The 284969-nt window shown below is 48.6% G+C and overlaps 6 protein-coding genes across 40 annotated transcripts; 2 read left to right on the top strand and 4 right to left on the bottom strand.

The window, feature by feature from the left end:
• Positions 1 to 28797: 28797 nt before the first annotated feature.
• PWWP2B (PWWP domain containing 2B) lies at positions 28798 to 47283 on the bottom strand. Its single transcript, XM_064663457.1, has 3 exons — positions 47076 to 47283; positions 38904 to 40548; positions 28798 to 29326 (listed from the first exon to the last, which is right to left on the bottom strand). Exons 1-2 carry the CDS (start codon positions 47249 to 47251, stop codon positions 38922 to 38924), a joined length of 1803 nt encoding a protein of 600 aa, XP_064519527.1. The 5' UTR covers positions 47252 to 47283; the 3' UTR covers positions 28798 to 29326; positions 38904 to 38921.
• A 26129-nt stretch (positions 47284 to 73412) lies between these two features.
• Positions 73413 to 140587, top strand: STK32C (serine/threonine kinase 32C). 2 transcript variants are annotated; one of them, XM_064663499.1, is made up of 12 exons: positions 73413 to 73855; positions 109937 to 109992; positions 128110 to 128261; positions 130602 to 130775; positions 131227 to 131264; positions 131892 to 131981; positions 132579 to 132682; positions 132775 to 132891; positions 134720 to 134845; positions 134978 to 135109; positions 135776 to 135843; positions 136663 to 140587. In XM_064663499.1, the coding sequence occupies exons 1-12, from the start codon at positions 73771 to 73773 to the stop codon at positions 136796 to 136798; spliced, it is 1278 nt and encodes a 425-aa protein (XP_064519569.1). In that variant the 5' UTR covers positions 73413 to 73770; the 3' UTR covers positions 136799 to 140587. The 2 variants fall into 2 exon arrangements, with proteins under 2 accessions (XP_064519569.1, XP_064519570.1); XM_064663500.1 differs by lacking the exon at positions 109937 to 109992 and having other exon boundaries at positions 73784 to 73855.
• Positions 140588 to 143582: 2995 nt separating this feature from the next.
• DPYSL4 (dihydropyrimidinase like 4) lies at positions 143583 to 156508 on the bottom strand. Of its 2 annotated transcripts, none has more exons than XM_064663498.1 (14): positions 156167 to 156508; positions 153727 to 153815; positions 153245 to 153429; positions 152289 to 152453; positions 150872 to 150933; positions 150699 to 150779; positions 149200 to 149268; positions 148994 to 149114; positions 148199 to 148355; positions 147842 to 147983; positions 147276 to 147446; positions 146588 to 146767; positions 145385 to 145556; positions 143583 to 144568 (listed from the first exon to the last, which is right to left on the bottom strand). In XM_064663498.1, exons 1-14 carry the CDS (start codon positions 156491 to 156493, stop codon positions 144477 to 144479), a joined length of 2013 nt encoding a protein of 670 aa, XP_064519568.1. In that variant the 5' UTR covers positions 156494 to 156508; the 3' UTR covers positions 143583 to 144476. The 2 variants fall into 2 exon arrangements, with proteins under 2 accessions (XP_064519568.1, XP_064519566.1); XM_064663496.1 differs by lacking the exon at positions 156167 to 156508 and adding an exon at positions 155623 to 155705.
• A 302-nt stretch (positions 156509 to 156810) lies between these two features.
• Positions 156811 to 226585, bottom strand: JAKMIP3 (Janus kinase and microtubule interacting protein 3). 32 transcript variants are annotated; one of them, XM_064663462.1, is made up of 26 exons: positions 226345 to 226584; positions 200863 to 201019; positions 199899 to 200133; positions 198292 to 198789; positions 191031 to 191246; positions 189392 to 189511; positions 188820 to 188966; positions 187941 to 188072; positions 187434 to 187469; positions 185957 to 186016; positions 184101 to 184229; positions 182556 to 182684; positions 180765 to 180848; positions 180060 to 180122; positions 179535 to 179633; positions 178617 to 178715; positions 178468 to 178527; positions 176794 to 176859; positions 176333 to 176401; positions 176169 to 176246; positions 172843 to 173046; positions 172456 to 172521; positions 171472 to 171513; positions 169516 to 170739; positions 159236 to 159388; positions 156811 to 158449 (listed from the first exon to the last, which is right to left on the bottom strand). In XM_064663462.1, the coding sequence occupies exons 3-24, from the start codon at positions 200031 to 200033 to the stop codon at positions 170593 to 170595; spliced, it is 2679 nt and encodes an 892-aa protein (XP_064519532.1). In that variant the 5' UTR covers positions 200034 to 200133; positions 200863 to 201019; positions 226345 to 226584; the 3' UTR covers positions 156811 to 158449; positions 159236 to 159388; positions 169516 to 170592. The 32 variants fall into 32 exon arrangements, with proteins under 32 accessions (XP_064519532.1, XP_064519529.1, XP_064519538.1 ...); XM_064663459.1 differs by having other exon boundaries at positions 159236 to 162530; XM_064663468.1 differs by lacking the exon at positions 159236 to 159388 and having other exon boundaries at positions 189392 to 189502; positions 226345 to 226585.
• Positions 226586 to 231641: 5056 nt separating this feature from the next.
• Positions 231642 to 238809, top strand: BNIP3 (BCL2 interacting protein 3). Its single transcript, XM_064663493.1, has 6 exons — positions 231642 to 231791; positions 234119 to 234302; positions 234964 to 235048; positions 236626 to 236732; positions 236839 to 236988; positions 237889 to 238809. The coding sequence occupies exons 1-6, from the start codon at positions 231755 to 231757 to the stop codon at positions 237938 to 237940; spliced, it is 615 nt and encodes a 204-aa protein (XP_064519563.1). The 5' UTR covers positions 231642 to 231754; the 3' UTR covers positions 237941 to 238809.
• An 847-nt stretch (positions 238810 to 239656) lies between these two features.
• Positions 239657 to 263048, bottom strand: PPP2R2D (protein phosphatase 2 regulatory subunit Bdelta). 2 transcript variants are annotated; one of them, XM_064663494.1, is made up of 10 exons: positions 262893 to 263048; positions 262561 to 262659; positions 251661 to 251758; positions 249344 to 249509; positions 248288 to 248400; positions 245582 to 245759; positions 244274 to 244438; positions 242768 to 242937; positions 242594 to 242685; positions 239657 to 241607 (listed from the first exon to the last, which is right to left on the bottom strand). In XM_064663494.1, the coding sequence occupies exons 1-10, from the start codon at positions 262897 to 262899 to the stop codon at positions 241328 to 241330; spliced, it is 1368 nt and encodes a 455-aa protein (XP_064519564.1). In that variant the 5' UTR covers positions 262900 to 263048; the 3' UTR covers positions 239657 to 241327. The 2 variants fall into 2 exon arrangements, with proteins under 2 accessions (XP_064519564.1, XP_064519565.1); XM_064663495.1 differs by lacking the exons at positions 248288 to 248400; positions 251661 to 251758; positions 262561 to 262659; positions 262893 to 263048 and having other exon boundaries at positions 249344 to 249503.
• Between the last annotated feature and the right edge of the window lie 21921 nt (positions 263049 to 284969).

Genomic DNA, 284969 nt, shown 5'->3' on the forward strand with positions numbered 1-284969 from the left:
TTGCCTTTGGCAGATCAGCTCTCGGCCTTGTTTCCATCTGCAGGTCCTGTGCTGCCTCCAGCACAGTGTGATCACTCTCCAACACTCCTGGGATGTTCATTCTGGAGACAGGGAAAGCCAGGGGAACACTGGGCAGGGTGAGAGGGGATCCTGCCTGTCCTTACACTGAGCAGCGATACTGAGACCTATTGAGACAGTTTTGCTGGAGCTTAAGACAGCTGTTCATATGAAGGTTCAGTGTGTTAATAAATAAACCAGATAGAGGAAAACCAGTAATGATCCTTCTCAGCTTCATAAGTTCATCTACAGTTGAGATCCCAAGGTACAGGTTCATCCCAAACCCAGAACACACATGTTATTGGAGTTTGAGCCCTGTTTTCAGAGGTGGCCTCAGTTTCTGCCCCTTCCCTTCCAACCTCCCCCCCTCCTCCCGAGATGCCTTCCTGGAAGCCTTCACAATTTCTGACCAGAAATCTGCTGCACAAGGGCTTCCTTGTAACCTTCCAGAAGGTGCTGGGGTCCACTGCAGCCTGAAAGTAAAAGGAGATTTTCCTTGTAAGGTTCCATAAAACCTGCGACTCCTGCATTTGTATTTCTTGATTTGTTATTTTTATTATTATTTAATTTGATTGTAGATAAAGAATAACCTGCCAGCAGCATTGCCTTCTGCAGCCTAGATTTCCAAAAGCATAAACCTCCAGATTTACAGACCTGCAGTGCAAGGACCCGCAGCGCTCTGACTGACCTACATTTTAAAGCCAGGAGTTGTTCTCCAGCAGCCAGGGCTGCCTGCCTGCATGCACACAACAGCAAGAACTGAGAGAGCTTGGGACAAACCAGCCTGGAAACATTTGGCCTCCCAGCTGGGCACAGCAGGATGCAGATGGCAAACCCCAAATTGCAGCAATGCTGTGCTTGACTTACCTGGGTGAAACCAGATGTACATAACTTCCTGCAGAAACCCCTTGGTGACTGAGCTGGGTCAGTCACACTTCCCACAGCGTTAGACACAACCAGAGCCCAGCACCCTGCAGCAGCCCTGGGCTGGGCTGGGCTGGGCTGAAATGGGTTCCTGGGCATGGGTGGAGGGGGGACCCACGTGGGGCTGGTCAGGCCCATTAGGGCTCATTTGTGCTCAGTGCCCAAGGTCAGGCAGCTTGGAGAAACTGTTCTACTTCCTATTTATTTCTGTAGAATCAGCCATCAGTGAGTGCTGTGCTGTGGTGCCAGCTGGGCAGGGACAGGTGGGTGTCCCATGTGCTGTATGGCAGGAGGTGTCACAGCAGAGGTATCACCTTACTTGGGTACCCAGGGCTACCCAAGTCCATGCAAACGTGCTTGAGGTGGCAGAAGTGCTGGAAGTGCTGGAGGAGTTGGAAGCACTGGAGGTGTGGAGTGAGGTAGGTGCTGCCTCAGTTTCCCTCTGTAGCCACATCAGCCTGGGAAGGGTTACTGTCATCTTCTCCACTGGCATGTCGTGACTGGCCTTGGGCAGCAGCTAACACATGGCAAGGAATTAAGTCAGCCACAGAGGAATCTGCTGTGGGAAATGCTGTCATTTTGACATTGTATTTTATCCAAAATGAGACCGAGACTTGGAGACATGGAGTAGTTTCAAAAGATTTCAGCTCAACAACAGCTAAACAAGGTGTCCCAGCCATTGGAAATCTCAGTGTGAAACTCTGATTTGAAATCTTTCATTTCAAAATACCATTTTAGAAACACAATTTAGGGAAAGCTGCACCCTCCCCACTGAAACTATTCTGGGGAGAAATGTTTCAACCGACTTTAACACTGAACATGCAGGAGCTTAATATGTAACAACCAGTGTGACTGGGCCCATGTGTGCTATCCTGCATTGGAAGAGCAGCTATTTCTCATCTTTCTTCCGTGAAGTCCTGTGTAGAAAAAGTAAATTTTATGGAAATATAGATGGATGGATACTCTCAGGAAAACTCCATCTGAAACTAAGATGGATGCTCCCAAACACTGACTGTGTCCCTTTTAATCAACTCCTATTACAAACTTAATTTGTATTGCACATGAACAAGGGTTTCAGCCAGTGATGACCAACTGTGCTGCTCCTGTTTCCAAACAGCCACTCTACACTTAAGAACTGATGGATTTTCATGTCCTCAAAGGTTAAAGAATATCTGAGAATAAAGTATTCTGATAAATAGAATACTGCAGAATATTCTGGAATAAAGTACTGGAGCAAATAGGCTCCCTGCAACCCTCTTGGCTTGCTTTCTTAGTGAGCAACCAAAACAGGTATTTACTAGCGGTTTAAATGACTAATTTTTTTAAAGCTAATCCAGCCAGGAAGCCAATAACCACTCGCATCAGGTTTTCTACCATTTTATTAAAGATCTGGTGACAAAATTCTGCCTTAGGATCTTCATATCAGCCAGAGACTGCCCAGTAAGTAACAGAAGCCCTGGAGAGGAGTGTTGGAAACGCTCCTGAGTATGCTGGGATGAGCAGGCTGACAGCCATGTATTGGGGGCAGTGGGGTGGGCACAGGGCTGTAGGGGCCATGGGGACCATGGGGGCTGTGGGGAATGACTCCTGTCCCAGGGAAATGCTGCCTGATGGAGCTGCAGCCCCCGTCAGTGCCATCACTGCCACTGCTCTTGGGCAAGCCAGGGCCTGGCTCTCCTACCCAACTGGTTTGCAACCAGCAGGGCAAGTTGCTGGAAGTCTTCCTGCAAGTGAGCTCATCTGGCATCCTTTGGAAAACAGCATTACCAGTGTTTGATGTTCCACTCCTCAAATCCACGGTTATTTGCTTTCTTTATGTTCAAATGCAGAAGAAATAAGAAAATTGGAACAAGAGGGTTTCCAGACAAACCAATCCCCACAATCTGCACTGCAGTTGCAGTGATGCCCAGAGCCTGTTGCCTCCAGCTCCCTCTTTGCAAGGGGAAAACAGCCTTTGTGAGACCCAATCCATGGGTACACGGCTGGAGCTGAGTCATTTTTCCTGAGCGGAAGCGCAGCTGTTCCGCGCTGGGCTCCCAGCAAGGCCTCAGTCCGGGAACACGGCAGGCAGGAATCACAGCTATGGGGATATGCCACTGTCATACTAATAAGGAGATTTCCACAGTCCATTGGATATGCAGTCAGACGAGAACACAATCCATCTGGGAACACAGCACTGTGAGAATGCTTGGAGTCTGTGTAAGAAGTCACAGCACACCAGGCCTGGTGCCTGAAACCTCAGGTTTTACAGCCTGTCACAAGGTACCCTGGAAGCCCTGGTGGCAGCAGCCCTGAGAGCTCACCAGGACAGGGCTCTGACAGGGAGTGGGGTCTGTGCCCAGGGGGAGCAGGGCTGCCTGGGGGTGCCACTGCCCCAATGGGCAGGGACACAACTGGGTCCCCAAAATGGGCAGCTGCTGCTGATGTGCCACCAAGTCACCCTCCCAAAGGCACTTATCTGGCAAGGGATGTTTCAATAATCTATTAACTGCCACAAATTTAAAAACCCCACCCTGAACTGGTGGCTGTGTTCCTCTTGTTCAGCTTTTCCGCCAACGGAGAAAAAAATCAGTATTCTTTTAATTTCAAACACAATCAATATCAGTCCATACAGTCCAAGGTTCACTGCTTTCAGGCCACTGCTCATAAATATTCATTAGAGAATTAAAGAGCTATTAACAAGGGTAACTGTTGAGGACCATTTATTAACTGTCTTCCACAAGAAATGAAATTTGCATTTCTCAGTGTGGAAGCCCACTTGGAGCAATGGCTCCTTGCATGACAATAGACCATCAGGTAAAATCCGGTGGGAAGGCAGGAACCCCCCAGTCCTGGCATAAAGGAGAGAGCTGATATCTTCAGCTTTATTGAGCTGATTAAAGAACACTTCTGGTGACCCTGATTCGCTCTGTCCTGCCTGACCCCAGCACCCTGCCCCTCTGCTCCCTGCACCCCAGCAGCACAAAACTCATTTCTTTTTGGTAACTGTAATTCATCCTGATTTGCATATCATGGTCACTGCCTCCACATTTCCTCTAATTAATTCCCCAGGAGGACGCTTCGCCCTGTTGGCTGCATGGTGATAAGTTTTGTTCATATTTATCACAGAGGAGGCTCGTGTCCCTGTGGGGACTGGGGTGCCCAGGCCCGTACCTGGCAGTGGCAATGAGGGGATCGGGCACCTCAACCCCCAAAGGTGGCTTTGCACTGGGAGCTCTGTGCCTGCTTCCCCCTTGCACACAGGAATATTTATTATCAGCTCACACCCGACCTGGCAGGTCCATCACCAAGCGATACCCACGGGTCCCTGGAGTCATCTGTAGCAGCAGGGTAGGGGCTCCACGGATTTTAGCTAAAAATCCGGGCAAGGCTTTCTTAGCTAAAACCAAGGGGCTTGGATGGGAGCAGGAGGAAAATGATCATTTTGGGGCTGGTGAAAGCTAATTAACAGGGCAGCTGTTCCACTGAGTGCTGCCACCAGCACTGCAGTGAGAGCTCCCTGTGTGCTGATCCCCAGGGCTGCACGGCCGAGGGGGAGGGATGGCTGTGGAACCAGTGATTTTCCTGCAGCTGTACCAAATGGAAGTGCATAAGGGAATCCCGGGGGAGGATCTGCTTTGTGAAGCAATTATTTCTCAACTTGAAAGGCAAAGCTGGAGTTGCAGCCCCTCATGTCTCTCCTAAAGCACAGGTCCATAATTATTATTTGCTTCTTGGCATTTGTAGAATCAGGGCATCTGAAAATGGGGACCCTGAAGCAGCCCAAGGTTCCCATCAGCTGGGGTCATCATGATACATGAGATTTTACCCAACGGATGAGCAGTTACTGGGTTTTGGCCTGGGATTCCCAGACCCCACAGATCAAAGGGGCCCACAAAATGTGACCCCAAAAAGCAGGAGTTTTCTCAGCAGCCTGAAATTTCTTGGCTCCAATGGAGAATTTCTAGGGATCTGCATGAGGAAAGAAATGAAAGAAATGAAAGAAATGAAAACCAACAGCAGAGGAGGTGCCTTTGCTTTAGGGGTTATTTGATGCTGCAGACCATGGCCTTGTCAAGGGGAGAGACATTGGGCTGGTGCCAAAGTTCCCACCACTGATTTCTCTTTCCTGGGTCTGAACCATTGCAGTAGGATATTTCTGGGGGAGGAACAGATCCACCAAGCCATTCCTGACTGCCAGAACTCCTGCAGGAAACTGAAGTCCCATTCTGCTCCCACAAAATCAGCCATAAGTTATTTCCTCCACCTTTGAATAGGTTTATTTAAAACTGCAAAGTAACCATGACCAGGAACTCTCATATTTCTCTGTAAAACCACAGCAAGCTATATATAAATATAGATATATGCATACACACACACACAAACACAGCTGTGTTTATAGATATATAGATATATGCACATCAAATACATAAACAAGTAAGCTACCCTAGCAACTGGCGGGGATCGCGTTCAGGTGTGAGGGTGCCCAGCAAGTACCTGTGCAAGTCTCAACAGCCATGTGCCAGGACCCTGGGAAATAAGGGATATGATATTGCTTCCTACCCCAGAAGAGTGACAGGGGAGCAGCAATACACGTAAATACACATACACACATTTTGGACAAAATTATGTCTCCCTTTATTCAGTTTTTCAAAGCTAAGTTTCGTGCCTCCATTCTCTCAGGGTGACCCTCCCAATGGATCCTGAGTCACAGCCCTGGAACAAAGGCCAGCAGCAAACAGGATGCTGAGGGCTGGTCTGAAGTCATGAAAGTTATGAAACATTTTCTGACTTTCAGGAATGATTCATGATTTTTACATTCTTGGGTCAGACATTTTCCTTAGTCACCGTCAGGGTTTCAGTGACAGATGAACCTCTCAGAGCCCTCGGCTCTGATTTCCAAATCCAGACTTTGAAACTTCATCCCTGAATTATACGTTAGGGAGCTCCTTTTTTTTTCCTCCTCTCTCTGCAGATGTTGTTAATCTCTGTCTGCTTTTAGCTTGCAGAAAAACCTGAGGCTTGGCATGACTTTCTCCTCTGTCCCAGGGCACTGCCAGTGGCCCTTGCTGGAACGCTGTGGGGATGCTGTGGCTGGGCAGAGATGTGGCTCCTGCTGCTGGATGCTGTGTGTTTCCTCCAGGCATTGCCCTCTCCCAGCCTTCCTCCTTCGTGTAAGATTGCTACAAAGCACAAAGCTAAACGCTGGGATTAAATTAAATTCAAGAAAATGTAACAATCGGAGCAGCTTGATGGAATATAAATGTTTAGAGAAACATGCATCAAAGAGGCTGAAACTAAAAACTAAGTATTTGCAAACATAGGTCCCAGCTCCCTCAGTCAGCAACAGGGACGCTGGGAATCAGGATGGCTGCAGTGCCCACCAGCCCCCATCAGGATTCGAGCAGGTTCCCAGTGCTTGGGAACCGGCTGCTCCCGATGCCCACCTGTGCCCGTCATGCTCAGAGGGTAAATTCCAGATCTTGACAAGTCACTGAAAACAACCCTGTCGTAAAAGGCTGGAGTTTGTTGCTGTGCTGTGCAGGAATGTGACGCTGCGGTGAGCATTTGGTGCCATTATGGGAAGTCATGTTGTTCAGTGTGATTTCATCTGTTCTGTGGCTGCACAGGAAGCAATGCCAGAGACAACCCACATTCTGAAGGACAGGGTACCTGAGAAACTCTGGTTGGTTGTGAGTAGAAATTGGGCAAATCTGAAGGGATAAATTCAATTATTAAATAAAAACTCAAGGTGTCACCAGACAATGCAGAGATACCAGAAAGACTGAGAGAGCTGGGGGTGTTGTTTGGAGAACAGAAGACTCCAGGGAGACCTTAGAGCCCTTTCCAGTGCCTGATGGGGCTCCAAGAGACCTGAAGAGCAACCTGAAATTTCCCTCAAGAAACACTTCCTTAGTTTTCCTAAGACTCATCACATTTAAAAGTCACCACTTGCCCATGTGTAAAACACTGTGTCTCTGAACAAACCCCTGGATGTGAGTAAATGCCAAAAGCCTTTATTGGCAAAAGATTTGTGCCAAGCCTGTAGCCAAACTGATCACCTTTTTTTTCCCCTGGGAAAAAGAGTGGGAACTGAAAGCTTTTCAGGGTGACTCATGGCAGATGTTTCACACTGTGTGTTCAATGACCAGTGAGAGAATAGGTGGGCCCATAGGTGGGCCTTTGGGTTTTCTCCTCCCTCCTGCTGCTGGGATTTGCAAAAATGGGTTTTGAGTCACAGAAGCAGGGAGGTGGCAGCGAGGTGCCAGTGCAGTGCTGGTGGTGAAGCAGTTAAAGCCTGGCAGTGCCAGGACACACATACTGAGCACAGGTCTATTTCCAGGAGGGAGCAGGCAATGCAAACACCCGAGAGGGAGGGGAATATCTCTGTTATCAACAGTCGTTTCTCAGACAAAGGAGTCTGTTCGCAGCACATTAATGCTCTTGTGTACCCCCTTCCACAAAAGACACTTCTCAACCATCCACCTCCAGCAACCCAAGGTTATTTCTTGTTGAGCAGGTTTTCGAGCCAGTGTGCCAGCTCTCCACATTTTCCATTACTCCACCCTTACGTATTTCTAATGCCTGATAGGGAATTACCCACACGCTAATTCCACACCCGGGCCTGTCCGAGCAGCTCCCCCCGCCCGGCAGCACAGATCAGCCAAAATTCCTCTGCACTGCTCAGGCATGGGGCATGTGCAGGAATTGGCTTCGGTCTCCCCTGGTCTGGGATTTTCCATTTCCTCACGGCAGCTCTTGCCCCATGGCCCTGCAGTGGCTCCCGTCTGTGACAGGATCTGCACTGCCCGAGCCCTTCCAGGGGATTGGAGGCAGAGCCCTTGGAGCAGGGCATCCTCTCCTGCTGCGGCAGGAGCTGCCTGTGTCCCTGACTGGAGCCCTCACCAGCCAGGAAGGCAGAAAATGCAGATCAAGACCCACCAAAGCCACACCACCTGGGTTTCATGTGGGCACCAGCTCCACTCCTGGCTTAGGGGGGTTTTGCAGCACCCCAGTGTCTCCTGCATGGAGAGGGGGAGAAAAGCAGGTTTGATTTTGCACTGCAGAGCTGCCAGTGAGCAGTGTGGTCCCTATCCCGGGGGCACGGCGGGTCCTGACTGGCCGGGCCAGCAGTGTGAGCTCCCTGCCACACATGTCCCATCTGCCATCCGTGAGAATCATGGGAATTGTTACTGTCACAACACTGCTGCCCTGTGCACAGCAGGCCCCTGTTGCCCTACGGAGCCCGGGAGTTATTTTTAGATGCATTTATACATCTCTCCCTTTAATCTCTCTGTGTTTAATCTGGTTTTGCACTCCCTCCTGACACCAGTGATAGGCAAAAACACCATCAGGTTTAAAACCTCATCCTCAAACCCCAACTCTGCCTGTCAGTGACCACAGTGAGAGCAAGCGCAGACACAGGGAAACTATTTATAGCACAGATAAACAAGGCAGAGGCTTTGCTTAATGAGAGGAAATGGAAGAACAGTGCTCCTACATAGACCTTGAATGTGCTGCCCTTGCCTGGCTCAGGAGGGCTGCTGGGCTTCTGTTGCCCCTGCCAGCCCACAGGGATAGGGACAGGAATGGGGACCAGGTCCTGGCAGTGTGGCTGGGGATGGGGACATGGTGCAGCCACTGCTGGGCACCAGCCAGGGGCTTGGCTGCCAAGGGCAATTCTGGTTTCACACAAATCTGAGTGGGAATTCTGTTTCTGCCCTAAAACACAGCAGGGAGTGGAGAGCAATGCCCTGTCCCAGCCCATGAAGGGTGGGTGGGTCCTGCGGCTCCTGGGACAGGGAGCTCAGTCTGCCCTCAGCAGGCACTGGAGGGGGATGCTTAGGGCACTGCTTGGAACAGCAATTTATCCAGAAAGTGAAACATAGAGCTCATCTCTGTGTCACATTGACTTTGAACAACCCCAAATGCATTAGGTAGAACTAAGCCAGCTGAGATTTCCAGGGAGGAGGGATACACAGCTCTGTCTTAACCGGAGCTTTTCCTCAGCTCCTGTGCCCTCAACTCTTGTCAGGGCAGTTCGGGTTGGTTGTTGTACCCCAGTTTTGCACTGAAGGGGCCCAGCTGGGCTCAGGGCCAGCACCGACGGGGTTGAGGTGGTGCATGGCAGGGGCCAGCCATGGGGGATGGCGGGGTGCCTGGTGGCTGTCCCGCAGCACCTCCCGGGGTACCCCAAGGTGGTGTGTGTGCGGTACCAGCCATGGAGGAGGGAAGGATGCTCAGTGCCCATCCCACAGCAGTGGCAGCAGCATGTGAGGCTCTCTGGACATCCCCAAGCCTCCCTCCTCCGCCTGCCCCCCCCCTCCACAACAATCCCAAGCACCCCATTGTTCTGCCCTTTGGGAGCTCTAAGCCAACAGAGCTCCTCTTTCCTCGGCCCACCCAAAGCCAGCAGGAATCAGTCAGAGGGTTAATCCCTCATTCCAGGCCCAGGGAACTGGGCCATGTTAATTCTTTCCTGTAGATTTGCTAATTTGATTTTTTTTTTCCCTGAGACATCAAAGCCAACCTCCAGAGGAGAGCTTCCTAATCAGCAAGGAGAAAAGGAAATCACTTATTTAGTGGGAAGGATGTAGACGTACCAAGGGGAAACATTTCCATTTTCTTTTTATAGCTATGAAAAACAACTTTATAGAGTGAGTTCCCTAAATTCTATTTTTATTGCAAAGAACTGGAGCTTTGGGACCCTTCCGTGTAGTCGTCTTGTCTCTGTACCTGTAAACGACAACTGCACTGAGATGAGGTGAACTGGATCATTTTTTCCTTGTTCAAAGTATTTTATGTTATGGATTGGAGGAGGAGGAGGAAGGAGGCCAGGAGGAAACAAAGTGCTCCTGAACAGTACAAAGCCAATCCTTCAATCTAATCTCATGGGTACTGAGTCCATCCTGCCCTTTCCACGTGGCCCGTGAGCAGTTTTTGGACTCCCTGACTCCATAGAAATCCAGGTTTAGGCCTTCAGCTGGATGCTTATTGCAAACCCCAAGCACAGCTGTATAAATCACACATTATTTAGTGACTCATAAGAAAAACTGTGAACAGCGAGGGGTGGCTGAGAAAATAATTACACAAGGAGTCCTGCAGACTGGAAAAGCGAGGGACGCTCCCGGTGGGAAGCTGAAGGCTGAAAATGAACCTCAGCACCCCCAGGCTCTTGCAGCAGGTCTGGGGTGGTGGGTGTGGGGTCCGTCTGTGCCATGGGGCAGAGGTAGCACCAGGGACCCTGCAGGGGCCACGCTCCATCCCCTCCACTGAGTACCAGGAGCACTCCAGGCTGGAGGCACAAAGAGCATTTCACCATTTGAAGCCCAAAGTGTGTTTCATTTCAGAAGTTTCATGACAGTCACCCCAATCTGCAGCAGGAACAGTGTCAGGACATGTGTTTGGGCTGTCACCAGGGATAGAGACAGCACATGCTTAGTCCTGGTGAGTTCAGCCTGGCTCTTGGGCAGGGCTGAGCTGGCCACCAGCCACCTTAGGGAGCCTGTGGAATTCCCAAGCCTCCCTTTTGTTTACCAACATTTCTCTAAACTTTATGTGAGCAGGAAGTTCTCCAGGTGCCTCCTGGGTGTCTGTCCCCCTCACACCAGCGCTTAAAGAAACCCGAGAGGCCAAGGAGCTGACAGGGCTTCAGGGAGCCCTTTGAATGCCCTTCCTTTCCCAAAAGGGGTTTTGATGTGTCACAGAGCTTTGCACATACTAACCTATATTTTCCTGTATACCAGTCGGATATTTTTATGGAGAGATGGACTGCGGACAAAAGAAGATAGCAAATTCATTCTCTTTTTTGTAACAAAAACAATGACTTCACTGAAAGTACAATCCGCCATCTTTTCCTCTTTGGGAAAGTACCAGTCAGGCTCCAGCTCCTTCCTGAGCCGCGGCACTCGGCGTGCCCGGCTCAGGAGCGGCTCGGGAGGGAGGAGGAGGATGTTCCCTCGGGCGGGTGCAGAGGCTGCGCCGGGATGCGCTCGGCGGTTCCCAAACAGTAAATACCACAGAGGTGAACGGCCAGAAATAACTCAGCTGGAGGTTTTTTTTCCTTTTTCTTTCTTCACCCACATTCAAAAACAGTGTCCCAGCTATTTCCCTGTTTTTTAACCTTTGCCTTCCTCGAGGATTGGCTGCGTTTTCCAAGTGAGCCTGTGACCTGAGCAGCCTCAGCTAGGGCAGTCGACTCGTCGGATTTGGCTCCCTGCCCATCCCTCTCCCATCTCCTGCCCATCCTTCTCCCATTCCCTGCCCATCCTACTCCCATTCTCTGTCTGTCCTGCTCGTTGCAGCCTCCTTGTCCTGGAGTGGGCTTTGATTATGCAGATACAACTGGCCAGAGCCTGCTCAGCCCCAGATGTTATAAACAGACACACAAGGGTCTTGCCAAAGTTCTTCTTTTTATTCTAGCCAAGCCATGTGTTTAAATCTTCTCCATACGTGAATTCCGGAGGGATACAATACTCTATGAGAAGAACATTTCTTCTCTTGGTTCTAAATGTACCAACCTTTCCACTTGTATGTGGCCTCTTGAGAAAAACTGGTGGTTTTCATTATTATTATTATTATTATTATTATTATTATTATTATTATTATTATTATTATTATTATTATTATTCCTGGCACAGCCCTGTGGCACAAGGGGGCTGTGCTGACACAGGCTGCTCCTGCCCCCAGAACTGGATCTCTGCCCAGGCAGGAGGGTCCAGGGCACAGCAAGTACTGGCCACAAACTCTGTAGTGCAGCCACTGTCACATGTGGGTGAGCATCTTCAAGGCTAAAAGTACCAACTTCCCATTATTTTTGGATTATTCTGTGATTTTATGCACACCCATAGGTTGGTGTGAAGCAGCTCCCACGCTGAACATGTACAACACGTGTGGTACACAGCAGCACGGTCACACACGTGCAGTGTTTGGGCCCAGGTGCCTGGAACATCTGTTTACACATCTTACCAGTACAGAAAATTAATCCTAGGGAAAGCAAACACTCCAGCAGCACATTCCTGGCACTGCTGAGAGGGATGGTTACTCTGGCTTTTGTTGCTCGAAAAATCTTTCTTTTGATGTCCCTTGCAAGTGTGTCCTTTGAACTCCAGCGTTGTGCTAACGCCGCTGTTGGCTCACGCTCCCAACAGCTGAGCAACGTCAGGGCCTGTTTTAGGCTGCACAAGGAGCTGCCATTGCAGAGTGCTGAGCTTGGAGCAAGAGACACCTGGAAACTCGCTATGGAAACCCAGAGCTGCAGCTTTCCCCCGAAACAGAGTATTTTCAATACTCTTGTACATCTCAGGGATCTGTGATATTTAGAAATAGTTGTTGACACCACTGAAAATAGAACCCACAGTGTATCTGCCGTCATATACACATGGCTAAATATAACAGCTGATGGCAAATGGCAACAAACAGGGTGGTTATGGCCTGGGATAAACCCAGCAGACAAATAAACCTCACCCATAAATAAATAAACAAGTAAATAAAAGGCAGCCCCTTCCCTTTCCAAGTGCCCACAGACTGTTTTGAAATAGACATTGCTGTGTTTGACTGATGATTTTGCAGAAAAAATAAATCAGATTTTAAGGCCTCTATTCTGCCGAGGGGGGTGAGCCACACCTGAGCGCCCCGCCCATGCTTTGCTGTCCAACGTGGCTGCTCCCGTCCTGTTGTGCCATGTTTGCCGCAGGGAGAGCGGCTGTGCAGGCTTGGCCTAAACCTTGACACCCCTGCCCAGGTACGAGGAGGATCCTGGGGTCCCCATGGACCCCCTCCACTATCCATCCCACTGTGGGAAATAAAGCACTGTGTGTGCAGCAGGCTGAGCACACACGTTAACCACAAAACTTATCACAAACAGGTCAAATGAGATGGTAGAGCCTCCTCCTGCCCTCTGGACGTTTGGAGTATTGGGAATAGTGGCTTATCCCTCCATTTTCCTGAGTGGAGGAGGAGTGAGCTTAAGTGCCAGTGGGTGGTTTCTCCCTGTACTGCACCTCTGGATCTGCACAAATGTGGCTCCTCTCAGATGGGTTTACAGTGTCTCAGCATAGTCGGTGCTCACAAACAGGGAAGGGTTTAACCAGCCTGGCCATAAATCTCCTCTGCTTTCACTCACTCAGCTTTCAGCCCCTGTCACAACTATTTATATTTTTCCACACTGAGTTCCTGGACAGATGAAACCTCAACATTTCATGGAAAAAAACAAGTAGAGGGGAAAAAAAAGGGCAGCGGAAAATTAAAAAAATCCTTGAATTCTCGAGCTGCCTCATCCAGAAGCAGAACAAGCACAGGCCCGCTCCTATCACCCTGCCCGGTCAGCAAAGTGCTCAAGCCCAAGAGGGCTCTCCTTTCCTCCTCTCCTCACTCACAAATTGGTTCCCACCTCCTGTTTGTCCTTTTAATTCCTTTGTCTATTGAAGTGAAGCCATGAGTCAGCCCAAAGCACACACCGTGCTGTGAGACAGCCCAAGATAAGAACACTGGCAAGTAAATAAAGGGCTTCCCACTCCAGCAGCCCACTCCATGTGCGAGGGTCAGTCCTGGGGTCCTCAGCTGGGACCAGCAGTGTGGCCGTCGAGGGGAGAGCCCGAGACCTCCAGTCAGCCCAGACACAGCACCCCACCCTCGGGGGTCAGCTGGAACCATGGGATCCACTGCTTGCTTGGGGAAGGAAAGCGTCCCTTCAAGGCAGGTGACAGGCCACTGCTTGGATTCTTTCAAAGGAAATCTTCATGTTGCTGATGCACAGAAATGTCTTTTTTTCCCCCCTCAATTCATTTTTTAAGCCTAAGACCTGACAGGGTGTCTGAGACAGCCTAAGACCTGTACTTCCCAGGGCTGACGTGGATCATAACACAGCCATGCAGTGCACTAGGGGCCAGGCACACACTGCCCATCAGATTCAGCTCCAGCAGAGACCAGTCCTCACACGTGGTCCTAAACTTCATGAAATTCTCCTCTATTGACTCAAGGAACTAAAGAGACCATAACAGTTCCCCCCTTGGAAACATCACGGCCAAGATTTCCAGATTTCCAGGGCCAAGTCCCAAGCAGGAGCACAGTCCTCGGTGGATACTCTGTTCTTGGCTGCTGCTTTATGCTGGATTTAATGCAGGTGGCTCATTTCACATCACACACAATTGATGTTTTTGATGTTAGCCATAACTATCCCATTTGCAACCACAGTTTCCCTTTCCAGACTAGCCCTGACTCTGCTGAGCCCTGTCTTAGCTCGGCTGTGCCACTGACTTTGTGTACACACAATCCCCAGTGAATATTCCCAGGGTTCCTCCTGTACACCACCTCCCACAGCCCTGCAGCATCCTGAGGCCACCTGCTTCAAGACCCACACCTGGGGGTCTCTGCCACATCCCCTGGGATGCATCTTCCCACCCAGCCTGGGACAAGTGTCCCAATCCCCGTTCCCACAGGCACCACTCAACCAGCTTCAGACTGACCAGCTCTTCCCCTGCCTGTTTCTAAGTTTTTTGACCTCACTCCGGTCAGGGCAACAAGACTTGTCTGTGCTTCTGCAGTACCTGAAGAGGTTAAGACCAGTGGGAGAGGAACCCTGTTCCTTCTGGGTGAGGTTTGATTGCTCTGGGAGGGAAGAGGGCCCAGATCCCAGGGCTGCACCTGGTGTGACTCAGTGGAGCCTCTGTGGCCGCACAGACTGAGTGTGAGCAAGGCCACTCTGTCCTCACGTGGAGCCCCACGTGTCACCAGGGGTGTTTAAAGCACGGAGGTGTCTTGAGGTGTCACCAGCCACTGCCCCTGAGGGGCTTGGACTGACAGAAGACAAGAAGAGTGACCCTGGATCCAGCTACCATGGTGTCATGTAGAAACATGATGGACAGCTATAGCTGATCAGAAAACACCCCTCATTCCATTGGCTTCGGGCTGAAAGCCAAGGCCAGTGTCAGGAAACCTGTCCCTGCTGCACAATTCTGCTTGGGGTGACACCAAGCTGTGCTGAGCTGTGCTGAGCTGCTGGGAATCGCTCTCTGTCTCCCTGCAAATTTCTAAAGGCCACGAATAGCCCCTGCCTCAGCTACATCCAGCCCAGTGGCTCTGTGCTCATTAAACTGCTACCAGAGCTCATTAGGGAGCACACGTGCCCCTGGTCGCTGCACAGAGAGCGCACATGGCTGCAGGGGGATGCCAACCTTTCCAGGGATGGCTGCAGGGTGATGCCAACCTGCCCAGGGATGGCTGTGGGTGATGCTTAACCTGTCCAGGGATCCCCAGTTTCCCACTGATCACCAAGAGCAGGGGCTTAAAGCACTTCCATCAAAGTAAACCAATACAACCTTTAAAGTAAAGCAAAGATCAAACTCCAATAAACCACGGAGCATCCCCCAGAACCATCCCAGGGCAGATTCCCAGGCTGTCCCCAGCACTTGCTTGCAGAGCTCCTTGTGTGGCTCTCAGAGGGGCCCTTGGGATCTTGCAAAGCCAGATTACACCAAAGCAAGAGGATTTCCAATCAAGGCACATCACGAAGGATGTTCTGCCAGCAGCTCTGATCAGCCCAGCTCTCAGCATGTCCCACCTCAATACAGCCAGGGCAGTCCCATGGTGGGAAGGAGTTTTCCCTTTCAAAAAACAACTCTGCATCAACTTGCACTACCTGCCATCACTGGCTCTGTCATGGACAGTGTGTTTACATGAGGATTGGGAGCCATTCCTGCTGGAGCCTCCCAAGCCAGTCCAGGAGAGCCACAGTGCCAATCCCCCGCACTGCCGGCTGCGGCACAGCCCTCTGACCAGAAAACTAACTAGAAAGGATGACCTGGTCACAAAATGGATCCTGTGTGGCCTTCAGCTGAGTTACTGGCTGATTCACAACCCCCAGACCCTGTCCAGCTGCGATCAGCCTTCCTGGCAAGTGCCAAATGGGGCAAAAGAAACAGAAGCACAAGAAGCTCAGTTGACACTGAAATTAGCTCAGCTGGTCAGAGCATGGTGCTAATAACACTAAGGCTGCGGGTTTGGGCCATTCACTGATGAGCTGGACTCAATGATCCTTGTGGGTCCCTTCCAACTAAGAATATTCAGTGATTCTGTGAATATTTTGCTCAAGGTAACAAGGTTTTCTGGTTGAGATCTCTGAAAGTTTTGAGACCAAGGTAGAGCTCCCGGCTGGTCTGGTGCACAGCCAGCTGCCAGCCTCATTTGTTAATTCCCAAAACTACACAGGTATATATTGTCCATGTTCCAGGTTACAGAAGAATCCCCCCAAAGCCCAGTCACTGTGCTGTCCCTGCCCATGGAGTGCCCATGGATCATGGCTGGTAACCATGTGTGGGAGGGCCTGGCAGCAGCTGCTTTCCAGCTCATTTCTGCTAGTGATTTATTGAAGGTGACTGTTCTCCTCAGGAACCATGACTTCAAACCCTGTGATTTATGAAAACCCCATATGTGCTGCTGCTCTCGTCACCCCCGGATGGTTCCAGCGGGGTTTCCCTGCCACTGGCCTGGGGAGGAACCGGGACAGGCCGCACGTGGAGCAGCAGCTCACAGCCATCCATTTACCATGCTCCCCAAGCAACAGCATCTAAATTTAATTCTCCACCTAATCCCCTCTCTGGAGGAAGTGTCAGTTTTCCACTGGCTGCAGGTTGCCAGCAGCTGGTGGCTCAGTCGGTGCCTGACTGCAGTGACTTGACCCCTTGCACCAGCACTCCGTATTTGGGGGTCCCACTTACAGCCCCCCAGGAGGGGGGTCTGCTGGTGCCATTGCTTGGATCTCACAAAAAGATCTGAGGATTGAGGGGAGCCCACCTCAGCGCCCTGAGGGACCCCCTGCCCTCCCTGCACACGGAGGAGCTTCAGCAGCAAACGTGGACAGGGATTTCTGCAGCACAGCTCCTTTCTGCATTGCCTGCATTATGGGGGAGCTCCCTCCCCACCCACCCCTCAAAACATGTCACAAGGAGAACAGCACTGCTGCTGCTGCTGCTGCTGCTCAGAATTCCAGCGTCTCACCGAATTCTTCCCCTCAGTTCCAGATCCACAGCAAAACCACCCAGCAAAAACCTTTGCCTCAAAGAGATGTTCACTTCCCGTCTTCATGTCTGAGGAGAAGGGAGAGAGACTCGAGCCCATCAAAGAGAAACTCAAAGGGCACATAAAAGGCAAATGCACATTATTTAATCACCAGATCCCAGGAGCTTGTGGTGTTTAAGCTCACTTCTCTTTTGGCAGCACAGCTGAGGGTGTCTGTGCATGCCAGTACTGGATGGCAGCTCTGGAGGACGTCTCACCTGCAGGCAGCTTCGTGCAGAGAGCCTGGGCTGACAGCACCCTTGCCCCTGCCAGGGGTTGTTCCATGGAGAGACGGACTGAGCCACCAGGAGTGGAGCTGAGGCAGGGGCCTATTTTACCCCAGGCAGGACATCAGCCCTTCAACCAATTCCAGCTTCCTGAGATAACAAAGCAGAGTTGTCCATGCAGCACTGTAAATCCTAAATATCTGCAGGTGCATCCCCATAGAAAGCAGTTCTTATGATCCCAGAGTAATGTCCCATCCTGATAAACTGGGATGGGAACTGGCACAGGAGCTGAGAGGGGCCATGAGCATCCTCCAAGTGAGAGTCTGAGCTCCCAGCTGTGTTCCAGCCCCAGCAAGAACAGACAACATGCCTGTCTTTATCAGAGGCACTGCCCATCACAGTGACATGGTGTGAAAGGTCTGGAGGAATACAATCTGTTCTGGATTTGGCCTCCACCTCTTTGGGTTTGTTCAGACTAGAAAAGCAAAGGCACATTGAACAAGGCCCCTCCCAGAGCCAGCCCAGCTCACACACCCATGGAGAGGGGGAATTTCAGTTCCCCAGGGCTCTCCTGAGGGGGCTGGTCCTGGGAACTTGATTTATTTTGAAAGGTCTTCAGTACAATGCATCGATTTGCTGCTCTGCCTTCAAGCCTGCTGTCTTTGGTACACAAGGAGTCTCGAACAAGTCAGGAATAGCTGCCTGATAAATATATTATAAACATAATTACCAGCAGCTAAGGAAGAACAGAACAGCCACAGCAATGTGGACCCGAGGCCACACCACCGTCACCTGGCTGAGAACACAGCGAGGATTCCTCCCACCATCCCACGCTGCTCCATCCATCTGCACTGTGCCAGGGGGGAACATCTATCAGCTCCATGAAAAGATGCAACAGAGCTTCTCCCAGCTTCCTACTGCACCTGGGTCCCGCAGGGTCAGGAGCTGGATGTCGCCATGGAAAACATGGATCCGGCCTCCTGCCATCCCCCTGCCTTGGGCCACCATGTGCTGCCCTTTGCCTGCCCACACCCATCACCCTCCCTGTGCCCCTGCCCATGGCACATGAGCCAGCCCTTGGTGAGGGGGACAGCTCTGAGGACACCCCACCATTCAGTCTCATCCCCAGAGAAGCAGGGACCCATTCCCTTGTACTGCTCCAGCCCCTTCATCCTCCTTCTTTCCCCCCCCCCACTCCTCGGGGGTGAGATCTAAGCTGATAGTGCTGGGTTTCCCCGGGACAGGGGGCTGTGCCTTCTCCACAGCCAGATCCATCCGGAATGCTCTGCCCGAGACAACTGCAACAACAGCAGCAAATTATTGCCAGTGCTTGGATTCAGTTAGCAAGGCCTAATAAATGCAATTGAAATACGAAAACAAAATGCCTGAAATGCCCAATTTCTAGTAGATAAACAGTTCATTTATCACCTTTTAATCAAAGATCCGAGTCACTGGAATAACAGGCTCCCTGTGTTTGTCTGCCTTTTCAGTTCTGCTGCAAACAAATGTTTATTGACCTAAGTGGCACTTCCTCCACAAGGCATTAGTGATGTGATGGCTCATTGCTGTATTTTAAAGCAATTCAGTGAGAGGAGGGTATGTTGCTACCATAGACATTAATATTTGCAATATTGCAGAGTTGTTTTCAATCTCACAGGGACAACTAAGTTTCTATGAGATCCTTCCCAAAGTTTGTCAATGATTTTGCTGCAGGTGTGATGACACAGCCTCAAAGCTGCCGTGGGCTCTCTGGTAAGAAGAGCTGAGGCTCTGAGCTGGGCATGGACCAGCACAGAGGGCACAGCCGGGCCTGCACTGGCACTGGGGGCAACGCTCCTGCCAGCCCCCACAGCGGATGCAAGCAGCAAGAACATATTTTCTACACAGGAAAACAGCACAATTGGACAGGGATGTGTCTCAGCATGACCTCACTTCTCTTCATGGTCAGATTCTGCAGACCAGGCTGCACCTTTAGTTACCGTCAGTCCCAGCTCTTCCCCTTCTGGCACCGGTGCTGCTGCACTTCCCAGCTGGTGCCACGTCCCTTCTGTGCTGGGCTCACTCCATCCACCAGCTCTGATGGCTCCCGTGGCACTGAGCAGAGGGACAGGGCTGGGAAGGTCAGCTGATTCAGAAACAGGGCTATGGCTGCGTGTCCCCTGCTCAGAGAACTGCCCAGCAGCACCTTGCCCATCAAGCTCCAACCAAAACCAGCAGGGACAGCAGTTTGGGTGACCCATTTCAGGGTGAAAAGCGGCTGGTTGTTTTTACTGCAGTGGATGCAAAGTACTTCTGGAAGGAATGATTACTGCACCCATAAATTCCCAAAAGGGGCCTTGAATCCTGGTCACAGCCACTTGTCCTACCGCACAGAGTGTGACAGGTCCTGTTTTGCGCAGGCAGCATTAGTAAACACCAGTTTTGTTTGCTGACTTGTAGCAAAGGCAAAAACCCAAAGCCCTGAACAAAAAATGCTTTTCTAAACAGAATGCTGCTCCACACTTCCCAGAGAGACATCAGTGGTTTCTAATAGAGGAAACGCTGGTGGCACCACCCAAAAAAGAGCATCCATCACTGCCATGCAAGGAGCTGATCCAAACTGCTGGTCATAACTCAGCCCCAGTATCTGTAATGGGGGCTGGGAAACCCATTAATTACAGCTGATAATTAACATCTGTGATGGGAAGAACAGTTTAACCTTGGATAAAGGCTGAATTAAATTGAGGCGCAAAGCTGCCCTGGTGAGAGCAGGACGCTGGCACAGATCCTGCCCCGGCGGTGGGGTTGGGATCAGGCACAGCACAGGGAAAAATGTTATGGAGCAAGCACGTTTAATTCAGCCAAGCACCAGCTTTCCTCCAGGGCCTTCTGCAGCCTGTATGAAGGAGGAGACATCACTGGTGTGTCTGAGAGCTGCTGGTTTTCTCCCCGTGCAGGATGGCTGCCGTGCCGCGATGCCTGTGGCAGTGCCCGTGGCAGCAGAGCAAGCACAGCCCCTGGGGATGCAGCGTGGCCATCCCCCTGCAGGTACCGGGGGCATGAGGGGTCCCTATGTCTCACCACCCCTCCCCACTGCACCACACAGCCAAATTTATCTCCGTTGGCCAGCTCTGTGCTGACTCTGCCTGGCACAGCAGCCTGACACAGAGCCAGCCGGGGGCTGCAGAGCAGAGCAGGCTGGAGTCAGGCCCTTCCCACCCAATATGGCCTTCCCTCTGGAAAGTCACGGATTTCAGGTCTCTAAATACAACAAAGCTGGTGCAGCCAGAACACCATGAAACTCAAAAATTGGCATCACCAGCTCAATTCTCTGTGAGCAGAGGGTGACAGATGGAGGCCAGGGAGTTTTCTTAGAATCCCAGAATCACTGAGGTTGGAAAAGTCCTCCTAGCCCATCAAGTCCAACCTGTGCTCAATCTCCACCTTGTCACCCAGCCCAGGGCACTGAGTGCCATGTCCTGTCATTCCCTGAACACCTCCAGGGATGGGGACTCCACCACCTCCTTGGGCAGCCCCTTCCAATGCCTGAACACCCCTTTCCCACCAGGTATCCATTTGTATGCACATGTTGCACTTGTGTAGCTTACAGCCATTTTTGAGTCACTCCAGGGACTGGGTTATACTGAACAAGGTGGTTTTTTTTTTTTAAATTTAAAAGATGTTTGCAGAAAGAGGCAATAGACAGAAAGGTGAAACAGATGTTCCCAAAGGCAATTCCTGCCCAGACCCCTACTCCTGTTTCTTGAAATTGCTGCAATTATCATACCAAGAGCTGTTTCATGTGTCAGGGACCATCCCCCAGGGCTGAGCCGGCAGCACAGATCAGCAGGCTGACAGCGTCTGGCACCAGGGAGAAAATTACCTGGATATTGTAATAAACTTCCTTAGTTCAAGCCACACTGGGAATGGCCTCTTGGGAAACTGCTGATGAAATTTTTGGTGCGCACACTCGCAAGCCATAATAAAAAGAAAGATAAAAAGCATTATAGCAGCGGGAATAATTCCCAGCTGCTCCCCAGGGAAATGCCTCCCACCTCCCCAAAAGCTCCCATGAGGTCCTGTGGTTTGACAGCTGCCTACAGGCATTGCCCTGTGGTTGCTGGAGCCCAATGGGTGCTGCCCAGGGACCCCACAGGGATATGTGCCTGGCCAGGGAGCACTCAGGGATTTGGTGTTTGTGATCCCTTTGCGTTTTCCAAGGGGAACACGGATGTTTCACAGTGATCTTGCTTCCTCAGCCACCTTTTGAGGGACTTCAAAAGAAAACGTTATCTCCAGAGTAAAAGCTGAGAACTACAGAATTCACAGAATCACAGAATCTCCTGAGTTGGAAGGGACCCAGAAGGATCATGGAGTCCAACTTCTGGTTCTGCACAAGACACCCCCAAGAATCCCACCCCAAACCCACTTTTGTGCTCCCTCATTACCAACTTCAACACTTAATGTTGTAAAAATAAACCCTGTCCTCCTCAACCCCCTCTCACTCGGGCCATTATCCCAGCTACTACATGATCCATCTAATTCAGCACAGACTCACACATTATTCCCGAATTTAAAGCATCCTCACATACTGAAATTCACCCATGGATCTGAAGAAAGCAACACAGGCTCTGAGTGTCTTTACATATGAAGACCCACTCAGGAGAGCAGCACGCACCTACACAAGGGCTCCAAACCCCCGCGCGCTCACACCCTCCCCTGCCAGGGAAGAGACCCAAATTCTAAAATTATCCACTCCAAACGAGCATTTTCTCAGCCCACTCTGTATCAGCACCAGTGAGTAATTCACAGCAGGTCTAAGATTAGCTAACAAAGTGCCGTGACTCATCAGCCAAGCCTCCACGCCGCTGGGAAAATTCAATTTTTCTTTAGCAACAGAGCTTCAGCTGTGGAAATTATAAATAATTAGGGTTTGGAGAGGCCACAGGAATATGAGGATTCTTATTTAAGCTTCACTGATACAGGTATTGGTGCCTGCGGTGCCATTGGCACAAGGGCATCACTGATCACTCGCCATAGCCAGGGCTGTGTCCGGGTGTTCCGTGGAGGAGCTGTGGTGCCAGGTGGGAGTGGGTCTGGACAGGAGCGGGTCCGGACAGGAGGGAGCACATGGCGACAGTGCTCCGACCAGCAGAGCCTGATCCCCAACCGCTCATTAGCTCACGCCCATCAGCAAATTAAAAACATGCAGAACCACTACAGCTCCTGTGAACGCCGCCGCCGTGGAGAAGAACGATGGGGTGGGGGAGAGTCATAAGCAGAATCAAAGCAGGCAGGATCCCCACCCCCACGCCAGCCACGGGCCACAAAACCAGACTGAGTTTCCACTCCAGAGCGAACACATGCTCCAGACCCCAGTCCTGTGTGCTTGTGTGGGCGCCCAAGGCTGGGACACCCATCAGTGAGGTCCCCACAGGGCTGGTGACCCCCTGCCCAGTCCCTCCGCTCTCCTCCCTGCCAGCCTCACTGCCAAGCCCAAGCCTCTCCACCAGGAGAACCACCTTCACTTTCAGCAGCCATCACAGGTGGCCCAAGTGACCCCCATGTCATCATCCCATCCCGGGTTTACCAACAGCAGCAGCACGGCCCAATTCCAGCCAAGGGCACGCCAGCGCCTCCCCACCTTGCCTGGCGAGTCCCTGGGGCACCCCTCTACCAAATGGGGGGCATAAGCATGCATGAAAGATGCTGTATTTCAGGGGATTTGGCCCCAAATGATTTCCCTGTTCCAGGCTGGGCATTAGGAAACCCAACACAGGGGGATCAGGTTGAGCCCCCGGCAGCAGCTCCAGCCTTGGCACAGCTGGGCCCTGCCTCTCCCCCAGAACCGGACACCTACGCCTCTTGGGGCCAGTGCTTTGTCCCCTGTGCCACCTTCAGCCACTGAAGGTGGGCCTTCAGTATTATTCTGCTGGTACCAAGGACTTTGAGCAAGGAAAACCAGCCCTTTCCCTGCTTGGAGCCAGCGGCGGGGGCTGCTCCACAGGCTGTTCAGCTGCCCTCAGCATTCCCTGTTTCAGCTACATTCTGCTTCAAGCCACGTTGGGCCTCAGTTATCAAAGCCAAATGCTCCAGGTTTTGGTCTATAATGCAAACCAGCTTGCAGTTTATGTGCTTTTCCTCAGAAATCAGCTTTAAAAACAACTTGTCCGACTTTGTGTTTTATAAGATGCATTTCAAAAAAAAAAAAAATTTAGTTTAGGGGAAAGGAAATATTTTCCTCATATGACAGACATTTGATTGGATTAAAGCAAGCTTCCCTTTTAAGGGGGCTTGCTGGAGCCCCAGTGGAGAGTTGGGCACCCATGGCCTAATTCCCCACAATGCTTGGCCAACTCCATTTCCTGTGCCCAGGCTGGTCCCTCCTGTGCAGCCTGAGCTCAGGCTGGAGGCACAGAAAGACAGATCAATGCCCAGTAAGAGCTGGACTCCCCGGCAGCCTTTGGTCCAACCTCATGCCAGGATGCAGGCAGGGATGGAGGGACACGCTGGGATGCAGGGAGTGGGGGCAGTCATTGCAATGATCCAGGTGCCCCAACCCCAGGGATCCCTGCTGAGGGATGGGGCAGGGGGACCCCAGATCCCACCTGGCTACTGTTGCTTGAGCTCACTCCCTGGTCTCACAGCAGAGCCATGAATCCGTAGACACAGAAAATGCACAAATTGAGGCTGCTTGGAAGTCATCTGCTACAAACAGGAATGAAAAGTGGATGGTATATTAACCTGAAGATCTAGCAAAACAAGAAAATTCCCACATTCCAGAATGGTGGTATCTCTTTTGCCAGGATAAAGCTACTTCCACCTTTAAAGCTCAACTTCCCTTTTCCTCTTGCCTACAAAGGGACACTGCAGCCTCAGGAAGGATTATTGCAGTGAGGCTGCAGTCAGGTTAGGAGGACAGATCAAGGTAAAACTGCTGCTAAAATCCAGCACGTTCACTGTGAGAACAGTTTTTCCCAGAGGCAGCATTTGGAAACCCCATGGAAACCTGACGGGGCCAGCAGTGACTGAGGTGCATTAGGAGGGACATGGGGTGATGCTGTTGTCCTGGGCTGGGCCTGATGGCAGAAGGAGCTTTGGTTGACTCTGGTTTTCTAGATGAGCCAACAGGGCTGTTCTGCCTTTCCATCAGTCCCCAGCACTGGGACTGAGCCAGCAGGAATTCACTTTGTCTGTCCTCACACATCCCACCTGCCCTTGCTCCCGCAGCACAGGAAGCACTTGGAGGACACGGTCTGAGGCCCACGGGTAAAGTGTGAGATGTTGTTACCTGGCCATGGCCCAGTTGGGAAAGGAGAAGTGAGGAACAGTCAGAACTGATGAATGCAGACACTCACCACTGACCCACCTCTCCCCACTCGCAGCCTCGCGAGCAGCAAAGGCAAAGGGTTCTTCAGGAAACGGATTCTCATCCTGTTCACTTTGAGATGCCTCTTCCCCAATTCAGCACTGGGACAAGAAGAAAGCTGAAATGTCACAAACTCAGATCATGAGAAATGTTTATGTGAGGTCAGTGGGAAAGCCTGGGACACTCCAGTGCTGACACAGCAGGAGGAAGGTCAGGGGGAGTCCTGCTGTGGGCAGCAGTGCCCAGCTCCAGTGTGAAGCTGCCAGTGTGCCTGGAAAACCAGGGCTCTGCTTCCAAAAACCACTTGTTCTTAAGGTTGTTCTGCTGTATGAGGTATTTTAGGGGACTTCCAGGGCTATAGCAAGAAGCACATCAGTGGAAAGAGGAAGGGTCTCCTCTCGCTGGGAGACCCTTGGCACAGCTTGGCTTTCCCTACCTGCTCCAATGGCCTGGTGAGGGGGAGGACCCCTGGGAAGTGCTCAAAGGGGGAACAGAGCACAGAAAAGTGTGGAACTACAAGAGAGGCAAGAGGAGAAGCTTTAGGGGAATGTCACAGGTGATGTTTAGACAGAAGCAGGTCCCGCAATGGTTTGCCACCATAACCCCAAATTTAATCTATAGATTTAGAATATTAGCAAAGAGTCTTATTACAAGAAATACTGATAGGTTTGGTGTTGGTTTGAATAATGCAGAGGAACTTCGGACAAGGGCTTGGAGTGACAGGACAAGGGTGAATGGCTTCCAGCTGACAGAGGGCATGCTTAGATGGGATATAGGGAAGGAATTCTTCCCTGTGAGGGTGGTGAGGCCCTGGCACAGGTCACCCAGAAAAGCTATGGCTGCCCCATCCCTGGAAGTGTTTAAGGCCAGGTTGGATGGGGCTTGGAGCAACCTGGTCTAGTGGAAGGTGTCCTTGCCCATGGCAGGATTGTGGAACTGGATGAGCTTTAAGATTCCTTCCAACCCAAACCATTTTAGGATTCAATGAATGTTAGGATAAAAACCTGAACACCCCCCCACCCTCAAAAGCCCCATTCTGACTCTGCAGGGCTGTTGGTTCAGAGCCCAGCTGTCTGAGCTGGAGCACAGCTGTGGGGTCCAGGAGGAAACCTCCAAAACCACAGTGTGGAGCCCCGGAGACTGTAATAAGCCTTTAGTGTGACAAGAACTGAACTGGTTCCTGAAATCCTGCACAAGTTTTAAAAGTATAAGGAGGGAAACCTTAAGAAGGGAACAAAAAATGAAATTTCACAGCATAGAGGAGTCTGTGAACAACACTCGATGTTCACAGAGAACACCGAAGACCCCTCACTATTCCTGAATGTTACATTTATGTTTTTAACCCAATGCAGCTTTTCCTCTGACAGAATAAAAGACTGAATTAAGCCACTCCAACCTCACATTATTAAAAGTGACATTTAGAACATTCCACATTAGCTTTTTTAAACCAGTTAAGAAATGAACCATCACTGTGTTCTTGGTTTATTCTTTTGCATTTGCTGAGAAATTATTTTCATTTATCTGCATAATGGCCAAGGCAAAGAAGCAATTTGCTAGATCTTTGCTTTAAGCCTTGCCAAACCCCAAGAGTCATCTTTTCACCAAGGAGCAGTGGGGCAGCTGCCATGCAGACCTGCAGCTGGTCTGTGGTTTGGTGCTGTGTAAGGCTGGGGTTTAACCCACCTCTGGCACCGAGCTGCTGCTTTTGAGCAGGACCTGTGTCCCATCCACTCACCTGCCTCTCAAGCCCCATTTTCCTGTTACCACATTTTTACTGGAACTCTCTGTGGCAATTCTTAGTAAAGTGGCAAAAATCCAGTGACTCACCTGCAGTGCTGAAATGTCACTCGTCTGCTTCTTCTTCAAGCTGGTGTTGGGACAGACAGACACACCACCTGGCATCACAAGGAGCACAGGGAAAACAAGAGTCCTGACACACCAACCTTCCAGTGCTCTCTGGAGGAGGGTCCTTGCCCAGCCCCTGGCACAAAGGGCAGCAAACCAGCTCTTGGACACTCCTGCCTGCTGACACAGGGCCCAGGAGTCCTATCACTGACATTTTCCCCTGAACAACACTGACATTTCCACTCACCTCTGCAGCAGCAGAGTCTAGGGCAGTAACAGCTCATTGTTTGCTTTCCACAGGGCCCAGCAATGTCAGGAATGTCACACACCCAGGTGTAAGGATAGCAGGAGCTGTGCCCGGACACAGCAGGGGAGAGCTTCCCTCAGGAATACAGGTACTCACTCTTCCATCAGCCCTGAGGAGCAGAACCACTGCTGGGAGAGCATGAGCTGCCAGTGCTGAGCAGGGCAGAGGCCAAGGCCAGCAGGTCTCACTGTGCCATTACACATCTGGCAGGGCTGGTGTGCACCCGGGGCTTTACTGCAGAGACAAACCACCGTGGGGAAAAACTGGACATCCCCTTAAACAGCTCCATCCTGAGGACCACTCCAGTGTTAGAGGATGAACACCAGTCCTGAGCAAACCTTCTTAACCCATCTCATGTCCCAAGCCTAGAGAAAGTCCCTGGGCCTGTGTGTGAGGTACTGCAGTTCCCCCTCACCCAGCAGAGACTGAACACCTAGTCTGAAGGATGCTCCTGCCTGCTCATGAATGCCACAGGCTGCCTGCTCAGGAATGTGGCCAACACTCACCTATTGTGCTTGGCATCTCCTTCAGCCTCGGAGCAAGGAGCAGCCTTTCGGTGCGTGGGCAGGAGCAGCCCTTCACCAGAGACGGGAGCAGACACGTGCTTTTCCTGGGAGCAGGGGGGAGTGGGGGCTTGGTTATTTTTGCTTTGCCTTTTTAAAAAATTTTTTAAGTGAACAGAAGGCTGCTTGTACCTCCCTGCAGCTCACTACTGTAATGCTACAGCCAAATGCTTGGCAGCACTTCGGGGCAGGGATTCTGTACAATGCAGAACTGTGTGAGCAGAAAACACAAAAACCACCTCACAGCCGTCAGCTCAGCCCAGGCCTAGCTCGAGAAGATGCTAGAAAAAAAAAACTCACAAAGAGCCCCTGAGGCCAGACAGACTGGGCCTAAGAAAGGCAGAGCTGTTCCTCTCAGAGCAGGAGCACTCCCAGCACAGGGGCACCTCTGCCAGCCTGGGATGGGCCCAGCGGGCGCCTGGGTAAACACCCGCTGCACAAAGGCTTCACACAAGGTGCAGGAACGGGTCCCTCACTATATACTGCTGTCCTTCTTGCACTTATTTTTGGAAAACAGGAAGCTCATTGATTTGTTTGCAGAGGTGGCCAAAACGGGCCTGGGGAAACAGCTGTCCTGGTTCAGCATTCCATGTTTTACACCACAGCCTTCCTGCTGTTCTAAGGGATGCAGATTTGACTCACTGTGTGCTGGACTGGGAGTCAGCAGAACAGTTTTGGAGCTGAGCTCTTCTTGTGACACTTTATTGCTGAAAAGGGAAGCTCTGACCTCTCTTGCTGACATTCAAAGACCACAATGTGAAGCAGCACGAACCAGGAAAACACGAGCCTGTGTGATTTCCGACCCGCTCGCTCTAACTCAGTGAGAGTTCAATCCTGTGTTTGCTGCAGCAGGTCCAGCAGACAGGAAGCAGGATCTGTGCAGAGATCCTGCAGCTCCAAGGCAATCTTCAACAGCCAGATAACATTTCACTGAGCAGGGACACTCTGAACTGTTTTCTCCAGCATCAGAAGCAATGGCTTACCACAAATTAATGTTTCTGGACTGAGGGAATCCAAGGAAAAGCTAGACTAACACAAACCCAAAAACTTAACCAATACAGTTCCAGAACGCTGGGCATAGGTCACTTCATCTGTGAACTGTCCACTCCAAATTTGTCACAAAAGCTGTTTGCTGGATTAGAGACTGCAAGTCACCTCTGGTCACGTGTAAGGAGGAAGATCCTTCTATCCAACAAGCGTCCAACGGGCCTTAAATCACACTTGCTGACTGGGTGTGAGCACACGAGTCAGTTCAGATCAGGGATTCCCTCTCTGGCTGGAGCCATTAGCCCAGACCCACCCTACGCACCCAGCACGGGCAGGCCCAGGCTGTGCTGCTGTTCCAGGTGACTTTGGAAAGTACCAAGGTAGGACCCAGAGCCATCCCAAGTCACCAGCACTGCTTGTTCACATACCTGAAACCACTGACTCCCTCCACTCTGCAGCAAATGACACAAAAAAGCTTTAACACATACAATGACAGCCACATCCTTGTGTGTTGCACATCTTCCAAGGTTTAATAGACACAAAGTGAGTCCGTTGTACTTAAGACACTACAATGATTTCATTCTATTGCATGTCCTGACCCAATTACATTTCTCAGAGTACAGTATTGAATAGAAGTTTGGTAGCTTTAAAATTAACAAGTGTGTGAAATCTGTAAGTAAAATAAGCAGCAGCAATAATTTGGGGGATTTTATCAAGAATAGCTAATTTTAAGTAATAAATACATTCCGAGGTGTGGCTTTTGCTGTTCTCCTAGTTCATTGTTGTCTGACTGGTCAAATTCTCATTCTAGGGTAAGATATCCTTAAGCCTTTCCTGCCAGCCTCACACCAGAAGAGCCTCCCAACTCCACGTCCCGGTGCCTGTCACCTGTCCCGGATGAAACGCAGAGCACTCTGACCAGGAACCTTGTCCTCCTGCCTCCCGGCAGCCTCCAGGTTCTCCTGGGGAGCATGTCAGGGTGTTACAGACTCGGTGACCCTCTAGGAGAACAGCTGTGCTCGTCTTCTGTTACCTTGAAGAAAGGGAGAGAGGGAGAGGTTACTGTGATGGACTGACACACGCTCTGGCTTCCCTCTAAATATAGCCAGGAATTCTCCTGCTTCCAGCTGGCCCAGCGAGCAGAACCATCAGTGGCTGCAGCTTGGGAAGAAGCTTGTCAGGTTAACAAGCACAAAGTAAGAGCGGGAATTTTCCCGAAGACCGACATGATATGAACTTCAGTGACGATAATAAATCTTCAGTGTGGCTTAAGGACTCTTAAGTCCCCGTTCAGGTGGGTTACTGTAGGTTAATCCACCACGAGTCCCTACGGAGCGCACCACGTGAGGAACATCTGCCTCCAGTTTCCAAACACAATCTACAAAATAGGATTATTCTCCCCTTGAGAGCAGCCATACAGAAGGTTTCCTAAGTACCTGCAACTGCTCGAGCCATCAGCCGCTGCCGTGGTGCCCCAGCAACGTGCTCATGGAAGCCAGAGCAGCCACGTCACCTCATTCTGTCCTGGGGGTAAAGACACCTCACTTCTCCACAGTCCCCCTTTCCCCTCTTCCCACAGAATGGAGCACATGGCACCGTGGAGCCCTCGGACAGCCAGTGTCCCTCTGCTGTCACTGGCCCTGCACCAGGGAGCAGCCACTGGGGCCAAGGGCTGGTGACCTGGGAAAGGTGCATGCCCTGGAGAGGGGGATGTGCCTGGCAAAAACTAAGGAAGAGAGAAGTCCTCACCTGTACCCCTGCATGCAGGAGGGACTTGCACTGGCCCTGTAAGCCAGGTTATGATGTGGAAGCATTGGAAAAGCTCGAGGGGAGGATCCATTTGCCTTCAAGATCAAGTGAAGAAACCAGAAGACACGTGGAACAACTCGGTGATACAGAATCACCGAGAGAGAACGGCACGGAGATCTCCACTTCAGCAATGAGCTGCATCACAGCAGCTTGAGCAGCCCAAGAGTCTGACCAGCCCCAACACAAGTCTGTGTCACATCAACCACATCAACTCCAGCCCAGTAGGAACCACAGGAGACACCAGCTCGGATCTGTGTTCCTGACACACAGCATTAATGCTATGAAGGAACAGATCAAAAACCTTCAAACCCCCCACCAGCTGAGGTTTGTGACTTACAGAGCACAATGAACTAAGAACACCAAACACAGGAAGAGGATCACATCCCCAATGCTGCTGACACAGCAGCAGCAGTGCTCCTGTGGGCAGGGGAACCAAAGGGACACTGATTCACCCAGACTCAGCATCCAGAATGATCCTCAGCAGTGCCCACACAATGGAGAATGCAAAGAGCTGATTCAATACACCAGGAACATCTGTCCCAAAAGCTGTATTGCAGAGAAGGGCTGCAGTCAGGTTTCATACAGTCCTTCAGTATTTAGCAGAATCACCCCTGAGAAACTGGAGGGTCTCACCCCAGGGCTCTACTACCTACAGTCGACAGAGTATAAATCCATACTTAATCATGAAGGAGAATCTATTCGTTTGCCTTCTGAGGAACAGAGAAACTTTCAAGAGCACACAACAAACTCACTTGCAGGTTTATCACAGTACACCTACCAAAGCCTTCCATGAGGCCCATTGACCTGGAACAATATCCCTCAAATGGCTTTGAGAGCACTGACCCTTTTGAGACAGATTACAGAGTGAGACGATCTGGTCTAAACAGGAAAAAGTGCATTTCCTGGCTAAGCAAGTCCTCAAGCAGGTTGGATTCTTAGGAATTTCTCACTTGGGGGAAGGAAGCATCACACCAGAAGCAGGATGCCAAGCAAGTCCCAGGGAAGGGGACTTGCCTGTGCCAGGGCAGACACTGCCCCTCCATGGGGAAAGGGCTGGGGCCAAACCACAGCTGCTCAGGGAACTACCTGGGGGAGAAAGATTAGGGACACCTGGGGCAAATATTGGGGACTCTCTCCTCTGGGAGCAAAAAGTTGTTGCTACCAGCAATATAGCCAGCTGCTTTAGAACAGCTGTGTGCTCTGTGGCTTGGAACGCCAGAGCCCCAGCACCCTGTGCCTGCAGGTGGGTGGGTGTCTGTCCCCAGCAGAGCTCCACAGCTAGGCTGGGTGGGGGACAGAGGCCACCCTCCACACAGAGAGAGAGCTCAGGCGTCTGTGCAAGCAGAGCAGACCCAGGAGTTTTCAATGCATCTAAGAGCAGCAGCACAGCGACAGTCCCTCGTATGCTCTCGCTTCGACCCTGAGAGACTTCAAAGATTTCTGTTTAAAAAAACTTTCCAAGATGGAGCAGCAGCTGAAGCCCCACATTCCAGGCATCGCTGCTGCCTCAGTCCACATGTGAGTAATGAACACGATACAGGCTGACTCATGACAGCCCGGGTGCTAAGTTGTGTCCAAAGGAGAGCCAAGGCAACTCTCCTGAAGCCAAGTGCCTGTTCATAATTAAAAAATGAAGTTTTGGATCAAATAAAGCCATTCACAAATCCAGATTTAACAGCAGCAGTGGAGTGCAGAAGACAATTTATAGGTTGCTGCACCCCAAGTGTGCCCAAGAAGCATATTTTGAGGAATATTTTCTAATCATAAAGCAGTTAACAGCAGGCTGTAAATGAGCATCATCAAATCAGTCTTCCTCCAACCATCTCCCCTTGGGGGAAGGACAGAGTGGCTGCTGCTGGGAGCAGACTGAGAAAGTCCTTTCTTCCCATGCCTTCCTCTGGTGGGAGGAGGGAGAGGGTGGGTGGGGGTTACTGGATGGCAGCTGGGATACCCATCTCTGGCCCACTGAATGGCATTTTGGAACAGTCTCCAACTCTCAAGGCACCAGAAGCCAGCTGACTTGAGCAGGCTGGCAGCTATGCTCTCCCACACTGGAGTTCTCAAACTCCATCATCTGAGTATCCCTTCTACAAATCCTGCATCGTGGTTGAGAGTTTCTGCTTTGGGAAAGGGCTGCTTTCTGCATGAAAAAATGGCTAAAGTTATTGGCTTGAATCAAAACAGAGCAAGTCATCACTCACAAGCGAAGTCAAACTAGTAATTTGCTACAATTCATTCCTTAAGCTGCAGAGAGCACACAGGAAATGTGCTTTATAAAGAAACCCAGGCTGGCTGATCCTGCACTAACAGACCTAAAACAGATGAAACAGGAACTAGTATGTCAGTGAAGGCACTCGCTCCTTCAGAAATTCATCAGCTTAATGAGAAGAGCCTTCATTAAAACGTGCCCAGCTCCTCCCTTCCAGAGACACGCATGTCATGACCAGGCGATGACACGGCTGACGTGGGGCAGCGACGGGGGTTGTGGGACCACTGGGGACCCTCTCTAAGGTGAGGTGAGTCACATTCACCTGCATGGGCAGAGGAGCCACTCGTGGACCTTCACCTCACGCTGCATCCGCTGGGATGGGAGCACTTCTGCTGCCCATGGGCACCTCAGGGCAGGCAGGAGACACAGCCACAGCCCTCACACACCAGAGGGACATTGTCACCTGTGTGCGTGGCAGGTCCCATGCTGCTCCTGATCTGGCAGAAAAAGCACCAAGAGAAGTGAGAGCACTCTGCAGCTGACTGAAGAGCTGGAGATCTGAAGATGTGAAGAGCACAAGCCCTCCAGAAATCAAGGTATTAAGGCCCATCTGTGTCCTCACTGCTGGTCACGGGAAGCCTATTTGAGCCGTACGTAATCTCAGGATGCGCAGAGTTCGTTATCTGGCTAATGCAGAGCCCACGTGTTCCATACAGGTACACACACAGTGCAAAACAACTGCAGCAAACAGATTTAAATAAACTAAACCAGGCCCCAGCTCATCCTCATCTAGTCTGCAGGGTACAGGCAAGCTGCTCCTTAAGTCTTTTACAGTAAGGAGTCAGGGTTTGTCACTCAGTCCACACGCTCCTGTTCACCTTGATCCCAGCACCACCAATGGGGACTTATGGACAAAACAGAACACGTCAGGGCTGAAGAACAGCAGCTCATAAGTTTTTCAACGTTTAAGAACATTCACAGCAATTTTTGGGATCGAAGTTCTACCTTGGACATCTGAACATGAAAATGAGAAATATTCAAATGTTCAAGGCCAGGTTAGACAGGGCTCGGAGCACCTGGTCTAGCGGAAGGTATCCCTGCCCCTGGCAGGGAGATGGAATGGGATAGTCTTTAAGGTCCCTTCCAACCCAAACCATTCTGGGATTCTATGAATCGTGTCACCCCATTGTGTTACCATTAGCAATGCACAGCTACTGTGCGAAGATCCAGTTGGTTCCTCACCTGCAGAGCACATGAACCCTTCCCTACACAGAGCCACTGCCAAGTTTCCCAAAATCCCCTATTCCTTCTTGGCCCAAAGGAGCCTTTCCATACATGCACCTTGGAGGTGCTCAGTACTGTACAAACTGGAGAGGCAGGACAAGCTCTGAGCCCTGCCTGGGAGACCAGAGGATTCCCTCAGGGGTGCTTCACCTCTCTGGGGACCAGCGCTGCCCATCCCGGGCTGCCCTTCAGCCGCAACTCCCACCCTGCTGCTCTCTGTGTTCGCTGGGAAAACGGGAATTGTAGCCACAGTTTCAGACACCTCCACTTGAGGTGAGTAAATAAATGCAATTCAGGAAAACATACAGAAATTCTGGTTTTACATAACTTGAAAAAGTTTTCAAAGAAACCAGTTTCCGTGTTCTTTGTCCAGACATCTCTCCCACCCATTGCCCCAAAACCCTGGCACAGCCCCCAATCCTGCCTGGACCTCACAGGCACTGAGTGCACTGTGGGCTGGTGACACCCACCCACTCTGCCCACCGTGGGCACGCTTGGCCAGCACGACCAGCAGAGGCTGAGAGCTCCAGCTGGGACTCAGAGACCCTTAGCCCCTGGAGCAGCTTGCTCTGCTCCCAAGGGAGTTGCTAAGCCCTTGGTGGATACAATCTCCCCCAGCAGCTGAAGTTACAGCTCCCGTAAGCCGATCCCATTCCTTGGCATCGGCACAGCATGGGTGCAGTTAGAAATAGCACAATGTATGGCCTGGTGGCATTTCCAGAAAACACGCCTGGGAGCAGAGACTGGAGAGAGAGGGGCCATGGGTGGCAGGATGGGGAGCAGCAGCGTGGATCTAGGTGTCTCCAAATGCAGTCCGTGGGTACAATGTGCTTTTGGGAACAGGAAGATCAGTGGGATGTCACCTAACACAGCTCCAGCCATCAGTGCAGGGCACACAAAAATGCAGCACAGTCTATTTTGGACTTGTTCTCCCACCTTGTATTAGTGTGCAGAGACGCTGACTCTAAGATGTTTGCAGGAAGACTGAGAAGCAGTAATTAAGTTGGATGCCTGGTGGACTGAAGCATCCAGAAAGCAGGCCAAGAAAAATCTCAAACATTCATCTTCTGCACTGAAATATTTCACGTGACTAGGCAGGTGTGTTAAAAAAAACACACAGCAATCACCACCACCACTTTATATCAAGAGATACAACCTTTTTGTGCCACTGGTAGAACAGAAGAGAAGAGGTAAAAGAGGAATGATTTATGCTGCTTCACAAGTGCTGGCAGCAGCCCTGGCTGCATGGACACGCAGAGCCCTGAATGTCTTTGAAGGTGAAGTCACAACATGACGTGCCAGGTTTTATATTAGTGGTTACTATAGATAGTGAGCGTGCAGCAGCTCTGATTTTGCTGCACACAGTAGCAGTGTGATGGATGGCTCGATGTACTGACACTGAGGGTCTATTAAGCTCATGGCAGTAAAATTAAAACCTTCAGCATTTGCAAGTTTGATGGTTCCACAGCCACAGCTTGGGGGCAGGGGGGAGGGGGAGAGAAAAGAGAGGAAGAATAAAGGAGTTTCCAGACAGAAAAAGCAAAGGAATATACATCCTGTAAACTTATTTCGTGCAGAGATGTACATTAAAGCAGTTTTTACAAGAGGTTTTACTGCATGGAAGGGCTGTGGTAGGAATGGGGATCTGTCATGAAGAGCCACAGAGCAGGAGACCCTGTGGCACAGCAGGACCTGCTGAACTTGCCAAGGGACTGTCCCTGCAGGAACACTCTCCCCACACAGGGGGTTGGAGCAACACACGCTCCTGGAAGAGCCCAGCCCCACATGATGTGTTCCTGGAGTAGGGAGAGGGTGGCCTTTGGAAACACGGGTCTGCTTCTGTCCTGCGCCCAAGCCTGTGGCAAAGCTGGAGCTATGGCTGCAGCCTCCAACAAAACATTTGTGACACCTACCCAAGGGTCCTTGCTCCCCTGTCATGGCCCTTGGATGGGCTTTCCCTAACAGAAAGGCGAACATCCATCACTCTGGGCCAGCGGCAACTGCTGTCCTCGTGCCTTGTGATGGCTCCCTGATGTCACAGGGAAGCTACAGAGCGGCACAAGGACATGCTGAGCAGACATGTCTCCCCTGGCACTACTCTAAACCAAGAGTGTCTTACAAGTCTGAGTTCTACAGGCTGCTCTCTGCCTCTTGTTTTTCCAGAAACTTGTTTTACTTCATTGAAACCCTGTCATTACCTGACTAGTACTCTCTTTGCAAAAAAAGCCTAAGGACAAAGTAGTAACAAGAAGTGATCCTACCAGCTCCTTCAACCCAGTTTAAAAAAGAATAAATCCAATTGTTCCAGTTTTAAATGCATCCACAAATGACCTGCATTATTTGTACATTTTTTCCAGTAATTACCCTCTGCAGAACAGATCATGTGCCAGAAGACAAAGTTTCTCAACAGAAAGTGTCACCGGTCACAAACTTCTGCTGTGCCCAGAATTAGCATGAGCAGTGTCCATGCTGAGGGCACCTCCTGGACTCTTGTTCTGATGACAACAAGCCCTTGTGCCGCTGCTGGTGAATCCCAGCACGATGGATTTTATAGTGGTCCCATGCAATATTACCAGGTTGCCCAGAGAAGCTGTGGTTGCTCCATCCCTGGAAGCGTTCAAGGCTAGCTTGGATGGGGCTTGGAGCAACCTGGGATAGTGGAAGGTGTCCCTGTCCATGGCAGGGGGTTGGAACGAGATGAGATTTAAGGTCTCTATCAAATCAACCTTCAGGAAAGAACAATCAATGAGCACCTGAAAGAAACATTTCAGTTCTACCTTAGGGAAAATCAAGGAAAGCAATAAAATTCAATCCTCCTGAATAGAGAGAATTAGGAACAGGCAATTCTCTGAAATGAGAAGTTTTATAAGTGATGTACCAAAACACCAGACATGCTGGTCTGATGGGGAATCTACGTAATCATGACACATGGAACATGGGAAGTTGCTTGGTTCTGCTTTTCTAGTTTTGAGCAACTGAAGTTCTTTATTCAACTGTCATATTGTCTCCAGCTAGGCAGATTGTGTTGGCAGCTCACCTCAGACACATGTAAGGCAGGAAATCACCTGTGGAAAGCCAGCTGAAGGAGGCCAGCAAAATGGTGATATATGATATATGTATATACTCATATACACATGAGGAAGTTTGGCTGCAGAGCACAGAGGGAAGGAAAGGTCTGGTCTAATCCAGGCCATCCCACCATCTTCTTGTAATTCTCAACATGCTCTTCTTTCCCCCAGTTTACAGACCTGCTCTGTACCTCAGATCCCATCGTGTCTCCAATAACTCTGGCCTCTGGAGTAAGGGTGCTTCTCCTTCCTGAGGCCTTGCCCTGCAGTCTGTCCCTCTGCATCTCCTGGCCAGGTCCTACCGTACCCACCACATCGGCACTGGTACTACTGGTACCAATAGCCAGCACTTTTCACAGGCTGATGTGGCCGGGCAAGCATCCTCCCATTCTGACTTCCAGGTCTGGACTTGGAACTCCTCTTGGACACAACACTTTCCTACTCCCTGCAGACTGACTGGCATGGCCAATGTCTGATCTGAAGCATTAGGTGCTTCATCACAGAACTGTTAGGGTTGAAAGGGATGTCTGGACATCCATCATCCATCCCCTCACCCTGTCCCTTCTTCTCCAGCTGTGCCAGGCCAGCCCACCCAGAGCACACAAGGACAAGGATAGCTGACGGGAATGGTGACATTCACTACAGTTGTCCCACACTGCTCACACAGGCAATGAAGACAGCTCAGAGAAGGATGAAGTTTGCTGCTCCTTTAACCAGAGCACTGTCCAGAGGAGCCATGGATTGGCCAGGACTCTTCCACTGGCGAGGACAGTGTATTCTGGGCAGCAGGTTTATTTATACTCCTGATCAAGCTAACAGGAATTTGGGTCCAATCCAAACACTCCTGATATAAGAAAGCCAGAGTTAAGCAGCAGCTGAAGGGGCAGGATGAAGCTTAAATGCTGCTGCTGCAGTTATATGCTTTTACCAGCTCCAGTGTCCAGTTGTCCACACACCCCAAGCACACAGAATAAATATGCCATGCTCTGATTATTTACTCCAGCCAGGCTTGCTGAGATGGAGTCATAACCCAAGCAAAGTTAAGTCATTCATCACACTCGAGCAAGGGGTGAAGTCCCATGACAGAGGGTAAAAAAAAAAATTTTGTTTTCCCAACAGGATTACACGAGCACTGACCATCCCAGTCCCACCACACTACGAAGGCTTAGATAAAGAGCAGAGTCTACAGGAGCAGCACTGGCTTAAACACAGAGAGTCCTTCTAGCATGGAACAGAGCAGAGAGTTCAGGGGACAACATAAGAAACCATGCTGCATAAACCACAGCCTTTGCCAACAAGGCTCTTCCTAACGATTAGTTCTGGTTTTTCCCCTTGTCTAACATCAACTGGAATGACAGATGGTATTTCTATTCCCAATCACACCACATCCTGTATTTTTAGGTAGTAAATTTTCATTCTGTGCAGAGCTTTGATTGTTTGATGAGAAAGGGAGACCCATCCTCCTCCAATACAAACAATCAACTCCCATGCTTCCACTCCCATCTAATGACCTCACACAAAGAGGTTGCAGGTGAAGCCCAAAGGAATTTAATTTGATCCAGGCCATTCCCCAGCAACACACTGACAATTTAGGCACAAGCCAAACATAAGTGCTGTGAGAGATATTGAAGTACTGCTCCCCAGTTAAAGAAAGTTTTTGGCACAATCATTTTGAAGAGTCATAAAGGGTCATCATAAGAAATCCAAACCAGAAGGGTCAGAGCAGGGGGAGAAAAGGGCCCTCAGGGGCCCTGAACTGTTCCAGGTAACTGCTGGGCACCAGCACCTACATATGATAAACGTCATCTCAATCCCAATAGAAGTTTTAGTTCTTTGAACCAAAAGGTGTTCCAAAGAAACTGAAAGCCTAGGTAGGAACTGTAAATCCTCCAGGCAAATGAAGCACCCTCAATACTCCACACATCTCAGTCTCAGCTGTAAACAGTGCTGATACAGAGCTACAGGTTCATCAGCTCTTTGAACAGGCAGTGCTGCTTCCTCATGGGATCAGCTGCCCTGCACTTCCCTCTGGGAACAGGGGCTCCAACTCCCATGGTCCCTCCAAAAGTCTGGAGTTCAAGCTTCTCACCATCTCTGAAATTACCACCACCAACAGCCAGATGTTTAAGTTTCTCAGTTGTAAACCTCAGACTTTATGGAGAAACAAATTCAAACAAAACATTTAAAAAGCTTAAGGAAGGGAAGCATTGATGGAAAGCATTAGTCCAGCAAGCACTCACCTGAAACTGGAGGCAAAGTTATGTCTCAAACTGTGTTAAGAGATCTCTTATTTCTGGAGTCAGGTGCTCGACTGCCTTTGCAGCTTCCGTGATCGCTTTCCGGTACATCCCTTTCTTCTTGCGATTAAATCTCAGTTTGAAAAATTCCGAGAAAGGAGACAGTTTTGAAACAGATAAGAACGAAGTCGTTGGAGAACCAAACCATGACACTTTAGCTTCTCGCCACGAGGGTTCCCCGTTTTCCTTCTGGCTGAGGTTTATGTCAAGAACGCGTGCTGGCCACCATGGAAACCCATGAATTTTACCCCAGACAATATCCCCCACTGAAACAGTCCTTCCATCTTCCGTGACACATTTAGACACACTCTGGGTGTGCAGTCTGACTGTCAGTGGCGGCACAATTTTACGCTCATCTTTTGAAGATGAAGAGACGGACGCATCATCACCAGGCAAAAAGTCACACAGTTCTGGTGATGTCACTTCTGAACTAGAAGACTTGGATTCGTCTAGACTGTCATTGCTACACACTGATAAACTAGAAGAATCTGCTTTTCTTTTGCGATAATTCATGAGGAAAGCCAAGTTATCATGTCCATCTTTAGCCTGGGGAAACCTTTTAAAGTCATCATCTTCACCTGAACTCCCTGAAGATATCTCAGCCAAACCTCTGTCAGTGGATTCATCATTGTAAAATGCTCCGGGATTGGACTCCCTGCTGTTCTGAAGGACATTCATTTCATCAATCAGTTCTGCCTTATAAATTGAAACACTCTGACCATCGTTCATGCGATGGGGCTTCAGCCGTATCTTTGGGGGTGGGACATCCACACTGGAATGCACTGGCCGTGTGAGCTTCAGTTTTGGAATGGAAGCAAGCTGGCTGCCTGCTGACTTGTCCATTAAACATTTGGTTTCTCGACACCGTTCAGAGTCCCTGGTCTCCTCTTGGTCCCCCGCTCCGTTCTGCAATACTCGCTCTGGACAGAACGGTTTGACCGAGCCATGGACCCGGGAAGGGATTTTTACCACTTCACCTTTCCCTTGTGGGGTACTGTAGGATATTTTTATAACTGGTGTTCGATGTACCTCCCCAGAAAACTTGTCATCCTCCCTCTTCTCTCTTTTGTTCCTTTTCTCCACGTAGTCGGAGTCGCTGTGCTTTTTCTGCTCCTTGTCCTGAATGCTCAGCTTCCTCCTGGTTTTGGTGTTCTGCCGCGGCGCCGCGTCCTCGGGGTTCAGGGTGTTCTTGCACTTCTCACAGAGCACCTGCCTGGGCCGCAGCCTGATGGTGCTCATGATGAGCCTCCCTGGGTCTCTGTTCCTCGACAGACGCCTCCTCGTTCTCTTTATAGTCCGTGGTGGCGGCTGCGGGACCCATTGGTTGTAGGTGTGGCGCAGCCAGAGGGGCCGGGGGAAGGGGGCTCCCTCAAAGTATGGTGGGTAGGGGGGCAGGCCTGGTGGGGGGGGCGGCAGCAGCGGGGGCACCTGCTCCTCACCGTTCCCCTTGGGAGGCTTTTCGGCAGCAGGCAGTGCCTCCGGCTCACCCTGTGCACCATCCCCGCCGTCGGCAGTGCCATTAGCGCAGGTGCCAGCGGGAGGGTCCTCGTGCTTCGGGAAGGAGGATGGGAGGCAGAACAATCCAGACCTAAAATGGGGTGACAAAGGCAAGGAGGAAAAGAAACAGTCAGGAGATTTGAAAAGTGGAAACCCCCAAGCCCCAACCCTCCCAACAACTTCAATACCAAGATGTCCTAGTTAGGACAGCTGGGACCAGTTCATGACTGCATGGGTGTAACCCAAAACTGTGTATTCTATAGCCTTCCATGACATTTCCCAGAAACTTTTCAATAGACTATTTACACCCTCTGCCCAGATCAACCTGACTCCTCAGGCTGTAAACTAGGTGTTAAGAGGCCTGCGAGATAGGAGGGTGCCTCCCTGTTCCTCACACCCTTTGTGAAACTCCCCGCCCTGAGGAAAGTACTGGCCATTCCTGCCTGAACTGGAGAATATATAATCTTGGAGTCTTGGAACTTTTTTAACCACTCGTGGGATCCAGAGGAAGACTGCAGATCACCACGCTTCAACCAGACTGCAACCACCACCCTCAACCAGACTGCAATCACCACTTTTGACCAGACTGCAACAGCACTCTCACCAACAGGTTTTTTCCCCTCTCCCTTTACTTTGGACTCAGAGGGCCCAACAAACTGCATGAACTCTGTTCATGCCCCAGGATGCTGGGTTATACATTTGGGTTTTGTGGGTTAAAACCAATTGTTTGTCTGTATAATCGTACTTATTGTATTATTTTATTAAATTGTTATTCTGACTTATAATCTCTCTTTTGGGTTGAGTTCATTTTCCCCTGCTGGTTTACCTTTAAACCAGCACACAAGAACACAACATTCTCCCTTGACTTTTAAGACCAGGCAACCAATTCTGCCACTGAAAAAAAATAACAGCAGTGCAAAATATCGGCAAGGTGTCTTACTCTTCTGCCAGGAAAGCTACAGAGATCAAAACCTCTTTCTCCATGAACTCTTAGCACAAAGTTTTGCTCTAAGAAGTTGTAGGTTTTATCCTGCAAAGCAGTTTATTGCATCAGCATGCTGGTAAGGCCAAGGAGGGCTGTGATAGGATTAGCCTTCAGGGAGCTATGAAACTGCAGTTCTTCACACTGTACCTGCTCGGCTGATTTTCCAGCTTCTCATTCCAAACCTGAACACCTTGACTTGGGTGCATAATTTGCACTTTCAAGCCACAGGTCCATGAGGACACGGCTCTGCTCCTCTCCCGCAGTCTCTCCACATACAATTATATTTCCTCAAATAAGGAATCAACTACTGCTTCAGAACAGCAAGATTAACAATGATGGTGTTCTGTCATTCAAGGCCAAGTCTCATTACAGACCAGCGAAGTCTGGATACAACATCTTGCCTAGATATTGACAAAAGCAGATCCTCTGAAATGCTGAAACTTGCAACAGCAATTCATGTCTCCAGAATTTATGAATTTATGCCCTTGGCCTGACATTAGAAATATTGCACTAACACAGCACTGGGACAGATATCTGCCCTTAAACATCAACTCTGACCAGGCAGCACTTGCTGTCTTGGCTTTCCAGACACACTTCTGCAGAAAACACACAGTCACTGAAGTGTGGGGGCTTTTTAAGTAACAACAAAATTCTGTACTGGGGAGTAACGAAGGAGATGCAAAGGGATGGAGAGCAGGTAAAGACCAAACATCAGTCTAAGATGCTACACTCCCATTCCCTTCCTTGCCAGCTATTGCTTTCTTTCCAACCCCCAGGAAGGAAGGGGCAAGTTTCTTGGTGGTGTTACAGAGAGGGGGCACTTTGCCAAGCGTTAGCAGAAGGGCACTGAAGAGGAGCTGAAGGCATCCACTGAATCCCACACTCCTCACCAAGAGCAGCACAAAGCCACTGCCGTGTGTTCACCAATGGAGAGGAGTCTGGAGAGTCCTTTCCCATTACTGAAAGAATGCAAGAACATGCTGTTAAATGACAGTTTAGTTTAACTGGGAAAGGATTAAGCTGTTGAAATCACATAATTTGGAACAAAATACTTTTGTTTTAAGAGGCTTTTTTAAACAAGACAACTGAGAACGTAGGTGTCTTCAAACGACAACCCAGAAAGCCAGTACAGTTTGCACAGCCAGAGAGAGATGTCGGCACTGTTCATAAAACAATTCAAAGTGAGACCATTTCTAAATGCAATGATGGCTACAACTTATGGTTATTTTATGCAGTGAGGTTGTGTGAGTTGGTCACACCACACCACTGCTTCTTATGTGGACACAAGCTCACTCCCCCTCCTGCAAGCTCCTGCAGGCCAGCCCGGCCCCTGTCCCTTCCCACAGCCTGCCTCTGAGTGGGCAGGTCACTGAATCCACATCCTGCCCCAGGATCCAGCCTGGCACAGAGCTCCTCACTCAGCACAAGTGGAGCACCCAAAGGGTAACTCACGGGGTGGTTTACCCCTGTAAGATTAACCTATCAGCACCCTGTAACCCTGCTGGGTTGGACATGGCCTCCATGCCAGGGAGCACACCCCACAGGCCCCGGGCACTGCCTGCCCCAATTGTCACCCTGTGCCAGGGCACCAGTTCAGCAGGGAGGCCTGTAAGAAAGATGGGGACAAACTTCTCAGTAGGGCCTGCTGGGAATAGGACAAGGCATGATAATTTCACACTGACAGAGGGCAGGGTTAGATGGGAGATTGGGAAGGAATCCTTCCCTGTGAGGGTGGTGAGGCCCTGGCACAGGTTGCCCAGAGAAGCTGTGGCTGCCCAATCCCTGGAAGTGTTCAAGGCCAGGTTAGATGGGGCTTGGAGCAACCTGGGCTAGTGGAAGGTGTCCCTGCCCATGGCAGCGGTTTGGAACTGGATGACCCCTTAAAGATTCCTTCTGACCCAAACCATTCCATGATTCCATGAGTCTATACAGCAGTGCCAGTGCTCTGAGAGAAGACATGACCTGCCTTGCCCGAGGGATTATACAAATTGCCATGCTGGACAACAAAGCAGCTTAAGATAAATTTTCAGTGCCAGCACCTTCCATGTGGCCAGGTAGTGGCTCTGTCAGGAGGGTCATGGCCAGATGGGGACAGACAAGCTCTGCAAACCCCACTGAGGCACATGGCACTGAAGAACCACTCCTGTACTGGAAGTGTCTCCAAAGGCCAAGAGAACAGTTGTGCTGAGGAATCGTACTTTTTCCACACCTTCCATGCCAGGTCCAGGCAGAGGTAAGACAAGCTCTGACATCTCGCATGCCTCCCTTTGAGACACTGTCTGTCCCAGCCTAACATCCTGGGCACAGGGGGAAGGAAAACAGCTGCAGAGAGGCTGTGCACTGGTACCTCTTATCTTGTCACCATATTGCCAGGTGCCAGCAGCACCCGTTCAGCATGACTGAACCCCTGCCACAGCCCAAGGCTGCTTCGGCTTTTTCTATCCCTCCACCCCACACACTCTGGAGGGGTTTCCCTATCCACCCACACTACACACTCTAGAGGGGTTTCTCTGTCCCTCTAGCCTACACACTACGGATGGGGAAGCATTGACAGACCAAGCTCCTTGTGCTGCTTTGGCCCTGGGAAGGCCAGCTACAGGTGGTTAAGTCCTACCCCTGGAGAGCTGATCCAGCTGCCCATGCCTGCAGCCCCTGGTGCTGTCCCCCCCCCCAGCCCAAAGCTGCCTTCCACGCAGGCAGAGCTCCTTGTAAGAGGATTTCATGCCGGTGTCTTTCCACTCACTGCAGAATAAGGAATGCTCCATCTGACACACTTGGCTCTGCAGGTGTTCAAGGCCAGGCTGGACGGAGCTTGGAGCAACCTGGGATGGTGGAAGGTGTCCCTGCCCATGGCAGGGGGTGGGACTGGATGGGCTTTGAAGTCCCTCCCAACCCAAACCAGTTTGTGATACTGTGATTAAAGCAGCAGGAAATACTGTGTGATGGGATTTCACTCTGCTTGTAATCCCCCTTTCTGGGGCAGCTGCAGCCAAATGGACTCAGTTACCTCAACCCAGCCTCTGCTTGGAACAGGAGATTCAGTCCTCAGATTTATGCCCGTGCATAATTAAAAAACAACTAATTGTAAGTTCAGCTGCAAAAAAACTGCCAAGTCTTGTTATCAAAAACAGTGTAACTGCAGTCAAAATGCATTTAAATCTCCGCTCAAGCGTGGACACTATGGAGCTCATTTTGAGCACAGCCAATTTATTAGAAGCAAATAACTGCCAGTCACCGGGCAGGCCCTGGTGCTGCTGCACCACCCAGGCTGTGGCAGGAAGGGACACCCGCAGGAAGGACACGGCCACTTTTTTCTGCAAATAATTCCCCAGCAGTTGGAAAGTCAGGTATGACTGTTCCCTACACCCCAGCCCCCCCGTTCCTAAAGGCACAGGGGAGAAGGCAGGGTGTAGGCAGGGTGCAGGCAGTTCTGCTGCCCACACAACCGACTGCAGGCTGAGACCCCCAAACCCAGGCAGGTGGTTTGGGGTTCAAAGTTGTGCCTGCCTTTTGTGGCTAAAATAATAGAGTCATTTGGCAGGACCTGGACAGACAGGGATCCCCTGGGTGCTCAGGGTGGCCTCCTCAGCCCATGGCACTCGCTACATCTTAGGAGAAATAATAATGGAATCACAAAACAGTTTGTGTTGGGAGGGACCTTAAAGCTCATCCAGTTCCAACTCCCCTGCCATGGGCAGGGACACCTTCCACTAAACCACGTTGCTCCAAGCCCCATCCAAGCTGACCTTGAACACATCCAGGGATAGGGCAGCCACAACTAAGTAAAACAGATTCACTAAAACCACTTTAAACCACAAAAGAAAGCTGAAGAGCCACCACACAGGCTTTCCCTATCTTTTAGGGTATTCTCTTTCTCAGCAGATAAAACAATCTGCTGTGGTGGCTTCTCTCCTTCCAGTCCTGTCCCACTGCCCGGGGGGTACAGGCAGAGCACCAGTGACCCCACACATGGAGGGGCTGGCAGGACATGGCTCCATCAGCCAGGCACAGCAGGAAGGGACACATCCCTGCCACATCTCTCTTTGGGGCACTCCAAGTTCAGCACCAAGTTGATAAATTCCTTCTGCCTTTGGGACACATCCTGACCTTCACCTTCCAACCACTGCCAGACCACCTCATGTGCTCTGCTGTACATTGAGCAAGACATCTCCTCCCCTCCACACCTCAAATCTTGGGGGTGCTTTCAGCCTGCTGCCTGTGCTCACCACAGGTCTCTGGGGTTCACCAGGAGCCAGGCACCTGCCACAACCACACTCTCACTCCCCTCTTGCTCACTGCCAGAAGCAGAAGCTGTGGCTCTCACCCACGTGCTGGCCACCACACGTCACAGCCACCACAGGCCAGGCAGCACTCGGGACCCCCACGGGCAGGATGTGGCCCCAGGGGACGGCAGCAGAATGAGATCCAGACCTGGGCCACAGCCCCAGAGCTCAGCTGGCCACTGGTCACTCTCCCACAGCACAGACCAGGGCAGGGGTGGGGCAGCACGAGGCTCCAGAGGCGCCTTAAAGCCTGTGAAAAACACTGGTCTGGCTGTTTCTTGGATCCACTGGGGGCAGAGAGGGGAAGAAAGAAGCAAAATAATAATGGAGAAAGGTTAGGGTGAAAAAATACAGGTAAAAAAGGTGTCACTGCAGAGGATGTGAATGTGAGAAGACAGAAGTAGCTGGTTTGAGGTGCTGGAGGGATGCCAAAGGCTCAGGCTGGGACCAGACTCCAGGCTGGTTTATGGACTCCCGGCAGCCATAGGTGCCTGAATACTTTTGAAAATAGTGCTCCAATTTTCCAAGATAGCCACGTGAAACTAAATAAACGATAAAAACGAAGCTCAGAAGTCCTGCCCCACACATCTCCCAGGAAGAATCGGGGAGGTGAGGCTGCTGTGCTCCCACGCAGTGCCGGCCTGACACATCCCTTCCTGAGCACACAGACACCAAACGTGCTCTTCAGAGCACCACCACAGTCCAGCAACACCCCGGCCACAGCCTCGGACAGCCGGGCCTGCTCCGGAGGGGAAACAACACCTCAGAGCCAGGGCTTGGGGGACACACACACACGAGGGACGGGGCTGGGGTGATCCAACGCGGGTCCCCGTCCCGCAGCTCCGCAGCCTGTGGGTGCCCTGTTTAGAGAGAAAGCCCCTCTGGGGTTCCCGGGACCTCGGGCTGTGCCCGGCACGACCAGGGCCGGGGCCGGGGCTGCTGCTGCGGCCATAGCCCAGCGGGAACCAGGGGGCACTGCGGGACCCGCAGGAACCGGCCTGGCCCCGGGGCTCTGCCGGCGGGCTCCGGGCTCGGGGGGAGGCCGGGGAGGGCAGTGCTGGCCCGGGCGCTGCGGCCGCGCAGGACCGGCGGGTCCGGCCCCTCTCCGGGACACGCTCACGGCGCCACGTGCGGGGCCGCGGCCGGTCCGGCCCCACCGGCCCGGGGGCACCACCGCCCCCCCCGTGCGCCCCGGGCCGGTCCCCCCGGTCCTCGCCCCCCCCAGTCCGGTCCCCCCCGCCAGTCCGGCCCCGCCGCTTTGTCCCGCCGGGGCGAACAAAGGGCGCGGGGGCACCGCGGCCCCACCGCCCCGGCCCCGCGGCCCCCGTGCCCCCGGTGCCCGCGCCGTACCTCTTGGAGCAGTCCAGCAGCACGCCGGTGAAGCGCCGCTCGCCGCAGCTCAGCGTCACCACCAGCGTGTCGTTCACCATCTGCTCCACCAGCACCGGCACCCACGCGCCCACCCGCGGCGGCGCCCCCGCCGGCTCGCCCTGCGCCCCCCGGGGCTGGGGCTGGGGCTCGGCCATGCTGCCGCCGCTGCCGCCCGGGGCCGCCGGGCCGGGCCGGGCCGGGCCGTGACCTCACGGGCCGCCCGCCGCCACCGCCCGTGACGTCACAGCACCGCCCCGCCGCCCACGTGACGTCACAGTCCCCGCCCCGCGCCGAGGCACGTGCGCGGGCGGGGGCGGGGTCGGGCGGGAAAGGGGTGGGACCGGGCCGGGAAGGGGCGGGGCCAACGCCTCGCGCCACCTGGCGGCCGATCCGCGCACCGGCACCAGCCGGGGGCGGGGCCACACCGGGGGCGGGGCCATAGCGGGGCGGGGTCATAGCAGGGGTGGGGCCATGCCGGGGCCGCTTCCCACTGGAGCTGGGCTCCAAGCGCTGTCCCTGCAACCAGCACCGTGCCCGTTCTTGGAGCACTGCTACACATCCCCAGGTTCCTTTGGAATCCAACTCTCTGAAAAGTTGCACACACTTACCTTCATATCCGTCCTTTACAGAATTCCAGAGTGGCTGGGTTGGAAGGGACCTCAGGGGATCACCCAGTACGTCCCCCCACCCAGGCAGGGTCGCCTGGAGCAGGTGACACAGGAACGTGTCCAAGTGGAGTTGGAATGTCTCCAGAGAGGGAGACTCCACACCCTCCCTGGGCAGCTGTTCCAGGCTCTGCCACTTCCATGAAAAGAAGTTCTGCTTCATGCTAAGGTGGAACTTGTGTTTTAGATTATGGCCATTGCTCCTCATCCTGTCCCTGAACAGAGTGTGGGACCATCCTGATACCCCTTGGAGATATTTTTGTGCATCGATGGCATTCCCCCTCAGCCTTCTCTTCTCTGGGCTAACCAGGCCCAGCTCCTGCAGTTTCTGCTCATCAGAGGGTTCAGCCAATATCCCGGCAGTGTCCTCTGTCACACGCACTCACTAAATCCAGTGACTATGGATGTACCTGGGGTAGCTGGGCCATCTTGGAATATACAGAACAAATCAATGCCCAGCTACCAGCATGGACACAGTGGACAGACATAACCACATATTTACAGACATTCAAAGGAGATCTTGTCAGAGTGAATTGAATTGGCCTTGATGGGATGTTCCTTTGCATTTTCCTCCTCCTGCTTTCATCATTCCCATGTGCTGTTTGATGTGCTGTTCCAGTTTATTTTCTCTGAGGGATCTAAGTAAACATGATAAAATTATTATTTTGGTTGCTTTATTTTCTGTGCTTCACTTTCTGTGCTCCTCAGACCTGTCTGGCTGCAGCTGTGGGATCTAGAACCACCTCTCTGCCATATTACATGATAGTGTAATGTCACATGTTTTCCCTTAGAGATGATGAAAATTCCCCTTGATTTACAGACACTGTTCAGTAATCATGTCCTGAGAGGATCAGCTGGAACATGCCTGTATAGACAGTCGAGATACAGCCTCCAATACAGATACACTAATTTTTAGAAGTGCAAAACAGAGCAAACCATGATCTTGTCATGAGGAAACCCACCAGAACATCTCTGGCTTTCCCTGAGCACAGCTGGGTTACAGAAGAGGATGTGCCATGTCCTACTCTGCCCTGGGGAAGGCAGTGGTGCCCTGCCTGCCCTCAGGGCCTCCTGCCAGATGTTCTGACCTCTGGCTGCCCAAATCAGTTATTTATGGAACATGGCTGTGCTGGGAAACACTGATGAGTGCTGACTCAGGAGCCTCGTGGGGTCACGGGTGGCAGAGCCAAGGCAAAGCCCCACCTCCACACTCCTCACATTCCTGGTCTCCTGCTCCTTGGCACTCTGCTGCCAAGTTAGGCCCTTCTCTCAGCAGTTTCCAAATTAAGCTACCAAAAAAAAAAAAATAAAGGTCTTTGTTCTGCCAGGTTGAATGTCTTTAAAACCTCAAAATTATCCTGTAAAGCCAAATTATTTCCCAGACAAACCACCTTACCTGTGCTTCAAGTTAATAAATCCCCAGGTTTTTCACTGAGAGAAATTAATGTGGTAGGTTTGAATTATTTCATGGGCACTTCATTTGTCGCTGTGCAAAGCTCCCCTCTGTGCTGCTCATGGGACAGCAGCCAAGTCTATTTTACAGCAGTGCCTGTGCTGCTGCAGTCACTCAGCTCACAGAGGGAGAATCCTATGGAACAAACCTATTTCCAGGGCTCTCACTTATGGCATTATCACTGAGGGTGACAACAGAGCAGAAATGACAGGGCACACTCACCTCCATCTGACACAGACACAGAGGATTTACTCTGGGGAGAGCCAAGGTGTGTGATGGCACCACAGGTACTCACCTGTCCTCGCCTTTAGCACAATTGCCCAAAAACAGGATTGTAAATCCAAGACAACCCCATAATTTCAGGAAAAAATATTCTAAGTTTTATTAAGCAAGGTCAGCTGCCTTGTGTTTTTTCCCCTTGTTCCAACAACAATTTGCAAACTGAAATCTTTGGTGTTAAATAAAGGAATATTCTCTGTCATGCCCAAGGAATATGAAAACTGCTTCTAACACATGATCAGAGAACAAGAAAAACTAAACATGAGAGCAAAACTGAAACAGTCAATATAAAAGTATGTGAATATGTTGCAGAGTTTTCCTTAATTCCTGTATTTATTAGGCATAAAGCAACCCTAACCCAGACGCGAAAGGGGGCACGTCCTGGAGTGCCGTCCCATGTTCAGGACAGCAGCCCCTCCCAGTGCTCCCAGTGCCCCCAGTCCCTGCCGAGCAGCGGGCAGGCCGGTTATCCTGCCGGGAAACACCAGAGGACAGCATTGCCTTTTGCTGGAGCGTTGCTGGGAACCACCGGAGTGATCCAACCAGGGGAACTGCATAGGATATGGGAACGCAGGGAAAGCCACCACCCTAAACCCAGGGAAGATGCTCACAGAAAGTGGTGACTACATGAGGATACTGAGACAGGTATCAAAGAGCAGCACAAAACTTTTTAAAAAGTGGATGTACAGAACAAGATTTATGAGGTGAAGATTTACAGGCATTACCTGATTACCCAAAAAACTGTTCATGAATATTGGAGAGAAAAAAACATTGATACCATGGCAATTAATGACCAAAAAATAAAATTAAGAACATCTCCAGTGTGTTTATTCTCTCCTTCACACAACCACGTACTTCCCTGTTTCAGAAATAATTTGCCAATAAATTGTCCCCAATAGGGTTTGCAGTATTTGCATATTGTAAAGTATGACAAATAAGGCATGTATTCCATGTTTTGTATGCAAATGCAAAGCAATATAATGTATATTTATACACAGTTATTTATCCTACTGCGTATACTAGAAATGAAAAATTAAGTTACCTGCAGGATTCTACAGTCCCTTGTTATTCTGTATATAAAATCCTATTTCTCTTCAATAGAAAGAATCTGGACATTCACGGGTACAATTACAAAAATAATAACACAAAAGGCAGTAAATAAGACAATATAAAAGCTTGATAGTGCTTTTTAATTTTGGAGAAAAAATATTTTCAATAATAGAAAATACAAAAGTTGGTTTGTATTCCATATACTTATGTCTAAAATACCATTTATTAATCAAATACAGAACTGACAAAGATGCACATTAAACTGTTTTTATATTTTTCAGTAGAAATATAGAGTTTTCCAGCACTTGCACAATCCTTATCAGACACCACTGAGGCTTGGTCACCTGCAAAGAGGAGCTGCCTAAGAGCAGAGCTGTTCTCCCATGTTCCAATAAAATCCTGGGCTGCACCTACATGTTTGTCAGAAAGAAATTATTCTTTTTCATCTTTTTGTATTTTATCATTCCTTCTTTCGGTTTCTGAGCTCTTGGCTCGTTGCCTTCCCTAGGCCACTCTCCTGACAGATCCACACTGGACTGCAACAGTTCACTCAAGTTCAGCTTCTCAACAGGAGGCATTTCCATGGAATGAAAGGGGAATTGCTGCAGTCCTGTGGACCAATTAATTAATTGGGTTTTAAGGAAAACACAGTGATCAGAGTGTCAATCAGTCCAACAGAAATGGGATCCACTGGTCTGTTTTCTTTTAGTACTTATTTTAATCTCCAGGATTTTTCACAAAGCAATCTGTCTTCTGAAAGAAACCAACAATCTATTGATGCATGTGAGCGGAACAGTGCCTTCCTTCTGATTGATAGTTAATGGATCTCACGATTAATGGAGCTCATCGTTCTGCAAACCTTTCACCTGGGTTTTTATCCATCCCACAATGTAGAAGCTGATCCACCTTAACAATCATTTTTGTTAAGTGCTTAATCCTTCTGACTCATGCCAAGTCTGAGAGTCTTGTGTCCTCCACACCCTGCAGAAATGAAGCTCTCAAAGCTGTGTCCACCACAGCCCCTAGCAAGGTTTAAATGTGTCACATCCACTGTAAAATGATGGAATTTTGAAACGGAGTAGAACATGACAGCGGAAAATCCCAGCTCTGTGCTGGGATCTCTACTTTGAGCTAAAGATAGACTGGAAGCTAAGACTGACATAATACATGTGCATATAAGGACTGAGTTAGGGCTGTATATAACCATAACTACTTCTCTCACTTCATTTGCCTGCAGCATTTATAGCCTGCCAGTGCAGACTGGGGTATAAATAAGTATTACATGAGATGTATATGACTGAGTAAAAGACAGAGTTCTCTGCATGATGAATAGGAGTTAAAAATAAGTTCCATGCATCAGATGAAGCAAAAAGGCAAAGCAAACAGCTACAATAATCATTAACATACTACAAGGGCCCAAATGCAATCTGTGAGTCAAAACAAGAGTGATCTTTTAATGCAATCAATTTAAATTTCAAGGCCAGGCTGGACAGGCTTGGAGCCACCTGGTCTAAAGGAAGGTGTCCCTGACCATGCAGGAATGAGATGAGCTTTCAGGTCACTTCCAACCCAAACCCTTCTGTCATTCTATGATTCTAAATATGTGATGTAATGCAATATAATGACGACAACCAAGGTACTGATGACTTTTGCACACCTCGCATTTCATCCCAGCCGGCATCTCAGGCTAACAAACTTAGTATTATCTCAAATTACACCTTTATAGGTACTAATCTTCACACACAACTGAGCTCTCTTGGTGATCTTTCACATCTGCCTGATGATGATTCATTCTAGGGTACATCTACACTGTGCTCCAAAGCTTGACTTTTACCTACTGGGAACCGTGTTTGTGTACAGAATTACTCAGGTACCCACAGCAGGGCCCAGCTCATCAATAGGTGACCACCACAGAACTCACTTTTCAGGTAGGTCTGTGCCCCAGCTCTGCTGCTGCCCCACCCACCAACAGCTGAACCTATCTCAGCTCACCCATGTGGTGTCCAGAGATCACAAGGTACACAAAGGTTTGGCTTTATCCAAACTACGGACTCAGTATGTTCCTTGGATCCTGCAGCAGAAACACACGGGATTCCATCTCCCTCTGCTCACATTTGGGAGCAGGAGCAGCATTCCCAGGCACATTCCGTTACCCTCCCCGCATGCAGTGTGTAGCTACTACTTCTTACCCAGCTCCCATCCAACACAAACAGATGGGACACGTGGGAGGGAGCAGAAAACTCTTGCTTGTTACAGAAGGTTCCCAAACCTCATGTGCATGCCCACAGATTCTAAATATTAAGACCATGGGATTATTGTTCTTTAAATATACCACCATTAAATAAACTACCATTAAATGTGATCACAGAACTAAGTTACAGTGCTTCTCCAGAGCATCATTTATACCTGCTTTGTCACTCCTATGAGTTAAGCAGAACAGAACGTGACTCCACGTTCTTGTGCAGATAAAACTCAGCAGGAACTCTTTTGATTTGCTGTTTTGAAGAATACTAACCAGATCCTCTATGTTTTCAAGGTTGTGTACCTCTGAAGGGGAGTTAAAACTTAAAATCACTAACTAGAGTGTTTCAAGTATGTTATATGTTTATTTGGAAAGGATGGATGTAACAAATGATAAGGGAGATTGGGAAAACAGCTGTAATAGGCCACTTTACTACAAAAACAACACACACTTGTCAACGCTACTCTGCTCATTTCCAAACCAAACTCCCCCTCCACACAGTAACATAAACCAGACATGCTTTTGCTACTACCCTAATTTTTTATTTTATGTTACAATTAACAATACCAAAACTAAATGAATTTCCAAATTGCAAAGAGGAGAATTACTATCAGTAAGCACAGTGGGAATGGGTACTCTGCTGCACAGTTTTGTTTCAGTCTTGAATCATTTGCTCACTAAAATGCCACTGGAATGGAAGAGAAAGCTCAGTGTAATTGGACTGAAGATTCCACAATAAGGATTTGTCACCAAAGCACTTTGAGAGTCTATAAAAGGAATAATTTTGAATATCTAAGAGCCACACAAGTTCTCATTGAAAATTAAATGTTTGGCATTTTATTCCCACTCCCAGGTGTTTTTCTTATTTTGATTCTAACCATTATTCTGCAGTTGCTGGAAATACTGAGTGCACACCTACCCTTGGCTTTAGGGCCAGGTCCAGGAAAAGAAACATCACCTCAGCTACATCAGGCACAAGTGAAACCAAGAGCTTCTTTCCCTTTTGTTTTGGCATTCCTTGTACACGGCAGTAGTTTCATCAGGAAATGTGACAGATTCTGCAGAAGGTATAGCAGAAAATAAGTTAAAAAACTTGTGTATGTTCCAGCATTGAAATGCCAATATTTGCCAACACCCCTGAAACACTTAATGAAACTCCCCCTCTCCACAAACACTGACTGCCTCTTAGGGAAAGGAATCTCTGATTTATATCTATAGTGATTAACAATGACCTGTGCTGATTCACAGAATCATGGACTGGTTTGGGTTGGAAGGTACTTTAAAGCTCATCCAGTCCCACCTCCTGCCATGGGCAGGGACACCTTCCACTAGACCAGGTTGCTCCAAGCCACATCCAACCTGGCCTTGAACACTTCCAGGGATGGGGCAGCCACAGCTTCTCTGGGCAACCTGTGCCAGGGCCTCACCACCCTCACAGCCAAGAATTCCTTCCCAATATCCCATCTAACCCTGCCCTCTGGCACTGGGAAGCCATTCCCCCTTGTCCTGTCACTCCAGGCCCCTTACTCAAAGTCCCTCTCCAGCTCTCTTGGAGCCCCTTTGGCCACTGCAGCATGGACAGTTCTGTGAAATAGAGAACTTTGAAGTTCTGGCTCTATCATTAATGCTACATTAAAAAATCAAACTATAACTGGACTTCTAAAACAGGAAAATGCTTTTAAAAGCACAATAGTGCATCTTGAAAGGCCTATTTAATATGTCACTGCTTTCCTTCCTGGAAAACTCTGTCAGTGTTTCCAGATGATGAATTCTCACTAATTCTGCTGTGGTTGGAGGAAGGTATGAGAAAAACAACCTGCAGCCAAGTGCTGGGCTGGCATCCCACCTCTCCCAGTCTGAAACAGCCTTGATTTAGGTCTTCTGAGAAAACAATTCAACTTGCCAACCCACTGAACTACTTAAATCTCTAATATGCTGTGTGAATCTGTCTGCAGATCTCATCCAATGTAGTGCTCTTGCAAGTGAAAAAGCCAAGCCAGGAGGGTCATACAGGTGGGATCTCAGTCTGGAATTTCACTTGAGATACCGAGAAATCAAATTTCAAGTGAGCCAGTTTTTGCATACTGTGCATGCTAAAATAGATGTCCACTAAAACAGAAAAAATGATAGAAACATGAAGCACTGCTAAGGAAGATGGCTACATAGAAAAATGCACTGCTCACTCTCAGGTCATGCCAAAGTGTGGTGAAACTTGAAGGTAAATAGTGATTATTAAGCAACACTATTGGGACATAATTTGTCTCAGAACAAGAATTAAAACCAAGGGCTTAAACTACAAAGACAACAATCATGTGACATTCTGGGAATGCATGTGGTTCCCTTTAATGACACCACACATGGAACTTAGATTTATTAAAAAGAGTCATCTGTACATCAGTATTTTGACCTCGTTTTCAGTCTCATGGTATTTTGAGCTGATATTTTTGTATTTTAATATTTCACCATACTGCTTAGCATTTTAAGCGGCTCATTTATATCCTGAATTTACTGCGTTCCCTTTAATGATATCACATTTTAACACCCCTAATTCCAGTCTGATGCTAATGGTACCCACAGTAATTAGCCTTCATTATAGGAAAGCTTAAGCATGAGAAGAGGCATTCTGTGGGAATTTGCCCAGTATTTCTATTATTAATGACTTCTGGAATCCATCAGACCATAAATAATGCATCTTTCCTTCTCTGCTGACAACTTCTTAATTTTATGCTCCTAATGTAAATTTATAACTGCAATACTGGGGGGAAAATAGAAAGTGTGAGAAAGAGCAAATCATGCTTGTCTGAAGAATATGAGCTTAAATACCATATGAAAACACAGAAAACTCTCTCAGGCTTCTGGTGTGTGGATGAACAGTTTCAAGCAGTTTGTAAAAATTAGTTATGGTGCATTTATAGTGCACTAAACTGTTTTTTAAAGTAGGTCTATGCATGAGGTTGTACACAAATGTGATGATTATGTCCCATGACACACAGGCAGACAGAAGGAATTTCCTCCACATGTATCAGCCAGGTATTGTATTTACATTCCCCTCTCCACCCCCCCCATCTTCTGCTAATTGTCTTCTTTCATTTTCTGATATCCTAATTTCCCCTATATCCCCTCTAAAATGTCTCCTACCTGTACACATTCCTCTCTGCTGTTTGGGTGAAGTGCCTGTCATGAACACAGTGGTTCCTCATCCCAACACAACCAGTCCTCATCCCAATAAAACAGTCCAACCTTCTGCTCATGTTTCTTCTCTTCTGACTCCAAAGAACAGCCTCTGCTGAAAACTTTGTCTTCTTCCTCTCTAACCACATTCCCCGGAATTAACGCTTCTTCCTCTCACACAAACACAACCTCTCCTTCTCCACTCGGGGCTTTGAGATTCACAGATTGATTTTTTACCACAACATTGGAGTGTTTCTGTTTTCTCATTTCTCCCAGCCCCAAGTCTTTTAACACTTTTTTTAGTTTGATTTTTAAAATTTTTGACTGTTTCTCTAGGCAAATGATTTGCCCCATTCAAGCTTAGTCCAGACAAAACAAACTTTGTCACCACAGCTCAGCTAATCAGTGCAAACCCCCCCCACTCACAAGTGAATGGAATCTGTTGATAAATCAATTTTTTTATGCTGCATTAATTTTTTTCATATGAAAGAAAAGTAGCTGAAGTTTTTAATTCGATTTTTCCATCTTCTCTTTCTGGGTCATTATTCTGACTTTGTACTGCTTCTGAAATCCTTGGGTCTATGTCGCTTCTCAGTCCCAGCATCACCTGTAGCTGTTCTTGCCCAGGGAAACAAAGAGCCACCAGCATCTCACAGGCAGAAGTAAGTGCAGCACAGGTGATCCAGGCAAAGAGAATGTGACAGGTCAGGTGGCAGTCACCTGTCATGTCCTGCTCACTGCCTGGTGAGATGGGAGCACAGTGCCAAGGTTGCACAATCTATTTCAGAAATCAGATTTCTGGTGATTATAAACATATATAAATTATGTTTCATAGCAGTGAAATAAAAGTAGCAATTTTCCCTTCCTAATTAGATTTGCAGAATTAAATAATACTTTCAGTCAGTTTTGATTGAAACAAAAGCACAACAGCTGAAAGCTGGTAAATCTCTAAGAAAATAAATGTACCAAGCCTCTAAGAGAAAGGTAATATCATACTTTGTCCTGATATTTATTTTAAATGGACATATGGTTTATAAGGATGTATTTTGGAAGCACAGAACCAAAAGCCACATGGACAATCTGAATCCAGTTAATCAGGATATATTTTCCATATTGAAGTGCTGGAGTCACTGTAAATCTCCATTCCCAGCTTGACTGTACAGTCCAACCTGCCTCACCTTCGACAGGCTGGCTGCTTAAAATCCTGCCTGTGTCTGTCTGCCCTCCTCATTCCAGTATAAAATACTGTATTTGCTCTTTTTGGATGTTTGTGTAAAACCTCCCTTGTGGAAATGACAAATACATTGCTAATGGCACAGCTCCTTGGTTCTAAATTACCGGTAATTAAAGCTGAAAGGAATGTTACAAAACAAATCTTACAGCTGTAATTAGCAGCTCCATTTGACACTACTTCCTTAGAAATGTCAGCTCCAGCAATATTGACAAGGTACACTTGAAAAGAAGAAATGAAACCCATCATGAGAGGAACTGCAGGCCAGGAGCAGCCTACGGGGGACTGGGGGGGGCTCTGGGATAACAAAGTGGGAAGGCGTTTTTCCAGGCATCCCAATGGGAACAACTGCTGGATCCTTCTGGGCTATTCTCTTGGAAGAGAGACCTGAGACCCAAGTGCAAAAGGATTCCTCACATCAAGGAGATGGTACATACAACCTGCTGCACGTAAAGCTACACCACAGCTACACCAAGAATGTACTGGGGCATCCAGTTACCACCATGGGACATGGATTTGTCCCAGTTTCACTGAAATGAAGAACAAATGCCCCTAAAACTCATTTTTTTCCAGTATCATTACGATTTCTCATTGTTTACCTGTTGTGGTGGGTTTTTTTGTGTTTGTTTTTTGTTGTTGTTTTGTTTTGTTTTGTTGTTTTTTGTTTAATCAGCCCCAGGGGCAGAGCTGACTGGTAATTCACCAGTGCTGTAAGAAAAACTGAGTTTTGCCATCACAGCACCAACAAAGTTACTTACCTGGGCTAAGGAAAATTCAGCTCAAATCTCAAATCCATTCAGAACTTATTCCCTCACAGGCCATAGCCAGAACTAGAACTCTGAATTTTTAATCAGAATTATTACTTTGAAGTGTGCTAAAGTTGAACTTAATCTGAGAGGCAGCAAAACCCAGAAATGGCTGAGTCATTATCCTGAAATTGCAACTGAGGGGATATAGAGAAACTGAACAGGAATACTACTGGAAAATGACTTGTTGAAATGTCTCGGGAAATATTTAGAGGGAAGTTTAACTGCACCTCCAGTATACCACATGCTGGCTGCACAACAGGCATTTTATTTTACTGTACATTAAGTTTATCAGGGAACAACATGGAATCAGCCTCCAGTGTCTCAGAGAATCATAAAATGGCCTGGGTTGGAAGGAGCTTCAAAGCCCATCCTGTTCCACCCCCTGCCATGGGCAAGGACACCTTCCACTAGACCAGGTTGCTCCAAGCCCCATCCAACCTGGCCTTGAACGCTTCCAGGGATGGGGCAGCCACAGCTTTTCTGGGTGACCTGTGCCAGGGCCCCACCACCCACACAGGGGACAATTCCTTCCCAATCTCCCATCTAACTCTGCCCTCTGGCAGTGGGAAGCCACTCCCCTTGTCCTGTCACTACATGCTCTTGTGATAAGATCAGGAGTTCTGAGGAGAGGTCAGGAAAGAGGAATTACCTGGGACCACACAGCAATGGAAATATCCCAGGGAGGAAAACTGGTCAGAAAATGTCTAAAAGGGAGAATTTGCCTACAAACCAAAAATCCACCAGCCCAGCAGTGCCGTACACATACTTCTGGCACTGAGTGACATAAGCAGATAAAACTGAAAATCCGTGTTTATTGCACAGACTGAAAATGCTGTTGTGTAATTCTTGCTGCTGGTTTTGTCAATGAATATATCAACAGAGCTTGCACAGGACTGTGAGTCTGTCAAACCAGTGAGTGTCCCCGTGCCCTAACCCACCCCTCTGAATGCTGTCAGCATGCACTGGGGATAAGGAATGCTTGCCTTTGGGGGTTTAGCAAACTGACTCTATTCTCACTAAAGTTTGCTAAGAGAGCTACAATTACCAGAACACCTTTTCATACAGCCATGAGTCACAAATTAGAAAATTACTTCAAATAATCATAAAATACAAACGTGGAGATGGAAGACTTGCGTAATTAACAAGCAGAAATGGCTTTGAAAATGCACCTTGTAAAGGACTATTTGGGAATACAATTAGATTTAAAATAGTTTGTTATGAAGAAACCGGATCTATTTTTAAACAGAAATGATCAAAATGAGTCACAGATGACTTCACTACTGGAAAAACAAAATTTCTTTTTATCTTGCTGAAAGCCACTGAGGTTTGAACACTCTGATCTGAATGCAATGGGGAAGTTGCCCAGGCCATGTAGCTGCAGCTCTGGCTGCACTGTTGTGCCTGGGGGTGGCAAACTGGCACCTCTCAGCATCCCTTACAGAATCAGTCACATATTAAACCACATCACCTCCTGAAAAGCTTCAGGCCTTAGAATTGTTCCTAAATCACTCTACAGAACTCTTGGGTAGAAGCAGCCACACAATTCTGCAGCTCCTGTGCTTCCTTTAGTGGGCTGAGGAGTTTATAACTGTGTTCTCACCCCTTTACATAGCAGAGCAAACTGAGTCCTGGGCAGTCCAGTGACTTATCCAAAGCCAGGTAACTCTTCTGACCTCTCCTGTAAGCCACTGTCAGTCCTGGGAACAGAAGGCATGGATCCCAAATTCCCCATGACACTGCCCAACCAGTGCACACTACACTGGAGTCTGAGGTACGTTTTTGAAACATGTTGGCTGGCAATGAACTTTTCATCTGTGCTAATTAATGACAATTCTACATGAATTAGGTGAACCAGTATAAAATCAAGGAACAGCCATGGGTGAATAACAAAACTGCTTTGTCACTGTTCAGACTTCTGCTCCCCTTCCAAAGGTTTCACAGTCGTTGAACAGGCAGCTTTTAACAACAAGAAAAAATCAAAGTTCAATGAATAAAGGTGAACATTGCAAATTCATTCCAGGTCTAGATGAAAACATGCCCAAGACTAAGAGCTGAGTCAGAGCTGTTGTGGATCAGCCTCCAAACTTGCCTCAGTTCACATTACAGACTTTTTGTTTGGTATTGATGGCACCAGTGTCACAAAACTAGTGTTCTCCTCACTAGAAGAGAAGACAGGAGGTCACAGACCAGCCCCTGCAGGCAGTTACTCTGAGTTAGTGCCACTGCTGCACTTTTAGCTCCTCCTCTGTCCCTGCATCCAGATGCTTCTGATGTGTGCAGCCTAGGAGCAACGGGGAACAGAGGAGAAGAGTGGGCTGGGAATTAGCTCATGAAACACGATTTTGTCAGAAAAAGCTGTCTTGTCAAAACATGAGTGTTTCATAAAAATATACTAGATTTTGTCAACGCTTCCCTATGTCACAGGCAGAATTCCCAGGTACAGGGACAGCCTGGTAATGCTAGGTCCCTGTGACTGTAGACTCTGCTGTGGGCTGCCTGGGATGTGCAGGGCTTTGGAAGCCCTGACAGGCACATCTCCACCTCAGGGAAATGCCTTCAGTAACGTGGATTAAGGCCAGGGTTCAGACCACTCTGCTGGTCCAGGTCTCACCCTGTCCACTACAGGAGTTGAGCCTGAAGCAGCCCTGGTGCTGTGGGGCAGAGGGACAGAGCTCTGCACATCATGTGTGTATAATACACACACACACACACACACACACACGCATGTACGCATTCCATGGTGGCAGCTGTGGTTGCACCACTCCCGAGTGGCAATGCCATGGACATTCAGGCTCTGCCAAGGGAACAGATCATCCAAAGGAAGGCATGTGGTAGGGCAGCAACACCCCAACCCATCCATCCCACCAGCCTTTCCCAGGATCCCTGTGACTGTTAAAATACCAAAGTGGATGTGTGTGAGGGGTCGAGGCAAACACTGCCGACAGTCCTGTGGCAAGGCTAGATGGGCTGGATGGGCACCTCTGCACAGCCAGGAATCGCTGCACTGGGAGCACATGCACAGCTTGGGAAGCCTCAATGCCTGCAGCCATCTGTCACCACGGCACTGCTGCCCAAAAACCTGCCCTGAATTCCTGCAACACTCCTTACCCATCGCTGTGGCCTGAACAAAGCCTCCGGCGCAGCGGGAAGGCTGGCATCCCATTTTAGTACCTGTCACCACAGAGCCAGGAGAAATGGATAAATGCCACATATGGCAGGAATTCCCTCATCTCAGTAACAGCCCAGGAAACCTGCAATGATCAAAGTATTACAGTGAAGAAGTCCTGGTCTGGGATCTGGCCAGAAAGGCCACTGCAGGAGGGCAGCAGACCTGCAGCTCATTTTTCTCCCAGGGACACAAAGATGCTTAAATCCACAAATAACATTTTTTTGATTCGTCACTGCTCAGCTTGGGCTAGAAAGAGCAGAGTTATTCCAGGAACAGGCTGCTTGTGTGAAGCAGGAATTGAAGGACTGATGTCCTGTCCTTCCCCTGCCTGGGCCATTCCACTCTGGAAGCCAGATGGGCAACAGTAGGACTGCGGAGGGCACCAGGGCCAGCTCCAGCCTGAGGCCACTTCCCAGCTCTCTGATGTGCTTTGATCCCCTGTTCAAAGCTCCCCTTCAAATGATGCTTCTAGGAAACAGGCTCCATAGGGATGAGCCCTGCTTCAGGAAGCTCCAAGAGCAACTGGCACAGCAGAGCTGGGAGTGTGGGAACTGTGTCCAAGAAAACAGCACCGTAACCATGGGGGCCAGTCAGTTCCCTCCCCACACAGGTACAAACACATCCCCAGGTCACCTGCACAGGTCACCTGCACCTCTGGGCATGGTGGCTCTGAGGGGTCCCAGCACAAAGCCTGGGGAGGCCAGAGGAGGAATGGCTTTCGACTGCCAGAGGGCAGGATTAGATGGGAGATTGGGAAGAAATTCTCCCCTGTGAGGTGGTCAGGCCCTGGCACAGGTTGCCCAGAGAAGCTGTGGCTGCCCCATCCCTGGAAGTGTCCAAGGCCAGGATGGAACAACAGGGGTTTGGAGCAACCCGGTCTAGTGGAAGGTGTCACTGTCCATGGCAGGGGGTGGAACAGGATGAGCTTTAATGCTTCTTTCAACCAAACCAGTCTGAGATTCTCTCATTACAAATAACATAATTAATTTTCTCCCTCTCTTGTAGCACATGTTGGCGATAAATTGAAACAGTTCTTTAGATAAATATCAAAGCATTTTTAAAAGTCTAACCACAGAATTAAACACTGAGAACCAAAAAAGTCTTTGATATTTTCAAACCAGAAGTGAGCACTCACCAAGCTCTGCAGGAGCTCATTTATAGGATTCCTTTCTGAAAGCAGAGTTTTCAATTGCCTTTTCAATAAAACAGAAAAGAGCAGCAACTGTAAGAGTGAAGTTCATTGAACTAAATAGAAACACAAGAATATTTTTTCTTCCTTAATTTTTTTCTTGCCTTTGTTTCCTATGACAAAAAGGACTCCACAAGGCAAATCCAGACTTCTCTATTGCTGACATCAGTGCTGGAAAACAGCACACCCCAAAGCTTTCCAGCATGATAACCTGGAGGTTGCATTTATGCCCATTCATTATGCACTGCTCCAATATTTAGCATTTGATCTTTCTTTGGAAATCCTGCTTATCACTTTCAAGTCTGATACTGACTGTCCCCATTACAAACACATCATTTGCTGTTGTTTATAATTTGCTGAGCTTCAGCTGTTTGGGTTGCTGAGCACGTTCCTTGGGCTAAATCTGAGCTGAAACTGCTCAGCCATTTTTGATAATGAGATTAGAAAGAAATATGCCCTGTCTGTATTTAGTTTCATCAGCTTCTTGTTTTGAAAAACTCTGGTGTTACTGTTTTGGGAAGCAGCCTGGAAGCTTAGCACAAGGCACATATGACATTTATGTCACGTATAAGATAATATTTTTTGATCTATCTGAAAACCTGTTAACATTTAGGCAAACCCTAAGCTTCTGAAAAATGTCAGCATGCCCAGGCTCAGAAAACAGTTGGTACTGTTCAGCAGTAAAATGCCCAGGGTTGCTCTGTGTGCTGTTGTTTGGAGCGTCTCTGATGGGAACCTCTGGGTGCCAATATATCTGGGATACAGGGACACCTCATCCCAGCACAGGGATGGGGGGGGCTCTGTGTCCCACACCCCCGGTACCTACCACATGGAGACTAGACAGAAATCAGACTTTACTTATTTCCTAATTTCTCACTGCTTCCATTTTGCCATTTCAACAACATTCTTTAAAACAGCTTTTAATACCCAGCAGCAGATCAGCTCAAATGAGATTCTACAGGCAAGGGGCTGGTTTAATTTCCAAACATTGCAATTTGACTTGTTTACTGTTAAAACTCAAAAAAAACCCAAGAAAACAAATGTGGAGAAAGCTTGGTTGTTTCTGTCATAATATTTCTTTACCTCTAGGAAAGAGAAACAAACATTTTGGCAGCTGCTCAACACAGGATTAACATTTGTGGCAATATTTTAAGACATTTCAATTCAGTCAAAACCTGAAAGCACTGTGCTCACATTTGCTGTTAGAAGAGGAGGATTCAGTGGCTTTTAAAGCAAAAAAGGAAGGGAAAACCATACCCACAGAATTTCCAAACAGCTTGGAATACAGCTTGTGCACAAATACATATGGACAAATATGGACAATAAAGGCAAAATGCAACTAAGGAATATTCAGTGGATATTTCTGATGGGCATTTCCTGAGCTGCTGGTTGAAGTCAGTGCAGAAACATAAACAAGATACAGCACAACACATGGAGGGACTAAACTGATGTTAGTTTTGAGGAAGATGCACACAAAAGTGTCAGCCTCAAAGGATTTCAACCCCTCATACAATGATAATCACACAATTTACAAACCACATTAAAATACTGTTAGTCCTGTCCCATTTAAAAATATTTCATGAGCGCTGTAATTAAAAGATTTCAACACATCATTAAACTTGACATTTTCCAGCTATTTTTAGAAGCATAACCTTCATTTGCTACATTTTTCTAATCACAAGCAGAATATATAATGATTCACAAACAAGTGATGCTAAAATATCTTTAAGCACCTTGTTTCAGTCACAAGGTAGAATCAGAGACTAGAATGGTTTGGGTTGAGAGGGACATTAAAGCTCATCCAGTCCCACCCCCTACCATGGGCAGGGACACCTTCCACTAGACCAGGTTGCTCCAGGCCTTGTCCAACCTGGCCTTGGACACTTCCAGGGATGGGGCAGCCACAGCTTCTTTGGGCAACCTGTGCCAGGGCCTCCCCACCCTCACAGGGAAGGATTTCCAGGAAGAATTTCCATGAATAGGTTCCCAAAAAGTTTCCATAAAGGCTCTATGATGTTACTGTTTGGGTTTTTTTACTTTGAAAAATGCTGTAGCATGTACTGACCAAGGGCTGCCTCCTTCTCCTCCTCATGCTTCCTCACAGAAAGGTTTATTTTAGAACCACGACTGCCAGCAAACTGACCTGTGCTGGTCTTTTCTTTCCTTCCAGTGGAAAAAAATAATTTATTTGTTCCAGTTAATTACCATATATTGGGATTTGTTGGCTTCCACTTCTGGAGCGAGAAACAAAGATTTGTCCAAGGACATTAACAAACCTGGAGAGGAGCTTTGGTGATCACAGCAAAGTGAGAGCAAGTGTCACTTCTCAGGATGACAGGGACATGGTGAACCTTTCTCCTTGCACACTCCATCCCAACCAGGGACAGCCCATTTATCCCTCGAGTGGGTGATAAATACCCTGTCAGACAGCCACCAAAAGCAGATAAATGGGTAATGTTCTCTTGACTGAACTGTCCTTCCCTGTCACTGAGGAGAAACACGAGGTCTGTAACTGTGGGTCTCATTTCCACCTTCCCTACAACACCATAAAAATAATTACCAAATGAAAATTGTGCAAATCTCACCTGAAAAGAGCAACAGGTCTTACTTTTCTGAAGTTAAAGAGTTTAGAGATTCACTCTGTAATGTCAGTTGTACCTTTCAGTTCATCTGAGCTTTAGTAAACAACATCAAGCTTATTTACTGCTCCCCTGCACCAAGGTCAGTGCAAAAAAAACCATCTCAAAGTCTGATTGTTGCAATGAAATTACAGTCAGGCAAGTGGAAGACAAATACAATTGTTATTAAATTACCTGTATGACCAGTGATTTTACTTGTGGTAACTGATTCCAGAGGGCAGCTTTAATCTTGTTAGATCAGAGATCCAGCCAAAGCAGATGTGGCAGCTTCTGAATTAAATCTTCAGGAATCATTGATAGAACATTTCCTTCCATATGCAAGTACTGGGAGAGAAAAACACAAGCGTGTTTTAAACCCAGAAAGAGTGGCTGGTATCCCTTGGTATGTCAAGTGTCACATGTGAACACCATAAGCTGCTCTACATTTATGTGGGAAGAACATTGTTCAAGAGGGTTAAAGGATACACAACTCTATCAATTACATATGGAAATGATTTATTCAAGGACTTTGTCTTAAAAAAAATCCCAGCAATTGAAGACCATAGATAAGAATGTGTAGGTTGCCCAGAGAAGCTGTGGCTACCCCATGTCTGGAAGTGTCCAAGGTCAGGCTGGATGGGGCTTGGAGCAACCTGGGCTAGTGGAAGGTGTCCCTGTCCATGGCAGGGGCGTGGAATGGAATGAGATTTAAGGTCCTTTCCAAACCACACCATTCCATGATTCTCTCATGGACTTCTTTTAAAACCTCTTCCCCCTGTTTCCAATTATTATTAGTTATTATTTGCCCTCCAGGCTGATGTCCATCATATCCCTCACTGCAGTTAAGCAGTTTTGTTTGCAGGTTTCCCTGTTTGGGACAGTTACAGGATGGGTACACCCAGAGCGAAAGGCAAGAGCCTTGGAAGGACCCCCAGCCCTGCAGGGGTCCCTTCCCAGTGTGCCAGAATCACCCATGGGACAGGCATCAGCTGTTGTTGAAGCAGTTTTTCCTGCAGTGGGGTGACTTACCCAGAGATTAGCCAGGCATTGTACTGGTTTGAAATAAAGTGTTCTTAATTAGCATGACATTAGAAATCCATTGCTAGGACACTTCATCTTACAAATGCAGATAATTATGTTCCCAGTGACCTGACCAAGTTTGATCAGTAGCACTAGTAGGGTTTAAAATGCAGGAAATTAATTCAGAGTTCGGAGACATATTTTATTTTCTTGTTGACTTATACCATGTTTATTAAACTAAATGAGGAAACAAAGCTATTTTGATGGCATTCCTCTCAAAGCTATTTCCTTACAGAAGCTATTTTAATTGGTTTTGGGGTTTTTTTTGGATGTTTTTTTTTTTTTTTTTTTTTTTTTTTAAGTTTGTAGAGGAGAAACTGGCACATTTTATTATAGTCTAGACCTTAAATGCACCTTGACCTTCATAGGAAAGAGCATGTCACTAACCATGAGAACCATCACGTGACAAAACAAACAGCCTGGGCAATATATTTTTGGGCAAACAAGTAAAGTTTTTGTCAGATCCCCTGCTGATACAGCTGGAACCTGAACACCTCAAAATGCTGCCTCAGTGCAGTGCTTGGATTCCATTCAGCTCTCAGTGCTCCCACCGTGGCTCACTGGAACGATCCCCTTCTTTAGGAATTCTGACCCACACAGACTGCTCAGACAGGAGCCCACTGTGTATTGGAGCAAGTTGAACCCTGGAAACTTCTGTTTTATAGGAAATCTCTGAATTCTGAAAAAAAGACCTTAGACAAAAAAACACAACCTGTTGTCCTGCACTGACATATAATGCTGCTCTTTCACGGGAAGAATTGGCTTCAATGCACAACTAGATCAGCCTAAATCTTCACGTTTATTAAGTTATAGGGCCACAAGCTCCTGAAAATTCTCATTACCTGGGCTGAATGTGGCAAAGCACCTGTTCCCCAACCTGGATTCCTCTCCAATTTGAACAGACAGATGCTACTAAATAGACTATTACCTGATTTTAAGAAAAAGCAGGTATGACTAGTCATTACTTTATGTTTTTCCAGGAACAGACTTTCTTTGAGGCTACTTAGGTGATTTAATCCTAATTATGAGCTATAGTTGCAAACCAGATGGCAACATTTATGACAATTAAAAATAGATCAATGGCAAGGCAGTGCTAAAAAAATATTGCTTTGCATTTGTTTATGCAAAACAAGAAATATTTGAGGATAATTTTATTTGAGATTACATAAGAAAATACATCAGGATTAAAAGCAATGACACCGTTCCAATAATTAAAGAGGGGATTATTTCAGCTAGTTTTCATCTCAGCATCGTGTTTGGAATTCTATAACACAATAGTAACGGAGAAACGTGTTCATGGACATTTCAGGGAGAGAAAGTGGATTGGGAAAGATCCCCAACTTAGGTAAATCACCTTAAAACAGGATGTTCAGTGTTCTTTTTTCAAATCTAGTTGTCCAATTTACCCTCCTTACTGAAGCCTGAGTTCTCTGTGCAGCATCAGCACAGTAACAAAACACCATTTCTTTAACAGGACACTGTCTAGGAAGATTTTATCCTAATGAAATAATAGATCAAAAGTCAATAAATACATCCCTCCATAGCTTCATTTGGCTTTCATCAAGCCAGAGTTACAAGCTCCAGTCCCAAAGCAGCAGCCAGGGTATGTCTTTCTCTGCACAAACCGCTGTTAGTTTGGTCACTGTGTTTGGGTGCTGAGCTGCTCCTGAGCTTTACCTCCAAGGCCTTGCCACCCTGGGCCTTTGTCTTCCTCTAATACAAGAAATATCATTGCTTTCTATATAAAGCTGCTTTCTACAGCTTTAGATGGATTTTTTAATTCTCACATAACTGAAAGAACTAGATGACTGAATTCTAAGAATGTACCTTATTAATGTATGGCAACATATGTTCTTACTTTCTTAATGAAGCATTTGGTTAACCTGAGTAAATGAATGACACAAGCAGAAAAGCAGACTTAAATGAAAAGAAAAACGAAACAAAAACCCTAAAGGAGGCAGCAGTCACAAAAAAATTAAAGGGCTTAATTGCTCAAATAGTACCAGAAATACAATCACTTTCATAGGATTAAGCAAGAGAAAACACTACAGCATAGAGAATATTAAACAGGATACACATTGATACTGTAAAAGGCTAAACCAAAACAAGAAACTGAAGTAGCTACACTTACCTCAGCAGCGTGGGAGGAGGGAGCTTGGCAGGGAGGGAGGCTGTACTTTTATCAACTCTGATTTCGAGCACTCGCTGGTAAAAGCCCTGTAATCCCACAGGACTGCAGCTGTACCTGGGATGGCAGGAGCCTCACACTGCCCGAAAGGTGCAGCCCCTTCCCTGTCAGAGTGGACCAGTTCTGGCTTTAAGGTTTTGTGAGAGCTCTTCCTGCCTGTTGCTGCTTCCTGAGGGCCACTGCAGGTGATCACAGAATCATGGAATGGTTTGGGTGGGAAAGGACCTGAAAGACCATCCCATTCCACCCCTTGCCATGGGCAGAGACACCTTGCACTTATCCCAGGTTGCTCCAAGCTCTGTCCAACCTGACCTTGAACACTTCCAGGGATGGGGCAGCCACAGCTTCTCTGGGCAACCCATGCCAGGCCTCATGACCCTCATAGCCAAGAATTTCTTCCTAATACTAATTTAACCCTGTCCTCTGTCATTTTAAAGCCATTAATTCCCTCTTGTCCTGTCACTCCAGGCCCTTATCCAAAGTCCTTCTCCAGCTCTCATGGAGCCCCTTTAGGCTCTAGAAGGGGCTCTAAAGTCTCCCTGGAGCCTTCTCTTCTCTAGGTGAACACCCCCAGCTCTCCCAGCCTGGCTCCAGAGCAGAGGGGCTCCAGCCCTTGGAGCATCTCTATGGGCTCCTCTGGACTTGCTCCAACAACTCCACATCCTTCTGATGCTGGGTCCCAGAGCTGGAGGCAGCTCTAAAGGTGGGGTCTCACCTGAGCAGGGCAGAGAGGCAGAATCCCTCCCTCCCCGGCTGTCCCTGCTGTGGGATCAGCCCAGGGCACGGGGGGGTTCCGGGCTGCCAGGGCACATGGGCAGGGCATGTCCAGCCTCTCACCCACTGGCACTCCCAAGTCTTTCTCTCCGGGGCTGCTTTCAATCCATTCTCCTCCCAGCCTGTGTTTGTGCTTAGGATTGCCCTGACCCAGATGCAACACCTTGTGCTTGGCCTTATTGAACTTCATGAATTTGGCACAGCCCCACCTCTCCAGCCTCTCCAGGTCCCTCTGGATGCCCCATCCCTTCCCTTGAGTATGTGACTGCACCACCCAGCTCGGTGTCATTGGCAAACTGGCCAAAGGTGCATCAATCCCACTGTCCCTGTCACAGACACAGATCTCAAACAGCTCCAATCCCAATCCCGACCCCTGAGGACACCACTCCTCACTGGGCTCCACTTGGACATTGAGCCATTGACCACAACTCTGCATGTGACCATCTAGACAATTCCCTATTCACTGAGGTGTTCATCCATTAAATCCTTGTCTCCTAACAGGATTTATTAGTTAACTGTGGTGGTGTTCAAAGACTTGGAACAGCTGGCGCAGAGTCATTACTATGAGCATCTTTAAAAATAGAATTGGCAGTATTTACAGAAACACTAATGATAGGAAAATATGTGAAATTTCCCCCTTATGTAATGTTTATTGAAAGAATTATGTGTTCTGTTAGAGGAACTTTTAAAAATAAACATAGGCTTTTCTCTGTAGGTTTTCTTCTCGATGAAGAAGGCATATGAATTTTAAGAATCACAGTAATATTCCTTTCATCATCTTAAATACATTGCAATTACAGCCATTATATTCAGGAAAGGGCTTTTTAAGGAATTTAATATCCTGGTATCTTGCCCCCCATGTTTCTATGCCCAAATTAGGAGCGTCTTACAATATTCCTCTCCTTTGCAGTTTTGTGATAATTGGTGGTGATTTTGTTTAGAAACCGCTTCATCAGCTGCCTCAGACCAGATAACCATGAAGAACATAATGCTGCTTTGGGCAGTTTTATTTCTGTTTACACTGGTTTTATACAGGATAACTTCGCTGGTACCAGGGAACCTGATCCTCATTTACAGCGGTGAAAGAAGAAAATTGTCACCATTCTGTACAACCAGTAACACGGCAGAACGGGAACCATAATAGCTCCCAGCAGAGTAGAGCATAATGAGGTAAACTGCAAAATCCGTGTGCTTAAATGAAGTGTGAGATTAACAGCAAAAGTGTAAATATTATCTTCAGTTTCCCTCATACTAATTTTGACAGGATATACAATACGCAGCTCACGATGCTTGGGAATGAGAAAGATCAGTCATTCCTCAAAGGGGACTCGTTCATTTGCAGAACTGAGGCGTTTGAGAAAGTTGGAGGAAATAATTCCTGGTACAAATCCTTCGATTAAAATAACGATCCAGGAATTTAATAAAGAATTTTTTTGGCCTGTCCTAGATTATAACAGGTATTGTCTCTGCCAGGTAAATGAATGCACGTTGGCTTTGCCTGTTTCATGTCAGTGGATTTTGATGATGGTATTGACTGGATGAAAACATGATGAGTTTGGTCCAGCATATGCAATTCCTTAAGGACAGAGGGGATTTCATGGCTGGGGAACTGCTTTCCCTAGAAAAAAACAGAACCCTTTCATGGCCTTTTTTTCTTTCATAATCGAAGCAAACCATCCAGTCTGCTGTATGTTCACAGTTTTCAGGACAGACAGAAATGCACAGAGTATCCCCAAGACTTCCACTGGTAAAATGCCTGATTGTCTCTTCATAAAATATAAAACATAAAAAGAAGACTGGAAAATGAAGAAAATGAACAAAAAGGAGTAATGAATTCTTAGAGTTTTCAAGGACAGCCTGTTCCCAATGACCCCTTTGGCCCCTCAGCTCACATGTTTGCCCCTTAGAGGGGCAGTCAGAGCTACAGCCAAAGATGTTTGAGGAATAAATTACCGTGAAAGTCAGCTTTTATTTAAACTCCCTCATTTCAAACACAAAGTGGCTCTCTGTTTCCCTGGAGACCAGGATATGTAAGAAGGCAGAATTTTCTCTCCATTTCCCTTTCCTACACTGGACCCCTGTGGAGCAGATTTTGGACTTTCTTTCTTTTCCTCCTGTAAGACCAACATTAATTACTGACTGGGCATTTTTCTCAGGTGACTGCAGTTGTGTCACTGAGGTGGGTGACCTGTGCTGAGACTCCTAACATGCAGGTGTTTGCTGAGGGGATCAGTGTATCTCACTGAATGTTACTCACTGGGTTTAATAGTGGTGTCAGACACAAGTGCTCACTGAACAGAAAGGAAGCCCCTTTTCAAGTTCTAGAAGTAAAATTCTGCTACAGAAATAACACAGCACCAGAAAAAAAACCCCAAACTAACTTCCACGGTCTTTCACTTGTCTCCTGTCCGACTCCTCTTTGGGAAGGTAAAATAATTTATTACACTGCTCATGAATCAAAAATTGAACAAACCCTGTGCTGCACCTTCTACCACTTTACAGGGAAAGGAATCAGGAGATGGGGTGGAATGAAACCATCCTCTGGCATGAAGACAATCACATCTTTATGTCCCAAACTTTTTCCTACACTATATCTTGAAAACTTACTGGGAAAAGACTCTGATTCTGTGTTCTGGATTTGATTGTCCAAATATTACTAGATAATGAGAGAAATGACAACTGACTGAAGATGTTTAATGGCATCTTTCATACTTTTCCTACAGACCGTAAAGACAGGAGAAAGGAAGGAGGAAAGCTGATACCTCTGAGATTTACAGTGTATTTAAACACAAACCTATCCCTAAACAAAGCCAAAATTACTGCCTTGTATAAAAGTGTTCTATCTTCTTATTTGAGAGCAAATTCTTTCTGATTTCTCAAAGAAATATTCTTTGAGAACTATTCTTTGCCTTTGGAAAACTGTTCTTAAATGACACCCTTCCATTGTAATCCTTTTACAACTTCCAGGCTCTTTGAAATAATGAGTGCCTCCTCCTGTGAGGAGCACAATAACTGATGTATCCATTTCAAAACATGCTGTGAAAGAAAACACCATAAGTTTTAAATGAAAACTTGGGAAACAGCATCTCAGGAACCGTGAAGGTACTGCTGGTGTAACAGCTGTGATCTGCTGGCTCCAGGGCTGTCCCTTGCCGTGACACTGCTGGCACTGTGAGTTATTTCTGAGAGATGCATTTCATCAGTCATTCCACAAGACATTTCAGTTCAACAGGCCATGAAAACCAGTGTCACGAGTGTGTTCCAGCTCAGCATTTTCATGAGGTTTAATAAGACGAAGTGCTGGTGCTGTACCTGGGTCAGGGCAACCCCTGGTGTTAATTCGGGCTGGAGATGAGCAGATGGAGCAGCCCTGGGAGAAGGACTTGAGAGTGCTGGTGGGTGAGAGGCTCGACATGGCCCAGCCTAGAAACCCCCCATGTGCTGGGCTGATCCGACGGTGTGGGCAGGGGGGATTCTGCCATCTCAGCTGAGATCCCACCTGCAGAGCTGCCTCCAGCTCTGGGGTCCCAGCACAGGAAGGATATGGACCTGCTGGACCGAGTCCAGAGGAGGCCATGGAGGTGATTAAAGGGCTGGAGCAGCTCTGCTGTGAGGCAAGGCTGAGTTGGGATTGTACAGCCTGGAGAAGAGAAGGTTTTGCAGCGACCTAATTGTGGCCTTCCAGTGCTTGAAGGAGCCGACAAGAAGAATGGAGAGAGACTATTCAAAAGGGCCTGAAGTGCCAGAACAAGGGGGAATGGCTTCTAGTGGCTACCGCTGTTGGCAGTGAGCACTAGTGACCGATGCGAGATGGGCGATGTGCGCGGTCACAGATACCGCCGCGAAAGGCTGGCTGTAACACAGCCGGGTGGCCCGTCCTGCCGAGGCAACCTTTATTTACAAGATTAAAAACTACGGGGCTGGGAGATGCTGCAGTGAGCGCGCCCGAAGGGAGAGGAGCGGGAGGCGGGCCGGAGCACGGCCGGGGGTACCGACCGGGCGGGTTCAGCTCGGGGAGCCGGGATCGCGCCCCTCGGACAAAACCCCGTGCTCGGTGGGATGCAGGAGGAGCCCCAGGTCCCGCCCCCCGGTCCCGCTCCGCCCGGCCTCCCCTTCTCCCGCCCCGCTCCCGCCTCCCGGTCCGGCTCCACCCCACCGCCCGCATCCCTCCGGCCCCGCTCCCGCCCCTCGGTCCCGCCCTGCCCCGCCCGCATCCCCCGGGCCCCGCTCCACCCACATCACCCCGCTCCGGGCCCCGCTCCGCTCCGCTCCACTCCACCCCAGCGCCCGCATCCCACTGGCCCGCTCCTGCTCCCGTCCCCCTGTCCCTCCCCGCTCTGCTTGGCCCCCGCCGCGCTGCCCGGTCCGACCCCTCCCGCATCCCCCCGGTCCGACCCCTCCCGCATCCCCCCGGTCCGACCCCTCCCGCATCCCCCCGGTCCGACCCCTCCCGCATCCCCCCGGTCCGACCCCTCCCGTATCCCCCCGGTCGCGCTCCGCTCCGCCCGCATCCCGCCGCTTCCCCCCCCCCGCACATCCCCCTCGCTGTCCCCCCCGTCCCGCCCCCCTTCCCCGCCGTGCTCCCCCCGCCCCGCCGCGCTGTGGCCGCCTCGGGCCGGGGCCGGGGGGCGGTGGGCGCTGCCATGCGGGCGGGCGGCGCCGGGGCGCGGGGCGGCTGAGGGCGGCGGCGGGGCCGCCCGCGGGAGCCGCCGGGCCGGCGCGGAGCGGCCGCAGGGCATGCCAGCCGCCTGCCCCGATGTTTCACTGGAGCAAGTGGAAGAAGAGGATGGGAGCGAGCGCATCCTCCTCCAAGAGACCCGTCTTCGACGAGCGGGAGGACGGTGAGTGCGGGCCGGGAGGCTCCGGGATGCTAGCCCTGCTCCGGGATGCCAGCCCTGCTCCGGGATGCTCTGCCCTGCCCAGCCCCGGGGTGCCGAGACCCCCTGCCCGGCACGGAATTCCCGCAGCACCGCTGCTGGCGGGGGAGCGGTGCCCGGGTGCGGGTGTCGGGCCGGGCGGTTCCTCCCCGTGGGGCGCAGGGACTCTGCCCACGGGCGCCCCACGGACACGGGGCAGTTGTCGTTAAAACCCGGGGAGACTGAGAAGGGGGCGGCGAGGGGACAGTTCAGCAGTGAAGTTTCACTCTGTGCGCGGACAGCCCCGGTTTGAACGAGAAAGGACCAAGTGCCGCCGGCCATCAACGCCCAAACACTGCTGTCAGCGCAGAGGGGCTGCTTTCGGGTTTTTCCCAACATACAAATTGTGGGGTTTTTTTGTAGAAATACACCACGAAATGCCACTGTTGCATTAGACTTCTCAAGCGCAGGGTGAAATTGCAGAGGAGCAAAGGAAGGAAACTTTTATTGCAGGTGAAGGAAGAGTTCGGAGAGCCGTCAGCCCAGCAGATGGGTGCTGTATGGCCGGGGCAGCCCAACGCTGCATTGGCCCTGGGGCACAAACTGAGCACAGGCAAAAATCCCCATGTGCATGGGGTACTGGAACTGTGCTCTGGATAAACCTGGAGTTAGATGTGTTCATTTGAGTCTCTTAGCCCAGTGATGGACAGGTCAGGGTCTGCTGTCGTCCTCTCGCTGAGGGGACCAGACCTGGCTGTGCTGCTCTGGCAGCTGACAGGGGTTAAATCAGGCAAACTTTTCCCGGTGCAGGAGCTGGTTGGTTTCCCCAACATGTTTTTATTAGCAGTTCACAGCGAGCGAGCTGAGTAAAAATGCTTAAATTGGAGGCTTCGCTGCAATTTCATTCTGAAAGCAAAATTTCTTTCTGAGAAGCATTTCATTGTGCCCTGAGCCTGTATGCAACCAGCCAGGGAGCCTGAGCTCTGCAGGTGAATGACCACTGACAGGAGCCTGGGAACACCTCATTCATCAGGTGCTTTCAAGCAGTGCTTTTGTAATATGTCTCAATTATTAGGACATTACTTTCTTGATATCTCCTGCTTTTCCATCATTCCTTGTTGATGTGTGCTCGGAGTGTTGTTCTGGTGAACTCATATTTACTGGCACGGCATGGTTGCTATGGTGATCTCTGAAGACATCCCAATAACTTCCTTAGATAAAGAAGCCAGTTAATACTTGCAGTTTGTATGTGACATAACGTGGAAGAGTTACTAGTGATGACAATTTAATGTGAAATCAATTAAAAAATAAAAAGGAAAAAGACTGGTTGGTATGTGAAATTTTGCCCATAGGTGGTTCCTGGTGATGGATCTCCTCACAAGGATGAGCCCAACTGCCGAAATCCATCGGATGATCCCTGGGAATTGTGGCAGGGTGTATGTAAATAGAAGGTTAAGATTTATTCTACTGAGTACTAGCACAAAGCCCAGTATTTTCCCTCAGATAAATCCAACTCTAAACCCTTACAGTTCTCTTCCCTGACTTCCTGGGGACTTACTTCACTGCCTCCTGTCACACCGGTGTGGCTGGGCTGGCAGGCAGAGGTTTCCTGGGGCTGCGCAGTAACGTGTTTGCTCTGTCTCAGTGTAAAACACCTGGAGGGTTATCTGCTGTCAACCTCACTGGTAGAAATTGCCCTTCCTCCCCAGCCTGCATCTGTCCAACCCCAGCAGCCTGCTGTTGGATCTCACCTGGATAAACGGGGGAGTACCTTTGTCACACTCCCCTCTTGCTGTCAGGGCTGTGGCTGCCTGGTGTCCTCACTGATGGGACACATGGATCGAGCTCTCCGAGTCTGTTACTCCAAGCATAAACTTCATATTCCTGAGTCTGTCCTATGGATCTTCTCTAACCCTCTCTGTTTTTTTCAGGATCTCTTTTGTTAGTGCTGGTATAGGGCTTATTTTCCAGCAGGGCTGGGTGCCAGACTGGCCGGTGCTGGTGCAGCCCATGCGCAGGGCTGGCTCCTCGCCCACCTAGGGCCAGGGCAGTGGGGAGCTGTGCTGGGGGAGTCACGCCCAAGGAACAGCTGTGCTGCTCCCTCCTTGTTTCCCTTCCTAGGTGCTGTGGTGTCCCCAGCCCCTAAGTTTTCCCCCAGTTCAGGTAACATCCCTTGGCTGTGAAGCTGGGTGGTGACCAGGTGTGCCCGGTCCTGTGTGTTGGGGACAGTAGCATCTGACTCCCTTCGGGTGCCCTGCCTGGCTGCAGCGTGCACAGCGTGTACACCCTGCTGCTCCATGTTTGCACATACAGCCCTGGAAATATTTCTGGGCCTTTCAAGTGGGGGTTCTACTAATAGAAAAGCTGACTGTGAAAGGATAGTGCCTGCATGTTTGTGTTTGCTTCCAAGGAACACTGGTATGAGGGAGATGGGCTTCCCTGGCTGTGGGAGCTGTGGCTCCACCTGGTTCCAGTCTCATAGGAAATCTGGCAAGTTGCACGTACATCAGCTGGGCTTGAACTCCAGCCTGTCCAGCTGGAGATGCTGCCTAGTGATACCTCAGCTCTTTTTTAGCAAGGTGTGTTGAATCCTGTTCCTGAACAGAGAAAATTAATGAATGGGGAGGGGAAGGGAGGAAAAACAAAGTAAGGGAAAATGTGGGAAGAAGAGGACAAGGCAAAAGAACAGAAGGGCTTCAGGGTTGAGCCCTTGGAGTTACAGTGCACTGGACTGTGGTGGGTTCAGTAAGCTGAAGTGAGTCATAGTGGGCTTATGGGTTCAGCGTTATCACCATGTGCTGTTTTCCATCAGGAAAAACTGGCCTTTGTCTGTAGAGGCTGTTCAGTGTTTGTTATTTATACCCGTAAGAATCTTTTAAAAACTCCTCACCCCATGAGTGGATTTGTTCTCCAGCCTCACAGAAGGCCCAGGCTGGGTGGTCACTCCCTGTCTGCCAGATGTGAGACATCTCTCTGTGCAGGGCACTGGGGTGTCTCATAGAATCCCAGAAACACTGAGGTTGGAAAAGCCCTCCCAGACCATGGAGTCCACCCCGTGCTCCATCCCCACCTTGTCACCCAGCCCAGAGCACTGAGTGCCATGTCCAGTTGTTCCTTGGACACCTCCATGAATGGAGACTCCACTCCCTCCCTGGGCAGCCCCTTCCAATGCCTGAACACCCTTTCTAGCAAGAAATTCTTCCTGTTGTCCAACCTGAACCTCCCCTGGCACAATTTGAGGCTGTTTTCTCTTGTCCTGTCCCTTATTCCCTGGAAGAAGAGCCTGACCCCCACCTGGCTCCACCCTTCTGTCAGGGAGTTGTAGAAAGCAAGAAATCACAGCACAGCAGTTGTGAGGCTTGTTTGTCATGTGGACAGGAATTATTTTCTGTTGTCATTCTGGGAAACAGCCAAGCAAGTTTTATTGACATGCCTCCATATTTTTAAATTTTTTTTTAAATTATTTTTTATACTAAGTGAAGACAACCTGTCATTATGCAGCCAATGGGAATGTTTCAACCCAGATATTTAAAAAATGTTTAGCAGAGTTGCTGGACTCGGGCAGCTGGGCTGAGCAGGAGGAAATACAGGGCACACTTAGTGCTATTAGCATTGCCCACAGTTGTGTTGTGTGAGAGAGGGGAAAACCACAGCATGATGTATCTCTCCATGCAATTATGTCTGAAGAGGAATTTCAATAGTGCATTTTGGTTATGGTTTCTCCTGAATCAAAGTGGCTTACTAAAAAAACTGTGTGTAAATATACACGAAAATCTGTGAAGCCATCTGCTGCTTCCTGCTGAGCTGTGCCTCCCCTCACTGACATGAGGCGAGTGGTCTGAGGGTTCCTGCTCATGTCCTGAGGCTGAATTAGTTTTCAGCTGATGTACAAGGTTTTGATGCAGCAGCCCAGTGAATTTCATCATGATTAATATTTCGCCTCAGTCACTTTTTTCCCATCCCTTGCTTGACTCTCTCTGCCAGAGTGCAGATGGTTTTTCCTAAGGGGGTCAGGTGCAGACTCGTGGGTTTATCCTACTTGCATCAAAATCATCTTTTAAACACAGGTTCCCAGTTTTACAGCCCATGGGTGCAGCTCTCCTAGTTAAGCAGCCTGACTCTGAGAAGTGTGTGCTCAGGGTTAGTCTGGGTTGGGAGAAGTGTCTGTGATGTGTCCCCTCTCAGGGAACAAGCGCTCTTTGGAATTCTTTGGCTCAGGTAATACTGGGATGAGGCAGCAGGCTGGGGTTTGGGGCTGAAACCCCAACTGCAGGGGCAGCTGGCAGCGTCTGGGGGGGTTGTGCAGGGTGAGGAGTGCTGTGGTCAGTCTGCCCGTGGCTGTATGTGTTGGTTGATGTGGGTCTAAAAGGTTTCAAGGAGTTGCTCTGTGAATGTCTGCTGGAGCTTGCAAGCGGAGAAACTGGTCTCTAAAATGTGGTTCTGTGGAAAACCAGGAAACTCTTACACAGCTCATCACTGCTTCTCTGGCTGTACTGTTTGTTGAAGGGTCAAGCTGCAGGGACATGCTGGGTCCGGGGGGGGCTCTGAAGTCCCTCTCTGCCTCCCCACCAGCCTCCTCATCCTGGCAGGGATCGACGCGGGAGGCCGGAGAGCCTCGGCAGCCACGCATGGCACCCGTCCCCATGGAAACGGGCGAGAAGCTGCAGAACCTGGGGGAATGTGCTTAAAATAATCCCCATTTTCATGTCAAGCCATGTGTTGGCAGCGGTGGGGTCACACACCCAGGAGCAGGAGCGGGCATCCCTCCTGCCTCGGCCTGGGAAGCGGGAATGGGAACAGGAGTGGGAGCGCTGTGTTTGTAGAGCTGTTGGTGTACAGAGAATAAACTGTGGGTGCAGAGCCCACCTGTCTCTGGCTCCCACCTGGCATCTACAGCCACATCCTCTAGGCCTGCTGGCCAGGGGCTGCTGGGTGCTGGGTGCCTTTGGCTGCAGCTTTGGGTAGGTTCTTAGACCCACCTGTCCTTATAATTTAAATCCCTGGGAATTCAGGGATTCAGTTGTCACAGTCTGTCAAGTTGTTTGCATTCCTCCTTTTATTTCCTCTGTCCCGCTCCAATGGGAGCATCGTGTCCAGCCTTCTCCACAGACCTCAGTGTTAATTTTTTAGAGTGGGATTCTTCCCCATAATTGTTTGTTCCAGGGGTTGGGACCTTCAGGGAAGCAAGAGCGTGCTGCTGGGCAGTCAGAGGTGTCGGAGCAACAGAGATGTGGAGGGACAGGGAGCAAAACCTGACCTGCCTTGTCCTGTGTCCCATTACCTCTGTGGTGACACAAACCCTTCTAGCCAGGTTTGCCTCAGATCCGGGGGCATCCTGCTGTGCGGGGAGAGGGACCTGGGAGATGGACCCATGGACCAAAAAACCCCTCTCCTGAGATGATCAGTGCCATAAAACATGTGCTGCTCTTTCTTGGAACAGCAGCATGGCCTGGCCTGGTCTCCTGGTCCCTGGGGGCCAGGGCAGCCCCTCGGCATCGTCCCTGTTCCCACTGCTGCTGGCTGTGCTCCTCCTGCCTTGGCTGCTCCTCATGGAACCCGGCTCCATCGCCTCAGCTTGGCAGGGATTTTAAGCTCTGGGCAGGAATTTAAAGCCCCGGGCAGGAAACGTTTCCCTTTTGATTTGAAATCTACAGACTAATGTCCTGTAAGGTGGTTGTATAATCCCAAATACTACTTATGGTCAGATACAGGTGTGTTAAGCTTCCACACTTTGCAAACCACTGACTACAGTGCTCCCTGCTCAGATTGCAAGGGGAACTTTTTCCATAGCCTGAGTCTTGCATGGCTGTGGGTTGGGAGCACAGATGCCTTTCCCTGTTATTTAAAAACAAGAGAAAAAGCCTTTCTGTATTATCAAAGTGGTAGCTAAGTAAGTAAGCGGGGGGAGGATGGAGTGGGAATTGCAAGGAGGTGTCAGCAAAGCTGTGTTTAGCATTGTCAGCAGGGCTTTGTTTCTGCTGCCCCCAGATCTGTGGAGTTGTGCCTGTGCTTTGCCCAGGGACACACTCCCTCCACAGGATCACTGCCCCTTCCAGCAGAGCTATTGCAGGTTAAATCCTGCCAGTTCAGCAATTCCAAGTCACGGAGGTGTGTGTTACCATGTACATTGTTGGGAGTACTGTCTCCTGCTGCTGCAGTGCTGTCCCTCTCCACACTGATGGCTGTGGTCCCTTCACAGTAGTGCTGACAGAAATCTGAACAAAAGTCATTCTTGGTGGGCTCATATGTCTGTAGGAGATCTGAAGAGAGAAGATCAGGGTAAAAAGAGCCCTGAGGGAAGCTGGGGCTGTTCTTATGGAGCTGGAGTAAGAAAAAATTAACAAACACGGTAGCAATTTGAGGGACAAATAGAGAGGGACAAAGGCAATCAAGGAAAAGTCATTGGGAAGAACCGTTCAAGTGAAATGTTAGACCAAATTAATACTCTGTGTATTCTGTGGAGGCCATGATCCTCACAACTGGCTAGGAATGGGCTCTCTTTGAGTTGGGGCTCGGGATCTGCACACCTTCCTCACCATGTCCCCAGTGCTGGCATGGTGACCTTGCCAGCTCAGCTGGCATTCCCCCCATGCCTGCAGCTGTGCTTCCTGGGGTACAAGTCCCAGGACATGGAGCTGATGGTGCCAGGTCACTCACAGAGACCAGCACTGGCTGCCAGGAGAGCTGCGCCGTCAGTGCCGGCTGCGGACGGAGCACAAGGTCTCATCGTGCTGTGCCTGGTGGAATGTCAGTGAGAGGCACTTGACAAGAAAAACCTTCCCAGAAATGGAAAAAGCCACTCTTCCTGCAGTTTGGAACTTTCACCATCTGAGACTGGGGTGCTGGTTCAACAGCTGGTTGGGGTCGCCCTGCAGCGCACTGGTGGGAGGAGGGGTGTGTGCCCAAGGCCACTCAGGAAAGGGGACAGCATGTGTTTCCCTGTAAATATTGCCTTATTTCTTGTCGGAATGCTTGAAGTTGAGAGTGTTGCTCACTCACAGTGGTGTTCTGCCTCTGGGTCAGGACTTGGCTTTCCACTCACCGTGGCCACAGGTGAGTCTCTATGAATGTGGCTTGGCTGGACACAGTTGGGCAGGGACGTTGCTGAGCCCATTGTTCACAGGCAGCCTGGAATGTAAAAGCAGGTTCAACTTTTCCCACTCTTTTCCATGGAGCTACTCTCCAGTTCCAAATGCTTTGTCCTCTGAGGCTGTGGAGTCTCTCATGGTTGCAGTGGTTGTTAATGAGCAGTTTCTACCACCTCACCCCGGCATCCTGGAGTGAACCACCCAATTAATCATCACTAACAACTTCTGTGGCCACAAGTCATAGAGAAGTACCACAGGGAGCAGTGGCAGTCTCTGAGGGGGGGCTGGTGGATGGGGTGTACCCCTAGACGTGGTGTGTGCCAGCACATCTCAGGTGTGCACCAGGGAGAGGACCTGTGCTGGCTGAGCCCTGCTTTGGTGTTTATCTCCCAAAGTACAGAGCATCAGGACAGCCCGGGAGCAGCTCGGCTTCTCCATGTAAAAGAATGTAAGTGTCAGTGTCCTCTTTCCCTCTCCCACTGTTCTTCAGGAATTAAATTGCTTTAGGTGACAGTTATGGAAAATTAAAAGTGCTTCGGGTGTGTGGGAACAGCTGGCTCTGAGCATTGCCAGGCAAGGAGATTTGACAGTGTGTGAATGTTGATGTGCTCATTTACATCTCAGGTGGTGTTCAGGGGCTCTTCCAGTACCTGGGACTGGTGAGGAGATGCAGGCCCCGAATGATGGTCACCTGAACAACTCCCATGTGTTTTTACTTCTGGCGCCTGACAAAGGTCAGAAGGAAGGGCTGGGAAGGGCTCAGGCTGAAGCTCAGGTTCTTCCTCTGAGCAGGCAGTTCTCGGTGAGGATTAGGAGAAACACTTCAGGTGAATCTCCTCTTGCCTCTGCTGTTGGCTGGATACAGCTTTACCTCCATAGCTCAGTGCATTTCACTGTCAGAAGGATACAGATCATCTCCTGTGAAAGGTACGTAGTGTGTTAAACTGCCTTGTGAAACAAATGTCACGGAATCCACGGGAAAGCTGAGTACTGCACATTTGCTTGGTGTGTTACTGGTTTCCAGCCTTAATGGGAACTGGCAGGCAAGACCAGCAAGCCAGGAACACAGAAAATGATACACATTAGGCTTGGATTGTTTGCACTGTTGGAAAACGTGCTTTATGCTTCACAGAAAATAGGGCTAAAGCTTGGTCCCAAATAATTTGCACTTTAAAGGCTCAATGCCGCATGTGGTAAGCACATGAATAATTCATACACATGCAAACAGACCCCATGATTTCATATTTCAATGTGAGTCTAGATTTGCTCAGAACTTTGAACTAGCACTGATTAGTGGCTCCTCCAGCACAGAAGCAGCTGAGCAGGACCTTCAGCACAGGGATGAAGATTCCTTCTCCTGGTGGTTCCGGTTGTGTGTCTGCATAAGGGCTGGGATCTTCCCTGACATCTCCACTCAGTTGGCCTGGCCAATGGCTCCAACAGTGTCCAGAGCTCGGCACCTCGAGTGCCTCCTGGGCCTGACCTTGACATGTTTTGTTTACTTTCATACACCGGTGCTCCTGTAACTGGTACAAACGCTCCCGGGAGAGCTGGCCTGGGTCCGAGCTGTTGCCGTGAGCTCAGCACAGAGCTCCGAGTTCCCCAAAGGGCAGACAGTGCCTGTTCAGGGAATGAACCCATGTTGTTGGAAGGGGTGTGGATATGTCAGCAGTGGTGGGCAATCACAGGGATCCGGGAGCAGGTGTTGGCTTGGGGGTCTCTGCCCCGGCATGCGAGCATGCCTGGCTCTCACTCCTCCAACAGGTACGGCTGGTTGGCTTCATCCCAGGATTTTTGGAGTAACTGGGTAGTGCTGAGGCTTAGGCACAGCTGTACAGACAACACAGGCAGGAATTCTGGGTGGAGCTGAAGGGCAAAGAGGTGCTCATGCTGGGGTGACGATGGCAGCACTGTACCGTGCTGCTCAGACATCCCAGCTGGGCATGGCTCCGCATCCTCTGCCTGCGGCTCCTTCGGGAGTCAGACCCACGGGCATGTGGCAGCTGCCTTAAGCTGCCAATTCCTGCTTGAATACTGGGGCTTTGCAATGATCTCTTGGTAACACCTTTAAAAGCAGTGACAGGCCAGGACCTCTGTGGCTGCTCTGATGCAGTGTGTGCTATGCGGGGGGCCGGGGGCACTGGCAGTCACTGCTCCTCTGCTCCATTGGGTTTTATCCCACTTTAAATGCCACAGCAGGAGCATCGCAAGCAGGTGTCAAAACAAGCACAGCTGCAGCGAGGCGAACTTAGGGATTGATTAATGAATAGTTTCAGCCTGTTGTGTGTTTCTCTACGTGGCTCTCTGATGTAAAGATCAATGTGTGAATTTATTTAAAAAATAGCAGGTTTCTTTTCAGTAGAACAAATTGCTTCTGTTTATCAAAATGCTGAGTAACATCAACAAACAATTCAGTCACTGGTTGCCCCTCAGCACTACTTGGGAAATTATTTTAGTTAGTGTTTCCTCTGGCCTTGTTTGGATTTTTTCATGCTCTTAGTTTGGCATCTCCAAAGGCAGCCCTGCTTCCCCCCCTGCTCTCTCCAGAGGCCATTCTCCTCCTCTGCTCTGTGCTGAATTAGGGGTTTTCCATTGCTGACCTTTCTCTTGCTCTCTCACCGAGGCTGCACAGGGGCTTATTCCCAGGGGCTTTGCTTCCCAGGGTATTCTAGTGCAGCTGGAAGTGGGCAGATGGGTGGCCCTGGTGCCCCCCGGCGGTGTTGGTGTTGGTGGTGGGGAGACTGAGTGAATGCAGAGCCCTGGGGATGTGCTCAGGCCTCACAAGCCACCCATGCTCGGGCACCAGCACCCCAAGGTGCTGTGCAGTGTGTTTGTGGCTCTCCCAAGGGTCACCTCAGCCCCCCTGCAGCCCGCAGTGGTACCTGCTGGAGGGGAGGGCGATGCCCTCTGCTCTGTGTGCCACTGTGAGACCTGGCTTCCCTCCTCCCTGTGGCTGGAGTCTCTGTCAAGAGATGTTCTTTCCAGCATGAGTTGGTACATCACTCTGCTCCAGAGAATTTCTTATCACAGAAGTAGGATGCCTGCCTTCCCCAGAGAATTTGAACTTGGTGAATAATTCTCTTTGACATCCCACTGTGAATTTGGGTCTGCTCTTTTCTTGTGGAGTTGAAATCAATTCTTAGCAGTTATGGCCACCCATCCTGTGCTCCTGCAGGTACTGGGTGGGCCATCCCGTGATGCTCGGTTGCTTGGATACATCAGTGTGGTCTGTCCATTGAGTGAATCTGTTCTGACACCTCCAAAAGAAAGAACAGGCTTCTTGTTGACTTCAGGGAGCACTGAAAGGGGTCACTGCTCCTACCTGGGGTCAAGCAAAAATATCTTCAGGTATTCATCACTCTCTTGTGGCTCTTTTTTTACTTCCCAGATTTACTGACATCACCAGCATGTGTGACTCATTTATACTGTCTCGCTCCTAATTTTTCCTTCTTTGTGAGAAAGAGCCCCTTCCATTGCCAGGGCTGTGGGAAATGCCTGCCCAACTCAATGTGTGGCATAACACAGACCCATGTGCAGGAAGACTGGCAGTTGCAGGGAGACCAGATCCCTTCTTGGTGCTGCCTCGGTGTTGATGTTCACCAGGCGTGGAGCCAGTGGCTCCCGGTGCCGTGCGCTGCCGCCGCGTTGCCGGTGCACAGCCTGCTCGGGGCAGTTGGGTTCCCTCCTGAACCCTCAGTGAGCCAGTGGCCTTGCTGGGCCCCATGTCTCCCCTCTTCAGCTGAGTTTGTCACAGAAGGGAGGGTCAGTGGAGAAGCAGCATTTCCACAGGCGTTAAAATGCTGCAGCAGCAGCTCTGCCAAGCAGCACATCCATTGATCCCAGCCAAAGGTATTTTGGGAGTGTGTCTGCTGCTCATGAGCCTTCAGGACAAAGATAGGACCATGCGCCCAAAATAGCGCCCTGGAGCCTGCACACCCCACCAGTGGCTGCTCTTGAGAGGGAAATCCAGAGTTTGTTTTCAAGGCATCATCGCTGTGTTGACAAGGCTGTCGCAGGGAAAACGATCTCAACTGGGAATATCTGAATTAACTCCAAGAGCGGTGTACGCACATGCAGGCAGTGCTCACTGCTCACCACCCAGTGTGAGTGAACAAAGGACTTGTTGGCCTTTTGAACAGATATATCACACAGAATCACTGGTTGTGGAAAAGACCTCCAAGGTCACTGAGTCTAACCTATGCAAGATCCCCACTTGTCACCCAGCCCAGAGCACTGAGTACCACGTCCAGTTGTTTCTTGGATACCTCCAGGGACAGTTACTCCACCACCTCCTTGGGCAGCCCCTTCCAATGCCTGACCACCCTTTCCGTGAAGAAATTCTTCCTGATGTCCAAGCTGAACCTCCCCAGGTGCAGCCTTGTTGAGGGAGAAAAGCTGTTGAGCTGCCTCCACTGCCTGTTGGGGGAGATGAGGTTCTTCTGTTGTGATTCAGTGCCAACCCTCTTTTAGAACTGTTGACTGAGGAGGCTCCTTTGGACCCCTGTGTGTGAGGGCATTGATCATGGCTGTGGATGCTCCGGTGGCAGTGGATGTGCTTGGGGGGGCCGTGCTGAAGGGACCTTCCCTGTGGGGAGAGCACCACTGCTCTGCTCCTGAGCCATGGAGGAGTTCATGGTGGATGCCTGTGTGTTCATTAATATGCATGTGTTAAAAAACCCCCAACCCCAAACCAGACATCACTGTATTTCCGTGGTGCTGATCCATCCAGTTGCCAGGAAATGAGCATAGCTGCCAGTCCAGCCCTTTTTCAGGAGATTATTTTTCTATTCTTTTTGATTTTCTTTGTGGTGCTCCAGTGGGGTGAAACGCTGCAGCAGAGACCACCCTTCACTGCTGTAATTGTGTCTGTGCAGCAGTGTAATTGTGGAGTGTTAGAAAGCGACACCCACAGATGAGAAGCAGGGACAGAAGTGCTTCTGCCGAGCTACTGCTGAGTTAGTGTTGGCTTCCCTTTGTGTAGAATCCAAATGGTTTGTGCTCACAGAATCCCAGACTGGTTTGGATTGGAAGGGACCTTGAGGATTATCTATTTCCAACGCCCCTGCCATGATCTGCTCTCTATGGATTCACTAATGCAATAGAACAGTTGTCAGACTGATCTGGCCGGTGCACAGCTGACTTCTTTTGGTGTATTTTCCCAATGTTCTGATAGTCGTCACCAGCCCCACTGACACAGCAGGAGGAACAAGACTGTCTTTCATGCCCCACAATGGATTTGCTGGTGTGGCAAGTAGTAAAAGCCCCTTTTGATTGAAAACCAGAAGCAGCTGATTGTAAAAAGTATTCCTGAGGCTTCGATGTTACAAAGAGTTCTTGTCCCGGGGCTGTTACACACTGAGCCTGCAAGAAGCTCCAGTGCTTCTGGACTGATTTGGGAAAAACTGGGATAATCAGGAGACATAAAATAAATGATAGAATGTGTGACTGAATAGAATGAGGAAGGTTGTTTCCACAAAAGACGTATTTTTCAGTCTCAGACCTCTTAAAGGCTCTCATGTAATTTAAAAAAAAAAAAAGAAGTGCTGAATTCTGTCTTGTTTTCAGCTGTTTTTAGGTTCTTGCTTAAAAATGCTCATGTGTGATCATCACATGCCGGTTGCCACTGTGAGCCCAGTAATTTTGTCACAATACCTCCGTGTTTGTTGCAGCATAGAACACAAAGTTAAACAAGAAGTGGGCAGGTCCTTCTCCTCTATGCCCTGAACAGCCTTTGTGGCTCTCTTTAGGTGCACAGAAAAAATACGCCAGATCTGAGGACTTCAATTACCTGTGGTGATTGGATTTCATGTGGCTCTTTCTTGTAAAAGCATTGGTAATTATTAGCATTGCTAACTTTTCTATTAATTAACATTTAAAATCCTCCAAATACCATGTGAGGGCCTTTCCAAGTGATATGGTACTGAGGTTAGCCATGGTCTGTCTACTTTGAATGTCCTTGTAAGCCATTCCCCCTATCTTTTAAATACAAAGCCTTGTTGTTTTTCCTTCTCTCAAGTGACTCCATCTCTCCGGGATGCGGTTGTGCGGTTGCAGGAGGATGGGATACTCTTACAGTGTGATAAAGTGCATTGGATTTCATGGTAGCAACTGGTCCATCTCTACAATTACTCTTGCTGCTCGTTATTATCTGTATTTCCATGGCAACAGGAAGGTCTGGTCATGGACCTGGGGCTGCTGTGTGTGGTGCTGGCTTGGGGGCGAGGGCAGGGTCTCCTCTGCCACCAGAGCCCTGGCACCAGGGCTGCTCTGAACGGGGGGCAGGGCTGGTCTCTCCCTTAGCAGAAACTCTGCCCATCTTGTGAAAATCTACTGACTCATTTTGTTCTCATTTTCCCTAACCAGCACTCCTTAACTTTCTGTACTACACGTACTACAAATGAGATCCCTGAGCCATCCCAGCCCCTGTCTCCAGGTGTTGTCGTACCAGCAGGTACTGATGGGAGCCAGGCAGCCCAGTGCAGCTGGGCAGGAGCATCTCCTGCCTGTCAGTGCACGCCTTGGCAAAGTGTGAGTGTCCCTATTGCTCTCTGAGCTCGTCAGCCTGTGAGTGGTAACACAACCTGACAACCCTTAAAAAAACCTGACTGGGGAATCTGTTCTCCTGCAGTCTCGGGACGCTGCTTTCCACAGGTTGGCTGTTGCTATATAAAGAAATAGACTGTTGTTTCTAAATTTACCCTGTAATGTCACAGAGCATAAAGAAAAATAGCAACAATAAACTGTCATTTTGGGCAGGGAATGGTGCAGGAGTGATGCCGTGGTGGCCGTGCCTGTCTGGCTGGTGCTCTGTGTTTGCTCCTCTCTCTGTTTAACTGCCCAAGGCTGTCAGGACATGTATGTGTGTGGCTGTCTGCACCCCAGGTACCCCTGCTCTGGGCACCTGGCAGCCAACTCAGGCTCTGACCTTGTCACAGGAACAAGAAGGGGAGCAGAGCAGCACAGTGAGCTTGCAATGGGGTTGGGATGTGGCCTTTCCATGGGCAGGTGGGATTGGAGCCAGAGTGGGTGCTGAAAGCCCCTTCCTGGTTTCAGGGAGGCCTCCCCTAGGTTTCATTAGCAGTCTCCTGTGAGCAGTTTGCAAGCTTTGGCAAAATCTGGATATTAGGCATCATTCTGCCTGGAGCTGTCTGTCTGTCTGTCTGACCAGTGCTGTCAGAGAGCCTCTTCTCTGCCACCAACAATAACCTTCTGATGGGGCAGGGAAAGGTCAGCTCTGTAACTGCCGTCAAGAATAATCATTAAATGTAAGAAATTATCTATGTTGCCATAATTATAGGCACATTTGTTAAAAAAAAAAGAAATTCTTCCCAGTAGGATAGGGATGTAACATGGACGTAACCTCTCTGGACAGCTTCTCCTTACGGCCCTCAGGTAGCCCCCAGCTTATTGCAGCCAGTGTTCCTCATGTGGACCTGCTGTTGGGAGTGTGATTAAGGTTGTTCTGACAGACCCAAGTTCAGACTTCCCACGTGTGACCTAAATGGCAGCTCAGGATTGTTTTAAAGCCTTTCTGGGAAGCCCCAGTGCTTGCAAGTTCTTTGTGTCCTAACACAATGCAATTTCGGCATAAGGTTTGCTGCAAAGTAGTCTCAATGCAGCCGTGTTTGCAGGCGTTGAGCTCAAGCAGAGCTGTACAGAATTGTCAGATCCATGTCCTACGTACTTGGGTTCATTCCTACAGGTGCTTCTGAGGGGGATGTTTGGTACATCAGGATGTGGTACACACCTGCCTGCAGGTAAACTCTTAATGGATTTGTTGGCTCTGAGCACATGGTGGTGTTTGCCCAGGTGGTCCCAGCACCAACCAGTAGTGATGCTCTTGCTTAGCCTGTGTTGCAGTCAGAGTTGCCTTGGGTGGTGTTATGGGGTCAGTGTGCCCCGAGCTGGGTGACACATGCAAATCCTCCTGTTTTTTTTTTTTTATTCCTCTGGGAGCCCAGTGGCCACCCTGGTGCAGTGTGACCAGTGAGTCAGCACCAGGGAGGTGGGTTTGGTGGGAGGTACACACAGACCTGATGACCTGGCCAAGATCTGCCCCTAATTAAAACACACTGCTTTTGTAGGGCAGGGAGACGCCATTAAGAGGCGCTTTGCCGAGTCTGCTTGGGTGACACTAATAACTGGCAGTTAATTAAAAAGCAATTAAGAGGAGAACTCTGAGGGATGCAAATGAGGGTGTGGGGCGGCTTGCTCTGTTGCTCTTGTTGCCTTTTCTGTCTGTAACCCTGCTCTCTGCACCATGGCTCTCCCATTCCCGATGGAATGCCGGCAACCGCTCCCAGTGCCTGGCCATTCATCACCCAGCCTCTCCACCCTCCTCCACCATCCCTCCATCCACCACATCCACCACCCACCACTTTCATTTCTCTGTTTCCACTGCGAATCTATATCAGCAAATGAGCAAAATAAATGTTGCTTGTTTGTTTTGACAATTACAGTACAGATTTAATTACGCTCCTTCTTCCTCGTATACTGCTGAATGTCATGTGGTGTGTTCGGCGTAAACAAAGATGTTCTGCTAATGTGAGATATGGTTATTAAAGACACACTGTCAGGCTGCAGCCTCGTCTCCGAAACCAGAGTCAGCTGGAGCCCAGCTTCCAGCATCTGTATTCTCGTGTTCATGTGCTGCCTGCAAGGATGTGGCAGATGCTGAGCAAACACGTCACTGAGAGCGACTGGGTGAACTGTGGGGAAGCGAATAAGGAAATGGAAAAATAAGAGAGAAAACCACCCCTGTGTCTTCAATTATTTTGAGGTAACAGCTTCAGGTATCATAGCAGGAATACAATATTTCAGTCTCAGAGTGAGTTCTCTGTTCAAAACAGCGGGGATCCTCAATTGTCACCATGAAAAGGGCCCGATTTTCCTCCTCATCACTTGCTGCCTTTGAAGGATCTGTCTTAAAACCTAAGCCTATTGTGTCATGTGAAAGCAGCTGTAGCATTGTCTGGTGATGGTAAATTGGCAATGACTTTGCATTTCATAATTAGTTAACAAGGAGTCGCTTACAATGCACACGTCTCTCAAACCCCACTGAAATGTGCAGAACACGTTTGACATTATTAATTAAAAATAGGAACATCAAATGCTCTTCTATGACAGTTCCCTTTTCCCCTCACTCTGCTGGGCCATTGATAGGGACAAGGATGGATTAAGGCAAGGGTTCAAATTCCTTCCTGAAAAATGCTTTGGGACTCCAGGGTGATTCAGAGGGGCATAAGAACCCATTGACTGTGTTTCAGATCTACCAACCCTCATCCCTAAGGTTCCTGGCTGGGGCTCTGGGAGCCTCCCCCACTCCTGGTTAAGGTTGTTCCCTCAATTAAGTCTTGTCAGAAAATGTCTCAAGGAGGTAATTCGAGGGAGAAATTATTTCTAGAGATTCTTGTCAAATTACAGTGAGCCTTTAATTAAATGAGTGTCCATTACTTAATTATGGAGAGAAAATCCTTACTTCTGAGAGAGGCAAAGCTCCACTCTCCTAAGGAAAATTTGCCTTTTAAAATAATAAGATAAAGATGGCTTATTCTGCTCCAGAACTGAAGCCTGAAAGAAATGAATGTCTGTCCTTGGAGAGATTTAATTTGGCAAGAGAAGGGCACTGGCATTGTCTTTCTCCCACACTGTACTGTGGGAGCTTCTCTCCTCCGTGGCGTGGAGCTGATGGACCTGTCAGTGCTCTGGGGATGCCAGTGCTCCAGACCTTGCTGTGGGTTTGCTGTTCATCTCCAGCCATTCAGAGCATTTCCCAAGGTTTTCCAGTCAGCCTTGAAACGAGCTGTGTCACCAGAGCAGTGCGAGGAGGGCGATGGTGGGAGGATGCAAAGCTGAGCTGGGGGAGCCGTGCGGGTTTGAGCCCCAGCAGCCGGTCCATGGCTCATCCCAGCCTTAATCCCACCTCGCTGCAGAGCTTGGTTTGGCAACGAGTGAGAAAAGATGGCCCAGTCTTGCCGGTTTAGAACCAAAGGAGTGTTTTTGAGATTTGCCTTACGTCTTTTGGGTATTTTTATCATCTGCCTCATTCGAACGGTCTCAGCTGAGTCATCTCATCCCTAGTTTAGATTTATGCTCCTTCTACGCCTACTCCAGCAGGACCCAAATCCTCCCAGCACAGCCTGCTGTCGGCCTCGCTGGAGTCATGCAAGTCTGGCATTAAGTTATATGGGCACTGGGTCGAGGAGTTATGAATATTGATATATTTTATTTAGCAGCCTTCTGCATTTAATGAGTGTCCATAATGCAGTAATTCATAATTTATCATGAATAAGACAATAGATTAGGTTACAATTTAATTATTGCTTATTTTTGTAGCTGTTGTGGGGTTTGTGTAGAAAAATACAGACAGGAGAAGCAACCTTCCATAAATTCCCACCCTTCCTTTGTGCAGTGGATTAAGGGAACAGCTGTACCCCCTGCAGTGGCACTGCTCATAGGAGGAAATTAGAGGACTCTTGTCTTAGTAGGAACCTTATCTGATTTTGAAATTCCAATAATCGTTATTCCAGTACTCTGGTGATAGAGAGTCAGGGATTCATTGACACAGATATATGGCATTTTTTGTGCTTGCATTGACTGGTAATGTGTGACAGGACAAGAGGATACAGCCTCAACCTCTGCCAGGAGAGGTTCAGGTTGAACATTAGAAGAATTTCTTCATGGAAGGGGTGGTCAGGCATTGGAAGGGGCTGCCCAAGGAGGTAGTGGAGTCCCTATTCCTGGAGGGATTCAAGGAATGACTGGATGTGGCACTCAGTGCTCTGGTCTAGTTGACAAGGTGGGGATCAGTCACAGGTTGGACTCGATGATCTTGGAGGTCTTTTCCAGCCTAAATGATTCTGTGATTCTCCTTCCACAGCTACTTGGCTTCTGCTTATTTAATGAACAAACCCCCTCCAAGTGGGGACAATGGACAGCTGCTCCACTTGTTTTATTCCAAATGGTGAATATTGTATTTATGAGAGAGAGATCCAAATATGGTCCATCTGGTACGAGTTACTCAGCTGTTCACTTCACAGAGAAGAGAACGTTTCCGTATCTTTCCCGTGATGTTCACATAAAGAGCTGAGCTTTTAAAGCTGTTTAATGTTTTTCTTTGCGGAGGGGTTGCGTACACATGAGAAATTCCATTAAATCTTTTGCTCTGTGTTCCTGAAACACCAGGACTGCCAAGCTGTGTCAGGGTGACGGGGTCTGACCAGGGCTCACATACAGCTGCCTGTGCTGTCTGTGGGCCGTGGTGGCTTAGAGGAGCTCTCTCTCCCACTGCTTGTGACCAGCCAGCTCCGGCAGGACCACCAGGAGCACACCTCTCTTCCAGTCACCATGTTGTAGTGGGAAGTTGCAAGGTGTCTTGAAATTGGGCAAAATTTGGGCAGACCATGTTGTGAGCACAGACAGGCTCAGGGTGGCTGTGGAGGCGGCCACTTGTGGGTGCCGGCTCTGGGAAGGCAGTGGCTGATCCCAGTCAATGCCAGGAGATCCAGTTCCTGTTCCCTGGTGTCCCCCTGTCTGGCTGTACCATGCTCTGAATGCCTGGCAGCTCCTCTGGGCTCAGCTGAAGTTCGGACGCCGTGGTTAGAGATGGATGGCACAAAAAGCTTTAGGAAGTGGAGGAGGAGTTTGTTGCCAGAGACTTTAATTCTGCATTGAGCGTAAGGGGAGCAGAAGGAGTCAGACACACTCAGGAGAGAGCCGGGAACTGTCCAGAAATAACATCCTGTCTTTCCCTCTTAAAGCATTGAGAGCTTCTGATTGATTGCAGGGGAAGCAGCACTGGAGACTGAAACGAAGGGAAGGTGCAGAAGATGCAGTAGGTCGGAGATGAGATGGTTTAAAGGATCGGTGAGCTGGGAGTTGCTAAGAATAGAGTGAGACAGAGACAGAGTGGAGTGTCAGGCAGTCTGGGGGGTGCTCCTGCCCATGCGGCGTATCCGGTGATGGCAGCAGCGGCAGAGGGGAAACTGGGAGGAACAGCAGGGACTGGGAGGAAACTGCTTAGGGAGCAGCTCTGCAAGAATAGAAGTTCTGCCTGGAGCTGGGGAGGGGTTGGATGCATAGTGAAGCCTTGACATGGTGGCTGCTTGGGGAGGGACTGAGGTGGACCCTGGCCGGTGCCCAGGACCTCTGACCCATGAAGGTTGACCTTCGATCTGAGACCAGGGGACAGTGCCAGAGGGAGGGAGGGAACACCTTTTCCATCTGGGGGATGAGTTTGGGCACTCTGGAGAGCGTGGTGCTGACCCACTGGGGTGGGGAGTGGTGCTCACAGTGCCTGGCCTGTTGTGCCAGGGAGGACATGGAGGAACAGTTGCCCCTGTGGGGGGTCTGAGCTTGCTCCGTAGCCTCAACCCCTTTCATCTCTGGCTTGGTAGAAACCTTATCTGGTTTCGAAACTCCAATAACCATTATTCTAATACCCTGGTAATAGAGTCAAGGGATACACTGACATGGATTTACGGCAGTTTTCGAGCTTGCACTGACTGGCAATCTCTTGATATTTTTTCAGTTAGTTTGTGTTCACTGTATGCCACATTCTTTCCATACAAACATTACTATTCTATACTGGTTTTGAGTTGATGCTGGCCAAAGCCCTTGGATTAGGCTGATGGTGAGACGTGTGTTGCTTCGTGTCTCCAGATCTTCCACAGTGTTGGGTTACAGACTCCCCATGTCAGTGTGTTTCCCTTCGGGCTCGAGAGACATCACCAACAGTCCCTAATTCCCCCTGAACTGTAATTAGTAGGGTTTCTGGCCATGCAGAGCTGTGAGGACCACAGGGTCTCCTCATGGTGGACATGCCCAGCTAGGTAAACAGAACCCTCTGCAGGTGTATCTGCAACTCAGCGCTTTTCTATAAAATAACTATTATTCCATTTTAGAAACTAATTTTACTGAAAAAATATTTCTTAAGAATTCTTGATCACCTCAATTAGAAAGAAAAACAATTTCAGTGCACTCAGAAATGCACTGGCATAAATGGGAATAAAAGCCTTTGGTTTCCTCTGCGTGTGCTGCCTGGCAGGACGTGTGCTGCAAGCAACTGCTGCAATTGCCATTTCCATAACACACACACACACATTAAATTTTGATTCACGTCTCTGACATCTAGAAAATTGCTCCTTAACAAAAGGAACATTATAGTCCTGCTATGAAATGCAGGCTTGGTCTGGCCACATTTTGGATAATTCTACCCCATTCTTTAGAAAATTGGTTTTATTACTGATAATTGGGCTTAAAGGAAGACTGTTTAATCCTGGCCAACCCAACTTTCTGGGACATTAAGTTCTAATAGGCAGATATAAACTGGTCTTAATAGATGAGTCTGACATCATCTGGCTGCTTATTAACTACTAAACCTTGTTTCACTAATTCTCTTGGCAGCTCTGCGTGTGTTGCCATAGTTTCTTTGTTAACAGAGCAAGACATTAATGTGTTTTGAGTACTTCTTGCCCAAAAGACATGAAAAAACACCTTGTGTCTAAAGATGCAAACTGGAACCTGTTCCAAGCAGTGGCAGAGCTGGTGTCCCACCGTGAGGCTCCGCAGCTGGTGGCACATGGGGTGTGGGTGTGCACTGCTGGAACAGGGTGCTGGAAACCCCCCCTGGTGTCGTCTGGGCTTTGCACACCTTGGGCAGTGATCAGTTAAATGTAGGGTGTGTTTTAGGCAGTGACTGGGCCACCAGAGTGGAGATTCCTGATGCTGTGAGGTGTATTTGGCTGGGGACTCTCAGGGACACCTGGGGACAGGGTCCCCAGGGCTGGGCAGGATGGGGCCTCTGGTACCATTCCCTATTTTTCGCCTGGGAGATGAGCTGTACCCTTTTCATCCCCTTCTCCTCATTGGCCACTGGCATCCACAGTGTGGATGGGGGGGACCATGGTCAGTGTGACCTGCACAGCCACGCCACGGCTGGAGCTCCTGGAGGACTTCAATAAACATACGTAACATGTAATTCATTTTCTCTCCTCATCCGTGGGATAGATCAAACTGGAGGATAAATAGGCTGAAATCAACTCCTGTCTCGCAGCTGACAGTCATCAGCTTCAGCCTGAATTTACTGAGTGAAAATCTGTGGGAGATCTGTGCAGTACTGAAAGGCTTTTGTAAGTAATTACAGGCTTAAGGGAAGTTGTAGCATTGGATAGTGACAAGTGGTATTTATTCCATATTTTGTTCGATATTGTAAATTACATATTTATTAAAAACCCCAAAAAACCAAGCACAGACTGGACCAGCATCTCCTCCCACACCGGGGATATGGCAGCAGCTGCGTCTGGGCTCCCCCACTCCTGCTGGAGCCAGTGGAGTCAGCCAGCAATTAACACGGCAATTTTAAAAGGAAAAACAAATGCCTACGTATATGCAAAGTCAGCCTTGGTTTGCTTAGAGCAGCTGGGAAGGGCCTTTTGGGGAGAGGTTCCTGTCTGGGGATGATTCAGTGTCAGCACTTGGTTCTGTTACCCTTGGAGATGCTCTGTAGGAATTCCAAGCAGGTAGCTGAGACATCCACACTGTTTACAGAAAAAGGCTGAAATGTTGCTTTGCTGGGATGCTGGATGGCATTTGGGCCCCTCTGGTGTAGATAAGCCAGCTCTTTGCTGGGCAGGTGTGTGGTCAGGAGGCAGCACAGGCAGTGCTTGGCTGTCTCTGAGAAGAGGAGGAAGCACTCAGGGTGCCGAGATTCTCCTCTGCTCAGAGCAATGCTGAGATCAGACTCTGATTTCATAGAGTGTTTTTGTTTCTTTTGGAATTTTTCCTCACTTTTTGAGCCATGTAATGGTGCAGCTGGATGGTGAATGGTGCAGCACAGGGAGGGATGGGAGGGAGAACCATAATTCACTCAGCACTCTGTGGGTTGTTGTGATCCCCAGTGCTGGGCACTGACAGGCTTCATCCTGTGCTGGGATAAGCACAGCTCGAGGGATAACAGCTTAAATAACTTCTGGAAAAGCAGCTCATGAAGAGGAGGAAAAGCCAAGAAAAAGCAGGGAATTTTTGGAAATGCAGAACTTTTTTTCCCCCATTTTCCTCCCGTGGCCCCATGAGTATCATTTGTGCTTGGATGAGGCTGTAGTAGGACACTGATTTAAAGCTGGAAGGGACAAAGCAAGTTGTGTCCTCACAGCTTTTCCAGTAAGGTGTATCTACTTGCCTGTCAGACACTGAATCTCCATTATCATGAGCAGGAAATTTGGCCTCTCCCCTGGAAACAAATCCCTGCCTCCCAGTGATCAATTATGGTGAGAAGGTACATATTCTTCATTGTATGGAGAGAGATATATATCCATTATAGTGACTTTTTGACTATTCCTGGATACTACTAAGCTAATTTAGGAAACATTTAGTCTTTCTCTCTCTGTTTCTTGATCAAAAGGAAGCAGATTTTGAGCAATTTTTTTCCCCAGGAGATAGAAAAGTAGTATTTGCCTTTAGGGAATAAGGAGAGAACACTTTCTGTTCATTAAATCTAGCTGGAAAGTGCTCGACATGTCAAGTGTGAAAACAGAGGCTGAGAGAAGGGAAAGGTTTTGATTTTATTTAATTGACTGTACAGTTTATCAGAAATTTGCTGAATTTGACAATTCTCAGTGCTGTTCACAGTAAGATGCATGACAGATGTGGCCAAACTGTAAGGAAACCAGAGGGAGTACGAGGATTTGGAGGAGGGATTTGTGGCAGTGTCACAGACAGGTGAGAAGATTGGATGGTGCATCACCTTTCCTCAGTGAAGAAGATCTTAATAGTAGGAATAGCCCTCAGTGTTGCCCCCACCTGCTTGTTGAGATTGTCTTCCCCTCTCCTTTTTTTTCTTGGAGGGAATTGCACTAGTTTGAACAAAGGCAGGACTTTGTTGGCATTTGGGGTATTTCAAAGTTATGTTTATGACACTTCATGGGAGATTAGTCCTTTGTCTGTCTACTTGGGTGCTTCTGGCATCAGTTAGATGCTTGGTTTGGGGTTTTTCCTATTTTTGGGTGTGAGTCTCAATGTGGCTGCACTGTGCACTCTCCTGGCAGCCAAACATGGTTTCTGCCTCCATGGCAAGGGCTGGGGAGACTGCTGGGTGATAGTGAGAACCTGTGAGTTTACAGTGTTGTTGTGTTTAATCAGTCTGGTTTGCTTAAAGTGAGGATGGGACAGCCTGTTCTGGGAGAGGGACATCAGTGCCCGGCACAGCCCCAAGCAGTCCCCAGCTGTAAGGCTTCCCCTGCCTGGGCTGCCTTGGCTTCTGTGAGTATCTTTAAATTACAATGTGCAGGTTGTTAGTGTGCAGCTGCCACACAGGGATATTGTCATGTGAGGAGCTGCTGTAAATCCAGCGCATCAGCAGACACATAATCTGGGAGATAAATCGTGGTGACATGTAGCCGGGAGCCCATCAGCTCCAGATGGCACGATCTGCTCGTCTGTCATTGTTACACCGATCGTGGGATTTTCCTAATACATCCACACTTCAGCTGTGCCGTGGCCTCCCTGCCATGGGGCTGGGAAGAGGGTTCCAGTGGGCGACAGCCTCCCCGCTGTGCTCTGCCAGCACCAGGCTCTGCTGCGTTGAGTTGGCTCCTCTGCCCTGGGATGTGGTGTCCAGTGGTAGTGCTCCTGCCTGGACACGGCTATCCTGGACATAGAGGCAGTTCCTTTTTCCCCCCCCCGAAAATAAAATTGCATAACTCTATTTACTAAGATTTGTTGGATGAATTTCAGTCAAGAATATGCATGTGTCTGTTGGCAGACAGGCATGTTTCCTTAGGCCTCAGACATGGTCCAGCATCATTGCACCAGTATTTATTTGGGTTAAGGTCTAAGTCAACTACAGAATCTATAGAATATAGTAGGTGTACTTGTCCTTACCGGAGTCACATTTTCAGAAGAGACAATGATGATTTAATGTTAATATTCATGCCTGTATTAGGTAATATTATATATATTCGCATATACATTCTGAGCATTAAGAGGATCCCTATTTTCCAGTTGACTGTTATTCCCAGGGCATTTCATTATACCAGACTTGTTCTCAAATACCCCCAGCTTGGTTTTCCCTGTAACACCCAGCGGTGATGGCAGCAGCTCTGGGCACATTCCATGTCAGACCAGCTGTCACTGGCAGGGGCCAACACCTTTGTGGGAAGCAGGAGTGAGCCTTAAATAATTATTAGACAAGAAAGGGGCTAATTTAATAATGAATAGTTTGTCTGGCTCTTTGCAGTAATGTGGCACCTGCTGTGGCAGAGCTGTTTCTGTAAGAACACTGTAGTAACTTATGTGCAACTGCAAAAGGATCTTTTCCAGCTTTGCCTTGCTGGTGTAGAATAGTGGAAAGGGGTTTACGTGGATTAATATGCCTCAATCAGGATGTTTCCAGCATTTTCTGATGATTTTGCATGATGTGAATTCTCTGCTTTGAGAAATGACAGAAACACAGAATGGAGGTTTTTCAGAAAGAGAAGGCTGATGCCTCCTGAACAGGCATGAGCTTTTGCAGTCTGGACTGTGTGGGGTGTTAACATCAGTATGAGGATTTTAGATTGTGTATCAGGGAAAATTTATTCACAGAAAGGGCTATGCAGCCCTGGCACAGCTGCCCCGGGCAGCGGTGGAGTCCCCATCCATGGAGGGATTTAAAAGCTGTGTGGATGTGGCACCTGGGGATGTGGGTTAGTGGTGGCCTTGGCAGTGCTGGGGAACAGTTGTACTCGATCGTCTCAGGGGGCTTTTCCAACCTTATATACTCTGTGATTCTGTGAGCAATACTTTTCTGAGCTACTTTCCTTTTCCCCAGCAAACATTATGGGGTTGTTGCAGGCTCACAGGAGTGGATTGTCTTGCAGAGCCTGTGTTGCACAGCGTGGCTTCTGGAACATTTTGTTTTCAGTTTAGAAACACTGAAAAAGTTGCAGTTGGCCCCCCAGGAGTCCTAATTAACTCTGTCAGTGAATGTGCACTGGAATCATTAAATGTGTGTGGTTGAGTTTAGCTAAGGAGGAGGAACATCGCAAGCCACCTGACTACACGGAATTAGGTTTAAAGCATGAAGAGTTAATCCTGCTGTGAATTAGAATTTGTGCCATTTCAGTGTGAACTCTGTATTTCTCGGTATATGGGTGTTAAAAGTTGGTAGGAATTAGTGTAAGCTGTTATTGAGCCGAACAATTGGAACGAGCTGAATGCCAGAATACAATTGGGAGCAATACTATTATTAGCACTTGTGTTCCTGAGTTGGTAATGATCGCTTCGACCTGCCATGGGAACAAACGATGCGGTAATTAATCCGCTGCATATGGCAGGGCAGCTGCATTCCGTGAGCAGCATCCCTCTCACTTGGCGTGAATCACAAACAAACAGGATCCCGGAGTGCGGAGTCACGACGGAGGGACCGGGGTTTGCCGGGGACTCTGCCATCGGGGGGCTGTGGACCCTGCTGAAGGTGTGCTGAGCTGTGTCACTGGGCCTGGCTTAAGGCAGGTCCCCAGTGCTTAAGCAAACTGAGTACCTGGCCGGTGCAGTGGAGTGGCACCTCTCAGAGCCTTACTGAGAGAATCTTTGTCTCATTAGAGTCAGTCGGAAAAGCCTCCTGTGGATTCTGCCAAAATATCCCCAAGCTCTGCCACTGCCATTGTGCACAGAGTTGAATTTGGACCTTAGAATTTCCAAGCAATGGTTCATGGACCTTTTTTTCCCCTCATTGTTCCTGCTCTTTCTTTCCCTGGGAGCTGCAGGTGCTGCCCCACGAGCAGCAAGCTCTCCAGCCTGGGGATGACACCTTTGCACGGTTTCCATGGGAAACAAGAGCCCCTGTGCTGCTCCCGTGGGTGGCACAGCATGAGGACGCTTGGGGCTGCAGAATGTGCTGTTCAACAAGCAGCCTGAAGAGACAGTCAGTGCAACTCACTCTGGGTCAGAGATGGTGCTCGGAATAGAGCACCGTGTCCTCGGTGACATCGGCGAGGTGCTGTGGTCCCCTCCATCCTCCCTTACCCACCTGCCGTGCCCCTTCACTCCTCTGCCTGCACACTGGGCTTAGATCTTGATTTTGCTCTTCTTCATCAGTTTTGGTGATGATATTGAACGTTCCAATCCCTGGAAGTGTTCCAAGGCAGGTTTGGACAGGGATTGGATCAACCTGGGCTAGTGGAAGGTGTCCCTGCCCATGGCAGAGGGTGGAATGAGATGAGCTTTAAGGTCTCGCCCAACCCAAAGCAGTCTGGGATTCTATGATTCTATTAAAGGTCTCTTGCTTTGTCCTGTGGTTTCATGTGCCACTTGTTTCCCCTTGGTTGAATCCTGTTCCCGGAGGCTGGAGGCTCCAGTGTGGTCTCTGTGTAATCCAACACTGGCACGTGCCACCTCTGCCAGTGCAAAACATGGCAGGAGCACAGTCCTTGTTCCTTGTGGTTCCCAGTGAGGAAAGCTTGCCGTGGACCCAACAGACAACAGCAGCTCGAGCATATTCTATATTCTGGCTGACAGCTTGCTGGGAAAAAGCCTCGGCAAATTGTATTTCATTTGGGAATGTGGAAAAACAGAAAATTAAATGTGCCAGCAAAAAATGTCACTTTTTTTTTTTTTTAATGTCACGTTAAAATCTGTTTATTTTGGAGATATTGAGGTAAAAAAAATTAAAAGAAGGAAAACTACAACCTGCTTCCCCCTTCAAGGCAGGTGCAAACCTTCAAGGCCAAGGGTGGTGGAGGTTGAGCTCCAGGCTGGACAGAGTTTTCCCAAGCCAAGGTAGTGGTGGTTTGCTCAGGTCTGTGGGAGCACCAGACAGAAGTCGGTCTGTTAATTTTGTCACTGGGTGCAATTTATTAAAAATGGAAAGTCAGGGCACATGGTGGAGACTGTGGGAGCAGCATGAAAAATGCAGACAGTTTAAATTTGGCCCGTCCTCACATGGAGCAGAGCTTAAAAATGGAAACTGGGGAGGGGAGCACATGAAGTGTATGGTAATTCTTCTATGGGATGAACATGACCTATTTCTGTAAGTCATCCTCGGCTGCCAGCTCTAAGAAATGAAAATGTATTTTCTGAGCAGTGAATAATTTAGCAACTTTGAAGTGATTAACATAGAGGAGAGGCTGGAGCATGGGAAGGTACTGTGCTTTTGGAGCGAAACGTGCTCCTGGGCAGGACGGCAACACAAAGCCTTCACATCCTTTAAGTCCTGGGAATTCGCTCAAAGAAGGCTCCTACTGAGAGAAAATCCAAGATCCAGGCTTGTCTCATCCTCAGGGCACAGGTGAACTGAAGACCTGGCGATGGGGAGCACTTTGTAGTGTCAGATCCTCAGAGGTGGCCTTGTCACAGATCAGCTTTTGTTTAAATTGTGAATTGAAATGATTTAAAGAATTAACATCTTGTTTCATGGTTTCCCAGTGTACAGTCAGGACCACAGGGTGAGCCAAGATCATTATTTCTGATCTAAAACCTGTATTTCTTGCACTGCAAGTTGGTGACACTCAATGGAACTATTACTGTGGCATAAATGTGAAAAGAATCTGTCCTTGTTGTATTAGACAGGACAGAACTGTGGTTAATGCTTTAAAATGGAGCCAGAAAGGCACAGCTCAGCCTGCTCCTTGCCCAGGTGATGTGTGTTTCATTGTCACAGACAGTACTAAAACTTATATAAAATACTAAAGCAGAGCTTCACCTGCCCCAGGGCGGCACAGAGCCTAGTGGCTCGCACAGACAGAGGGGCCTGTGCCACTGCCTTCCAGTGCTGTGCCTTCCGGAAACTTCAAACGAGACAATTAAGTTTGGTTGGTGGAACTGCTTCCCCACAGAGCTGTAAAACCTGCCATTAATTATTTCCTTCCTTGTCTTTGTACGAGAAGCCAGCAGAGCTCCCTGCTATGTGTACCCAGGGTAAGCTGAACCTGCTGCCTGGCAGCTCCCTGTTGTAGGTTTTGCCCCTGCACCGCGGGCTGCGAGATGCTGATCTTTCCCTTCTCTCTTGGGGAATCCCTCCCACATCACACTGGAGTGGCTGCCATGGGAAAAGCCAAACAGGAAAATGACTGTTGGAGAGGCTACTGTAAGACCAGCCTGTGCTGGTCCTCCTGGCTGTAGGACTTCTCTTGCGTGTTGGCAGGAGAAAGGCGGTGGTGGTGTCCTGGATGAGAATCCAGAGGCTCTGGCTCTCCAACAGGCCTTCAGACACATCCTCCTTCCACTTAAATCTGGGTTTGCATAAGCTTAGCTGCCAGCCCTGCTGGCGTCCCGCTTCCAGAATTCATCCAGCATCACTGGATGGGCTTCAATGTTTTACAGTTCAGCTGCAGCTTGAGGGTGCAGGGCAGGTTTCCTTCTCCGGTGGGGAGGCTGAGGAATGCTGCAGTATCCATTTTTTATGAGGCAGCAGGTCTGATGAGGACAACTGGGATGAAGGAGCAGCCTCTGCGGCAGGGGTGGCTCCACAGAGGCCCTGCTGGAAGGGGAGCATAAGGACTCAGCACCTTCCCTTCCCACCCATTATGGGTGTTAAGGCTGACACCAAAATACAAAGATGTACTGGTTGTAGTTAAGGGAGGACTTCTGTGAAGGGGCTGTGGTAACATTAACCCTCTCACTAAAAAACATTTATTGGAGTTATGTTTAAGGACATGAGCTGTTGAACTGGGGCCCCATGAGGGTCTGCACACACCCCATAAAGGGGGGGAAAAAAGGTCACCAGGAGGATTTCTAATTAAATAACTTGCTTTGATTTTAAAAGACTAAACTGACAGAGGTTAGATTTAGATTAGATATTGGGCAGGAATTCTTGGCTGTGAGGGTGGTGAAGCCCTGACATAGGTTGCCCAGAGAAGCTGTGGCTGCCGCATCCCTGGAAGTGTTCAAGACCAGGTTAGAGGAGTCTTGAAGCAACCTGGGACAGTGGAAGGTGTCCCTGCCCATGGCAGGGGTTGCAATGAGATGAGCTTTAAGGTGCCTTCTGAGCCAATTCTGTAATTCTATGAAACGTTGAGAACTTCTGATTTTATAAAACAATAATAAACAATTCAAATTGAAAATTAGGTGTTTTTCTAAGTAGGGTATTTCACAATCCCCAGAAGTTTATAAGCTGCTTTCCAGCACACACAGATGATCTCCATTGGGGTGTTTTACCTGAAATTCAGATATTTCAGAGGAGAAATGAAAACTTCATCTGGGGTCTAACATTTAATTTGGTGTAACTATTTATTCTTTTTACCTTTTAAAATTAAACTACAAAGAGGCCTTATTGTGCCAAAAAGTGCTGGCAAGACCAGTTTTGAAAACATTCCAAAAGAGACACTTTTATATGTTGTAAACAAATGAATGGGGAAAATTTCTTCAGTGTCCTGGTCCAGCCTGCTTTACAATCCTGGTTGGAATCAATTTGTCTAAAACTACTTAGCTTTACCAAGGTGTTTTCTGTTCACTTTGGGGGTTTTAGCAGTCCCAGCCAAGCCCTGAACACGGTACAGCCTCAATCTTTCATGAGGCACCTGAACTCACCCATTTATCATTTCTAACATATGCTGCAGACACATTAAGTAACATCCAGCGGCTGTTTATTGCTAACGTTGTGCTACTATAAACATATGCTATAAAGGCTTTTTTTTTTTTGTAAATCAATTTTAGTTCCTTGAAATAAAATTTTCTAAGCCGTAGAAGTGGGGAAAAAAGGCAAAAAACCAAGTAAAGGCTGGCCCTGGGATTGCTGCTGTGAGGCAGAAGCTGATTTTCCTGTCGAATCAGCCCTTCCTTGTGAGTCCTCCTGTGGCAGCACCAGCACCTTGGTGTGGATCTGCCCTGGGAAACAGCCTGGGGTTTGTCACAGAGGCACATCCAAGGAACTGGGATCAAGCTGGTGCGTTCCTGTCGCTCCTGGTAGGGCTCTAATTATCAGTCCTTTCAGCCCAGATCACACGATTCTGTGATCAAACGGCTTCAGCTCCGCTTCAGACTTGGGGAGCTGGAGGAGTTTGACTATTTGCCAGAGAGGTTTTATTCCAGCTGCATATGAAGTTTTCCATCCCAGGTTGGTGCTGGTTCTGCCCCAGGAAGCCGCTCATGGAGCAGGTGAACGTGTGCCAAGGTGTGCTGTGTGCTGGTGTTTGGCAGTGGCTCCTGGAGCATTCCTGGGGCAGGAAGGTTTAATGGTGGGTGTCCCTGTCACCTGCCAGCACAGAACCTGCTGGGAGAGGGGACGCACTGGTGCGAGAGCCCTGACCCCAGTGGAGCCACGTGGCCACCTCCCCCAGGTTACATGGGAGTGTTGATGTGAGTGGGGTTGAATGTCCGTGTTACCTTTACTTTTCCAACACCACCAGTCTGTAATTTCCTGGGAAGCTGTTTAACACGCAGTACCACCATAAAATGGACCATTTACCAGGGAGTTGTGCTGAGAGGCAGTGCCCTTCTGGCAATAACAGCTGGACACGTGGGAGCACAGAGGAACAGAACCGTCTTTGGAGTTGGCCCTGGAGCATTTGGTTACTTGTGTTGGGTGGTTGGCATCTCTGGTGACTGTTTGTGGGGCTGCCCCATAGCCAGCCCTGAAAACACACCTCACCCCGAGCTCTGGGAGGCTGAGTGCTGTGAGAACTGTGTGTGGGGAACAGCCCTGGCTGTACAGCAACCTGTGTGTGTGAAGCACAGCCCCGTCTCTGGTACTTTTGACCAGGACCACCAGGAACTCATTTAGTGCTCGTTAATCTGCACCAGTGAGGGCTCAGCTGAGTGGTTAATGAGCGACCTGTTGGCCTCCCTGGGTTGTTGTTGCACAGTAACATGTATTTTTCTAACAGAAATAGCACTTGTGGAGCACACAGAGCACAAGGAATGGGGTGCTGGAGTTTCCTTCTCTACTGCCTCCTGAGCTCGCTGATGGAGATCAGATGAACACAACGTGTTCGCACTCCTTTGGAAGGGCTCCTGGCCAATGTGGTATTTTTTCACTAATTAGGAATGGTTTCTGGCCAATCCAAACATTTTTGTACCCGATATCAATAACCCACTATACCTAACCTGACTTAGCAGTTGCTTTGCATGGTGCATTTGATTCCTTGAGGACTCACAGGGATTAATTTTTAATTATACAATAACTCGCCGTTTTTACATGACTTCATAGTTGTTTCCTAATAGTATGTTTGAATACGTGGTTTCGAAGGGGTTCATTTGTAGCACTGGGCTGGTATTGTACCTTTAATTTCTTTCATTATCTACCAGCATTCCCTGGATTCCTGGGTAGTTAATGCTCACTTGAGGTTCCTGACAGTCACATTACACTGTATTTCCATTTTTCTCACCCATATAATCTTCTCTGTGGATATGAATAGGCGAAACAGATCAGCCCCAGACATTGGAGACCGAACATACTGCTTGGGCTTTCTCCAGGGACAGAAAGGAAAGCAGTGGTTTCCTGCACCACATTGAGCCCTCCAGTTAGAGAAAATGGGATGCCTTGTGTTCTAAGGGTTTCAGGCTCTTGAAGGACTACTGACATCACACCTCATTGCCCTTCCCCCCTGTGCTTTACCTCACCTCTAACCACAAATCTCACTTTTGGTCTTCGCAGGTTCATTCTCCAGTTTGGAAGCTTTTCATACTGAGTCCCCCCTATCCCTCCTGTTATTCTCCCCTTCTCTCCCATGCTGTTTCTGGCAGGCTCACCCCTTCTTTGGGAACATTCGGAGGTCTCCGTTCGTAGCGGTGCCGCTGTTTCCCCTATGGACTCTCTGCCATCCTTCCCTTCTCTGCCCCATCTCCCTTTTCGGGCCCTCCCTGTGGCTCTAAAGCTGGTCCTAATCTATTCATCCTGCTGGGTTCCTTTTTGTTGTCCTTTGTCTTTCCCCACCCTTCCCCCTGTGCTGCAGGGCTGCGCACCTTCTCCCTCCATCTCCTCCCGGAGGCTCACAGAGGTGGCCTCACCTTCCTGCATCAGTCCATGGGTGCAGTGGCTTTGGATCAAAGCTGGAACTCTCCTTCCTGCCAGATGAAACTCTTGGCATTTTGTGGCCACAAACTTGTGGTTCTGTGGCCGCAATTTAATGTTTCTACATCAATTACTGGGGTGCTTCCTCCAAGATATGTTGCAGCAATACAATAGGTAGACAAATGCTATTAATTATGCCAACATACAGAAATACATTGATAGAAAGTAGATCATGTCATACTACACTGACACATTTGCTGTTACAAAACTCAAAAAGTAATTTCTTAGGTCTTTAATGTTGAAGAGAATCAGTCTTGGAGGTAAATGTCCCTGTTACTGATGAGGCTGGAAAACATTCACATAAAGAGTGAAAGGCTGACTCGATCCTTAAAACGTGATTTTTAGTTTGCTGGTTTCCCCAGATTTGAGGGTATTGGAGACTGAGTTTATTAGCTGCATCCCACTACATTGTGCTTCTGCTGCTGGACATTAATACCAGGTCCTGATGAACTCTCACTGGGTGTCCACTGTGTATCTTAAGTTTTATGGTAGTTTTATCTTGCTATACTTTTAGATATCTTCTAAATAAATGAAGAATTAACAGCAAAAATAATGAGAAAAATTCACCACTTTAAAATAGTAAAGACAAAACCCTATTTTTTTTCATCTCTCATCCTTCTATATAAAGAGAAACGTACTCTTCATTCTCTTTATTTCACTGACAAATGGAAGCTGTGCATCCAGGCTGCTTTATCCCACAGTACATCTTGTGACTACAGTGAGATCTTAATTACAGAGATGTCAGTGCAGCACCTGGCACCCTGTTGTGCTGTGGGCAGGGCCGGGCTGTGTGAGGTTTGAGGAGGTCCCTTGGGCACATGGAATGCTGCCATCCTGCTTGTCATGTGTTCCTGGAGCTGGAGAACAAAGCCACACCACACTGAGCAAAGCCAGGTCGTGGTATTTATCTTTATTTGTGATTCACAGTTTGTCACTTGGTGCCAGGGAGAGCCAGGAAGAGGCACATGTGTCTCTTGTTCTTATGTCCCACAGTTCCGCTCTTCTGCGAAGGTGCTACATTGATAATGAGCCGCTGGAGGAGTCAATGGGAACAATTTGGGAACAATTAGTTTCCTGTTCTCGTGAGGAGCTAAGGCAATACCCCAGGGACATCACAGCACAGCAGATGGCATTGGGCTGGGGTGTGAGTGAGTGTCCTGGCACCGGGGCACCTCGGATTTGCACATTGCAGGTGGATTTGGAATGGAATGGAATAGAAGAATAGAATATTTTCAGTTATAAGGAACTTACAGGGGTCATCTAGTCTCGGTGCCTGATGCTTCAGGGCTGCCCAAAAGCTGAAGCACGCTGTTAGGGGCATTGTCCAAATGCCTCCTGAACACTGACAGGATTGGGGCACAACCATGTCTCTGGGAGGCCTGTTCCAGGGTTTGGACACCCTCTCAGTAAAGACACCCGCTTCCTAAACCATCCCAGGTTTTCAGGTCCCTTTCCCACTCTTGTGAGTTCCTCCAGTTCGTCCTCAAGCCAAATCCATTTCTGTACCTCCAGATTGTGGCTGTCAGAGCCGTGCCATGTGAAGTCACAGCAGCGGGTGAGCAGGGCCTGTGAACAGGCAACAGCTGTCACCTCCTGCTCGCTGCCACGAAAGCCTCCACTGGCATCTGTGACTCAGGCCCTTACCAGTCACCCCCAAATCATCAGCACTTCTGGCTGCGGGTGAGTGACAGCTTTCTCCTGTCAGCTCAGAGTGGAGCCTCTGGAGCACACGCAACTGTTCCAGGCAGGTTCAGGATTTCTATTTCAGGGATAATCACATATTCTGTAGTGATAAGTTGTCATTTTTAGAAATTCAGTGTGTTGTGCACAAAAAGCAACACACTGCTACTATGATTTTCTTCCTCAAATGTTAAGATTTGCTTTTTCTTTAAAGGGATCATGGAATCATAGAATTGCTCACTTACACAGAGTTGTCAGATTGCTGACTGAATCCTGCAGAAAATACTGGAACTGGAAAACCAGTCAGTGCCTGTTCACTAACATCATCTGAACTTCCCATCAGCAGAACTGTGTATTAATTTATTAAAAGTGACATCTCTGCTGATAGGTTCAAGGGCCTGGTGAATATTCATATCTAGGTTTGTTTCCTGCTTGCTGACTTGAGCAGGCTTCCCAGAGCTGTTGTAGTCATGGATACATGGAAATGACACTTTGGGGTTTGTTTTCTCAGTGGCAATGCTTTTATACATAATATTCCAAACATTATAATAAAGAATTGTCAAAAGCTATCCTGGAGCGATGGCAGATCATGAGCGCTTGCATGTGGTTTAATTGCCAAGGAAATGCTGTCCTTCAAAGGAGCTCCCTGTAGCTGAGTGTCCTCTTGGAGTGCTTCTTAGAGACAGAAGGTCAATCAATGGATTTGATCGCACGTGGAAAACATTTGATCTGTTACCCCAAATGCTTCAGCCAGAAGATTTCAAACAGAATATTTACGAAGAAGCTGTAGCTGCAGTTCTGCATTGCTCACTGCAGCCTCTCTAATAGGGGTGGTAGGAAAATCCTCAGTAAACTACTGCTTAAATAAAAAGCTCCAGGGAGAAGGGATGTGATGAGGAGCTCACACAGCACCCGTGCAGCTGAGCCTTTCCTCCAGAGCCGTGGGAGGCCATCAGAAGGATGGGGGGGCACTGGTGTCCCCATGGGGTTTTTTCATGGAGACTCCTGGAGCAATCTGTGGGAGATCAATAGAATCATTAAGGCTGGAAAAAACCTGCAAGGTCATTGAGTCCAACCTTTGACCGATCACCACGATGTCAACTAAGACAACTAAACATGCACCAATTGGTTGTGCATCTGCCCTTCAGCGTCGCTGGTAGAGTGGAGTGGGAGTGTGAGGAGATAAGTAGTAGGAGCTGGCCCAGATTCTGTTTTCAGTTTCATTTGGCAAAGTTTTCTGAGCTCTCCTGTAGAAAATGTCCCACAAAAGTGACAATAACAATATTTTGGATATAAGCCTAGCACAAAAGGGTAATAGGAACTCCATGGGCATGCGTGGGCTCTTGATTCATCCTCAGAGATGGCAGATGTGCATTTATTTAAGATCTGGGAGTGGGACTGGTATTATTTATAGTGAATGCTTTGCTCCCACTCTTCCTATGTGATTTTGGTCTCCACTGTTGGTCAAACACTGGGTCAGTGCTCATTGTTGACCATCTCATGCATCATTCACACTGCAAATCCCCAACCCCATGCCAAGCATTTCTCTTCCTCTAGAAAACTGGCGTGGAATGCTGAGGGTCCCCCACAGGATTGGGCTCTCATGGTGGAACTGTCAAGGGCTGACAGATGTACTGGAGACAGTGCAGCTCAGTCCACCAGTGAGCTCCTCCTTACCTCGTCTTCTTTATCTAAAAGTGGCACTAAATTAGATCACAGCAGTACTTCAGTATAAAAATAATTTTGTTTGCAGCAGCTGCCGATCGAGGCAGTGGTGAGGTGTTACAGCTGCATGGTCCTTTCTTGCCATTGCTTCTCACCCTGGCTCTGGAAAAAAGAATGGGTCTGGCCCAGGTGGGCTTGCACATGGAGGGAGTGGAAGGCCATCCCTGTCCTCAAAATGCTGCCCTTGGGCAGCACCACCAGCCCACCTGTGTCGAACATGCATGGGTGGCTCAGCGCGGTCGTGTGGAGCGGAGCAGTGTCCTGTGTGGGGCGTGGGGCAGGGGCTCGTTGTGTTCCCTGCTCTGCCACGCTCGGAGTTTGTCCGTGAGCTCTGAGACCCCTCCTTTATCCACACAGGTCCAAGCTGTATTTTAACTTGTGCTAAACCACTAATATAGTAACCTCATCGAACCCTCTGCCAGCTCCATCAAGCAGATGAAAAGAGACTTGACAAAACAACTGCTGTCCTGCAGCAGTTTTATTAAAAGCTTAGCCAATGTTCTTAGTTGTCTCCCTGCCTTCTTTTAAATGCAAGCTCATTGCAGTAAAGCATTTACAAATTTAAATTCTTTTTTCTTTACCTTGTAGTGAACTTTGACCACTTCCAGATTCTCCGGGCGATTGGGAAGGGAAGCTTTGGCAAGGTAGGCCTGAGCGCTCGGTCTTGTGGGGTTTATCAGGTGTCTGCTGTTATGTACTTATGGGGTATTGAAACAGTAACAGGACTGAAATAGGCTATTTTTATATTTTTTATGATGGCTGCTCAGTGAACACAGGAAAAATGTTCAGGAAAATACCTTGTTGCCATTTGGCGCTGCTTTATTTCTTGGCATCTTGGTGAAACAGGTGTGTTTTAAACTACCAGCACAATTGTGACCATTTCACAGCAAATGTTCGTTATGGTTTGTTTCCTGTGGGGGTGTCTGGACTGTGAGGGGGTAGTAAGTCAGGAAGGTGCTGGAAGTTGTCCTGGGTGATGGACTGAGCTGGCACACTGTGGTCAAGGGGGTTCTCCGAAGTCCTGGGCTTTTTTCCCAGTCAGAAATGAGTTATGCTGAAGAGGTTTTATTGTTTATTTTTAACAAGTTTTTTTTGCCAAGCATGTGGGAAGAGGTGGGAGGTGATGATCAAAAAGCTGGATAGCTCTGGAAATCAGTTACTGGTTGGTTTCCTAGTGTTAGTCCTTTTTCATTCCCTTTTTCACTGACTCTCACTTGATGCCTGTGTAGGTGACTTTGCTGCATCTCTCATGGCATTTCCAACCTGAGTTTGCACTGCCAGCACAACCCTCAGTGTGTGTATGCATGTCCTTGGATGCACACAAGGCTTCATTGCATTCATTTTATCCCTTGTTTTACTGTGACCCAGCAGTGGTTGTGTCCCTCTGTAGCTGAGTCACCTGTGCCAATGGACAGGAGCTGTGGGAGCGACAGTCCCAGTGATGATCCCTGAACGCGCTGAATCGGCTTGTCACCTTCTCATGGGATGGTTGTGTGGTGCAGGGTTGTGTGCAGGACTGGGGCTTCAGGCAGGGAAATGGCCTTGAAAATTGTGTGAAACGTGTGATATCAAACCTATGAAATAGCCCAGCCCAGCTCAGAGAGGGACACAAGTGTCCCCAGACACTGGTAAGAGAAACTGAGGACAAGCTGAGCCGTCAGGGAAAGCTGTCCATGCTCATGCTTCCTGCTGGTTGCGTCATCTTGGCCGGTTTCTCTCACTGTGCTTTGTTCAAAAGCTGATGCCATGAGGATGAGAAAATCTGAACCTGGCTCTGGAGGTGACCTGCCCTATCCTTCGCCTTCTCCCTCTGCCTGATGCAACCTGATGAGGCAATGTCTGACCAGGCCATGGCCTCAGGACCTGCTGTACTTGGATGGCTGGAAACTGGAGACTTTGCAAAGGCAGAAATTTCTCAGCAGATCTGAGACCTGTTTGGCCAAAGAAGAGCCCAAATTTTTACTGATTACTGGAAATCTCTTTTTAAATACTCAAAATGCACGAAGTAGTGTCAGTGTTGAGTAACAGCAGCAGCACAAAATCCAGCCACAGTCTGGGTGGGTAGAGTCCAGCTTTTCTGAGAGTCAGGAGCGAGGACAGTGTTAGTCACAGTGCTGCCATTAGTGCTGCTTGCTAATGAAGTCGTTTCGTTACAGCCTCAGTGAACTGATGAACACTGAGGTATCTATTAGACTGCTCTGGCACAATCCACCCCCGTGAATTCCTGCTGGGCTTCGATGTAAGTCTGCATGGGACTTCCAGGGCTAATGAAAATGGATTGCCAGCAGTGTGTAAGTCACTGAGGGGGTGGTTTGAAATAGTCACCGGTGTTTGCAGCCACGTCCCTTCAGCAAGGAGAGGCAAAAGCTGGCAGCAGAACTCTGTCAAATTTCTGGACTTCTGTTAAATGATGGTGAATTATTAAATACCAGCTCAGATCCTTCCATGGGGCAGCACTGTGAGGATAAGGCAAAGAGCAGAGGAAAGTCTCCTCAGACACTCCTGGTGAGAATGGAAACTCTCAGGGTCTTGTCACTTCATCTCACTGTCAAAGACCAAAGACTAACTCAAAATCTCAAAAAGAGCAGCTCATTTTTTTTTTTTTCAAGCTGATTTAAGAAAATTCATATTTCTAAAAGTAACTTTCCAGAGAAGGGAGTTTTATTCTTTTGAGAAGCAGCACTTGGAAAATTAATTCTGCTGAGAACATGAAATGAAGAAAAAAAAGTTATTATCCCAGGGCAGGATAAGAAGACTTTGAAGAGAGCTGCTCCCCAAGGCTGCTCTGCTCCTCGTGGCTGCTCCTTGTGGCTGCTCACTCCTCTGTTTACGCTGCAGAAAGGTTAAGTCTAGCACGTAGCAGTCTATCAGGCATCAGAACTGTACATACACTTTCAACAAAATGCTGAAATGATTCATCTGTCATCTTTCTGGATAATTATGTCAATATGCTGAATTTCCTCTGACACTGAGAAAAGCTTTTTGCATTTACCAAGTCATTTACAACTCGCATTTAATTACAGAAAACATAGAACTACCTACCTGGAAAGTGGTATTTAAAATTTAGGGGTGGTTTAGTTGCTTTGGTTGGTTTAACCACTCTCTGCCCACGTTCAGGAGGATATTTAGGAGCCGGTGTCCCATCCATCTCAAAGTAGGGGTGTAGACCCTCAGTGTGCATGAATGACCTGTGGAATCTGATGCTGTGTGATCCCGTGGTGACGGGACCCGGGACCAGCACCCGTGGGGACTTTGGGCTCAGCAGTTCCTTCACGCTCATTTTGTGCACCCCTCAGGACAGACTGTGTGGTCATCAGTGCAGGAACTATAGGAAAAGAAGGGACAAGGAAGTCACAAATCCCTTTTGAAGAGCCTGAGAGACCTTGAGCTGTGGCTCTGGTGTATCTGCAGTAAATGGCCAATTTCTGTTTGCTAAAGGTGGGTTTAATCAGCTTTAAGATGCCATTAATCCAATCAAGGTCATGTTCAATTCCATGTTTACTCCAATTAGCAAGTGCGTAATATTTTCCACGCATATTAGAGGTGATATGATTTGATTTTTAGTAATTTCATAGAAGCATGGTGTTCCTCCTGTAGCACAGCCTCCTTTCCAAGCAGCAGCAGTTGCTCAGGTTTTGGCTGCTCTGGTGCCATTTCCCAAGTAGCAGCAGCCAGGTCTGGGTTTCCAGAATGAGGTGCAGTTTGTGACCCTGTTTGAATGGGGAACATGCTCTGAAGTTCATTGTGCTTCATAAAAGATGTGATGAGACCCAGAAATCTCTGAAGGCGTTGGTGGTGTTGCACCTGATACCTCCCTAAGTAAAAATTGGCCTCTCCTGGCTTCAGTCCCCATCCATTTGAACCATGAGGGAGCTGAGGGCGTTCATTCCTGAACTCCTTCTCCTGCCTGGGCTTACCTCTCAATTCACCAGCAGATCAGCCCCAGCTGCCTTTTTCAAGGGATAAAAAGCTGGATGGGGTTGTGGGAATTCATTATATCCACTTCACTGCTGTGAAGAAATAAGAACACATCTGAAGTTTTTCAGCACCGATTTATGTCTTTGTGTGCCTTTGGAAATAGAGGATTAAACCAGGGATGGGGATGGAATGAGCAGCAGCAGGAGGAAATGGAATCTTCCAGGGGAACCATATGCCTGGGATGGGTGCCAGTGGCCCATAGGAGGTGGAGACCTGGCTTTTGGTTTTCTCTAGAGAGGGCTGGGTGTCCTGCTCCTTGTGCCCAGCTCCACACCGACCCTCCCAAGGAGGGCTGGCTGTGCCGTGGGTTGCTTTGCACAGGTACTTCATGATTTTGTTGCTTTAATAATTCACACAGCCCAGAGCTGGGTATAGAAAGGCTTTAATCCATTTTCTAAAGGTCACAAATGCCCACCCAGTAGCTGCATCATAAATAAAATTCCCTTCAAGTCTATTCTCAACTGAATCTCTCTTTGACATCAACACAAGCTTGATCCATTTTCCTTTTTTTCAGCTTTATAAATGTTGAATTTTTTCCCCCAAAAGAAAGACTGGAAGTTTAATCCACTGGTACTAAACTGCCACAGATATTTTTTTGCCCTTGATTTTTCCTTTGCTGTCCTGGAGCTCACATGAGGCTTAGGGTTTGCCAGAGCTGTGGGCAGGGACTGGGGACACACATCCCTGCTGGACATTGTCCCTGTCACTGGATTGCATGCTGTGTCATTGGGAGGCTCCAGAGGCGAGGATGCCTTGGCTTTGCCAACAGGCAGCATGGTTGCTGGGAGGGGACAGCCAGGTGAGGGGTGTCTGTGGGTCCTGGGGTGCTGGACAGCATCTGGTGCTGGACCATCTGGTGCTGGTCAGGTATTGTCCCACTTGGCCCCTGAGGCTGCACAGGGACGTGTGAGAAAGCACAGAGCACACAGAGGGAGATCCTCCCTCCGATACTCCCAGGTAATACCAAGTGATTTTTGTTCTTGGACGTTGTCAAGCTGAGAGTCTGTCCATCGGTAAAAGCCACAGGAAAGAGAATAGCAGAGCATGGAAAGCCGCAGTGGCAGTGGGGTCCAGCACCACCTCACTGTCTTCTGTTGTGGGGACAGCAGCAGGAAAATTACAGTGGAAAGTGCCACTGAACTGTCTGGAGAGACAGAGTGAGCAGTGACTTCAGCTGGAAGGAGCCTGGGACACGATCCTGCATGTCCCCACTGGGGACCTGTTTGTGGTTTCTGAAGGATCAGTCTTCATAAGACAGTGATTTATCGTACAAGCTGCCCACTTTTGTTATTATTATACACCCGGTGCCTTATTAACATTTGCATTAGATACTGCCTGGGGTTTGTTTCAGCCCCCATCATTCCCTGTGGATGAGTCACACCGATGTGGGACAGGAGGTGGGATGGGAGGTGGGATGGACCCTTGTGCCAGCAGCTGGGGGCCTGTGGACAGGAAAGAGGGGTAAGAGAGTAGAGGGCAGAAGCATCATCCTCCACCCGAAAACCCACAGATGGTCCTGGGCCACCCCTGCAGGTCTCTGTGTGGGGGCTGGCACTGCCAGGAGCACGGGGCAGGTGGAGCATGGCCACAGTGCTTGGTGTAGGTGGGGAAGGGGTGGTTGGTGGCCCTGTGGTGGCTGGCTTTGCCCGTGGTACATGCAGTCCACGGCCCTGCAGTGCCTGGCTTTGCCTGTGGCACACTGGCTGCTGTTCCTGCGGTGCCTGGCTTTGCCTGTGGCACACTGATTGGTGTTCCTGCCATGGCTGGCTTTGCCCGTGGCACACTGGGCGATGTTCCTGTGGTGTCTGGCTTGGCAGGGCACATCCTCAGCATCCAGAAAGTGGCTCCACTCAGTCTGGAAGCCCAAGCGACATCTGGAGCTGGACCACAAGACGGCTCCTGCCGTCGGCACAGTGAGAACTTGCTGTGGCTGGTGGCAGCAGGAATGTTTTCTCACATGAATTCCTGTGTGTGCATCAAGACTCAGTAGCTGTTGGCTGCTCAGGTTCTTCCTGGCTCTAACATGGGAGTTTTTTCAATATTAGATTCTACAACAAAATCCTCCCACACCATCCCCACTCCCCCTCCCTGCCTGAGCCCAAATGCGATCTCATTTCGAGGTCTTTGATTAAGGAGACCTTTTTATGGATCAACATATGCTGCCTGTCGAGTGGCAGATGTCTCTGAATCCAACCCTGACCCTTATGTTGGAAGAGCCAGCCTCGGGGTGGGGCAAGGGGACAGAGAGGTGCAGGTGTTGGAGGAGGAGGAGTTGCAGTGGGAGCAGGAGAGGACAGAGCTGGGTCAGGTGGCCTGGATGAGAACAAACCCACCCTAAATGCATTACTGAATTCCATAAAAGATCATCTGTCTTGAGGACAAAGAGCAGAATATTTTGGCATGGATCAGATTAATAATTGGAAATCTGATTATTGTTCTGTTAGCACTGCCCTTAGGAGAACCTCCTTTTTTGTCCCTGTCACGGGCAGGGTCTTGTCCTGTCGTCGGTGCCAGCCTGCAGCTCTCACAGGGACAACATTAGCAGTCTCACTTTTAAAGAAAAAAAAGCTCCCTTCATCGCTAATGATAATTATAAACTTCTCAGTGGCTGAAATGTGACCAGCATTTGGATCTTGGTGTTGTTCTGACAAGCCATCATAGCACACCCCCCCACCAGCTGGATAATGGAACAGAGAGATGGGAGGTTCCAGCATCAGATGCAGCTTCTGGCAACAATAAAATTGAAGCTGTGTTGGACATCGAGGTCATCTACAGGTCCTTGGAAGCTGCAGCTTGTGAGTTTGGGATGTTCTGTTAATGCTCATGGTTGGACAATACAATTACAAACCACTTAATGTCATAAATGACAAGGAACAACGTCTGCTGTTCTTATGAAATTATGAATACATCAGCATGATACAGCAAATAGAGTTTATTAAGGTAAATACTGCCTGCATTTCACCAGAGCATTATGGGGTGTACCCCTGTTGTCACTCTGGGCAGCACCATCGATCAGTGGTGTTTCTGGAAGGAGACTTTTTCCTTTTCTTCACAGGATGTATTTTTTCTCATGGGTCTTCCTATTCATTTATGTGACTTCCTATTGAAGTGTCTGTGCCCTGCTTAGAAACAGATTTGAATCTCATGGGAGTTGTACGGACACAGCTCCATGAGGCTGGATACAGTCCTGCTCTGGTTTTTCTGTGGTGAAGGCAGGAGCTGCCCACAAGCCACTACAAGGCCATTGGGATTTCCTGTGTCTCAGCAATGAATTAAAGATGGAACATGAGAAACACAAATAGAAACTGATGCAACTGGTGCAAAACTAACAATAGAAACAAGTGTTGTGATGATGGATTTGAGGTAACTTTACCACAGTCAGAGGTACCCACAGCTTGTGCTGGGCACCTGGAGTCAGTGGCAGCCACGGGACAGAACCTCTGTGTGAGCCAGGCTTGCTAGGAAGTGTCCTTCCCAGTGATGAGCACGTGATGTGCTATTATTCCTCCCACTTTTCCTGCCTGACTTTCTCCTTTGAAGTTGCCTCTTTTTCCCGTCTTCTAAGAATAACATGGTGGTTTGCCTTGTTTTCCCGGATGAACAATGTTGGTGGACTCTGGAGACAGGCAAAAAGAGGATGTGGGAAAAGTCGTTGTGGGATAGACCTTTAGAGGTGTATCAGAAAGGTTGTGTGGAGTTTTGGGTGTTTCATCCAGCTGGGTCCATTACATGGAGCCCCCCACCATAGGGCTTGGCCATGCACTGGGAGAGGCCTTGTTTGGGAGCAGGGCAGGGCAGCCTGGAGACCCCCTGCTCCTCAGAACTAGGAACTGCTCCCTAATGCTCTGAGCTGTGCCCTGGGACTGCTCTGCTCTGCACTGTGTTCTCTGCCCAAGACTGGTGGGTCTGGGGGGAAAAGAGACAGAAATGACTAATTCTCATGGTACCTGCTCTTTTTTGTCTCTGTTGATGTGTCTCTCTGCTCAACACTGCTGTTGGCACTGGGGAAACAGGGCAGTGGAGAACAGGCTGATGGAAAGATTGAGCTACTCAGGCTGTCACTGCAAAGGGCTCCTGAGAAAACAGCCAGGAAATACAGAACAGGGTTTGGGAGCAGCAGAGGTATTAGGGTGGGATTTTTGGTGGGTTTGGGTCTCTTTCCTCTGAGCCTTTCCGTCACTGAGGCTGTTGGCCAAGCCCAGGGTATGGGGTGAGGGGCCCTCAGGTGCGACCTGGTATGGGTCACCTGCTGAAAGGTCCTGGACATGGTCATTTGTGTGATGTGGATAGCAAAATCCATAATAGTTTCGATAGTTCCGTAAAATTAAAATATTAGGAGAGAAATGTTGATGAACTCTAAATTTAGTGCTTTCCATTTTCATACGAACTGGCCATTTTGTTCTCTGAAATAAAGCTGCAACTACAGGATTGCCTTGACATTTGCACATTTTTCTTTTCTAATGTTCTGTACTATTTTACTCTTCCTGACCCATCACAGTTGTGATGAACTGTATTTTATCTGTATGATCAGAAATTGTACCTCCCTTTGGAACACACTCTGGACTGTAAGTAAATGGGATTTTTTTTAAAGAAAGAAAGACATGAAAAGGAACAGTGTTTATTAAACAGAAGCCTTTTGTGTCTCTGCTTTCCACTCTCACCTCCCGTTTCGTTACTATTTATGTCCAAAATCCATTGAGAATCCTTCTGTTCCTGTCGTTCGCTCACGGAGTTGCAGTAAGATTGTTGTGCCACGTTATTACTTTTGATCTAAAAATTCTTTTTAAAAGTAAGTGCTAAAAATTCCTCTCAATAAAGGGCAATGCAGTATAAAATACTTATCTGTTCATACTCAGCAAGTGGTGCAGTTAAACCAAACCACACTGAAGATGAACTAACACCAACTCGTTCTTCCCAGCTGCAGTTGGACAATGCTTTTTGCCAGGATGCAGGAGCTCTGGCCACCACTTACCCCATGATGGGATAGTGCCCCATGTGTGCTCCTCTTAGAGGTCTGGGCCCCTGCTGCATTCCCAGGCTCTCAGCTCTGCCCTGCTCTAAAATTCAATTTTAACCCCTGCTATTCTTAAGCTTGTCGGAGAGATTAAGATTGTTGCCCAGAGAAGCTGTGGCTGCCCCACCCCTGGAAGTGTTCAAGGCCAAGTTGGATGGGGCTTGAAGCACCCCAGGATAATGGAAGGTGTCCCTGCCCATGGCAGGGGGTAGAACGAGATGATCTGTAAGTTCTCTCCCAGTGCGAACCATTCCATGATTCTATGATTTGCAGGGTGTTCCTGGACAGAGCCCTCCAGTGGGAGTCCCATCCCTGGAGAAATAGGAAGCATATTTCTTCACCTTGGCAATACAATATGATTAAGTGCTGTTTGGTAGGTTTGACAGAAGGGCTTGTGAAGCTTGTGAAGGCTCCCTGGGGACAGGGTGGAGGCAGCCCCTGTCTGATGGTGCTTGTGTCTGCTCAGGCTTGAGGCAGACAGTGACGGAGGAATGGACCAGCCTGGAGGAGTGGGGGGGTTGTCTGTGTCCAGGTTTATCAGAGCGCCTGTGCCCCACTCTGGAAGGGATCTTCATCTCCCCACCCTCTACAGCTGCTCTTCCAGGGTCTGTCCCTATGTACAATTTGGTGGTAAACACCAGCTCAATGGAGTAAGCTTCCGCCAAGGGAAAATTCAGCATTTGGCTATAACTGGCATTAATTCCTCCTCAAGGTTTTGCACTGTGAAACACAAGTATCTCCTTTCTTGGCTGAAAAGTCAGACCTGTGCTTATTTCCTTTAGCACAAAGGAGAAACTTTGGGGCCTGGGGGTGGGTTGTGGCAGCAGCACAAACGAGGACATTGGGGCCACTTGTGTCTCAATGCCATTGCCCAGCGGCACCAGATCGTGATGAGTGGTGAGCCTTTTTAAAATAGCACAGCGAGTTCTTGTCTTGGGATCAGGGAAGGCTTCAACATCAATTTACGTTCAGATATTAAATAAAACCTTCCATTCTTCATTGGAAGTAATTAGATTTCTCTCTGTTCCCGAGTTTTATCAAATATACAGCTAAAAAAATCATTCTGCCTCTTTGACCAATGTATAAACCATCACAGAATGTAGTCGTGGCCATAAGGAGAGATGGCTCCAAATACAAGATGTAACTCAGAATGTGTGTCACCCACAGGAGGATATTGCACAATTTATTCAGAAAACACTTGTTAGCTGTGGTTGTGCACAGGGGTCCAGATCCTTGTGTAAATGTGTTGAGTGCTGCTGGACTGGAGTAAATGGTGAATCCAGGTTTGGATCTGTCCAAAAGGCAAAAAGAAGATGGGTCATTGTGTCTTCAGGGACCTCTGCAGGTTGGTCTGAGTTTTCCTCATTCTTCTTTAATTATTGAAAAAGCCCAGCAGAGATCTCTGAGCATGTGATTAAAACCAGACAAAAATGTAGATGCTTAACAGCCTTTCTGTAGGAAGTGTGACAGCTCCAGAACACATCTCCCGGGTTGCCCTCCTCCCTGCTCTCAGCAGAGCAGTCCACACCGTGGGAAGCTCAGATTCCGTCCCCTTTGGATCCTCCCCAGGGGGGTCTGCTGCTCCGTGTCCTTGAGGTCAGAAAATCCCCACTGAGGACATGTGCTCCAGGCTGTGGCCAAAGAACGATCCAAAATGCAAGCAGTTTTTATTTTAAAAAGAAGTAAAAACGTCAGGTTTGGGGTGTCTGGCTTGGCAAAGAGGTCGTACAGCTGGCGTGTGAGGGGGCACATGTGGAAAAACAGGACAAGCAAAAGCAAAGAAAAATGCTCTTATTTCCTTTTTATTCCTTAGGTTTCTCTGCTGTCACTTCTTCAGTTTCTCCTTGTTTATTTGGATTAATGTTTTTCCTGAGGTAAAAAAGTCTACACCTCTTTTGGAGCTGCAAGTCAAATAATCCCCCATATCCAAACTCAATTACAGAAACATCTGCTTAATGTCTAATGGAACCTTATTTTCTCAGTGTGACATTAAAGGGAAATGGTTACTCTGAGCCACCTAAAGTTGCATTAAATCACAGGATTCAGAGCTGGTAGATAACATTCTGCATCCCCCTCCCATGATTTCTTGCAGGGAAATTAGGAAATATTCCCCAATAGACACCAACTGGGAGATCCCAGCTCCCAGTTTGCTGTGTACTGGTGCCAATGAGAAGAACTTTTGTTGACATAGTTTGAGTGTGCTGGTCGTGCTATTCATGTCAACAGTGAGATAGAAATAAGATTCTATCTGGAAAAAAATATAAAATATGAGCAAGCCTTGTTTTGCCCGTGTTTTGAGCTGCTCCCAGCTGTATCTGCACGTTTCCTCTGCTGGTACGCAGAGGGTTGGCCACTCCTGTAGATGATATAGATCTGGGGGTCTTTTGAGCTTCAAGGAAGTGAACATATTCTTAAGACTCCAGATTGAAGCTACTGATGTTTCCCAGAAAAGCTGTGGCTGCTCCATCCCTGGAAGTGTCCCAGGCCAGGTTGGATGGGGCTTGAAGCAACCTGGTCTAGTGGAAAGCGTCCTTGACCATGGCAGGGGGTGGAACTGTGTGGGCTTTAAGGTCTCTTCCAACGCAAACCAGCCTGGGATTCTGTGATTCTCTGATACATGGCACACTGAGGTGCTACTGTGAACAGCAGGTGTTATTTTGGGTCAGGAGAGAATTTTGGCTCTAGCATAAGCAACTGAAAAAGGGATTTTTAATGGAAGTGTTGACACGACCTGGAAACACCAACAGGCTTGCTGTGAATAAAAGTTTCATCAACTGCTGTTACAACTTGGCTGCAGCAAACAGCAGTGTGCATAAAAGAGATTTTAATGATTTATGGTGTTCTGACAAGCCAGTCCATCAATCTTGCGGAAAAGCACAGCTTTTCAGCAGGGAAAAAGTAAAGTTGCAAGACTTCATGAAAAATATCTTAAGGAGTGAAATGTGGCAAGGTATTTAGAATAGGAAACAAAATCAGTACTTAAAGATGTGAAGGTGGATTTGTTGAGCTGGTAACCTTGTATTTAGAGCATGGCTCCTGAGAGTTGCACTTGTTTGCCAGTCACTGCAATTTTAGAGGCTGAGACTGGATATTGGGAAGAAATCCTTCCCTGTGAGGGTGGTGAGGCCCTGGCACAGGTTGCCCAGAGAAGCTGTGGCTGCCTCATCCCTGGAAGTGTTTAAGGCCACGTTGGATGGGGCTTGGAGCAACCTGGGACAGTGGGTTGCAACCATGGCAGGGCGTTGGAACTGAATGGGCTTTAAGGTAGCTTCCAACCTAAACCAGTCTGGGATTCCATGATTTTATGAGCTGTGGAAAGGCCGAGAAGCACTGTCATCATGGCCAGCAGCTGTCACATATTTGTGTCACCCGGGCTGGTCCATCCCCATGGCACAACAGGAAGGTGGCTGTGGGAACCGCGCGGGGACCGGCACAGCAGATGTGCTGTTCTTTCAAATGGGTTTTTGTGTGCTGGAGATAATGGTTGGGAGAAACACTGCCAGAGACACTCTGTCAGAACTGTTCCCAGGACAGAGTCCTGGTTAAATGAGCTGCACAGTCAAGCAATGAAGGGTTTTGATTGTTTCAGAGTATTTTTTTATTCAGGATCAGATAGAGTTACAGTTTCATGTCCCTGCTGAGCATGTCCCTGGTGAGTGTCAGTGGTAGGTTGTGTGCAGCTACAGCCCTGCCCCAGGATGTTTTGTGGTTCCATGAGGTCCCTCTGAATTCCACCAGACCCGTTGCCCCCTAAGGATAAAAATGGTCTGCCTTGCCCAGAACTCCCTCCCCCAGGACCATCCCTGAAGGGGCGGTGAGGGGCTGCACAGGCTCCTGCAGGTGCTGGCTGCCTTTGGTGTTTCCAGCCCCTTGGGCTCATGGCACCAAGCTCTGGGTCAGCATCCATGGAGAGGGAGCCCCTTCAAGGGACCAGCATCCTCCTGGGCCTGCTCTTGTAGGGGAGCTGCTCCCAGGGGGTTTCTGTGGGAGATGCTTCCAGCAGAGCTTCATCCAGCTGCTCCCCGTGGTTCATGTGCTTAATGAATCCCTGATACAGTAATTGTATCACTGCACGTACACCCGGGAGGGAGCTTTAAGCTTTGCTGTCTTGGCTGTGTTTAGAAAAAAAAAAATTAGCTGGTTTTATCTTTTGTGTTTGTGAGAACTGTAGAACAAGTTAATATGAACTTTTTAATTACCAGTATTACACAGATGTTAATTACCAGGGAAGGATTGTGTTTCAGTTGCCGTCCACACCATCATAATACAGGATGGATACAAAGATGCTTTTAAATGCCAGGGGAAGTGGCTCAGTGTCCTGTGCAGCTGTGACACCATGGCCATGTCCAGAACATCCTGATCCCTGTTTGCTGCTTTCCTGACAGCAGCTGGGAATTTAAATATTAAATTTTTTTTGTATATATATAATTGGCAAGATTCTGGCTGTAGCTCTTGGTACAAGAGCGAAGCAGAGGGGTCCTGGGGATACTGGGTGATAGGGATTTCCCTACAGCCACTTTGCAAAGGATGAAAACTCTGGGAGAAGTGGGCGATGTCTTGGTGCAAGAGCTGAGCCATCCAAGGAGAGCTTGGCTGAAGGAGATGGATTGTTAAAGGTCAATATTGAGGTTATTCTTTCAGCAGTGCACGGTACAGTAAAGCGTTTCTTACCTGTTTTTGCTCAAGAAGCTCAGGAAACCAGTGATCACAATCTTCCTGCCCTTCCCTGCAAGGAAGAGCTGCCTGTCCCTGTCTTTGCAGTCTGTCTCTAATGTCTCAGAGCCTTGCTGAGGTGGTCTCCAGCTGTACTGGGGTGACTGGTATTTACCCCAGACGTTCTCCATGAGCCCAGCAGACAGGCTGGTGTCCGGAGAGGTGCGGTATTCATGTGCTTACGTGGCTCTGTCACAAGTTACTGTTTTTTTTTTCTTTTCATTTCTACTGTAAAATTTAGTGTTCAAAACTGAACTCGGTTCTCAAAAAAGCTCGAGCTCTTTATATGTCATGGCAAATGCCTCCTCACTGCTTGTGGCCCTTCAGAATGAAGGACTTAGTTCCTGCTCCAGAGGCTGCAAATCTCCCATTTCCTCAACATCTTTCTTGAGGCTGCTGCTGTGCTTCCCCCAGAGCAGAGACTCTTTTCCCCAAGTGGCCCCGAAGCCTACAGATGGTTTTGGTTGCCACAGGCAATTGTATGTTTATGCTTCACATTTCAAGTTTGAACCTTTCTGGTAAAATGGTGGCTCTATAGGTGTTGGGGAAAACAGGGAGGGTTAAATACCCAAGGGAAATCAGCAGAAGTGGAGGAGAAATCAGTATAAATGGGCAAGGTGCAACCACTGCAAGTAAGCATCTTTAGAGCAGTGTTCGGCTGCAGTTCAGAAGTGAGCAGGATTAAGGTGTTTGGTGTGGGTGTGTAGTGCTGGCTGACACTAAGCCTTGACTCTGCTTTAAAATCAAAATAAGTGCAATCCAGCTTTGTACGCTGAAACGTCCTGGTGGCTCTGAGCCAAAGTCAATAGAGTGTCTGTGTGTGGAAGGATTACAGGGCATTGTCTTCCAAAGGCAGAAGCCAAAGAAGGAGAAATTCAAGAAGAAAAACCACTGCTCCCAGTTTGGACCCCGAGGGCAGGTCCCTGAGTCAGCTGTGGGTTTGTGCATCGGCTGTGACGGAGACGTCCCTCAGAGGACAGGGTCATTTCAGGTCTGCATATGCAGAAAGAAAAATGTCTTTGTGCAGCCGAGATTGAGATCGATCCCCAGTATCTATTAGCTCTGTGGATCCTGCCCAGAATGAAAACGGCTGGCTTTTGTTTGAGCCCAGGCAAATTGTGCTGCCGCTTCGTAATGAGTTTGAGAGAAGTCAGAACATGCTATTAAGTGATTAGGTGATCTCTCATCTGAGTGGCGATCTCAGCCTGCTGAATTCCTTCAGAATCAGCAGGAAAAAAGTTATTGGATTTCTAAAAGAGAAAGGGCAAAGCCTGACTAAAGAGAGGGAGCTGGACAGGGAAATGTACAGAGCAGCAAAAGCTGAGGTGATGGGGGAAAGTGTTCTAAATACACTAGAATGAAAAAACTTCCCAAAACAACATAACTCCCAAGTCCCCTGAACATCAATTAGCCCCCAAATCCCTGTTTTCTATTTCTGTGGCACCTTACACCGTGGCTGGGTTGAAAGTAGCAATAACTCCTGTAAGCAGCAGCTCGGTAAGTGATGTCCAAGGAGTGATGGGAGGAGCCAGATAATTCCTGGTGGATTATGAACTCTTCCTGCTTTTGGTGCACAGTTTGTGATGTGACAGTGAGTGCTTTGGTCTTATGGACTGAGGTTTATCCTGAGGCTTTAGCCCAAGGTCTGGTTTGTGTAAGTGGTGTGTATGTCCCACTGAAGGAGTGAGGTGCACCCCTGCGAGTAACAGTTGTGGTGTGGGTGGGGGTAGAAGATGAACCAGTCAAAAGGGTGAGTCCCTCAGATCTGTTCTTATTTAGTCCCAGTGGGGGGTTTTTGTTTGTTCTGGTTTTTAAACTTTAAATTGTGGTCTGATATTTGAAATTCTTAATGTTTTCCCTGGCTGAGTTGGAAGCTGCTGAAGAGCCCCCACCAAACTGACTCCAGGACAGCCATTTGGAGCCGTGCTGGCTGTTCCCACTCCACAGGCTGCTGTTCATTTGTGTTTTTCAAATTAAAGCTGGTCCCTTTGTCCCCATCTCTGATTTTCAGATGCCATGGGACAATCAGGTGAGCTTTGGGTGCTGTGCTGGGTTTCTGTGCCGTGCCCGTTCCAGTGCCCAGAGGGAGCATTGCTGGAGCACCACAGGGAGGGGTCCCCCAGGTGCAATGAGGGGGGTGCAGCCCTGCTGCCTGTGCCTGACATCCTGCAGGATGCCTCTGAGATGCCCAACTCCTGCCATGGGGGTTCCTCTTGGTTTCCCAGCTAGTGGAAGGTGTCCCTGCCCATGGCAGGGCATGGGACTGGATGAGTTTTAAGGTGCCTTCCAGCCCAAACCATTCCACGATTCTATGATTGAAGCCAGGCTGACTCCAGCTCTGTGGCTGCTTGTGGTGATAAAACAAAGCCTGTGCAGGAAGCAGAGGCAGCTCTGAGTACTGTGTTCATGTGTGGAGCTCTTACCTTAAGGAGGATATTTCAGAGCCCAGAGTCAGTTTTCCCCATATGGCATTTTTTTGTTATCACCGAGGTCACTGGTGAATTAATGAGGCAGTTGGTGCTGCTGAGTGAAGGATGTCCCGGATTCAGGGGAGCTGCCAGCTCAGGTGACAGTACAGGACTTCTCACTGTCTGGGGCCCTGTGGAGTGAGGTGGACCTGGGAGATGTTACAGTCCCCTCTCCTGGCTGGAATCCTGGGTGTGGGCTCCAGCCCTCTTCTCTGCTGTTAGGGGCAGCAGCACACAAACCCTTTGGCAGTGGCTGAACGCTCGGGGTATCTGGGACTCTATGAAAGCTTTCATGTGTCATGTCTTGAGCAATCCACTCCCAGCTGATGCCTGCCTTCTGCCTGGCAGGGCTGGCATGTTTTCCTAATGGCTGTATTTAACCACTGAACATTCCCTGTGTGTGACAAGAGGCCATTGTGCAGAACAAGGACAGAGTAATTTCTGCTTTTTGCATTGTAGACTCTGCATTGTAGACCTGCCTGAAAATGGATTAATTAAAAAAACACTCTTGGTTTGTGACCAAGGAGGTGTTTATTCCTTACCCAGGCGCAGATGCATGAATGGAGAAGCACATAAAGGAAAAGATAGGTGTTGTGGTACCGATGTTTTTGGGGGGACACAAACACATCGGTGCATTTCTATGAGCAGAGGCACCTGCCTGTGGCAGGGCACCCAAGTGACTGAGCCCAGCCAGGGCAGCACTGACACCTGGTGTTGGTTTGCCTTGAGTTCGATCCCTGCCAAGAGCGGTATGTGTGATCGTGAACCATTAATTATGTTTCTTTCCAGAAATCAGAGAACAAAAATTTCCAGAGGGCCTGGAACTGGTGTTGTTTTGTGTGGAAGTGACGCTGTTGCATTGCAGAAAACTATTTGTTATGATTACAGAGTAAAAGAAGTTTTCACCATTTTCTCATTTATTATACTGAGCTCTCATTTGCCCTGCGGAAAAACAAGAGGCAAATGACAGCAATATAACGTGCTATACTTCTTAAGATACAGCAAGTCATAGCCTAAAAAACAAAGCACCCAGAAACTAAAGAGTCTCCAGCCATAATGTGGCATAAACTGCCTTCAGGAGAGAATGTTGCTCAGTGCCTGGATGGCTATTATCCAGAGGTTTGTTTTCAGAGCAGTTCTACAGCAACGACCAGGTTTTAAAGAGATATTGTTAGGGCTTTGCTGCTTTAAGAATTTATAAAATATAAAATATATGTTTCACTGGTTTATTGAATGTACAAACAGCTCGGCCTGCTCTAGGCAGGGGCTGGATCCTGCTGGTGGTGTGCATTGTGGTAGGTTGTTCATTATTGTTACTAAGTTCGCACAAAGGAGGTTTTTCCTTAAGTTTTTTACCTGAACAGTCCCTGGCAGCTGGAGCTGATGGGCGCTGCTCGCCCACAGGCACCAGAGGAAAAGCTCAGGTCACTCTGCCTGCAAAGTGCCCCTAATGTGAGGTCTGAGGTGTGCACAGAGTTATTGCAACACCTGATTTCCAGCTCTTACTGTAATTGTTATGACAATGGCAAAATAATCCCGTTAATTCCTGTGTGTTGCTAATTGAGGGTTTATCAGGCAAACGATAACCACCTATTATTTTGCCACCTCCTCGCTGCAGTGTGTCCTTAATGATATTACACTGAGCACCATTAGCACTCGCAAATGATTATTAATGGCAGCTTTTTAGAGGTGCAGAGTTCCCTGGCTCCCACCTGTCTGAGGTTTCCTGCCATCCACGGAAATTCCCTTTACTTGCTCCCACACTGTGTAAGCATGACCTGCTCTCTGCCTGGAGACAGCCCGGGTCAGCCTGCTCCCGACCAAATGCCCAAATGCCAGAGGAATTATATGCAGCTCATCCTAATTATGAACGTGTCTGATAATTAAAAGAGGGCAGACACAATTATAGCAGATGTAGACATTCCATTAGTTCATTTAAAAATAGTTATGTTGATAGCTAATTAGCTCTTTTAAAAACAGGCACCTGGGTAATTAAAGTGTCATTAGAGGAGCCGAGGGAGGCACCGAAGGCCATGCTGTGGGAAGCTGTGCCAGCCCAGCGGGCTCTGTGCCCGTCAGGGGGACAGGTGCCGGGGTATTCCTCTGGGCCAGGTGTTTGTTGTTGTTGTAAAAAATTTGCATTTTAATAGCTTTCTGCCAACCCCAACAGGATTATTTTGCCCTTTCAGAGCACAGTGATATGTGCAGAAGGTTAAACCCAACCTGCTGAGCTGGGCAGCAGGGGGTGAGAGCAGAGGGGAGGTGAGACTGGGAGAGAGCCCCGTGGTTGTCCAAAGCTGGTCTCCATCCACAGGCAGCAAGGCCAAAGCTCTCCCAGACATCATTTCCTTTGGAAAGCTCTCCGGAGCAGCTGCAGTTATCCAGTGCCAGTGGGTAACTGGAGCAGAGCCCATGCTCTCCCAGTTTGGATGTGGCACTGGGAGCAGGGATGCTGCTGTCCATAGGTCCCAGGTCACAGCTCAGGGATCAGGGAGATTTGATAAGGGGTGAGGTGCTGACCATGTGGGTCTCAGCCCAATAAGCAGCAAATGAGGATATGGAATTTGTTGCTAACTTTCCTTTTCCAGGTGTGCATCGTGCAGAAGAGAGACACGGAGAAGATGTATGCCATGAAGTACATGAACAAGCAGCAGTGCATCGAGAGGGACGAGGTGCGCAACGTGTTCAGAGAGCTGGAGATCCTGCAGGAGATCGAGCACGTGTTCCTGGTGAACCTCTGGTGAGCAGCTCCTTCCCCTCAGCCTCGGGGGCCATCCATCCTTGTGGAGCTACACACCTGATAATTTGAGAGGATCTCATAACTCTTTTTCAGCATCACTACAAATAGTGATGTTTCCAGTTGCTCAATAATGACTTGAGTGTGTGTGCACTGGCAGAAGTATCCTTGTTACTGAGCAATGTTTTAGGGTCTAATTTTAAAAAATCTCTTCAAATCAGGCTGAAATCTAACAAATAGCTTGAGTTGGTAATACTTGTGAAATGCATTCTGTCCAGGTAGTTCCAGTGCAAAAGAATATGCAGTCTGTCTCCTTGGCTTCCCTACAGTCCCATTGACCCCTCACCCCACCAGCACCCTCACTGTGCTCTGCAGCACATTCACTGCAGAATACATAAAAATGTATTCCTTTAGAGTTCAGATAAGTAATTATCAAATTTTGTAGGAAAAATTAATTTACAAGTTTTAGAATGTAGAGCAATATATCCTAGAGTTGTTGGTTAGTTTGGGATGAGTCTGTGGCAGTCAGCCTTGGGACCCACTGCTGGGTGCTCCGTGTGATCTGTCCTTTCTTGCCTTCCTGCCCGGTGAAGGAGTACCCAACACTGGGCAGGGATCAGTAAATCCGTCCTCTTCACCCATGGTCCACTGGCACAACACAAGCTGATCCTGTGCTGGGACAGAGCTGGGGCATGAGCAAACAAAGGGCATGTGCCATGGTGATGGACACAAGGATTCCATGGTTTCTGTTCCCAGGGCACAGGAAGAGTGACAGCAGTGAGAGGTGATGGAAAACCTCTGATATCCCATTTCTACTGGGATGTGTTGTGAAGGCTGGAATCAGTGCCTGATTCCACAGGGAGGGGCAGGAGCAGCAGTTTCTCCTGGGGAGCTGCACACTCATGTGGCTGGACCTGCTGAGCCTGGGGCAGCCCCTGCTATCCCCTCCTGCTCCAGTGGTGCCAGATGCACAGCAGGCTGGTCAGATGTGAGACTTCCAAAAATTCAGGAAGTTTTGTACCCAAAGTAATGGAAGTGGGTAGTGCTTCACATTTCTTTTGTCAATCCATTGCTCCAGAATAGCCAATTAATACTGATTTTTTTTCAGCATTTTAGGAATTACAAATGTTTTTTCCAAAAAGTAATGAAATTCTGGAGAGAACTTGCTCGCTTAGCAAATCTTTCCCTTTTGGCTCATACTTTCAGAATAAACCTACATTAAGATGGGAGTAGAAGTGAGTGATTCATAAGTATTATACAATCCCACATACTCTTTCCTTGGAACTGCAGTCACCAAATATAACAATGAGCGTTGTTTTGGTGTATCCCCCTGCTGTCAGTCTCCCGTGGGACCCACAGCAGATTTAGAGAGGCGGTTTACTCCACAGTAAATATAAATCTCTTTCTGGTTTTTCTGGTTAAATTAGCAGTTGTGTTTTCCATTTCATCTTCAGGATAGGCAGAGATATTTTAAGTAGGTTTATGAGATTATTTGCAACTGAGAATGTGAAGTTTCTCCGAAGTGTCTGGCTGGCAAAGCCTGAGCTCTGCGCTGGTGGGGTGACACAGCACTGCTCGCTCAGGAGAGGACAGTGACAGGGAGAGAGGGGGAACATTGGCTGGGATACACTTCCCTCTTCCAAGGAAGTGTTGCTTAGTGTAGCAATGGGTTAAAAAACAGACCCTTGTCTTGTGCTGGGCTTGCTTAGTTGGGAAGGTGCAAATATTCAGATATGAAGTAGCATTTTCAGTTCTGGCCCCTCATGGCAAGAGAGACATTGAGGAGCTGGAGTGTGTCCAGAGAAGGGAATGGAGCTGGGGAAGGGTTTGGAGCACCAGGAGTGGCTGAGGGAGCTGGGGGGGCTCAGCCTGGGGAAAAGGAGGCTCAAGGGGGACCTTCTCACTCCCTGCAACTCCCTGACAGGAGGGGGGAACCAGGTGGGGGTTGGGCTCTGCTCCCAGGGAACAAGGGACAGGATGAGCAGAAATGGCCACAAGTTGCACCAGCGGACATTTACATTGGATATTAGGAAAAAATTTCTTCATGGAAAGGTTTGTCCAGCCCTGCACAGGCTGCCCAGGGCAGTGGTGGAGTTCCCATCCCTGGAGTGATTTAAAAAGTGTGGGGATGTGGCACTTGGGGACGTGGGTTAGTGGCAACCTTAGCAGTCATGGGGGAATGGTTGGACTCGATGGTCTCAGAGGCTTTTCCAACCTGAACAACTCTGTGGTTCTCTGATTCCGTGCCTGTGGTGGGACTCTCGGGGAGGTGCTGAATAATTAGGAGAGGGGAAAAGCCTGACTTGGTTTGTAAGCCCTGCTCACCCACTGCTGGTCCCACAGGTACTCCTTCCAGGATGAGGAGGACATGTTCATGGTGGTGGACCTGCTTCTGGGTGGTGATCTGCGCTATCACCTGCAGCAGAATGTCCAGTTTACTGAGGAGACGGTGAAACTCTACATCTGTGAGATGGCTCTGGCTCTCGACTACCTGCGGAGCCAGCATATCATCCACAGGTAACCCTGCAGGCCCTGCTGGCAGGTGGGAGCTGGTGGGACCTGCCCGTGGTGGGGTTGGGGTGGGTGACACTGTCTTTGCTGGTCCTGGGCACCCTCTGTCTGCTGGTCCTGCCCCATCACTCAGAGGGAGCCTGATGCTTCACTGGGGGTTGAACCTTCCAGGGCACGTGTCAAAGCCATCCAGGGCTTCACACAAATATCCCTGGTATTGTGTTATTAATTTTCATTGGGAATGATGCCTGAACCAGTCCCATGTTCCCACTTTTTCACCCGGTTACCCAGAAAAAGCATATTTCTAGTCCACCGTAAAGGGACTTACCTCATGTTAGGGTATTTTTGTTTCATTTGTTCCTAATTTTTGATAGATAAAAAGTTACAGGATTTTTGTTGAATTACATCTTTGGTCTGACTGAGACTCCACCTGCTGTAACCTTCCTTCTTTTCCCAGAGATGTAAAACCAGACAACATCCTCCTTGATGAGCAAGGTAGGATCACTCTGCCCCTCTTTGCTCCCTTATTCATTCCAGGAACATATCCTTTACAGTCCTGAGTAGTGGGCGTTTTTTACCTAGGGAAAGTGTGGGAAAAGCACCCCTTCTTTTACTTGAACATTGTGCATTGTAATGCCAGGGAGGATCCCCCAAGGGCAGCCCCTCTCCTGGTTACCCCCTCGCTTTGCCCACACTTGGCCTCTTCCCTTGCTGGTGGAAGAGACAGGGGCATGGCAGGGGGTTGGAACTAGATATCTTTAAGGTCTCTTCTAACCCAAACCATTCTGTGGTTCTATGATGGTGTTTCCCCATTGTCCTCTTCATTCCTAGAGCTTCTGGCCAGAGCAATTTGGCCAAGTGCTGGAGCTGCTGGGGGGCTACTGGTTTGTTCCAAGCTTTTAAAATCAAGATCCAAAGCTCACTACCCTTTAATCACCTGGCCAGCCCAGATCCTGGGAAAGCTTTGGGATCTGATATGGCTGTTCCATGGGGTCTGACCCTGATCTGCCCCTGCCTGCGCTACCCTGTCTGAGGGCAGAAGCTTATGAAACAAATGTATTCTGACTCTGCATTGCCACTGCACTGCCATTAATTCCTTCTTAAAATGTGTCTTTATTTAAGGTCATGCCCATTTAACAGATTTTAATATTGCAACAATAATTAGGGACGGTGAAAGAGCGACTGCGTTGGCTGGGACAAAGCCCTACATGGGTAAGAAACAATTGCTGCTCTCACCCCTTTGCCCTGACTCAGAGTAGGTTTTTTTGCATTTTGAGAACGCTCAGCACATGCTGCCCCAGGGGCCCTGGCTGGGGCAGAGGCAGTGGATTAATTTTTAGGGCATTAATGCACATGCCCAAGTCATTCAGCAGAGCCTGATTGTTTGAAAAGTGAAACTCCTGGGGTGAAGGCATCACTGCTGGTGTGCCCTGCCTCCCCCTCCCATCCCATCCTGCCCTACCCTCCGCAACCAGTCCTGCCGTCCCCATCCTATCATGCCCCCCCATCCCACCCTGCTATCCCCATCCCTTCCTTCTCTTTCCGCTGGCCCCACCCTTGGACTTGCTACACCCCAGTGGGCTCCAGTTTTCTGCTGTGCCTGGACTGGGAGGGCTCTCCCTGTGTGTACCCAATAGCCCAGCTCCCATGGAGGGCAGGCACACTGCTGCTGCCACTGCTCTCCCTGCCTCACACACCTCCCCTTGGGCAGTTGTGAATAAAAATCACCATAAGCTTTTTCACTGACTTACATGAAATACTGAAATAGAAGCAATGAATGACCTGTTGCATTTTGCCCTTTCTGTTCAGCCCCAGAGATTTTCCATTCCTTCCTGAACGGCGGGACGGGCTATTCCTTCGAGGTGGACTGGTGGTCTCTTGGAGTCATGGCTTACGAGCTGCTGCGGGGCTGGGTAGGGCTCTGGCCATCTGGCCCTTGGAATGCGTGTCTGACTTGACACAGCGGGAGAGGGGATTCCTTCTCATCTCTCTGCTCTCTCCCCAGAGGCCGTATGACATCCACTCCAGCAACCCCGTGGAGTCCCTGGTGCAGCTCTTCAGCACTGTCAGTGTTCAGTACTCCTCGGCCTGGTCCAAAGAGATGGTTGCGCTGCTGCGGAAGGTACGTCGTCCTGCTGGGGGGCTGTGTGGGGTGTTAGTTGCTGTGTGGATGGGACTAGCTGGAAAATTATCAGCGTATTAACCAACTACTACTACTACTAATTTCAAAAAAGATAGGCTGGGAGAGCTGGGGATGTTCATCCTGGAGAAGGGTTAGGAGAGACCTTAGAGCCCCTTCCAGTGCCTAAAGGTGCTCCGAGAGAGCTGGAGAGGGACTTGGGGCAACGGCCTGGAAGGACAGGACAAGGGGGAATGGCTTCCCACTGCCAGAAGGCAGAGTTATATGGGATATTGGGAAGGAATTCTTGGCTGTGAGGGTGGTGAGGCCCTGGCACAAGTTGCCCAGAGAAGCTGTGGCTGCCCCATCCCTGGAAGTGTTCCAGGCCAGGTGGATGGGGTTTGGAGCAACCTGGGCTAGTGGAAGGTGTCCCTGCCCATGGCAGAGGGTTAGAACTAGATGATTTTTAAGGTCCCTTCCAACCCAAACCATCCTGGGGTTCCACAATTAATGATGTGTGTTCTGTGTTTATTATCCGTGTAATAATATGCACTATGTTTGACAGCAAGGGAAGCAAAATGGCTTTTCTTGATGTGACAGTCAGATTTCCAGCTGGGCTAGAACTGTGTCTTCCAGCATCCCATCCTCTCCATGAGCTCTGTAACCTATAAAGTCAGCAGTGATGGCTGGGGTGGCATATGACATAAAGAGCGTGTGCTGCACTGCAGCATTGGCTGCTCTTTTTCGCCAGTTTTTCAGGGCTGAAGGGTCTGGTGGGGTTGTGAGAGCTGTTGGGGGGTTGCAGGCCTATGGAATGTCCTGGTGCTCCCCTCGTGCTGCAGCTGGAGGAAGCTGGTGATGAGGTGGGAAGGTTGGTTTAGCTCCGGCTTGCTTGAGAACTCAGAAAAGTAGCTGGTGAATTTGCTGTAGGAAAGATACACCCCGTGCTGGCAGCAAATAAGCGCCTCTGGTGTGAGTTAATGCTGGACGGGCAATTTGTAGAATTGGCTTCGGTTTAACGAGGAGCAGCGTTTCCAGCGGAGGCAGCGGCGCGTTCGGCAGGTTCGCATTGCCATCTGCTGGGCATCCAGGGAATCCTCTCACCGGGAACGCGCCAGCATCCCTCTAAGCCGAGAAGGACCCCCATGTCCCCCCAAAGCGCTGGGGTGCCCCAGCCGTGCGTCCTGCTCACTCAGCCTTCACAGCATCCCTGGGCTTGGGGAGCTGCAAGTACAGCCACCGTCACCTTCCCCGTGCACCGTCACCTTCAGCATTGGAGAAACACCCGGTGCTGGCTTTATTTTCTGGAAAAACATGGTAACCACCTAGAATCAGTGTGCCTAGGACTGTCCAGTTTCTTAAGGAAAACAGTCCCAGATGGGCATTTTGTGGAGGTCCCACTGTAGGTGCCTGTCAGCTGGAAGACCAGGCATGGTCAGTTGAAGATGCCCAAACCAAGGGGTCAGGTTTCAAATTCTAGGTGCTCTGGGAAAATGGCAAGAACTGGTCCAGAGAGACATGGGGCTCCTGGAGAGTGCTGAGTGCTGCAGGAAAGGGTTGTGCATCCTGGGATGTGTGGGGGGAGCAAACCCACTCTGTCCAGGAGCTCATAGTACCCGGTTTCACAACCTCCAGAACGTTTTCTAAAGTTTTTTTCTGTACTAAGTTATGTATTTCCCATAACAGAAGTGCTCCTGCATGTCTGAACTATCTGAGTTGTCCCAGGCAGGATGGTGCTGGGTGCTTTGTCTTTTTCCTCTGACACGAGTGCTTTTCCCTCCAGTGCTTTTTCCCTCCAATGCTTTTCTGTCTGATGTTTTTCCCTCTCCAGCTGCTGACAGTGAACCCTGAGCATCGCTTCTCCTGCCTGGGCGATATCCAGGCCTCGACGTACCTGTCTGGTGTGGTCTGGAGCGATGTCTGTGGGAAGCGTGTGGAGCCAGGCTTCGTCCCCAACGTGAGTAGGAGTGATCTGTATCAGGACCACTTCTCCTATTAAAGGAACCACTGTGACAGCAGAGGGTTTCCCATGGGGGGGTGGTTTCTGAGTCTCTGCTGTGCCTGACACGCGTGTCACGTTGTGTTGCAGAAGGGCCGCCTGCACTGTGACCCCACCTTTGAGCTGGAGGAGATGATTCTGGAGTCGAGGCCCCTGCACAAAAAGAAGAAGAGGCTTGCAAAGAACAAGTCGAGAGATAACAGCAAAGACAGCTCCCAGTCTGTACGTGCTCTGTGGGGTAGCATCCAGCTGGCAAAAGGCTGAGTGGCTGGAATTGGGGGGGTGTCACAGCCGTTCCTGCTGCCCTGCAGGAGCTGTAGGTTTAGTTTGGTAAAAACATTTCCCCAATGGAGTCTTTCTGCCAACCAAGCATTCTTTTTATGGAAGTTTGATCAAAGTCTTTCACAGTAGTCTGTACTTTGGAAAATTAAATGAGCAGCAGAGGTCTGGGCACTGAGGTGTTCCCGTGTCCCCACACGGCCCCAGACCCACGTGTGCCTGGGGACAAGGCAGCAGCTCCCTGTGTGTGTTTACAGGGATTCACACATGTGGGCTGTGTGCTGGGCTCTCCCCACGCTGGCTGTCCTTCCTTTGGGCTGACAGCACTCCCAAAATACAGGATACATGGATAAATGTGTTGTGTTTATGTGGGGAATGGTGTGATCTGTGTTTTATGGAAAACTGCTGCTGTGGATGGCACAAGCCCCTGGTGAAAGCCACACAGCAACCAGCCCTGCTGCCTCCAGCTATTGTGCTGAGGTTTGGGGTGGGGGGTGTCTCTTGCACACATCTGGAGGCTTCTGCACACAGCTGGGAGTGCTGGGGTGCTGCAGGCAGCAATGAGATGCAAATAGGGCAGCTTATGCATGTCATGTTTTTCTTCAACAGGAAAATGACTATCTTCAGGAATGCCTTGAAGCTATCCAGCAGGACTTTGTCATCTTCAACAGAGAGAAGTGAGTATGTTGGGTGGTTTTTTTAAGGAAAAATACTCTTTTTCCTGACTTCCCTTAGGAATCAGAGTTCAGCGCCTGACAGCTTGTAGCACCTTGCTGTGGGCTTAGCCCCAGGTGACTGTTGTCAGCTGAGGAGCTCAGGTGCTGCCTGTGTGTGAAAAATGGCTCTGACCTCACACAAAGGGAGACAAGATCAGGGATTATTAATCACTGCCATTAAATGAAATATGCTGCAGAGAGACTTCTGAGATTTAACATATGTATGTGACACTGCTTCAGTTTCCCCATGGCATCTCCTTGCCCATCCTGCTTTTAGAAGATGATGTTTTGGGAAATGAAGGCAGGGAAAGTTAGACTTGATGATATTGAACCTGAATGATTTTATGAAAGTGTTAAAGTCTCTGGTGGGCATGAGCAGGCAGTGAAAAGTGCTGGATTAAAACTGCTGCTTCCCCGAGTTTGGGAATGTTTGGTCCATAAGCATAGCAGGAGGCTCCATGGAGGAGATGGGGGTGAGAGTCTGGCTGCAGTGCAGGTGCTTGTGGCCGAGGTCTGGGTAGGCTGAATCCTCTCAAGCCATTTTGGGATGTTTTCAGAGCAGTTCAGTGTGGTTTGCTGGTACACTGGCCTCTGTCATCACCTCTTTGCGTGCCCTGGGAAGCCTCCTCTTGTTCACCGTGGGTCTGCAGTAGGCCCCTGTTGAGCAGTGGGAGGGCAGCCTGGGGTGCGCTCATGGCTGCAGACCACCCTCACCCCACTCCTTCTGGGGGTTTTTGGTTTGAGGGTGCCTGATAACTCCTGGTTCCTCTGCTCCTACAGACTAAAGAAGAGCCAAGAGCAGCCGAGTGAGTCCGTGTCTGCCTCCGAGACCACTGACGAAGCCGAGGCAGAGGCTGAGTCCGAGCCCTCCAACCTGCACATGTGCAGCTCCGTGTGCTCCTCGGGCAGCAGTTAGGCTGGAGCCCCGGGCGAGGGTCCCCGCCCGCGCCGCTCACCTGCCTCAGGTGCGCTGAGCACCCGAGCTGACCCCGCTGCCACCCGAGAGCACCGACAGCTCGTCCTGCAGAGCTGGAGACAGAGAGTTCATACAGAACTGCCCTCCTGGGTTATGGAGCGCCAGCCCGGCACGTCGTGGGGGAAGACACTGCCTATGCAACTTGCCAAGGGGAGATCAACTTCTTTACTTGTTTTAATGTCAGGTTGCTGAATGCACGTTTTTAATGCAGTGAGTGGACAAGGAAAGAAGCCGCATCCTTGGGTCCCACAGGGGAAGACACAGAGCAGGGAGGAAGGCTGAAGAGGTAGTTGGAGTTTGACTTTTCCCTGTTCCCTGTTCACAAAGGTTATGTGGGGACAAGCAATCCCTGTGCAAGCTGTAGCAGCCCTGAGGCCTCTCCAGTCTGTGGTGGGTGGCACCAGCTCCTGGGAGCCTCCAGCTGTTTGAGTCCTGCAGCATGAGGACGTCCCAGGCACCTCCTTGTCCTTGCGTCACCTGTCAGTTCCTTTCCTGACTCCGGGCAAATAAATGTTTTTTGTGCACTCCATGGATTCTTCAGGGACTGGGTAAAGTGTAATGGGTTCAATGTGTATTTGAGATGCAGAATGTGTTTAAAATATTTGCTTTCTCCACGTGGCTGCTGCAGGCAGCGGGGAGCCGTGGGATGGACTGGAGGGTCTGGCTCTGCCTGGGTTTGGAGGACACAGTTTATCACAGGCTCAGGTTTAGCTGGAGGCAGAATGAGTGGCCTAGCAAGGCTGCTCGATTATGAAAGACAGGAATATCTTATTGTACCCTTCAATTTACTTTATTTTCAATGTAAAATACAGGTACTGTATATAATTTACCACTACCTGTCTTAAATGCGTATAAGATGGGAGGTCTCCTTCCCCTGCTCCAGCTCTGGATGTTGCCTTTCTTGTTTTAGGAGCCTTCATATGTTGTTTAATCTGCTATAGAGTGGCTTTTGGTTACTGTTGCTAAAACTGAGCCCTGCAGCTGTTGTGGCACCCGGAGGTATGGTGGGACTGCAGGCACCACCAAACCATCAACAGCTCTTTGCTGCCAGACAGTGGGAGGTTGCAGTGTTTGCATCCTTACTGGATATTCCTAATGCAAAAATGGATGGGAAAAATTTTTAACAAATGCAGATTCTTTCAGGACAAGTTTTGTTGCAGTTTTTGTTTCCACAAAAAAAACAGAAAGGTGTTAAATGGTACGAAACCATCTGATATGAGCAGTGACACGGCCCGTGCATCTTCCACAGTTTTATGTGGGAATTACTGCGTGGCTAAAATTGTGCAGAAGCACATTTTTGGGGCAGTCTTTAAAGGTGTGCAGGAGGAGGGGAGTCGGAGCGCTGGGTCCAGTTGCACGGTTATTTTCAGGACAGAGCAAGGCAGGTGCTGTCAGACCTGGGGGGATGAACATCCCACCCTTGCTGTGCCTGGTGAGGGACCAGGGCCACACTGGGAGGCCCCCGTGTCACCCACTGGTCCTTGCACACCCTGTGCCTCGTTAGGAGCTGTGTTAATGACAGCTCAGGAGGGCTGGGCTGTTCAGTGAGCGAGGGCTGAAATAAATGTGTTCTGCTCCTTTTCCCAGCTGTAGGAGGGCACCTACCCCCGTTCTGATCCTGGGCTATGCTGAGGGGACCTACCCTTTCCACCCCGGTAACTTCCAGTCTGTTTACTGGATACCAGGGTGGCCTAATTACCTTCTCCTGCCCATCAGAGCACACCTGTGTGTGCAGGTAGGCCATGTGCTCTGGCCCATTTTGTGCTGAGCAGCCCCTGCTCTCCTTGTGGGGAGCCTGTTCCTCACCCTGTGTCTCTCTGCACACACCTCATGTCCTCCATCCCACATCCCTCAGCCAGAGCACCCAGCCCTATCCTAGTGCAGCAGATGAGGATCAAACCATGTATTTATTCAGAGGTTATGAATTACAGGTGATTAACTCCACTGGCATGGATAGTTTCAGTGAATTCCGTTGCACTATTTAGCAACTTTCTGTAAATAACAACAAAAGTTTGGACTATCAGAATGATGAGAAGAGTCACTGATTTTTTGACCAAAACATCCTGTATATGAGAGGTGCAGATAGATCCTATTCAACCAGAAGCTCTCAGGCCAGGAGAGCTATTGGCAGTTCCATGACATGTCTAATTGATATTTGCATCACTTTCCTTAGGACAAGGACCCCTGAGGTGGGGTTGATGTGTGTGGGGAGGAGCTGACTCACTTCTGAAATGGAGGCTTCTCAGCCCAAACCCTCTCTGTGTCAATCATCTGACAGCACACCTTTGCAGCACACCTCTTCCTGGGTGAATTGTGCAAAACGTTTCAGCAGCACTTGGCAGAAACCGGGAGAGCTTCTTGGGAAAAGCTAGGGAACAGCTCCTTCCCACGGGAAACATTCTGGGCAGATCCTGGCTGCTCAGGAAACGTCCCTGGAATCCAGCAGTGCATTCCCAGGAATGTGCTGGGGATGCATTGCTTCTGCCTCAGTCATTGCTGAACCTGAATCCCTGAGAACAGTACCAGGACACAGAGCTCTGGGATCATTGTGCCGAGTGGGAGAGACACTGTGAACATGTCCCTGAAGTGCTCAGTGTTGGTCCAAAGTGATGCTTGGACATAACCTCACCAGAGCCCGTCGGGGCCAGGTTCCGTTGACGCCTGTTTCTGCCCAGTCCCCGGAGGAGAAATGGTAAGGAAAGAGCAATTAGAAAAGTGATGGGAAACAGATCAGTGTTTGCTTCATTGTCAGAACCCCCGTGCTGGGTTTCAGTGCTCGGGCCCTCCCGTCCCTGCTCTGGGACCCTGTTGTGTCGTGTCCCCATCGCTGTGTCCCAGTAACGAGCTGGTGCTGATTGAGCCAAGCGTGGTCCTGCTGGCCCCACGTCTTTGTGGCTCCTTCCAGGGTGTCCCATGTCCAGCTCACCCCCTCCACAATGGATTCCTGGGGATGTGCTGGGGTTTCCCACCATTGCTTGTGCCAGTGCCGCTGTTGCCGTTGGTGTTGGATGAGCCCTGGCTGATGCCGGATGTTGAGCAAACCTCGCAGTGAAGTTGTGACATAGCCCTGGTCCCAAATCCCAGCCTGGAAGGCATCACTAGCAGCTCTGGGTACACCTCCACTACAACCAGAACACAGGAATTTTCTGGATATAAATATTTAAATACCTGTATTTTTTTTATGACAGATTTATACAGCGTGTGCCATTATCCGCTGTGAAACGTCTACAGCACCTATAAATTATTCTCCTTTAATCACTTGCCATGAGATTGTTTTCGTATCTCTGTTGTGTTACAAAGTTTTGCAAAGTTGCATATTTTTAAGTGTTTCCATTGAATTCCACAGCCTTCACTGGGAATTTGTGCAGAAGACAAATGTCAGGTCAGGTCCTGATGTTTCTTCTGTTGCCAATTCTTTATTACTCCAGAGCTTGCCAAAAAGAGACTAAGAGTAATAAAATAATAGCAAAAATGCCAATAATATGGACTTGACCCTGGACAGTGCTGAAATCCTGTTGCCTTGGTAGGGTATTTTTTTAAAATTATTGCAGTGCATATATATGTAAATATACCTTTGTATTTTATGTTAATACATTCCTGTAATTTTCTTGCATGACAATTTTACCATGTCACGGAACATTTAAGTTATGACAAGTTTGTGTTTTTGCAGATACTGCCGGAAGCCATTGCACATGTGGAGTAATAAATGTGTATTTTTAACATTGCCAAGGATTTGGTGTCATTTCCAGGGTTTTGAGCTGTCGATCCATGAAACCATGGAAACACCTGAATGTTGGAATTCTGGAGCCCAGCCAGACCCAGGGCTGCTGGGACACCCTGCTGGTGTGGAGCCAGGTGGGACGAGAGCTGCAGGAACATGGCCATGAGACACCTCAAAAACAGGTGCTGAAAGAGGAACAGCTGCATCCAGGCTTTCCAGTGTCCCACTTTCCAGTGTCAGCCAGAAGGTGTTTGTAATTCCCTAGGGAGGCTGGGGGTGCACACAGGGGGGCTGAGGGCCCTGTCCATGGTGGGTGGAAGGTCTCAGTGAGGTTGAGTAGAGTCCTGGGCATGGCCATGGGCCTGAGCCAGCGCTGTCCAAACTGGCCCTGCTGCTGTCAGCACTGGGGCTGGCAGGTGGTTTGGGAGCAGCAGGATGGGGCTGGGGGTACTCAGGGGACAGAGGTTAGGGTGGGGGGTATGTGGGTGGTTTGGGAGCAGCAGGATGGGGCTGGAGGTGGGAGGAGATGGTGGTAGGACCCCGGCATTGCTGCAGCAGGGAGGACATGATAGCTGTGGCTCACAGTGATTTGGTATTTCCCCTTACACAGCCCTGGATTTTGTATCTTAAACTCGGTAAAAGCAGCCCTGGGAGTGCCAGGAGATTTCTGCTTTTCCCCTCTCATCCCTCCTGAGTGCAGGAATCAGTTCTCTCGCTCGGCAGTGACGTGCTGCTGCTGGGTCACAGTGCAGGCAGCAGCTACGAAGGCTCCTCCTGACTTCAAAGGAGCCGTGAAGGAAGGAGATGAATTGATGTCTGAGTCTGAGCTCGTCCCTCTCTGCAGAGCCCGGCGCCTCCGCTTTGATGCCTCTGGGATTCCCAGCTGTCTATGGGTGTCCCCAAGGACCAAGGACACCCGTCAAGCCAGGTCATTCACTACAGGGGGGCACAGGGTGAGGGCAGCTTCCCACACTGAAATACAGTGGGTGGAAAACTGATGGATTCAAACCTCCATGGCAGCCAGGAGTGCTCAGTGTCTGCCTGCCCTGTGCCATTATCTCTGTGCCTAAACTGTGGGAACCAGCTTTTCCAGGAACAAGCATCTTGTCCCACCCTCTGCCATGGGTAGGGACACCTTCCACTAGCCCAGGTTGCTCCAAGTCCCATCCAACCTGGCCTTGAACACTTCCAGGGATCCACGGGCAGCCACAGCTTTTCTGGACAATCTGTGCCAGGGCCTCAACACCCTCACAGCGAAGATTTCCTTCCCAATATCCCAAATTACCCTGCCCCCTTGTCCTAACACTCCATGCAAAATAAAAATAAATAAAAAAGCTGCAGGGACATGGACAGGCAGGGATAATTTGGGATAAATTTAGGAATAGTTTAGTGCCTCTGCCAGCTGATTCTGTCCCTTAGGAGCACTGTTGTCCTGCAGGGAATCCAGAGATCCATCCCCACTCCAGGCACAAGTGCAGAAATTTAGGGCTCCTCCGTCGCAGCCGCGGTGCCGCAGAGCTGGAGATGTGCCCTCGGTCAAGAGCACGGAGCGTCTCCCCAGCGTCCCTGACCTAGAGCCTGCAGGAAAGCTGTCCAAAGGAATTAGGGCCAGACTGTTGGTGCCATGGAGGGGTTTGTTTCCTGGAGGCTCTGGCTCCATTAGCAGGCAGCTGTGGAGCTCTGCTCAGCATCTCCTGGCACTGGGAGAGCTGCTGAGGTGCTCCTGGCTCCAACCCCTGCATTAGGAGTAGGTTGGGGCAGCTGTGCCAGCTCCAACAGCTCCCTGACAGAGGGAATAAATGCAAACACTCCCTCCGAAGGGAAGGGATGGTGGGATTTGGGCCCTGGACTGGCGCAGTGGGTGGAGGGAACAAAACCAGGTGATGGTGGGAGAGGCAATGGCATCTCTGGGACCTGGCACTAACCAGCCCAACTGTGGGAAAATTCTGTGGATATTTCCAGGACAGAGACCACAGAACTTTTGTTAAGTGCTACCAAGCTGAGAGTGCTGGGGTGTCCCTTTCACCCCCTGCATATTGAGGTGGTGGGGAGGTCACTGCCAGCAGACTGTAACTTCTATCTTTCCTATTCCTTATAGAGTTCCTCCTGCCATAATTTTAAGCTCTATTTAGAAAGAAAATAGATCATGGAGTCATAAATCATTTGGGTTGAAAGGGACTTTAAAGCTCATCTAGTCCCGTCCCCTGCCACAGGCAGGGATATCTTCCACTAGATGTTAATTGTCTTGGTGCAATTGCAGGAGAAATCAGAAAACAAACAAATGAAATCAAATAAGTTAAAACTAAATATAAAACATACGAATAAATGCATTCCCATGTGTTTGCTGCAGAACCTACTGCAGCATTAAGCTGTGAGATGTAGGTCAGATCAGATAATCAAAAAAAACCCCACCAAAAAATAAATCGCTCCCTGGTTTACATTTGTGGGTTCAGATAATAATACATTCATTCCTACCGAACTCATGGATTCGTGTATCCGGAGCCACCATACGTGCGATTCCAGCTCCAACCCATGGAGTAGATGTTTGCTTGTGCTTCCACAGCCCTCTTCCCTTTCTTGTTCCCTGCTCTGACAGAGCTGGAGACCAAAGCCTGACAGTGCCTGAGGGAAACTGGCATCTCACAGACATGTCACGGAATCTCACTGAGCCGGCGTCTCACCGGCACTGGGAGCAGAGTTGACCTAGTGGGACAAACCAGCTCCCACTCCCAGTGCTGTGGGTTCATCTGCAAAGCAGAGGGGTTTGGGGTCAGGCGGCTGTGCGGCCCCGAGCCTGGCTGAGCTCACCCTGGGCGAGCGGAATGGCTGAGGAGAAGGGTGGGATTCTGCCTGGGGCCCACACAGCGGATGAGGAGCCTCTCCCTTTGTCCAAGGGGAGCACAGTAACCTGCAAGTCAGGACTGGATTGTACAATCCCCACACAGAAAAACCCAAAGGAAGAAAACACAAAAATAGACTCGGGAGGATCAACCACTGCCACCATTTTACGGTTTCCAACCAACTTTATTCCAAGCAAGGAGCAGACAGGAACGGCGAGCTGTTCCTGGAGGTACATGCATGGCTCTGTGACCAGAGGTTCGCTCTATGTACACACCTTTAAATATAATAAGCAGGTTATAATAGCCTTTATAAAAGAGTGTGCCATATGCACCCAACCTCCAAACGAGCCCTGGTATTGGGTACTGGACCCACACTCAGTTCTTGAAAAACTGTATAAATAGTCTGTAAAAACAAGGCTGACAGAAGGACACAGGCCCATGGCATGGCCGGGTCCCAGAGAGCCAGCACTGCTCTGCCCTGGGACATAGGGCCTGCACCTGCCCCTGGAGCTGTGATCAGCGAGGGACGGACAGACAGATGGACGGGGGTGGCTCATGAGTGTGGTGACAGTGGCTCCAGGAGTACGGCCAAGGCTGCTCTGGAGCACTGTGGACAGGCGGGATGTGACTGACTGTATGGAAACCATGGAAGTTCTCATCGGTTGGAAGTTCTTCGATGAGAACAGGCAGTGGAACGGGCTGCTGGAAAGGAGCGTGATTCAGCCAGGATGCGCCTTCATTTCTGCCCCGGCCCCCAGCCAGCCCAGCAGGGCTGAGCCCGCTGCCCTGGGGACATCATGGTGCCACATGCACGGGGAAGGGCTTTCCAAGCAGCTACTGAAGGAATACTGATGGGACAATCCAGGCTGGGAGTGCTACCTCGGGGGTCACTCTACTTTCTACCTACGAGGGAAGGGCTGGGACAGCTGACAAGCACTTGCTCATTGTCACCCTGCACAGAGGGCACCCACCGTCCCCTTCCCGGCTGGCCTGGCCCCGGTGGGACCCCGGTGGTGGCAGTGGCAGGGACTGGCACGACGGTGGCAGAGGGACAGCATCAGGACAGCGAGGTGATGTTGGACCTCCCGCCTGGCGGGGCCATGATCTTCTGCGCCGTGCGCCGGGCAATGTGGTCATCTGCCTGCGACCCTGGGGGACAGCAAACGAGGGGAGTCCCACTTTAAATGCACACACCACACAGTGTTTCCTCAGTGGGAAATACCAGCAATTTCACCATATATCATTTTGGGCACTCTGCTATCATAGTACCCTTAGGAATGGCTGTATTTGACTGAACTTCTTAATTCTGTATTGTGTCTTTCTGGAAAATGTTATAAATGGCTTTCTTGTAAATAAAGTTTGTATATAATAAAATGTGGGACTGTGTACATTTACCAAACAACATGGGATCCACCTGATCCAGTCAGCTAAAAAATAATATGGAAGTCATTTTAGGGCAGAGAATTGGCTTTCCAAGCTCCCGACAGCTGCTGGGCAGGTTTCTGCAGGATGAACGATGCTGAGTCACTGCCTGCTCACGAGGAAAGACCAGAGGGATTACTATTCTGATTCCTGGAGATGGAGTTATTTGGCCGATCTTTACAAACCCAGCCACTTCCAACCCCTGAGTTGCAGCTGGGGCTGAAGTCCCAACCCACCAACAGCCATGGCAGCATCCCATGGACCCAGGCAGGGCTGTAGTGACTCCATCACCTCCAGCCTCATCCTCCCCCTGCCCATGGTTGCAGCTTCCTCCCTCCATGGAGCAGCCTCGCAGCCCCTGCCGGGCTTTGTGCCTTGACACAAGTACTGTAAAATATTCCAAATCTATCGGTGCTGCACTCGGGCCCTCGGCTGCTGCCACAGGACAAATTGCTTTTCGCTGAGCAGAAACACAGTTTCTATTTCCCAGCCTTGCCTGGCCGCTCACATCCACCCAAACCAGTCCCCGGGCCCCCCACCTACCGGAGAGGCTGAACCCCGACTGGTGCAGGTTGCGCACAGGGACAGCCGGGGCTTTGCCAGCGCCAGGCGTGAGGCGCGACGTGGCCGTGGGCGCTGCGGCCCTGACACTCGCTGGCACCTCATGGACTGGCCCATCATACATCCCTCTGGGAACGCCATGGACCTCGGCCAGCTGTGGGGGGAGAGTGAGCACAGGGGTCAGGCACGAGTAGGGACAGGTACAGGGCAAGAGGGAATGGCCTGATGCTGTGCCAGGGGAGGGTCCTGTTGGATAATAGGGAAAATTTCTTGATGGAAAGGGCTGTTCAGCTGCCCAGGGCAGAGGTGGAGTCCCCATCCCTGGAGGTATTTAAAAGCCGTGTGGATGTGGCACTTGGGGACGTGGGTTAGTGCTGGTCTTGGCAGTGCTGAGGGATGGTTGGACTGGATGGTCTTAAAGAGGCTTTCAACCTGGCCTTGGACACTTCCAGGGATGGGGCATCTCTGGGTCCCATTCCTGTCCTGCAGGGAGCTGGCACAGCCCCATCCCCATCCTGCCCTGACTCCAGGCACCCTGGACACCCCCAGGCACCCTCAGGCACCCCAGAGCTGGGGGTCCTGCCTCTGCAGATAAGTGGTAAGTAACTGAGTCCTGCTCTGCCTTCATTTAGGATGCAGTATGGAACTGCCTGCAATAGCACAGGGAAAAGGGAAGGAGGGCAGAGCTGTTAAGAAGCTTTTTGCATATTTGCATGTCTTTGTGTCTCCTTAAAAAGCTGTGCCAGCACACAGGAGGATTTATCCTACTGTATTTCCAGTACCTACGGAACCTACACACCTCACTGCAGAGCAAACACTGGGAACACAGTAACAGAAACTTCTCTAGTACAAGTAGGAGAGGAATTCCTCCCTCTACCTCAGTAAACAAAAAAAACCCCTTTGCTATAAGTTGTATTTTTGCTTTCTAACATTATAATAGGCAAAGGATACTAATAAAACTGGCATTATGAGCTCTAATACTGCACTAGGAATTACTGATTGAGGTGCCAGGCCCCACACCACAGCAGTTACATGACAACACACAGACTTTCAAGGCCTAGAAAGAAATAACATTAATAATATTCCTATTGCTGTTGCAGGTTTGCCATCACAGTGACCTGAACACACTAATGTAAAGACACTGTGGTGAAAATACAGGATTATGGCAAATAAAACTCTCCTTACCCTGTTTCTTGCCTTTATCCTTTTATAAACAAAATCTGGGAACGTCTTTCTAGGAATGAAGCGACCCAACCCCTGGGTGACACACAGGTTTCCATCTTCAAGGACAACTCTTCCCTGGCTGATGACCACAGTCGGGACCCCGTGGCACTCAGTGCCCTCAAATATGTTGTACTCCACGTTCTGGAAAAACCAAAACCCGATGTTCAGTCCTGGTAGGATTTAAGAGGAGGAGGTGACAGCCAACAGTCCCCCCATTTCTGTACATGGCTCCTCATGCACCATCAGTCGGAACTAACTAAGCCTTCATATTCCGAATAAAAAGTTCCAATGGGATGAGCTGAAGCAAATTGGAATGGAGAAACTAAACCCTAAAACCACTCAAACTATAACAATAGTTCAATACTTAAACCAAGTTCAGCGCTTACCTTTTTCTAATCCACAGAGAATACACTGACCTTAAGATTTCCCTGCCTCAGAGTGGTCGCTCAGTACCAATGCCACCCTCTACAGCAACCAAAGGATATTTTCCTTGTATGTTAAAAGCAAATGCAAGGTCCTTCATCACTTTACTCACACAGAGAGCTCCTCGCTTGCTGAACGATCTGACCTTTCTGAGGACATGCATTGCTGTCCAGCTCTCTTCTGATTCTAAACCCAGCTCCAGGAAATAATTTTAAAAATATTTTACCAAATTGTGGGTTTTTGCTGAGATGATTTTAGTAGCCTTGGGATTCCACACGACCAAGTCTGCATCAGCGCCCACAGCGATGCGCCCCTTCCTAGGGTAGCAGTTGAAGATCTTGGCAGCGTTGGTGCTGGTCACTGCTACAAAATCATTCTCATCCATCTTCCCAGGGACCTGGGAAGGAGCAGGGAGGAAGGATCACACATGGAGATGGCCTTGTGCCCACCACAGGCACAGTCCCTCCCCATGACTGGGGGAACTGCTGGACCCACCCACGTGCCCATGTGGTGTGAGAGTCTGCACTGCCTCAGGGTGTGGTTACAGGGGAAAGGGGGGAGCTGAGCCTTGTCCCTGTGGGCTAAAGGATACAAGAGATACGTTTTTCCTGAAATTTAAGGTAGACGCTGTGAAGGATTTGTGTGTCACAGTCTCTCAGCAGCAGCTCTCTGAAGTTGTGTCTAGACGGTGTCACCCTCCCGGCTGGTCTGAATTCAGGAGGCTGTGACAGCCCCGAGCACAGGCACAGCTCACGTGTGTTCACACCCCACCTTCGCTCTTCCAGCACCTACCACACACTTCTCCCAGATGATCGACATCCGCTCCTCGATGCCGTTGGTGCCCTCGGGGATGAGGGTGAAGTTGTCCTTGCCCACGGCCTTCTGTGCAGTGGTGAAGGTGCAGTGGGCACTGCCAGTGACCTGCAGGTCCCCGCTGGGGGAAGGACAGGGCAGGGTCACGGGGGGCACTGTTGGTGCCAAGGCCACCTCCCTGGCCAGGATATCTCCCCTCTCCCAGCAGACTGGGAAGGGCACCCACGGCTTTTTGGGCTCCATGGGCAGTGCCACTGCTGGAAATGGCATCAGGATGGATCCAGGCTGGAAGCAGTCAGAGCAGGTATGCTCAGGCACCTGTGACACGGGACTCACCTGGACAGGAGAGTGGTGAGGTGATCTGGCGTGGTGGGGTCGGGGCTGATGGGGGGGGACGTGACAAAGGCGGCAGCTTTGGCCCAATTTTTGCTCCAGTAGTGAGATCCATCAGTGCCCAGGCTGGCAGTGATGGGCTCCCCGAACACCACTGTGCCTGTGGAGCAATCGGGAATGAGGGCAATCACACCACATCCCACGGGCCTCTCACACAGCACAGACATGGACACGGTAATGACACACGACAGTTCCACTTATTTCAGCATTCCCAGTATTTCAGAATCACATTAATCCTTTAGATTATCTCAGATGACTGGGAAATGCTGTCAAAGCAAGTTCTGGATGTGTCTGTTCTCTCCTTACACTAGACGCATGTTCCTACAAGCCTTCCTTTAAACTAAACCCACATCCCTCTGGCAGCTGCCAGGCTGGGAGCAGAGGTGGCTGTGCCCCCTCTTCCACCCTGCTCCCAACAGGATCACTCCCAGCCCTTCCCACTCCGCCCCTAGTCAGAATTTGGATCTTGCTCCAGATGTCCTTTTCATTAAGTTCATGACAAATGCTCACAAGTGAATTACTCTGTTTCTCATGTGTCACAGTTTGGAGCACATCCCCTCCAATCTTCCCAGCTCCAAGCAATTAACTCTGGTATATCCTCCCAGGGAAACCAGCTCCTGAGATTCAGCCCCCAGGGCACAAGAGAGCTTGGGTGATAACAGTGATCAGCCCTCAAAGTTACAGTGAGATTCCTGGCTGGATTTAGAGGCTCAATTAGCTAACACAGACCAGCTTTACCTTTCCTCTTTGCCTGGGCCAGGACATCAGCGGCGCCCCTGCTCATGACTTTGGTGATGTAGAGGGGGCAGTTGGCCTGCCTGGCGATGGTGATGGCTCGGTACACGGCCTCTGCCTCCACCTGTGGGGACAAGAACGTGGCACAGGTGTCTCAGGGCCTCTGCACGGTGGGACCGGGAGCTCAGTGGGAGGGCTGGCAGTGTTACCTCCTCAGGGCGGCTCAGGACGTGCCCCTCTGGCCCCGTAATCCCCAGCTCCAGCAGCCTCTTCTGCTCCTGGATGGGTGAGGAGGAAGGAAAGAGCAGTCAGTCATGGGCACAGCCCATCCAGAGCACCACGGGACACAGAGGCACCTGAGGGGCTGAGGGACATTCATGAACCTGCCCAGGTGGCACCATGTTCTTGGAACACCCCACATACCACTCCCAGAGACCGTTCCTGTGCTGGGGAAACATTCCTGGATGGGAACTGCTTCCCGCACACCTGGGCCTGCCTGGAGCAGCTCAGGAGCCCACTGAGGGGACAGAGATGGACACAGAGCCTGTCAGTGGGGTGCAGCAAGTGCTACCTCTCCCGAGCATTCCCTGTCCCTGTGCACTTCACCACATGGCACAGAGGAAAGGGCACCTGTGGTGACAGATGCTGGGATGAGCTCTGGATGCCCCAGGTCACTCACGTGGCACCTGAACGCAGATGTCCAGCCCACCCCTCACCCTGTCCCTCTGTGCTGTTGTGTATCATGTAACCTCCCACTCAGCTGGCACTAATGCAAGGACATTATCCAACACCACAGAGCAGATCCCACAGGATCCTCTAAAGGACCCTCTTAGAGGATGTTTATTTCTCTGTATTCTGGTCACAGATCTCTGAATTTGTCCCCAGGGCTCCAGTGTCACCACACTGGCTGGCAGTTTACAGAAATTCTGCTGCAGTTACTGAACTGCCTGGGGTCATTTTATGCTCCACAGTGAGATGAGGAACAGGTTTCTCAGATAAAATCCCGGGAGATGGGAATTAGCCTCTATCCTGTTTGTTCAAATAAGCCCCTTTGAAGGATTGGATTCGGCTTTCAGTTTAACCTTCCTCCCACACCAGACTGAACACTGGTGTGACTGTGATCTGAAGGAATTGCCAGTCTAACTCCTCCTTGTGTATCTGACTGCAGGCTGGAGCCAGGATTGTCTTTTCTATGGGTAAAAAAGAAAAATAATGCCCATGAGCAGAGGCTCGGACACTAAGGAGTTCCCAAGTGCCAGGGGTGGATTTAAGCACTAACAAGTGTCATGAGTGTTATAGCAAAATATTCAAACCTCCTGAGCTTCCCAAGTGCCCCAGATTTCTAAACAACACAGATAATATGATAAAGCATCACTTAAGGCAGTCAGTCATCCCTTAGGAACCCCCAAACCGCCTGCTGGGAACCATACAGATTCCTGTGCTGGAACCCACGTGCATGTGAGCATCCATGAGGATGCTGATGATTCCACAGGAGACCCCGATCCTCTTGCACATTCCTCTGCCTGCACACATTTCCACGCAGGGTCCCACCAGCCCCTTCCCTCCAAGGCTTTGGGGCACCAGCTCACACTGCAGGGTGGGGTCAGGGATTCCCCTGCCTGGTGCTCTGGTTGTGGTGCCCTGGTTGTGGTGCCCTGGTTGTGGTGCCCTGGTGCCCCTGCAGTCTCAGTGGGCACAAACACGGTACCTCCTCGATGATGTCTCCGTTCTCCGCATGCACTTGGGCAATGGCCCCCAGGTCTCGAATGATGCAGAAGATCTCGTACATCTGCCAAGACACAGCGAGTTCCCAATGTCAGATCCATCCCTACCCATGCTCAGGGTGAGGGTAGTGACTTTCCCTGGATGCTGCTGTCCTACCTGGGCATCAGTGCACTGCAGCTTGTCCTTGTAAGCCATGAACACCAGGAAGGAGTTCACACCTTGAGAAAAGAAAATGATGGTCCCACTGAGAACTCATTGACCTGGTATGGGCTGAGCAGGGGTGGTTGAACTGAGGGGTTGTGCTGGAGAGGGTTAGACTGGAAGCAAACCAAGACCAAGGGCTGAAGTGAGAAATGTCCCCACAAGAACTGACCCCAAAGCTTGGGAGCTGTGAAAGACAATAAACCCCCATCTTTGGGTGCATCTGAACCAAAAAAAAAGAAAACCCCATGGTCCCTGTCTAGGTTCAGGTGCCCTCTGTGACCGTATCCAAATGCGCAGTCAGCTGCCTTGCTCCCAGGCTGGGTTTTCTTCCAGTGGTGGCTTCAGCCTATGATTTATTCTCAACTTTGGGCAAGGGCCTGCAGTGACAGGACACAGGGAATGGCTTCCCACTGCCAGAGGGCAGGGCTGAACAGGATATTGGGAAGAAATCCCTCCCTGTGAGGGTGGTGAGGCTCTGGCCCAGGTTGCCCAGAGAAGCTGTGGCTGCCCCATCCCTGTAAGTGTTTAAGGCCAGGTTGGATGGGGCTTGGAGCAACCTGGGATAGTGGAAAATGTCCCTGCCCATGGCACGGGGTGCAATGAGATGAGATTTAAGGTCCCTTCCAGCCCAAATCATCCTTTGATTCTATGAATTGCTGCTATATTTTATATTGAGGCAACAACTAATACAAAACTACCATCAGATGACAAATACAATGTATTTCATGTGTATTCCAAGCTCGGAATAGCTCCATTACATCAGCCACTCTGCATTTTAATAGGAAATTCACTGCGAATTTCTATGGTAATTGGCCAATTAAACCCTTGCTTGCAAGACTACAAATTACACTGAAGTCATTTAGCCCCGCAGTAGCATATCTGAAGGAAAACGTAGTCCCAAACATGGCAATGTGTATTAATGAATGCATGAATCCCTGCTGTGTGGCCTGCTTTCCAGCAAACTACGTCCTGTGGATACTTCAGGATGTGCAGGAATCACAGGAAAAACGGAGCCTCTACGGAATGCCTAAAGCTGAGTTTTGTTCACCAAGTCCCATCCTGGAGGTTTTTATTTAAACATTTTTTTTGTACGTCAGGCAGTCCAGACTGGGGTGCCTGACCCCATCCCTTTAGTTTCCAAAATCCCTTTCCATGACCAGGCTGCCAACTGCCCGAAGGTGAGGGCACACAACCCAGATGTTACAGCAGGAACCTGGTGCCAAGATGGCCAAGGACGGGGCGGTCCCAGCTCCGCAGGAAGGATGATTCCCTCCATGTCCCCTCCACTCCTGGGACCAGGTGGAGCAGCAGTGACATCACCACTCACCCCATGGCCCTGTGGTGACCCCACGGCTCCCCCTGCCCTTACCCTTGTCCTTCACCAGGGCCTCCAGCTCCTCCCTCAGGCTCTCGTGCCAGCGCGGGATGTCCACGTGCAGGCCGTAGTCGCAGCAGGCCTGGCCGTTGGCGTGGCCACGCCACTGCTCAAAGGCGGCCACGAGGCTGGTCCCGGTGTCCAGGCACACGTGGTCAACTGGGGAGACACTGCACAGCGTTAGGGAGGGGCAGGGGGCACCCAGGGGCACCACAGCTCCCTGCTGTGAGAAGGGGTCATTGCAACACCAGTTCATTTTATAGCGCTGGTTAAACACGATGGGTAATGAATTTCCCAGAAAAAGTGATATAAATGGAATAAGCAAACTCCAAGTTATGGCTACTCTGCCTTCTTTTCACCCAGCACAGCAGTGGGAGTGGCTGGTGACCAACCCATGTCCTCACATACTTGTGCTCTGGGGCATTTCCCAAGGGTAGCGCCCACTGCCCATCACATCCCTCAGCTCTCCTCCTGTTTCCTGCAGGACTGGCTGCGGGGTCAGTAGGGAGCTATGCCAGGACTGTCGAGACTGGTCCTGCAGTCAGATACTACAGTGGTTCCTGGGACCAGAACAGGAACAAAACAGAAGTCAAAATTATTTTACATTAACACAAAAAAGGAACCCACAGTCAGAACTGAGAAACTCAAAAAACACACTTGCAAAGCTGTTCAAAACATATTAAAAGGTGTTTAAAGTGTTCTTCTGTTCTGTTCTCTGATGAGGTGAGCCAGGAGTGGCCATGTATTTTTAATACATGTGTGCAGCAAGGGAAGCAGGTTCTGGAAGGCACATAACACCTTTAACTGGGTTCGTAGTGCTTTGATTTCTCCAGCAGAAATTAACATTTCTGTGCTACGAGGGTAAATATCTCTGCACTGGTTCCAGGCCTGGTGTATTTTGCTAGACAACGTTCTGCTTAGAAGCCTTGTAGGAATGTGCTCCCCCTTACTGATCATGGTGGTGCCTCCTGCCAGCGCTGCCTTGGTGCCCTGGGAGAAGCCGTCGGCCGAGCTCAGCCCCAGCACCGGCGCCTGCAGCCGCGTGTGGGCGTCGATGCCCCCCGGCATCACCAGCTGCCCATAGGCATCCACTGTCCTGGTGCCACCAGGGACAATCAGGTTTTCTCCGATTTGTCTGAAAAGGAAATCAAGATCTCCTGTTAACTGGCAACAACTTTGAAGTGAAGATGCCAAAAAAACTTCTGTCTGCAAGGCCGGGTTCTCCCCAGGCTGCCGGTGCTTTGGAAGTCTTTCCAGCTGCAGAACTACACCAGTGTAGCTCTTTCTTGATACTACTCTAAAAAGCTGCCTTTTTTTTTTGAAAAGGGAACAGATTTCCAAGAGAAAAATGATGAGAAGGAACCTTGTTCAAATCTCACAGCACTGTATCATTCTAAGAAATTACATTACCGAATATAAATTTTTAACTTACTTTATTAAACCGTCCTCCACGTAAATGTCTGCATAAAATGACTGATCATCGTTGACAATTTTTCCTCCTTTGATTAGAAGCTGGTCACTCTAATGGGAAAAAACCATTATTTTAAAGATTCCTTTATTTAGATGCCACTTTACTCATTCTGAGCTTTATTAAGTCTAGGACTTAATATTTTCCCTGCAATCACACCAGTTTAGTGACTATGCAGACTATTCTACAACTGCATTTGCAAAGGGAAACACATAAATTTGTCATTTGGAGGAGCACAGATCCCTCAAGGAGCCAGGGGAGCAGAGGGAGCACCAGTACCCCCAGCTCCAAGGGCTGAGCCACGTCTCTTAGCTGTGTTCCTGCCTCCTCTCTCAGCTCTGGGTACAGAGACTTCTCAGTGCATCTCATTAACCTGGTAATTTATTGCCATTCATTAGTTTTCACAGTCTCGTTGGATGCAGATAAAGCCTCGAGGACTCGCCTCACTTCAAAGCCAGACACTGGCACAGTTGTCAGATTTGCAGAATCTTTACCCAGAATCTTTAACTAGAAAATTTAGGAAGCAGCAGCGCTGATGTCAATGTGGAGCTGCAACCTAATTTCAGAGGATTCCTTTCCTGCTCTCTGGTGTTGCTAAAAAAGCTATCAACAAGGCTGAAATAAGCAACACAAAGAGCATGGCCTGGGCACAAAACCAGCCGAGGGAATCCCGAGCACGTGGCAGCACAGTCTGGAGATGCTGCACCACACAGCAGATGAAAAACTGCCTGGAAACATTTGGGGGTTGTTTAAAAAGCACCGCTGTCTTAAAAAAAATAAATTAAAGAATTATGTTGTGTTTTTTGAACTATCAAAGATTTATCGTGTCTTTATTGTTTTCCCTTGTCCCATAACATCAATCAAAGAAGCCTCAGTGTTGCTGCCCCACAGAAAGCCTGACGGCCCCTCCCTCCCCTTGTGGGGCTCATCTTCACCCCATGCCCACCCCTATCCTCACTCCGTCCCTCATCCTCTCCCCCATCCCCATCTTCACTCCAGCCTCATCCTCCCCCCATCCTCATCCTCACCCCATTCTCATCCTCATCTCATTCACATCCTCAACCTCCCCCCATCCCCATCCTCACACTCATCCCGTCTTCACCCCCGCTACAGCCCCTCACACCCAGGATCTGCTCCCCCAGCCCAGTAACGCGGCTGGTCCCCGGCTCCCGTACCCACCGGGATGTTCCCAAGGGAGCTCTGCCACGAGCCAGCACAAGGAGTGGAAAAAACAAAACAAGGCATCGCTATCGAGGGATTCTTCCCGACTCCTGCTGGGAAGTGCTGGCGCCGGGAGGAGGGAAATCCCTCCCACACAGCCCGGCCGGGGAGCGCCCGCGGCTCCGAACCAGCGGCAGCGCCGGGAGAGCCGCGGGGAGACCGGGGGGTGCGGGCGGGGACCCCCGGGCTGGGGCGGCGGGATCCGTGCGGGGAGCAGGGACACGGCGGAAAGATGCTCACGCTCCCCAAGCCCGTTCCGCGATAAAAGCATTTCCAAGCACATTTCCCTCCCCAGCGCCGAAGGGAAGCCGTGTCGGCGGCGGGGCAGCCCCGCGGCCGCACCGAGGGGCGCGCCCGCCTTTGTCCCCCCGGGGCGGCCCCGGGACAAAGCGCCGGGTCCGGCCGGGCCGGCAACAAAGGAGCGGCGGGGCGGGGGACCCGCACGGCGCGACCACCCCGGGCACGGGCCGGCACCGCCGGGCGCCCACCCTGGGGGGAGCAGGACCGCCGGCGCTGCCCGGGGTGCGGGGACCGCCCGCCCCGCTCCATCTCCGCCGGCCGGGGGGACCCGCGGCCCCCGGCCCGGGCTCGCAGCCCCCGGGGGACCCGCACCCCGCGCCCCGCACGGGAGCCCCTCACCGTGGTGCGGGTCGCGCTCCTCTTGCCCTGCTGCGACATCTCCGCGCCGCCGCCGCCGTGTGCGGGGCTCGTGCGCGTGCCCGCGGCTGCGCGTCCCCGCCTACGTGCGCGCCCCCCGCCCGCCCCGGCCGCGCTCCCGGAGCCGCGGACGGAGCCGGGGATTGCGGGGGCCGAGCGGGACCAAGCGGGGCCGGGCCGGTCCCGCAGCCCCCGCCGGTCCCGGGGCTGGCGGGGCCGGTGACAGTTCTGTCCCCCGAGGGAGAAGCGGCCGCTCGGTGCCCTCGGACCGAACACTCCACAAACCCCGCTCGCCGAGCTCGTCCCAGCGCCTCGTCCCGGCGCGAGGCTCCCGCGGACCGGCGGGGTTGGAACGGGACGGGAAGGGACGAGATGGAATGGGATGGGATGGGAAGAGACGGGACGGGGCTGAACGGGACAGGAGGAAACGGGACCGAATGGGGCTCCCGCTCGCCTTCCCTGCGGGGTCTCGGCCGAGATGGCTCCGGGAGGTGCCCCAGCCCCTGTCCCGGCGCAGCCCCGGTACCTGCCGGCAGCCGTCGCGCAGCTCCGCCGGGGCGGCGGCTCTCGGGAGCGGCGCGGCCGCGACGGGGCGGGAGTCAGTGTCCGGGCTGGGTCCCGTGTCCGGGCTGGGTCTCGAGTCGGGGCTGGGTCTCGGGTCGGTGTCGCGGCGGTGGCCCCCGACGGGTGTCCCTGTTCCGGAGGCAGCGAGCGAGGCGAAGTTCAGAGTCTTGTTGTCGAACGCATCCTCCACGCTGCAGAACATCCCGCCGCGCTTCTGCCGCGGCCGCGGGCTGCCCGCACCCAGCCCCGCAAAGCAGGCGGGCAGAGCCTCCTCCTGCCGCCCCGACATGGGCCCGGGACCCCCGCGTTCCCCTGGTGCCGGTGCCACTGCGCTCCCGCAGCCGGCTCGCCCTGGGGAGAAGAGCCCAGCGCTGCGTTAAGAGCCGCCCAGGGACCCCCCCGCCCCTCCTGGTGCCCATCCACCCGTGCCCATCCCCACGAACGACCGGGAGGTGACATCTCCCAGCGCCAGTGACGGCAGAGACAGCGCGGTTGGCCCCCCGAACGCCCCCCCGGCCCTCCCACCGGCCATCTCCCGGTGCCCCAGGGCTGCCAGTGTCACAGTCCAGCTTCCCCATCGCCTCAGCCCCAAACCAATTCATCCAATTTGAAGGTTTAAAACAGATCTTTTTATTAAAAGTTGACAATAATTTATGTATTTTACAAAGGAATAGAAAGTCTGTCCATATATATCATAGGAATCACGATACAAAAATATGTGTAAAATTCTGTACTCAATCGCTCCAGGCCCTGTTTTTGGGCTGTTGCAGCACTGAACCCAATGTTCTGTATTTTGGATATGATTTTGGGGTTGGATTAGAGGACACAGGTCACACCGGCCAGGGGACCAAAAAACTCCATTTTCTCCGTGTTAATGTTTTGCATAAGTTTACAATAATCCCTTTTTATAAACTGTACAACACATCATACAGGGTTGAATACACGTATTCACAGGGCAATTTCCTGAGTCGAAGCTAAACCTGTTCCTGTGCACACACACGCTGCTGGGGCCAAGGAGCCGGTGCCGGTCCAGGGGCATTGACTCTTCCTGGTCAGGAATTCAGTTCACAAGCCGTGTAAGGCACTCAAGGAATCACTGAAGGCTACAGATATTATAAAGCAGAATACTGGAAATAACAGCCACATCCTCCAACAGCTTGAACAAGAAGTCCAGGCCTGACACACACATGGCGGTGGGTTTGGGGTGAAGGGGTGGCCCCCCCTCCTCCTGCTGCTGTACACCCGCACCGAGGGGCTGCAGGAACCCCCCAGGTGAGGGCACTGTCCCCTCACCGTAGTCCTGTGGCTTGGAGACCGTGTTTTAGAAGATGCACCAGAGCCAGAGGTGAGGAGGGAGCAGCTGAGACCCGACACAGCTCATCTCATGGACAGCACCGGCTCCAGCTCGGCCCCAAGCCACGGCCAGGGACTGATCAAACAAACTCATCACACAGAGCCCAGAGGGGTCACAGACAGAGACCAAGAACCCAGCGGAATCCCTTCCTGTGGAGTCAGGGAGCACATGGATGTCAATCCCTTTGTGCATTTATACAGAGCAAACAGTTCCGAAAACATTATTGGAGCCATTTTTTCTTTCCTATGTACAAATCTTCTTACATATTTATATTGACATATAGATAAGCACAATCCCTTATTTACACACAGATCTGTCCTGTACAGTTGGCTTTGTAATTAAAACCCCCAGGATTAAGGAAGTCAAGTTAATGGGAAAACAGAACTGATACTTGAGACAGAAACACACAACAGGCAAGAGCACAGCCTGAGTGAAGAGCCATGTGATGGACCCAAGTCACTTCCTAACACACACCTCAACCATCACCTGCAGGGCTTCCAGTAAATACAATATTTTAAGACATGAAGTGTTTCAGTAGAACTCAAAATGGACCTGTTTTAGGTGAGAAATGCAGAAGCGAAAATGCAGCTCATCCTGGAATCCCAACACTGGTATCAGGATCTGGTAGAATTGGAGTTTGTTAAATTAATTTCATAATATAATCATTTGCTGATATCAAAATCCACAACCTTTGCCTTAAAGCATTGCATCCATCCAGTACCAATATCACATTTGAACAACTTACTCGGTTTCCACAGCTGAGCTCCCTGTGCTGGGTTAAAAGAGGTGGTCAATGTACAAGTGTGGGGAGAGGGTTTAGAATTTTAGTATCAAGGGGTTTTCTTCGTAGCTTTACAAACTCCAGCCAAGCTTTGGAAGCAGTGCAGGTACCTACAGAACAAAATAAACACAGGAATTAACTACAGCTGGGCTCCTCTCCCCCACATGGGATTTTCAGTTCCATTCCATGGGCTGTGCTGCATTGTGTTATGCAGCTCTCAGTTAAGTCTAAGTTGGCACAGGCTTAGCCAATTGCTAGATTTTCCCTGAAAAAAAAGAGGTAATTTATTAAATGTTAAATGTACTGTTTTCTCTAGGCTGTGCCATATATATCATATAATTCATGTTCCTTAATCAACAGTCCCCTAACAGTTTTGGGTAACACTCAGAATATTGTGATGATAGTGATGAATGAAGAATTTAAAGTTTGCCTCATCTGACAAGCTCTGACAGGACAAGCTGATAACCACGGAGCCAAATTCCACCTCCTCAGGTGAGGAGAGATAGCACGAAGGACATGGTGCCCATAGGTGGGAGGGTGGTCCTGCAGCTGCCCTGACCCTTCCTGTGCACCTCCTTGGACCTATCTCTGTGTTCTCTATTTCACACTCAGCTACAAGACCACTGCCAGATGGAAGGGGAATTTCTGGGGCAGACACATGGGAAGCAGAACAGTTCAGCCAATGACTAGAAAGGAGAGAACTCCCCATTCCCTGACCCTTCTCCACCCCCCTTTCCCTGTCTCTTCTCCCCCCAGACCTCATGAGCAGCTGAATCCCCCCTCCCCAGCACAGCCCCTGCACTGTGCAGGGAATGAATTAACCCTTCCCTGCCTACTTGGCCAGCAGGTCAGAGAATCCCAGACTGGGTTGGGCTGGAAGGGACCTTAAAGCTCACCTTATTCCACTCCCTGCCATGGGCAGGGACACCTTTCACCACACCAGGTCCTGGAGGTCAGGTGGCCCTTTCGTCCCTCCCCAGTAGGCCCTAGACAGGGACACACTGCTCACAGGGGGACAGTAACACCCCAAGAATTCTCAGAAGCAATTCCTGAAAAGACACAGAACTTAAGAGAAACCAAGAGTAACTAACACCGGCTTTTCCAGATGCCACTTTGCTTTATGCCCGGCTCTGTCACTGCTCATGGCACCAGCAGTGCCAGGCACGGCGGGGCCGTCACAACGGGTTTGGGTGAAGGCAGACGCGGTGCCTGCGCTGGGACCGCGGCGCTGCCACTTCAAATGTCACTCAGTGCGCCCGGGGCTGCCCGGGGCTGGCCGTGCCTCAGATAAAAGGCACAGTTACCACTCTCTCACCCCGCAATCTCCTGCCAAAGAGGGATTTTTTTAACAGAAAGCTGTACAAATGGGACAAAAGCCTTTCAGAAATGGTAATGGACGGAGCGCTAATATTTGTGCATCTGAGCGTTCACAGCTTGTGGAAAACGGCAGCTTTACTGGATAGAGCAGTGCAGGAATGCAATTCCTCAAAGATTATGGGTCACATTTCATATGGGAGAGGAATCATAGAATCCCAGACTGAGTTGGGCTGGAAGGGACCTTAAAACTCACCTCATTGCACCCCCTGCCATGGGCTGGGACACCTTCCACTATCCCAGGTTGCTCCAAGCCCCATCCAGCCTGGCTTAGAACACTTCTAGGGATCCAAGGGCAGCCACAGCTTCTCTGGGCAACCTGTGCCAGGGCCTCACCACTCTCACAGGGAAGAGTTTCTTCTGTACAACCAACCTAAATTTCCCTCTTTCAGTTTGAACCCATTACTCCTTGTCCTGTCACTACATTTCCCGATGGAGAATGATCACCTTCATCAGCACAGCCTCTTAGCAAGGCTGCAGTGGAAGGAGACATATGTATATAAATATACATATATATGTTTCTTTCTTTATAACTGGTGCTAAGGGGATTTGCTGGGTTTGTTTAAACACATGACCCTGAGCTGGAAATCCCATTTCCACACTCTTGCCATCTGTGTGCCCCAGCGAGGGGCTGGTGGCAGTGGCTGAGCCCACCAGTGGTGGCAGTGGTGGAGCTTGGAACCCAGTTTGGAATCCAGCTTGGGACCTATGAAGTTATGGGGGTTTACAGCAGATAAAGATCAGGGTACTAATAGTTATGGATCTTTCCATACTTACGGAAATCACACCTGCAACCCCAGCTTGGACTCAATGCACCTGATATGATTTTTCGTAACACCTGCCTGTGTGAGCAGGATGAGGAGGTGAAGACCACTCAGGTAATTATCTACTCAGTGAAAATTAGTCTCTGCAAAAAGTCAGATTCTGACTGCATTTGAGACCACACACCCATGGCTTCTGTGGCAGGAGGAAGGGTTACTGGCTCTGAGAATCTCAGCAATCAGCAGCCCTTCATTGTCAGTGGGTTACTAAATTCCTAATTTTTACTTAAGAGCTAAGAGCACTGTTTTGCAGGACATCCCAGTGAACATATGCAATGGTGTGCTTTGTTTCTGACCATACTGACTTGGAAAATTCTGGGGTTTTCCTGCCTTAAGACTGTCATATCTACCAATGGAAGGAAAATTACTGACCCGACCCATTTATGCTGACAAACCCTGTGAGCTTAGCAGGAACTGCCCACAAGCATAAAAGCACTTCACCTCATTAATATTTATGGCCTGGAATCTGAAATGCCCTTCCTGGGCCCCCAAAGCTTTCCAGCACCTCCAGGGCCTGGGGGGAGGCTGGAGCTGGGCTGAGGATGTCAGGCACTGCTGGAGCCTGTGCCCCTCACCTCCACCACTGCTCTGCCAGGTCAGGACTAACAGGAACAAGCAGCACAACTGAGTTTTAACCATTTCTGGTCACTTTTCTACACAGTTTTGTGCCATAAGCAACCCACAGGTAGGGCAGAGCTGGGTTTCTGGCATCACCCTCCTGCACTGCAATCAGAATGCCGGGGGCTCTGTCACCACAATCAGGCTTTACCTGTCCCTTCCCAATGAAGACAGGAGGAATTCTGACACAGACACGCTATAAACTGCTTCTGCTACAGGATAAAATAGTGCTGGTCCCTTGAGGCTTGATAGCGGGGCTTTAAAAAGCTGTTTCCTTCCATTACAAATCATTTATTTGTGATAAAATCTTGATACTACTCATTTTGCACATACAAATATATGTGCACGGAAGCCTACGGCATTTTCTTTTCATGTTGGACTTTGAAGCAGTGTATAACAAAGAATGGGCAGAACATTTATAATTAAAACTATTTAATGACTCCTACCCCACCCAAAAAGCAGCATGTGTGAGCACAGCCCTGGTTCTTGTGCTCCCAACCAGAACAGGTAAAACGGATCTATTTTAACTCTGCATTGCTTTCACAAAAATGGCTGATTCTGCACTGAAAACTGTTAGTTTTGTCCTTTAGAAACCTGGTTTAGGTTAATTGCTGGTATCATCCCCTAATTATCAGGGGTATTTCATTTGGGTACACGGTGCTTATGAGTGAATGTGATACACTTATATATACTTTTCATGTAATTTGTAAATCATATTAAAATGTTTTTTAAAAAGACAAATCTCTTAGAAAACAGTCATTATGGTGATGGAAAACACATACAATAGCTATAAAATATATTTTCATGTTGTGTAATACATAAAATGCTGGGCAATATCCCTATTTTTTACACACATAAACAGCATCAATTTGTTTTCCAACTAAATAAAATAAGAGAAGAAGAAAGAGAAGCTGTGGCTGCCCCATCCCTGGAAGTGTCCAAGGCCAGGTTGGATGGGGCTTGTGAGACAGTGGAAGGTGTCCCTGCCCATGTCCGGGAGTAGAATGAGATGCGTTTTAAGGTCCCAAAAACCATTCTGGATTCTAATTTAAAATATTTGTCTTCTCTATTTGCAACTATGGGGATTTTATAAATGTCACTGTCAGTTAAGCCTTAGAGAAATCTCTGTTTGTAAGGCCTGGGCAGCGAATTCATGACTGGAATCCCTTATGGCACCTGCGTCCATCTGCTGCCACAGCTAGAAGGGCTGGAACGACCCTCAGGACATAAATCCTTGGGCTGGGAGTGTCTCCAGGGGCAGCTGGGATCAGGAATGTGGTGTTTGAGGGGCTCCCGGGAGAACTGCAGACAAAGCAGCCATTCAGCTCCACTCAGCCTGGGCAGATGGGGATGGATTTTCTGTCCTTTCCCAATGGACCTGCGGGAACAGGAAGCAGGTTGGTGGCAGCAACCGGCGCCACCAGAGGTCCCGGGGCAGGGAGAGTGGGATGGTGGGATGGCACCTCTCCGGGCTCACCTCCAGCAGCCCTCCCTGCCCAGACCTGCTCACATGCAGGTGTCACACAATCACAGCATCATGGAATATCCTGAGTTGGAAGGGACTCACAAGGACCATCCAGTCCAACTCCTGGCCCTGCCCAGGACACCTCAAAAGTCCCACCCTGTCCTTGAGAATGTTGTCCAAATGCTCTTTGAGCTCTGGCAGCCTTGAGGCTGTAACCACTGCCTTTCTCATGACTTCTGGTCTCTTCCAAAACATATGCTCCAATGCCAAATCCATGGCCAGGTCTCCCCTACAGCGTGAAGTCATAATTACACAACACAGAAGGGAATAAACCACCCCCTGGTTCACCTGTTCTGCACATCAGCTCTGAAGGGCAGTGGAAACAAATAAAGAAACAGCTCTGAGAAATAATAAAGCATCACACCCTGTCGAGAATGGTCACTCCCCAGCATTATTCCTGTCACAGACCCCTGGGCACAGGGAGGGAGGAGCTGCAGCTCTGGCACAGGACAGTTCAGCAGGACGGGCACGCGGGCAAGCTGAAAATGCAGCACTAAAGCAGGATAACACCTCGACCTCCCCATTACCTGCTCCTGGGGAAAAGGCACACAAGAGTGTTCCCCAGCAGGAACCCCGGGCCTCTGGGTGATGGCACTGCTCAATCCCACTGGAACATCCTTCTCTTGCCTTCCTTAGTATGGAGGGTTTAGGAAACACAGCTGCAATTAACACTCTCAGAGATCTGGTACATTATAAATGTACAGCCCCCAGAATCCTACAGTCACTCACTCAGTATAATCAGCACAGGGTGAAAAGTGGCTTTGATTTGATGGTGGGTGAGTATTTTACAATCCCTTTAGTTCCACGACATCCCAGCGCTGCCAACGCGGGCTGCTCTGTCCGTGACAGCCGTCCTGACACTCCTCTCATCCATTTGCTGTATCCCTGGGCTATTTATAACATTCTTGTTTATAACAAGGAGGAAAGTGCCCCCTGGGGCAATGTGTCTTCAGAAAGCCATTGACAGAACAGAATTTCCTCTGTCTGCCTCTACAGATCTGCATGAGACCAGGATAGTCTTAGTTACTTGGACATGTTCTCCTTTCCTGGGGGAGGTTTCTCTGGGATTTTTGCTGACCTGGAAGTGCAGGCACATCACTGGGCACCCCAGCCCCCTCCTTGTCTGCACTGAAGAGCTGCTCCATGAAGAAAAATTGATTTTAGTGGAACACAGAGACACCCAAACCCTACACACAGCACAGGTTTGTGGCAGACACGGCCACCTGTGCATGAACCTCTCCAGTGTGGTCAGGATGGAGCTGTCCTGCTCCTAGTCCACCTCACAGCTGGGCTGTCCCCTCCCTGCCACCCAGCTGGCACCCCAGGAGCCCCAGATCCCTACCCAGCAGGATTAGCTGCTGCAAGGTTTCCCCCCCCCGGACACAGTCTGACCTACAACATCTGTCTGACACTTTATTGCGTTTGGACAGTGACTCCAGGAGAACCACAGGTGAACATGGTCCCTCTGCCACCTGTCCCTTTTCATTCCACAGGAATTAGTAACTTACTGGAAGGATTTGGCACAGTTACTTGGGTGGGGCTGGGCAGCAGCCACCCTGCCTTTATGTGTCTTTATCAAACCAGACCAAACTCAGAAAAACAGAAGTTTAAGACCTGACAACACAAAATCCCAATAACTAATAATGCTCAAGAGTAAGTCAAATATTTCTTATTCTCATGTAATTATCCAACCAAAAATCTTCAGATTTGGGACTCTTCCCAATATATCTCAACCAAAAATCTTCACAATAGTTTTTTATGCTTCTATATATGATCTTACATCAGCACTGGAGAGGACAGATAATATCCAGGAGATCACAGAACCACGGAATGTCTCAAGTTGGAAGGGACCATAAGGGTGATCGAGTTGATGCTGATCCACATGACACTATCAAACAGCTGCACCACTTTTCTAGAACTATTGTATGAAATCTTTAGGAATAAAGACCATGAATTTACAAAAATTTGTACCATCAGCACTGTGAACTCATAACAAATTTTTTTTAATCTGGTAATTTGCATTTCTGTCCAAAATTTGATCCTCCAGATAAAATTTAGTTGTTTTGTTGTGCATTTTGGCTTTATCAGAAGTGAAAGGGTGAGGTTCCTGATAGGAGCCAAGAAAAGGTTCCTGGTAACTTTTGCTACAGGATGCTCAGAAAGATACATTTCTAATTCCTTTGACATTACATATCAGTATAACAACTTCCCCAAAGGCTTTGACCTCTGCATGTCTGGCAAATGAACACTGTGCACGTGAAAATGTAATTGTATAAATACATAGGGGGGTGTACACAAACACATGAATTTACAAACATAGTGCAATTTTTAAGCTTTTTAAGCTCTCTTTATAATAGATTTTCCAGCTAATTAATTCTTCAGGCTAGTTTGCTACATTACGAAAATACATATCCTTATTATTTATGAGAACTCAGTAAGACCTAAATTAAGGGGGAGAACTCTTCAGATGTGATGAGAATTGAACCTGCTCTGCTTGGGGAATGAAGGATAAAATGAATGATTATCTTTAAACCAGCTTTGAGGACCAGGCTTTTACCCTGCCAGTCTCAGCTCTGTACAGAGTTAGGCTGAGTTTTCTTTCTAAGAGAAAGCTAAGGATGGAAGGCACTGGTGTCTTGAGGGGAGGCAGACAGGACACCAAATTGCTGCTGCTGGGCACAAATTTGCAGGATGTTTGCACTCTGAAAAAGCTGTTCTTTACTTCCCACAGACACAAGAATACCCTGTGAATCATTCAAGGCCAGGTTGGATGGGGCTTGGAGCAATCTGGTCTAGTGGAAGGTGTCTCTGCCCATGGCAGGGGGTGGAACAAGATGAGCTTTAAGATCCTTTCCAACCCAAACCAGTCTGTGATTCTGTGCTGTGTGTGACATCCCTAAAACAACACAGGAATGGGGCTGCTTGGTCATAGAGAGGATAAAAGAAAGGCTGGTTCCAGGTCCTGCCCTCTCTGAACCTGCCCAGGAAGCACAACCAAAAGTTCCTGCTGCAATAAACCAGATATTTGGCTTAGAACCAAAACCCCAGCAAGTCGGTGACAAAGTGTTTTCCTGTGGGATTTGGCAAACCAGAAAGGAGCAGGCTCTACACAGCCCAGAGCTCTGGGATGAGCTCCAGCCCTGCCTCAGACCTGGCTTAGCTGTCCTTCAGCACCAGCAATGTTCCTCCTGCCCCAGGGCCTCCATCTCATCCTGTCTCATCCATAAATTCAGACTGACATTGTCATTTCTGTGCATTTCAGTCTGGAGCAGTCCCTGAGACAGCGAAGCAGAAACACCAAGCAAGGAGACACTCTAAGCTTTTATATAAATTGACAATTATTAACCCACTGGAAATCTCTTCATTAATGCTGAGCCCAATCTTGCTCTTCACCGAGAACAAGAAATCCACAGGATTTACAGCACAGTAAAAGGGAGTAAAAGCTTTTGAGCCAATTCCTCTGTGCCTTCCCAGGAATGCCTTTGCTCAGTGGGAGTCTCCTTGATGGCCTGAATTTCCCCTACACTTCACTTTAAACAAAGATGTTTGGGGTCACCCTGCACAGCAAAGATTTGCCAATTAGCATTCTAATGATGCAGCTCATTAGGGCTCCTGTGAGGGAAGTAATTTCCAGCCCCTTCCAGAATGCAGGAGCTCACACACAAGGGGTTGCTGATGAAGCCTTACAGGGAATTTCAGCTCCAGTAGCTCCTCATCTCCCCTGTGGATCCTCTCTGGAAAGATGTGCTGCTGACCTCAAAAAAACCCCAACCTCTGCTGACAGCTGGAGTACACCAGGAACACAGAACAATTTGATTATTGTTCGACAGATCAATATATAATGTGATTTAAAGAAAAGGAATTATCTACAAAACAGAAGCTCACATGGACAGAGCCTGAACCAGTGCTGAAGGAGGTGGCCCCCCTGGAGCTCTGTGGGCTCCCACTGGGGAAATGCCCCCCATCCCACTGCACCTGCTATCTGTTGTCAAAATCATGGAATACAGACTAGCTTGGGCTGGAAAGGTCCTGAAAGATCACCTCATTCCAACCCCCTGCCATGTTCTTCTTTCCATCCTTCTGTCACTGAAAACATTGAAAATAATAATTTAATATTAACATTTTCAATGCTTTAATTCAGATTGAAGTAATTAAACTGTAATTATAGCAACATCTTCTGTTACTAGTAGGAAACCTTTACAGCCACGAGTCGAAATGGATCCCATTCAGGTGTGACCCTTCTCCAGGGAGGGAGTGTTTAAGAGGGGGCACAAGGTCTAGTTTGGTCTTTCCAATTCTATCTGTGTCAGTCAGTCCAGGTTGGTAAGAGGCAGCACTTTGTGTGCATTTATCAGAAGGAATTTATTTACAGAAGATATTGTGTGGCAGTGATGGGCAAACACTCCTTCCCCTCAGATGCAGCATCTACAGACACTTTCGAGGCCAGGCTCTGTGCTCTCCACCCTCCCACTGTGGGCCCACTCACATGCACACACAGAATATCACATTTGATAACCACATTTAGCTGTAAAGGGCATGGCCTGGTCCGTGTCCACGTCTCACAGAGCGGTGGCTGGGCTGGGGCAGCCCAGGGGGTGCAAAAGGACAGGGGATCGTACGCAACAAAAAACAGGGAACAGGGAAAACTATCATCTGAAACCCAACAGCATCATGTCCTGGGTAATTCCAGCCCGAGGGACAGGTCTCCTTCCGATGACCTGCAGGGGCTCAGGGGTTTGCACCCTGAGCCAGAAAGCCTTTGGGTTGGATATATCAGTGCTGGGATGTAACCCCCAGAGTTCATTTAGGATTGATGGAATGTGTGCTTGGGCATGTGCAGCTGAATTCCTAAAGTATTCCAGTACACAATACAAGCTGGTGCATCAAGCACAGATTTTCCTGATGGAGATCTGGGCTCCAGCACATCCCAGATGTTATTTCCTTTGAATAAACAAATATAGAATGGAGTTATAAGTAATGTTGGGGTTTTAATTAAACTGAGATAATCAAGGAAAAAAATGTGGATGCTCAAGCCTCTCCTATAAATGTAAGAGTTGATACCTATACAAATTTCTTTTAGGTAACTGACAACTTATTTACTTGGAGATAGGCGAGTGCTACCCATCCCTGGGAGTCTCCAAAATTACTTAAACACACACTAAAAATAAATAAAATAATATCCTAGAACTGCTTAGAAGAATAAAATAGCCTGTAAAGCAGCAGTTTATGATCCTGCAGGACACACAATTCCCAGTTTCCTTAGGCTGCAGCACCCTCCAGTGGGGTCCCTGCTGACGGGTTCTCTGCCATGGGGACACCCTGGCCCCCCCCCAGCTGCTGTTCCCTTCAACCCACAGGAGAGATTAAAATTGTAGTGGAATTAAAAGTTGGTGCCTAATGAATACATAAATTTGGTGCGTAAATAACGCTTTTATAAAGCAGTTTTCTCAGTGCCTGCACGTATCTGTGTTTATACAAATGCTCATATTTCTATTTATGCATCATTCTAACCCAAATATTTTTGTACCTAGACAAGCACAAATACTTATATCAAAATATTATTAAAAGCACGCTGAGAAGTTAAGCAGTTGCAAACTAAACCAGCCAAAGGCACTTTGAGCCCTGCCTGGCCTTCTGTGCCTGTGTCACCTCGAACACTGCTGTCCCACACTGCCCCAGCACCCTGAGCACACCCACCCTTGATTCCTATTCCACACTTCAGAGAATCCCAGAATAGTTTGGGTTGGAAGGGACCTTACAGCCCATCCAGTTCCACCCCCTGCCCTGGGCAGGGACACCTTCCATAGACCATGTTGCTCCAAGCCCCGAGGCTGGTGCGTGCGGGGCTTGGCTGGGGCAGGACTGTGGGCACAGAGGGGTTGGGGTTGGATCTGCTCAGAGAATAGGTTGGGCACCTGAGAAAAAGGTCACAGGGTCATGCCCAGAAGGCCAAAAGACTTTCTACTTCTTCACTTCAGGGAGATTTCAGTGGTTCTTGTTAAAACACACATTCTTAATAAAGAAAACATTTGCTTGAAATCTAACTTCCTGTTGAGAAGTTGTCCAACAGACATTTCAGAAAGCCCTAATTAATTACAAGCCAAAGCATTTTTATTTTCCTCCTTTGAGGGACTAAAGGCTTTTTTCGGTTACTGAATTCACAGATCTCACTGACCTCACTGCCCTGGAAAGTCTAGCCCCTGGGGGACTGGTGTGACACCAAAGGGCACAGAGCACTGGGACCATGCTCTGAAACCTGTCAGCTGCCTAGCCAGGTTCAGTTTCCCCTCAAACATCCCTGGATCCTTCAATAATCCTAAAAACAGGACCCTCAGACAGTGCAAGGGTGGCCGCTGCCCCTGTCCCCATTGTGGTTACCAGTAACCCATTACCAGCACAAATCAGGAAAAAAGTGAGTGAAATTGTGAATTTAAACACTTTTCTGGTTGCTATTTGTCTTTTCAATGTAAAATGAAAAATATTTTCATCTCCTGCATTTAAAACATGTATTTTTAAAGCAGCTCAACTGCTTGCTGTCTGCACAAATCTGACTGTATTTAATTACCCCCCAGTAATTTTGTGTTGAGTCACCACCGATCTAAAAGCATAAAGTCAGCATTTGTGATTATATCACACTGAAATTCAACACCTAAATTACAGAAGTAAAATAGAGATAAATTAATGATGTTTAAATAAGGACTTTGGTAATTTCAATACCAAATTCAATGTTTTCTCTGTTATCATCTGAGGCATTTTAACCCAAATGAGAGAGACTAGCAGGTGAGGGAGTTCCAGAGCTCACAGAAACCCAGAATAAGGGGGTTCCAGCCCGTCTTACCTGCCTGGAGCTCTGTCTCCTTCCTGCCCTGTGCTCCCAGGGATGGGACCTTTGCCATGGCTGTGAACAGGACCTTGTTCCTGGCCTTGCCCCACAGCCCCGGGTTTCTGTGCTCAGCTGCAGATCCCATGTGGTCTATGACAGTCTGGAATTTCTTCTCAATTTCCTCTCTTCAGCTGTTTTTCTAGAGGATTCCTTTTCCCTTCTGGTTCCTGCACCAGCCTCCTGGGCTTGGGATCTGTGGGATTTGTGCTCCCTTTCCCCAAGGTGAGGACATTTTCCCGCTGACATCATCTTCCAGCTGACAACATCTTCTGCTCCCTCTTGCTGCCTCCCCCAGCCCAGCACATGTGGATCAGGGATAATTGTTTTAGTTCACTCTTTCCCAGGTTGAACTTTTTGCTGGGACAGTGTTTAGCCTTTTATCATCACTCAGGGACAGCAAATTATAAATTATTGTGTCATTTTGCTCATCATGGTTTTCTGAAAACTCAAAAAAAAAATTACAGCTTGATTTCCTGAATGTAGCTTCATGATTTTCCCTAAAACTGGGCTCTTGGGATATTCAACAAACCACGGGACAAACCCTGTGTTACAAAGAAATACCTTGGAACAAATCACTTCATTTTCACTCCTATTCATCTTGTCACAAGCTACTCCTCTGGAACTCTTCCTAAAGTCTTCTTTCAAAAGAGATTTTTAAAGAACTATGGATAACAAATATAAACGTGTGACATACAAACAGGACACGGGCACTTCTACACAGAAGCAATTTGCCACCTGCTTAGCAGGGAACCAAAATAATTCAGTGTATCTGAATTAGTTCTGTTGCTCCTGACAGAGCCAAGAGCTGTGTCCAGCAGCAGAGCCAGGATTCCACTGGAGGTTAGTTCAAGCAGCAGAGCCAGGACTTGGGGAAGGAGCCTGTGGCTGTAGGAGAGGGAGGAGGAGAGTTTTTGGCTTTCGTTGTCAGCTTAGTTCTGCCTTTTCCAAACGCTCCGTCAGGGATTTCAGTGGTGTGGATGTGGCCTGTGCAGGGATCTCCACACCCCCTGGTCCAGCCCCAGTCTGAAAGGGTCACAAGGATTGCACCTTCCATTGCCAGTAGCAAAGTATGAGAGAGATCTGGGGGGGTGGAAAGGGCAATGTCTCTGTTTCGGTCTCAGGAAGCAGGGCTGTCTTCCTGGGAATAACAGCAGGAGCAGCTGTAGCTCTCTCAGTAGGCTGAAACAAAATATAAAAACATGGATCAAAGAAAAGCCCATCTGGGCAAAAACAACACACACAAAACTTCTGTTAGGTTCTATTTATAATTATCTCTTGAATTGTGCACTGATAAAAAAGGATTTGTGTTATATTCCATTTGCGTGGGGAGCATTTTCCTCAATGCCATCTATGCCATGGTCATTTCTGGCAGCACAAACAGAAGTTGGGCAACTTATCTCCTATTTACACTGGGAAAAGGGGGATTCAAGGAGTACCCAGGGCCCTGTGGCACGATGCTTGGAGGAACACACCCTTATAAATGCCATGTTCTCCCCAAACCCCTCTGGTTGCTGTCTTGGAGGTAGGACAAGCTCCCTGGCTGTGAGCAGGTCAGACCCCATCCATGCAAGGAGAGGGGCTGAGGCTTCCATGGATTTCCAGCAAGGATCAGCTGGAGCAACCTCTCATGAAGTCACGAATAAGCATAGAATGGCTGTTTTCCCTGTTTCCCTTTTAAGCCTGCTGAATTTTTCCTTTTCCTTGTCCTTCCCTCTAAAGAAGGAAATTCTATTTGACAAGATTTTTTCTGCTGGTGCCCAGATTTCATGGTTTTTAAAGGCTTTGGAGATTTCCATTTTTAGGTTCTCTGGGGTGCCCAGGAGACCCTCCAATCCTGCCAATACAGCAAGGGAAGGTCTCTGATGCTTTATGAGAAAAAGAGGAGAGACCAGAGGTGACCCGAGGGCTTACCTTGTGCATGTGGCCTGAAGGGCTATGACCAAAGAATGAAAGCTAAAGAGAAAAATAAAAACAAAAATAAAAACTGAAAAGGGGAGGGAAGAGAGGAAAAAATGGAAGAGAAGAAAGAGATTAAGAGTTTACAGTGTGTTTAGCTGAGATAAAGCTGTGGTTACAGACAGAGTGCAACAAAACTCCCAGGTGAGAGGAAATATGGAGTGTGAAGTTGGGTCCAAGGGCTCGGGGCTCGACTCAGCTCACCAGAGCCCCTTTGTCCCTTGGACTGGTGACAGTCATCCCCTGCCTCCTGAATCCAGCCCAGTCACAGCCACAGGCTCAGGGAAAACATCATCTGAATTCTTCTGACACCTCAAAACCCCCCAAACCCAACCCTGATGAGGTTTGGGTTCAGTCTCAGGTGCAAGTCCAGCTCAGCCCTGTTGGCCCTGACCGAGCTGTGCCATGGCCATGTCACTGGAAATGGGTGTGTTCAGCTGAGGGCAATTTTGGGGTCAAATACATCAGTTCTGACTGGAGAAAGGCCGATGACAGGAACTGAGGTGGCAGTGACGGCTGTGGCTGCAGGTGAGGGGACAAGAGCGAGGCCCCTCATTCCTGATGGGAAAGGCTGGTCCATGCAGCTGCACGGGAAGATGCTGGAGATGGGAGAGAGGGAGCAAAGATCCTGGCTCCTTCCCCAGAGCACCTGCTGACCTCAACCCTCGCTCTCTCCCATCCCAGGGTGGATGGACCCCCATCTCTGCCAAGTCCTGTGTTATGGACTTCACTGAAGGACAGCAGAAGGAACGATTCAATTTAGGCAGTCAACCTGTCCTTCCCAGAGGGACTGATCCAAGTGCAAACTGCTTTCCTGGAGCTCTCCCACTTTCTCTCTGCACTGCACACACGAGCTCTCTAAGGACATTTCCTTAGCCCAGGTGAAATGAATAATGGTCATGTGCACACACAGCAGCTGTCCCAGCTGCATGACCTTACCTTTTCCTCTAACTCTTTTATTTGTCTTTTTTGGCCTTCAATTCTTTCTTCTAGCTCTTTAATTCTCTGTCAGATTTCAAATAAAAAAATATTTATTAACCAACCAAATAACAGATGTACCCAGAAGATGCATTAGTTTGGGGGATATAAATTGGATGTGCTGTGCTTCTACCAAAAATACATTGGGTATTAAGCTGCAGGTGAGTCCTCAGTGAATGTCACTGTGTGTGACGAGGTCAGGAAAACCAAGATGTGTGCAGGGTTATCCAAGGCCAACCAACATCTGCCCCAGGACCAGCCAGTGGTGGGACAGCTCTAGGAGCAGAGGCTGGTGCTCACAGGGACCATCCCACCCTGGATCCCACCATGTCCTGCCCCTGTGCCCACCTGCTGTGCGTGTTGAATGAGCTCCATCCTTTCCCGCAGGATTTGGGCATCCCTCTCCCGGAGCTCACTCATCACCTGCCGCTTCCATTGCTCCACGGCGCTCTTCAGCTTCTCCTTCTCCTCTTCTGAAAGAAGTTCGGAAATTTTGGCTCCAGCTTCTTGCTGCAGGGCATCATAGAGCATGGCTTCTAATTCCAGAATTTGCTAATCAAAAACAATATAAGGCTGTCAGCTCGACCTTGTCCCTGGTGGGGTGAGGAGTTTGTGAGGAACTGAACATCCAGGTAAGGCAGTGGGAGCAGTGGAGGGGTTTCTGTGCTGAGCCTCTCACACAGGACAGCGTGTAAAACTCAATCCAAAGGGAAAATACTTCAGGCTGCCTTTATCCCATGGGGTTCTGAGTAGCACTGGAACTGGAACAGCTATGGGCCCAGTGCAGTGTGCCCCTCATACATGTGTGGGAGTCAGCTTATCCTTCCTGGGGATGGGAGATGGCTGTGGGGAGAGAAGGGAAAAGGAAAAAAAAAAGAAAGGAAGGGGGAAAGGGAGAAGTGTATAGGGAGAAGGAAAAAGGGAGAAGGGACATTCAAAGAAGACTCATTTTGTGAGTTACAGATACTTTTTACACTTAGTTTTCAGTCCCTCAGTTCCTCTTTCCCATCTCTCCAGTTCACAGCAGCAGAGGACACGGCAGGATCAGTCCATGCTCCCGCCAGGAAGGAACAACTCCCTGCTGTGTGTGTGCAGATTTTGTACCAACCAGCTGAAAGGCTTTGTGGGAAGGCGTTCCCAGCCCTTCCTCTGGCAGAGCTCTCAGCTCTGAGAGGCTCCATGCTCAGGGAAATGAACCTGTCTGGTAGCTGGGCTCTGCTCCTGCAGTCTCAGGCTGCAGAGCCTTCACTGTGTCAGAAAGGGCGCCTCACGCAGGCGGATGAGCCCTCCAGATTCACTGAGATGGAGAAGTGCGTGGGAAATGGGCTGGCAGTGTTTCCCCAGGGTCACTGAGCCTGGCACCCTCCTAGGGCAGGTGGCCTTGCCAGACAATGTCTTCTGCTTTGGAATCCAAGATAAATGCTATTCCCTCAGACAAGCCAAAAGCAAGCTGCAGTCTTTTTCAGCAAGTTTGATACAGAGCAAGACAAAGGACAGCAACTGATGGCACCTCTGCACACCCTCTCCAGAGCTGGTGGTGCCTTGCAAAGCTTTCCCTGGTCTCAGAAGAACCCCACTGCAATAGAATCACAGAATTTTTGTGGCTGGAAAAGTCCTCGAGGTCCATCAAGTCCAACCATTCCCTCAGCACTGTCAAGGCCACCACTAACCCATGCCCTCCAGTGCCAGACTGGGGACACAACTTTTAAAGCCCCCCAGGGTCTGTTGTGATAATTCAGCTCAACTCAAAATCATGTTTCTCCACCCAAGGCTGCTGGTGGTGTTTTCTCACTATGGCTTAGCAGAGCCAGGACAGCAGAACACACTCACAGGGACAGTGACACCTTGGCAGAAGTTACAGCACTGATGATAACCCACCTCCGTGGGGAAGATCACATCAGATCTCATCAGAAGATTCTGCTTTCCCATTATAAAACAACTCCAACACCCTCACTGACCTTGTCCTAACAAAACACTGTTACTTGAGACATGGGTTTGTTCTTGGCCCCAAACTGCTGGGCCTGGGCACATTCCCTGTCTCCAGAGCAGCAGCAGTGTGAGCCAAGTGCTTCCTGGAGCAGAATCCCCTCCAGCAGCCACTGGAGTGAGAACCGTGCAGACAGATTAGCGGTTCCGGCTGGTAATCTTGTTGGCTCCCGTTCAGGAGGGATGGTGATTAGCAGCTCCCCATCTCCAGGGGCACAAAAGAAACATGGAAGTGAAGCAAATTTTATAATGCCGAAGAGCTTTTGCCACTCGAATTGTGGGGCAGAACAAAGCTTTCTGTTGCTTTCAGGCTGCATTTGTGCCTGGGAGCAAAGCCCAGCGCTGTGCCTGGGATATGTGTGTGATGCCTTCAAAAAATACAGGAAAACTAAATAACCCTCTGCCCCCTCTGCATGGGCTGCACAGAGTCATTGCACTCATTCCTTCCCCATGAGCAGCAGAGCTGAGGAGCTGAACTGTTGTTGGGCCCTTTGGTAAATTTGGGATCCTGGACTGGGAGATCCATCTCATGGCTGTGAGCTGCAGGGGTGCTGAGGAACACCTGAATTCACAGCAATGGCTCCATGTCTGAGCTCTCCTGCATACTCCATGACATTCCCAGGAGTTTCAAGTTATGCCATATGCTTTTTCCACTCTGCTGCTGTTGTGAGTTTCCACACAGATTTCTGGCTCTATTCAGAACTCACCCAAGACCCAGCAGATCTCTGCTGTCAGGGTTTAAGTGTGAGGATGAGTCCTGCAGATTCACCCTTTGGTTGCACCAAACTGCTTCTCAGGGCAGCTCAGTGCTGCAAGAGATCATGGAATCACAAAATCCCAGACTGGTCTGGGTTGAGAGAGATGTTAAGAACATTTTGTTCCACCCCCTGCCATGGGCAGGGAACTTCCCCTGTAAGATGTTAAGGCTGAGACCGCAGGTAAGGGGTGCTTGTGTGGTTCCCAGGGTTTCCACTGTGCATTGGTTCCAGATGCAGCTCAGTGTCTGGCAAAATCAGTCATAAAAGTCATCCTCACAGGACAGAGAGTGTATGGAGTAAAAGCTCCCCCAAATGGTTTGAGATACAAAGAGAAAACAGGATCCAAAACCAGCCCTAAATACTCATTGCTCCTCAGAAAGTGTAACTGTGCTCAAGGTTTACACAGAACTGCAAAAATGAAATAGAGATGAAAATTTATGTATTCATGTCTTTTGTGAATATATATTAAACCTTTCCCTCACTGAAGGAAACAAAACAGCTGATGACTGAAGGGATGGGTGAAAACGCCTTAGGATCAGCTAATGATGAGCCTGACCTAAGAGTAGTTTCATTTCAAACTTACAGAATCCCAGAATCCCTCCAGCTGCTTTGGTTACAGAGGCTGTAATCCAAGATCCAAGGAAATGTCTAGGCTAAAATATCTATTTGGGAAAGAAAAGTTACTGAAAACATAATTTCCTTACCAAAACCTCTGGTAAATTAAAACTTGTGTTTCCTAAACCTGCAAGTGCCGCCCAAATCCAGGGAATTCTGTTCACGAGGAACTCATTGTCAGCTCAGGGTGTAGAGGATCTGGCTAACACTCAGCCTGTCATACTCCACAGGGAGTCCACAGGGAACAGACCACACACATCACACCGGGTGAGTTAATTGAGGTGTAATAACTCAGTCAAGACTGATGTCCCTCACCTTGTGAGCCTGGTCCAGGGACTGCTTCCTGAAGTCCAGCTCATCGTCCAGGTAGCCCTTTTGCTTGCTGAACAGCTCCTGGGGACCAAGGAAGGGGCTGTCAGTGACTACCACACCCCACCAGGGGTCCTCCAGCCCCTCCCCTGCTGCTCCCTCCCCGGTACCTTCTCGTTTTCCAGGTCCAGCATTTTCTGCTGCAGCGCCGACTCCGTCACCTCGATCTGCTGGAGCCACTGCACAGACAGAGAGCAGAGCCAAGCCTGAGCAGGGCACAGCCTGTGAGCCCAGCTTCCCTGGGGCTCAGGGTGTGTCAGCACACGGCAAGTACTCAAATAAAAGCAAAATTAACTATACAATTATATTTTTCTTTTCTATATATTGGTGATGAAAAAATGGCGTATTTCAAAGCCTGGCCATTACCTTCTGACATTGCTTTGTTAGTTCAGTACTATTTTAAATTAAGCAGTGTCTGTCTGCATTGCCATAATGTTACCTTTACTTTGACAAAAACTAGTGTAATTCCACATAAAGCATTGTGGTGTTTTGTGATGGAGCCATCATCTACATCACCAGTGTGTATTCTGAGAGGCACATGTGTACTGAGGAGTGATGCACTGGTTGTTACCTTTTCAGCCAATGTGAGGACAGTCCTTGCTTGTATGATGACTACTTGCTCTTCGTTGGTCAGGTTCTGCATCAAAACAAAATACAATTACAACAAATCCCAGTGTCTTGTTATTAACCCACTACTTAGGCCACTGCTGCATTAAATAAATCTGAAATTAAATATGTTCAAGGAACAATAAACCAAGGCAGAGAAAATTAGTATTGTAATGCAACATTGTTGTAAAAGCCATTGTCAGTATTCATACTGAATCCTTATCATACACAGTTAATTCTCCCAAAATTCTCATATTTACCAAATAAAAAAGGTGGCACTGGATCTATTTTTACCCAAAGGGAGTAAACACACAGCTACACAGGACAAGATCAAGCTCAGCACAAAGTGCCACTGAGAGAAGAGACACAGTGTCCATCCCATGCACAGTCCTCACTTTGCCAGCCAAGCCATGATTTTGGGAAGCATTTGTTGAGATGTTGGTTATTCCATCCATCTTCTTTTGCTTTTTAATAAAATCAAAGTAGTGAAACTGGGGTTTGCATTTCATCCCAAAACTTCAGTCTGACACAGATACAGCAGGAGAAGGGAATCCCCTCGGCTGGGCCTCGCTTGTGTCTGGACCCAGAGCAGCATCAGCCCACGGGGCTGGGGGAAGGTGGTGATCAGGGTGACTGGGATGAGCTTCAATTCAAGGCACAGCCTGGGAACAGTGACAGTGCTGTCCAGCAGGGATAGACCTGTAGAATCCCAGACTGGTTTGGGTTGGAAAGGACCCTAAAACCCATCTCATTCCAACTCCCCTGCCATGGGCAGGGACATCTTCCACTAGCCCAGGTTGCCTTGGACACTTCCAGGGATGGGGCAGCCACAGCTTCTCTGGGCAACCTGTGCCAGGTTCTCACCACCCTCAGGTACTTATAGTTTTGTTACTTCCAGGCTGCCCTGCAGCCCTGGGAATGGTGTTGCCCTGTTATCCAACCTTTCCAGAGGCACAGGGAGAGCTGGGGTGCAGCCGGGGTGCAGAGATGTGAGAATGGTGGAGATCTTTCTGCAGCCCCAGTGAAGGTGGTGGGGTCCCCCAGGAGGACCCCAGAGTGGATGAGGGCTCTCTAAGACCCTGGGCTGGAGAGGGCTCTGCTTTCCTCAGCCCCTCACAGCCCCAGGTGCTCTGCTGAGAGAGGAGAGCACAGGAGAAGATACACAAGGACACATGGATCTCCCATGCACACAACCATTTGTGTGATTAGTCACTGCCACTTGCTGAAGGAAAACACTTGCAAATTTCTTATTATTTGCTTACCTTTTGTTTAATATCCTGGTTACTATCAGGGGTTTATAGGTCATTAAACAAAATTAAAACACGCAGCTGCTGAAATGCAAAAGCAAAGCAAACGCAGAGCAAGCAAATCAAGAAACCATGTGACCAGCGGCCAGAAAACACCAAACAGCAACGTTATTTTCCAAATGACAGAAATATTAAGAACAAAATGGTGACGTTGAGCCCCTGTGTGGCACTTCAGCAGGCTGGTAACAGAACCTTAAAAAGCCAGAAAATGCTTCGCTCGCAGCCCAAACAGAGCAGGACAGGCTGTGCAGCACCAAGCCCAGGCGGCCTTGCTCGCTTGACACGAGGACAAGTATTCCCCAAAGCATGCACAATTTATTAAAGGAACATACACTTACGGCGTTATCCCCTAAAATGTCCAATTTTTTCATCAGCTCTGCTACTACTATGTCCTGACAAGAGAGAAATGGAGAACCAGGAGTCAGCACAGTGTGTCTGATTTTGTTTAGGGAGAGGAGGATAGGAAAGGAGAATCCCTTACTGTTACACCTTCTGCCTCGCAGTACACCTGGAGGGGGCTCTTCCCCTCTGTGAACGGGCCGTGCAGGAAGTTGATGGCAGGGGACCGTCTCTCCCTCTCCTGAAAGGACAGTAATTCCTTGGTTACCCCCTCTGGTGTGTCAGTCACATCACAGAGTCATGGAAGTGTTTCGGTTGGAAGGGACCTTAAACACCATCTCATCCCACCCTGTGCCATGGGCAGGGACACCTTCCACTATCCCAAGTTGCTCCAAGCCCCATCCAGCTTGGCCTTGAACACTTTCAGGGATGGGGCAGCCACAGCTTCTCTGGGCAACAATAGATTTCAACAAGACTATACCATAATAAATACACAATACAGATTGCATTGAAATTTTGTTTGTAAGTGGCTGCTTTGTTAATGTCTCCTTGGAGAATTTCAGAACCAGTTTCCAAGAGCTCTCGGGTTCTGTCTGTACAGGTAGGGATACAGAAAACAGAAGGCTCAGGGGAGTAACTACAGTGGCTACCTGATTCCTCCTGTGCAGATTTAGCAAGAGGTGAAACACTGTGATCATTTTTGGCAATGAAAAAAATTCCTTTCTATTTTTCTCTCCCAGGGATGATCCATTCTGGTTTTACCTCTTTGCCTTTTCAGGACAGAAGGAGAACAGTAAGATGCACATTTACAGCATGGGCCAATTTTCTGGATCTTAAAACTACTTAAGCAGTAACACTGCCAGAACAATCTATGGTGAATATCAGTGTTGATTCCTGGTTGCTTGGGGTTTTCCCCTTTTATTAGCACTTTGTACCAAGGCCTGTGGCCTCACTCAGTGCAGTGTGTCCCTCTCCAGACACCCCTGTTCCCAAACCACCAGTGCCTCCGGCCTCGGCTCACAAAGCCCAGGGCAGGACCGTGGCTGCCACACGTGCTCACTTCCAGCTCCAAGATCCTGAACTCCAGAAGCTCATTTTGGTCCTTCACGTCTTGGACATCATGTTTCAGACGAGCTTCCTCGGCTTCCATCTGTTTGATCTGCAAAAGAGACAAAGCAACTCGTCCTTAGCACTGTTAGCAGAGTCACTCCTGATCCACTGTGCACTGACCCTGCTGGGACAGGGCTGGGGGCACTGGGGGCTCAGCCCACCCCCCCGGGGGCAGTGGGAGCACTGGGGGTCCCAACCCACCCCAGGATTATCATGAGCAGGGACACATGACCCCAGTCATGGGGGGACACAGGGCTCTCCCCCAGAGCCACCATCCTCACATGGCCTCGCACCAGACACGTGTGGGCCAACAGGGAATGTTGGAAACCCACTTCTCCCCAGAGGTTTATAAGGATCTTGTATTACACATAAATTATTGCTACAGAGCTGTGCAACACAGATTAAAATACTGCCCTTTCTGCATCCCTTCAGCTACAAATATTATCGGAATAATACAAATAGAAGCATTGAACACCTTTTCTACTAGTTCCTGATTTCTTCTGTAGAGTGCTTGCTTCTCCTCAATCCACTTCATGTCCTTGGGAAGGAAAGGACCAACACAGAAGGTGAAGCTGGCAATGTTTAGCACCAACACAGCAGCAAGTATTTCACTAAATCTCACATATAGAAGGACAGAGCAACACTGCATGCGAAACTGTATTTTCATTGTTTCCTAAAATAACTTCTTAAGCTAAACTTGGCCATCTTATTTTAATGGAGTCTGTAGTACACAAATAGAATGGAAACATTCCAGTGATTAAAAAACTTTTTCAGATCAAAAATTTGCATTAAAGGGGATATTTCCAGCTATGTGTCTACTATTAAATTTCTAGTTTGCTAAATACAAATGACATATTTCTGAAGATCAGGCAAAATAAACCTTATTTGGAAATTAATCTCCTAGTCTGAGGGATATATAAAACCCACAAAGCCCAGAACACTGTTTATCAGCAAGGGCAACAACAATAGGAGGTTAAACTGGAAAGGCAACTATGAAATGATTTAATATTATTTTAAAGTTCTCAAAACAATTTTCTGTTTATTTTTTCTTTTTGTTTTGTTTGTTTGTTTGGTTGGTTTTTGTCTGGAAAAGTACTACACAAGCTGGAAGCAACCTGGGAACATTTCTGGTTCCCCAGCAGGTAGGCAGGAGAAGGGCTGGAGTCATTTGTGGTGTTACCTGTCCCTGCTCAGCCAGGGCCTTCTCCAGGTCTTCTATCTGAGCCTGGGACCGGTGGATTTCTGCTTGGAGCTGCTCACGTGTCTGTGGGATACGGCGGAGAAAGAAAAAAACCAACGAATCAATAAATAATACAAATTTCTCCAAAAGAACAAAGCTAACACAGGTACAGAAAATACTCAAAACACCAAATATTTTCAACAAGTGATTTTTTTAAAGTTCTTTGGCAGAATGAACTTGAGCACACAGCATCAGCCAGGAATCAAATAAAGTCTGTGAGGTGGGATAATGATTTTGAGATTTAAGTCCAGATTAACAAATCAGTGAAGCAGAGGTTGGTCACGGCAGGCTGCAGCCAGCAACCTCCCTGCTCTGGAACAATGAGTGTAAAAAGCCATTTCTCTATGAAAACAAATGAAAATTAGTATGCCACAGTTCTGGGCACACCTGGTTCCCTTAAGTTTGGGGCAAGTTAAAAAGCTCAGGGCAGACCCCACATATATAAGATTGGAGAATGGCAAATTCCATTGACTGTTGTGCCGTTACCACCTTATCTACGATTTACTGCCTTATCTATGATTTACTACCTTACCTGTTTAGTACCTATTTACGGTCTTCCTGTACTGTGTGTCATTGTTTATTATACTTGTATCTTCCTGCTTATGTATACAGACAACACCTTCCTACACATTTGGAGAATAAATGCAGTTATTATCAGCTGCCTTATTCATTAAATAGTTTTATAGAACACTTTCTGTCCTCAAACCATTTCTCTGCTCTTTATCGTGTTATTTACACTGAAAATGATCTTGTTTGCATGACCTACACTAATCTCTCTTTTTGCTCACTGTGGAAAAATTAAAATCAAGTCACTTTTCTAGTTGGGCATATCTTGGTTCACTATGATTTTCATTCCAAGTGCAATCCCTAACACATCAGAGTTCTGGGAATGTCTGGGAATGTCAGTTTTCATGCATTTCACCTTGATCTACTATAAGTGTTCCTGGATAACACCTTCACACAACAGATGTAGGATCAAATTAAGGCTCTGCAGGTGCCTTTCTCCTGTTAAACATCAGCTGTTTGGTTTGAACCCCTTGCCATGGGCAGGGACACCTTCCACTAGCCCAGGTTACTTCAAGCACCATCCAACCTGGCCTTGCACATTTCCAGGGATGGGGCAGCCACAGCTTCTCTGGGCAACCTGTGCCAGGGCCTCACCACCCTCACAGCCAAGAACTCCTTTCTAACTCCTTGGAACATACAACAAACTCATAACAAATGCAATACTTTAGCCCAGCTGTCAGGAGCCTCAGGGGCTGCATAAGCACATGGGCAGGCAGAGCAGCACAGGGCATTTTGCAATTTAATTAAGAGAAAAAAATCTCAGCTATAAGCCTTCTAAACATTTCATGAGGCATCATGTAATCTCTCAGATCCCAGAAGGAATTAAACACCACGCATTATACATTTAAGGCTATCTGTCCTAGTTCTTTATAGAAAAAGAGCTTAATTTCAAGGATTTCCCGTAAAATTTTCTCTCTGGATTTCCCTTAAACTTATCAGAGGTGAAAAGACTCAGCTGCAGCAATGGTGGATCCTCAGCAAACCCTTCTTTGGGAGGCTGGTTGGAGTCAGAGACTCAGAGACCCCCAGCCAAGCCCCCCTGGCTGACTCCCAGCCTGGCTGCTGCAGGTGTGATTGAGAACAACCTGAGCAGGTACAATTGGACCCCTCCCCCCCCCTTACAATTCCAACCCTTTATGTTCATGTAATATAAGCCATGTAGACCTTAACTTCTCGTTCTGCATCCAGGGTCCCTCCGACCTGCTCCTGCAGCAGAGCATAGGCTCGTTGCAGGGCCTGGTATTCCATGGTCAGCTGCCGGAACCGCAGCTCTGTCTCCTCCTTGGCCATGCCCTGCAACCAAAACACAGAGTGGATTAGGCATGTTTTTCTCTAAAAAGTGCCAAAATGATCACTTTTGAAATGCAATTTGGGAAGCACAGCACTAAGGATGTTGTTTATGTGCCCTCAGACTACTTCTCTTCTCCCCCTAAACACTTCCAGAAAATGCAATACAGAAATAAAAAGATAATCCCCTGCCTTAAAAAGATAAAAACTTGCCATCCATGTAACACACTAATGATGCATCACCCTTTCTTACTGTAACAGGGAAAACCATCACATTAAAGGTGAAAACACAACTTTCTTGAAACAACAAAAGGTTTCCAGTCTGGGGAGGAAGCCAAGCCTGACAGCCTCACTCAATTATTAAAACACGAATCCAGAGCTAATACTTGTAGGAGTGGTGACAGCAACATGAAAGGAGCCCTTCATCTTCTTCACCCTCCTTACAATATCCAGCATGAAATGCTTTCATGTCAGGCTGGCCGGAATATTTCACTCAACATGAAATGAAATTACGCTGCTGGGTGCAGGTACCATCTCCCCACCAGCTGAACAGGGGAAAACATAAAGGAAGGAAAAACAAACAGGCTCATGCCTTCACAAATGCATTCAGATTCCTGCAGTGCAGCACACACCTGGTAACCATCACAGATCTCTTATGATGGGGACAGGGATTGTCCAGGTTGCCTCTGACAGATCTAATTACAGCCCATGGCACAGGTGAATGGGCAGCAGAGAACCTGCAGCCAGTGCACCATGGAAAGGCTGCAACTCATCAGTGGCAATTTTCTGCCTGTTACAAGATTCTTGTTAAACCCAGAACAGTGTAATGGTCCAGTGATCTGACACACACTGAGGAATACATTTGTAGGGAAGCCTTGTAAAATACCGGGAATAATAATCTCTTTGATTTGCATTACCTTTGTGTACTCTGCACTGAGAGCTCCAGAACAGCCCAACCTCCATAATCCAGTGAGGAACCAGCCTTTCCCTGGACCCTGGAGCTTTAGGGGAATGCTTCCTGCTCCTTCCCCAAACACAAACCTCATTGCTCTGGGCTGAGGTCGGAATGGCAAACAGAAGGATCTGACCCAAACTACACGTGCCCAAGCCTGCAGCCAAGCTCAGAGTGAACAGACCTCCCAAGGATTGTCTGACTTCTCAGCCTTTTTAGACCTCTGACGTATAAACCTGCTGTAAATTTAATATTCTTGTGATATATCATTTCCAGCTTGGCTACAAGCTGTGAAATTACTGAAGACCTGAATTCCAGAGATACCAACCAACAAGCACAGTATCAAATTTAATACAAATGGTTAATTTTTTGGTCTGAGGTGAGAGAGGAATGATAGAACAGACCAGGAGTTCCATTAAAAACTAGCAGTGAGTTTGCAAACCAAAATAACACCGATTTTTGATGAGTACCTCTTCTAAGTCATCCTCAGGAGTGCAGGGGGTTTGGTCTGTCCGGTCAGTTTGGTAGGAGATGGAGGAACCATCTGACTCCAGGGAAGCTTCGTCGTCGTAGCCGTAAAATGTCTCCACAACCGGCTTCTGGCAGAGACAAAGGTCAGGGAATGTGGCCAAGCCATGGGCCCTGCAAGCCCCTGAGCTGGGGACAGTACTGGCCCTGGGCACCCGGATAAACTGTGCCTCTGTGGGATCTGAACATGGGCACCTGGGAGAAACCCCAGTGCCAGGCTGTTGGGAATTCTCACTCTGCTGCTCTTTGGGAACTGGCGCAGCTCTTTACACATGAATACACGGAAGTGTTTTCACCCCATGCCAGTGACAACAGCTAAAATGATTTAAATCACTGAACTGCCATATTTGTCATTAGGTATCACAGTGTGTGACCTCACAGCCCTTGCCTTTTTAAATGTATTTTCCTCCCAGTTTCTCTAAGGCCAAGCACCCGTTTCGCCGAGTGTTCACCTCAGCATAAGGTGGGACCTGTGCACTGAAATGCCTTTTAATCCATCATCATCATCACGATGTCCCCCCTGTCATCACCACAACTGTCACATGAAAACTTAAGATCTTCAACAAGTATTCTATTTGAAAATGTGAATTTAATCACTACAGCAGTGTGTTTATGGTTTGAAGAAATCCAGTTTTCCATTCAAAGCTGCTTTTTGTTTAAAAGAATGAAGGGAGTGGTGGTAAAGGAAGATTTACCATAAATGCTTGAAAGCCAAAGACAACATTTCACAGATCAAAAAATATTTTAATTGATGATTTACAAAAACATATCTAGATTTTGGCTTTTTATTTTAATTTGCAGTGGGTAACTTTTGAAGGAGAATCACAGAATCCCAGACTGGTTTGGGTTGGAAGGGACCTTAAAGATCATTTAGTTCCAACCACCTGACATGGGCAGGGACACCTTCCACTAGACCAGGTTGCTCCAAGCCCTGTCCAACCTGGCCTTGAACACTTCCAGGGATGGGGCAGCCACAGCTTCTCTGGGCAACCTATGCCAGAGCCTCACCACTCCCACAGCCAAGAATTTCTTCCCAATCTCCCATCTAACCCTGCCCTCTGGCAGTGGGAAGCCATTCCCCGTGTCCTGGCACTCCAGGCCTCTGGTCAAAATTCCACCCAGCTTTCAGAGAGAGACAGCATGTGGCCCTCTCTGGAAGGCCTGCCTGCCATGTGCAAGATGGCAGGAGTTATCTCCCATCGACCTCAATTAGTTATTTATAGATTAATTAGCTCCAACCCCACCCTAATTTTTCATCTGTAGATCACAGAGTGCTCATAGTCTCTGACATTAAACCTTTCTGTGCCATTACAGTGTTAATATTTACATTAACACCCTGCCAAGTTCTCATTAACTAACATTCCCTTTTCCCTGAGCTCCAACCACGGCTTCTCATAACGGGCAATTTTTGCATGTTACTAAACATCACCATGAATTATTTAAAACATACACATGTTTTCAGGCAGTACCATTAGAAGATCATTTTGAGATGTGTTAATTCATAAAATCTGTCTCCTCCTAAGACAACCACATCCCACCAAAGTCCCACAGGGTAAGTCTAGAGCATGGAAAGGCTCAGAATGTGCAATGCAAAGGGGTCCCCTGCCCCTCCCAGATTTTTCCTAAATATCCCAAACGGTCTGTGAATGTCCTTGAACTACATCACCCAAATTTAGGCTTAGGACCCATTTGCATACCCTTCAGGAGAACATTCCTCCGTGTGGCCCTGAGGTACCCGGAGCACCCCAGAACCAGCACTGCCCATCAGCATGTCACTGTACAAGCTTTTTCTTTTTACCTTAGGAATTCTTGTCATTTTTTTCCTTTGCTTCCTGAACCTTAACAGCTTATCACGTTCCTGCAAGAACCAGAGACATGTGTTAGCTGTTTGCAGAGAGCTGCTATTCAAATTAACCACATCAGTGCTGGGAGCCATTGGGCAAGCAAGAAACAGGAATGTCACTGCTGGACACTGTCACCAGGCATGGGTTAGTTTACTCCAACATCTTTCAGGTTTGCATATACAAGTAGCTATTGCTCTTTATGTCCATGAAAATCTAACTAAAATAAAGCTGATTATAAGCAACACAATGCAGTGAGACCTTGGGCTGCACCGTGGGTGACTGTAGCACTCCAGCCCACGCCCAGGCTCTGCTCTCTCTGCCAAGAAAGAGAAGCAGAGACTGGTCCTGCTCTTGGCCCTGGTGGTTATTGGTGCCTCTGGAAGGTGCACACACACAGTAGCCCCACTGCACAAAATTCAGGGGCTGTTTGAACTCAGCACTTTCAGAGTCAGCTCCGTCTCTAAGGATCTGCAGGTTCCTAGTGACCCTGGGAAAAGGTCTGAGCACTTACTGCTGCCAGCATTTTTTTCCAATCAGAGGAAATCATGGAATCATCAAATCCCAGACTGGTTTGGGTTGGAAGGGACTCTAAATATCACCTTCTTCCACCCCCTGCCATGGGCAGGGACACCTTCCACTAGCCCAGGTTGCTCCAAGTCCTGTCCAACCTGTCCTTGGACACTTCCAGGGCTGGGGTAGCCACAGCTCCTCTGGGCAACCTGTGCCAGGGCCTCACCACCCTCACTGGGAAGAACTCCTTCCTCTTTGTGGAGTCAGGTCGACTTTTTACAGCACTGAGAAAAAAGTCTCTGTTCTAAACTGCAAATCCAGGCAAAGCCCAGAATTGTAGAGGGGAAGTTCTAAAGGGAAAACCCTTAGATCTTTCATTTTAACCAGCTGGTAGAAGGATGTGATGACACTGTGGGACACTGACAATGTGCCACTGCCATGAGCCCGATGGCAAATCCCACTGTCAGCAGCAGTGGCAGAGGACAATCGAACACTCATTGCTTGGCAATGGGGAACAGGACATCCCATCAATACCTATTAGTGCTTAACTCCACAAAGTCCCTGCTGGTCATAACAGGGATGACTCGGGCAAGGGCAGGGGCTGAGCACAGGCCATTGTGGGTGACACAAAGCCAGGGGTAACCTGAGTTAAAAAATGCAATTTCCATGTGGCAGAGCTGTCCTGGACATGGCTCTTGGCCACTGGGGCAGGTGGTGGGATTAAAGCTTTCCTCTCCACTATCACTGTGTTTTTCTCTGGTGAACAACTGCTGATACAACATCTACATTGAGAAAACAGTGTGCCAGCTCACTGCTGAACAGAAATGGGAGGGAGAACAAATATTGTTATACTCTGCCTCCTTTCCTCAGACAGCAATTTAAAGTGTACAAACATGGGGAGGAAGTTAATGCCATTCTTACCATGACACTCTTCACATAGCCAGCAGTCTCCAGGGTCTGATAAAAAAGAATGAAATAACATCAGTAAGTGGACAGGCTTAAAAAGAAAGGAAAGAAAATTATTTTCTGGAGGAGTATTAGTATTTTGGTGCTTTCTGTTTCCAGAGACTGAGAATGTATTAACAAAGAAGCAAACCCTCTAATCCAGCATTGCAGACCACCCTCTGTACACAGGAATCTTTAGCCCCAGTGATGTCTCCAGCTGAAGGAGCTCAGACACTTTCTCTCACAGGTGTTGGATCTGGCCACCAGACATGGTTCTGTCCTGCCAGTGCAATGCAGATGGAAAGGGTTTTTCCAAACATTGCACCACAGATCAATTACTTTTATTACCACTAAGCACAGAAATGCCTGCCAGGTTCCACTGCTGTGCCTGTGAGCTCCCAGGACCCTGAGCACCCCTTGCTTAGGCTTCCTCTGCCCTACCCTTGGTCACTCTCCCGTGAGAGCAGCACTGTTCCATCTTACCTTGGAGAGTTCATCAATGATGTTTTGCTGCTCAACAACTTGTAGTCTCAGGAAATCAACTTCTCTTTCTTCCTGGCTGTGGTCAAGGTCATTTAAGGAGCTTGGTCTCCTTATTGCTCCAGTTCTTTGCCTCTAAAACCAAAAACCACAGGGCAGATGAGGAAATGATCAGGAGGCTTTGCCAAAGGACTTGTCTAACCCTTCCCTGTACAGTGAGTGGTGCATGTCTCTAATGGCTGTTCTGGCAGCTCTCCTGCTCTCCTTTTGTTGAGTCTCACATCCAGGTTGCAAATGTGCTGGCTGGTCCTGCTCCTCTGATTGGAAAAAAGGGCAGAGTCACAAGTGCAGATTTCCCAGGCATTACTAGGTGATTCTGGCAGGAAAGTCAAAGCTGAATCATAGAATCCCTGACTGATTTGCATTGGAAGGGACTTTAAAGACAGTCCAGTCCTACCCCCTGCCACAGACAGGACACCTTCCACTAGATCAGGTTGCTCTAAGCCCTGTCCAACCTGGCCTGAAACACTTTCAGGGATGGGGCATGAAATGGGGAGATTTGTGCCCATGTGGAGGCTGAGCAGCCCCCAAGGGAGCAGTCACCCAATCAACATGTGCAAAGCTCACACCATTCCTTTCCTTCAGAGCTATTTGTCTTCGAGGCTAAAGTACATCCTACGTTGTGTTTTTTTACATTTTACATGTTTATGTAAAACCAAACATGTCCAAGGCACAAACCACTCCACAGTACAGCACATCTCAGCAAGTGCTGGAGTGGGGACAGTTTCCTATGGAACCAGAAGGTTTGGGATGATGCCTGACCCCCTCAGCCTCATCAATTCCAGCCCCCCTGTTCTCCCAGGAGCACACACAGACTCTCACCATCGCGATATTTTCTTGTGTCACGAATTTCAGTTTATTTTCCATTCGACGTAAGGCATGTGACAACTCCTCATTCTTCCTACTAAGGCGTTTGTTCTTGTCCAGAATGGGCTTATACTGACTTTCTGCTTCTCTGAGACGTTTTAACTGCAAGATAAAGAGAGAGTTAACACCTCTGGAGCTTTTTCAGTGAATATATTAATAGTTTTCTTTAACAATCCCACTAGCAGTATTTCCTCCTCGTGAAAAGTATAATTGATTAAAAACTCTTGGTGTTTTCCTATGGGAAGAGATCATTCCTCCTTCATGAGATATTCGATCTGTGAAACAAAGGTTCCACATGGGGCATGCATTTATTTTTAAAAGGAAATAAAAATAATTCCAGCTAATGCCACCTCAAAAATTCGTTGTCATACAAGCCAAGAGGAGTGTGACATGGCACAGCACCGAACAGAGAGCTGAGGAGGCGCAGCCAGGATTTTCAAACAGCACAGGAGAAATATCCCGGTATTTCTGGGACAAGGCATGGCCCCGGCAGCACGTCCCCCAGTCCCCATCCCTGCTGCCCTCACCAGCTCGTTCCTCTCCTCTGACAGCAGGGCGTTCCTGTCCTCCAGCTTCCTGATGATGCCGCTCAGCTCCGCAATTTTCAGTTGGAAGCGCCGGGCATCCTTTTCATCCAACTGCTGTTCCTAAAACAAAGATCAACTGCAAATAACTGTTCATAAGTGTACACGCCAGAGCACGTTTTCAAAGCTCAAACTTTTTCTTATCCCAAATCCAAACATCTCAAAACATTATCGGGCAGAGTGTAACCCATGGAACCCAAGTGACCATGGAAAGCTGCAGGATGAGACCAACAGAAAGTCAGGGGTGGAAATGTAACAAAGAATGCAAATGCAGAAGTATGTATATGTATATGCATATGCAAAGTCACAAATGGTAAACTTGGAAACAGAAAATATCCAACTGAAGGCCATGTTCCAATGATGCCACTGTTGAACTGAGAGCTTCAGACACATTGCTCACTGAGGTCTTGGCCATAAGAAAATGATATTAAAATTACTGAAGTACAAATGGGGAAAATTCATGAAATTGTGCCATTGCAAAAGCTCTTCTTCCACAAAGCTGTGACCTTTATGGGGTCCTAAAGGGTCACTTGTCACTTTACTTGAGTGAAAATGCTTAAATGAAATCAGAAAGGAATAGAGATATAGATAGATGTATTCTCATTCAGAGAAGTTACAGCTGTTGACAAATGTGACAGACCTTTCCCCTTCTCTAGGACTTGTTCTGGTCTTTGGCAGAAGTTGAATACAACTCAAAGAGGCAAATTAGAGCCCACAGTGCCAGTGGCACTTTTTGGGAGGTCTAGGGTTCCTCATTCAACAGGTGCAGGAGAGGCTTGGGCCAAAGAATGAAATAGATAGGTTTGCTCATGTATAAATTTTACACTTGTACTGAGAAAATCAAGGCTCTTGCAAAAGAAATCTTGATGAGGATCAGCAATGAGGACAACCTGCACATGTCAGAGGTACGAGGTCAGTTACTTGAGGGGTTTGTCTGAGCAAAGGAAGGCCAAAGCAGAAGGGGGCCAGAGGTACATTGAAAAAGGCGTTGTGGAAGGGTGACTAAAATTGAATGTTTTGGATATTGCAGAAAATAAATAGGAAGGAGAAGGTTAGGAAGTCTTTGATTCACTTTGTGGCCCACTGACAGCAAGAGCACTTGGCAGGTATCCCAGGGGGCTGTGGGGGTTCCATGCTCTCACCACCCCATTCCCTCTATAACTGGCCTCGTCCATCTGCCCCCCCAGCCCCGTGCTCGCAGTTCCAGAGCTGCACACATACATCACTTGGTGAGAAATGCATTTGCATCGTTTGTTGGCAGAATCGTGTCAAACTGTCAGACTAAGGCGGGTGGCTGAGCATGGTACAGTGAGGAGAAGGAGAGAAAGAACAGAGAAATTTCCCCCTGCTGACACAACCAAACCAAACCGACCGGGAAACAAAGCGACAGAAAGCAAAGGCTCTCCCATGACAGGGTTTGATTTGAAATCAATGGTTTGGATAAAGCAGGAGCACGGAGCGGGTGCCTCAGGCTCCCCGGCATGGCCATGGGAAAGCTCTTGCTCCAGGGAGCACTCATCAAGATTCTGTCACTTGGTGCCCTCTGGTCTCTGTTTAGGTGAAACCACGTGAAAGTGCTTACGGGGCTTCCCGAATGATCTGAAGCGTCTCCTGCACCACTTGCATAAGGAAGTTCCCGCTTGGGGCTGCTCAGATGCCGGTCAGACTCTTTGAGCTGGGAGAGTTGTTCATCTAAAGCCTCCTTTTGGAGCTGCAGTCTCTGAGCATGCCCGGCTCGCACCCCTAACTCTCTCTCCAGCACGAAGACTGCTCTGTCCTTAAACTTAATCTCCTCCATCTACAAGGAGAACAGAACACAATCACACAGGAGCAGCGGCTCGACAACAGCATCCCGGAGAACCCCTGCCCACGGAAACACAGCACCGCTCCCGGGAGCCAGAACATGGACACTGGACAGTGAACATCAGGCTCAATCACTTCAGGAACATCGCCCTTCTGCTGGGACAACCCAGAGGGAAATCTCTTTTTTGGCAGGAATTTTGTCATTAAAGTGATTCAAAAACACCCCATGCTCTTATCACCATTTCAGGATACCTTAAGAAAAATTAAAACTTAACATTCACATCACAGTTACATTGGCTCACTCGAACATTTTAATGATTTTGCAGCATTTTTCTTGGGCATCACCTTTGGAAATTTTGAATTCATAAGTTTAAAAGAAAAATACTAAAATGTGAATATCCTTTTATTTGCAAAATATAGAAGAAATGTAATTTTTAAAATTTTTTCCCCAGAAGTCTCTCATGTGAGCCATTTAATCATTCCCTTCTTATGAGAGGTTTTGCTTATACATAATAAACATGCAAAATCATTAAGTCCTTAAATGACAAATGTCCAGTGACCTCTAATTCTCTTTTTCCCTGTTTGCCTGTGCTGAGGGGCTGTGCACATCCCATGGGATCAGCCAGGATACAACCCTTGTGAAGGGTGGTTGGGCCCTGCCTAATTATTCAAAATCCCTAATCCCAGCCCAAATTGCCTTGGGTGCCTGTGCTGCTGCACCCACTGCAGCAGGATCTGTGGCTCTTCCCAGCTGGATCACAGACATATACATTAAACATGGATGTAAAGCATTAATTATGCTCACACACTACAGTGGTACAGACACTGATTCTTTGGAAAGAAAGAAATCACATCCATCCCCTCAGGTGTCTGTGAGCTGGTTTCAGACACCATAAACACAAGATTTTTAGCATCAGTTTTTGAGACTTTAGACATTTAATTTAAATGAACCCTTTTTAAACCTGGTCTGCTTGAAATAAGCACATTTTGCCTTGTGAGAATTGTGTTAATACTTTTATCTCTGCTTTGTCTGTAAACTTGGAAAAAAATTACATTGGGGATCAATAGTCACTCCAAGGACTTTTTGGATACCAATATGGCCCAGCCAAGAGAAAAGCAGGTGCTGGCAGGTCACACAGGTATCAGGAGAGTCAAGTGGAGCTGATGAAATGTATTTTGGGTATCACAGACTTTCAACAATGTCCATGAAGGCAGTGCCTGCTAACTTTGAATGAAACAAAGAGATGTCTCCTGAGCACCTGAGGTCCTTCTGCTAAATGCCTAATCAGGGAGAAATCTAAACAGATGTACAGATGACAAGGGAACACATCATCAAATGATTATTTGCCGAAATAAGCAGAATACTGGCTAGTTAATCCCTATTTATATGAAAACAAAGACACGTTACAACAAAGGCAACACATGAAATCGGGAGGAACAAAGAAACTGGAGAAAACACAAAACATTTCACAGCATTCCACTAATGGTTTGTTGTCCAGGAAAAAAAAAAAAGCAAACCCTAAACAAAATCACAAACCACAAGGAAACATCAGCATTCCCATTTTCCTTCATATCATTAAATTCCCATATGTGAAACATTCACAACAGTTTGGTGTTTGCAGCCCATTACTAAACACAAATGTTGCAGAAACAGCACAAATGGAAGGAAGCATTTCCCTGGAAAACGGCATCCAGCCATTAATAAAATTAAGGACATGTACAGACAAGAGACCCCTCGGAACTCACTGGAATTGGTGTTGGTTGCCCGGGGTGGGCGCCCAGCCCGGCCTCATTCTGCGCTGGTGCTGGACCGGGGACACTCTGGGGTTCCTCTCCCTGCTCCCACCCCTGCCTGATGGCTTGGGTGCTTGGGAAGGGCTTGGGAAGGGCTTGGGAAGGGGCGTCAGCATGCAGGAGCATCCAACCACCTGCGAGACACCCTGCGCTGCGGATATTCCCACTTTATTCCAGAGGCTGGGATGAATATTTATGCTCTATGCTAATTCATACCCAGCCGTGAGCACAGCTGATGCCAATTACACAAATACAGCCCCTGCAAGGTGAAATCTGCTGTTCCCTCCTCGTGCTCCCCAGTGCACACCAGGCACAGCCCGACCCTCGGATGGCTTTAGGCCGTGGCTCTTTCAAATGTATCATTTCTATCCTGATCAAACCCAATGCGTAGTTCCTGCCTGGGGAATTTCTCCCTGCAATGTTCCCGGGGCCTTTGCAAACTGACAGACGCTGTCAGAAATGGCCTTTGAAGCTCCCAGTACCTGGGATCAAAGCCAGTCCCACTGGGCAGGGGGCACACGCAGAGGGGAATCCCCGTCCAGCTGGAGCTGCTCCATGACAGACACGATTCCCAGTGTCAGAGCTGGTAGCTAGGACACATGAGGAGACCTGTCCCCAGCCTGGTCCCCAGATGGGACTGGGTGATGAGGTGCCCTGGTGAGAGGAGATGGGTGGCTCTTGGGGGTGACACCCCTGAGAGAGGGTGTTCAGGCCCAGGGGACACACGCCCTGCTCCTCCACCTTCCCTCCCTAGAGATAAACCCCACCGCCTCGTGGTGGGACCTGTCACCCAGCAGCAGCCAGATTCACTCAGAATCTTGGCTTGGGTTTAGAGGGACCCGAAAGCTCATCTTGGTCCAACCCCCAGTGGAACCATCCAGTGCCACTGGTCACTGCCATGAATGAAGTGTGGGGTGTCCCAGACCCTCTGGAGGCAGAAACCCCACGTCCAGTGCCAGCAGCTTCCAAGCTCTTCCAGAGGCCCCGGTCCAAGCCCTGTGTCAGGTGTGCTGTGGCACAGCACCACAGCTACAGCTCAGAAGAGAGGAGGATCACAGAAAAATGTTTCTTAAACTCTTAAACTCTGGCCTGTGAGACACCAAAGGAATGACTCAGAACTAGGAGGTTCATTGACCTTGTTAAGTGTAGGAGAAATGTTGTCTGGCTTTTAATATACAACAAAATCCTCCAGTCCAGGTTTTAGTCAGAAAAAATACTGTTGGAAACGAGGGTCAAATCACAAATGACTAAAAAATGCCCAGCTGGCAGAATGAATGACTCCCCTTGAATGCTGTGTGCACCTGCAGTGTAGGTGAGTGCTGAGCCACCTTTATAATACCAAATATGGGGATTTCTCACCACATGAGGGAATCAAAAGGAGAAGATAAAGACTAAATCAATCACTGATAAAATTAATATTTAAAAAGTCAGCTTCCTACCCTTTCATCTGATCCCACCCTTTAAATCAGACATCTTCACTAATTTACCACTGTCTGACAGGGAGCTCAGGGTCTCTGTCTGAGAACACAGAGGTTCAGAATGGTGCAGAAAACCTCCATCTTCTCTTTGGCTATGAGATGGCACTACCATGAGGAACCTGTGAAGATCTCAATGAACAGTGGTCTTACAGAGGTAATGGAGAAAGTTATTAAAGCTTTTTGTAGTCATCATCAGCTAAAGTTTATCTAAATTGAAAATAACCACTACTCAGCCTCTAATAAATCTAATTCACTCAGTTTTTCTGATTTCTCAGTACCCTGGTAAAGGAGCCAGGAGGAAGGAGGCTGCAGTGGCCATGGCTGTGCAGAACTTCTCCTTCCTGACCAATCTACAGCTAATTAAAATTTAAATGCTTTCCACCACATTGAATTTTGGTTCCCATCAAGCAAACTTCGAGGCCAACTGATCACAGGGAACCCTCTTGACTGAAAGCTGCCTCCCCTGGCTGTGCACACACTAACTCAGGGAGTGCTCCTGAGCATACAAATGTAATTAAATACATCCACGTAGTATTTTAGGCTGGTTTAAAATGCACAAATTGAAATTTAAAACTGGTTTACTAAAATTAGAAATTCTCTCGAAAGGAGGCCGTTCCACACGTCCTCGTTACCATCTGCAAGGGAATTTCATCTCTTGCAGCACCATTGCTGAACGTTCTGAGCCAGGGACAGCTCAACTGGGTTAGTTGAACGTCTCCGGGGAGCCTCACGCTCAGACTGTACAGACACAAACAGCACGAGCCATATGTGCAAACACACAACACGAGCCCAGAACAGCCTGAACACACATTTTGGAGAAACACATTATTCCCTTTCCTGTGCTGTCCACAGTGCTGAAAGATGCTCAGCCCTCCCACATGGGACTGGTCCAAAGCCGTTGGATCCACGAGTAACAGTCACCCTGAACCTGAAAATAACTACAGTAAAGAGCTGGGATTTTTATTTGGTAAATACTCAGAATCACAGAATCATTTGGGCTGGAAAAGCCCTCCCAGACCATCGAGTCCACCCTGTGCCCAATCCCCACCTTGTCATCCAGCCCAGAGCACTGAGTGCTACGTTCAGTCCTTCCTTGGACACCTCCAGGGATGGGGACTCCAGCAGCTCCCTGGGCAGCCCCTTCCAATGCCTGGACACCTTTTTCAGGAGGAAATTCCTCCTGATGTCCAACCTGAACCATCTCTGGTACAGCTCGAGGCCATTTCTTCTTGTCCTGTCCCTTGTTCCCTGGGAGCAGAGCCCAACCCTCACCTGGCTCCCCTCTCCTGTCAGGGAGTTGCAGAGAGCGAGAAGGTCTTTTTGATTGGTCACAGGTTGGACTCGGTGATCTTGGAGGTCTTTTCCAGCCTTAAATATTCTGTGATTCTATGACTTAGAAATGAAGAACTGAACATATCAGACATCAATCACTTCAAAAACAACCTTGTGCTAAAGGGCTTCATACCATTGCAAAGCCAAACCCAGACGAGCACAACTCGTTTTTCTCTACTCTGACTAAACTAAAAAATAACTCTTTTCCTAGGCATGAAATTAAAATTCGCCCAAAGGCTACTCCCTCCTTGATTAAAACAACCAAATAATGCATTGTACACAAACCATGATGCTTTTAAACCCTGAGCTGAATCCTTGGGCAGCTCAGGGCTGGCCCCTCAGCTGACAGTGCCATGGGATGCAGGTGTGATTCCAGAGCTCTGTGGGATGGATGGACCTGCTCAGCTCCAGCTCCCCTGTGTGTCTCTGCCTCACTGCAATCCCACTAAGGCTCAAGGACTGCACTTTATGGCTGTGTCCTCTCTGAAAAGAAAGGAAACACTGGTTTCCAGTGATAGTTGAAGTGTTTTGGGAATTGCCTCATTTTCATAGAGAGCTTTTATCGCATGAGGCAGCACCAGCCTTTCCCCCAAACATCAGGTCCCTCCCTGCAAGGTGCCAGGAGCCACCAGTCCACACTGAAATTATTTCTGGTTGAGTCAATGGAGCTGAGAGTACTTGAAGCCATCCAGGAAGCACTCAGGGCTTGGTGAAACCATGGCATCAGGTAATTTCATTAGTGCAGTTTAACTAATCTCATTCTTTCTAGCAGGAATTAAAAAAAAAAAAGTTTGATTTTCAAAGGCAATTTAGAAAACATACCACCAAACCACTCTATTCCTTATAACTAAGACCATATTTATTTAACAGCTTCTCCATTAAGGGCCATTAGTGGGGACTTTCCATGTGATGCAGCAAGTTTATTTAGGATGTCCATTAGCCACCCTTTCACTGGGATGTATGAAATCAATGCACCAGCGATGAATGGTTAGAGGAAGGGACTTACTCTGCAGGATATTTGAACAGCATCAACAGATCAGTTGGTTACAAATTATTTTAACATCCTCTCTTCATAAAAATAAAATAATCTATGAAAAAAACTTAACAACCTAAAGTCTGAGAGACGTGGTGGCTAAATAAAGGTAGGAAACACTCTACTAGTGGTGTGTCAGTCCCTGCCAGGCTCTTTGGGTCATCAGGACACGGGTGACGCTGTTCCAGCCCTAGGATGGGTAGGAGGTTCTTCCAGGTGGTCCCTGCAGCAAGGCCACACTGCCAGGCTTTGATTTGGGGCCAGGCTGCAAGCAATTTGAGCATTATTAATTGTTTTTTAGGATTTGGATAATAGCCTAGGATCAATGGCTTAGGAGAAACATGGATGACTTTGCACCAGGACACTGTGTGGCAAACACAGAACGATGGTGACATCACAGAAATACTGAGACAAGACCCAAAATACACACAATGGGAGCATGGCTGTCTTCCCAGGCCCTTGGGAAAGGCGGAGGCAGTTCAGGGATACACTCCCTGTGCACTCACAAGATGGGAATCCCAAGGCAAGAGTCTGAGACAGCAGTGGAGAATAAACCACCCTGAACCCGAGGAGGTGCTGGTGGCCTGCCTGGCTCTCATGCACAGGCTCCCTGTGAGGGAGCTCCCTCCTGCAGGAAGTTCCTCCCTTTTCCAAGGACCATGATCCATTTCAATCTCCCCAGCCAGTTTCCAAACATGTTGGAGGAGCACTCCAAAACACAAGAGTGAAGCTCTTGCCTTTGAGACAGGAGCTGTTGCACCTGAGGCTCCGAAGCTGGATTAGGTGAGTGCAGGCTGAGCAGCCCCACACAAAGGACCTGTGAGGATCAGGGGAGCAGGGAAGATGGGGATCCCAGGGACCTGCTGGGATCAGGAGCCTGTGGAGTCAGGCAGGAGAACCAGCCCCTGTCCAGGGGAAAGCCACCAAGGTGGGTATGGAGAGGAATTCCCCCTGAATGCCTTGCTGGGTATGTAGGACTCGGTGACGCAGAAGAAGAGCATTTTGGGTTTCTGTAGGGCTCATTATGGGATGTTCACGGGAACTAGCAAAGGCAGGGAAAGGGAGGGACCAAGCAACACTTGGTTAGGAAATAAAGGCCTAGACCCAGAAACATAACTCTTCTGTAGCATTCCCCTAAGCAGTCAGGAATCTGAGAGCTCTTCCTGATGTCTGAAATGTGAACAACATTAACAGGCACTGACACAGATAGAGAGGTTCCTTACAAAACATCCTGATAGTTTTAAAAAACAGTTCAACATTTCTACTAGTAAATGTAAAACAGGTTTGAAGCAAGTTCCAAATTTTCAACACCCATCCTTATCCCCTCAGCTGAGTCCAGCACTGATCATTTCCTGACTATCAATAACATAAGTTGAACCACAGATGAAAAGAGCAACACGTACCAGTCTACGAATCTCTCTCTCGCACTCCCTCTTGATCCTGGTGATTTCCTCCTGGTGCAGGTGATACACACTCCTGATCTCTGCTGCTTTGATTTTGTCAGCTTGGATGACCATGGTTAGAGCCTCCTCCACTTGTTTCTTAGCCCCCTTCAGCTCAGAAATCTCCTGCTGCATTTTGATTTTCTCCACCTCAAAGCCCCTCTTGGCCTCCTCCTTGGCCTCCGAGAGCAGCACCGTTTTCACCTTGTCGGGACCCCCATCGCGCACGGCGTTGAGCAGGGTCTGCAGTCTCTGGATTTCATTGTCCTTAATTTTTATTACTCTGAGCAGTTCAGCTTCGTGCTGTCTCAGAAGTGCTTCTCGAACAGCTTGGAGCTCCTTCATTTTGTCCTCATGCAGTTTGACTTTGAGCTCTGTGACCACCACGGTGCTTTTATGCTGTTCGTGCTCCTTGATCTGCTTCACTTCCTGGTTTTTCTCTCTTTCCAACTTGCTGACCTACAAGGAAAAGCAGAAAGTACTCTACTGTCAATCAAAAAAATGATTAGTACAAACCATTATATTATTTAAAAATTATACAGGTCACTTTACAATGTCAGAGTTCAATGCTGTATGTCTGTGTCTACAGATTCATAGCAAAGCCCTTTCACTGGATACCACCATAAACAGAAATATCTGCATATTTAGAAAAAGAAACAAAAATATATAATTATAATTTTGCAAATTATTGATACTGAGGCTGAGACCCCAGGTATCAATGCTGATTTTAGCATCTTATTCTATCTTCAGAATTAAAAAATTATCCCTTGCAATCTTATGAACTCTTTAATTCACCCAATTTAGTGCTCTAGAAAGCATGTGGTACACAATATAAATAATTAGCACAAATTTATGCAAGAAGGAGAGAACCCACGTGACCAAACCACCCACATCCAAACACTGGAGGAAGTGTATGCTCAGAAACTGGGCTGACATGGGTATACCAGGTGCTACAAACAGATTAATGTGTGAAATAATACACATCTAGGAACCAGGCAGTATCTTGTGAGTAAGGCTGAGTCCTTACTTTAGTCTGCAGAAGCTCTCACACCACATCACCAATGGAATACATGAGAAATCAGATGCCAAGTCACCATTTTGGCTTGTCAGGCACAGAGACCCAACCTGCACAGAGCACATGTGCACAGGGGAGACACACAAAGCTCCTCTGAAACCCCAAGCAGCTGCATTTTACCAGATGCTTTCTAAGCAATGAGTTATTCAGTGCAAATAACTGACTGTACCTGAGCACACAGGGCTCGGATGATGTTTCAGTTTAAAACCATGACATAAATTCTAAAGCAGCCATGACCAGAAGTGGTGGGGGAGAACAGAGAGAAGGAAAAGAGAGTCCTCAGCCTTAAAACTGCAAATGCTGCTTTGCATCAAAAGGATTAACAGATCTTCTATTTTTGTATCATATATATATATATATATATGTTGGATTCATAATCTACGATGCCTCATAATGATGCAAATGTATAAGGCAGCCATGAGTGGGGCAGAGAGTGGTCAGAAATAACAGACTACACTGAGATTGCTGGGGGAAGGAAAGGGAAGCTGCACACCTTACTCTTTTCCTGCTGGAGCTCTATCTGGATGTCAGTGAGCTTGGCCCTGAGCTCCTCATTGGCAGCCTGCAGGGCGGCCAAGGCGTCCGGCTTGTCCCCTCTGGCCCGGCTGCTGGAGCCCTTCTTGGACATGGTGAGGCCGTGGCAGGGAGGGCAATCCTGCCTGGAGCCCCTGGCCCAGCACTCGCTCCGGCTCCTGCACCTCCCACCGGAACACTACATCTTCCTGTGCCTGGAAAAGGGAGAGCACAGTCACACAGCACCGCCAGAGAGAGGGGTGGGCGGGGATGGGACACCACCACATACACGAGGCACTTCCACACGCATGAGGGACAGGGCAGCCAGCTGAAGGGGCTCCTCCCTGCATTCAGTATGGAATCACAGATTTGTTCAGGCTGGAAAAGCCTTCTGAGCCCTTAGAGTCCAACCACTGCCCCAGCTCTGCCAAGGCCATGGATAATAGCCTTGGATAATAACCCTATGGTTAAACATGGATAATAACCCTAACCCTAACCCATGTCCCCAAGTGCCACATCCACACAGCTTTTAAATCCCTTCAGGGATGGGGACTCCACCACAGCCCTGGGCAGCTGTGCAAGGGCTGGACAAACCTTCTGGTGATGGAATTTTCCCTAATATCCAACCTAAACCTGCCCTGGTGCAACTTGATGCCATTTCCTCTTGTCCTGTCACTTGTTACGTGAGAGAAGAGCCCAACCCCTACATCCTCTTGTCAGGGTGTGTTTCATCCCTTCATCTGCACTGGAAGTCACACAGTGCAAAGGATATGGAATGTTCATGAGGGATGTCCACACACCATCCCCTGGCACCGTCAAGGCCTGGAGACAGTAACCCCCGGGAAAACTATTTTCATAGAATCATAAAATCATGGAATCACAGGATTGTTATGTTACAAAATTCCATAGAAAAAGCAGCTCAAATTTGGGAGAATGTTTCCAACCTTTTTTATTCTAATCTTGTTAATGTGGATAACAATTTCCTTGGACGATGACCTTCAGTGCTTTTGTTTATTCCTCATGACTCATGGTCAAAACCACAATGGAGCAGCACCGTTCCTTGTCGGAGCACGAGTGAAGGGGCTTCACAGGTCAGGGCAGCTGTAATGAGAAAATAACAATCAATGATAATAGTAAAATAGCAACTACGGAATAATAGAATAATAACAACAATAACAACAACGCTACTCTGATTTGAATTCTAAGAGCAAAATCCTGAATCTATTAAGGAGAAAAGAGCCAAGGAAGGCAGCTGCTCTAGGGATATATAAATGGGATACAGAGCTGGGAGAAGCCTGAGAGCATCTGGGAGAGGGGGTGGAGTTTGGGAGGCACAGGGCAAAGCTGCTGAGAACTGGAAAAATCACGTAGGACAGGCAGTTACTACATATCTGTACTGGGTCAGAGGGACAGTGGGAAGGCTGAGACTTAAGAGAAACAAGTAAAGGAATAAAATAACATTTCTGGTACTAATTGTCCAAATCAAAGTGGTACAGTCTCAGTTCTGCTGCTTCTCAGGCTGATAGTTGACTTCGTAGCCTAGAAGTGTCTATAAAAAGAAACATGTTTGGTTGGGCAAAGAAATAGAAATAAATTAAATTTTAAAGATGTTGCCTGAAAAACCTGTAACAGGAGCAGACGTTCTTTGCATTTAATATTCTTACTGCTTTGTGCAAGCAGACACAACGCACCAGTGATCTACAATGGAGCTTTAAACCCTCTTTCTTTATTGATATAAAAATGGGGCAGCCTATAGCCACAGGCACAGGGCTCTACCTGCTGCGATGAGTGAGGCCTTTGTGCACTTTACAATTCTTTTCTTCAGTGATCTCCTGTAATGGCAGAAGCAGTGGTGAGCCAGGTTATCTCACAACCTGAGGAAACGAGCAGTGCACTACGAGCTTTAACTGCTTCCACTTGAATGGCAGACAAATCACAATTTGAATGGTACAGGGATTTGTGAGAGTAATTGCAATCAGGATTCCTTTTGACAGACAAGGGCTATGAGAATTTTTGCTTGCTTGCTTACACAGAATAAAACTGAGGAACTGATACTGTGGAGCACAGTTCACTTGGTGAGAATGCTGTCTGAGGTTGATTTGTAGAACCACATGTCCTCATGCTTCCAGTTTTTAAGCTTTTTAATTTTGTTTAAATGTTACCAAGGCCTAATTGTATGAGTTGGTATAGTTCATGTCAAGCAGCTGCCTAAACCTGATTCTCCTCTACTGAAAGACAAAATGTAGAAGGGTTGGTTTATTTCAAAGAAGAAAGGTTTGTACAGCCCCATTTGCTCCAAGCAGGTCCCAAAACCTTTAAAGAAGAACTGAAATATTATCAAGAAGTTCAGAGGATCCCAGACTGGTTTGGGTGGGAAGGGACCATAAAGCTCATCCAGTCCCACCCCCTGCCATGGGCAGGGACACTTTCCACTATCCCAGGCTGCTCCAAGCCCCATCCAACCTGGCCTTGGATACTTCCAGGGATGGGGCAGCCACAGCTTCTCCCGGGAACCAACACTGGAAACATCTTCCAGACTGGAATGCTGAAGCCTTAATGAGATTTCCCCAGAGAACTCAGGACATTCTCTGATTCTGTAGTTTACATGGTCTGGAGTCATTGGTCCATTTAATGCACACAGGGTTGTTACTGCCAGGGATAATAATGCAAAATTGGACTGGACAGAATCAGAGAGCTTCTAGTGACACCCAGGACCTTCTGTGTGTGCAGTGGGACAAGTGTCATTGTTGGGCACCACGACAGTCACTGTTTGTACTCCAGCACTGCTGGTCCTGTGGCCCAGAGCAGCCGTGTCTGCTGGGGAGGCCCCGGGTGGAAGAGCCATCTGAGACTGCTGCACAAATGCCGGGCTTGAAACAACATTTCTGCCAAATGCTGGGAGAAAAACATGCCACAAAAACATTTCTGGGCCACCATGGCTGTGCTGATACGTGTGTGCAGCAAGGAGGCGGTTTATCAGGGAACACAAACCTGGTTGCTCAGGCTCTGTGCTGGCTCCAGGTGACACACAGGGAGCCCAGGAGGCCAAGGGGCCAAAACTGAGCCCAGACACTCAACAAGCCCAGTCCCTACAGGGAACAGAGCAGCTGGCTGGGACTCCTCACCACAGCACTGGGTAGAGGAGTCATTCCCTAGAAAAAGTCACCTGCCTTTGGATTTTTCCCCAATTTTTCCAATGAGTTACATAGAAGGGGCATCTATCACCTTAATAAAACAGAAAGGTCCTCATATTTTTGATTCTGGTGGAATAGATTATGCATCTTCTTCCTGGTGTGTTTGATATTGAAAACAGCATCAATAATGCATCAGAGCTGCCTTGAGCTGGGCTCAGAGTTCCCTTTGCCTCCTGACTTGTAATTCAAACATCAAGGCTAATTGGAAAATGTGTTTTCTAGGTAGTAGTTTCTGAAATCAATGTTTCACTGCACTTAACAATAAATGAATAAATCCCTACCCAGGGTACTAATATTTTAAACAAAACATAGCTTAAGCAACATGCTGTTCTTACAAATACTGCACATTTCCAAGGTCTGCCACAGCCCCTGAGCACTGATGTTTTCTATTTCTGACAAATTGTTCTAATTAATTAGTTTAGACAAACCTTGTTGAGCCTCTGGTGAACCTCAAAATATTATAATAGAAAAAAAATGTAATATTGTCTATGGGCGAGTTCCCGCTTCCTCCTATGAGTAATCTCCATGTTCCATTTAGGATTGCAGCAGCCTATAGATCCGAATGCAAGAAAATGAGTTTTCCTCTGAAACGGAATTTCATGCTAAGCCAATGCAATCACATTCAGTGCTGGATTTGTACCTTGGGGTTTTTTTGTACAAACATTTGTCACAAATAGTGTATCATTCGCTCAGCTGCAACACGAGAAGAAAACCTGTTGGAAATTACATGGAAAACAGAGTAAACTGGTAGCTGAGATCAAGAAGCAACTGCCAAGGCCTGTATTGTCCTTTACCCAGGGTTATGCTGTGTATTTCCTGCATATTCTGCATTCCAGAATCACAGAATCCCAGAATCACCGAGGATGGAAAAGGACTCCCAGCCCATCAGTCCAACCTGTGCCCGATCCCCACCTTGTCACCCAGCCCAGAGCACTGAGTGCCACCTCCAGTCCTTCCTGGGACACCTCCAGGGATGGGGACTCCAGCAGCTCCCTGGGCAGCCCCTTCCAATGCCTGACCACTCTTTCCAGGAAGAAATTCCTCCTGAAGTCCAACCTGAACCTTCCCTGGCACAGCTTGAGGCCATTTCCCCTTGTCCTGTCCCTTGTTCCCTGGGAGCAGAGTCTGACCCCCCCTGGCTCCCCCCTCCTGTCAGGGAGTTGCAGAGAGTGAGAAGGTCTCCCCTGAGCCTCCTTTTCTCCAGGCTGAGCCCCTCCAGCTCTTTCAGCTGCTCCTGGTGCTCCAGACCCTTCCCCAGATCCATTCCCTTCCCTGGACATCCCAGGAGGATTTTTTGCTTCTGCTGTTTAATGATTGAATTGAGACTAGTTTGATAAAATCCTGGTTATTTTTAAAAATACAATCAATGTTGGTAACTCAACCCAGATTCCAAAGAGCCATATCTGACTTGTCCATGCTTTTGCTGAGAAAGGTTTAGGCTCCCCACACTGCAAAGTTAATGTAATCCATTACCATCAGTCAGCTGCTTTAAAGCAAATCTCCATTTCCGTAAGGAAAAAAAACAACCAACCAACATTTCCCAGTGTGAAATAAGCTCTGAAACCTATCCTTGATGAAATAATATCTGCTTTAAATCAAAAACAATGCCCCTCTCCCCCCCAAACCCCGATATCTAGTACTGAGTCCCTGCAAATGGAAGTCTAGCCAAAGTTCTGCCGAGGATTAGATCAATTCCAGCAGCAGCTGTAACAGACACATGTCAAATCCTGACTGACCTGAATTTTTCCTCAAAGATTAATCCTTCAACCGTTGTTGGCTTTAACTCATTGATGGGTGGATCATGTTTACAAACCCTTAGCAAAACCCTGACCTTTGTAACCTCTACATTTGTAGTTCACGCAGACTCCTCTCTGCAGACACCTTGTGTCTGTAGTTTCCTGTTTGGTCACACACATGGGTCTAAATCCCATCCTCTGGGTTTTTTTGGAGTTTGTTTGTTTGTTTGGTGGGGTTTGTTTGTTTGGTTTGGTTTGGGGGGTTTTGTTTTTATGCAAATAACAATTGAGTGTCAATCATGTGACTAGTTAAGTTTATAGGGAAGAGCTGGAGCTGTGCTAGGGGAGGGTTACACTGGATTTCAGGAAAAGGTTCTTTCCCCAGAGGGTGGTTGGGCACTGAACAGGCTCCCCAGGGCAGTGGTCACAGCCCCAAGGCTGCCAGAGCTCAAGGAATGTTTGGACAATGCTCTCAGGGACAGGGTGGGATTGTTGGGGTGTTCTGGGCAGGGCAAGGAGTTGGACTGGATGGTCCTTGTGGGTCCCTTTCAACTCAGGAGATTCTGTGAATTCCAGTACTGTCAGACACAATTGCTGCTAAATCCCAGCAGGTACATTTTAAAGCACGACACCTGTTTAATTTTACATCTCCTATGGCTAATTTCCAGAAAGAGCTATAATTAATTAAAAACAGAGTCGAGTATGTAGGAAGCTTATTTTTCTTTTTTCTCAGATAATCCCCAATATTTAAGGTACAAAAATCCACTGGAGTTATTGCAATAACACTGCAATAGCACACCTATCCAAATTCTCTGTTAAAATGGAGCAGCTCAGCATAATTCCAGTGCTTTGGGGAGGATTATTAGCGAGGAATATATTTCAGACTAATTCCATCAGTTTAATATTGTGTCACTCTGTTATCTTGCTCTCAAACAAACTGTTAGAGCAATGCCATCTCTTTTCCCAAGGAATTCATGCCTGTATAATTAACTAAATCAACTGTAACACAGATGGCATCGCACCATCCAAAAGCACTTGATGGAAACATTTTAAGCATGTTATTAACATCCCTAAATAACTATTTAATGCTACCTCTCCAACCCTCTTCGGCACCAACACGCAACACAGCTGGATTTGAGGGTGGAAAAGGCAGTATTTAACTGCTACACTCTTATAAAAGATTTTCAGTTCTCAGATTTATTCAATTTATAAATGAGCTTGAAAATAACAGACTCGACAGTGGAAACAAAAACATTGTGGTTTAGATTTGAGAATTAAGATTAATTTCCAGACTGACTCATCATCATCAGATTCAGCTGTGAGGAACTGGGCAGAAGGGAAGGACTCTGTTGGGAGGAGGAACCTTTCTTTAGGCTGGCCACGGTTATACAAAAATTGTCTATTTGACAATGTGTTTTATGTCTCAGGAGGTGTGTGACCAGCTCTAAACCAAGATAAAAACTTACAGTTCACAGCAACAGACAAGATTTTGAATGGAAAGTCAATTAATCTCCCAAATGCAAACAGCTGCTAATGGTCAGATGCCCATCAAGCTCCGGTGGAAAGCCGCTCCTTTGGCCCCCAAAACTGAGGATCATATTATTTCAAACCTGATTTTTCATTAGGAAATATCCTAATTGAAATAACCTTTTCTTGACAGTTGCTGTGACTCCCCTCCCTAATGTCAGCCGGTCTCTGCCCAGTTATTGAATAGCAAACATGCCCCTTGTCTCATAAATGTAAATAAGCATAATAATGAACATAAATAAACATAAATACTGATTTAGAAAGAAAGCAAGAGTGTGCTCAGAGTACCAGACTGGCTGGAGGTCAGTTGTGAGGGGGGTGAGCTCGGTACCCACCGGAGGTGGCAGCACCAGGGATTAACACCATTCCTCTCCCTCCAACATCTGCTGGACCAGGGCAGCCCGGGGGGAGGGGGGGCTGGAGGGCCAAAATCTCACGGAATCAGGCTTAAGCCCTACAGCATGGTCTCAGCTGGGAAAATGGTCCCTGGGGAAGACCAAGAGAGCTTTAGTTACATCCTGGTGACAGGGAGATCTTTTGCATTAGAACAACTGAGACACAATGTGCTGCTTTCACCTGGTCCAGCTTCTGGCAGGAACATTGTTAGAGAAAGTAAAGGGACAGATCCAAAGTAGAGATGGCAAAGGAGTTCAGAACAGAAAGGCTGTTAAAATGGGATGGGGCAGCCACAGTTTCTCTGGGCAACCTGGGCCAGGGCCTCCTCACCCTTACAGAGAAGATTTCCTTCAATATCCCACCTAACCCTGCCCTCTGGCAGTGGGAAGCCATTCCCCCTTGTCTCATTTTTGTGCCTTTGTGGAAAGTCCCTCCCCTGCCTTCTTGCAAGCCCCCTTCAGGTACTGGTTAAGTACATATTTCCAACTACAAGGAAAAGATCCATTATAAAAATCCTTTTAAAAAATAACCAGTCCCTGGAAGATGACTGAATAAAATCCCAAAGCAAACTGCCTTCCCAGACGATGAACCAGAAGCCCTGACCAAAGCTTGTGTTTCCCAAAGGAGAGGCAGAGCAACAGGTGGGAAAGAAAAGGCTGAAGGCACATGGGAAAGCTGTCCCTGAGGAGCAAGAAAGAGTGGTGTGACACGAGCCAGGCCCTGTGTCCAGGGGGTGACTGAGGCAGGGCTGTGCCAGGGACACACGAAGGTGGCTCAGAGCTGCTGCCCTTGGCGAGGTGAGCACTGACCAGATGTGCACAGACCAGGAGTTCAGAGCTATAATCTGATTTTATAAGCTGATTTCATTTGAGATGCTGCATCAACCTTTAGAGTCAATCTGCCTGGCATGTGGATACCATTTCCCTGCACTTTCACAGAATGGATCAGTAAGAGGATTTAAGGCAAACCCACAGCTAAGGGGAACATTTTAGGCCTTTAGGGGAAATAAAAGAGAAAGGGCTGTTTCAACCTCACTTTAACATTTGAAATCAAACAATCCCAGGTTCAACAGGTTGCCCAGAGAAGCTGTGGCTGCTCCATCCCTGGAAGTCTTCAAGGCCAGGCTGGACAGGGCGTGGAGCAACCTGGTCTAGTGGAAGGTGTCCCTGCCCATGGCAGGGGATGGGACTGGATGAGCTTTAAGGTCCCTTCCAACCCAAACCATTTCATGATTCTATGATTCCATGATCCATTCCTCTGGGAAAATTTTATTTTTCAACACAAGAGTTCCATAACTTTTTTCTAAGCAAGACTAATAACCAGAAGATTTCCATGGAGCACTACATTCAGTTTGTGCACATCATCACATTCAAGATATACCTTGAATATTCCAGTCACTTACAAACCTTACATGAACTGACCCTCCCAATGCTACACTAAATGCAATAAGCACCATATTTGAACACGAACATAATGGAAATAATTTTTTTAACTATACAAATAATTGCAATGAGCAACCCAAAGATGGACCATGCAAACTGTGTGTGTATGTGAGGAGTAAATTAAGAGAAGCTACACCACGTTCTAGAGCCACCTGCTACCAGGGCCAAGAATGACAATACCAGGGTCAGCTGGTGCTCACAGAGCTGAATTTTGGGTCAGTTTGCTGGTTCTGCTAAGGGACAAAACTGGGGCAATCTCAGGATATGTAAGTGTACGGAAAAGTCTCTCATTTATCTATTGAAGGGGAAAAAAAGGGAAAAACATAAAAAGAAAGGGGGAAAGGGGAACCTCAGCAGCTGCCTCTGCTTGTGCTCTCTATTGGGTCAACAAAACTGGCTTGCTGGAGTTCACCTCTGAGGCCAAGTCCCTCATTCCTGAATGACATGTCCTGGCTGATGTCTCCTCTCTGGAGAACCCGTCCTATGCAGGTATCCCCCTCTCAAGGACCTGTGCAGATGATCAGGAAAAGTGCTGGCCTTGTTTTTGTCATGAAATATGCTGTATAAAGTAACTGGGGAAACATTCCCTCCAACATCCCCATTTACAGGCAGGAAAAGCTCCAGAGGAGCTCTTTCCTAGCTACTGGGTTAGTGTGGCAGCTGGGTAATCTGGGATTTGAGTTCCAGACTTTCCAATCTTTTAGCCTTCTGCACTCACTCCTTCAGGGAAAGTAGCTTCTCACACGGGTCGCAGGACGCTGATCCTCAGCTAAGAGGATGTGTCCATCTGGTTCCTGACTTTCTGGCTGATCATTGCTCTTGGAGCAGGAACACTGGGCTCTGCCTGCAGTCAGGATGCCCGAGGGCACTAGAAATGCTTCCTGCTGGGATCTGCGTCCCACCAGCTACTGCCATCACAGCCAGGCATGTTCTCCAGGGCAGCAAGGGGGGAACTGTGAGACTGCAAAGCTCTGGGAGTCTGGAGAGGGGCAGGGTGAGAAACAGCAATAGCTGTGGTTGCTCTGCTCTGGAGCAACCAGAGTTTGTGAGTTTTAACAATAAAAATATGCAAATTCACACAGCTCATTAAAGCCACCAGAGAAGCCCATGCCCAGGAAACCCTGCTGGTGATCCTGTGCCCCCCTGCCCAGACAGTGACCCACCAGGCAGAGAGGCTTGGAAATGTGAGCTGTGTATGGGGCAGCAGAATGACCTCGATGTATCCTGGCACTTAAATGTGTGAAGGACGTGAGACCAGAAACTGGGATCTCAGCTTCACAGGTACAGTTAGAGTTGGACACGTCCACAGTGAACTGCTCAAGAATCATGGAATCACAGAATATCCTGAGCTGGAAGGGACCCACAGGGACCACCGAGTCCAACCCCTGGCCCTGCTCAGGACATCCCAACAATCCCACCTTGTGCCTGCGTGAAGATTGAGTAATATGATGTGTAAAAACACTAGTCACAGATGGGAAATCAAAACAAAGGAGGAGTTACTACTACAGGGAGGAGATACTACTGCAGGGAGGATATTCCCAGCTGTGAGCTCCAAGGCCCAGGGTTGGCACAGTTTGATATTCTGGTAACCTGGTAAAGACTAAAGGGCAGGACACAAAAACCTGCTGATAGTAGAGGATTATGTAGGTCAATCAAGAGGAGAGAGGACTACAAAGCAAGCAAAAGGAAGAAAAAAACCCAATAACCTCAAACTAGAAAAAACACGTAACTAAGCAACACGAAATTCAATCCAGGAAAGTACAAGATAATCTATATTTAAAAATACAATTTGACATATCCTGCACTTAGAGATTTAGGAGGAAAGATCAAGTCATCACTGAGGACATCTGTTGTGCCCACAGTGAGATAAATAAGGTATTATAATGGCACGAGACTGGAAACAGGGTGAAAAGCATTATGATGCTGCAGAAAGATAAGTGGTAGGTACTCATTAATCCACTCAAATTCATCTAAAAGAAACATAATAGGTGTGACCAGGTAATAAAAGATTCAGGATCTGTGATTTTTTTGGAAGAGACACTGCACAGGCAGTTGTAAAATGATTGATATTGTGTAGGCAAAAAGGATGTTTCAGTTACTTTTCACACTAATGCAAGAACAAGAAACCACCCTGCGGGCACTGGCAGGAAATGAATTTTTCAGTGGAAAGATGAATCTTCCATTTGGATCACACACGACAAACCCTGGGGGCACTTCCCCATTTTTCTGCTGCTCCGAGGGTCAAATCACCACAGAGGGTGGGAAAAGGCTGGTGCTGTGAGTCCCCAGGTACTGGTGACAGAGGCAGGGCCAATCCAGCCCCAATACCACCATCACAGCACTTCCCTCCCAACCCAAACCATTCCATGGTTTCATGAATGGGTAGGGTGAGGGCAGGTGTTAGGACTGAAACACTGAGGCATCTTGGCCCTTCCATTTCTGGAGAATATTTGCCCTTCTTGTTTACTTCTTTTATTTCTATATTGAAATCACAGTTTCTTCTCTCACCTTGCTTTGTGCAAAGCCAGTGGAATGGGACATCCCAGTGAGACAGCCTGGGATGAGGGCAAGGGGTCAGGAGGAGAAGTGCCAGCTGAATTCCTCAGGATGAGAGGAGACAGCCCAAAGTTGCATCAGGGGAGGTTCAGGTTGGACATTAGGGGAAACTTCTTCATGGAAAGGGTTGTCCAGCCCTGGTACAGGCTGGAGTCTCCATCGCTGGAAGTGTTCAAAAAATGTGGATGTGGCACCTGTGGACATGATTATGATGAACATGGTGGTGATGTGGGTTGATGATGGGCCTTGGCGACCTTGAAAGGCCTTTTCCAACGTTAACAACTCTGTTATTTTGATTCCATGATTCTGCTCCATCCTTCAGGGATGGCAACTCAGGCCACATCGCCCTGTGCAGTGGTCAGACAGGCTGAGCTGGGCTGATCACCCGCAGATCAGCAACATCACAGCCCCTAAAGATACTGCTGGGCTTTTCTAACACTTTAAAAACCTATTAAAAAGTACGTGGAAAACATTTATGCAGTCATAGCAACTTCAGATTTGCTTTAAAAAACAAATCTGCAATTTAAGCGGCCACGGATACATTTGAAATAGCAGCCCAAGAGCATTTTTCTGCCTAGATAATACACATCTTGGCAGCATTTCAACAGAACCAGAATTACATTCAAGTGTCAGATGCTACATTTTAATGGTGCTCAGCAAATGCTCCCCTGTCTCTGTTCTACCTGCAGCCTCCCCGCTGTAAGGGAACCCACCTGGCTTTCCTTCAGCAATCCCAAATCCCTCCTCCCTCTATAAACTCCTCTGGATTTGACACCCGGTTCTGTGGACTTGAGGAGATGAAAAGGCTTTGGAAAGCAAACAACCTGAACCACTGAAACACGGTGCAAAGGTACAAAGAAAGCTGCTGAACTCCACAGTGGAGAGCCTGGAACAGCCCCAGGCCATGGCTGCAGAGGGATTTACAAGGGCAAGGACAGCGGAACAAGCTGGGAACAGGGAGAAAGGCTCCGACGGAGCATCGGCCGCGGCACTGCAGGTCTGGAAGCAGGGAGGGAGCACCACACCTGGAAACGCGACCCAGAGCCGGGAACAGAACTGTCCTTCCCTTCCCACCAGGCACCAGCTCTGCAGACACGCCAGCCCCCTTTCCCAGCAGACCCACTCCATGTGCTGCCCCCGCTCCCCATCCTGTGGCAGCGGCTTCCCTGCCCCGTGGGGCTCCTGGCCATGCCAGAGACACGGGGAGATGCAGCGCTGCATCCAGAGCAGGTCCCACAGCCCGTATCCCGCCGCAGGACCGCTCCCTGCCCTCGGAGACGGACGGGGCTACTCCCGGGATGTGCCCGGGATTTGCCTCAGCAGAGCCACGCACCCCCCGCCCCGCACGCCGGGGATGCAGCTGCACCCTCCCCCAGGCTGAATTCAACTTACAGTGCACTTTAAGGAGATTTAAAAAACCATTTCAAGCAAGAAAAGCGCCGAGAAGGATCCTGGCCAGCCTTTCCTCACCTCTGCTTCAACTCCGGCGGCGGCGTCTCCCGGCTTGTCACGGCTCCAGCTCCGGGGGCTGTGACTCAGCAAAGGGAGCAGCTTTTTATTTTTCCGATGGAACTTACCAAACCGTGCCAATATTACGGGGAGGATCTGCTTTCCGGAGCCGCTGCTCTGCCAGCCTCTCCCGAGGTAATTCCACTGAACCCTCCCCATCTGCTTACGGTACGACAACAGGAAACGATTTCTTTGGGGGAAAAATATCAAATGCAAACCTGCCTGGGAATCGGGCTGGGCGAGGAAGAAAAGATTCCCAAGCTCTACCTATGCTGGACTTAAAAGAAAAGGTGACGTCTCCTTATTAGCCTGAGAGTTCTGCTGCTCCTAGTCCAATATCCTGGGATCTGAGTCTCTGTGATGAGCTGGAGCTTAGCATGGAGAGCCTCCTGCCCCAAGACCCCCAGGCTGGCAAGAGTGGGAAGTGCCCCAGGAGGGAGGCAGCTGCCCTGCTGTCTCTGGAAGAGTCCCTCTCCCTCTGGCCTTTCCACAGGTCGGAGGATCCCCCTGTATCCCGTGGCACATGGCAGGACAACTGCACCCAGAGGGAAAGAGCTCCTCATCCCAACCACAGCCCCTGGGGTCACAGGCCTGACCCCACTGCCTCCTTCCGCTCTGCACTGCCCAAATCACGGAGAAACAGGAATCTCTGTGGGATTTCAGGAGAGCTGTGGGGGGCTGGGATCCCTCTCTGTCAGGCTGAGCCCACCTGGAGTGACAGAACCACAGGTACAGGGACACAAACCCGACTGGGCAACCTGCGGCTCCTGCTGTTGGGAAACCAAATTCCAGGAGCTGAGGAACAAAAAGCTGATCCACACTATAAAATCCCAAGCCTCTTCCAACATAAACCACAACCTCTTACATCCCCCCATGGCCACACGTGTTCAGGTGAACCCACAGCTCCAGGCCCACCCAGCGCCAGCATTCAGTGGGTCCAGAACATACCCAGCAACCACCCAGCTCCTGTTTATCCTCCTCTGTGTCCTTGCCAAGAGGGATGCACAGGGCTCTCCTGAGCCTATGGACCCCCAGCAGCTCCTGGGCAGGATCTGGGGTGCTCCTAGCACCACTGTATCATCCCTATGTGGTTATTTTCCTTATCCAAGATGTCCCAGTTCCCCATTCCACTGGCACAGGTTGCCCAGAGAAGCTGTGGCTGCCCCATCCCTGGAAGTGTCCCAGGCCAGGTTGGACAGGGCTTGGAGCAACCCGGTCTAGTGGAAGGGGGTGGGATTGGATGATATTTAAGGTCCCTTCAAACACAAAATGTTCTGGGATTCTGTGATTCCATGATAACAGGGAACTGATTGGTTTTGCCCCAGGGTTATTTTCTAATGAATTTGTTACTATCCCACTTTAAAAAGATAAGGAAGATGCTGTCACTGCCACTACAAGCTCCATTGGCCAATCACTCACAAAAGCCAGCAGGAATGCAGAGGCTCCAGGCCCAGCCTGGTGAGAACAGTGGGCAGGGGGCATTGCCAGGTTTTGGGAATGATGCTCAGCACAGGGAGACTGGGAAGGGCCCCAGGAGCCAGGGGTGCTACAGCTTCAGCTCTGCTTCCCCTACCCATCCCCTACTCTGGCCCTTGGGATTTAAACCCATTCAGAGGAATGATCAGCCCGTTCCTACGGAGAAGGAAAGCTGGAAGTTACTTCCAGATGCATCCAACCAGAAGTGCTCCAGAGTTCAGCCTGTGACAAATCAGCAAACACATCCTTTAATTAAGAAAGCCTTTTCCTTTGATTTTTTAATTAGAAGCAAGAATGCAGATGCCATTTACATACAAGGATTGTCTTGCTTTCCTTCCAGTGCTGGCAGAACGGAATTCCAATCACATCCTGCAAATTTCCATGAATTTAAAAAAGTTCTCAGGGTTACAAAGCTCCTGACCACCAGGTTTTGAGATATAGGGTGCTCCAGCAGCAGCCATAAATTGTGGCAGAAAAGATCCATATAGAATTTTGACATCTCTCTGCAGCCATAGATCTGTTTAAACTACTAAAATACCACAGACCATCAGATGCAGTTTCCAGGTGGGTACCAGTGAACAGCCACCTGTGTAAAATGAGAAATACAAGGTGCAGTTGAGACTTTTAGAATGGATTCAATGAGTGAATGAGTAAGAAAGCAGAAGAATGAAATTTTCATGGCACACAGGAGACATGAGGTGAATACTTGAATAAAAAGTAATAAAAATGAAAAAAAAAATCAATATTAGCCTGAAGCATTATAGAATCCCAATTTAAACCAGCTTCCCAACCCCCTGGGAGAGCAGGGCTGGCTGTCCTCCCGCTGCCAGAGCTCCTGCCCACAGCAGCTCAATACCCTGACCTGTCTTCAAAGGGAAGGGATGCACCAGCCTAGATCCTCCTCCAAGGACAGAATCCCACCAGATTCCCCCTAATTACAGACAGCCATGGCAACGTCTCTTGGAGGGGGAGATGGACCAGAGGAAAGGCTGTAACATCTCTATCTCTTCCTCACTGATCTTTTAAGCAGTCTGGCTCTTGTTTTAATTATAACGTCCTTACAATCCCAGGTTGGTTTGGGTTGGGAGGGACCTTAAAGCTCATCCCATTCCACCCACCTTCCACTATCCCAGGTTGCTCCAAGCCCCATCCAACCTGGCCTCGGACACTTCCACCCCATGCCAAGGGCAGGGACACCTTCCACCAGAGCAGGAAATAAACTTCAGAAAACGGGAATAAAATACCCTGTTTTGAGCTAAACAGACACTTTCTGTGATCAAAGTTGGCCTTATCTCACCCTGCTCCCCTTCCTGCTTCTCTTCACACCCAGGCTGAGGCTCCTCCCGGGTGGGTTCTCTGGGAGCCGCAGCCCCGACAGGATCCGAGCAGGACTCGCTCAGTACCACCCCTCTCCTAACTAGATTAAGGAAGACGACTTTCTCCACTGGCAAATGGGCTTGTAGCCAGACAGATTTTGAAAACAAATATATCCTCAGGAGCACCTTCTCCACGCAGCAGCTCCGCAGCCCAGGCAGCACTGGCAGCCGCTGCCGTTGCCATGGAGGCCGTGCCCACTGTTCTTCCTCTCTTTTTCCTATTAAAAAAAGGGCAGTAACTGCTGCAGATCAGTAGCACAGATTTACAGGGAGCTCTCACAGGCCACAGGCACAAGGCAATATCTGACACGCGCAGCTACTGAGGGAACTTGGCTGCCTGAAGGATCTTTGTGATGGATTTCTCTCTCCCCCATTTTAGTCAAAATATTAAGATAAAAAATATGAGATTATCTCAAAAATGAAACAGAAATGTTTTAGAATGACATCTGAATTTTTAGAAGTGCTCATACTTAGTTAAAATCAAGAGTTTTAAAGACTTATTTTGAAACTGGAGCCCCTCTGCTCTGGAGCCAGGCTGGGAGAGCTGGGGGTGTTCACCTGGAGAAGAGAAGGCTCCAGAGAGAGCTGAGAGACCCGAGAGACCCTTCCAGTGCCTAAAGGGGCTCCAAGAGAGCTGGAGAGGGACTTGGGACAAGGGATGGAGTGACATGACAAAGGAGAATGGCTTCCCACTGCCAGAGGGCAGGGATAGATGGGATATTGGGAAGAAATTCTTGGCTGTGAGGGTGGTGAGGCCCTGGCACAGGTTGCCCAGAGAAGCTGTGGCTGTCCCACCCCTGGAAGTGTCCCAGGCCAGGTTGGACAGGGCTTGGAGGAACCTGGGCTAGTGGAAGGTGTCCCTGCCTATGGCAGGGGTTGGGACTGGATGAACTTTAAGGTCAACTTTGAGGGAAGTTCCTTACTCAGCCAGGAAGCATGGTGGTGTTTTTCTGCTATTGCCAAAAAGAAGGGAGCTATAAATGTTGTTCTTCTTTGTCCTTTATCATCTCTGATGACTTAGCAGCAAGTGCTAAAAATAATTTTTCATGCTTCATCTTCAAAGTCGATGTGGTGCAATGTTTAAAAAAACCCCAAATCCTATATCCCAGTGAGAATATTACAAATATTTCAGGATCCAAATGAAACTTTCTGAAGAGGTGCTGTAGGGCTGCCAAATGTGACATTTCACACCAGTTTTTCTCTCTGAGCTCTCTCCCAGCCCTCTGCTCACAGAGACAGCAACTGAGACAGTGACACATTTCTGAGAGCAAGCTCCCCTCAAATGCTCAGGATTCACTGCATGAAGGCACGTTTTGGAAACAGTGAACTAAAACTCTTAGGAGTTGGAGAGGAAATGAAACAGTATTCTAATCCCCCGGGGAAAGTTTGTGCCATTCAGGCTTTCCCTTCACATTTCTAATGTTCAATACATCTCTAAGTCAGCAGTGGGCAGGACAGAAACGGGTTTGGAGATTCCCAGGAAAACCCAACAGCAATGAAATAACAACACTGGTGTAACAAATGACTCCTACCAATCCCACTGCAAGGTTATGGCCTAAGTTTAGATGTAATAAAACCTATTTGTCCTGCAAATAACATGAAATAACATATGAAAATTTTTGATTCCAAGTGAATCAAGCAGGCTTGGAATTCAGAACTCCAGGGAAACTGGAGGGACCTGAGCTTGCATGCATGTTACTTTAAATAGCTGAGTCTCATTAATATGAAATGATGTTCCCAATGCCACAAGTACAGCATTCCTTAGTAAATCTGACACACACAAGTCACAGGCAGTACTACCCACCTCAGTGCACTATCCAAACACTAAAGGTTATCTCCACAAGACACACAAAGGGCAAAATCCTCCCAGGTACCCCAGGGAATGATGCTTTGAGGCTACTTCTGCATTTGTTTACACACCCAGGAGTGGATTCTGTCCCCAGTATCCAACCTGAACTTCCCCTGGCACAGCTTGAGGCTGTTTCCTCTCATCCTGTCCCTTGTTCCCTGGGAGCAGAGCTCGACCCCCACCTGGCTCCACCCTCCTTGTCAGGGAGTTGGAGAGAGCAAGAAGGTCCCTCCTGAGCCTCCTTTTCTCCAGGCTGAGCCCCCCCAGGTCCCTCAGCTGCTCCTGGTGCTCCAGACCCTTTCCCAGATGAGCACAACCAAGAAGCTGATGCTGAACAACTGCTCAGCAGCTTCACCACAGTCACTGAGGGAGTCTGTGGCACCAGTGAAACAGGCAAAGGCCAGCACTGGGGGCACTGGAGTTACTGGTCTGGGAGGACGAAGAGCTGGCCCTTTGGTATTTGTTTACATACCCTGAGTTAATCAAGACAGTGCCACTGACAACACCTGCCCAAGCTCTGGAACTGCTCTGTCCTGGTGAGACTCCCTGTGCTTGGAGCTGGGGCACAGACAGAGGCTGCAACACGAGGGTTAAAATGATGCTGAACAGACAGAAGGTGCTCACAGTCCTCTTAAATCCCACCCAGAGTAACTGCAAGGATTCCTAGAAACAGGGAATTCCAAGAAGTGCTGAAGAGCTAATGGATGCTGGGGGAGCTGAGGCGTTGCCCGAGGGCTGGCTGGAGGCTGGAGCAATTCCACTGTTCCCAGGGCAGGGTTCATTAGTAATGCAGTTACCTGGTGTCATTTAATGTTGGTAAACAATAACATCTTCAAACTCCATCCTAAAGATGCAGCTGTTGTTCTAACAACCCCCTGGATCTTTGCTCCCTGCCTTTCACTCCTGATTTGGGGATGTACATGTACATCCATGTCTGTGCAGACAGCCCTTCCCAGGAGCTACATCTGCTCCAGAGCTCACTGACACTCCTTGATACCAGTGTGCTGATTGACACGGAAATACAAACAGAAGAACAAACATTCCTGCCTCTACAATACCTTCAGTGCCAAATGCAGTTGTTGAGTGGCTTATTTTGAAGTGACAGCAATGATATTTTTAGCAGAGCACCTATTTCTCTGTACTTTCACATGTTTGTGCATAACATCGAGTTAACCAACAACTTGTTCCCCCTCACACAAGTGTTACTGCTCTTACAGTAGAACACATCCAAACCTCAGCTCAGCTTTGGAAGGGAAAAAACCCACACAGCAGCAGAGCTCTCTGCAGCTCCCTGTGGTTGTTCCAAGGGGTTTATTCACCTTCCCACCCTCCTGTGGGTTGGGATGTGCCCTCTCTGTCGATACGAGATTCAGTCTGACCATCTCCTGCCATCTAAGGCCAGGTTGGACAGAGCTTGGAGTGACCTGGTCTAGTGGAAGATGTCCCTGCCCATGGCAGGGGTTGGGACTGGATGAACTTTAAGGTTCCTTCCAATCCACACCAGTGTGGGATCCTGCTGGTTACTGGGCACCGCTGAAGAAACTCATTTCACACATTCCCATTTCAGCTTTTCCCTTTGAACAAACAAAATAATAACAAAAACCCTCTAAAAAGCAACTTTGAGGGAAAAAGAGCATAGTTATATTTGTCTGCTCTTGATGGTAACTCTGACACCAACCTCAGTGACCCTCCCCATCCCTGTGCTCTCTGCTTTCCCAGTCTTAGCCATCTGTACCCACCTCTCACCTCCTGCAGGACAACTCCAGGAGGGCATCAAGCATGCCTTTTCTTTCCATTCTTTTTCACATCTGAGATATATCCCACTTTCTGGGTTGCTTGCTTCTCCACTGTGCTTATTGCTTAATTTGTGGTTATAAAACCTTATCAGGCCAAAACCATAAGCCAATCTCAGGTGACACACTGATATTTGGTAAGAGGGGAATTAAAAAACAATTCCCAGACCAAATAAAGCACAAAATTGCCTTTGTTTAGAAAATGCTGCCTGGCAGAGCTCCCTCAGGCTGGAAGCAGGTCAGGCTGCTGGGCCTGCTGGGTGACTGACAGGTAACAAGGAGCACCTGCCAGCACTCAGCCCCTTTAACTCCTGCTAAGCCTGAGCATGTCCTAAAGGAGTAAAACATAATGACATTCCCTTCCACTGCACCTCTGCAAACCAGCAAAGTCCAGAGTTCTGGCAATGATGGTTTTGTCCCTGTAAACTGGGACTGGCAAGATATAGAATTGGAGTTTCTGCATGTGAAAATCCAGGAACCAGCCAGGTGTTCAGGAAAGCTCAGAAAAAGGAGAGAAAACTAAACCCAAACATATCCCCTTGTTCCAAAAGCTTGTTTTGATTTGTCTCTGGCTGTGCTGCTAAATCACAGAATGGTGGAATTTTTATAGTTGGAAAAGACCTCTGAGATCACTGAGTCCAAATGTCCAAACCCAGATACCACCAACCACATCCTCAAGTGCCACATCTACAATTTTTTGAACACTTCCAGGGATGGAGAATCCACCACTGCCCCTGGCAGCTGTGCCAGGGCAGGACAGCCCTTTCCATGAAATTTTTTTCCCTAATGTCCAACCTGAACCTCCCGTGGCACAGCTTGAGGCTGTTTCCTCTCCTCCTGTCCCTTGTTCCCTGGGAGCAGAGCCCGACCTCCCCGCCAGCTCCCCCCTCCTGTCAGGGAGTTGCAGAGAGTGAGAAGGTCCCCCCTGAGCCTCCTTTTCTCCAGGCTGAGACCCCCCAGCTCCCTCATTCCCTGGGAGGTGGCAAGGACAGGGGCAGAAGACTCCAGGGTGTGATGGGGAATGAGCCACCCCTGGCCCCTCCACCACCTCTGGGCCCCCTGACCAGCACGTGGAGGGGCTTTGCATGAAACACTGAGAAAAAGGAGACACAAGGAAACCGTGGAAGTGTCAAACTGTATAACGAATCTCCTACAAGCAGCATAAATAATAAATCATTGCCCTGGTGTCACAGGGCTGCCTGAGCCCCCCAGGGCCAGCCCTGCAGGCACTGCCGGGTGAGGGGAAGGCTCCTAAGGGTCCCAACAGTGCTCCAAGCTTTGGCCATGGCATCCAGCAGCTCCGGGAAAACAGCAGGGCTTGGGTTACAAAACCAAAAGCCATAATGCTTCCCTCAAGGACAGCTGGTAACAGAGAGCTCAAGCAGGGAAAAGTTGGGATCCACCAGTACAGGAAGTTTTTAAGTAGCCATTAGTAGCCACACCAGAAATCACAAAAGTGCTTTGATTGGAGAGAAAGGGCTTTTAACTACTGCAGGCATTATTGGGATAGAACGGATAGATCCTGACAGTTAAGTCAGTGTGTTTTCCATTTGTTATTATTACTACAGGTCAAGAAAATAAATTTCCCTTCAAGACCATTCCATCATATCATAAACCAGTGTTACAAACCACAACACAAGGACACCCTAAGCCCAGTGCTCAGAGGTGACAACCAGCACAACAGGGAACATGGACAGCAACAGTGGGAACAGGCACAACAACGCTGAGAGCAAACAAATCAACTCTGTGACCAGCAACTACTGAACTGATGTAATGAATGGCTGTAACAAATATATTGTGACACACTCTGCCCAGATCTGTAGGAATCTCAACCCTTTGCACCCCATCTTGGGCACCAAAAGGCTGGTTGTGGTTTAACTACAGCTGGGAACTCAGTCCCATGCAGCCCTTGCTCACTCACTCTGTGGGATGGGGAGGGGAATCAGGAAGAGGTAAAACCTGTGGGTTACGAACAATTACAGTAAAAAGTAATAAGAGTAATAATAATGATGATGAGAAGGAAACTGAGAAAGAGGAGTAAACCTCAAGAATGGCAAGTGCCACCCACTAACCCATGCCCAGCCTGTCCCCAACAGCAATTAGTGGCTCCCAGCCCACTGTCCCCAGTTTATAATCTGGACACGCCGTTCAATGCTGTGGAATATCCCTCTGGCCAGTTTGGATCAGCTGTCCTGGCCTTACCTCCATCATGTTCCTTGAGCCCCTCCTTGCTGGCAGAGCAAGGGATACAGAGAAGTCCTTGACCAGTGTAAGCACTGCTAAGCAACAACCAGAACATCTGTGTATTATCCATATTATTCCCACGCTAAATCCAAACACAGCCCTGTACCAGCTATCAGGCACAAAATGAACTCTGTCCCAGCCCAAACCAGGGCACTTCACTGATTTCATGTGAACATTTCCTTTGCCTGCAGCTTCCCCTGACTCTGAACGCAAACCAGAGATCCTGACTCTTCCAATGACCACCACCCAAGTCACAGCAGCTGGACCTGACTCACTCTCCCACAATGTTCCTGTCAGCAAGCTCCAAAGTGCTCGGTGTATCCTACCATTTTCCAGGCAGGGACAGGCTTTGGACAGTGGGTGGAAGAGCTGAGCAGTGAGAGTTGTCACCTGCGTGTTCACAGCCATGCACTGTGTGTCCTGTTCCTTCTCCCTGAGACATCACTGGGTACTCCAATGGTTTCTGTTGAACTGAACCATAACTGGCCTTCCCATCCAATGTTTCCCAAGGAACACTGTCAGGATAATCTGGCCTGAGTAGCAGGCAAGAAGGAGTTATGATATTAGGCAATAATGAAATAATGCATGGTGATTCATAATTTTCTTTTCCTAACAACACAAGCAACATGTAAAGATAAAGGTGTCCCATAAATCACTGGATATTTACTGTGATGGACCAAGCCCTCAGGACTTGCTGCTCTGTCCTTGAACCAGGATAAAATCCAGATATCGCATTGTGGCACACAGATCTCTGCAGTTCCCCACATTGACAAGGCTGGGGCTTTAAATGACTGTCTGCTTCAACACACAAACACGACCATATCAACTATATGTAGGGAATGTTTTGTTCTGATTTGTGTGAAAATCTGAAACAGCCTTGGAGGTAAAGAAAATCTGTGCTCTGGATATTAGATTTTACTCTGCCTTCAAGCTTCTCATTACCTTTCTTTGCTATTATTGCTCTACAGATAAAGTAAGAAAATCTCATATCTGAGAACGAACCCTGTTGCTACAGAAAGACAATATTATGGAACATTTTGATGGAACTTCAAAGTCTAGTGTTGTCCTGCACTGTGAGCACCAGTTACTGGTTGGAAAACACCTTCTGGCTCAGTTTTATCCAAAAGGAATCCAGATTGTGGATGCTGAGGCCACACCATCACTCAAACCAGAATGCAAATGGGCATCCTCAAGAGATTTGCTTTAACAGCACCATCCTCATCCAAACCAGACACGTTCTCGTTACAAACCATGGCTCCCATTAATTTGTTATGGGAGCAGCTGGAAAAGTAATCCAATATCAAGTGAATAGAATCATTGTTTTAGTATAGAATTAGTTAACATGCAGCAAACCCTTGTCAGGAGGGCCATGGGAATATTACTGTAAGAGTCCTGCTAGAAGTTTGTGTGAATCAGTAAATCTTCAGCTACTTCAGGTATTTGGCAAAGTTGTCCCTTTGGGCACATCCCAAGGCCCTATAGGCAGTAGGATTTCTGACACCGTCTCAGTGGCATCAGAATCAGGGCTTTGTGTGCAATTTCTGTTTAATTAAACCCCATTAATAAGGAGTTTGGTGCAGATTTACATCCAGTAAATATCGTCTGTGCCATCTGGAGTCCATTAATTCTGTCCCTACCATCGGGATGTGCCAGGGAACACAGGGATTACACAACCGGGGTCAAGGGAGACATAACAGCAGTCAGCCAAAAGAGGAGATGGTTTTTAGTGCTAAAAGCCTGAGTTGAACCAATTACTCCTGTTCTGATTCTCAAAGGGCTCAACCAGAGAAACAAGGGTGGCCACAGAGTGACAGCCAGTCAGAGCAGCTTCCCACCCCACAGCCTTGCACTGCTCACATCCACACCGAGCTGCTCCCAGGGGATAAATTCCGGCTGTGACTATGACTAAACCAGTGCACAACATCCAACACTTGGGCAGCAGCTTTCCAGACCAGCTGCAGCTCTCAGTTAGTCCTGGGACATCAGGTTGCCCAGAGAAGCTGTGGCTGCCCCATCCCTGGAAGTCTCCAAGGCCAGGTTGGACGGGGCTTGAAGCAACCTGGGCTAGTGGAAGGTGTCCCTGCCCATGGCAGGGGGTGGGATTGGATGGGCTTTAAGGTCCCTTCCTACCCAAACCATTCCATGATTCTATGGTTCTCTGTTCCCATCCCAATGAGCTGGGAAAGCTGAGGGGCCCAGCCTGCAGCCCCTCACCGACCAGCTGGGCTCCAGGTTGGGAAAGCTGAATTGGAGCCAGCAACAGGGGAAAACTAGAACCAGAAACATTAGTTCAAAGGATAGAAAAGACACTCTCTGAGCTTAAACTGACTCTTCTTAAGCGTCCCCATTTGCACATGACCTTGTCAAGGTTGAATGACCACAGCACCAGTGCAATAGCTCAAACCCAGGATATCCATGGGATTTAAGGGAAGCCAACACTCCACACCCTGCTGCTGGCCTGTGTGTTTGAGGAAACTAATTTTGTCCTCCAGACATTCTCCCAAGCCTTCACTAACTCTCTTTTCTCAGGCACTGCCTCTGCTTTTACAGAGGGTCCCTCTGGGGGATTATAGGAAGCTCCACAAATAAAATGTATTGAACCCTCCTCTCGATTCTGCACCACCAGTGAATAACAAATCCCTGATCACATGTGCCTGGAAATAACCATCTGTGGATCTGCACTGAACTGATTTTAAAAATTCTAGCAGGATGTCATTCTCCATTAGAATCATTTCTACAGCACTATATTAAATTCCTGAGATCTTTTGGGGTTTATCTGACTACAGCACACTTGCCTGTAATTGCCAAAGGAAAATCAGGAATTACCTTTCCAGGTTTAATGAGTATTCTGCCACTAATAGTATCCAACACTTGATGCTCTAGGGGCAAGCTCCCTTTCCCTTTGCATGCAGATACACGTGGGCAAATAAAGACAGGATCACAGGAGTGATTTAATTTGGAATTCTGATGTATTGGCTAATATTTGGCTGCTTTTACCATGAATACATTAGTACAAATGCTGTTATGTGTCTTAAAATTGCTCACTCCCAGAGTAGCTGGATGGGTTCAAATCCTACATCACAGTCAACTGGCACATATAAAATTTTTAGAACTTGCTTTTTTAAATATTTTTTCCATTTAAGCTGAACCTCTGCTGCTGATCATACATGAAGAGCTGCACTGCAGAAGGTGACAAGATGAGAACATATGTTTTAAGGGCAAGTGTTAACACAGATTATTATTTAAAGGCCTTCACTTGGTAACATTCATTTGCTGATGCTACTTTGAATTCAAGTCATCTGCAATAAAAAGTAATATTTTAGAGATGCATTTTGGAAGCAAAAAGAAAAAAAAAAAAGTGAAGCAAAGTTTTACTCTTCATGTAAACTGACAGTGCTCTGGGAAACTTGGTGAAACTTCACCATGTGGGAGGTGTTGACAACTGAGCGTGTAATAAGTGAAGGATTTACAAGCACACAGTGCCACAAATATATCCCAGACTGGTATTTGTCAAGACAACCAATGGGCCTTCAGCACATTCTTTAAAGCCTTATTAAAACGGGGTCTTATTCTCTCCATCAGGGCCCTGGTGAAAAATGCACCTTCCTCTGGTCAGGGCATTCTTGTGGCGTTGTACTGGTGTCATTGGCCTTTAATCACCACTACAAACATTAGGATTCCTAAAGTCTGATATTTGCAGGTTACAAGTCAGAAAGCTGCCAAGAGTCAGCACAAACCAGGCAGAAATTCCACTGCAAAGGTAAAGTATTTAGACAGTCCCTATGAAACTCTCAATTTCTGAGCATATTTTAAGCATCCACCAAGCACTTCCACGCACAGAGAGGAGCCAAAGTGCAGAGCAGGGGGCAGGACAAGGATGCTGCATGTCAGCTGAGAGCCCAGGCTTAAGCCCAGGCTTGAGCGTCTCCTGCCAGGAAATTATTATTTTGTACCACACGCATCTCTCTAGAAGTATCACAATGTGAGAAATAACAGGCAAAAGCCAACCCCACTCCAATGTGCTTTCTAATTTCTGTCTGCATTTTAAACAGCGTCAGTAGAGGCATCACATGAACTGCAAGGAAAAGGAATGTGGATGAGATAAATGACATTTAAATCCACTGAGGGAGCGAGCAGCTGGGAAAGAAAAATAAAGAAGTTTCTTTTTTTAACCTAACAGGTTAAACAGCACAGAGTAGAATCATAATCCCAGACTTCTTTGTGGGAACTGGTTGTGAGGGAACTTAAAGTTCAACCTGTACCACCCCCTGCCATGGGCAGGGACACCTCCCACTAGACCAGGTTGCTCCAAGCCCCATCCAGCCTGGCCTGGAACACTTCCAGGGATGGAGACTGATTTCCTGACAGGTATAGGATTGTAATGGGAAGCAGTTCTGAGACACGCAGTCGATGGAGTTCAGCAAACAGGAAATACTCGAATCAGTTCCTTGGTGAGCACAGAGACAGATTATTTGTTACAGCAATTCATCATCACATGTATTACCCCAAACACCAACATCTACAGCTGCAGAGGAGATTTATCAGCAATCACAGGCCCTGGCATTTCAACTCCATCACACACGACAGAGCTGCTGTAAGATTCTGAGGAATAAACAGAGCAGGAAGGTACAGCGGGGACCCAGTGCCAGGCAGAGCCATCCCCTTCCTGGCATCCAAGGGCAAAGCTTTGCAAATGAGAGCCGTGGTTATAACCACACCGAAGGGAAGGGGGTGGAATAACCCCAAATATAGAATGCAAAACAGCACATTTGAAAATGGGTCCTACAAAGCCTTTAGGCAGCAGATGGGTCATATGTAACACATTTATACATTTATATGTCTATATATCTCTCTCTACATAACACACATTATGTCCATATCTATAGATGCATAAACACATACAGGCACTGATAAACACATGTAGGCACATATAAACACATACAGGCATTAATTAATGAGCACGGGTAGGCACTGACTAATGAGCACAGGTAGGCGCTAATTAATGAGCACAGGTAGGATCTAACGTTGCTCCATCCTGCTGCACAGAGGGAGCATCAGCCCCTGCCTCCAGTGCACTTCAGATAAAACCTGTAGGTTGCTCTCAGCAGACACATTTAAAGGGATTTTTACAATTCACTCTGCAAAAGGCTAAAAAAAATAATCCATCCCTGCTGAATATGACTCTATTTTCCCCCTCCGTCCTCTGAACAGTGGGATCGGATTAGGAGTGATGCATCCATCGGTCCGGGGAAGCACTGACAGGACAGAGAAGGAAAAGAAAATAAAAGATAATAAAAAACAACCAACCCCAGAGTAAGGTGTGCTCACCCGCCGCGGATCCGAGCAGTGCGGAGCTAAGGGCAGGTTTCCCGGGCAGGCTGCGCGGTGCGGGCGCTCCGGGCCGGCGGGATGCGCTCCGTGCCAGCAGCCTCAGCCATTGCGGAGTCACTGCAGCTCCGGCAGCACGTCAGCACCGCTCCCGGCTCCAGAGCCCTCCCTTCCCGGAGCCAGCCGAGGATGCTGCGGGAAACCCGCTCCTCCGCCGCTCAGGGCCCCGCGCACCGGGATGAGCCCGCAAGGATTGGCATTTCCAGCTTAATTATGCAGCCAAAGCTTTGCATCCAGCACGGCTGGAATCTGCACGGAGCTGCTCCTGGAGCAGGGCTGAATTACTAAAAAGGGGCAGGGAGAGACTGAAGGATATTTGGATTTAAAAACAGACACCAGCCTTTGCACTTGATCCTAGAAAAGGAGATGGGATCAAGTTATAAAATCATGGAATCACAAACTGGTTTGGATATGGAGGGACCTTAAACCTTATCTCATTCCACCCCCTGCCATGGGCAGGGACACCTTCCACTAGCCCAGGTTGCTCCAAGCCCTGTCCAACCTGGCCTGGGACACTTCCAGGGATGGGGAAGTCATAGCTTCTCTGGACAACCTGTGCCAGGGCCTCACCACCCTTACAGCCAAGAATTTCTTCCCAATATCCCATCCATCCCTGCCCTCTGCCAGTGGGAAGCCACTCACCCTTGTCCTGTCCCTCCATCCCTTGTCCCAAGTCCCTCTCCAGCTCTCTTGGAGCTCCTTTAGGCATGGGAAAGGGCTCTAAGGTCTCCCTGGAGCCTTCTCTTCTCCAGTTGAACACCCCCAGCTCTCCCAGCCTGGCTCCAGAGCAGAGGGATTCCAGCCCTCGGAGCACATCTGTGGCCTCCTCTGGGCTCACTCCAGCAGGTCCATGTTCCATGGAAATCTGTACCCGTGCAAGTGCAGGGCCAAACACTGGAGAGTATCTCTTACAGGAATGGCTTTTCTGAGTAATGCCATGCTCTGAAGTTATGTGGGAATGGTGATATGGCGGGAAAAGGCAAGTGTCATTCCAAGGCCTTGTAGGGTGGGATTTGAGGACTAAAGCATGTGGATATAAAGCAGGTCTGTAATCCCCATTGTGCTGTGTCCCACTGTCCTCATAACTGAGAAAATATCCATTGTCAGTATTCACAGCACACTGGAAATTCCCCTTTCCATCAAAAATGAACAATAAATGCACATAAAATAAATGCACTTGGGTACAAGATACTTATAACAGCCTCACTCCACAAATTCTCTAGATATGGGGCCTATTTTTTGGGTTTTGTGTCTTCCTGACACAAGAAACATGAAAGGCTGGGAAGAAGATTGGGAACCATTCCCAGTGCTGTCCATGAACTGCTGACAGGAATGACAGGGTGATCCAACTGTAGGGCTGGGGAGCAGAAACCCACCCTGGAGCACAGTCTTAGTTTCAGAAAGGAGGGTCTGGGGTTTTTTTTCCCCCTTTAAACAGTACCTAAATATTTGGAACTTTCCATTTAAAAACCTGGTTTTCCCTGAGTCCAAAGCCCCCAACTCTCTGCAGCAACAAAATGCGAAGCTAACAAACATCTGTGACTTCCAACCAGGTTCCTAGAAATGTGTTCCTATTTCTGTGGATAACCACTGCTGTGTTTCTCCTGCTCTGTGGTTCAATTATCCTCTGCCAAAGGGACAAGTAGCAGCACTTGGAGACAACAGGACTGGCTGTGACTCTGAGAGCTGGGACAACAACAGCTTTGGGATAAATAGTGGGATAAATAAAACTCTTTTCTATTTTTAGAGCTGAATTGCAACACTCTGTGGCAGTTTGTAAGCAAAACAAGTCACGTTGCAGGCAGTGTTGTAAGCGATGTACAGCAAGAGCCCGGCAGTGGTTTGCATCACTCAAAGAATTGGGGTTTGTTTCTCAGCTGGCAAGTAGTCAGGGAAAGCATTCCTCTGGCAACTTCCACGGGCTGAGCTGTACAGAAATGGGAATGGGCTTTAAAAACCTGAACTTAGTAAGTAAAGCAGAGCTGAAATAATTTTCATGTTCTGCTTTTCTGATTCCCACTGGGAGTGCTCAGAGTGTCTTCACTGCAGAGGTTCAAAAGCAAACCAGCAGTACTCTGGGTTTGGTTCAAACGCGGATTTGTGTCCTTTTTAGCTGTGCCAGCACACTTACACCTTACTGCGACACCAAGCTGCAGGTTGGCCAGGGGATTTCACAGGTGATTTTACAGGGAGCACCCTGTGCACTCCCTACAGAAACAGGGCATGAAGTGTCTCCTCAGCCTCTTGCTCGGGAACTGCCGAGATAAATGTGACAGACACTGCACAGGACACTCAGCAGAGCCCCGCGATCGCAGCAGTTGTGCCAGAAGCAGGTCTGGGGTTGGTTTTTTTCCTTAACTCTCCAAATGGAACAAAACCATAGAATCGTGGAATCCCAGACTGCTTTGAGCTGGAAGGGACCTTAAAGCTCATTTCATCCCATCCCCTGCCATGGGCAGGGACACCTTCCATTAGACCAGTTTGCTCCTCACATCAACAGCCTGGATAAGCAGGAGCAGCTCAGAAAGGACTAGAGAGCAGCTGGGTGGTTAATGATGAACTCCATTCCAAGAAATGCACAGCATAAAATATCCGTATGGTTCAATTTCCAGAGGCAGCAGGAAGGTTAATGACTAACCCCTTGGTGGCAGGGAAAAAAACAGATGGAGACAGGTAGTTCTCAGATTCCAGCAGGGATCAACCTGTGACCAATCCTCACCTTGTCACCCAGCCCAGAGCACTGAGTGCCACGTCCAGTCCTTCCTTGGACATCTCCAGGGATGGGGACTCCACCACCTCCCTGGGCAGCCCCTTCCAATGCCTGAACACCCTTTCCATGGAGAAATTCCTTCTGATGTCCAACCTGAACCTCCCCTGGCATGGCTTGAGGCTGTTTCCTCTTGTCCTGTCCCTTGTTCCCTGGGAGCAGAGTCTGACCCCCACCTGGCTCCCCCCTCCTGTTAGGGAGTTGTAGGCACATTCTCCCAAATGAGTCCTGAAATCCCCTGTCTTATACCGTATCCATTCAAATGTGGGATGGATTACTTTAATTTTTATCTACAAGAAACCAAAGAAACTTCAATCAATATTATCCACTTCTAAACTAATGTAAGTTTATCATCAGTTTGGGATTATAAACAGCTTTTGTGCAATGCCTGACACACCCATCCCTCACAACTGGACCAAGCTGCCCTGTCAGGCCAAACCCTTAGGCTGAAAACCGGAGCAAAAGTTGAAGCTGTGTGAGTAGTAAGTGTGACTTGGAACCCAAATTATTGTCTTCGTTAGTCTGTGGAGGAGGCGGGTCACTGTCCCTCTTTAAAAGGAATTAATCAACAAATGATTGGTCTGGTGACATACAGTAAACAAAATTAGAGTCCCAGATGGGCAGAGGATCACAGTGTAACGCATCAATAACTTTTCAAAGGCTTCCTCCAACACAATCTTCAGTTTTCCCTGATCACAGCACGAGGCGTTTCTGTTAGCAACCAAAAATCTTTTACCATAAAGATTTATATGAAAATAAAAGCATTTCTCCAATGACTAATGAAAGAGAAGCTGTGGCTGCCCCATCCCTGGAAGTGCCCAAGGCCAGGTTGGATGGGGCTTGGAGCAACCTGGTCTAGTGGAAGATGTCTCTGCCATAGGCAGGGAGGTGGAACTAGATGGGCTTTAAGGTCCCTTCCAACCCAAACCAGTCTGGGATTCTGTGATTCCATGATCCTACGACCCCCTTACTGCTCCTGAGCCTTGCAGCCCTTCATCACGTGAACACAGAATTTCTGTTCCTCTCACATCCCAGTTAGGGCCAACGAGGAGGAGAGGAACACCTTCCTGGAAGGGTGAACTGGCTGTTCTTCCCCGAGGGAAGGTTTCCTGGATTCCCTGCCCCGGTGGGCAGCAGAGAGCAGCAGAGTGCTGTGGGATGAGCTCCAGTGCTCCTGTGTCACCCCGTGGAGCAGGAGCATAAATAAACACACAAACACAGGGAACCTGCTTCTCGTGCAGTTGTTTAATTACAGTTGGCATTTTGTTCTGCCACGAACAATTTTTTATTAAGTTTCTGAGTAGAACAGAATTGATTTTTAATCATGCAAATGAAATACAAATTTCTTGGCAGATTTCCTGGGCCTGGACACAAGGAAGATAATTTAGGCACTGGCACGCTCAGAGAGGCTGGTGGCTGAAGTGCAGCCTGTTCCAGGCTCTGCCACCCTCCATGGAACCAAGTTCTTCCTCATGTTGAAGTGGAACTTGTTGTGGTTTAATTTATGGCCTTAAGGTGCCAGGAGGCCAGACTGAGGTGCGTAAAATAGTATGTTAAGGATGGACTAAAAGCTGTAGAACTGGCCCTGAAAACTTCTTCATGGGCCAAAGCATTCCTCCTCTTTGTGCAACGATGCATTGGCTGTGCAGATACAATGCACGAATCAATAACAGCCTGACCTTGTCCTTCTGGGGATGTTATGAGCCAATATTCCTCACCGTCACAGTAATTCACTGACCATTCACGTGTATTTCATGTGGAAAGGCACGAATGACAACAATTCCAGCCTGAAGAAACTGCTTGCATGCTCTCATCAAATTAATAACATTTTGGCTAAATAAAATCAGATTTTACGTGTTTGTCTTTATAAAATCCCAGCAGTAGATCAGTATCTGCTTTCAAATGATGAGTCTTTCCTAAGTGGTTCCCTCTGTGGAGAGGGAACCCCGGTGGCACCGCAGAACCAATTAAAAAGGAGAAGGAATTCTTATTAATTATTAATTTTCTTGGGGCATCCTGTGCAGGGCTGAGTTGGACTTCATAATTCTTGTGGGTCCCTTCCAACTCAGGGTACTCTGTGATTCTGTGACTATCTATTACTGTGATTATCATCTATTTAGGCCACGTGCCATTTGCTGTCGGGGGCTGGTTTAGCGGTCAGAAGTTGTGATTTTGCAACCAGACGTGTTTCCTAAGAAATCCCATCAGCGTCCGTGTGTCCTGTGTGAGGCGCCGTGCAGGGGCCCGACAGCGGGCGGGCGGTGTGTGGCGCTGGGCAGGCAGTGAGCGGGATAACACGGCATTCCCTGCCAGAATCATCCCTGCTGGTCCCTGTTCTCCCCCAGAGCAGTCCCCGCTCTCCCCGGGCCCCCCCCCGCCATCATGGCGGCCCGAGGGGCTCTGGGGGGCCGGGAGGGAGCGCGCGCCCCGCCCCACCGCGCCGACCAATGGGAGGGCGGTGCGGCGTGACGTCATGCCGAGACGCGCGGCAGGCGCGCGGCGGGCGGTGCCGCGGTCAGACCGTGTCCGTCCGCCGCGGCCGCAGCACCACCCGCACAGCGCGTGTCGCTCCGCCCCGCAGCAATGTCGCGACAGAGCCCGCAGGAGGAGAACCTGCAGGGTAAGGGCCGGGACGGGGCTGCCTCGGCGGGAACGCGCAGGGCCGCGGGCGGGGGAACACTGCATTGCCGGTCACGGCCCGGGCACTGTGAGTTGGGTTCGCGCGGGGCCTTTCAAGGTCGCGATATTCACGATATGCGGTGGTTGAGGTATGAGGTGTGTGCGCTGCGGTACATCCCCCCACAGGGGGCCGTCCGGCCTTTGGGGAGGTCGGGCCCGTCACAGGGATCGGGGTTTGATCGGGCTGGAAACATCTGGGGCGGGCTGAAATTCCCGGGAAAGGGGCAGGTCCGGCGGCCACTGACACGGGATTGTAGCGGGGATTTTAACGGGGCACTGCCAGCCCTCTGCTGAATTTGGCTTCGGGCTCTGAAAGCCAAATCTTAACAAAATTAGGGTTTCCAGGGCTGTTAATTCTGGCCTGTGCTCCCAGAGTGTCCTGGGCTGGAATATGGGATAAACCCACTCCAGAGCCCTTCCCCGTGACTCACCTGCCCAGTTCCCATCACCTGGCGTGTGCTTTGGTCTGCTGGTGTTTCCAGCTTCGTAAAAATACAGGCTCTTTTATCTCTAAGTGATGATATCACAGCACGGCCTCACTCTGGGCAGTGTCCAGAGGAAGAGGGAAAAGAGGGAAATGTGTGAAGCACATCCACTGTGCTCCAGCTGTTACAATTCCAGTGCTCTCCCTGTTTTATCCTCCATTCCCAGCACTGTACTCAGTGAGATTTCAGCAGATTTGAGCTCCAGTGGTTGTGGTTGTTCTTTGGCAACAACTTGAGCTCCCTTGAATTTCGGGGGAAAGGGTAGGGAAGGGTTTGTCTGGCTCCAGACACACCCCCAGGCATGTCACGTGGAGGGGAAAATTCCCAAACAAACCCAAACAACAACAAACCAGCTGTCAGGAAGGAGGGTTTTTGAAGAAAAACTTGGTGGGGTCACCAAGCACAGTGTGTTTATTCAGCAAGGTTTTGGTGTTTTGGCTGTTCAGGTGGTGATCTTTGGATCCTCGTGTTGTTTGTGCAGATGAGGCACTTTGGCTTTGTGCTATTTCCGTATAATTCCTGGGCCCTTAGTCTTTTCACAACCAGGATATCTGTGGTACCTTTGCTCATCTGATATTCCTGTTCCATGCTAGATCCCTGCACTGGCTGCTCCCCTCCTGCATTCCTGTAACTCTGCTCTCTTTGCCATGGAATCCCAGGATGGGTTGAGTATGAAGGGACCTTGAAGACCATCCACTTCCAGCTGTTGTGATTTTACACCCTGAGTTCTGTCCCAGGGAGCAGGAACAGCCCAAACCCCACTATCTCTGTCTCTCCCTTTCCGTAGCTATTCCTTAGACATCCTTCCTGCTGTGCTCCTTCCCCCTGTCCTTGCTGCTGCTCCATGGGCACTGCTGGGCCTGGCCCACACGTGTTCCACAGCACAATTCCATGGGCACTTCTGTAATTCAGGTATTTTCTGTCCTCTGAGCTCGTTCATGGGGAGATGGAGGGACAGGACAAGGGAGAATGGCTTCCCACTGGCAGAGATACTGGGGAGGAATTCTTGGCTTTGAGGGTGCTGAAGCCCTGGCTCAGGTTGCCCACAGAAGCTGTGGCTGCCCCATCCCTGGAAGTGTCCCAGGCCAGGTTGGACAGGACTTGGAGCAACCTGGGCTAGTGGAAGGTGTCCCTGCCCATGGCAGGGAGTGGAACTGGATGGGCTTTAAGGTCCCTTCCAACCCAAACCAGTCTGGGATTCTGTAAGAGAGGGAACAGCCCCAGGCCCTGCAGGGAGCTGGTCCCTGCCTAGGAGGGAGTTGTTATTGCCTCCCTGAGGAAAACAAAGCCCACGTGACAGTGTTAAATATACTGAGAGGAGCAGACACATGCCAGGCCTTGCCACGCACCCGCTGTTGCTTCACAGCAACACCTACAAACAGCACTGGGAAAGGCTGAACAAAACAGTCCCTGGGCTCTGCAGCCCAAAATAATTTCAATAAGTGAATAAATGAGCTTTGGCAGCAAAAGACCTTGAGATTATTTTGTTTGGCTGCCACCTATGGTAAGCAATAAAAATGAAATATAACCCAAAATAAAAGATCTTCAGCTGCAGAGGGAGACAGAATGCACTGAACAGCTGCTCCCCAGCCCTGTGAGCCTCCCAGCTCGCTCCCAGCTCCCCTGCTCTCCGGCATTCCATGGTGTTTATGAGCAGGGGGGCAGGGCTGGCACTGTGTGGCCCTGTGCTGTCACCCTGGGCAGGAGCACCGGGGTTGGCACTCCCAGGTCCCCACCAAAACCCCTCCGGTCACTCGGGCTCAGTTTTCCTTCTGCCGAGCAGGGTCCTGGGTGGAACTGCACTTCAGCAGCAACGGGAATGGCAGTGGGAGCTCTGCCTCCTCGGGGAGCCAGGAGCAAGTGCCAGCCTCCCTCTCCATCCACAATGGGGACATGGAGAAGATCCTGCTGGATGCCCAGCACGAGTCAGGCAGGAGCAGCTCCAGGGAGAGCTCCCACTGTGACAGGTGAGCAGGGCTTTGCTGGGCACAGGGAAGGTCATGGACAAGGGCACCCGGTGTCCCAGGCACAGACAAACACAGAAATGTCCATGTGTGTGTATTTACATGTGTCCATGTATTTACATGTGTCCATGTATTTACATGTGTCCATGTGTGTGCACAGAGGGAGGTTTCCTGTATAAAGGTTGGTATTTAAATGTTAGGACACAGGGTGGTGCCTGGGGCAGGGAAAGGGGACAAAGGGTACAAAACAGATTTCCAGGAGTGTCACACAACAACTCAGCCCTGGGGCAGGTGGTCAGGCAGTGTCAGTAATTCATTGACTGCATTTTGGTGGAAACTCCAGGACTCAGCCAGACAGTGGGATGCAGAACTGCTTGGTCTCACCTGGCTTGTTTGGATTGAATTCAAACCCCTCTGATACCCCTCGTTTACTGCCCATTGTTATGGTGTAAGTGCTCTGGGCAGCAGGAATCTGGGCAGAGTGTTGGAAATCAAAGAAAATTGACTGTGATGGGTTGTGGCACCCACTGACAGATCCCTTAGGTCGTGGTCAGGGCACTTGGGGACAACGTGCACATCACTGCCCTGAGTGGCTGTTGGTGCAGGAACTGTGTCATGGAAAACTTAATGATCCTTCCTTCCCTTTGCTTCTGTTTTCCTCCAGCCCTCCTCGTTCCCAGACCCCTCAGGACAGTCACAGAGCTCTGGAGATAGAGAGTCACAGCAGTGGGGAAAAGAACAGCTTCCAGGTAAAAACCTCACCTTGCTTTGGGAGAGGGAAGTTCTCACTTTCAGAGGATGTTGGGAAGGAACAGGGAGAGCTGATGAAGCAGAGACTTCCATAACTCAGAATAACTTGGGAGATCCAGGCTGAGAGTGTTTGTTCCTGACTTTTGTGGATATTTTGGTTTGGTTTTTTCAGTCTGTAACTGATTTTTCAGAAGGATTTCCCCTCCCCCTTTGGCTGCCAACTGGGTACATTTCCTGCATCCCCCACAAAAAAATTGTGTTTAAATGCACCTCCACCAGTTTATTAGGAATGAAAAAGCAGCATCAAGAATTTCTAGAGTCATTTAAATGTGGCAGCCAATAACAGACAACTTCCAAGCCCTGCCATGGGATTCCAGGTTTTTTAACACCTGGTACTTAACCTGAATGCTGCTTTGGAAAACTCAGTTATTTCTCATTTCATTTGGTATGTTTGTTTATACACTTGCAAGGAGAGTGAGTAAATATGTTTGAGACAAGAGTGGAGGAAAGCTTGCATACGTGAACCATAACAGGCTGAAATCTGAAGTCTGCGGTGTAATAAATTAGCTTTTAATATGAAAAACATAAATTACAAAACTTTTTGAGGAGGGAAGTATTTAAAGGAAGTGAATTTCCCCATCATCTCTACAGCTCCTGCAGGACTCCAAGGACCCACCTTTAGGTAGCTAAAAATGGCACTGGAAATGATTATTTTTATTTTATATTTTGAGAAACACCCCTCAGCTGTTTCCAGATCATTATTTAGATTGAAAACAAAAAATCCCAAGTTAGAAAGCCATCAGAATTCCAGCTGCCTGGGCAGTTTTATTTCGATCCTCTGTGTGTGTGTGTGTGCATCAAGAGCTGTTTGAATTCTGGGAGCAGGATCTATTTTTATCTCCAGGCCTTGGCTGCATGGAATGGAGCTGTGCTGAGCCAGGAGCTCTGCTCTTACTCAGCGTTTTTGCTGGGATTCACCTGACAGGAAAGCCATGTTTTTTGAGGATTTATTCCCTGCACAGGTGTGAGCACAGCCCTGGGTGCCACCTGGCCACCTGGGTGCCCAGGATGGCCCCAAAGCCAGGAAGATTCACACGACTGGAATTATTCCCTTGTAGGAGCTTGACAAGGAGCTTCAGTGGCACCTGCCCAGCTCTGAGCATGGGCAGGAAAACCCTCTGCCCAGGGTCCATCAGACTTGGGAGCTGGGAAGAGGCAGGAAACCCATCTGCCCAGTGTCCATCAGACCTGGGGATATTTTCGATCCCGTGTGTAAGGATTAAATGCAGGGCTCTGGCATTTCACTGCCAGGGCAGCCTTTACTTGATCAGATATGGGATATGGATACGGGATATGGAACATGGTCTTTGCCATTCACATCCCACTCTGGGGATGGATCTCCCTGCTCCCCATCTTGCTCTGGGATCTGAATACTTCGATAGAAGTGGAATGGGAATGGATAGGAGGGCTGAGTGTCAGAGCTGACCTAGGGAATGGTCCTGGAAGCAGAGCAGGAGCTTTGGCAGCTCGCAGCTGCCCTGTGTCCAAGCACTGTTTGATGGTGTATCTGTTCCAGTCTGAGGAGGATTTCCTGGAGAGGAGGAGGGAGGTGGAGCGGCTGCTGCGGCGGAACGCGGACTGGATCTGGGACTGGTCCAGCCGGCCTGAGAACATCCCCCCCAAGTGAGTGCTGGCACAGCCCCTGCGTGGGCCTCCTGCAGCTTTTCCTGCCCCAGGCCTGAGCACAGATCTCTCACTGCTGGGCCTGTGCTTTCCTCCCCAATCCCAGGGAATTCCTCTTCAAGCACCCCCGGCGCACAGCCACCCTCAGCATGAGGAACACCAGTGTCATGAAGAAGGGGGGGATATTCTCTGCAGAATTCCTGAAGGTTTTCCTCCCATCCCTGCTGCTTTCTCACCTGCTGGCCATTGGACTGGGGTAAGGTTCAATTTAAAAAAAAAGTAGATTTTTTTTGTACCTGTTTTCTGTCAGGCCTGATTCTGATTCCCAATTCTCTCTTTGTCCAAGAGAGGAGTAACTTTTTCTCTGAAGGGGGGACAGATGGTTATTCAGGAAGTGCTTCCTGCCTCTGGTATTGCTGGATGGTTCCAAGTTTTCCTTTGCTTTCCTCACTAGTTGGGAATTTTTCAAAACAATTAAGGGACTTTTGTACATTGGAGCTGTAGTTACACAACACTTGGCTCCACTGGAGATGAGACCTTTAATCTCACAACTAATGGCAAAGGGCAAAAATAGTATTTGATAGATTTTAAGGTTCCACTGACACCTGAAAGGGATGGGAGGCACAAAAAAAAAAATGAGGACTTGTTTTTTTTTATGATTTGGGGTTTAGAAAGAGCTCCAGGACACAGAAACTGACCCTTACCAAGGAAGTTGAGGGTGAGGGGATGAAGGAGGTGGAGGGACAGAGGGGACTTTGCCCAAATCTCCCATGGTCCCCACAGTGTCCCCGGCATCGTTCAGGATGGGGAGGGCACAGGTTCTCTTCCTGCACAAAGTCAGGATCTCAGCCACATAATCCTGTAAAAGGAACATCAAACTCACTCAGTCCTTCCAAAATGAACCTGTAACTGCCAGAGACAATTAAAGCATGATGGAAGTTTGGGGCTAAGTGCTGAGTCCTAGAGCTGGGGACGGGTACCAGACCAGGGTCAGTCACTGGGGTGAGGACTGAGCTCCAGAGCAGTTGATTTCCCTGCTTAACCTGCTGGGAATTCCAGAGGCATTGACCTGGTGAGGGGGGTGTTTCTTGTGTGCTGTACTTTGTGTCAGCAACTCGCAGCCCTCGCTGACCTGACCGTGTGTTCCCACCCCCAGGATTTACATCGGGAGGCGCCTGACGACCACAGCTTCCAGCAGCTCGTTTTAGGGCACCCGGAATCCTGGGATGGGAGCGGAGCAGACTCACCTGGAGCGCAGGAGGTGCAGAGCCGGGAGGGGGGAGCTGGTCGTGGCACCGTCGTCGTGTGTGTCCTGTCCGTGTCCTGTTTTAGTTTAGTCTAACGAGTGAGAAGGGCTCCCGTGTCATATAGAGCCGCCTGGATCAATCCCTTCTGGATCAATCCCCTCAGCACGTGGCAGATGCTGTAACGTCCCTTAGTGCTTTGTAGTGAAGTACCTGAGAATTAGAGCTACTCAGTGTTTAAATCAATCCCAGCTTTAACCAGCCCTTGGGAGGGGTGAGTGTCCATCCTGCCCCTCGTGCCTGTGGGTGGGAATGTTGCCACTGCTCCTGCAGTCCTGACAGGGAGGGATCAGCCCAAACAACGTGTGGCCTTATGGACTGATACGGGAATTCCGAGGAGCTGTTCCCTGCCCTGGGGCAGCTTCTCCTCAGGTAGATGTTGCTTAGTTCACTTTGGTGTGAGGTGTGAAGTGTTGAGACACAGAGGGAAGAGATGAGCACGTGGGTAAAACTCCATCAGTTTGTCCTAGTTCAGAGGTAGAGTTTGGATTTAGTGCCTAATAAAGAGCTGCTTTTGCCAGGACATTTATTTAACCCCATCACTAGTTCCCAGCTGTACCTACCGCAGGCTGGCGCTTCACAGGCTTTATCTGTCAAGTAGTAAATCTGCACCCAACACCCCAGCCCTGGGCACATGTTCCCAGGGTGGCTTCTCCTTGGTTTTTACTGATGCAATGCCTTTTCCTTCAGTGATTTTACCTTATTTAATGAGAAAATGAATGTTTGCCAAAATACCATGTTTTATATATTTAAATAAAAAGGTTCCTGGTGAACTCAGAGTTTCCTCGTTCCTTTTTCTCTACCAGTGAAAGGGGCTGACAAGGCTCTTTGCCTCCAGACACGAGTTTCACACTGGTCACTTCACAACTGACACAAAAATCAGAAGTTTCTATAGAAACAGCTTCAGACCAGTCTCGCACGTGGCTCTGCTGTCAGCAGGCACTCGGCAACCCCCCCAGCCCTGGCCCTGTTGGCTCCTCCCTGCTCAGGCACAGAGGGCTCAGAGGTACTTACACATTTCATGCTTCCTCGTTCTTCATTCATCTAGATTTTAATTAGAATTTCATGGTATAATTATCACTGAGGGGCTGAGCCCACTCAGTCCTGGATCTGCAGTGAGTGAATGCAGTTCCAAAGCTCTGGCATGGGGGGCTCTGCTTGAAGCCACTGGGCTGAAACAGAACCCAGGACTGGCCAAGGTTGGGAGGGACCTTAAAGCCCACCTGGTTCCAATCCCCATGCCCTTCTACCATCCACCAGACCAGGCTGCTCCACTGGGCAGCAATTCTATCAATCTGACACTAAGATCTGGTTTAAGGTAAAATGAAAAGGATAAAATTCCATGAATAGTCAAAAACTATTTAATTGAAAGTGGTACAAGCAAACAGAATTGGAATAGGAGATTCCATCATATCCTTCTTCCCTTTACTCACATTCCACTTGTATTTGCTGAAAAAACAGATCCAGCCCAGCACCACTGCTGTGTCCTGGAGCAGGGGAAGCAGCCCTGGCCCCTCCACACCAACCATCCCAACTTGAAACGCACCCTCAGTTGGCCCATCCAGCCAATTCCCTCACACACAAAGGAAACATCATCAAAACACAGGGAGCACAGGGAGGTAAACATTTAAAATTTATTAAACTTTTTGGTCAAAAGAACTGAACAATTATGTACAACCCCACGGATCGGCTCGAGCAGGCATTGGGAACGCGGTCGGATTAACGGCTCAGACCCCCCCGTTCCACATCTCAGGAGTTCCAAAGTGTCACAACCAAGTACAGTATAGGACTGAGTGAATTGAACCTTTCTCTGTAGAACCTCAGGGTTTGTCCTTCCCACCTTCCGGGGACCCTCTGGCTCGGGGGTGGTACCGGGAGGGGTGGGATGGCCACGGTTTGCTCTTGGGAGCGTAACACACCTTCCTTCCAGGGAAAACGGAGTGTAAACCACACTTGGGGCTGCCTGGGGGAAGCTGGGGGCTCTGGGAAAACATTCCCAGGCTGCAGGCACATGGCAGAGGGCAGGCTCTGGCCGTTCGGGGCTGCTGGACGTGCCTGCGGCTCGTCCGGGGGAGGGGGATGTGATTTAGGCCTCTTTGGAAGAAAGAAAACAAAAAAAAGAAAAAGTACCTAAGGCTTAAAACAAGTTGGGCAGGAGAGTCCCAGCTGTCACACCAGCTGTGCTCGGGGTGTCCAACATCTGCCCTGGGCACAACCTGGGCCCGGTCTGGAACTGCAGGGGACACACAAGGTACTGTGCCAAACACTTAAAATAAACTGTTCCCTTCATGACAAGAACTTAAAAGGTTAAAAACCATAATGCACGTCAGTTCTGCCTCCGGCTGAGGGGGGGATGCACCACAGAAGCTGCATTTTTATCCTCAGGGCAGAGAAGTGTCGATGTTTCGGTTCCCTCCGTGCAAGGCCGACACTTGGTTAAGGCTGTGGATGTTTCTAGGACCCTTTCCATCTCCTACTCGGCACACACAGAGCCTTGGACAACAAATCCAGTGCAACTCCAACTCTATGACAATGCCATGGAAACTCTAAATTTAGAATCTGAAATACTACACAAAAAAGTTCGTATTAGTCTGCCAAAAACTCGGTGTTTTGGGGCAAACCCTGTCAGAGGTGCCACCAGGACTGTTCTGCACCAGCTCAGGACATGCAATACAAAAAGAAGACTGAATACATCCCTTCAGCTTTAAAAACACGTTTGATAGGCTGTTATTTATTAAGTGGTTTACACCAGAAGGTGTGGTTATAGATACAGTTGGTGAGTAAATAGTCATGGACACCTGCCTAGAACCCAACTCAAGCCCTACCTAAGTGATCAAGGTCAGACCCTGCGCTGGCTCCAGGCCTGAGGAATGTGTACAGGCATCAAGCACAAGAAATGTTCTGAAAGGCCCAAATATTACAGCATAGAGAGCGAGAGAGAGAAATTACACTTTTATGACAACCTTTTCTTCTCGGGTGTTAAATTTTTTGGTCTATAAACTGGAAAGAAGGCTCAGACGTCAATAAATACATTTGTTTTGCGTTGGCCTCACTGAGCACTGTCCATCAATTCTGCCTGGGGAGGCTCCTCCCCAAAAGCTGCCGGGCGCTCCCCCTCCACCGAAGGCAGAACCACTCCAGGGACTCAAAGCCAGGCCAGATCCTCTCCGTTAGCTCAAGGGAAGTAAGTGCATCAATGTTCTTCACTGGTAGGACAACAAGGCCTTCTGTTACAGATAAACAACTGAGCTGAACTATGCGAGACGAGACTCTGTCCACGGGCAGCCATCCCTAGTTAATCTTGTCCTGGAATAAATACAAGTTATTGGTGGCAGCTACGGCGATGAAGTTCTCCGTGGGGTGCCATGCTGTGTGGAGAATCTTCTTGTTGAAGTCCAGACTGTCAACGCTTATTTCGTCCTTCTTCCTCTTCCCCCCTGTGCACACTTTGCGTGGCTTTAGGATGGCACGGGATTTGCTGCTCTCCCTGGAGGCCTCGAGAGTCGTGTCCCGGCGCGTGTTCCGGTCAAACATCCTGAAGAAGTTGTTGTAAGATCCAGTCATGATTGTACTGGTGAAGGGCAGAAGAAAGGTAGATCTTGTCAGGTCTCCAGAAATAATATTCCTCCCTCCTCTCTCACACATGAGGTCACTGTCAGGCCAAGCTCGTGGCCAGTCCATTACACTCTGCCAGATGGACACCTCTGCTCAATTCCTCTGGGACTGCAGCACTGCTCCCACTGCACCACTTCCTCTTCTTCCAGGTGTTGCCCTGCTCTCCCCATCCTGCCACTGGCAGTTGGCTGCAGTTTAATTCTTTGTTCATCTTTACAGGAGCAAAGCAGGTTTTCCTAGTGCTACTTCACCCCCTTATCCCACAGCAACAAAACCGACAGACTGCTTTGGACTGGAAGGGACCTTAAAGACCAACCATGGGCAGGGACACCTTCCACTACACCAGGTTGCTCCAAGCCCCATCCAAGCTGGCCTTGGACACTTCCAGGGATGGGGCAGCCACAGCTTCTCTGGGCAACCTGTGCCAGGGCCTCCCCACCCTCACAGGGAAGGATTCCTTCCCAACATCCCATCTGACCCTGCCCTCTGGCATTGGGAAGCCATTCCCCCTTGTCCAGTCACTCCAAGCCCTTGTAAATAGTCTCTCTCCATCTTTCCTGTCAGCTCCTTCAGGCCCTGGAAGGCCACAATCAAGTCACCCCAAAGCTTCTCTCTTCCAGCCTGATCAATCCCAACTCTCTCAGTCTTTCCTCACAGCAGAGCTGTTCCATCCCTCTGATCATCTTGGTGCCTCCTCTGGACTCGCTCCAGCGGCTCCATGTCCTTCCTGTGCTGGGCCCCAGAGCTGGAGGCAGCTCTGCAGGTGGAGTCTCACAGAGCAAAGGGGCAGAAATCCCACTGCCAAATTTGTTTGTGTAAACCTAGTGCTCCAGTGGGATTTCTCACCTCAGTAACTCGGAGCCACCTGCAGCCTCATTCTGAGTAACCAATTTTGGAACCCCAACTCCTGATGCTGAGGGAACCTCAGCCCCTTTTCCTCACCTGTCCAAACCGTTCCAGCAGCACTCAAACTTGTCGAAGATGCAGTCGTTCTCGTACAAGGAACACAGTTTGCTGCGGAGGTACTCGTGCACCTTGGGGACACGAAATGGGGGTTGGACATAGAAACAGAGGAAAATGGGGAAAAGGGATGGTTCAGAAGAGGTGAACATGTACCTGATAGGTCTCTACAGGCCTGTTCTCCATGTTGAGGTCCCACACCTTGACAGACAGGTAGTCCCTTGTCATCATGTATCGCCCGTTGTGGCTGAATTTCACATCAGATATCGATGATATTATTTCTGAAAAAAATGACCTGCTGCTAGGATCTTCAGGTTCCTCAAAAACTGCAGAGAGAAGACACAGTTCCAGGTGAAACCAACACCAGGGCTTACAGCTTCTAACATTTTTCAGTATTGGAAAATTTTAAATCAATTACTAGTTTCTTTTTGAAGAAAATAGATACTTTTGAAGAAAATAGATACTTTTTAGCAATAATCTTTTTTAAAGCACTGTTGTGCTCTAGGCCATCAGATTGACCATGTGCATCTCCAACACTCAACTACAGCACAGCTCCAGCAAAGCACAACTCACAGGTCTTGAGGATCAGCCAGAGGAAAAAGGTTAAAAACAGCACATTTGTACAGTAAACACCACACCTGATCTGCACATCCCATGGAAGAGGAGCAGATGGGAACAGCAGCATCCCAAACACAAGGAGAGCATGGGCAGTGTACTACTTCTCTTTAGACCTGAACCAACACTGTTCTAAACACCCCACTGAAATGTGAGCAGCTACACTTGGAACATTTTGTGTGGGTTTAGAGAGCAGATCAAGACACATTGTTTAAATCCAAGAGTCAACCTCTGGAATCAGCATTTCCTGACCCAGGACTTGCTCTTTTTTGACAGACCCCTTGTAACAGGAGGTGACTGAGTCACAAGCAGCTAAAAATAAAGTGCATTTAAGTGATTTAACGCAACACTGAACTGAATCAATGAAGTGGCCTCGCGTTCTCCGCTTCCTATTGCACAAATACTTCCTTCCAGCACCAAGAAACCTCTCTCTGCACTGCAGGAAGCTGACCTGAAACTGTCAGTGTGTCAACCCACAGGGCTGATAAACCACAGCTCTTGCAGGAGGGAACAGGGAACACACAGCTGTGTACAGGGCAGGGAACAGGGATCCTTAGGACTTCCACAGCAATGCCGTCCTTCCTCACTTACACGAGTTTTCATGGCTCAGCAGCCTAAGCAACATTCACCTTGAACCCCTGGACACCTGCAGTGTATATCCCAAGGACTAATCCCATCCTAGGAGCTGCACTGCTCCCAAGGGGAAGGGGTTCTGGTGGTATCAGCCCAGTTTCTAACACACAAAGGTGGATGAACTGCTCTGAACTGGTCTGTGATGAGCAGATACTTTAAGAGGCACCAAAGCTGAGCGTGGCCAGAAGAAAGGTGTCGCTGGTGCCCAAAGCACTTTCTCCAATCAGTTTATGAGGCAAAAATGGGCAAAGAGGAGCAGAGCCAGGTGGTCAATTGCCTCCTGCCCCCCTTGTACCCGGTGGTGGCCTAGAACGAGACGAGGCACCCGTTCTGTCCCCGACCCCGCCGTGGCCGGTACCCCAGCAGGACGCGGGTGGCCCCGTGCCCCCCATGCAGGGTGTGTGTGTCACTCACACTTGGAGTGGCGGTCGCAGAGGGCCGAGGAGCGCATGTCGCACAGGCGGATGGTGCCCTTGCTGCTGCTGTACACGAACACGTTGCACTGCTGCGGGTGGAACTCGGCCGCCGTGATCACCTCCGTCAGCTCCTCCATGTTGGCCGGCTTGATGTCCACGATGTCTGGGACGGCTGGTAAAGGCAGGGAACGGCTCGCATTTGACCCCTTCCGGCACAGAACTGGTGACAAGTGTTGGAAATGCCATGGCAGGAGCTTTAACTTCTGCCGTGTGCAAGGCACACGAAGTAAAGTGGAGCCTAGAGAAGTCTGGATTTCACAGATCACAGAATCCCAGAATGGTCTGGGTTGGAAGGGGGACCAGGTTGTTCCAAGCCCTGCCCAACCTGGCCTTGAACAATTCCAGGGATGGGGCAGCCACAGCTTCTCTGGGCAACCTGTGCCAGGGCCTCACCACCCTCCCAGGGAAGGATTTCTTCCCAATATCCCACCTATGCCACTGCCAGAGGGCAGTGGGAAGCCATTCCCCTTTTGTCTATCATCACACACTCCTGTAAAAAGTCCCTCTCCATCTTTCTCCATCTGAAATCTAAGACCTGGACAATTTTAGACTCTCAGATTCACAGAATATCCCACAAGGATCAACAAAGTCCAAAAAGTCCTCTCAAGCCTCCTTCTTAATGCTTCCTATTGAACACCAAACATACCTCATCTCTTTACCCAGAACTTTAGAAAACTTGACCTAAAACTTTACAAGATTACCTCTTTAGAAGACAGTACTTCTGTAACTTTTGTTTTACTGCAGATTTGTTGATGTAAAACACAGTTAGTTTTGGACAGATAGGTTTGCAAAAAGATCTGAAAATTCTTTCTGCAGTTAATGAAATCACGTGACATGGAAAAATATTGAAATCTGTTTTTTTTTAAGAGAAATGTCAACTTGGTTAAGAGACCTTAAACTTTGGAAAGAAGTAACACAGTAAGAAAAGATCTGGTTTTCAAATCTGGCAACTCTCATTTAAGTCGACTGATCTTCACAAATTAAGGATGCTCCTGCAATTCCTCACTTTCTCCTTAGAACACACTCTATGGTATTTTACTGATGGTTTTCTATTGGAAGCACACTTGCCCTCAGGAATGACTGATCTTTCCAACGCCTGCTTTCACTGCATTACACCTCCACACTTACAAATCCTGTTTGAATCCCTGGATTCAAACACCCACTCTAATTAGTACCATTAAAGTGATTCTCTCAAACACAGCCAGCTGAGCTGTACCAGGTGTGCCCCGAAGACACCAAAGGATACTAAAACTCCTGTTTGTGATTTCCAGGTGCCAGAGGTTGATCCGGAGGTCATCTGCAGACAGGTACGTGGCGTAGTCGCTGTTGACGGAGATGGAGTTGATGTGGTACGTGTGCGCGTTCGCAAATATCCTGCGGGGACTCGCCTCCACCATCAGGTCCATGGGCTTCAGGGTTGGCACCTGCACAGAGAAACGCCACTCACTGTGGGCAGAGAACTCATTCCTGATCCACAAGAGATTAATGAGAGTCACCAAATCGTTTAGGTTAGAGAAGACCTTCAAGACTGAGTCCATTTCCCCAGCACTGCCAAGGCCACCAATAATCCGTGTCCCCAGGTGCCACATCCACACACCTTTTAAATCTCTCCAGGGATGGGGACTCCACCACTGCCCTGGGCAGCTGTGCCAGGCCTGGACAACCTTTTGGGGAAGAAATTTTTTGTAACATCCAACCTGACTCTCCCCTGGCACAGCTTGAGGCCGTTTCCTCTCATCCTGTTCCCCGGCAGCAGAGCCTGCACCCCCCCAGCTCCCCCCTCCTGTCAGGGAGTTGCAGAGAGTGAGAAGGTCCCCCCTGAGCCTCCTTTTCTCCAGGCTGAGCCCCCCCAGCTCCCTCAGCCAATCCTGGTGCTCCAGACCCTTCCTCAGCTCTGTTCCCTTCCCTGGCCATGCTCCAGCCCCTCAATGTCTCTCTGGTCTGAGGGGCCCAGAACTGCCCCCAGCACTGGAGGTGCCCCAGCAGTGCCAGCACAGGGACAGTCACTGCCCTGGGCCTGTGACACACCATGGCTGGCACTGGGGCCATTGGACTCCTGCCCACCTGGGCACATCTGGGCTCATGTCCAGCTGCTGTCACCAGCACCCCCAGGGCCTTTTCCAGCTTTCCAGCCCCTCTGCCCCAGCCTTGAGTGTTCCATGGGGTTAGTGTGACCCAAGGGCAGGACCCAGCACTTGCCCTTGTTTTCCCTCATCCCACAGATCCAGCCTGTCCAGACCCCTCTGCAATGCTTCCTGCCCTCCAGCAGATCAATATCCCACCCACCATGGTGTCCTCTGCGAACTGGCTGAGCACTCCTTGTCCAGATCATTTCCTTGTCCAGATCATCAATAAAGATCTTAAACACCACTGGCCCCAGTACTGAGCCCTGGGAACCCACAGGTGTGTTTAATTAATTGATGGCAATTAGTTAATTGCACACCACAGATTTCTGTATTGATTTAGTGACTAAATAACTTAGAAAACTACTGAGCAAGAAAAATAATGAAAGAGCGTATGGATGCTGATTTTGGATACTGCTGACAGGAAACCTCAGGCACCGACTTCTGCATCAGTCACCTGTAAAACCCAGCCCTTTGTGCCTTACCCAACAGGACATGGGGTGTGTTTGTAACAACATCTAAGGGTTAGAGAAACAAGCCCTTAGAAATGTCCCCAGATCTCAGAGGGGTGCTCAGGACATTGGCAACAACATTTCTCAAAGAAATCCCCAATTTGTTCCTGTACAGTCAGCACAAATTCAGAGACACCTGGGTGTCCTGCTGCCACATCCAGCTGAGCTCAGGGTGCCAGGGTTTGGCAGAGCCAGGCCTAACCTGCCCTCAAGCTGCTCCTCAGTGCCCAGCACTGAGCAGGGCTGTCCCAGCACAACCCCAAGTGGCATCATCTAGCTAAGGACCAGGTCTGACAGTGTCCTGGATAACCCATCTGCCTGGAGCCAGAGACCAGATCATCCCAGAGCTCCCTCACTGCTTCCCTGGGTTTGTATCTCCAGGCTGTTTACATCCAACTAATGATTACAATGAATCCATTACTTTTTATCAGACCATGTCCTATCTCACTACGTCAGTGCTCCCAGCCTGGCTGTGACATCACAGGTGCACTAATGGGAAAAATCAGGAATGGTATTTGGAAATGCCACGGTCTCAGTATTGCTTCTCCTCCATGTCCCCCACTTAACAAAACATGGGGACCATATTTCTGTAACAAAACTTGCCATCAAAGCCCCCAAAGCCCAGGGTACACTGGCTCTCTAAACCCACATGGAAGTAGCTCTAGGTGAGGTTTTTCCTCCTCCCAGCTGTTGCTCAGACTTGGCTCACTCCATCATCCCTTCTCCCAAGCTGCAGTGCCTGGCAGGGCTGCAGCTCACCCCACACTTCCAGTCCCAGAGAAGCAGCAAGTTCAGACGAGTGACTACAAGTGTAAGGGTGGCCCTGGCTCTGAGAGCAGAGAGAGCCTCAGTTCTGTTCCTGTTTATGGTAACAGCAACACAGAACCCCAATAAAAACCCCAACTCTGCATGTTTCATTTCCTGAGCTCCTGATCTAAGCGATCCCAAGTTTGGAGCACTGCCCACTACAGCATGATGTCCAAGACTACTCCAGTGCACTTTAGGTTATCCAAATACTTCAACTTTGCCTCTAACAAACACACCTTCTACCCAACCACAGAATATCCAGCACCCTGTTCCAATTTTTGAGTCTTGTTCCTAGAAACACAATATTATAATCACGAAAGTTTCCATCAAGCTTTCCAGAGGGATCTTATTTAATAGTTTATATATATATAAAAAAAATGAAGTGTCTTCATTTTTTCTAAAGTTTTCAATGACCCTGACCCAAACATAATTTTTAACCTGCACATTTCAGTTTGGGAGCACAAAGGTAGAGAAGTACATGCAAAAAGATATGTAAAGTCAGAGACGTACCCGTAGTTCTTTGATTCTGACAGGATCCCTAAGTCTTCCATCTTCATCTTTTAAATTATAACCTTCGGCTCTTTTATCCCTTTCACTTATTTTCCATAATTTAATAGTTTTATCTAAAACCAAAAATTCACACGCTTGAGAATGAGTTCAATTCAAAATGAAAACCTTAAGTAGGGAGTGAGCAGAGTGGACACTATTGACCTGTCTGGGTTTTCCTGCTTGCAGCAGAAAGGACCCTGGCAGAGTTCTTTACCCTGGTGGAGCTCTTTGTCCCCAACGGGATGCGCAGTTTGAATAAAATCCAAAGTTGTGCCTGAGCAATAAGGCCTGTGCCTCCCACTCACCCAAAGGACCCTTCACAGGGGGCTTTCACACACCAATTACCCAAGTTCCCCTCTAAGCCCTGTATGATTATCTGAAGTATATTAACAGACCAGTGCTAAGGACAAAACCCAACAAACCCATGGGTACACACTTGTTTCACCCATGAGTGAGATCTCTGGCTAACTGGAACCAAATCTCTCCTCCCTAAACTCCTGCAGAGCTTTAAAGCATTTAAGATGACAAAGTTTAAAGAATGCTTTAAGTTTATTAAGACATATCAAAGTAAATGATTTTAATTTCAAGGTCCAGCAGATGGAAGTCACTCCTGCTTTTAAAAGTTTATCATGACCTCACATAAAGTCTTTTAAATACAGGGCAAAAAGTGATCCAAACTGTGAGGAACAAGCACCTTCCTCTGACAATAAGAGCAAACTTTTCCATAGAATAGTTTAGGTTGAGAAAGACCTTTAGGATCATGGAGTTCAACTGTTCCCCCAGCACCAACCCCTGTCCCCAGTTCTACATTTCCACTTACAGATGCTCCATGATGCACCAAAACAGAATACACGCAATACTCACACAGACCTCACACCCAACATTACAATCAAAACATATTTTGCAAATAAAGACATTAAAACAATCCCAAAACACTTCAGAAAACCCCCAAGTGGGTCACAGCTGAGACAATATTCCAGTGACAAAGTCTTTTGTGCAAAAATAAAGGGTCCTTACCATTTGTAGACAGCAGGAAGTGAGCAGCATTCTGTTGTGGTAACCACCTAATTTTATTAATTTTTTCTTCGATTTCTAGACTTTTCAAGTAGTCAAACTCAGGCTCGTGACTCTGGAAGGTACTGTAAACATTATATTCTCCCCGAGAGAGAGGACGGGTTTTACTCTGCAAGAGAACACAGCATTTCTTCAGGCTGATGTCACTGGGGGCACAAATTAGTGTCTAGAAATTGTCCAACAGAAAGTCCACTTCTACAACAGATTGTGAATTTTACATTTTCACTCTGATACTGTACCAGTTTAGCATCAGTACAGTGCACACAGCCTTCCTCTTCCAAAATGCAGCTTTATCTATAACATCTGTGTACCCTTCAGGCTTTGTTATCCTTCTCTGTGGATGTGGGAGCAAGGAACAGAGAGCAAAGTTCCAAGTGTCCACAGATTTGCATTATCAGATTTGAGGCAACTTGTTATCAGGCTTTTCAAGTAGGTTAATGTTCATTATTGGCTCATGTTGGAGAACAGCCCCACTGGTGTTGAGTTTTCCCCTGCAGTGTCTCACGAGTTTCCACATTTCCTCAATGCACCGTTTCAGTTGATTCTGAGACTTTAAATGATTTTACTCCCTACAGGTCATTCGACTTTTAAGAATTTTGAAGAGGACCCTCTCAACTGACCCGATCCAGCAGCTCCCCGCCCTTGGAGAGAGCTGCCTTTGCTGGCACTGGTGCTTTCCCTCTCTACTCACACATCAGGTTGGAATAATTGGCTGCTTGCAAGTGAAATCAAGTCACCTGAGCCCAGGGCATGATGTACAGCATTCCAGTGTGCCTTCCCAAATCCAAGTGTCTGGGGAATTGTATAACCACCCTAAGCCGTCGTTAACCTGGTTAACCTAGTCTTAAATTCACATTGGGTGAAAATATTGTTGTTATATTTGAAGATTATACACTTTAGATTTTCCTGCAGTTTTGCACATGACAAGAGAAATGTCCCTCGTGCCCAACCCTTCCCTCAGTTTCCACGTGCTCCCAAGGAGACAGTTGAATCTTCCTGTGTACTTGGGGTTTGGTTTTCCCCACCCTCTGAGGAAGTGAGGTGACAAATGGGTTCTGCCTTATGGAACAACTGAGCCCTGGCAGCTGAGAGCCACCCCATAATAGTCCCACTACACACAACATCAGTCCTGAGCAGGGGGCACTTCTGACCTTCTCCCTGGGCCTTAGTTAAGTCTGTACCCAGAGTAAATGATGGATGAGCCCTGAGCTGCCTGGGTGCAGACGGGTAACATTTCAGCACAGTTTTCATTTCACTGCTCCAGAGCCCTCCCAGTACAACCAGTACAGCACCTCTGGGAAAAGGGGTTATGAACAGCACCACAGTGAGCATGAAAGGCAAAATACTGGCGAGATGTTCATTAACTGAGCATTATTTGAGCCACACAAGGAAGGCAGAGGGATTCTGCTGGGAAAACAACACACAGACTTGTAATATTCATGCACAGACCAGCTGAATTAAAATTCCACAATCCATTCTGGTATTTCTGGTCCAGGAAAAGGCTCAAAACCAAAGGCTCAATCTCTCATCAACTCTGATGCAAATGACAGGATAACCATGCTCTTTGGTGGGAGACAGAACTGCCCAGTGGAATACTGACTTTTTAAAGAACACAATCCCAGACACAACCATTATTTTCCAGCACTTCATGCACGTTTCCAACCCCTGTTGTTGCTCTGGGTATCCAAGCTCAGGGATGTGACTGCAGGATGAAGGCAGAGGAATGTTACAGCACTGCCACACAGCTGAGCTGTGAACTGCAGGAGGGACAATCCTCCCACCCTCCCAACTGGAAACACTCAGGGGTTTCTGGAGAAGTGGCTGCTCCCACTGGTTTTGAGTCATAGGACCCTAAATCAATTTTTAACCACCTTATCTCATTATCCTTGCAGCTTATTTTATAAACTTTTCTTACATCCTCTCCAAAGCACTGTGATTTATCTCAGCTCAGCCTGACCCAGTGGAAGGTTCAGGAAAAGTCCACAGGCAATTCTGCAAAGTGACACTGAGCACGCCAGGTATACACAAAGAAATCACCTGGATTTTTGGAACTTTTTTTTTTGAAGAAGGGAGGAACCCCCATCAAATGAACCCACTGAGTGCAGCACAGGGCACACATTTAGAAACTTGGCTAACTTGGAGTTTTCTGAGAAAACTCTCCATTTAAAGCATTTAAACCTCAGGGCATGAACAGGTGAAGTGAGACTGTGCAACACAAGAACGGTGTAGTAACAGCACTTTTGTTTTTTGAGTCACTGACCTCTTGTTCCCTTTGAAATATAACCACTCTGCCACCTTTGTCTCCTGTTGCAAGAAGATCACCAGAGTAATTAAATTCAACTGTTGAAATTATATCAGCTGTAAAGAGAACAGAAATAAAACAGCACTGTAATGTGGAAAGCAAATCAAGGAGTTTCAAGACTTGAACACAAAACAAAATTACAACTTATACTAATGCAATGACACAATTCTTCATTTACATCCCTAAATTAAGCCACATTCCAAATCCTAACATGATTTTATTGACAAGCTAAAACACTTACTCATCTCAGTGTAAGCTTTGGGGCCTTCAGCCAAAGTGTTTGTTCTACTGTGGACATAATGCTGCCATATCCATGGACATATGTGTGCTCCAAGCTCCCCAAAGTGGGAATCCTCTCCAAAGTGATCCATGTGTGGTGTTCCCTTGCATTGATCCAGGTGAGGCTGAGGCTCACCTGCCTCTCCTGGAGCCGAGCACTCATGGAGTCAGTTCAGGAGCCTGGAATGGGCAGCTCCCCTCTGTCAAAGGGGGGGGAAATAGAAGGAGAATTCTTCCAGTGGAGCTTCCTGAACCAGCTCCATGCAGAAGCATCAGCAAAGATACAAGAAACCAGGAGAGCAAAGGAAAAGCCCTCTGCACCTCCAGCTCCAACTGCCTGCAGCGCCCTCAGACTCGGCCTTAAGAGCACCCAGGTTTATCCCAGTGCAGCCACAACTCCAATCAGGAGGTGGCAATAAAGAACTAATCAAACAACCCGAAGCCAAGGAGCAGGAGATAAGGAGCTGGAAATGTCTGTCCCAGGGCTGGGGCAGATGGTAACAAAGCCAACAAAGCACTCAGCAAACACTGTTCCTGCTGGGCCTGCTCACATCAAATATTGCTTTTATGATGCAGATATCAAAACTCTAAGGTTTGAAGAGTATGACAGCAATTAGTTCCAGAGTGTGCAATTGGAGACTTGCTGAAAACCCCTTTTCTGTATTGATTTTGATGTTCTATCTTCGAAATTCCTTTCAATAACGCCCCACTCTCACGAGGAAGGTGATTAGAAACCCTAACCAGTATTCTCAATATATAATTCATTTTTCATCTTTTATTAACAGATGACCTTAAAAGTTTTTTCCTAGGGCATAGGGATAATGATTTACCTTCTTGGATTAAAAAATTTATTTAGAATGAATAAATGAATGAGTAAATATCATATTTTTACAGATTTATCCCAGCCTTCAATATTGCATTACTAACCTGCTTCTGGACATGTCTAGTTTTGTAGTCACCTTTCTTTAAAGGAAATTATCACTCAATTACCAGTTGTTACCAATTATACACAGGGATTTCAGGAGACACCATGGAAAAGTAGGGAATCAAGGAAAAAGAAAAGAACTGATGAGGTAAACAACACACACTGAAATAGCCTGTCACCAACATGTTCTAGGAAACAGGGAAATGGGGAGGGCACAGCAAGACAAAAATAGAAACTTCCTTCAAATATTTTCTAAGTTAAAAAATTGGAATACGAGGAATCACCTTTTTCAACATCACTGTACTTGTTTTATATCTAAAAGTATTAATTCAAACCATTTTTCCCTCTAGCTGAGTTTAACTGAAGCAGATCAATCCCTAAATCATTCCACCCACTGCCCTCAGCACTCTACCACCTCAAAGCAGGTAAAATAAAAAAATTAAAAGTACAAGACTAGAAGTAAAGCCCAGAATGAATTCCAAACCCATCAGTGTTCTTCTTGACACTTCACCCACCTACATTTGCTCTTTATTTCCAAGTCAGCTTAGAACTTTTAGGAAAGAACAAAGCAAACCTCTGCAGGTTCTTCATCATCACATTAACTTTTGGATTTTTAAAGGTTTTTATTAGATGTTGTAACTTTTTCTTACATGTACAAGCACCAATGTTATTTCTCTGTCTTATTTTCAGCCTTTTTTTACATGCCAGCAAAATAATTCCCAATGAAACGCAGGAAAGGATGAGCAAAGCCAAGACATCATGATATTTGCTCAAGGACAGCATCCAAAGTTCTCTTCTCAGGTACAGACACCTTGGTGACAGTGATATTCTAGAAACAGAGGTTTGTCCAACTTTCCCTCCAGTTGTTCCCGTGGGGCTGCGACTGTGCTCCAGAAGTATCCATGTAAATCCTCCTCCTGTACCTGTGGAGAGCAGCAAGCCCTGTGGCTTTACAGTAAGATATTAGGCTGGTAATATTTCTTTCCAGACATGAAAAATTCATGTTTAGCCTCACTTCTGGAAATGAGTTCCACCTTGGTTACATTCTGCATCCAGAGCAGAAACTCCAAGCTGGTTTCAAAGGTAGTGTATTAAAAGGATTGCTACATTGTGACCCTGCAGCATCCCCAAATTTAAGAGCACTGAGCACTTCTATGGGTAGGAAACACCCTCCTGACACACTAGAGGCCTACAAATACTCATCTCCACAGTAATGTGGTGGAGCCATTCCCTGACCCAGAGAAATGCTGTGAGTCCTGAGGGATGTGTCCAAGTTCAGAGCAAGTCCTCAAGTCTTTCACCATCCCTGTGAGTGTGAACCTCCCTACAACAATCCCTGTCAGAATTTTGGGAAGTTTAGAACCTCCAAAGCCTCCTGAGCTGACTCTGCTGGGGGTGAAGGGGGCTGGGATGGCAGAGACCAGCTTTTATTAGGATTTGGAGATGACAGCAAGCTTATACCTGCAAACTAACTGAATCCCCCCAGGATTCCTCACGGGATTTCTGACACTGGTATCAGCACCCGGGCTCTGTTTGAGGTAATGGAGAATGCAAAGGGATCCACACCAGCCACATTAGGGGCCTAAAATTAGCTCCCATGAACTTTTCCTCTCTCAGTTGGCCGTGCACTGCTGCTCTGGTGAAAACCCAAACCTGAAAACACAGAATTACTTCATGGCTCACTCAGGAGAGAAGGAATTTGCAGCTGCAGCTCGTGCTCAGGACTAACATGAGACACGAGCAGCATCAGCTCCTCTCATCCTTCAGAGCTGTTCAAAGCCTTTTGCCAGGAGCCCTCTCCTCAGACATTTACTGAACAGGGAACCACTCCCTGCTCTCTATCATCATCTAAAAAGGAGGCTGCTCCAACTTCCAGGGGATTTTAACCTAGAATCTTCCAAGTAGGTAATGGACAATGCCACTTTATGTTCAGCACACAAACAAACAATGCACATCTGCTAACCTGGCTCCTGTCCCACCTCTTGAAAAAGAGGTTTTAATACACATCCCCTTCTTCATGATCCATCCTAGAGATCCAAAGCATGGACTGCTCTAAGGCTGAAGGAACTCTCAGCAGCAGCTCATGCTTTGAGAGGAAATGGCTGGATTGGAAGGCAGATGGCTGGCATGGACTGCCAGGGACACTGCCAGTGGGAATGAGCACAGAGGAAATATTTCTGTGCCCGCAATCAAGCTCAAAGGCGACACACCTTTCCTCCAGCACCCTGTTGTCATACAGCACTGGAGTTATCCTGTGGACAAAGCAGTGGGAGACACTGTGTGGTCTCCTACAGTGGATGGGAACGAAGCAGAGACTGCAGAAGGGGTCAGTGCAGTTCTGTGCTCCTAAATCAACCTGGAAAGCAGACATTGGGATGTCCCTGGAATACTGTGTTGAGCTGTGGAGGAACAGGACTCTTTTGTAGCAGGCAGTGACAACAGACCATTCTGAGGGACCACAGGTGACAAATGGGGGTAGTCAAGAACAGCAAGGAACCGCCACTTCAGAGCAACTCAGCAAAGAATCACCAAAAAAAAAAAAGGTAGCAAATAAGATTAGTGAAAAAAAATAGAGATACCCTTTAAAGGGAACAGATTATCACAGAGAATGAAGAAGTTTAGAAACCAGCACCTGATAAAGAGCAAATCATAGAAAAAATGTTTTAAAACCCAAAATCCTATTGGAGCTCAAGTTCCAGACACATGGGGCCTCAGAACTGCTGGTACTGAGTTACAGTAACTGCACTCCCCAAACATTCCCTGGGTATCCCGCTGCACTGGAAGGCTCCAGGGTGGGCAGAGGGAAGTGTGACAGTTTTTCAGCTGGGATGGCTGCAGTCACCACACTAGGGGAGCACTCCAAGCCACTGGCAGGCACTCTGCTCCCAACAGACCCTTCCTCTTCTTCCTCGTGCTGGGGCAGGCAGGCAATCCTGGAATTTCAGTCCCAGCAGGATTCCGACTCCAGCACTGAATTCCATGATTCAACCTCTCCCTCCTTCCTGTACCTGTCACTGACTTACTTCCAGGTGAACAAGGGTTCTCCACTTGAACTATGGCTGCCAGGACAGTCAGTGGAACAGAGTGGTGTTACCCTGCAGTGGGGATGGACTCAGACTGGTATTGCTGCTATTGCTCTGAAAATATGTCCTAAAATACTCTTTTTTAACAGTTGGTAGAAATTAGAACTGTACTGAAACGTGAGCTGAACTTTTCAGCTACCAATAACCACTGATAATCTATGTATACATAGAAGTTACTCAAAATCACCCATTTTTCAGAATACACCACTTTACATACACAATTTTTACATTCCACTTTTAGGATTTCTTTGAAGAGTTCAGACAGGAGTGAGATGTACCAGAAGTCAGGACAATAAACCAAAGGGGTATAGTTTTGCTCAGATCAAACTTCTCTGAACTTACACTGCTAAACACTCTGCCAACCCAAAGTATCCATAAGGTCTAACAACGTTTTATGCCCTAATACTCAATCCACTTGCAAAATGGCTTGAATTGCCTTTAACTGAACCTGGTAGGGTTTAGCTGAGTCCAAAATAACTCTGCTTTTGGAACTAATTTAAATCACTGAACAGATTTAAGGTTAAGCAAGGGCAGGAGCAGGGCACCCTGGCCGCTCCTCAGCGGCTCGGCCGGCACCGGCCAGCCTGGAAGCAGAAGCTGTCTGAGGTCAGAGCTGCTGCTGACAGGCTGTGGCAAACTCCAAACATCTTGTTTGGAGTTCTCTGGGAAAGCCTGCCAGCTCCTGTGTGTCCTGGATGGCTGGAGCAGAGCCACTTGGCTCCTCTGAGGAGTGCTCAGGCCATTCTGCTCCGAGCACTGGAACACGGGGGAAAAGCAGCAGCACAAGGTGCCACAGTGTTCCCAAGGCTGCTCCAGAGCCTGCCCAGCAAACCCAACACTGAACCCTCCTTCTAGGATATAGCAGCACCTCAGAGTTCCATCTTGTAAAAGACAAGATTTCTTCCCTCATTTAGTTAAATTTGCATTTTCTTGCCAATGGAAGCAGACTGTGACTTGATACTGGAAGTCCTTTAAATTACCTCCTCAAAGACTGTCTCCACTGAGTTCAGAGTGCACAGAGTTGCCTGGATGTGTCAGTACAAAGCAAGCAAGGAAAGCATAAAGGAAGCACAGCAAGAAAAGGGAGCAGTAAAGGCAGAGTTCAGTGAGACAGATGCAAGTGTTCCTTTCCTGCCTGCAGAGGAGTGTGTTCCCTTGCTGTGCCTTCCTTACAAGTCATGAGAAATTAGGGAAATTGTTTCTAATATTCATGACATAATTCAGGATTCTCTGTCCAAACCTATTGCCTCAGTACTATTTTTTAACCTCCAGAATAGTAATTTCAGTAAGCTTTCTCCTACTGGAAGTATATTTAATTAATTCATGCTATTGTTAGTTTTTCCTAAGGAGCTCATTGTCATGCTGTTCACTGTACTTCTAGTAGGAGTTCAGAAAGGTCTTAAAATGATGGGAGAATCAAATTTTCCTTCCACTTGCAGCTTTCACACCTTCCTGTCCCTTAAAAAAGAGCTTTTTGTCATTTTTGATTAAGCTTTTTCCCCAGACGTTAAAACACTCCCCAAACGGCCCAAGCATGAGGATGCATATGGGGACTATACCCAACATTTCCCAGGTGCACAGGTTCCCCAGGCTGCTGCCAAGCATTTATCATTCATCAGCTGGGTGTTCTGAAGCTCCACATTTTCATGAAAAGATAATCACGGAATCCCAGTCTGGTCTGGGTTGGAAGGGACCTTAAAGACCATCCAGTCCCACCCCCTGCCATGGGCAGGGACACCTTCCACTAGCCCAGGCTGCTCCAAGCCCCGTCCAACCCGGCCTGGGACACTTCCAAGGATGGGGCAGCCACAGCTTCTCTGGGCAACCTGTGCCAGGGCCTCACCACCCTCACAGCCAAGAATTTCTTCCCAATATCCCATCTACCCCTGTCCTCTGTCAGTTTAAAGCCAAGTAATTTATCTTCTCTTGTAGCCTAGTGGTTGCTTAGTCTTTTAAAAGACCTTTTAATCTGTTCTTTAATGTCCCACTTTCCATCTTTCACTGGTGCTGAGGATGTTTTCCCCCTTAATTCCCATAAACCTCCTCCTGTGTAGTTTTCTGACAAGGCTGTCCTAACTTTTTTATGTGTCAGAGTCACGAAAGAGATGCTAAATCCAAAAGCTCTGGGAAAGCTTCAATAGACAAAAAAAGGCATTTCTGAACCACTTGCAACTGCCTCCAAGGTCTCCACCTGGACCATAAACTCCTCCTTTCCTTTACAAAAAAGCCAGGTATCACTGTCCCAACGCTCACAATGCTGAACATTTCTGTACTTACATCCACAGTCCCCCCCTCCTGTCCCTGCAGTTCCATTAACCCATCATGTGCACATGCCAGAAAAACCACAAAAATCAAAGTGTGATCCCATGGTAAAGATCACAGATGGAAATTCATTGCACATGAGCAGGCAGGACGCCTCCTGTGCTCCACAGAAAACTGAATGACAACACTCACATGACCACTTCAACAAATCCTGAAGATCACCTGGAGCTTTTTTTTTTAAGCACAGCTATTCACTTGTAAATCTAGAAACTTCCCAAAGTTCCCTCCTGTTGCATTTCTCACAAAACACACCTGTTCTTACTAGTTCCCAGAGTTATGGACATGTTACTGTACAGTAAGACAGTGGAATTTAGTTTCCAGTGCCACAACACCCTGGGGCTTCTGTTGTCTGACACCATTGGAATTCAAAAGAACACTTATTAAATACCGATTATCTACTGGCTGAGCACATTTTTAGGTAATAGGGTGTTGTGGAACTTGGGGTGAAGACAAATTCTTAGTCCATGGGTTGTATGAAACCTCTGGAATAACATGGCCTGCCTGAAGTGCTGACTCTGCTTTCTCCAGCTGGAACCCAACAGGTGCTCAGGGCAAAACTGTTTGTGAAATATTATCATGGAATAGTTTGGATTGGAAGGCACCTCAAAACTCATCTCCTTCCACTCCCTGCCACGAGCAGGAACACCTTCCACTATCCCAGGTTGCTCCAAACCCCGTCCAACCAGGCCTTGGACACTTCCAGGGATGGGGCAGCCACAGCTTCTCTGGCAAACTCAAAACGAGGGGAGGGCAAAGATCATCTGAAATCCTGCTTATGGCAAACCACTGGTCTTTAAGGAAAAATCCAAACCCAAACCACAGCTTAGAGCCCATCCTCTGCCCCCCTCCAGCATGAAGTGACTCCAGAAATAACCAGAAAGGAGACAGTACACATGGCTCAATAATGGAGTCATTAGTCCCAATTTTTCCAGTTCATACAGAAAAGAGATGATCTTAAAGCTGACCAGAACCAGGTCTCACAGAGCTGTACCTCTACTGGAATAGTTTTTCTAAAGGCAAGAAGTCATGCCAGAATTCCCTTTAAAAACAGTGGGAACAGGCCAGTTAAATTCCTGAACAACACACGAGAACATTTTAAACCAATGATTTATAAAGACAATCTAACAATAAGAGCATTTCTAAATCACTGGTATCTGCACTTGAGAACAGGTTCAGGATTACAGGCCAATATATGTTTATTAGATTGTGGTTGTCTTTGCTCCTGGTGTTCTGCTTTCTGGCAAAGTGCTGAGGTGACCCAGCACCCCATGGGCTGCAAAAGGAGAGTTTGCTGAACTGAGGATAACAAGAGACTCTCACTTTATCAGGGCTGACAATACCAGTCACTATCTGGAGAATTAAAAAAAAAAAAAAAGTGTATTTCTTCAGTCTTTAACTGAAAACATGGAATTACATCCAGAAATGGCTATGGACTAGATGCAGAACATCTGGCACAAAGGAATTTGTGCATATCTGCACATTATTTAATAAACTGGTTTATATTTTGCTTTCCAAAAAAAACCCCTCCCATAACAGAACATTTTTGAACATGCAAAACAAATTCAACACTGAAAACATGAGAGAGATAAGGTCTCAGGCAGCATTTGTATTCCACATTTAGAAAGGTCCTTCCTACAGAAAGAGGCAATCCAAGAATCACAAATTGCACAGGCAATCAGTGTGGGGTTTGGAGCCACTTGGTTTATACTAACAACACTATTACAACACATCTCAAATTACCTTCGTTTTTAAATTATGCTTATTGCCATCCTCAATATTAATATTAATATTAAAACATCTGTTTTATTCTCTAGTCCTCCTCCATGAATCCAACCAAAGTTGCTTTAGAAAACTCACAGTCAATACTTTAGAAAGTCCACATTCAGTAAGTGATGGATTTTCCTGCTCTCTGAACACTGCCCTTCCCTTCCCTGACACAGAGCCTGTCCAGAGTTCAGGGATCTCCTCCTGAACAAAAGGAACACACACACACAAGACAAAGATGAGAATGTGATTTTCTGTATTAATGACCCAGTTAAGAAAATCCTGAAAATGGAGCTGGCAGCTGCCAATCTAATACAGCCACTTGTCACAGTATTTTTATTAAGCAACACATCTGAGAAATGACTACTCAATATAAAATGTATGTTAGACCTGCCCTGTAAAGGAAGTGATGTTTGGGTAAAGCTGCCTGAGCACCAGGCTTTGGAGTTTCAGCTACTGAATGACCTTTCTGTGAGGAGATTTAGCAAGACAGTCTGCATGGAATAGGTTGGACATGCTGGCATTTTCCTCTAGAGAGCTTAAAAACTGAACAAAAATTGACAGAAACAGAAAGTTTTCACTATCACAAAAACTTAGGTGAAATCCCAAGGCCATTTCAAGGCAACAGCTGCCCATCAAGCAGGTTTGGGTGTGCAGTTTGGTAAGAGAAGACTGAAAAAACAGTAATGAGGAAATATGTCCATAACTGGGGCCAAAATTCTAGCAGTGTTATTTGCACACTTGCTGCATCCTGCTGAATTAAATTCGGGCAATTATAAGAAAATAAACTGTTTATTTTCATTATTGAGTTCCAATTTCAAGGCAAAAAGTATCGGGAAGGGAAAGGCCACAATCCAAAATAAAAACAAGGAGTCACAAAAACTGCAAATAGTTTTGGTATTCCCACAGGAAAACCAAACTCTAGCACCAATTCTGCAAAAACACAGGTTCTGCATGATTCCTGGAGCCTTCCTGCTCTGCACAAATCCACATTGCTCAGGAATTGCCCCTGGAAAGGGACCCCAGGAGCCAGATGCCCCCAGGAGCGTTTCCTTCGCAACTTCTAGTCACACAGATGACAGATCCCAAGAAAAAAGGACCATTTGACAAACATAAAAGCTACTTAAATATATTTCCATAAGAATTCTGGGAGCTTCAGAGCAATAGTAAAAGCTGCAAAATATATTTAGGGGGAAAAAAAAAGAGAAGAAAACAACTGAGTCTAGTTTCTCAAGCAGTTTTCCAGTCAATTCCTCCCATGGCTATTATTTTAAATGGAATGCCAAACAAGTGGCATGAAAATGAAAACACTGTCAGCATAATTCCCCAGTAGCAGACAGAAAGGAAAAATATTTACTGCACCCAGTAAAAAAAAAAAATACCAAACCCAAGCTGAACACACACAGCCCTGAAAGTCTGTTCACACTTCAGAAAGGAGCAGTGCCAGCCTGGACAGTTTGAACACAGGAAATTTAGGGAAAAAAAGGAACTTTCTCATCAAAGTCAAGCAAAATGCCCCCTTGGTTCTGCACTACAGAGAAACACTTTTCCCAGTTAAAACATTTCTTGTTTTCTATTCTGTCCAAAACACGCCACACTCAGAAAGTTTCAGAGAAATGCGAAGGTGTGCCCTTTTTCCCTGCTTAATATCCCTATTTATAGCTCTCAAACGTTAACAAGTGGGAATAAAATCTCTCTACAGCTGCAGGAAGCCTTTAAACTGCACTTTTTAATGCAGCACAAATGACAGAGCTGCACTCTCTGTGCGTCAGAGCAAAACTTGACAAGCCTGACAGACTCCACTGGGAATTTTTTCCCCCTCTCCCTGTGTTTTATCACTGTCAGTACCTTTTCTCTCGAGCCCAGAACTGTGTCCAGTTCTGGGCTCCTCACTACAAGAAAGACAGGGAGCTACTGGAGAGGGTCCAGCAGAGGCCACAGAGATGATCTGGGGTTTGGAGCATCTCTCTGATGAGCAGAGATTGCAGGAACTGGGCCTGGTTAGCCCAGAGAAGAGAACGCTGAGGGGATCTCATCAATCCACACAAATATCTCCAAGGGGTGTCAGGATGGTCCCACACTCTGTTCAGTGCTGCCCAGGGACAGGACGAGAAGCAATGGCCATAAACTAAAACACAACAAGTTCCACCTCAACACGAGGAAGAACTTCTTTTCATGGAGGTGGCAGAGCCTGAAACAACTGTCCAGGGAGGGTGTGGAGTCTCCCTCTCCGAGGACATTCCAACCCCACCTGGACTCGTTCCTGTATCACCTGCTCCAGGTGACCCTGCCTGGGCAGGGAGATGGACTGGGTGATCCCCAGAGGTCCCTTCCAACCCTAATAATTCTGGGATTAGCAGAAAAGCCCCGGAGGAAGGCGCCGTGAGTTGTGTGTGATGCTCTAAAGGTGGGATGAGAGGCTCGCTTAGTCACGGCCCACCCCCGGCCCGGCCGGGAGCACTCGGGGTGTTCGCGCCCCCCTCACCTTCCGCCACGTCCTCGTCGATCGCCCCCTTCACCTGCGAGAAGCACCACTGCAACTCGTTGCTGCTGCCGCCGCCGTCGCCTCCAGCTCTCGCCACCCCTGCGGAGGAAAGGGGGAGAGGGCGGTGAGGGAGGGAAGAAGGGAGGGTGGGGAGCCCGCGCCGCCCCCGGTCCGGCCCGGCGCCCTCAGGGCCGCCGCGCTCCCGCATCCCCCCCGGTACCGCCCGGCGCGGCCCGGCCTGCGCCCGGCTCCCGCGGCCGCGCGGAGCGCACCCGCAGCCCATGGCGGAGCCCAGCCCAGAGCCGAAGGCGCGGCCGAGCGCGGACACCGACCTGCCATGGCGGGGGGAGCCGCGGGAGCGGGGCCGGGCGCGGGGCCGGGAGCGGGACGGAGCCGCCCGGAGCCGCGGGAGGGTTCGCGGTTTCAAAATGGCGCCCATTGCCGGGCGGCCCGGCCGTGACGTCACCGCCGGCTCCCCTCGGGGAGGGCGGGCCGGGCCGGGAGCGGGGGGTGCTTCCCGGCGCTGTCCCGGAGGGATCGGGGCACGATGGAGGGCAGCAGGAGCAGGAGGAGGAGGAGAGGGACCAGGAGCAGGAGGAGGAGGAGAGGGACCAGGAGCAGGTGGCGCTGCGGCCGCGGAGTCGCTCCCCGGGCGGCAGCGGGGACTCCACGCGCGCCGCTCCGAACGCGCCTTTACGTGAAGGGACGGGGCGGGATCGCCCCGGCTGGGGGGTAACGCTGTGCTTCCCGATTTACTTCTGCTCCCTCCGGGAAGGGTTAATGGGGATGGTTCCTAAAAAAAAAAAAAAGAGAAGGTGCTTCTGTCTCATTTGCGCTCTCGGCGAGCGCCAGACCCGTGGTGAAGGAAGGGCGGGCAGCGGGGGCTCACGGAGGCGGCGGTGCCCTGGGACACATTTAACACAGAACCACAAAAGCTTGGAAAAGACCTCCAAGATCATCGAATCCAACCTGCGACCCATCACCCAGGTGTTTAAACCAGCGGCAGGTACTGCCCCTTCCCGGATTCTGGAGAGCTCCAGAGACACACTCCTGTCTCATAAACTGAATATTCCCGGTGCTCCCTTTATTTCAGCCTCTTCCACCGACTGCTGTTTTCAAAGCACACATACTGGAAGCTGTGCAGAGGCGATTTTTGTCCCTAAATCCCAAAGAGCAGAAAGAAATCAAAATGAATTTTTTTTTCCCAAACCCCTATGTTGATGTATTTTTGACCTCAAAGTCCCCTCAGAAAGTGTTACAACTTAATGAACTCTAAAGCCCCAAATCCTAGGGAAGGGCCAAGCGCTTGGAAAGGTAACAGGGCTGCGTAGTTGTGGCTTAAATCCAAGGTAGTTTCCAAAATAGTGTTGGTCATGGGAAATACAAGGAAAGGGGTTGATGAACAAACACCATTAATTGTGATCTTGAACATAGATGAGTAAAGAATATCTGCTTTCTTACAGAGCGAGAGTCATGTTCGTGATAAATCGAACTGTCTGCAGGGATCTTTGTCTCTCACTGAACAGAATTCCACCTGTAGTTTCCTTGGGATCTCTCTGCAGAAGGACTGCAGTCTAACACTGCCCAAGTTCAGGATAGTTCTCTCAGAGATGTCTCTGCTCTGGGCTGGTAGTCTCTCCCCAACACCTTAGATCCACAAATGCATTTGACTCAAGTTTTCTTGAGTATTTAATTTCTTGGTGTGACGTCTGTGCCCATTTAGGAATTCATTACTTGATTTGTGTTTATTCTTTATGCAGTGTGTTGTGTATTTAAGAATTTAAATGAAATTATTTTCGGCTTTGTCTCTTGGATGTCTCCTCTGTAGCTATAGGAGAGTCATCTTTTAAGGCAAGGGGTATTAATTGTGGTTCATTTGTTATCTGGTCTCTGCTCTTCATAGAGAACTTAGGGAGCAAGTTTTGTGCTTGGAAAACTACTTTCCTGTTGAAAGTTGTGCTGTTTATTATCTGATTGACTTGCAGATTCAGCCATACTGATTATCCATCCATATCCATATAGAAAAGTCATGTTATACGTGCAACATAATTGTGTGGGTACCCAAAAATGGAGAGTATTTCATTACTGGAAATCCAAACCGTATTTATTTTATTTTTAAGGGAACTCAGACTTGAAGTTTTTATTTTTGAAGATTTTATTACTTTGTGTTAATGACAGAATCATTAAAAATAATGAGGTTTATGCATGCCATGAGGTGTAGCTGAGCTGCAGCCTTGGCCTTGGGCCTTGAAATCTTATTTCATCTTGAGCTCAACGCTGGCTGTGTTCTCTTACAAGAGGGGAGGTTTGATGTCACACTGTTGGCCTGTGTCTGCTTCAGTTTTGATGACAGCTCCTAGTCATGAATCAGGTTTATGACTGGAACTTCTAGGAATTCTTTAATGAGAAACATCATTTTAAAAGTAAATAAAAACCCAGTGGAAGCTTAATATTCTTACCAGCATTTTTGCGTGTGTCATGTTGCCATGATGGTGAGCTATGTGTGTAATGGTGGAGTTTTAAAAATAAATATAACTGTTGTCCTCTCTGGTGTCTGTTTTTGGTGTTTTCAGCCTTCCAGGGAGTGACTGGGAAGGCAGAGGAGAGCTTGTGCCTCACGGGTACAGCTGAAGTCTATCCATGGGAGCTGCAACCACAGAATCCAGGTTAAACTAAGGAAAGGGCCAGGTGAGCCCTGCAGGTCCCTCCCAGGGAAATGGTTGGAGTCTGTGATATACACTCAGTCTTAATTCTTACCTTAGTGTTTCTGTGGGTGGGGAGGATTTTTTTCCCCCTTTTTTTGAGCACTAACATGTGCTTTTGGAGTGAACCAGATACCTTTATATGGCATACGCTCATGCAAATTAATGAGTATGTACAATCTCAGTGAGAATCCAAATGCCAACAAAGGTAAATTGTTTTGAGGATATTCTGCTTATTTGAAACCTGAAGTTAAAATAGCTGATAATTAAGTTAGTCTCTTGAAATGGGTATGTGCATTTATGCATTTTCTAATTTATGCAATTATGAGCAGCATCTTTTTTAAAGTGTTGTTATGTTCTTGTGGAGCACTTTAAAAAAAAGATTCATATGCAGAATGCACCTGCTGTCATGGATTATATTCAAATAAGAGGTTAATTAAAGTGAAGAAACTAGTTTGTTTAGATGGGATATTGGGAAGAAACCATTCCCTGTGAGAGTGGGGAGGCCCTGGCACAGGTTGTCCAGAGAAGCTGTGGCTGCCCCATCCCTGGAAGTCTCCAAGGCCAGGTTGGACGGGGCTTGGATCAACCTGGGATAGTGGTCTGTGATTTTGTCTAAGGTTCTTCCCAATATCCCATCTAACCCTGCCCTCTGGCAGTGGGAAGCCATTCCCCCTTGTCCTGTCACTCCAGGCCCTTGTAAATAGTCTTTCTCTGTGTTTCCTGTCTGCTCCTTCAGGCCCTGGAAGGCCACAATTAGGTCACCCCAAAGCTTCTCTTCTCCAGGCTGATCAATCCCAGTTCTCTCAGCCTTTCCTCACAGCAGAGCTGCTCCATCCCTCTGATCATCTTGGTGCCTCCCCTGGACTCGCTCCAACAGCTCCATGTCCTTCCTGTGCTGGGCCCCAGAGCTGGAGGCAGCTCTGCAGGTGGGGTCTCACCTGAGTGGGGCAGAAGGGCAGAATCCCCCTTCCCTGCTGCCCACGCTATGGGATCGGCACGGGGGTGGGTTCTGGGATAAGAGTGCTGGGAAAGCTTCCATTGGAGTGCTGGGAAAGCTTTCCCTGCTCAGCTCTGGGTGCGCGGGGGGCCCAGGCAGAGGGTGTTGTGCAAGGGGTGGGACGGGGGTGGGTCTGATGCTTTCGTAGGATTCCCAGAACTGAGGCACGGAGTGACTGTTCCCAGTTCAATGGGTCAGTGCCGTGTACTCAGGAATTGCACTAAAGGAAAGTGACGTTCTGCTCTTGCCACACTTTGCGAGACAAGCTCCTGAGAGCGAAGTTTCCAAATGTGCTCTGGAAATAGGATCCCCCCGCGGGCAGCTGCTCCGTGCCCCCCTCGTGTGCTGGGGGAGGTGCTGCCAACCCCGCAGCAGTTGTTCCTCAGCGTATTTTCCGTTCTCTGTTCAGGATTCACAGAGCCCCGAGCTCGGCCAGTGGTCTCTCACGGCTATTGCTCTGCAAACAGAGCGCGCTGGAAGGGTAACTGCAAAAAACAGGGGGCAAGCTGTGGAAATAGCACTTATGCTAAAGGAGAGTATAGCTGGTGGGCTCACAGAGTCAGGTTTCATTAACAGATAACAATCACACGCATATCACATGCTAATTGACATCAAAACACCTGATTATTCTTAGGTGAGAAGCGCAACAAACTTTTTTTCCCATGGAATTTTTGTCAGTCTTCCAAACTTCTGAGAAAACCTGTGGTTTGGCAGTCAGTGGGCTGCCTTATTAGCCCTGTATTCGGCCATTTTACCTGTATTTTTTGCAGTGTGTATCCCTATGGTGTATAGGCATATTCTTTCCCTTATGGTGTATAAACATCCCCTGAACTTTGTGTTGCCCCCACCCCAGTGTGTGGTACCTGCTCATACACCCATCCCAGCACCGAGAGCTCAGACCCCGCTCTCTCTCTGCAATGTTGTCCTTTAAACTCTCTTTTTACATACCAAGGACTCCTTGCATCCAAGCCCCTCAGTAAAGTCCCTTTTTCATGTCCAAAAATGTCTTAAACCTGGTGGTGGAGCTTTTCCCTTGGCTCCCTGGTCTTCCGAGGTGCCAGTCCTCTGGCAGCGCCATCACCTTCCTGCCTGCCACCAGCCTGTCCTGTGCAGGGCTCCCTGTGATGTGCAGCCCCCTCTGCCAGCCTAGCTGATCCATGACTCTGGAAAAGGGAGCTCTTCCAGGAAGGACCTTTTTCCTGGAGCATTGCATGTGTGTGTTCTGGATAGCTCCTGTATGAGGGAGGGATAAGGGCACGTGCTCTGCTCTCTATTTCTGGCTGCAGAGGCACAGTGTGCCCTGTTGGTCACATTTGTTGTCTTGCTTTCCTGGTGGCATTTCCAGGTGTTCCACACGGTTGTCAGAGAGGCCAGAGTGTGAGAAGGGAGGAATCACAGAGCACTTTGACAGCCCTGGTGAACATACCCCGGGAATGTCAGTTTTAGACATCTGAAAACAGTGACGCTTTTCTTCCTCCCAAAATAGAAACAAAAGAAACTCTTTGATAGCTGAATCACCTCCTGACTGAAGAAAGTGTCTGTTCTATTGTGTTCTCCATGCTGTGATCCAGTAATTGCTCTCTGGCTTTATAAGGAAAGATCTTGAGCACTCTCAACACTCCAGGCAACTTCTCCGCACTCGGGAAGCACTTCTGTAGAAATCACTTTTTGAGTTGTGTCAGAAATGTTGCTGCTTGCAGAGGATATTGGGAATGGTCCTTTCATAAGCCTGGCTAAGGAGCCACGAGAACTGTGGATTTGGGAATGGTTTTGCCTGTCACTCAGCCCAAGCCAGGGATCACATCTCATTTGGTGCAGTAAGTTGCTGTTCCACAGAGCAGTAGTTGGTAGTGGCTGAAGTGAGGTTTGCACATTACTCCTGGTTTGGCCCAATTTGTGGAGACTGGGAAAATAACGAGTGACTTTCCCTTTCCTCCTCTCAGGCACCTTTAGCATATTGCAGGCAGCTTTGCCAGCTTGGCTGGCAGGAGTTTTGACTAATGCTCTACTCAAGGCTGGTCGTTGGCTTCTTTATTTCATTTCATTTCATTCTGTGTTTGCTGTAGCCCTACACCACCCCCAGCACATCCCAGTCTCCCTTTCCAGCAGGTTCCTCCTCCTGCATGGAATCCTTCTGCTGTTTGCCTTCATCCCACAGCCTCTGGTTGTGCCTCGGCAGCCAAACCCTCGTCCGAAAGTGAACAACCCGGTTTCTCCACGTGCCACTGTCAGCTGTGTCAAAACTCTGCCTGTTTCCCTCATCACTCCAATACAGGTTGTTGGGGCCTTTCACAGAGGCCTGATTTTCAGCTTCTTCCTTCAAAAATGATGTCCTTTCTCTGAATCCTCTTTCCTGGCTCCTGCCCACAGTATGACTCTACAGAAATACTGTGGTTGGTGGTGATGGGTAACAGTTGCTTTGGATTCTCCTTGGAGGTGGGTTACAACTCAGGAACATTCAGCAAAGTCTTCTTATGCCAATTCTTTGTGGGTTTTGCAGCTGTTTTTGCTCTTTCTTCTGATCGATTTGGTTCATACAAATAATTTTAAGGCATAAAGAACATGAACTCTGGTTCTGGATATGCTCTGCTGGAGTGTAATGAGGTGGTAATCACTTCAGTCAGAGCCACCCTTAATTTTTAGCACTGAGATAGAATCACAGAATCATTTGGGTTGGAAAAGCCTGATGGCTTAAAACACCATCCTTAAAACACCTCCCCTCCATGCCCTTCTCATGCACAGTTTTCCATGTTGCTGAACACTGTGGGGGCTTGTGGTTTATTTGCCTGAAAGCTGGGAATTCTGTCTTGTTTCCAATCAGATTCATCTCAGTTAAAGTTTATTATTGCCTTTTTCACAAGTGGTTTGCTGCTCTGTCCTGCTGAGCCCAGTCCGTGCCAGTTTGCTGCGGGGCTGGTTCATAGCATCACAGAGGTTCCACCTACTTCTTTCCCAATGGGAATTGCCGTTGGAAGGAACCAAGTGTGCCATTGTAATCCTTCACATTAAAAGGGGAGCCAAATGTTTTCTATCTTGTTACTGTAATAACGTAAATCTCTGCCTTCTCACATGCTTTGCTATCTGATTTTGGTTTCTCCCAGTTTCTCCCAGCTTCCCCCAACACAGAGTGTGTCTTCCCTAAGCAGACTTTGTTTTGGGGACAGTGGATGTGACTTCTCCGTGCCATGCTGTCCATCCAGAGAGGGCCCTTCGTGCTGTTCTAACACCCCTGCAGCAACGAACTATGAATATCTTGCCAAAGGATTCATTTTCCAGTTACCTTTGAAGGGAATTTGTATTATAAATGAATGGAATTGCTCATCCTTCTGCTTCTCTCGTATTAAAATGAAATTATCTTGATCTCAAGTTGGAGAGAACGGCTGTCAGGCACAGCAGAGGGTGACTCATATCTGTGACAGCAAGATTTCTGCTCACTGACACTTCCCTAAATGTCAAAGTCTCATTCCCACCCCACTGCAGCTGCTCCGCTCTCCAACTTCAATTAAAAGTTCGGAATAATTCCAAACATTTCTGGGTTTGTCCAGCCTCACCCAGATTTTAATTGCAACCTGCGCGTTTTTCCTTTGGAGAAGAAAAGTTATAAACCTGTCCCAGCAGAGCTGTGAGTCACTGCCTGGGCAAGGTGTGCCTGCAGGGACTGCACTCCCTGGACTCTACCTCAGTCCTCACCCATGGGGAACAGGGTGGACATCCAGGACTTGTTCCCAGACTGTGCTCTCCTACATGAAACCAATGTTGATGCTTAAGGTGGGATGAAAAGAGAAAGAAACACTGCTCTTTGTAAAGGAAATGTTTGAATTCTGATGTGAACACTCCAGTTAGGAAAACATCTATTTATTTCATAGAATCATGGAATATCCTGAGCTGGAAGGGACCCACAAGAACCATCAGTCCAATCCTGGCCCCACACAGGACAGTCCAACAATCCCACCCTGTCCCTGAGAGCGTTGTCCAAACACTCCTTGAGCTCTGGCAGCCTTGGGGCCGTGACCACTGCCCTGGGGAGCCTGTTCAGTGCCCAACCACCCTCTGGGGGAAGAACCTTTTCCTGAGATCCCCTCTAACCCTCTCTTGGCACTGCTCCAGCCATTCCTTGGGTCCTGTAACTGGTCACAGGGAGCAGAGATTGGAGCTGCCCCTCTGCTGCCCCTCAGAGGAAGCTGCAGACACCGAGGAGTCTCCCCTCAGTTTGGATCAACTGCAAGGAGAAGCCCTCAGACCTGTGTGTGGGATCCACAGAAACGCAGGGAATGGCACTTTTTCTTGATGCAGCTTTTCTAATTTGAGATAGCAGAGGCTTGAGTGAAGACTATTTTATTACCGTGCTGATTGCAGAATGTAATTTCAGGAGGGTCAAAGGACCAAAGGGCCATATGGGCCAAAATCTGGGCTTAAAAATAGACCGGATTAACAAGCCCTTTCACACTCCTTGTTGGCTGCTGCAGGAAATGCACATCCCAGCAGCAGTGCCATAATACATCCTTGGGGTGCTCTGCTCACCAGGCTTTGGCTTCATAAAAGTGTTCAGCAAAACTGGATAGGACAGCCTTAAGCTGAAGGAGGGCAGGGTTATATGGAATATTGGGAAAAAATCCTTCCCTGTGAGGGTGGTGAGGCCCTGGCACAAGTTGCCTAGAGAAGCTGTAGCTACCCCATCTCTGGAAATGTCCAAGACCAGGTTGGATGGGGCTTGGAGAAACCTGGGATAGTGAAAAGTGTCCCTACCCATGAAAGGGTGTGGACTGAGCTGAGCTTTAAGGTCCCTTCTAACCCAAACCATTCTGGGACTGATGATTCCATAAATGAAATGTTGAAACTTTTTCACAGCAAGGTGAATGTGCTGCCTACCCTTTGTCCAAAGGGTGCTGGTAAATTTGGTTGGCTTCCAGACCCATCATCTGCTTAAAATGTTGTTTGTTTGTTTGTTTGTTTGTTTTTTCAGTAAGCATTAGAAGTATATTTGAAATAAAAAAAGAGTGTTTTAGCTGTAGTGAAATAACGGAGAAAATTCAGTGTTGAAGCAAGTAGCACTAACATATGGTGAAGCTAAATTGGGTTGGAAGGCTCAAAAAGAATCCTTGAGCTGTTGGTGGATGTTGGTAGCAGAATATGTTACTACAGGCTCCACAGAGTGAAATCTTAAGGATTGTAGAACTCTTCTATCCCCAACCTGTGTGCTCTGTGCCCCTTGTAGCAATAACGGTGTGTGAAGTGAGTGAATTCCAAACCAGGGGCAGCTGCCACGGGTATTTCAGATATTTTTATCACCCCACTGGGGCACTCCAGGATGGTCAGTGGAGACAGGGCCGTTCCCTCTGGACAGGGAAGTATGTTGGGACAGACAGGCTGTGTGGGACAGGGTGGCTGTGTGGGACAGGCTGTGTGGGACAGCTCTGTGACACCGAGAGCTGTGGCACTGAGGGTGCTTTGTGCTCCAGCCTTGTGTCCCACAGAGAGCTGCTGTCCCTGGGCATGAGCTGGTGCCACAGCAGCTGAAGCCATCAATGCTCCCCAGTGATGCCAGGGAGGTTGGGGCACAGCTGTGTATCCTCCTGGAGCCCTTGTAAGTCCCTATTATCCAAAATACATGTGCAGTCATCCAGAACTTTGCTACGAGCTTCACACACATGTTGCAGGTCTTCCAGAATGTGAAACAAGTTTCTATCAAAAAGAGAACAGGAATGTTGTTGATTATAGTTACAATTTGAGCTGTAAAACGTGGGAGGAAATAGACTCACAAGCCTTAGATGTGTCCTGGGCTCCAACTGCTGTGGAACAACCCTGGGAGTGTTCCTGGGAGTCATGCTGTGTGTTGTGCTCAGGCACAGCCAAAGGCAGGAGCATGAGCAGGAACAGCAGCTATCCTGGCTCGAGAGACCCACAGCTCATCACAGGTCCTGAGCTGCACAGCAGGAGCCCTAAAATGTTCATCTGCCAGAACATGGAATATCCCAGGTAATCTCAGCGAGGTTGGAGAACTGTCACTGTAGTGTTGTTATGTGGTGGCCACTTCTATTAGTGGTGAAATGTTCCTGCCTGAGCTGCTCAGCTGAAGGAGGATCCATTAGCTCTGGCCTGCAGTGCTGACAGGAGCTATGTCCTCAGGGAACAGCACGAGCTGTTAAACACAGGCTGGCACTGGGACGGGAGCCAGGGCAAACAGCACTGCAGAAAACAGCACACACATGTGCTGAGAATTTGGTTCAGTTATTTCCACTGCCCTGTATTCCTTGCACAGGCTTATGAAGTGTTTGCAGCCACTTCCCGCCTGAGGATTGCTGATGGAAATGGAATATACTCTTAAAGAACACAAGTTTTATTAGTGCAAGTTGTCTCTACTGTTAAACTCTTTTAATTCATAATTGCAATGTGAAGCCTTTTCTGTTGATTCACTTACATTTGAATGTCATAAAAGCTACCAGCTAAGGCATATCCATTAAAAAATCCTATTGATGTTGTTGTTTAGTTGTATTACAAGCCCTGGCTGGTTACCTGGGCAGATACAGTCAGAGAGCTTGGCTGTGATTGGAGTCACTGAGTTCCAGTTCATCTCTCTTAGCTGGTTTTCTTTGCTGGCATCCACATGGGGTTACACTCCAGAGGGGATGTACATCTTAGCTGCACCTTCAACTTTTTGCGGTGTTGCAGCACACACATGGTTAATAATTTTAAACTTTACTGATTTTTGCACAGTGTTTCCAAGTTTTAACCTTTCCTCTTTATCCCCAGGCCAATATTTTTGTCAGAACTCTCCTGGAGTCTGAGCTACCGGAGCCTTCCCCTTGGTGGTGAGCAGGGCAAGCAAACATCCAGGGTTCTGGTGTGGAGGGGCTGTGAAGGTGAAGGGGTTGGGGAGTGTTGGTTTGGTGTTGTGATGCACCATCAGTGGGATGGTACGAGCTGTGCATGTGTCAAGTCCTGCTGCTGGGGCTGGCTCAGGCTGTACAACACTGTTAAAGGTTGTGCAAACACTTCACAGCTTCTCTGCACTCAGCACACCCAAACCAGGCATCACACTCCTCATTTTACAAATCTCCTTTTGTTATCTGAGACATGTTATAAATATAAATTCTTGAAGCATCCCAAGAAAACCCCAAATCCCTCTGGAGGGCTCCAGCCCCAACCACGGGCACAGGGGAGCAGAGAATCCCTAATTGACAGTTTGTAGAGATGGAGAGAAAGCAAAGAGCAATTCCAAATTAAACTCGATTGACAAACATCACTCAGCAACATGGCTCAGGGCACGGCTTTCCAGCACTCAATGGGAAGGTGTTTTCCAGGGCCTTGAACTGAGCTGATTTCACTGGCTGTTTTTCACTGGCTGTTTTTCACTACCTCTCCCAGGCTTGGGAGCCCAGGACTCTCTGCTCCCCTGTGCCTGTGCTTGGGGCTGGAGTGCACAAGTACTGGGTCTCCATCCCAAATTCAGCACTGGGTTTCAGGCACTCTGATTTAAACTGGAAGAGAAGGTGTTTTCCCTCTAATCAAAGGAAAGTTGTTCTCTCCAGGGATTCTGAAGATGTGGGAGGCAGTGGGGAGAGTTGAGTCTACTAATAAGCCACTGCACCAAAGTCTCTTTATGGCAGAAATTTTTTATAGGAAATTGAGCTTCTTGAACGTCAGAGAAGGGAAACTTTGAAGTTAGAAGCCATGTAATGCATTTGAGAACAGGTGCTGACCTGGGGAAGAAGGTGCTTTTAGGGTCACCTTGCAGAAACAGTCACAGCAATGAGAGGGGTTTCTCTAGAAACCTGGGAGTGCTGCTTCTGCCTGAGAAATCAGAAGGGAATTACTGTTTCTGCTGAAGAGATGGACTGGTGGGGATGAAAAAGCTGCAATCTCCCACCTGGGCTGCTGAAAGCTTCTTGTTTCAGAGGAACTGGGTGAGTTTGATGCCTCTTTGTGAAGGCGCCTGCCTGCAAATGGCTTAGCAGCTCCTGGGGAGATGGTGTAGCTCCTGCCTATGTTCCTCTCCAGGAGAGCCTGTGGCTCTTTGGTAAGTGCCAGGAGGAGTGTGCTGAGATGTGGAGATGGTAGAACAAAATACCTGTCACTTCATCAGCTTGAGAGTGCCCAGGGATGAGAAGTATGGGTGGGACAGTGGAAGGGGTCTGGGCACACCAGGATGTGCAGAACTGGGCAAATACCTGAAATGCTGGGGATGAGTTCTGGAGGGCCAGGCTGTCAATGGGGAGGGGTTGTTGTGTGACTGTAGATGTGCTGATGGTGGCTGGTGAGGGCTGGGATGACCTGAGCTCCTGCTGTCAGCTCAGGGGCTGACCTTGTCCCTGCACCTTTCCCATGCTGCTGCAGTGCTTTGCCCTTGCCCTGGCTCTCAGGGACTGGTTATGGAGATTTATGCCTGTCCTTGTGTGGAGCATTTAGGCCATGGTAACAATATCCAAACTGCCATGTACCCTGACAGAAACATGGATAGATGTGCATCCCAGCGTGCGTGTGCAATCACACAGAAAATGGAGCTGGCTGCTGGCAATTAGGATGTAATGCCAACAGATCCCTTCTCATTTGGGGCATTGTTTGGGTACTTCCAATCAATTCAGTACTGCTTAGGATGAATAAATTATGGGCAGCACATTCTTAAACCTTATCTTTCACTGCACAGTGGCAAGAACGTTGTCAGTAAGGATGAAGTGTCATTGCTCTTCTGGGTCCATGGGCCAAGGCCAACGGGGTGAGGGACAGCAAAGCCAAGAGCTGGGTCCTGCCCTTGGGTCACAACAACCCAATGAACACTCCAGGCTGGGGCAGAGGGGCTGGAAAATTCCCAGTGGGAAAGGCTCTGGGGGTGCTGGTGACAGCAGCTGGACATGATCCAAGGTGTGCCCAGGTGGGCAAGAGTCCAATGGCCCCAGTGCCAGCCATGGTGTGTCACAGGCCCAGGGCAGGGACTGTCCCTGTGCTGGCACTGCTGGGGCACCTCCAGTGCTGGGGGCAGTTCTGGGACCCTGAGACCAGAGAGACATTGAGGGGCTGGAGCATGGCCAGGGAAGGGAACAGAGCTGGGGAAGGGTCTGGAGCACCAGGAGCTGCTGAGGGAGCTGGGGGGGCTCAGCTTGGAGAAAAGGAGGCTCAGGGGGGACCTTCTGGCTCTGCAACTCCCTGACAGGAGGAGTGGAGCTGGGGGGGGTGTAGGCTCTGCTCCCAGGGAACAAGGGACAGGATGAGAGGAAACGGCCTCAAGTTGTGCCAGGGGAGGTCCAGCCCTGGCAGCTGCTCAGGCAGTGGTGGAGTCCCCATCCCTGGAGGGATTGAAAAGCTGTGTGGATGAGGCACTTGGGGACATGGGTTAGTGGTGGCCTTGGCAACACTGGGGAGCTCTTGGGCTTGATGATCTCAGAGGGCTTTTCCTAAATGACTTGGTGATTTTATGACTCTCAGGTTGTGCGTTTACAATGATGTCAGATCTGGCTCACCCTAGGGTTTGGAAAGCTCACACAGGGTGTCACCTACAGCTCTGATCAGGTAGTTTTAAATATTGATTAAAGCTATAAAGTTTGTATTTTGATTTATTTTGAGCTACTCAGCAATTACAAACTCACATAAATACCCACCCAGCAAATTTGATACTCAGTCAGTGCTTACAAAACCTTTTGGTTTTTTTTTTTTCCTTTGCAATGCTGTAGTTTATCTTTAATTTGTATGTCACTGACTTTGACCTTTTGTCTGTGAGCTCTGGAGGTCCCTTAGCACTGCTGGGACACTGCTTAGAGCAATGTTTCCCGCATGCAACCCGCTTCCTGTCTTCTCTGGAATTAAACATTGAGGTAACTCTAAACACCGAAGTTTTTGTGAGAAGTTTAGCCCTTAGGCTTTCAAGTATTCAAATATACAGGATTTTCCTAAAGTGCCACTATTAATGTGTTTCAAATATTTGTTTTATTACACGGCACAATTGTTTGGTGCTCAACTATCGCATGTTTCAGCTTTTTTTTTTCTTTTTCTTTTTTTTTAAAGATGGGAATGACTTTTGGTCTTTACTGTCCTGCTTATCTCCTCCTGACTGTGAGTGCTCCTGCTGGGAATATCTCGGTGGTTTCCCGTGTGCAGCAGTGCTCCCTGCTGTCCTGGGCTACTGCTGCAACGAGACATTAAAGCCCATCCAGTCTCACTCCCACCATGGGCAGGGACACCTTCCACTAGACCATGTTGCTCCAAGCCCCGTCCAGCCAGGCCTGGAACACTTCCAGGGATGGGGCAATCACAGCTGCTCTCTGTGTGGAAAGAGAAAACGTTTGGAATGGGAAGGACTTTTCAAACACTTTTAAATTTTTACGATTTTTTCAACCCTGTGGTGCTTAAAATGATGAATAACAGATATAGATATATATCCCCAGATCTGGGGATAAAGGCAATGTAATGGCCATCACTGAAGTGGCTATTTCTGTGACTTTCCATCTCAACTGAAAATTAAAGAAATCTCTATTTTTTCGCCTGCAACACGTCCCCACTTGGTGGCACCATTGTTCCTTATTACACCAGACTTACAACTGCGTTTCTATTCAGAAACTACTTAAACTTTTGGGGTCTCTCAGAAACAGCTTCAACACATGAATGAAAATAGGAACAAGTAGGATTTTTTTTTTTTTTTCAAATCACTACAAAATGATGGAGATTATCCTAATGGACCGGATTCTCTGGGTCATGGTTTTTCATCTTTCTTTAAAGTGAAAAATGTGTAAAACACAGGGAAATGTCTCTGAACCCGTTTCCAAGCATTCCCACACTCCGAGTCCATGGGTAGAATACTGATAGAACAGGAGTGTTTTGTATGGAAATGCTCTGTCACAAGGTAAAGGTTAAGGATTCATTTTGATACCCTGTAAGAGTGGAGGATTAATTGCTACCTCCTGATTCAGAAAATCCAGGGATGGTTTAATGACCACAGGATGGCAGAGAAGACAGACAGCATGGCTGGTTTAAAACAGAAATTCCCTAGGCTATCCATTCATATTCCTTTTTTCCTCCCTAACCCTTCTCCTGTGTCCCTGTTTCTGTGTGGGCTGAGCGAGGGCTCGTCCCCACAGTGCTGTGTGTTCTGTGGGCACAAACCAGTCCCAGCTGCAGCTCCAGGCTCCAGCTTCCAGCTGATGGATCCTGGATCGCCCCAGTGCCTGCTGGAGGTTGTCTTTGAACTCTGATTTGCAGCATTTTTGAGCTGTAAAGACATTGTCTCTTAAGGAGACATTGAAGTGAAGAAAACCCGTGATACACCCGTGAATGCCATTATGAGAAGCTGCAGTTCACAGTGGAGCCCTTCTCAAAGTAGGTGTGGAATTAAAGCCATAATAAAAGTACTGGAAGTCGTGGCATTGATGACACTGTCTCTCTGTGACATCTCTGCCTCAAATCCTCTTTGTTTCTATCTCATGGCTCAGAAAATGGATAAAATGCTTCTGGCTGATGCTGTGGAGGGGAGCCAAGTCCCCACCAAGGTCCAGGTGGATGTGGACCCTTTGTGGAGCAGGGAATGGCATCAGGTTAGTCTGACTCCTGGTGTTGCTGCCTGGGCTTGGCCTCCCTGCAGCCCCCTCCCCTCCCAGACTGGTTTGTGTTGGAAGGGACCTTAAAGCTCATCTCATTCCCTATGGCCAGGGACATAGGGTGGGGTGGTTTGGGATTTTTTTTCTTGGCAAGAGAACAAACAAATCTAATTTAAAAATAAGGTACTGTGAGGGTGGTGAGGCCCTGGCACAGGTTGCCCAGAGAAGCTGTGGCTGCCCCATCCCTGGAAGTGCCCCAGGCCAGGCTGGATGGGGCTTGGAGCAACCTAGTCTACTGGAAGGTGTTGGAGTAGGGGTTGGAGCTGAATGATTTTTAAGGTCCCTTCCAAGCCATACTATCCTGGGATTTGATGATTCATTCCCCAATCCCCTTCCTGCAAGTGAGATGGGTTGGGGAGCACAGTCCTGAACAGGCAGGGGGGGATGGTCGAGTGAGTTGCCCAAGGAAAGGATCAGTAGCAGAGGGCAATCACTGATTTGTCTTGGATCCTGTTACTGGGGAACCCCTTGGCTCTGTAACCCTGTGTAGGGAGCTGCAGGCACCTCTGTATTAATCTCGCTTAAATTGCATTAGTTTAGCATTTTTCGTTCAAGCTGACTGGAGTAAATTGGGTACTCGGTCCCCTAATTAACTATTGAATGGGAAGTGTCTGATCTGCAGAGATACAGAGGACTTGTTGCTCCTGGAGACACTGAGCTGAGTGATGAGTTTAGCATTGGGCTGATTCTTCCCAGGGACAGCCCTGTGCTGTGATTGACCCTTCAACACTGAGCATCGACCGCATGAATCAATGTGCTCTGAACGGCTTGTCCCAGTGTATTTGTCTTGCCAGCCCCGAGGTCTTGTAGGGCTTCCTGACACAGCACGTGGAGAGCTGTTCCTGGGAAAATCCATTCAGGAGACAAATGCAAGTCATAGATCCAGCTGTAGAAAGATCTGTAAGCAGCTGCATGCCCGTATTCAGGGCTCAGAGCATCTGTGCAATGCTCTTAGTTGCGTGGTTTAGGTTTAGATAAGCCCTGCAAGGAGAGGGAGTTGGATTTAATGATTCTTATGGGTCCCATCCAACTTGGGATGTTCTATGATTGTATTCCCTCTCCCAGTTTACCATCTCCCTCTTTCAATCACAGGATCACAGAATCATTAAGGTTGGAAAAGACCTCCCAGCCCATCGAGTCCAACCTGTGCCTGATCCCCACCTTGTCACCCAGCCCAGAACACTGAGTGCCATGTCCAGTCATTCGTTGGACACCTCCAGGGGTGAGGACTCCACCACCTGCCTGGGCAGCCCCTTCCAATGTCTGACCACTCTTTCAGTTAAAAAAATTTTCCCAATATCCAACCTGAACCTCCCCTGGTGCAGCTTGCGGTCATTTCCTCTTATCCTATCTCTGCTTGCCTGGAAGAAGAGGCTGACCCCCAAACGACTCCTTCTTGTCTCCTGGGACCTCAGGATTCCTCCTGGGAATGATTTCCCTGCGTGGGCTGGGGGGCTCGATGAGCTGAGCTGGGCGGTGTTTGCTTGAGAGGGATTTTGCTTCTTGCTGAGACAAACCTGAATTGAGCCATCAGGAATACTGGGCTCATTTGCAGAGCTGCCCCCTGGCCAAACCCGAGGGGATGGAGGGTGATTCCCCCTCTGTGCCAGCTGTGGGGTGGTTCAACAGCCCCTTGTATGGCGGGGGAGTTCCCTGCCCCATTCCCACCTAGCCTTCCTTGGGAAACAGCGGCAGTGGGAAGTTTCCCTGTGCTAGCTGCAGTCCTGATAATGAAAAGTCCAGCTCAGCGTCTCCAGGCATCGGAAAACGTGCTGTAAACGGGAAATGCAGATTAATACATCTGGGGAGAAAGAGTTCTGATAAATCGAATGTAGGGAGGCAGTAAAGTGGCTGTTTCCATGATGCCCCCGACGGGCACCGCTGGCTCCGAGGCTGGTACCAACCCCGCGGGCAACAGAGGGCAGTGCTCCCGCACCGATGGAGATCCACATCCTCCATCCCACATTCCCCGACCTCTCGGGTTCGTTAGCAAACATGGGTTTGTCAGGTTTTTAATAAAAGAACAAAGACTCTTCTCAATCTGTTAACTGCCTGATGCTCTGGGGCACATTAAACGCACGGCCCCGGTCAGAGCTGCTGCCAGGGAGCCGGGGTGGGTTTAATGTTTGTTCCCTGCTCTACAAAAAGCAATAATAATAAGAAACCAATCAAGAAAAAAACATTTCCTTAAATTATTTTTTTAATTAGTAACTTAAAAAACATTTCTTATTAAAAAGTAAAGATTTGACCTCCGTGAATGGGTTTTAGCTGTTTAGAATGAAACGACCGAGGAGTGACGAGTCTTCCCAGGCAGCTGTAATGAAATATTAATTGGATAAAAGCTTTAATATAGATTTTTAAAGCAGCTTTTTTCCTTTCAATATAACATATTATAGCTGGAAACTGTTCTCATCCGCCACTGTAAGAGCAGATAAGAACCTGACTTTCTGCCGCTGTGGACATTTCCTACTGGTTCTTCAGTCATTATTTATAGGAGGAATTAAGAAAGAATTAGGAATGGGACAGGAGAGGAAATGCAAAAGACAAATCAGAGGAGAGAAATCAAATCAGAGAGAGGTTGGGTGTGATAAAGCAGAAGTGTTGGACGAGGAAATGAACTTGGGAGGATTTTGTATCCTCTGCTCTAAACAGAAAAATGCATAAACTCACTCCTGATTTGTTTCAGCATAGAAACACGTGAAAATCAGCCTTTTGACTCCTGCACATGCAGTTTTAACCCTGGCTTTACCACTTGAGCCCTTCTGGATCACTTCAGGTCACAAAGCGTTCTGCAGTACTGGTGGTGAGTTCACAAGTCCCAGAGAGGTGTAGGAGCTAACTGGGGAGACACATCAGTTCTAATTTAGGAGTTTTCTGGAAGAATCTGTACTTGAAGAATAACAGCAGCAGAGCTTGCAGAGAGGGTAGAGCTGCCTCTGAGCTGAGCCAGGAGTGCTCAGAGTGTTTGGGACACGACAACCCAACACAGCCTGCAGCTGTTCATTGTCATAGCTAAGGGTTCATGAGTTACCTCTAGGTCATAAAATCCTAGAATCTGAGAATGGTTTGGCTTGGAAGAGACCTTAAAGATCATCCAGTTCCACCCCCTGCCATGGGCAGGGACACCCTCCACTAGACCATGTTGCTCCGAATTCCATCCAACCTGGCCTTGATTGATTTTGAGCCTGATTAACCATAACATCTATTGTTACAGTAGATTAATTAATGCAGGAAAATTTATAAATGAATTTTTATGCTTCATTTCCAAATAAACTGTTTGCAAGTGATCAAAGTAATCAGAGCAGTGGAGGCAATGGGGATGGACTCAGCCTAATTGGCTTTCAGGCTCAGCATCCTGTACTGAAATGAAGAAGTCAGATTGGGCTAAAAGGGGGATGTTTTAATGAAGAAATACATATATGTGTTTTACCTAGGTAGGTAAATGTCCCATTTTTTGTAGGTAGGTACTTAATGTCCCATTTTTCTTATCTCTCCCTTCATCCAGACACTTTGGAGGAATAGGTACTGGAAAATAGAGATGAAGTGTTTGCTCTCCCAGCCCTTCCAGGCCCCCATGGCTCTGGGTGTGTCCTCAGCACAGACCCCTCCATATTCCCCTGTTCTCCACAGCCATTCTCAACTGACTGTGGGTGTTTGCAGACAAGTGTCTGCTCCTGGCCCTACTGGGAAGAGGATGTGCTCAGAAATGTGATATTCCTGTCTCCCTGTTTGGCTCCCTCCCACTGCCCTTCCCTCCCAGAGGTGCTGGGTTGCATCATGGTCGGATCATGGTGGTGTCTTTCAATGGTCTGGTTGCTGAGGAGGAACTTTTTGTCTCATGAGCGACTTTTGGTGAATTTCTTCTTTAATCTTCTACTAATGCTCATTTGCTTCATGTTGAGAATCTCATTCTAATATTTAAATTTAGTTGATATTAACTGAGTATATTAAGTTTTAGTGTTCTCCTGCTGTGCTGTCACTGCCTCTTTAATGTCTGTGCAATTGGGATTTGATTTTGTGGTCAGATTGTGACTGAGGTTTGATTTTTTGGTCAGATCCCGATTTGGGTTTGATATCATGGTCAGGTCATGAATCTCCTGTGGTCTCTGGAGGAAGGGGTCAGGGCGGCCTTGGTGAGGGCTGTTCCCTGCTGTTGGCATCACAGGTGGCTGGGAACCCTCAAGCTGGGAATTGATTCTTATCCATCATTCCTTGCTTTTTCACTTTCTCCTCATTGCCAGTGTGGTGATATTTTCCATACACAACACTTCAAACCTTGTTAGCAATCAAGATGCAGCGAGACACGAAACCCAATATTTTGCTGCAACTCCAGTGTATAATTTTTCTTTTCATCTTCCAGCTCTGTAATGCTGTCAGAGAGTCGATCAAGTTTCTCCAGAAAGATTTTTTTTCTTTAGGAATTGGTGTTTATTTCATGCTATCATGCTACTGGCTTGATTTGAGAGATTTGGGGTTCTTTCCCTCTTAAAGTTGTCTCCAAATGGAGCATCCCCTGCTGAATAAATATCTGAGTGTGTTGCCCAAAGGGTTGTTGCTGGAAGTATCTGCTCCTGGAGAATTTAAGCTGAAGAACTGTTGAAAAATCCTTAAAGAAATAAACCATTGGCTCATTAGGACAATCTTTTGCTCTGTGGCAGTTTCAGGAGAGAGAGGAACAGGCGTGTAGGCATAACCTGAGCTTTCTCCCAGGAGTGGAGGGGTTGTGTAAAGCCGGGACAAACACGAGCTGCTGCTTTGGATTCAGCTCCTGAGACTGTAAGAGGTGGTAATTTCCATCTTATATTAGTCCCTAATGAAGATATATCAAGGTGGCCTCAGTATTTCTGGGAATCATCTTTTTAAAAAATTACATTGACCTTTAGCGAGGTCAGGAATATCAGTTCTTGTCCTTGATGGGATGAACAGTGGCTGTGGTGCTGGTAGGACAGCCCTGGGAAGGAATGAGCATGATGCCTCCCTGCCCAGTTCTGACAGAGCATGCCACCTGAATATTCCTGAGGAGCTGGGAAGGGCAGATCCCCTGAGCAGGGTTGTTAAAACTAATGGAAAAGCACTGAGGTATGTGCTGGCCATGAACTGGGGGACAGCTCTGAGGAGCACTCCGGAGCTGCTCTTCCCTGCTGGGGCAGCAGCTCTTTTTATGGAAAATCCTACTTCTGTGTCCTGACCCCGAGGTCCTTACCAGAAGTTTTGGGCTCCCTTTCCCACATGGAAGGCATCTGCCTAGTGCCCCAGCTGGATGTAAATGGTGTGATAAGGGCTGAGGTGCTCGTTCCTGCAGCTGCTCCTCCGGTGCTGCCCCGGGGACGGGACCATCCCACACCAGTCCAGTGCACCAGAAACTCCCACTCACAGCCTGATGGGGTGTTTGCTTTAGCATTGCCCTCTCCTCCAGCTGCTCAGGCTCTCATACACAAGCAGATGGCCTTTGGCTGGTTTGTGCCTTCCCAGAGTTTTTCCAACAGAAAGATTAAAGTGAAGGATCAGTAGAGCCAAACATCCTAATAGAATTCCATGAAGGGACACCTTGCACCAGACCAAGTTGCTCAGAGCCCTGTCCAAACTGTGCTTTCCTGGATCTGCCCTGGGTATCCGGATCCCTGGCGCTCCGGTGGCTGCCCAGGCTGGGCATCACTGTGGCTTCACAGCGGATGCAGCCAACAATGCTGATTAAATAATCAGCCTTAAGAGTGTTCTGAGGGCAAAACTCAGTTATTTCCTCCTGTTCGGGGAGGACTGGGAAAATGTTTGGAACCACTTATGTTTGAGACTGAATGGATTAAAGGTTCCACTTGTATCGATGGCATTTCCTTGGCACAGAGCTCGGCTGCCCAATTCAACATTGTTTTGCTGCATTTTTAAGCCAGTGTAAATTTGTGCTGCTTTTTTGCAGCCATATGCTCCATCCAGCTTCATCCTCCTCGCCCTGTTTAAATGTGCTTTCCATGAGTGTTTTTGCCTTCTGCAAAAGCACTTTAATATTTCTGTTTACTCTTTTGGAGACAAAATCAATATTTGTTAGATGCAATTATGAGGAATGATGGATGTGCTGTCAGTGGCATGAGAGTACGAAAAATAATATTATGGCACAGGCCTGCTCTTAATAAAAGCAGAGAGGAGATACAAACAGGCTGGCCTGAAAACCCCATCCCAAATAATGAGTGCTGGAATAAACAGGAAGCTTGTCAAGCGTTGGTTTAAATTGGAGTTGATTGTCTGCTGCGGGCTCTATCTGAACATTTGCTTAAATAAGAGTTTAGTTTGCTTGGGCTGTTTGTGCCCCTTTGGGTCTGTTTTGGTGACGTCCTGTGTGTGTCACACGTGGCTCTGCAGATCTCCACCACCTCCACCCTCCCCAGTGCCAGATGTCAGTGCTGGCTGGAGACCTGCTCCTGCTGCCAGACCCTTCAAATTCTTTCATTTTCCTTCCATTTTAGTCTTGGCTTAATTCTAGATGAGGTGGAGGCTTGTGGCATTGTCCTACTGTGACAAGCCATGCTTCCCACACTACTTCTGGGTGACAAGGGACAGGATAAGAGGAAACGGCCTCAAGCTGTACCAGGGGAGGCTGGAGATTAGGGAAAATTCCTTCATGGAAAGGCCTGTTCAGCCCTGGCACAGCTGCCCAGGCCAGGGGTGGAGTCCTCATCCCTGGAGGGATTTAAAAGCTGTGTGGATGTGGCTTTTGGGGACAGGGGTCAATGTGGCCTTGGCAGTGCTGGGGGAGCAGTTGAACTGGATGGTCTCAAGAGGCTTTTCCACCTGAGCCATTCTGTGAGTCTGTGATTTACAGGTTATATTTTTACACTTGTAAGGGAAATCTGGCTCAACAGAATCAAAATTACAGAATGGTTCAGGTTGGAGAAGCCCTCTGGGACCACCAAGTCCAACCATTCCCCAGCACAGCCAATCCACCATTAACCATGTCCCCAAATCCCACAGGCTGCCTTTGGGTAGGGCTCGGTGCTGTCACTGCCCTCTGAGCCTGGAAACAGGGGACAAGAAGTGGGGCTAAGCCCTGACTGAGGAATGTTCTGCTCTCTGGCTGCTGCAAAACCTCTGGGAGTTTATGTAAGAATTGATGGGCTAATATTGCTGGCAGTG

The sequence above is a fragment of the Pseudopipra pipra genome, chromosome 8 (assembly GCF_036250125.1).
Source record: "Pseudopipra pipra isolate bDixPip1 chromosome 8, bDixPip1.hap1, whole genome shotgun sequence".
Lineage (NCBI taxonomy): Eukaryota > Metazoa > Chordata > Aves > Passeriformes > Pipridae > Pseudopipra > Pseudopipra pipra.

Coding starts and splice junctions, on each gene's coding strand:
- PWWP2B (XM_064663457.1), bottom strand. CDS start 47,251: ATGGCCGAGCCCCAGCCCCAGCCCCGGGGGGCGCAGGGCGAGCCGGCG. Junction 40,549..47,075: donor CTGCTGGACTGCTCCAAGAG/GTACGGCGCGGG, acceptor ACCCCATTTTAG/GTCTGGATTGTTCTGCCTCC.
- STK32C (XM_064663499.1), top strand. CDS start 73,771: ATGTTTCACTGGAGCAAGTGGAAGAAGAGGATGGGAGCGAGCGCATCC. Junction 73,856..109,936: donor CTTCGACGAGCGGGAGGACG/GTGAGTGCGGGC, acceptor TTTACCTTGTAG/TGAACTTTGACCACTTCCAG. Junction 131,982..132,578: donor TGGGACAAAGCCCTACATGG/GTAAGAAACAAT, acceptor CTTTCTGTTCAG/CCCCAGAGATTTTCCATTCC.
- DPYSL4 (XM_064663498.1), bottom strand. CDS start 156,493: ATGTCGGGGCGGCAGGAGGAGGCTCTGCCCGCCTGCTTTGCGGGGCTG. Junction 149,115..149,199: donor TCCTGAGCCGCCCTGAGGAG/GTAACACTGCCA, acceptor TTGTCCCCACAG/GTGGAGGCAGAGGCCGTGTA. Junction 146,768..147,275: donor CAGCAAAAACCCACAATTTG/GTAAAATATTTT, acceptor TGGTTTTTCCAG/AACGTGGAGTACAACATATT.
- JAKMIP3 (XM_064663458.1), bottom strand. CDS start 200,033: ATGTCCAAGAAGGGCTCCAGCAGCCGGGCCAGAGGGGACAAGCCGGAC. Junction 188,073..188,819: donor CACAAGAAAATATCGCGATG/GTGAGAGTCTGT, acceptor TTTTGGTTTTAG/AGGCAAAGAACTGGAGCAAT. Junction 176,247..176,332: donor TGGACCTGGAAAACGAGAAG/GTACCGGGGAGG, acceptor CTTGGTCCCCAG/GAGCTGTTCAGCAAGCAAAA.
- BNIP3 (XM_064663493.1), top strand. CDS start 231,755: ATGTCGCGACAGAGCCCGCAGGAGGAGAACCTGCAGG. Junction 231,792..234,118: donor GCAGGAGGAGAACCTGCAGG/GTAAGGGCCGGG, acceptor TCTGCCGAGCAG/GGTCCTGGGTGGAACTGCAC. Junction 236,989..237,888: donor CTGCTGGCCATTGGACTGGG/GTAAGGTTCAAT, acceptor TCCCACCCCCAG/GATTTACATCGGGAGGCGCC.
- PPP2R2D (XM_064663494.1), bottom strand. Junction 245,760..248,287: donor TCAGAATCAAAGAACTACGG/GTACGTCTCTGA, acceptor TTCTCTGTGCAG/GTGCCAACCCTGAAGCCCAT. Junction 241,608..242,593: donor TGCTGGAACGGTTTGGACAG/GTGAGGAAAAGG, acceptor GCCCTTCACCAG/TACAATCATGACTGGATCTT.